The sequence below is a fragment of the Zosterops lateralis genome (genome assembly GCF_965231275.1).
Source record: "Zosterops lateralis genome assembly, chromosome: 2".
NCBI lineage: Eukaryota > Metazoa > Chordata > Aves > Passeriformes > Zosteropidae > Zosterops > Zosterops lateralis.
In genome coordinates this window covers 35,529,455-35,815,162 of record NC_139763.1, presented here as the reverse complement: position 1 = coordinate 35,815,162, position 285,708 = coordinate 35,529,455, and the positions used below count along the sequence as shown (strand labels likewise).

General features: G+C 39.9%; 2 protein-coding genes across 5 annotated transcripts; both read left to right on the top strand.

Moving 5' to 3' along the window:
• Positions 1-99,450: 99,450 nt before the first annotated feature.
• ZBED1 (zinc finger BED-type containing 1) lies at positions 99,451-112,771 on the top strand. 4 transcript variants are annotated; one of them, XM_083855068.1, is made up of 2 exons: positions 99,451-99,547; positions 106,345-112,771. In XM_083855068.1, exon 2 carries the CDS (start codon positions 106,396-106,398, stop codon positions 108,481-108,483), a length of 2,088 nt encoding a protein of 695 aa, XP_083711194.1. In that variant the 5' UTR covers positions 99,451-99,547; positions 106,345-106,395; the 3' UTR covers positions 108,484-112,771. The 4 variants fall into 4 exon arrangements, with proteins under 4 accessions (XP_083711194.1, XP_083711197.1, XP_083711195.1 ...); XM_083855071.1 differs by lacking the exon at positions 99,451-99,547 and adding an exon at positions 101,892-101,956; XM_083855069.1 differs by lacking the exon at positions 99,451-99,547 and adding an exon at positions 104,506-104,575.
• Positions 100,076-264,657, top strand: DHRSX (dehydrogenase/reductase X-linked; the record flags this gene model as incomplete). Its single annotated transcript, XM_083855228.1, has 7 exons — positions 100,076-100,211; positions 136,624-136,731; positions 148,856-148,924; positions 200,939-201,040; positions 214,292-214,499; positions 230,748-230,955; positions 260,566-264,657. Coding segments are annotated over 7 exons (1,029 nt in total), but the record flags the coding sequence as incomplete, so codon positions are not given.
• Between the last annotated feature and the right edge of the window lie 21,051 nt (positions 264,658-285,708).

Below are 285,708 nucleotides of genomic sequence, written 5' to 3'. Positions count from 1 at the left end.
AAATTACGTTGCCTTTTTTTGCTTTTACAAATCACCAGGATCTGGCAATACTCTGTAACGACTATATTTCAGGTGCAATGTTTTTGAGGCTAAGAACACACATCCAAGGAGTGTGTTTGGGTGTGTTAATGCTGTGGCTCCATCTAACAGCACGTATTAGCAGAGTATTTGCCGTAAGTTTTCTTGTGGCATAAGTCTCATGGTTTTTACTCATTCAGAAATCAAATTGAAGGGCGGGGTTTCATTTCTGGTTTCTGTCATGGCATCTACTGAAGTATGAGCTCTGATCTTTAGGTTTTTTCTCTCTGTGAGGATATAAATGTTTACATTTGTATGAACTTTTAACTTAAAGTCAAACATGTAACACCTTATTTTCTCTGAGTGTTTTTATCCTAAGCTGTGAGAAGGGGCTAGTTCCACCAGCAAAGTTTCCTGTAATATTTTATCAGCAAGTGAGGTTTTAGGGCCACAAACAATCTGATATGGTATAGTCAGTCGACACATAATGATTTTTTTTAAAGGATTAAGTAAAAAGAACTTGTTAAAAACATAGTTAAGCCCTCTTTGATATTTAGTCACAAATTATAAAAACTGTATCTGTTTTGTTTGGTTAGGTTTTGATTTTATTTATTTAGTTAGTTAGTTAGTTAGTTATTTTTAAGTGACAGTAGTGTTCCCAATTCTAATAAGCAAGAGTCCAAGGAGGCTCCACAATCTCTGCTGGCTCCCTCTTGGATGCTATTTTCTGATGCTCTCTGCCTTGCAGGACAGGAGAGACATTAAGATACTGCAGCCTAAATGTTTCTTTCCAAGGAGGCAAACTAGATTCCTCTAAAACCAGCTGCTTGACAACAAATAGTGCTTCAGAAAGGAGTTTCTGCAGGTGACTCTGAACAACTTCTGCAAATTACCTGATCTTTGCCCCTGAACTTTTCCTGCAGTAAGTGTCCTCTTTCTGCTGGTACCTCTTGCTCCCTCCAGTAGCAGCAATAATTGCAGTGTGCTTACATGACTTTCAGCACTGACGTTCATACTTTGGCACCAAGGTCTATGGCAACTGAGAGCCTATCTCCTTTAAAGCTCAGCCCATTTCTCCCACTATAAATACCAGCTAGGTATTATTTCCTTTTCAGATTCACCCCACATATTTTTGTACTTTTTTTTGTTGGTTTTTATCTTTCAGCAACTATCCAAATAGCTTTCTATGTCTGAAGTGTATTACACCTTTTTTTCATAACAGTTCTTAAAACAAAATATTATTTTTGAGATCATTTTTCTGCATACCGATCTTCATTTGAAGGGACATTAGGCAAAAATGTTGTTTATAAAGTAACTATTATTTTATGACATGGATGTATCAAAGATTAATTCCGTAAGAGAAAATGCAATTTATTGATTAATGAAATAATTTATGTCTCTTAAAATGATTTTCATAGTAATATTGTATTTTATCTGAAACAGAGAGATATTGGTTTTTTTGCACCCCTTTAAGAAAAAATCCTCTATCAACAATCCTTAATATGTTTTATCTTTAACTTCTATTTTGTTAGACTATATTATCTTCACTTCCTCTAATAATGTTTCAATATTATGGTGATTGTATGAACTTGTCTTTGTATTTAACTGCTGACATTGAGGTTTCACAGTTCACTATATATCTTCTGACACCTGTTTCTTCTATCTCTTCATTTTACCATGAAACTTTGTTTTGAGTATTTTGAGTCATTTTGATGTAATGTAAATATTTGACTTACTGAAAAGAAAATCTGGAATACCTTTCCCCTCTTTTTGGCAAAGTGACATTCTTAGTAATGCAATGTTTGCTGCTTTTGAAAAACCTCTGATGTTCAATTTTTTCTTTCTTTTTGTTTCAAGAACCAAACAATTAATTTTTAAGATGATAACTTTATTCTGATTTTGTATGTTATTTCTCCTGATACTAAATTCTGCTTGTCTCTGCTCTTCAGAGAGAAAGGAAAGAGAAATCTGGCTGAAGCAGTTCTTAAACAGGTAAGTGCCACATTCAGTTTATACTGTTTGATTGAGCTGCATCCTTCCAAGTCTAAGTGAGTGTGATTTTGGCACTCTTGACATATATTAGAGTTTTTTTTTTTTTATTCTATAAAACAGGAGCAAGTGAGTACATGTTTTAGCTGTTCAAGTACTGCTGCCATTTGCTGTATTATCTAAATATTTCCTATTTAAGGCTTTTGTTCCCATTTGCATTTTCTCCTCAAAGGAAAAATAGCTCATTGTCATAAACTGTTATATTCACAAGAAGTAAAACAGAATTGGAATGCCTTCATATTCAGTAACAGAGCAGTGTTTGTGGTATTCCCAGTACTGACATTGTCTAGACAGTAAAAAAAGGGAGAAGGTACCTTTATTCTTCAAAATCTTCCTTTCAAGCTCAAGTCTGTGTGTCCCATTGTTTCAGAATCAAGTTTCCTAAAACATCTTTCCTGTAAGAATGGAATGAAATAGTCATATATTTCACTGCCTGTTCCACTCCTGCTTGCCTGAGGGGTGCATCGCAGTGTAACCAGGGCTTGTTAGGGCTTTTTTTTGTTGCATTTTTTTTGGCCTCTGATTTGAGCAGCTGAAGCCTCCCACAGTGTGGACCACAAGGCCACCTGCACCAGGGATATGAGCTGGACCAGTAGCCTTTGAAGGGCTTTTAGTTTGATACCAACTGCATGAACTCTAAGGTGACCAGGATTTAGGAATTTCCAATGGGATAATCCCAGGTTATGTACTGTGCTGATGGCTCAGGTTAAAAAAACCCTGATTTACAACAATGAAGAAAACTAAGGTTTAATGAATGCTAATTATTCTTCTATGGTTTGTTGTCTTCTGTATCTCCACCTCTGTTATGTAGGATGAGTTATGTGACTGCTGAGTTTCATAAACACAGTGAGGGTGTAGCTGGATTCTTAAAAGAGGCCAGCAGATCTGACAAATATGGCAAGAATTTAGCATTCATTTATGAAGGCATTTTGTTCATAATGACTTTTGTATATGAACACAAGATGCATCACATCAGGGCAAAATCTTTTGAGCTCCACTGATAAAACAAAACCATCTCTGTATTCCTTGCTTAGGTCTCTTTCATTAAGATGCTGTGGCAAATGCTGTTGGCAACTCCAGCCATCTACAGCCTGACAGGAATAAACTATTTTAGTCCTGTGCTGCAGCTGCTCCAATATGTTTTGAAGTGTAGTGTTGTTGCCCTTAGCCTTAAAGGGGCTATAGGAAAGAGGGAGAGGAACTCTGTATCAAAGAATGTAGTGAGAGGACAAGGGGTAGTCTAGGGGAACCTGATCTAGCAGAAGGTGTCCCTGACCCTGGCAAGAGGTTGGAACTGGATGATCTGCAAAATTCCTTCCCATCTAAACCATTCTATGATTAAAACTTTTAAATGTATGCTTCAAGCCCTAGCACAGTTTGAAAGACAGTGGTCTTTGTCACTGCATAGCCTGGCTGCAGACTCAGTGACCAAAAGAAACTCAAGTCATGTATGTGTTGGCAAAGATGTTCCATTTGGTTCAAGAAGACAGGAAGACACTGTTAAGGAAAAGACATAGTTATAAACATGAATGAAAAACCATGGCTGTGAGAAACTTGCAGTGCTTTAAATATAGGAATACCCAGAATCTATCTGAAGTCACACACAAGAGAACTAAACATATTGCTAGTCATTCATGGTCTGAGGAACAAAAGAATCCAAATAGTCAAATGTCCTCCTGATGGGGTGAATGTTTGAAAAGATGGCTAGAAAACCATAATTCTTATTTCCATTTGAAAACTTTAAAATTCTCCTTTAAAAAATCATTTTTGGCATTGGAGTGTATGTCCTGCTTTAGGATAATTGTTGTGGTTGACCTCATCATCTGCTTAGGAGCAAATGACACTCTGTGTCTTTGTGCTCCCTGATGCCAATCAGCCAGCTCACGAGGTTCCCTCGTCAGCCCAGAGAACTTTTTTTCAGATCATGACACAGAAATACATAGCTGTTCATGTGCACCTTGTTGGTGAAAATAAGTTGGTTTCCTGGGTTTGGGTCCCAGAGGAGGGCTGCTGGTATCTTTTTCCTTGCAGTCTGTACCACAAGGGTGGAAAGAAGGATGTAATGATAGGGAAGTCTAGATATTTGTCCAGGTGGAGAAAGCAGAGAGTTGAGGAGTTGCTGATACTGATATTGTGGTACAGCTGAGAGAAAGAAAATCAAGAAATCAAAAGCAGTTAAAATTATTGCATGATTCAATTTGCAAGGAGCGATAATATATTTCACAAATTAAGCAGTTGCTTCATATTGGACTTTTTTTTTTTTACTTGTGATTTAAATTTAGTTGAAGGTCAAGAGTAAAACTGTAAGTTGGGGGTTTTCTACAGAGAGCAATAGTTTTTCCTCCAATTCTCTACAAATTATTTGCTTCCTTTTCACTTCTGCTTTTCTCCCTTCACATGCAAAATAAAAGCATATATGACAGAAAAGTGCTTAGCATGACTAAATAATTCAAGTTTTATTTTATTTTTCCTTTACAGGATATCTTATGAATAAAAATATACATATTTATATGTGGTTTTGTTGCTAATGTTGGGATCCAGGGAGGCAGATCTACACTTTAATTCTTATTAAGAACATTCACAACTGTATTTTTATAATATTTTCCTCTTATTATCTAAACAAAAAAAACAAAGTACAGCTTTCTAAAGTAAAATTATAATGTTCTTGATTGTCTAAATTTTACTGCATTGCAAAATTAAAAAAAAAAAAAAAAGATAAATACAAGGTAAAATGGTTAACTGGTATGTCTGTGAAATACAAACCACACAGCTGGAACGTCCCCTTTTCCTGCCTGTGAAATTTAAGAAAAGCTGTTAAGTCAAACAATACAGCATTTTCCATTTGAACACATAAAATTTGAGTTCATAAAACAAGCTAGCATAACCCTTCCTGCCTTGAGAACACTAGCAGTGAATAACTTCTCCACAGAACGTAAGAAACGTGGAAAGCAAGCGTCACTTGAGAAAAATAGCTCATGCATTTGTCATTCCCACATCCATTTTTGTGAGTCATTTATTTTTACGCTGCTGTTTTCCTAAGTGCCCAGAGTGCTATCAGAAAGCTTAAACAAATGACAGCAAATCCTCTTGCCTTTTTTTTCTGGGAGTGGAGTGGAGAATTGGAGGGTCGTCTTATTTGTCCTGATGGATCCAGATTTTCACTTATAGGGCTTGTTATTGCCAGGTTTAAAAATCTCAGTTATTATTTTTACTATTCTTATCACTGTTTTACCTTCTTTTCCCCAGATACTGTTCCATTTCGCTGCCTTGTCTCCTTCTTCTGCATCTGGGTAATAGGAAAAGTCAATTAGACTTGTCCTTGCTGTCAGCTGAAAGCACTAGACAGGAGCCAGCAAAGGAATTCACCACAGCTTTAATGTTAAGTACCCCCAGCTATGTCTGGTGCTATGAAGTCAGAGAGGAGAACATGTTGAGAGAGAGAGATTAACTGCAGACTCTTCCCTGCAGCCTTCTAATGTAAAATCTGAAGTTAAATGCTTGCCAAGATTTAAAAGAAGCTAAAATGGCATAGTGATATCAGATGTCGAGGAGGGATCAAAAGCACAAATGTGTATTGATGAGGTCTTGCATTGCTACTGATTATGTTGCAGCTCATTTGCTGCCAAACCCTAATAACTGGGATGGCTTGTTATGCTTCAGCCTGCACTGTGTTAATCCAGTGACAGACTTCAGTACTTCACAACCAGGTAAGATGGTGGAACACATCAGTTGATCATATCTTGTATCTCAGAAGGGCAGTAAAGTTTATAGATCTGTAAAGGGCATCTCTACCATAATTATGTATTTTATTATAGATGATCCCCTACTTTCTAGTTAGCATCTGCTAATATATGTGCCAGGGACAATCTTTTTAAAGGTACAAAATACTACAGAAGTCTATAATTAGTTTCTTCCTGCTTATTAGTAAGAACTAATTGTGTGTTCACATCTGTGTTTTATGTGCCAAATATATATTTTTACCCTTCCCTCCATATGCATCCTGTTATCATGGGTTCTTATAGGAGACTGCCATATAATGGCACACGGTGGACAGCTGTGGCCTGTGGTGTAGATGGGCATTGCAGAAAGGTAGAGGAAGGTGCCCTTAGCCTCTCTCTGGGAATATTCTGTGAGGCAACGTGATTATGTCCCCATTGTTTATGTCACATTGAACAGTGAACAGCCTTTTTATAAAGCAGCCCAGTCCTACAAACCTTTTCTATATTAGAGTACAGAATGTACAAAATTATTTTTGGTTCATATGAAGGTTTAAGGAGAACTTTCCACAATTTGGGTGAAGGCAGTGATTGTTTAGTGATGCAAATAGGGAGTTTACAAACTGAGATTTCTATTTTTCTTACTGGTTTGTGATCTTCAAACACCAGAATCTCTGCTTCTAATCTCTTTCCATGGCTCTACATATGGACTGACATGAAACTTCCAAAATTTAGCTCTGATTTTTTTTTTTAATTTTTTTTTAATTATTATTTTTATTTTTTTTTTTTTATTTTATTTTTTTAAACAAGATATAATGTGCCAGGTGCTGACCTTGGATACAGCCACTGCAGATGCACTGGATGACTTGAACAAACCACAGGTAGCATAAGCATAATTTCTGTCTTCCTGGATACAGAACCAGGAAGGATGTTTCAGCCTGCACAGCTGAAATTAGCACAGCTGAAAAACTGACCAAAGCCTTATGGCAACATCTTTGCAGATGCTGTGTGAGCAGGAGCATGCAGCACACTGAGCCTCAGCTGTGTTACATTCTGGTGCTGAGGGGCTTGGCATGGTGAAACTGATACTGCCAGAAAAAGCAGATGTTTACAATGTTTTGTTTCTCTGACATAGCAACAACAACCCATTGATTTTCAGAGGCTTCACTTTGTACAAAGGTCTCCTCCCCACCAGCCATTTTCTACAACAGCTTCCTGGCTCACTTTCTGAAGACAGCACTGCAGAAGGAGGTAGAAGAATCTCTTCTTTACTGTCTTATGCACAGCTGAATATACTTTGAACTACCTTCAATTTTCACAGCATTTTTCTCTGCTGCATTAGCTCTATTCACTGACCTTAGTCTTCACACCTTAAAACTGGCTAATGAGAAGGAAAATCAAGATCTTTTAATCTATTTGTCTTATAGTAATGAATTTTCTGCTTCATAAGTAATGCTGGGGAGGAGAGGATGCATTAAGAAGGTGACAAACCTGCATCTGACCCAACAAGTTCTGTTCTCACCCAGTGCTTTTGCAGTGAACTTTTTTAACTCAACACAATGGGATTGAAGAAAAACTCAGCTCAGCACACCAGTTTTGGCAACAGTTGAATGTCAAGTTTATGCTGTTCTTGCACAAGCCCCTTTGCCTTTACAAATAATAATTTATATAATTCTTTTTTCTACAACTGTAAGTTTCCTGTGAGTTTCCAAGTTATGCTTAAATACCAATGTAACTCACAGTATAGTATATATTGTGTTCTCCCCTCCACTCATCTTCTTCAGCGAAGCATTTGTATAATGTACAAAGGATTTTAAAGTATAAAAGATGACATTAATACACACAACTATTTGTTATATATAAAAATCTAATACTGTTTAGGTTTAACTAGATTACGTTTACATCACTTCAAGTGTTCTAGTTTATTTACTTCTAGTATGGGAAGGTAAAACCCAACACTTGATCACTAGATCAAATTCTCAGGCATCTGGCTTGCAGACCCTTCATTATTTCAACAGCATTCTTTTTTTTTTTTTTTTTTTTTTTTTTTTTGTGGAGCTATTTTAGAGCTCAGAAATATTCCTCAGTAGAGAATGGAAGAGTGGAAGAAAATAATGACCTCAGAGGTTATTACATAACTTCATAACTTCAGAAGCTTAAGTTGGATTTTTTTTTTTTTTTTTTTTTTTTTTTCACTTGGAGGAGGATGCATCTTTATGTTGCAATGAGTGCTTTACTGATTGTGGTTTTGAGCTTGTTTCCAAGAGGAAAAGATCATTCATTTATGCTGCCATCCTCAAACACTATTTGGGGAATGTCTGAGAAATATCTGCTCTTGTTGGAAAAGTCACAAGGAGTAGCCATGAACTGATACCTGATCTCCTCCAAACTGCAGGAAGGGTTGCTGTTCTTTTTTCAGAAAGGTGCTTTCTGCAAACCAAAACCCACCACAACTTATTTCCCAGCCACAATCACTCTGTTGGTGATCCAACAAAGCAACATTGATGTTACATATAGTTACTTTTTTTGCTAGATACAACTGCCTATCCCTTATGTTAAAATGCAAGCAAACGAAGGCCTGCTGAATTATTTCCATTTCTTTACAAAGAGTGGGAAAAGAGGAACTGGGTGTTCCAGCAGGCACAATGAATGAGCAATAGGAGCTATAGGAAGCACAGCACCACAGTTCACGTTAAGGGATTTCCTGCCTGAGGTTTTTCAGCTAATTTCAGCTGCAGCAGTATGTGGTAAAGGAAAATGGTCTTTTGGGTAGGGCACGCACACTCTGCCAGAGAGAACTTATACAGAAGTTGAAACTTTATACAAAGCACATTCTCCACCCTCAGATAGAGGAAACAGTCAGCAGAGTGCACAGAACAAAGATGCTTATGACTCATGAAACAGATGAATGGGGTTTTACTGGCATGCCTAGTTTGAGTTGAATATGAAGGATAAAAAATGCCTCAGACCATCCCTGGTGAATTAAGCAAATGCTGGATTCAGCTGTGATTATGCTTGCTGCTCATATTAGGAAGTTGGTTTCTGTTGGAATTTTTCATATCTGTTGTTTTTCTTCATAAAATCTTCTTTTGTGTAGCCAGCAACTGTGGATCAAAAGGAAGGCATGCACACATACAAAAGCTGTGGGTTGTATTTTAATAGGGATCCCTACTGCTTATCATTGCTGGTTTATGTAATTGTCTGGAAAAGGTCAGCATAGTTTGTGCTGAGAGCAACTGAAGCTGAAAATTTTTGTGCTGCCTTTTTTTTTTTTTCTTTTTCCTGCACTGGACTTGTAATCTTTTGACTAAATGCAGTATGAAAAAGGAACTGTAGGAAAAAAATTACTAAATTCCAGCCTCAGGCTATTGCACCTTTCTTCTTAAATTGTTGTGAATCTTACTAACAAAGCTGCTTCCAAATAACAGTTGGTCACAAAATATTTAGTGTAAAGACCGAACATTTTCAGATCTTTAGCTCGAAGGCAAGTCCCACTTTGCTTGGCTGGATTGTTTCTGTATCTCTCAGAAATTCTGTGCTAGAATATCTATAATTTTGATTTTGTTTTCTCTGGAACATAATTAAACAGTCATCTTCAGTGTGATTTTTTACGTTGATTATACTTCTCTAATTATTTTTGTAGGTCACGCATATAATTTAAAATATTTTCTTTGCTTTGAGCTGACTGGTAGCTTAAAGATGTCTCAGGTGAGGACAGGGCTGAGGGAGTGTTCCTGCTATTGGCTGAGTGAAGTTAGCCTCTCCTGTCGAGGGGAAAATCAGGAAGAAGAATTCAATGTCAGCTTTTCTTTGGATTTCAGAGCACTCTAGAAAAAGGCTCTGAGAGCTTTGGTGATGGTGCTTGGTCCTTGAGGTTGTGGGGAAGGAAGCCAGCCCTTGTGTTGTATTGAAAAGAAAAGTTGTCATGTCACCTCCAAAACCAAGGCAACCTTTTGTTCTTTAGAAATGGGGAACTGGAAGAGATCAATGGCAGTGGTGCTATGTTATGGAGCTGCAATCTGAGGAAACTTAGAGTAAAGGCAACATGATCAAACTGAAAATAGTCTAGGGAAGACACTGGCAGAGAACATTGGAGTTCTTCAGCATTTTTTTCCCTTACTATTAAATATGTAATGGATGGAGTGCAAAAGTTTTTGTTCCAGTGTTCCTGAAAATAGAAGTATTAATTTCTTCAAATTACAAGGCTATATGTTGCTATTCCTGCTGTCTGTCTTTGGGAAAGCAGGGAGATAGAGAGATATACACATCAGAAAGATTGCTGATTTATCATGAAAATATGCACTTTCTTCTCAAACAGATGAAAAAATATCAACAGTTGCACAAGCTGCATTTCTACCAGGGTAACCTGGGAGTTATTTCCACCTCTTGGCTTCAGATGTACCTCTTTGCACCATTACTGTATTGAGTAAGGTGAGGACCCAGATATACATCTCTACTGAAAACTTAAGCATGGGAGATAGTTGCAGGATTTTTCAGGAGATCCTGTACCAGGGTGACTGGGAATCATAATATGTTATGGTCCTGCTGTATAGTATGTCTTTCCTTAGAGGTAAATATAGTACAGATGCTCAGAAATTGAAGGCATGTTTATTACATAAGGAGTTCATCTACCCAAGTAAAGAGAAAATAATATTAGGAGACTTGCTTTGTAATTGCAGAAGCAGTCATAAGGAGTTCCTTTTGACACACCTGATGACACTTTCATAAAATATTTAAAGAAACATGTGAGTAGTGATCTGTACCAAAATAAATTTTGCTTCTGAAAGCAGTACTCTGAGAGTGAAGAAATCTGCCAGATTTACTCAGAGCAGCAGAAGCTGCAAGACAGCTGTCCCATCAGAATTAAACCAGAAGTGAAGTCTTTGTTTCAGTTGGGTCTATGTACTTGTTTGTCTTTTACATTCTCTTTGCAGCTTTGTTTTGCCCCAAATTGGACACAATAAAGTAGGTTAATTTTTCGTATTTGAATTTTGTTTCATAATGAGCATGGCTTCCTGGGAACAGGACACCTGTGTGTACATTAATTTCATTTAGAGAATAAATAAACCTATAAATAGGGCAAGCAATTGTACTTTTCCCTTTACCTCCCCTTTGATTTTTCCTACCAGTATCAGGCATTTGCATGTATGAGGCTACAGAGGCACGAAGGCCAGATAAAATTCTGTAACAACTCCTGCTGCACTTGTGAAGAGGAATATCCTTCAGCAGATGTTAGTCAAGACTGCTGTAGATGACAGAGCTGCAGAGATACTCATTTACTTGACGTAGGTGTTTCTTCTCCTACCAAAGCTAGAACATGCAAGAAAACACAGAAAGCTAAAATCTCAGTGTGAACAGGAGAGTGCAATCTAGAGTTTGTCCTAGCAGGACACTTTTCTTGGGAAAGGGAAAAACAAAAGAGGGCCATTGACCTAAAGTGCAGTCAAAGGAAGTAGGTTGGTTCCTACAGTGCCAGGGACAGTAATGCACCAAAATGCAAAGGAATCTTGCAGGGTGGGTAGCCAGTGCTGTTGGTCTTTCTATTGCCTCCTGAGCTTGTCTGAATCAGTTTGTGCTCCCACAGGAGAAGCCAGAAGGAAATGCAGGCATAGAATTTAATTCTCTGTGCATGAGGGAACAAGGCTGGAATCTGCATAAGGAACAGGGAGGATCTGAAATTAGCCATGACACAAAAAGGCTTTTGTGTGATATAACCAGCTCATCTGTGATTGCTTAGACAGCACTTCAGCTGTCCTAAAACTGCCTACTGGGGACCAAATGCTGACTTTTGTCAAAAGATCAAATGCTAAATAACAAAAAAATCAACATGTCAGATACATTACCATCTGGAAGTGACTGAGAATACGGCAAGACAAAATATCAGAAAAGGGCAGTCTTGTCTAAGTCAGACTGGAAGTAATGCAAGGGTGTGAGTGGCAAGTGTTAGTCATTGGTGTTTTCTGTGCTCCTGCTACACTGGCAGATCCCAGCTGCCTGCTTAGGCCAGATGCAGCTGTGCAGGGCAGTGTACAGCCCCCAGCTGCATCTGTGGAGGGGTCTGAACTTTCTGGCTGAACAAAGATTGAACTTTCTTCCCTTCCTCCAGAGAGCTCCACTCATCAATAGAGCAGATGTGGAGTATATGTTCTACTGACAGGGTGGAGGACCTGACTTCTCACGGGAGTTCTACGTGCTCTGGATTTACTTAAAATACTTCAGAGCAAAACCTTAAAATCTTAGTCAAGACTGACTGTTTGCTGAGTCCTAGCTGATACTGACCAAAAGTCTGCTGAATGGCTCCATACCAAGCACTACAGTTTATCTTATCATCCCTCAGAAGGAGATTTGCTCCATTGTGAAACTATGAGACATTAAATTCCTATCAGTTAAGTCTTTGAGAGCCTTTTAACCAGCAGAAACCTGGAGTACTACCCTGGTTGACTGGATTCTGACTTATCAACAGTGAGAAAACAATGCTAATCTTTTCATAGGTTGTGATTTATTTATTCATAGAGGCCAAAAACCAGATAACAGGAATTCATGGACCATCCATTTGAGACTGCATACTCAGCAAACTCCAAATAAATAAGCCTAGACCAGAAAGTTTGTCAAGGAGCAGTATTTATATTTTTCTTCTGCAGTATTTATGTATGACAAAACTCTAACACCTGCAGCACCTAGGGTTGGTGAGGAATCTTTACTATTTTAATGTCTAGCCTTGCTGCATTCAATAGATGGTCTCTGAAGAGAACTGAAGATCAGCATAGCTGCAGTACAGAGGCTTCCTATTTTCATTGTTCCCAGACATCATCCAGATTAAAAAAAATTAATTTATTACCACCTGATACCATAGAAAAATCATAGGTAGTTTGGCTTTGTAGTTTGTTTGGGTTATTTTCATCTTAGATATTAGTTTTAGAAGAAAATATTAAAACATCCTTGTCTAGGTTTGGACTTGCAAAGAGAAGAAGGGGATCTGTTGCCCAGTGGACTTTGTATTTGATGTTCCAGCCTGTCTTCTCTCAAGCTGGAGCTATGCTAGTTTTGTTTTTTCTGGGAGGAGCATGCAGCACATTGAGCAGAATACAAAAATACTGCTCTTAGGTAATAGGGTATTAAGTAACCGCCTAGGTTCTTGGGAGCATTTGCAAGCCAAAAACTTTGTGCTTGGGGCAGGGTTAGGCAGTAGCAATCCATTTCCACTGCAGTTGAACTGGTCAGATCCTTTCAGCTCATGCAGATTCATAACATTTAAACCTTATTCCTGGGCCTCCAGCTCTTCTATGTATGCATGGCTTTTTGGTGGGTTGATACTCTTAAGGCTAGTGAAACACAGTACTAAAAATATATTTTAAAGCTACAGAGACAGATGGGGCTTTAGCAGATTTTTAGTACTAACAGCACCGAGTCCAAGCTTTTCTAGTCTCCTTTTCAATGTAATGTTTTGTGAATGTGATTCGTAGAAATAGAGTCCTAAACATGGGCCTATTTAAATCTCTGGCTTTATCTGACCCTAGCCTCTGGAATCCTGAAATATTTGTCCATTACAGTTGTACAAATAGGGCAAATCCAAGTCAAACATCCTAACAACCTTATTTTCACCTCATGTAAATGTAATTAAGGAAAAAAATAAGAGAATAGTTACACCGAATTATAAAAAAGTTCTGCCGAGTAAGCATGCCCATATGTCTTCTGTTTGCATGCTATGACTCACAGATGGCTGGAAATCATCCCACTTCCTGCCTGCCCTGATAAAGGGGTTTTTACAATTAAAATGTAGTTACCTTCTTTTAGAGTTAGTTTTGATTCCTGTGCAAAAAATTCATTCTAGGGAAAATAAAATGGATGTAATTTGCTAACTAGTTAAGGAAGAATGCAAAGTCAAAAAGTATACTCACTTTCTTGTCTTTTCATCTTTTTCTGTATGTCACTTCTGTAATGCTTTCAAAATCCTTCTGGAGTAGTAAGACATGATATGTCTATGATATCTGCTGTTCCTCATTACCTGTGTGGTCACCACCTGGATACAGGGTACTGAGGGAGCTGCTGCAAGAGCTCACCGAGCCACTTTCTGTCATTTACCAGCAGTCTTGACACACCAGGGAGGTCCCGGTTGACTGGACCTTAGCAAGTGTGACCCCCATCTACAAGAATGATCAGAGGGAGGATTCAGGAAGCTACAGACCTGTCAGCCAGACCCTGATGCTGGGGAAGGTCATGGAGCAAATCATTTTGTGTGCCACTGTGAGCACATGCAGGACAATCAGGCATCAGGCACAGCCAGAATGAGTTTAGGAAAGGCAAATCCTGTTTGACCAATCTGATCTGCTATGACAGAGTGACTCACTTAGTGGATGCAGGAAATGTAGATGTTATCTGTCTGGAAAATTTAGTAAAAATTTTACATCATTTCCCACAGGATTCTCCTGGAGAAGCTAGCAGCCCATGGCTTGGACATGTGCACTGTTCACTTCATAAAAGCTGGCTGGGTGGCTGGGCCCGGAGGGTGGTGGTGACTGGAGTTCCATCCAGCTGCACATGGTCACCAGTGGTGTTCCCCAGGGCTCAGTGCTGGGACCAGCCCTGTTCCATATCTTCATCAGTGATCGGAATGAGGGGATCCAGTGTGCCCTCAGTCAGTTTGCAGATGACAACAAGATGGGCTGGAGTGTTGAGTGTGCAGGAGTGTATGAAGGCTCTGCAGAGGGATCTGGGTTGATGGATCAAGGCCAGTGGTGTGAGGTTCAAAAAGGCAAAGTGCTAGGTCCTTCACCTGGGTCACAACAACCCCATGCAGTGCTACAGGCTGGGGGCAGAGTGACCAGAAGGCTGCCCAGCGGCTGAGTGTGTATGCTGACTGCTGGCTGGACATGAGACAGCAGTGTGCCTAGATGGCCAAGAAGGCCAGTGACATCCTTTCTGGCTTGTATCAGCAACTAGAATGCATTCCCAAAACACAAGAGAAAGCATTTTGTAAATATTTACTACAAGTGCATTGTTAGCACTTGATTAATATTACTGAACAAGATAAAAATGTAATTGTTCCATTTAATGTTGTGGTCTTTGTTAATTTACACTATTTTTTTTTTTTTCTGAAGGTAAAAGGACACACAAAAGGAGTTTAAGTGCTTTAGAGAACAAGGTTATCCTTGCAGCTAGAATAACTGCTTTGTTTTTCAGTAAAATGATAATTCATGAACACCCTCACTAGATGAGTGGAAAGTTAGGAAGATGTCATTGTGCAAAGCTTTCCATACAGATAGATTGAATGTGTCAAGTAAAACAACCTACCATTTGATCAATGATGGTTTTCAAAGAGATCACTGCAATCACCTTCTGTTCCACATGCTACATATGCTATATGAAAGGAGCATTTCCAGCCACAGACTTGCTACTGAGGTACCAGCGAAGTCAGTTTCATATGATCTCCATGTTGAAGCTCAGCAATGCACAATCAAGGAAATGTTAGTCTTGATGTCCCGATACACATTGATTTGCAAACAGCCCATAAGCTAAGGACTGTTCTGTTTAGCTATGTGGTTTTTGTGGCCAACTTCAATAAGCATTTAAGCTAACACAGCAAGGACATAAGTAATTATTAGTGCAAGCAGCTGTGTGAAACAGCTTGGGTAACTTTTCAGATAGAGAGAGCTGCTAGTCAAAATGCTGATAGTACTGACATTTGTTCTCAGATTGTGACCTTTCCTTCTGTGGTGTTACTTAGTTGAACTTGAGAATTTGAAATAACATCCTTCATTTCGAATGAGAGAAGGGGTAAAATGCATCCATTAAAGGGGATCAGCAAGTGCAAAATAATTTTCACAGCTTCGTGACTACTGCTTCTCCCTCCCTGGAAGCCATCCATTCCTGAGGTTTGTGGTTCTGGAAGAGTGATGATTCATTAGTGTGCCCTTGACACTCAGTTTTTTTACAAATAGGACTAGTTTTGTAGTAGCCTAGGATTTCCATAAAAAGAGGCTGAAAATAACTTCAATTAATGTATTCTATTCTCTCATAATATGGGGGTAGGAACTTGGCTTTTTGTATGATACCTACGGATTCTGAACTCCAAGTTTTTGGTAATTGGATTTATTGTTCTCTCTCCTGCAGGATTTCTTTGGTGTGCAGTCAATATATTGAACATATTGTAAAAGCGTTTGTTGCTTCGCGTATCTGTCTCTCAGGTCAGCTCAGCGCCCGGCTGGACCACCCTGCTAGCTCTGATACGCCCCAACAGTACCTTTGCGTGGGTCTTTGGCTCCGCAGCCCCTTTGCCTTAGCTGTCTCGGCCGTGGTTAGAAAGAGGGGACACTCCGGAGGCTCAGGGAGAAAGGTTTTATTCGGGTAACTCAGGGGAAGCCCCTGGTTCCAGGCCTGTGCCTCTGGGGAGTGACCCCGGGCCTCGGTTACAGGGGGTTTTTGTTCCCCCAAATCTCAGGGGTGGACACCAGTTACAGAGACCAATCACACAAAACCAGGTGGGTAAGGTCAAAATGCAATACACAACATTAACAAATCAGGTGGATTTGGGATGTGGCCCTGGGAGACTCACCAATCCCTGTCAGACACCTCTCCTGAAGGTCTTGGGGCCTGGGGGATGGTGGACATGTGGGGGAGAAGTACAATGGGATGGGGGAAAACACAATAGGACGATCGAAACCCAGGGCAGAGGATTAGAGTTGTCTTGGCAACTCTTATCAACCTCTGATAAGCACATTCCAAGACAGTAGCTTTACCTGGCTAGGGTTAAAGTCCAATTTACATCAAACCTACAACTAAGAAACTTATGATACTATTCCAGCACCCCCACACCTCCCCCTTTTTCTTTTATTTGTGTCACTGGTCTGGAGTGTATATATCTGATTCACACTCGCTGCTGGAGTCAGAGTCCGGTGGGAATTCGATGGCAGGTGTCACTGAATGCACTGAGGGGGCAGTAGTGGGGAAAATTGCATTCATGATCAGGCTTTTGACCAAACCAGAAGCAATGGCTACAATTAAGATGATGAACAGAAACAACAGTCCGGTTTTGATCCACGAGCTGGCGATGTTAGAGAGTCCAACACCTTTGAAGAGGTTATCAAACCAGTCCCCTGTTTCTTGCTTGATGGACTCGACCATTCCTCGCAGCTGCTGGATTGATGTTTGATGATCTCAGCCTTAGATGATAGAACTCAGAAAACAAAGGTTTAGTTAAACAACCATCGAAAACACTCCTCTGGGGGAAACAGCTCTTCTGCTTCCCCTTCATGACAGAAAACCCAGGAGGGAAGAGTAATTGGGCTGGGAGGACTTGCCTCTGGGCCCGCATCCTCCTCCTCCTTTTTCCTCCTTCTCCAGGAGGCCACAGTGACCTGGGGTACTTTCATTTCTGAACCCTTGGGAACATAGGGTCTCACATTTCTGGAGGGGATCCACCGCAAACCGGTGGGAGTGGAGACGCAGGCGTATCCACGTCCCCAGGTTACTAAATCATGGGGACCCTGTATTTTCAACGTTTCTGGATCCTTGACAAGGACCTTTGGCCTTTCCCGGGGCTCCAACTGTGAGCTCCCACGGAAATGCCTTGTCACCGGCGGGTTCATGGTTTCAAAGGAACAGTTAAGAAAGTTCAACGTGAACAAGGCACGGGCTAATCTTACAGACGGTGGCTCAATCTTGAGAATCGGTTGCTGTTGGCTGAGGACTCTTTTGAGGTTCTGGTGAGTCCTTTCTACAATCGCCTGGCCTGTCGGAGAGTGGGGGATCCCAGTTTTGTGTTCCACTCCCCATTGTTGCAGAAAACTGCAGAATTCTTTGGACCTGTATGCTGGACCATTGTCTGTTTTCAGGGACTTTGGGATGCCCAGGACAGAGAAAGCCTGGATGAGATGCTTGATAGCATCCCCAGCCTTCTCCCCTGTGTGGGCAGAAGCAAAAACCGCTCCTGAGAATGTGTCCACAGAGACGTGCACGTATTTCTGCCTCCCAAAGGGGGCAAAGTGCGTGACGTCTGTCTGCCACACTTCACAACTGGACAAACCACGGGGATTCACGCCTGTGGGCATGGATGGGATGGCATACCTGTGACATTGCGGACAGCCAGTCACAATCGCTTTGGCCTGGTCACGGGTTAAGTTAAACTGCCTGACCAGACCTGGCGCGTTTTGATGGTGAAGCTGATGACTGATTCTGGCTTGCTCAAAACGGTTTGGCAGAGGGGCTACCTCCACAGGGGCAGCGAGAGCATCGGCTCTCCTGTTCCCCTCTGCTATGAAACCTGGGAGCTCTGTATGCGACCTGGTGTGCATCACATAAAAGGGTTGCTTTCTGTGGGAAATCAGTTTGACTAGCTTGGAAAGCAACTTAAATAGAGTGACATTGGAAACCTCCTGCAGCACAGAATGTTCTGCTCTAGAAACTATCCCTGCAACATAACTTGAATCCGTTACCAAATTGAAAGGTCCAGGGAACGTCTCAAATGCTCTAACGACTGCGGCCAGCTCGGCAACCTGAGGTGATCCTTCCACCTCAACCACCTCTGATTCCCACCTCTGGGTGAGGGGGTCCCGCCAAGTCATAACTGATTTGTGGGACTTTCCGGACGCGTCAGTGAAGACGGTTAGAGCCTTAAGAGGCTCCTTGCTTTGGACACTTTTTAATTCCAATCGAAATTGGGCATCCGAATTGAAAATTTTGTGGGCAGGCCGATGAATAGAAATTTGACCAGGGTAGTTATCTAGGGCAAACTGCAGCGCTTCGTTCTCTTGAAGCAGATGCTCTAGCATAGCTTTTGTAATTTGACCAGATTTCAATTTGATTGGCATGTGAATGCACTCGAAGTCACAACCAGCCAGTTCCCTAAGGCGCATTCTGGCTTTCCTAATCAGGTCAGCCATCAATTCTTGTGGCTTTGTCATTCTTTTGGTCCTGTGGTGGCTCAGAAAGACCCACTCTATAATAGAGAGAGGATCTTCTTTGCTTTGGACCTCCCTTGATTTTTTGAGGGTTTTGTTGTTCCACTGAAAAATCATCCCATGGAGATGTGGCAGCTTTCCTAAGATGATGAAACGAAAAGGCAGGTCAGGTTTGCATCTGTTGGCCTGTCTGGTGGACAATGCATGTTGAATGTTATCCAGTGCAATTTTTGCCTCTGGGGTGAGGGCCCTGGGTGAACTCAGTTCAGCTCCCCCTTTTAACAAATTGAAAAGGGGGGCCAGGTCTTCGGTAGAGAGACCTAGCCAAGGTCTCACCCAATTCAGAGCTCCACACAGCTGATGGACATCTGCAAGGGTCTGAATTTGGGTTTTGATTTCCAATTTTTGAGGAACAATAGTCCTCTTCCCAATTTCCAGCCCTAGGTATTTCCAGGGTGGCATCTTTTGAATTTTGGATTCCTGTAGTTCAAAACCTGCATCAACTAGTGCAGCCACGGTGAGGTCAAGGGCATGTGCCAACAGGTCATCTGTTGGTGCAGAGATCAACACGTCATCGAAGTAATGTTGGATTATCACTTGGGGCACCGCTGCACGCACAGGTGCAAGCAGGGAGGCAACATACCTTTGACAGATCACTGGCGAAACTTTTAGACCCTGCGGAAGGACTCTCCACTGATACCTCTTTCGTGGAGCTTCTCGGTTCAAGGTGGGCACTGAGAATGCAAACCTTGGGGCATCATCAGGATGGAGGGGAATGTGAAAGAAACAGTCCTTTATGTCAATTACAGTCAAACTCCAGTTTTCGGGGAGCATGCTTGGGGCAGGCATCCCTGGTTGCAGGGATCCCATGTCCTCAATTACCTCATTAATTTTGCGGAGGTCATGGAGGAGCCTCCACCTGGTCTTATCTGCTTTCTGAATGACAAACACTGGAGAGTTCCACGGTGAAGTGGTCTCTTCAATGTGGCCCTTTTTCAGCTGTTCTTCCACAAGCTCATTGAGCGCCTTTAACTTCTGTTTAGAAAGTGGCCACTGCTCTATCCAGATTGGTTCATCTGACAGCCAATTCAGTTTCTGTATAGGGCGCTCCTCAGTGACCACTGCCTGAAAAACCTTTGGAGGGTCAGGAATGTTAATCGTGACTCCCCATTGGGACATCAAATCTCTTCCCCACAGAGGTTCATCAAAATCCAAAACAAATGGGCGTAGCGTGGCTATTTGCCCGTTTGGCCCTTCAATTGTCACTGCCTTTTTTGACTGCTTGGCTAGTTGCAAGCCTCCAATACCATTTACATGTTTGGCAATGTCCTGCAGTTCCCAATGTGATGGCCACATCCTTTCTGGGACGACCGTCACATCAGCAGCTGTGTCCCAAGCTCCTTTAAGGAGTTTGGATTCCCCACTCATAGAAAGCTTACAGAAATCTTTTGGCCTGTTTGGGCCTATCTTTTTTACCACAGCGACAGTGGTGTCTTTGTCGCTTTCTCCTTTGCCACTCTCTGTGGCACTTTCCTCTGGACTAGTCTTTACTACAAGTCCTTGCACTGCAGGGATGGCCTGGGCAATAATTTGCCCTTTTGGTAGGAAGGTGGGTGGGTTTTCACTGCGGAGCCACACAACAAATCGCTCTGGGTCAGTTGTGATTGTCCCAGGGGCGATCTGTATGTCTGAGGGGGTGAACTTACAGTCCTCAATGACCACAAATTTTGTCTCCACCATGTGCCACGTGCCGGGTTCCTTTGAGACCATGGCTGTTTGCCACTGACTGTCCCGCAGGTGAAGAGGCTCAGCCAACTGGAGCCTAAATGGCCCATACCTGTCCGCTGTTGTCAAGGATCCTGATGGCTCAGGCAATACTATGTGCCTCGGTTTCCCTTGTTTTGTCAGGTCCTGTGAAGAGAGAGACAAATCTGATTTAGGTGACCTTTTTTCTTTTTGGGTTGTTTGGGCTGCCCGATTGGGATCGTCACGCTGGGCAGTTCCGCGCTCTCGAATCAGTTTTTTGACACTCTGGTGTTCTTTTTGTTCTCCCTCCCCTCATGTTCCCTTTCCTGTTTTAAGAAATTGTCAAATTGTCCCTTCAATGGACACTGATTGATCCAGTGACCGCTTTTTCCACACAGAAAACACTGGCTGTTAGCACGTGCAGGAGCGTTCTTCTTGTGTGGTTCTGGTGTTTTAGGTGTTTCCACAGCCGCAGCGGTGATTTTATGGCGCGTTTTCCCCTCTCTAAGGGCTGGTTTCCTGCAGCGTGGGACGACGGCACTGACGGCTTGTAGCATCTCTTTGAGAGGAGGTGTCGAGCCTGGTTCTCTGGGTATCAGATTTATTGCAGCAGTGCACTCCTCGTTCGCATGAGAGAAAGCCAACTGCTGAATCACTTGTTTCTGCGCCTCCTCTCCATTAAATTGCTGTTCCACAGCTGAAGCAAGTCGCTCCACAAATTTGACATAGGGTTCTTGTGGTTCCTGAAAAATGTCTAAGTAATATTGTGAGGGGCCATCGGGCCGCATTTTCAGAAAGGCTTTGCATGCTTGATTAGCTACAAACTCAAGGACATTTTGGGGAATGTTGGTAGCCTGGTCTGCGGCTGCTTTCCAATCCCCTTCCCCTAACAGGTGGTTTAGGGTAATAGGATTGCCTGCATTATCAGTTGCTGTGGTTGGGTCCTCTAGCAAACCTGGCAATGCAGCTTTCAGCAGTTTTTTCCAAGTGACCTCCCATAGCTCAAATTCCATTTTGCTTGAGAGGCACTTGAAAATCTGCTTCAAATCAAAAGGTACAACTGTGATTCCACCAAAAGAAGTAAACAACAAGCCTTCGAAATAAGGACTATGTCTGCCATACTCCTTTAATGCCTTCATGAGGTCTTTAACAAGCGTCTGTGACAACGCTTTCCAGGTGGCTACCGTGGTTCCTTGCCCCCTGCTTCTTCGGTATGTCACCGGAGTAACTGTGGGTACCCCATCTGCATTGGCATCCCCGAGCTCTTGCTTCTCTCCCTCCCGGACCCCAGCCGCTGCCTCAGGTTCCCAGTGGTAAGCTGGGGGTTGCTCCCAGCCTGCCTGTGGCACGGGTGGCTGTGGCCGTTGAAAGCTTGGAAAAGCATTCCCCAAAGGAGGTGCTGTTGGGGACACCGTGTTCCCGAATGGGGGGTAGGGCGGGGGCGGTGCCGGTGGGGCTCCCCCTGTGGGAGGTGGCTGCGGGGGGGCGGGCTGGGGCAGGGGCGGCGCCTCGCTCGCGCCGTGGGGGGGAGGGAAGGGGCTCCACGGCGCTGTGGGGTGCTGTTGCGGCGGGGGGAGAAAGGGAGGGGGGGCCACGGAGTCCGGTCTTTTCAGCCACTGTCCCGGGAACCCGGCAAAAGCGGCTGCAGCGCCGGCATTCGGTGGGGGGAGGGGAACGGGCGGCTGCGGTTCCGGGAAGGGCGCCGGCAGCCCCGACGGGGGAGGAGGGGCCGGCAGTGCCGGCGGGGGAGGGGCAGCCGACAGCCCCGGGGGCAGCGGCGAGCCCCACGCTGTTGAGGTCGCGCCATGATCCCTTCCCGGTCCCAGGGGCAGGGGTGGGGGAGGTGGGGGGTGCAGGGCTTTTTCGGGACCACAAGGCTCGGGATAAATCGGTTCCGGAAAAGCAGGCTGAGGAAAAAGGGGGTGGGGTGGATAAGGAGTCTTCCCGGAGGAAGGAACCGCCCACTCCGGGGGCGGGGCGGGCAGGGGGAAGGTTCTGGGCGGAGTTGGGGCGGTGCCCTCACAGTAGGAGTGGGGTAAACCCCACCCCTGGCTCTGAGGGGGCGTGGGAAGGGGCGGGGGAAGGGGCGTGGGGAGGGGCGGGGGAAGGGGCGGAGGCAAGCCTTGTGAGGAAAAAGGGGGCGGGTACAGGGAGGGGCCAGTAGGAGGGGGCTGAAAGGGATTCTGGGAACAAGAAGGGGGAAGGGCACCAAGAGGCTGCACCTCGTGGCTGTCGCCATTATGGAGGCCTTTTCCTTTGTTCTCTGGGGAGGGGGGGGTCTCCGGGTCTCCCTTCGGGGGTTTCTCACAGCCGTTTTCGCTGCCGGACCCACCCGGGCTAGTTGGAGACTGGCGGTTTTCCTCGGCGAATGAGAAACGGACTCTGGGTTTGTTGGCTGGGGAAATCGGGGGGGTAGTGGGGGGGGGTTGGGCGTTCTGGCCAGCCAGACTGCCCCGGGAGCCCCGAACAGCCCGGCCGTGGCTGCGGGGAGCGGGGGATCCAGGAATTCTCAAAATGCTCGGAGAGGGGGACCCCGGGGGTGCCGGAGCATTTTTTAAAATACCTGGGGGGGTTTTGGGGGTTTTAGGGGAGGCAGGGGGATGGGACCGGGGGGGTTGGGGGGACTTGGGAGAGGCAGGGGGAGTGGTATGGGGGGAAGGGACTGAGGGACGGCAGTGAGAGAATGCAACTTTGTTATCTTGCATTCCTGTGATCTCTTCTAAGGCAGCTTTTATTTGCCACGGCCAGAATGCAAATTTTGCAGCCAGGACGTCTCCTGACTTCCCTAATTTTTCCAACTTTTTAGAAGCATTTTCCCAGAACCAAATGCTGTTCACTTGGTCCGAATTAACATTCGGAAAATGCAAAAACAAATACCTAATAAACTTTTTCAGTTCCTTTTTTGAGTATTTAATTTTGGCAACAATTAAAACTCCAATTAAACTTTTAAAAACCTCTTTCTGGGTGGTGTTTAGTCCGTTTCCCATTCCGACTAGCTGTTATCCTTTTCCACCACCCCTTCCCAGCAAAACCACCCCCCAAATCCCTGTGGGCGTCCTTTCCTAGGGGTAAGGGCTTCCTTCGGGTGGACCCCCGGTCCCCCCCTGTCCCGTCCCTCCTAGGGTTCCCTGAGGCTTCCCAAGCCTCTGTGGTGGGTATCCTTCCCTCCCTTAGAGGAAATATACTCACCAAGCCCTCGGGACACTGGAGACGTTGCTGGGGCAACCACGAGCCTGAAGGGACTCCTCTGGGCAGGAGCTGTTCCCTTCTTCCACCAGGGGTGCTTTTTTAGCAACCCCAGTGGCTCCGTGAAATGCTGAAGACCTCGGGACACGACAAGGCGACGTCCTCTCAGAAGGTCTCTGGGTCACAGGGTCCGAGTCTTCCTCAGGCCTCCGTGTCAGCTCCCACGGCACAGCGGGTCAAAAGGCGTCTGCAGGCCCCACAGTTGGCGCGCCAATCTGTTGCTTCGCGTATCTGTCTCTCAGGTCAGCTCAGCGCCCGGCTGGACCACCCTGCTAGCTCTGATACGCCCCAACAGTACCTTTGCGTGGGTCTTTGGCTCCGCAGCCCCTTTGCCTTAGCTGTCTCGGCCGTGGTTAGAAAGAGGGGACACTCCGGAGGCTCAGGGAGAAAGGTTTTATTCGGGTAACTCAGGGGAAGCCCCTGGTTCCAGGCCTGTGCCTCTGGGGAGTGACCCCGGGCCTCGGTTACAGGGGGTTTTTGTTCCCCCAAATCTCAGGGGTGGACACCAGTTACAGAGACCAATCACACAAAACCAGGTGGGTAAGGTCAAAATGCAATACACAACATTAACAAATCAGGTGGATTTGGGATGTGGCCCTGGGAGACTCACCAATCCCTGTCAGACACCTCTCCTGAAGGTCTTGGGGCCTGGGGGATGGTGGACATGTGGGGGAGAAGTACAATGGGATGGGGGAAAACACAATAGGACGATCGAAACCCAGGGCAGAGGATTAGAGTTGTCTTGGCAACTCTTATCAACCTCTGATAAGCACATTCCAAGACAGTAGCTTTACCTGGCTAGGGTTAAAGTCCAATTTACATCAAACCTACAACTAAGAAACTTATGATACTATTCCAGCACCCCCACAAGCGTTAAATAAAATAAAACTTAAATAAAAATTGTCTGTGAATAAGATTCCTTTTCCACTGTCCTCCAAAAGTACATTGCAGTCTCAAGTGTGCTTCATAGAGGTATTTGTATTCAAAACAATTCTCCACGCTTTTATCTTAAAAAAAAAGATTTTGAGTCTTCCTGGTAAAATACATGAAATCTAATAAAAGGCAAGTAGACTACTCTCCTTAGTCCTGCAGTGTTCAGAGCAGAAAGTAAATGCTGGGAAGAGCTGCCCTAAAACTAGTGGTACATGCTGGACTCTTGTTTAGAGTTTCACTAGAGCTCTGAAGGTACAGGCTTCAGCAACTTAATAGACACCATGGAAGATATCTTTTGGAAAAAAAAAATGGCTAGGTGTGATTGCTACCTTAATGCAAGTAGTACTCTATGATTTATCTTTTCCATAGAAAGAAAGTGCAATTGATTCTACTGATCTTTTACTTTGTTTCAGGTTCACAATGCTCAGGCTCTGTAGGTGGTGTACTCAAGAAATGTTCACACATGGCTGCTTGGGAATGGTGCCAGTGTGTGCCAGTGTCCTAAGGGTCTTCTGAAATGCCATGACTCTCACATATCCACAGACTGGCATGATCACTGTGGGATATGAGGGGCTGCAAATGAAGGTTTATTTCTCAGATCTCCCTTCTTCCATTGTGTCAGAGGTGCATAATAAATGCTTTTGAGAGAATTATGAGATTGGCACATTCATGCTTTTCACCTTGTCCCTGACTTAAAACAATTAATGAGATATCATCTTCATATTGGCTCAAATTATTATTCAACAGATATTTCAAAGAAATTCCATTTCTACTTTTTATCATACCCAAGTCATTATTCAGACAGACTAGATAAGGGCAAGGACCATCTGGTTTTGTGTTTGTATGTGAGGGTATTGCACTCACACATTCACTACTACAGGGAAAAACATTTGGGAAATGACTGACACATAGCAACAGAAAACAACAGGTCTTTTTTACTGTTTATAAGATGAACCTTTTTTACAATCATAATGAGGAGTCTGACATTGCAAACACAGAATCACAGAATCATTGAAGTCAGAAGACATCTCTTGAAATCATCTAGTCAACACCCCATCTGAAGCAAGGTCAGCCAGAACAAGCTGCTCAGGACAAGCCTCATACTGATCATCAAATGATACTGGATTATTAAAAAACTATGGTAGTTGATTCAAATAATGTACTTTGTCTTACCAGATTCTGTACTGGTTCCTGTTTGTAACTCTGAAACCATGACAATTTCTCTGAAACCATGACAATGAAGAGTTTTAATTGAGAAAACAAAAATATCTGTTCTTAATCACCTGATTCCAAGAGGTCACATTATATGACAAAAAAATATACAGAGATTTTTGAATTATGGAAACAGCACGTCATATCTGTTCTAGACTCCACAGAAAGCCGTATAGAATCTAGAACTAACAGCCAGCCCTTGAGCAGAGCAGTGGATATGAATTAACTCCCTGTACTGTGAAAATAATGTATTTTATAATCAAGAACTTCCTCAGGCTTTGCTCATCTTAGGGATGAAAACTAACAACGGTTTTAGGAAGAAGCCAAAGCTGATCTCAGCTACCATCATGACCTTTTAATGAAACAGGCACTCCACTTGTTCTTGGGAAGGATCAATTGCTTCAAAAACAGCAGAGGAGAGGAAAATGTTGACGAATTACTTTGACATCTGCAAATAGTCAAAAGCATTCTATGCTTTCCTCTTCTGCAAGTTTCAATTTCTTTCTTATGTCATTTACATTTCTATTTCCATCACATGACTTTCCATGATTCATTTCCATCTCCTGTTTTTCATAACTCTCCTTTCACCCTCCTTGTTTACATCTACAACCCCGAGGTTCTTTGTTTGTTTTTAAAATAACATGTGTTCTTACTTGTTTAAGTACTCCATAAAATCCCGGAGACGAACTGTTGCGGTGTGCATTTTGGGTTTTCTAAAGTTCTGTATGTTTTTCTTATCTGTTTACAATGGTTTGTCCCAACACCCCCATCCCCAAACCCTCTGGTGGTCTCTCCCTCATGGTAGACTTGTCTACCTTGTAAGATCTGGAAGATTCTGGGGGAAAAGCCCTGGGATTTGGCAAGGTACTCTGGTGACACCTTTCTTCGTTGTTCTGTTGTTTCCCTGTTCTGTGTCACACTCCCCACCCCTTGGATTGGTTCTGAGCTCTTCCCTCCTTGGGGACACCCCTTGGGTACATAAGGGGAAAGCAGAGGGTCAGAGCTCACTCTTGCACGTGGACAGCTCCTGGGAGGAATAAAGCCTGGTGAAACCCATGTTAGAGTCCACTCTTTCTTCCACACTGTCGACCACACTCCAGCCTGAGGTTCAGACCCACCAAACCTTCCTTATACAGTTGTCAGAGAGCTAGCTAGCCGGTAAAGCAGCTCAGAACGCAGCTATAGGAGACTTTTTCCTACTCATGTGAGTAATGTCACAGGCATGATGTATCCAGGATTTTCAAAGCATCCTAACAGGTTTGTTTCTTAAAATTATTGAACAGGTAGAGCCAGGAGATTGGTTGGCTGGTTGAGGTTTTCTTCAAATATCTCTGATGGGCTTAGTTTGGCTGCAGGCGTCAGTAGGGGTAATTGATTTAGAGGTTTGCTCCTCTAACTTTTCTACAAGCATACTATGTCATTTCTGAGAAGGCTGACACTGTTTTGAAAATTCCCGTGGGTACTATGAATTCCTTCATCTCACATCATATTACCAACTACCAGTAGTCATCGATCAAGGGTCCAATTCAACAAGATGCTATTGACCTTGAAAATGGGTTTTTGTGCCTTATTAAAGCAAACCTGATCTGACTTGAAATGACCTAGAGGAGGTTTTTTACCAAGAATGGGTTTACTTCTGGTCGGATATTTTCTACTCCTATTATTTGCAGATACAGGCCATCTTATCTTGGGCTTTGTTTAGAGAAATCTATTTTCTAAAACTTCCTCTTTTAAAACCTCATTTCTGTGTGTTTTCTTCTGACTTCAATTTTTTTTCAAATAGAAGCCCTGCAGATTAATAGTGCTCTAATGCATAACTCCACAATACTGAAAGGAGAGAGTTACGAGAGATCTGCTAATAGTCATATCTTCTCTGTAGCTCTGGTTCAGTACCACTGCACTCCTTAGTGTTCTCTTTGCACTGGTACTGGCAGCCCTCCCACCCATAACTGCTGTAGAGCTACATAACCTCAAGAGGCTTCTAGGCTGAGCAAAAGCACGTGGGGCAGGGGTGCAGAGTCCAGATAAAAATGAGAATAATGGCCACCAAGTAGTTAATTTTACATGGTAGCCAGGATTGCTGAGATTAATTTGGATTGGTTTTGGAGTGTTTAGTTTTGTGTATTAATTTTTTTTAAATGTTTACATTCTTTGGTTTTTTTCTTGAAAATAACCGTATTAAAACCAATCGATAAAATCTGAACTTTGCAAGTAGAAGTTGATTAGTTACTAGAAAGTGGATATTGACCAAAAGACACAGCTATGTCAGAGTTGAATGAACAGGGGAAAATTAGAAATTGTAATCAATAAACATTCACTATATAAAAAAGAAATTGTCAATTTTAATAGACAAATTTTATAATGAAGTTTGTGATCTGCCAAGTGAAATTAAAAGACAACCTCACAGTGTTTCTGAAGGAATCATGATACTTCATATCACAAGAGTGGGCATCCTGGGATTGACTGTAATTTAAGTTACAGTGCTGTGTTTTGGATTTTTGTTACTCAGTAATGTTTAGTCTAAGTCAAAGACTTGTAAGGCTCCCATACTGTGTGTGTAGGTACAGAAGCAGCAAAGAGGCAAGGACAGCTGAACCAAGCTGGCTGAAGGGATATTCCATACCATAGAATATCAGTATATAAACTGGGGGACTTGGAAAAGAGGGGCTGATCACTTTGTGGGGATGGGCTGGGCCTCAGTCAGTGAGTGCACAGTTGTATTGTGCATCACTTGTCTTTTTTGGGTTTATTCCTCCCTCTCTCTCTCCCCTTTTCTCTCCATTATGAGAACTATGATTATTATTATTAATTATATTTTGTTTCAATTATTAAACTGTTCTTAATTAAACTCATGGGTTTCTTCTTTTTCTGATTCTCCTCCCCATCCCACTGAGGGTGGAGACAGAGCCAGTGGCTGTGTGGTACTTTGTTAGTGACTGTGGCTACGGAGTGACAGCATTGCAGTAGAAAACATAGGCTGGATAGATTTCCTGGCTTTGAGGAAAAAAACACACCTATGTGTTGATTGATATCTTCACTCAGATCCTTTTCCATTATTTATTGCCAGGAAGCTGGAATGTATGACCTAATTCCTGCAGTGGGTCCTTCACTTTTCCTGGGAAGAATAACTTGTCCAATAGATGTCAGTCTCGAGGAAGGTTCTTGAAGCCTCTCAGAAAGGAGAAAGAAAGCTAAGCAGAGTTTCTTTTCTTCATCTCCCTGTTCCAGTGCTGCTTCCATCAGTTTTCCTCTGGGCAGTGTTTCTGCCCTGCTTCTCTTTTTACTACCACTTAAGTCTTTCAAAGTTTCATCTTCTTTCCATCTGACATAGGAAGGAACATAATGGATGCAGAAGTCTGAGAGAAAGATTAGTGAGGCACTGGTGTCCTTTTATCTCATCAGACAACTTGCAGTTGGATATAGTTGGTGCATTGAACCCGTCTTGTTCTTTACAAACCTGAAAACTGTGGCAGGTCTTGGTTATAAACCAGAAAAATCCATGGTGCAAATTGCAGCTGTTCAGGAACTGACCCACCAGCACTTCAGATCCCTCCAGCCATGGGATGATAGTTGGCTATGGCACAACACCCTGTCCCAAGCAAAGTAACCCTCACATGAGAGCCACCTGCAGACAAACCACTCACTGATCTCCCTTTTTAATGAATACACAGCTGCTGGGCCTCAGGAGGGGAAGGAGGGGGTCTCTGGTCACTGTAGAGGCTGGCATTTGTTGAGCCGTGTGATGTATCTGATCTAGAGATGAAGATGCAAATGGTGACTTTTGACATAGTGGTGGGACATGGCAAGTCACTGACAGGAAGGGTGGCTTCAGTTTCATTTCCATTACACCTTTTCTCAGAGAGCAGGCAGTGGAGGGGCAGAGTAGCAAAGTACTTCTCACTCCTTCTCTCCCATATCTCCTCAAGGGACATCTTGAAGAGCCCCTACCTTTGTGGTCACACTATGTACTTCTGACTAATGCTGAACTCTAACTTGAAGAGATCACCACTAGCATATTTTTAATAATAGTATATTAATGTATATTAATAGATGTTAATATATATTCAGAGATGTTAATAAAAAGGTGCTGCCAAAGCAGTACAGACATGAATTTTATTATTAAGGTGTGGCTCTGTAAAATGTGCATTTGACCTGCTCAGTGACCCCAGAGCATGCTGAGGTTATCAGGAAGATACAGCTGGCAATGTTAGATCTCTAATCAGGAAACACTCTTAAGAATGTTGAAGATAACAGAGGCATTCTGTTGGGGAAAAAAAGCAACCAGCCATTGTACAGAGGTCACATAACCCAATCATTTACAGAGACATTTGTAACAACCTGAACAGGCAGAGACTGAATATTTAAGATCCTGATGAAAACCACTAGTTGTGCACACACATTTGCTTCAGCACTGGATGTGCAAAAAATATTCACTTGTTACCTTGTATTACTTATACATAAGTGTTAGAACACCATGAGGAGGAACAAATAACCCATGTTCATATGCTTCCCAAGGCTCTGTTGTACTTCAGCTACAATTGCCTGTCTTACATATAAAATTAAAAATCCTTCTATTTCCAGCCAGGTAATTTTTCCTTGAGCTAAAGAGGTAAATTGGCCTCAAAATTAGATGATGACTTATTTGTCTTTGCATTTGTCATCACTGGTGATTGTAGGGCCTACATGATAAACACTGATGGCTCACATGATAATTGAGGATGCACTGAAAAATAATCAGGATTCATTTGCTTTTCTCTTACAGAAAGATATTTCACACGATGGCCATGAGGGAAAAGTCACAGGAAGGGAACAGCTGTTAGCAAGACTTTAACAAATCACCCTTTTAGTGGTGGCCTTTTAGGTGAGACTTGAGAAGAGTGATGGAGGGGGGAAACTAGTTAGAATTTTGTACAGCAAAATCTTGTTATGGGAGAACTCCAGGACAAGATAATTTGCTCTTTATTTTATAAATACGAATATTATGACTTTACTAGCATGCATCTCAAGGTCAGTGCCTAATAAGACATGCAGTCTCATCTTAGATGAAGAGCAGAACCTGTAATAAAGGACTAGCTGCTGAGCTAGCTGGGATGTCGTGTTAACACTAATCCCCACTCCTTGGAGAACAAGTAAAGAGCAAAAGGACACATAGTAAGAGTGCTATGCAATCACTGTAATGAATGCATATTCCCAAGGAAATCATCACTGGACTTTTTTATAAGACTTTTTTTTTTTTTTTTTTACTATGCAGCTGTAGCAGAGATGTAGCAAGACTGAGCTTAACAGAGGTGAATGCCTCTGTTGGTCGGGGAAACAAAAGATCTGCTGTACTAACATTTGTTTTGGATGAGCTCAACTTACAATTGTACAAATTCTTCTGTATTCAGCCTTTGAATCTGGCATTTTCATCTAACTGGCTTTAAAAGCAAAACTTGGCTCTAGGTAGCAGTTGATATTCAACAACTTCACCGGTTTTTTTATAACTAGACTGTAAGGAAATGACACAAGCAAAAGGTGTTGCTAACAATAAGAGTGATAAAAAATATCTCTCTGGAGAAGTGAAGTTAAATAGAATAGAGCTCTAAAGAAATAAAGAATAGCAAATATCTTCTACTCATAAAGTTTCCCTTTCTCCTTTTCCCCCTCCCCCAGTTTTTCAAGCAGTAGTAGCATTAGCTTCTAGTAATCATAGTAATATAGTTGAATCTATAAGTAATATAGTAATATAGTTGAATCTTCCTCTTCATTAATTCCTGGCTCATCTTCTTTTAAATCATGCCAAAATTTAATCCAGTGTAAAATTTTATGATGAGGTTGCAAAGTAGAAACTTAGCAGGGCAAGCTGATGTCAACATCCAAAGGAATGTATACAGTCTTGTTCCTCTTTTAGGGGAGATTTTTGTGTGCTAGCTGCTCTGATCTAGCTCTATCCATTGGAGATTAAATTAAAAGCAAACAAACAAAAATCCCCAAATAAACAATCAAAAAAAATCAAAAAAACCCAAGCACCAGCTGAAATCAGCACAAAAACAACTCCCTTCATAGTTCAGCCTCTGGTTTCCAACCTATAACTGACTTCATGCCAAAGACTCATAGTTCTATCTTCCAAAATTAACTTCTCCAGTTTTATAAACCCCACCCGCTTCCAACTGGAATACTGGTGAATTTTGAAGAATTATTTTAGTTAGGGCAGAAAGAAGAAAGTATACCTAAGCTAGTACAAAAAATATAACTGATTATTCTAAGTGTTGTGTCAGCAGTGCTCTCTTTCTCCGTCATCATCTCCATGTCATTGTTAAGAATACACTATGATGCCTCTCTCCCTGGCCTTACAGTTTATATTCCATATAAATAAAACCTCCCTTTTCCTGGTTATGCCTTTGAGCTACCAATAAGTTCTGCAAACTGACAAGATTTTTTTAAATAGTGTTCTGAAATAAAATTTCCAGTAATGTAACCCTCCAGCTCCCCAAATTTCCTGTATCCTCATTCTTTTCTTCATACTTTTCAGCTAATGATATCACAAGACAGTGTTCTACATGGAGAAGCTGAGGCACGGTAAACCCGTAGGTGTTTGATGAACTCAAACACAAATCCAGGAACTGAAGTAGGAGTGCAGTTCTGGCCTTTCAGCATATGCCAGGAAAACAAAGAAAGTATGGGCCAAAAAATAGGAAAAGAAAAACATGCTTTCTACCAGAAATGGAGCATTTGTCATATGCTGAAAACCTGAAAAAAACCCAACCCACTGGCTATTTGTTCTTTCTTTAACTTTACGTATGAGGGAGTCTAAAGAAGACCAAAGGAAGCTGAACCAATATTTAAAACCTGTATTGCAAAACTCTCATCAGTATGCAGGAGGCTATCTTTTCATAGTAACACTTTCATTGCCGTCTTTCAAATTTTGGTGTGGGTTTTTATAAAATAAAATTATTAAACTTCCTTGTCTTCAGAAAAGACAGCATGCCTCCTGCAGATGCACTGTGCAGCTTTCTGCATTATTCTACCTTTGATTCTCCATTTTATCCAGTGAAATTTTAAATAAACTTTAACAAAAGAGTTTTAGAGAACCTCACAGAAGCCTATCTCACAGGCCATGAGGTACTCCGGGGATATGAGTGCTGTGAGGAGGACATTTGGACTTGAGCTCTCTCTATACAAAGTAAATTACTTGATATAGAAGACCTGAAGAAAGCGTGTCACTGTATGCTCACTTCTTTGAAAGACAACTAAAGCCTTTCTAGCTAAAGCAGAACAATATCTGCAGACTCCACACAGAGTTAGGAATTTGTCTGCATCTCCCTGTAGACAAAGCTAATTTTGTGTTTGTACTTTGAACACTGGCATCTGTGGCACCACAAGGTGCCTTATTCCCTCTGAAGATTGTTGGGACTTGTTAGGAGAGCTGCACAGGCAGCACTGAGCATTAGGCTAAGTTCTCTGTGTGAATGTTTCCCTCCCTACTGTTCAATAGAGCCATTTGTAAGAATGTCAGTGCAGGATACTCCTTTGCATGCCATTAGTCAGCAAAAGCAATAAAGAAATAGTGTGCTTCTGAGTCTCTTGTCAATGAAAACATGATGAAGGTGTTCAGAATCTCAAAAGTCACAATTAACAGCATGAAGCTGTATATAAAACATCTCTCCTGTTGCAGTGGCACCCACAGTTGAGGTTCTTTTCTTTGTGAAATGTAATTCCCATTGGTTCTCCCTACAAGACAGAAAAGGGACCCTTAGTCACTCACTCACTGTGGAAAGCATGCGATAAAGGTTGGCTATGGCTAAATAGCCAATGTGATAAAGGTATGGCTAAATAAATTTTCAATGTGTTGAAATTTTCAAATTTTTCAAAATTTTCAATCAAATTTTCCTTAGAAGTATTCCAAGTCTTCACAACCTTAAATGAATTATGATAGAGCAGCACAAGGCAGTGCTCAGCTTTTCCAGTGCAAAGCTGTAAGCATCTTTCCAACAGGAGAAAATGCACAGTTTTGGACTTGTAGGTCAAACGCAGCTGAAAAGTTCATTTTAATCAGGGTGATCTTTGTAGAAGACTCCAGTTTTTACTTTTCTGAGGTAGTGCAAACAGAGATTTTCTGTAACAATAATCAAATTATTAATGGTACTTTGGCAAGATTACAAAATTATTGTCTCAAAAATAAAGACATACTGGGGGGTGCACATTTTGCAGCTGTTAAATGCTGTCTTGTACCATTTGAGAATCTGTAGTGTGATACAACTCTTAAAAAGATTGGGGGTTTTCCTACTGGTCCTGGTATATCACTTTGTGCCATGGGGGGAATGAATAATTTCCTGAGCAGCTATTTCTTTTGTCAGCATGCTGCTCTGTGGGAAGCCTCTTGCTTTGTTCACTGGTCACTGTTTCAGTCTAGCTTGTGTGATGTATCTGTTCTCCATGACTTTTTCTGTGTTCCATGATACAAGTGCTTCAAGAAACTGAATGAATTCACCATCACATTGTTCCTGTGGGAGAGGGAGATTGTACTCTTCACGTTTAAGCAAGAAACAACTGAGATGCAGAGGAACCCAGGGAAAATCTTCCCACGGTTTTGGAAAGTCCAGCCTGGATCTTCTGCACCCTGATTTTTTGAGAACACCTTATATTAGCACTTGAGTTTAAGCTGCAGTTTGCAAGAAGCAGGGTGCTAATATTCACTTACAAATTTTGATGATAACCTAATTAGAGACATACGCAATTTCAGATTCTGTGAGAATACTTCTTAAAAAAAGCACTGTAACTGAAGTGTGCTGATACTTCAGTGACTCAGTTGGCTCCACTAGAGCATAAAACAGGTATTATATGAAGAACAAATTGCACCCTTTCTACTACATATTTATAGAAATTTGTTCTTATGCTAGCACAGATAATATGAGATTCCGAACCAGCAATCAGATTGCCATCATGAGGCTCCACGACTCGTTATGTGTCACTCTATCACTTTGATAATAGCTATTTATCTTAGATCACAGCTCTCCTAGACACAGTCTAAATTATTTGCCTCTCAAGAGACAGCAGTCAGGCTTTCTGCAAGTGATAAAAAGGAAAAATATGCTGACCAAGTGCAATGCACGAGCTGCTTTTAAACACATCACTGCACTGGTCTTTGTTTTCAGTAGCTTGATCTTGAGAGCCTGCTTACTGACTCTAACAGATGAGGGCAAACCTTTATATCTGGGAGGGATTATAGAATGACAGTATTATCCATGTTTGGTTTCATTTTTTGGTTTTTTTTTTTTTTTTTTTTTTTTTTTTTTTTTTTTTTTTTTTTTGTTTTTTTTTTTGTTTTTTTTTTTCATTTCTTTAACTTCAAGGGCCTTGTTTATGTAACTATATCTTAAACCCTACTGTCTTTTGTTGTATTCCTTCCCCATTTTTGCCAAAAGCCTTTGATGATTCCTAGTGGTTCTAAGTGTCAGGAGCTGCAAGTGGAAAAGTTTTTAAAGGATAGCAACTTATTGAGAAATTAGAAAGACTTGTTCTTTTTGTATTCAAACAACTATGAAAAAATCCATTCCAGAATAGCCCACAATAGCCAACAGTCCCCTGGAAAATGAAGAGTTCTGGTCAGAGGACCAGGAGTCAGGCACCTTGCCGTCATGAACCCAGTCTCAAATGTATGACAGCTCTCTGGACTACTAGAGATTCTGCTCAGGCCTTGAAGCAGCAGGGCTTTTTTATTTTTGGTAAAATTGTTGACAGTGACTTCAAAATTCAAACTGTCTTACACTGTTTGCTTGTTCATAATGGAATTCTCCTTCTAGCACCTTTATTTTCAAGATTATGGCTAATTATTGTTGCTGATACAAGCTCTCATTTGTACCAGGAGTGTAGCCAGCAGGACTAAGGAAGGGATCATCCCCCCGTACTCAGCATTGGTGAGGCCACACCTGGAATACTGCATTCAGTTCTGGGCCCCTCACTGTAAAAAAAGGCATTGAGGTGATTGAGCGTGTCCAGCAAAGGGCAACAAGGCATAACCAGTGGCTTGTTTTCCCAGAACATGCTAATGAAAATAAGCCTAGAAATTTCACAAGCTGTGTCTGGCTACAAACTTTTAATCATGAGCAAGCTGTATTTTATAAACTATGACAGGATTTTGCAGACTACACTTTTACAAGCAAGGGTTTTGAGGGCAGCACTTCATCCTGCAGCCCAACTGTCCCCCAATAGCCAGCATATTCAGGGTATGTACTCAGGCACCAGGGTGTACAGCCAAGTGGGCATGAGGATGCATCTGCAGTCCAACACATAAATGTGTGCTCAAAATTCAGGCTGAGCACAAAAATACACGTATCCTCTTTTAGTCCTTTAGGCTGGAAGTATGCTGCTCTGGCATGCCATTTGCAAGCTATGCATTCAGGATGGTAGAAAAAAGAAGAGGGGATTTGTAGAAATCTGGCACCTTCACCATCAATGAAAAAAATCCCTCCTGGAGCTGCTGAAGTGTCAGAAACAAGAAATAAAGCATATCTCTCTGTTAATATTATCATTTCAAACAAAAGAAGGCACACAATAGTGGTGTGAAATTTCTGTTAGTGAGTTGCATTTTTCCAGCTTGTGAGATGCAAAAAACCAGAGCCATACATGTATGGCAGTGGAAAGATACTGTATGGAAGGGAATATCTATAAATACACAAAGATAAGAAAAGAATAATGAGTGATGATGTGATTATGATCTTGGAAGCAGAACTTTCCAACCCCATTTGGTGTGCAAAGTACTGTGAATATTACTTTTTCCCCCTTGGCTTTATCTCTTATTGCTTCTGAAATGGAAATTGTCTTTTCACCCTCATTTTACAATGACTTTGGAGTAATTGGTTAGCAAAATACATAAAGCTGAGGTGGAGAAAGATTTACTGCGGCAGTTTTAGTTGTATCCATACAGAGTGCCATCTAGGGGAGCTCAGGAAAACCTCATCCAAGATTGATAACCTCATCTGTCCTTAAAAATCCAACTGGAAAATTCCTCACCTGTAGGACAATTCTGCAGAATCTTGCTACACTTACTGAGCATACTGCTTGGAGTATATAGGGTGACATTAAAATTATAGGAAAATAAATTGGGAAAAGGTTAAGACGGGATACAAATGAACTAGGTCCATAAAATCAACAATCTCTTATTCAGCTTGTGAGAAAAATTATAAGCTTTAAAATCCTAACTTGTAAATGTAGTGATTAAATCAATTAAGAAAATTATTTTTCTTTTTTCTCTGTTAGGGCAGAAAGGAAATCTTTAACTCTTACAAACATATAGGGAAATTAGCAAATTTTTTGTTTTGTTTTGTTGGCTTGGTTTGATCTCCTCTTCTAACTTTATATATTTTTAATCAATATATATTTGAAGTAATATGATCAAGTCCATAATTGCACTTCTGCTTAACATTTCCTTTACTTAGCATTACTTGAGTCAGGCTAGAGAAGTCTGTTCTTTCTCCTATCTTTCTGGAAATTGTGATAGGCAAGCATATAAATTCTGAAGGTCTTAAGGCAGCTAATTATGCAGAGCTACTTTGATGACGCTTGAATTTCTACTATTATTTAATTTCCCAAGACAAAATTGCTAAAGAAAATGTGCTTTATTTTTATTCTTTTTAGAAAGACTCCTAAAATTCTTTCAAGAAACACTCAGAATGGCCTGTGCATTTCAGACCAGCTCTTCAGGCTTGAGGCATGAAGCCACATGCAGACTAGATTCCTTTCTTCTGCAGGAAGCAGCATCTGTTCCTTACACCATCCCTATCTTCTCAGACTTGCATGTTCCTTTGTCATCTCTTTTTGGCCTAACAGTTTGGTCAAAAAACTGAATCTTACATACCAGTCTCACAAGGCATTGCTTAAAAAAGGTGTATTTGAGTCTAATATCCTTGCTGTAACTCCTCTACCATTTCCTAAATTCTTTGGGTTAGGAACAGTCTTCAAACTATTCAGCTTCTAAGTCACAGTTCAGTCTATGGCTTGGGTTGGCTCTTTAGTGCTGCTAAAGCCACATTTCTGGAAGACTTAATTCTGCTTGTCTCTGACATCATCATTGTATCATAGTATCATATTCTTTTCCTGGGAAGACCTGTGATACACTGGTCCTGTGTTAAATCAGCCAGTGATAGAAGCTGTTCTCATTTTTCCTTGAGCTGCACAGTGTTTTTTTTCTACAATACTGACTTAGCAATTTATACGTATTTGATGTTTACAAGTACCAATGGAAGTAAAGACTGACTTTGCAAACATATCAATGTCATTATGTAATTTTGTCGTCCCTCTCATGAATTCCTAGCACCCCTTTTAGCAGCAATCTCCATTCATATAACTTCAACATGAAGATAACAGTAAGTTCCTTTATTTTTTGTAAGCATGATTTACAGAAGGAGGGATGAAAATCAATTATAATTATGGCTAACACACTAAAAAAAAAAAAACCCATTTGAACTGTGATACTTGGAAGCAAATTAATTGGTAGAAATTATATAAATGGTTAATAAATATGTAGTCTGTTCCTGCTCTGTCTAACATTTTTCAAATTACTAAACTGGAAAACACAAAGAGTTAATGGTACCAGTGGGCAAAATTCCTCCCACTTTCATCCCCTTTTAAGTCAGTGACAGCATCCATTGATTTCTATAGGTCTTAGGCAGTGGGACATAATAACATGCTTCAGTTTTGTGTGTACCTAAGCACACATAATACTTAAGCAGGTATTATTTCTAAATATTTTTGAAGCCAGGAAATGGTAAAGGATCTTACTTTTATTTCACACCGAGTAACAGTAGGTGAAGTTGTGCTATGACTTATTTTTTCCTTAGTAGCCAGCCCTCTAATGCAAGCTCTCCTTCCTCCCATTTTCTGCTTTTAGGAGAGAGAGAGAAGTGCTGTTATTTAGCAAGTGGCTTTGTCTGCTCTACTTCGTGATAAAATGACAAATGTAGAAGAATAGTAAAATAGCCAAAAATTGCAATGATAACACAGCAAATTTTTTCCCTTTTTAAAGAACAAGTATGAATAAATCATCCATAATAGCATATGATTATCTTTTACAGTATCTACATTATAAGAAGCATAAAAGAACAATAAGCTTCAAAAGGTAAAAAAAGAGTTTTGCAGTGCTTTTTATTTTGTTATTCAATGTATTCTACACTATATGGAACATAATTAATGCCAAATAAATGTATAAAATAAAGAAGGGAACTTAATTCCTCATACTAGATATAACTGACTACAGTATTTAATTTTGTTGGCCAACAAGTTTTTGCTTTGTGTTTTGTTTATCTTAGAAGCATTCAAGCTTTGACATGTCTGTGTACAATTGCAGGACAATTCCCATTCACCTGGCACTAAATTGCAGTAAATCAGAGTTTTAAACTGAATAATCTGCCATGGGATAATACTGTATGTGGTTAAGCCCTTGTCTCCTTGAAATGTTCTATGTTAAAATGCCAAGGTGGGAAGTTGTTTTAGCCAAACACCTCTCTGTCTTCCAGTAGCTGCTTTGAGTGGAAATCAAGTGATGCAAAGAACCTGAACTGGGGCAAATCTCTTCCTGAGTTAGGGGCTGGTACACAGACATCCCTGTCCCTTTCTAATTAGCTCTGGTAGTCACTGTGCCCGTGATTCAATTAGCACTTTGTAATTGTAATTTCATTCTAACCCTATTTTTGATTTTATGTAATGCCTCAAGCTGACTAAAGTTCTTTTCCTTCTGTCAGAAGGGAGTTACTAGCAGGGAGCTGGAACGGCCCTGCCAGACCTCCCCTGGGCAGACGTTGTGCCTGCTATGTGAAAATGTACATTTCAGCCTTCAGCTAGATCTAATTTAGAAATCTTTGAGCTCTTAATGATTTCCTATAGTTTGGCCTAATTGAATCTAAGTGCTTTTGCATTAAAACTAGAATGCCCAGCTGGGCTGAAGCTGAAAACCTGTGACCCTGAAACACAGTCCCAGAAACACAGAAACCTTCTGTGTTGGCAGTTGCCATCCACTGCAGCAAAGCCACAGCCATCTTCCATTTAGACCCAGTGCATAGATTGCAAAAATAGTTTTGTTAAAACCAGAGTCTCGTGCAGAACTGGGTTACCACCAAAATGTACAGCAGCTGCTCTGTGCAGTGACACTGCTGCAAACAGAGGGACTCTACTGCAGGAGCTGCTCTGACCAAAGTGTCCCCCTGGGAGGAAAGGGGACTCATTTTCTGCTGGGAGATGTGCCACCCAGGTCAGCATCACACTGGGAGCTGCACTCTGGAGCTCTCCCTTCTCTGTCTGACTTGAGATGCTGTGAAAGGTCAGCCAGCACCCCAAAAGTTCTACCTCCAGCAGGTTCTGGGAGCAGGGAGAGACATGATGGGCATTTTCAGATGAAGCTTCCTGGGCTCCCCTCTGTCTTCCACCAGGGCCTGCTGTTGGCTTTTCTCCAAATCTATTAAAGGCACTAGTGAAATCTTGTTAGTTTCTCTAAGAAATTCTCTTCTTGAAGGCTTCTAGGACCATGTACCATGGAGGGTTTATCCATTATCAGTGTTTGGTTTGGGGTTTTTTTCCCCCAAATTCTGCTGCTCTCTTTAATGTTGAGGCAGGAACAACAAATATTTGCACCATTTCTAATTAGAAACCTCTTCTAAGAACACCACACCACAAATATGTGCACAGAATTTCTTATTAGTCTATTGGTCTATTAATAAACAAATAAACATAAAATTTTAACAAATAACTTTCGAGCACAAATACAGAATATGAACTCTTCATCTTAGCCTCAAGCTAAGAATGATTCAAATGATGGTATGAATATCTAGCTACTAAAATCATATCCCTACAAAACCAGACAGACTTTTTTTTTTTTTTTTTTTTTTTTAAACAACTAAGTTTAAATAAAAGCACTGCTGGTATGTCCAGGGGGTTGGAGAACTTAGCCAATTGATGTTATATATTCAAACTAAATCAGACTGTTAGGCTCCAATATTTACATTTCACAATTTCTGGCCTACTAAATTAAATTTCCAAAGTAATTATCATTGCAGTACAGCAAATTAAGTACAAAAGATGAGCTAAGGAAAACAACTGCATCATTTCTGTTTCCATTGAGGTGAAAAAACCAATCATCTTATTTAATCCTATGCTCCATTAGCAGGAAATTTTCCTTTGAATTCAGCACAGGTCTTTATTTCACAGGAAAATATTGTATTCTGTAGCAACAGCTCACCTTGCTATCAGTAAAATCAGTGGAAGATGTGCTTCTGAAGGTGATGGTACTAAAGTGAGATCTTCAGTCGTTTTTCCTAACCTGCTACACTGGCAGGAGAAGAGACACCAATTTCATAGAATCACAGAGCTTCATCTCAAAGAACAGATTTGGTTTTGGTTAAGAAATACATGGGAGTGGGTCTGAAATTTAAGAAACTTCAAAGTAACCTGCACTGCAGCATGGAAAGAATGTTAGACCTTATGAATTTTAATAATCCCCACAAGAACAAATCATCTGATGCATTCAATGACTTCTGCGCTCCAGTTAATGTCAAGATGCGTGCAATATAGCACCTTATATTGCTGATTTTGAAGTTTATTTCTGTTTTTAACAAAACCCCCTTTGTTTCCCCCAGAAAAGTCACAGAAACAAAGGAAATATTTTCTTCTAAATGAAAGATGTTTCATTTGACCGGACAAAAGTAATTTTTTTTCAGCTTTCAATTTGGCAGGAAGTAGGAGAATCCTCAGTATGTATTTATTTTTGATTTTGGTTTGTTTGCATTTTCCTGCTTTGAACTCTTTCATAGGTGACCTTATGAAACATATTATAATTCCAATTTGGCAGCTAGAGACAGCATATAGCTCCCAAATCACTTCTTCAGTCCTCGTGGGATAGTATGTAAGACTATCCTCTCCCTGTTTTCACATACAAAAGCCTTTGGACCTCTCCCTAGAGATTTTCACAGTGTGCAGTTAAAGAGAGGTAGTGCATAGATCTCACCAATTTGCCTGCATGTTTCAAACTGAACAATATTGTCTCTGGGTCTTAGCCAGGGAAATAATTTAACATCTCAGAGCAGACAATTTTTGTCTTTGGCACAGTGGTACTCCCTAAAGAAATAAAAAGATCAGCTTATGAGCTATTGACTTAGAAAAAAGAAATTATTTTAACAGAAGTATGTTGCAGTTACTTCTAATGAATTTAATTAAAAAAAAAAAAATTCCAATTCGAAGTTTGTGCAAAAAAAGCTCATCTGGGTAGATATATAATACCAAACATACTTCCATATTTATGGAATCATATTTCTGTAAATAATTGGCAGAACAATCTACCAATTGTTCATAATTTGTTGCATATATTCCCATATCTTTATAAATTTTATTACTTTAATGGATTTTTTAAGATTAAAGATTTTATAAAATTGATCACTACAAAAGAAATGTTCACAATTTGTTCTTCAGTTTGAGGTGTCACTTGTTTATAAAGTTTCATAAATTTTGAATCCATGATAACTCATGAGCTGAATACCAAGATTAATAACAATAACAGTCACTTTCAGGATTCAGCATAGCTTATACACAGTTTTATTTTCCCCATGACTACTTATTGCCAAGCACCCCTTTACCACCTGACCCTGCAGTAGAGCACTTGGGTGACAGTCACGCTAGGCTGGACATAGAGGCCATGTGTGGGCTGTTCACACTAAACACACCTTGTTGTTAAATTTTAAAAATGTTTCAGGTCATGGTTTTAGTCTGACCAGATGCCCAGAGAATTTTCAGATGTGGCTCAGGGGTCAGCATGGGCCATTGACAGGTCCAAATACACTGTGCACAAGTGACCATACTGCTGTCAGTGTCTGTGAGCTCCAAAGGTGCAGGTTCTTGGGGTCATTCTGCCAGAGAACAATCCTCTGCATATTAAACTTTCTAGCATAGCTGAAGCTTTAGAGGCAGCAGTACAGCTAAACTAATTTTCATCAACAGTGGATGAACAATTTTCACAAAGATGAAAGAATGAGCCTGATCTTTACAACTCAGTTGACTTCACACCTGTATTAATTCCCTCTTTAAGTAACAGTTGCAGCATTTACTGATTTCAGATCCTCAGTAGAATAAAAGCAGGTAAAAAGATCTGCGCATCTTATACGTATTTTTTCTTTGAGATCTATAAAAGCTGTATCTTTGCACTGCTGCTGAGTCTCATTTTTCAGATGCTGTCTCTCTATTGCAGCACAACCCCGAAAGACACAGCCACCACATAAATGATGCACAACCAGGCAGCAATACAGAACAGTAAGGAAAAGCAAACACTGATGCAAGGAGGCGCTGGGGCAGGGAAAAGGAGGGAAGCAGGAAATGCATGAAAAGCATGACATACAACATAGCAGAAATCAGCTACTTTGAAGTATTAGCTATGACAGGAATCACATGAAATGAATTCTGCATCATCTGCCAATTTTAACGTGTGTCCTGTGGGACTTCAGCTGGAGCACTGAATCAGCATCATATTGCAGTCAACCACACTCTTTCCCACAAAAACTTTTCTCCACATTCCACTTGAGGGGAAACCCCAGAGAGCTGACAGTATAAAAGCTTCATGGGATCTTGGGGAACTTGTAGGCCAGGGCAAAAGGATCAGCCTGACCATGGTGACTCATGAAGCAGCTGCTGTTGACAGTAGAAGTCATGAGGTTGAGTGGTGGAATAACCGAGAAATAAATCTCAGCAAATTTTATTCACCACCCCTTCTTTCCAAACCTCTCACTGTTTTTTTCCTGCTTTAACCCATGGTGCCTCAGTAACAGCCAGCTGAAAGTCAGGCGCCTGAAACAGTTATGCTGTTCTTCTAAATGTGTATGGCAGTCTAGTGTAGGCATCAGAAGCAAACTTCATCAGACCAAGGCTGGACATAAATATCTGAATTAGCTGTCTAGACTCCATTTATCATATAATTAAAAGGCTGTTTCTACAAAGTGACACACCTCATGCTAAAGTTGGTTTCTGAAATGAATGGTACACCAGAAAGTGCTTATTTCCCTCCATCGATAGCAAAGGGAGTTCAGATGTGCATCCGACATGGTCACAAAACTACAGACACATAAAGTTCATGAGGTGAAGCTCTGCCATTGTTGCTATATATAGGAATAAAATAATCCAGAAATCAGACTGTCACAGTCCAAGATACCTTGTAGCTGAATTAATACAGTTTCATTTAAAAAAAACCATTCCATTTCCCTCAGCATGTTTCAGTTTCTATTTAATAGAGAAAACATTGTCAAATGAAATGTCATTGTTTGTAGTATTGCTCTTGAGTGTCCACAAGTCAGGTTGTACCACAACAGAAACAGGAGATGTTACATAGACTTTAGGCACAAGACTACTTAAAATGTGTCTATCGCTAGAAGTAGGTGCCAGCTTGCTTGTTTTTAGGAATCAGCTATGCCTCCTTGCCAAGAAGAAAGCTTGTAGTACCTGTAGCCTTTTGCTTTCTCACAGCTTTTTGGGAGCAGCCTCTCCTAGCTCCAGCCTGAGGCAAGAAGCAGTCATGAGCAGCGGTATTCTGTGAGACTCACACCCTCACGTTTTTTCTTCACCACATTAAAAGTGCAAGCATGGCCATATGTGTCATTTCTGAGTTTCCCAGAGCAGAACAAATTTACAGCGACATGTAAGGAAGGCCTTCAGAGCACAGCCTCATTTCTGCACTTATCCACAGGTACAAACCACAAGATTTAACAGGGATGTAGAAATACCCACCTGGATCACTCCAGTGGTCCCTGCAACAATTATTCTCCTTTCAGCAGAGGCAGCATGATATGTTCTGTAGGGCAAGTATGCAAACATCACATAAAAGAAGGGGTTCCTTGAACCATTTATGTTTGTTCTGTCTGTGAGTGCCCCAGGAAAGCTGAGACTCTCATGCCTGCCCAGTGTGCCAGTGTCCCATTACGGGGACTCCACTGACCAGTGTGCTGTACTGGAGGGCAGTTTGTCTGACTTGCTCTGGGACATGAGCTGATAATCAGAGCTGAATACTTTAGAAAAATTTAGGAATAGTAACCCCCTCCTGGATCTACCCACTTTTATCACAGGGATTTTATTGGAGTTCTTTCCTTTCTGAATTGGAGCAGTTTACCATGGCTTATAACACAATATTTGTAACAATATCAATGCAATAATAACAGTACTGTATGAGTCCTGGCATACTGACATGGTATTTAAAGCATCACAATTATCCAGATGTATTTCCGTTTACCTGACCTTCAGCCATTCATTGCAACCTTGAATGCTAAAGTATGACCTCTAGCAGCCTTGAAGGATACACGCTAAATAGTTTATGGAATAACACACTTTATCAATAAGCAGTCTGATAATAGAAAACTGTGAAAAGCTAAGTTTAGAAGATTGCAGTTGAAAACAAAAACCAAATTTAAAGCAATATACAGAGAGGCTGTAATCACCAATGAAAGCTATTTTGAGATAATCAGTCAGCACACATGGAGTAAGTTTCTTTTTATCCAATAAGTGTTCCTGTGAGGAGAAGACAGGTTCGGCCTTGTCAGCTGATCTCAAAAGTTATGATGGAGTCTTCCACAATTTCTTTTCATTCTTAACTTTCACATTATTTCTTTAAATTTTGGGTGGACCTTAATTGACTCCAGTCATACATTTGTTACTGATTGGTGTAAAATTCTCTTACTCTTAAATATATTAAATCCCAGAATCACAGAATATTCTGAGCTGGAAGTGACCCAGACAGATCATTTAGTCCAACTCTTATACATAAGGGGCTCAAACCATGGCCCTAGTGCTATTAGCACCATGCTCTATGGTCAGGAAAACAGTCAGCACATGCCCAGTGAAGGGGTGGTCATACCTTGGAAGCAGGCACACCTAGGAGGTGTCTGTTAACATTACAGTTAGGTTATAAAGAACCAAGTTCATTCGAGGAGAGAGATTTTGCCAGTTACTGGTTCAGCAGCAATACATCTGCTCCACTCTCACTGGCTGGCAGGTGCTGTGCACTTCATTGGCTACATGATACCATCCAGTTTCCCTCCCTGCAAGGATTACAACAGAGCCTGAATGAGATGTCTTCACTACTCTCTACCCCCCATTTCATCCCTCTCAACATGTGCTTAAGGTTGCAAGCTGAATTTGTGGGGATTCACTGTGGAATAGGTTTCATGCATGCCAACCACATTCCATCCAGGAAGCAGCAATTGCATTTCACCTTATAACTTCTGTACTGTTATATCTTTCATTAGAATTTAAATACAACTTTCCAGTTTTCTCCAATTTCAGCCCAGTCATCTCCCTATGGTGAGTTTACCATTTTCCACAGTCTATTCCCTCTCATACATCCTCAGAATCAAGTAATTTCATTCATAAGTCGTAATTTGCAATAGTGTGACCTCCTTACCTTTTCTACCAAGTCACACAGGGATTTTATTGGAGTTCTTTCCTTTTTGAATTGAGGCAGTTTACCATGGCTTATATTACAATATTTGTAACAATATCAATACACTACTGTATGAGTCCTGGCATACAGTTATGTTATTTAAAGCATCACAATTATCTGGATATATTTCCCTTCACCTGAAGTTCAGCCATTCATTGCAACTTTGAATACAGAGCATCTGATTCAGCTGCTCTCTCTCCACACTAGAAACTGCCTGTCTGCTGATGGCCTTTTCTCTCTATTTCCTTAGACACCTGTCAGCACCCACAGCCCTCTTTCTAACGTAGCATCCTTTGGCTTATACTTAGAGTTTGAAGAGTAAAATGTTCTTAGCCTGACAGGTATCAGGAAGCCATATTCCTCAGCAAACAGCATCCTCATTGCATTTTCAAGGATTTGTGTTGCTTTGTTTTTGTTGCTGTCCCTGTTATCATCTTCCATTTGGTTTAACTCTCTGTGCTGAGTCAAAAAAACCCACATTATCAGTAATGGGGTTAAGGTTTTAAAAACATTACACGCAATTGTCTTGTTTTTTATAGGCTGCAGGTTTAATGATGTGCTACATCATGTTCCTCAGGTCTTGGATACTAAAGGATCTTGCTTACTGTGAGGATCTCAGCTTTCACTGCAAAAAAGGGAAATATCTACCTTTCCATATTGCAAAGAAAACCTTGAAAACATTATTGCAGCAACAATAAAAAAATTGAAAATCTGGAATCAAATAAAAGGTAGGTTCATGATTTTTATCATTATACATGATTTTGGTTAGGGCAGAGGGAAGGGACAGTCATTCTTTATTTCTGAATATTCGCAGGGGTAATACTGAAGGTGGAAATTTCATCTTTGGGAATGCTTTGCCATCAAATACTTTAGAGCAGTAACAATAGCATAGTCTCCTGAGTTTGTGTGGATATGAGTAGTCCTACGGTCTCATCTATTCTCTCTGCAGATTCGGATCTTGAAAGCTATTTATTTTGTACCCATGAAAAGTGCTGCAGTGATGTGCAGCAGTGGTATGCACAGGTAAGAAACCCTCACTGTGCAAACTGACAGATCGTGAAGCTAAGCAAACTGAGTGCAAAAAATCAGAGACATTTAGTTTATCTGTATTAAATTTGCCTTTATAGAATTTGCAGTAAGTTCAAATCCTGTGCTACTAAAAAAGCAGATTACATAGTACAAAATTCCTGTTCACTAATTGTCCTTTACTCCAAAAATCATAGGATGCACCTCCTCCCACACTCCATCCTGGCAATATGCAAACACCAGCATGAAAGTAATGAGAGGAATTTTAATGGAAAATCTAAAGGGTTGATACCTCCCTTTTGATTCCATTAGGTGGAGCTCTCAGACAAGAAGAAATGAATGAAGAAACAGCCCACCAGTGGCACACTTAGAAATTATTAGCACCGTACTATGTGGGTATTTTTCCCTGCTGAGAGCTCTCTTTTCTTGATAGAATTAATTTTTATCCAACTAGAGCTCTTATTATTATCTGCTTTTGAAACTATTATTACTCAGCAACCTGCCTCTACAACTAGGTTTTCATTAGCTTAACACATTACTGAGATCAAGCTGCAAACTTTGGAGATAGCTGAAGGTTGCATCATTGGTCTTAACATAAATAACCAGACCAACAAAGAAATAGCTATGGAACAGGGAAGAAGAGCAGATAAAGAATCTAAAAAACAATTTATGAAAATCAGAACATTCTAGTAAGTTATGGACCATTAATGACAGAAGTGCATTGACATTAATAGTGCAGGATTCAGCTGAAAACATCATGCAAATGCAAGGACATAAATCAAACAAAAATGGCAAAGTGTTTGCTGTCTGATTTTCTGCTGCTTTCCTATTCTAGTTTATGTTCTTGTTTTGATCTCATACCTAATATATACATTCTTGCAAAGTTTTGGAGAAGCTCTCCCAGTTCCTGCACAAGGGAAAGGATGAAAATAATTCTGTGTAAAGCACTGTATGAGAAACAGACAGAATGCTGGATGCATATTTTCAAGACTATTGGCTCTTATACTACTTGTTTGCTATGTGCAGTAGCTTAGAAATGTCAATACTTTTGCCAAATAATTTCCTGCTTTTGAAAAAACTGAAAAAAATTGAAAAACATAAACAATATTGTTAAGAATATTATCTGGATTAACAGAAATTAGCAGAGGTTGTCCAGAGATATACGGAAGGAAAGAGTCTGAACTGTTTCCTATTAGATTCTGCACCTTAGTTAAGAGAAATTATTAACTTAATTTAATCAATTTAACTGTAATAAAATCTTGCTAGTTTAATTTTTTATGAAGGCAAACATGACATATTTGTAACTAACAATTTCAGTAAATTTTAGCCTATCTCCTAAATTTATCCTTGGTACAAAAATATGATCGTTTAATGACTTCTGAGGTATGATGCTAGAAAGTGGTTTGTATTTTGTGTTTGAATATCATGTCTGCTTCCAGATTTTTCAACAAAATCTTCTGCAGACACTTGAACAGTCTGCAAGTCTGTTCCATTTTCAGACTTTTTAAAACCTGTACTCTGTTGTACCAAAACCACCTTTTAGCACATTGTGCTAAAATAAAAAAATATACAGTGCCCATGAGACATGAGAATCAGCAATTTCATTTCTGTGTTGAAATCAGTTGTCCTCAATATTTGGCAGGCTTTACTTTTGCACATTAGATTTGCTTCACCAATGTAAAAAGAAACCTTCTCTAAGTATTACAGATTGTTGCAATGTAGGAAGGGTGTCTTCCCCCAACACTGAAGCTTTCTCCCTCATTTCCACATTCTGCTCTGTACAATTCCTCAGAGGAATGTTTTGTGACAAGGAGTATCTTTTAAGCTTTTAATTTTTCCCACAGGCACCTGCCACGGACATTAGAAAGGGGTCACAGGTCAGATCTGACCTTTCCTTCTTGGCACAGACAACATGGAGCAGGATTGTTCTGGTCATACTGAGCAAAGAACACTGCTACTGGTGCTTTGTGGCTTCCACAACTTGTTTCAAATGCAGAAGGCACAAAAAGCCAAAACATCAGGAGCACATCTAATTTTAAACTTTCCTTTGCCTGCCTTCACGATGGCTTTAATGACTACAGCATGGGTAGGCAGTTTTCAAGCTCTTGTCTCTGAATCTGTTCCTCTTTCTCATGACAATACTTATCTGTGCTTTGATTTGCTCCATTTTTGGTCATATATGGCTACTCATAGCCCCTATATTTATCCTGAGACACTTATGGAGGGAGCTAATATTATCCCTATTTTATGTCTTCAGGCTACGTGGTTTGTTCGGCATTATCCATGGAGCCCAGGGCAGGGTAGGAAACTGGATCCAATTCTGATACATTTTAGCTCTGCCCATTGAACTACAGTTAAAGATAAGGTGATGTTACACAAACAGGTGAGTCTAAGTCTGATTTAAACTTCAAGTGTGGGAATGTGGGTTATGGCAGTTTTACCCCACTTGCCTAGATTCCAGAGAGAAGGAAGCAGGAGAAGGGCCAAGATGGTGCAAAACTGAAGTATTTTGGTGCCCCACAATGAGCCTCTGATAAAGTCCTGTAGGCAGAGAGCATAGCTGGCAATATTCATCTGGCTAGGCGTGGCAGAACCAACATACCCATTTTCCCAGTGTAAACCAAAATGCTCGTTCCAAAGCTGAATTTTTTCTACCAAGAGCTTGTTTTCAGGAGATGAATATTTTTCCTTGGAAATTTTTCCAGCAAAAAATTCTCAACAATCCACTCCCTTAATTCCCCTTCTGCTTTCCAGTGTCCATGTCCCCGAAGGGTGAGAATGTTTACTTTTCCATGATTTAGAATTTCCCTAAAATTAAAAGACAGATATGTTAAAAGTTGAAAGACAGACAGGCAAACTTAACTAACGAGATTTCTATAAAGTTCAATTAAAAGTGCAAGGTTATTATGACTAGCTTTGTCAAAATCTGGGTGATAATCTGTGCAGTAAACCATGCTCCTTTCACAAAACGCGGGTGAGGAATGGCAGGATGTTGCTTCTTAGGAGGCTGGAGGCACACAAACCTTCTGGCTCTATCTCCTCAGCTTGCATCTGATCCACGCATCCAAAGCTGAGCCGCCCCCTTGCAAAGGAGAGCCTGAGAAGACAGCCAGTACACATGCTCTGGGCTCAGAAGGGAGACAGTGTGATCTTGACAGGAAAATAGCATTTACACAGACAAAATCCTCATCTGTTACTGATCGGGCTGCACTGTTATCTTTCCCTTTTTCACCCAACAATCAGGCATGGTGCTTTGAAGAGAACATAAATCTACTTTCCTTGACTTCTTTGCCTATCTTTTTAGAAAAGTGCTCAGTTCTTGTACTGTGTATCCCAATATGGTTTTCTTTTTGAATATCTGTTTCAGGAAACACATCCCTACTGCAGCACAGTGCAGCCTATAGCAATGAAGAGGAAAAATAATAAAATCCTTAAAGACAGATCTGGCATTCTGAATGCTATACTTGGGTCAAACTTGAATCTGAAAGGCTTCTTTGGACCATCAAAAAATATTTTCTCCTAGTCTGACAATACATTATTGAAATGTTAGAAATTTCTGCTAGTAATTATGTTTGAATAAGTTGAATTAGCTGAATTCATTAAACTTCTTAAACCAAATTTTTATTTACTCCAAATAAATTCAGTCTCCTATTTAGTATCAGCATCCTCTTCCTCCTCCTAAACTTCCTTAAAGCTTCATCCTGTCAGTGGCCAGCATCCACTAGTAAAGATAGGTATTTTGAGAGGCTCCTCAGGTGCCATGATAAACAAAGCTTCCTGGGAGAGTTACGTGTTTCACTCAGGGCTGATCTGTTCAAAACCTGGTAATCCTGCACATTCGTTTAAACAAGTGGTTCTGTCATGACCAGCCCTGACCTACTTTTCCCAATGCCTTATTTGTTGCACACACGTTTTGCCTTTCCGCTGACTGTTCTCCAAACACAGGCTGCCTTTTGCTATCTCTTAGAAAAAATGCTCAAAGCAATGTGGGCCCTGATGGGGGACACCAATGCCACTCTGCTACACAGAGAAGAATAACATATCACCAGTACCCATCAAACCAGAAGTATTAAGCTGCTTCTTTAAGCAAGCTTGGGATTCATTTCTCTTAGCTGGCCAGTTTAACTTCTTATGGTGTGGAAACAGAGGAGCAAGTTGAACAGAAACTTGTGACTCCTGCAAAAAGAAAAATCTATAGAAGAAAATATAAATGACATCAAAGGATAGCAGCATTTAGCAGTGACCATGTCTAACCTCTCTTTACTACTATTGAGAGACAGATAAAAGACAAGAACAGTGCCCTCCCTGCAGAATACATTGTTCTTCATCTTTCAAACAGGCTCAGGATAGAGCCTTTTGTTAGGTATATCAATATCTTTCACATTGCACATGGGCTATCCTTTTTTTTCAGGACAGCTTTCTGCTCTTTAAATGGCAGCTTGATTGTTGGAGCCAATTTCCATCACAACAAAACTGTGTATCTGGTGGTTGGGTAAGTAGAGCTATTAGTCCTAAAGTAAAGTTATGTGGTCACTGGCTAGAGAAAATGATTTAGAGTTGAAAGGATTCTGTTTCGATGTCCAATATCCAAATCTTTAACTCCATAAGGATTCTCTAAAGGTGCATGCAAAAATGAAGGAAAGCTTCTCCACCAGCTCTTCCTCTGAACTCAATATTATATTGGGCAACTCCCAGATTTTTTCTAAATAGTTCACCTTGGGTTTGGTTTCCAGTAGAGATTTTTCATTCCAAATATATGATATAAAGGGAGAGATTTTATTTCAGTGCAAAAAAAATATCTATAACGCAAAGTATTTGTAAAATTTTTAGGTAGGAGTGTGCAGGATGAGGGGAAGGGAAGGGAAGGGAAGGGAAGGGAAGGGAAGGGAAGGGAAGGGAAGGGAAGGGAAGGGAAGGGAAGGGAAGGGAAGGGAAGGGAAGGGAAGGGAAGGGAAGGGAAGGGAAGGGAAGGGAAGGGTCTAATGAATTTGTATACTTTTCTCTCCCTGCACTTAATGAAAAAAAAGGCTAGGTTAGCATATTTAAAAAGAGTCAAACAAACCCCCCTATTTTTATAGACTTCTCCACTGTTGTACCACGTAAGAAGAAGGCATGAATATTTAATCAGATTTCTCTTTTGAAATCTGATGGAAACATAGCTGAGCCATATTAGCTACCTGTTAGGATGAACATGTGCCTAACTTAAGCTCTCTTCTGTCCTCTGATCCAAAAGACATGCATCAAAAAGTGTTCTTAGACAATTAGGTCAGAGATAACTCCTTTGAACCTCCTTTTTCTTAAGTTGCTTGCTGAGTTTATTCCAGGTTTTCAAATTCCTGTTGATAAAATTGAAGAGCAAAAGTGCAGCTGGGGTTTGTGCAAGTGGCAATTTTAGGAGTACCTTCATTCTCTAAACAGCTTGACTTTTCTTGTCAGGGAAGCGTATCTGTCAAATCACACGTTCCTCTCCTGAAGATCCAGTAACAGTGGGCTGATATCTGAAAAAGGATGATATTCAAGAACATGCAGTATTTCACAGTTACATTCACAACAATAAAGTAATGCAATCACATCCACTTTCCACTCTTCCAGGATGGAAGAATTAAGTAAATCACCCAAACCTGGGTAGCAAAGCAGTGACACGGAGGCAGGAGTATGGCTGAGCTTTCCCAAGACTCAACCCCACTGTATAACCACAGGGACATATAACTTGCTCTCGTGGTCTCTTAGAAACCCCAAGTCACTGTAGCACAAAATGACATCAAGAATAAATCCAGCTAACATCAAAGACAGCCTCAGCTAGGTACACGATGAAATTCAACTTGGGGAATACAGCGAATATGGTCCCTATGGCCAGGCCATGCTGCATCGTCACACAAACCATCTTCCCTCTTTTTCTGGGATGAGGTGTCAGGTTTGGATCATGCCCAGCACAAGGACAGGCCCAACAGTGTGTGAGGCAATAGCACAAACACTACCCCAAATGTAATTGCCTGTGCCATAAGCCAGATGCCCTGAGAAAGGCCCAGGGGGCCTCCAAGCAAACCCAAAGGCAAATAGATCTTTCCATTCTCTGCTGTTATCTTCCCTGAAAACATAGCAGGGCTTGTATCTGTAGCTTCAAGAGAATCTGGGAAAGTAGATCTACCTTATTTTCTGCCCCGGTTTGAGGCTTTGATTCAATAAAGATTCCATTCTTACAGCCTTGAGTAATTTTAGTTACTTTTTCTTGCCTTTCTTTTCACAAACACTCTAACCTGGAAAATGGAACTCTAGTACCCCAGGAGGGTATTACTGATGTGATGCAGCCTGACAATATGTAACTCCTGTCTCCATCCTGCCTTTCTACTCTCAAGTATTCTATAAAGAAATTTTTTTTTCAAAGCTGCATTGTGCCTAAGACTCAGTTAATCTGTTCTTTGCTGTGGCAAATAAGGGCTTTTTCTTCTCCCCATAAATTACCATTATTTTATATCTCTCCTGGCTGTGAATTTCTCCGAAATGTAAACTCTTACACCCCTTACATTAAACTGCATCCTCTGAATATTGCATATGGATTATGAACTCCTATGATTTTTCTCATTACTTTGGTTCATCCAAATAGTTGACCAAAGGGTGGTCCATTAATTAATGTGTCTGATAACTCAGATCTTGTTTTGTAGCTCACTCTTTTGAGAGGGAGATTTTTCCTGTTTGATTGCTCTTTATGCGGCGTGTTCATGTCTACCCAGGCTTTTATGTTGTGTCTATCATCATAAAATGTGAGATGGTTATAATTCTCTTCTAATTCACAGAATGGACACTGTCTCAGCAACAGCACATTTTGGCCTAAAAAACAGTAATTGAAGCTTGACATGTAAACTATGGATTTGTCCAATCTAATTACTGCCACTTCCATCAGTGTTTTGTATGATATAGACATACATCCACTCTGAAAAATCACCAAAGCTAGCTTTAGAGGTAGCTGCCAGACAATCATTTCATCACTTTTGGCTTGGAAATTATTTGAAAGATGCTATAGAGTCGGAAGGCTCTGATAAGAACCACCAGTCCCTTAAACAACGTATTTTCTATTGTTTCTGCTCACATTCAAGCATTATTTTAGTAGATTAGACTAAATTTTTCACTAATTTAACCGTACTTTCTTGTAATTAGGTAAAATTCTGGTTTTGTTGAAGTCAGTGAGTAATAAAACTTCTACAGCAAAAACTACTGAATATATCCATTTTTAAGGTAATAGACTGAGAATTGGGGTAAATTAACATGCATTGAGCACTATGCAGCAATCCCAGACAAACTGCTGCACTCAAGCTTGTTTGTTCACAATTGCCTCTAGTGTTTCCAACATGTGTGACCCTTTTCAATGCAGATACATTCCAGGAACAGTTGTCCATGTGCACTCACTGGGCATCTTAGACATGTTTCTGACACTCATGCTCCAAGGAATCATTCTGTAAATCTGAAAATCACTCTAATAAACCAGAAAATGTCTTCTTATATTTTTCTTGGGTTTAAAATTCCCATGAAGCCATTGGAAACCGGGCATGCAATGAGAGATTATATTTAGAAATGATCAGTCTGTGTTTGACTATCTGCACCAGAATTGCCTCCAGCTAACACCAGTGTAAATCACAAGCCTTTCATTGACACTCCTGAAATTCTATGCAAAAGTAACTGCCTTAAAACAATAAAGTTATTAGGCTGATTAGATGTTTTCATTGATAAAGAAATTAAAAAATGTGATTTATTTTAATCTCAATTTATCAGTGTTCTGCCCCTGTCCTTACTGAGAGAGGGAAACACATTGGTTTTGCATTGCTGCCAATTTTGAGGTTATGGTGAGAGAGTATTAACAGTCACAAGTTCTCCAAGCAGCAATCTCTGTCTGCACAAGCCTTATCCACCAGCACATGCCACTGATTGTTTCCTCGTCAAACACTGCAGCCAATTCCCAGGGATCCTATGGCTCTGGATCCCCTCCCAGGCTCAGGACATACCATGAGTCCTCAGGATTTGCTCCTGTTAGTAGAATCCAGAGTGACATAGACTGTCCAAGCCTGGGGATATAAAACTGACCCTGCCTTTCCAATAGATTTTAGCAGGTCTGAATAAACATCCTGGCAGGAGGACTGGAGAATCGACAGGGAGCAGGGATAACTTCATTTTGGCTGAGATTGCTGGTGAAATTAACGAGAAACAGCCCGGTCTCCTTGTGCCATTTACGTCGCACAAGCATCCCGTACATTAGCGTGGGATTTAATTTGGGCATTTAAAGCTGTCTGCATTACGTTGTGACTGTGGGTCTTTTCACCCATCTTTTCTGCATGTTCTTCCTTGCAAATGTATATTTGATGCAGCATATTTTCAAAGGGAATCAAGAAAGAGAAAACTAAAAGCTACATGTATTAGTATTCCTGTTTAATTTAATATCAGCTTACTAGGTGGAAATTAAAATGATTTTTCCATCACTGTTATCTCTCTTCGCTTGGCAAAGATTGATTTCCTTCTTCCCAGCTGCTTACTAATAAGACATCTGAAAACAAAGATGGTTTTTATGTTTACTTCTTTGTTTAAATCAGCTTTCTTATCTAAGGACAGCTTTGGCAATGCAACTGTTGTTTAACTTGTGATTTCTGTGTTGGCTCAGGCTCCACCAGTGACAGAACATCAAACTCAGAGAGACTATATATTTTTAATTACTCAGGGATGCCCTCATGCATAAGTACATGCAAATTAAACAAACAGATTTCAAAACCAGTTCAGAACAGATTGTGCATTACACAATCAATCACATTTTGGTTTCAGAAATGATGGTGCATTATTTTTCTTCTCCTGCTGACAAGTACGGAGGTTATCAGCCATCCCTTGCCACTGCTACCTCTGTGTCTGGCACTGCCAGGTTTGGTACCACTTTATTGAGAGCTGACAAGCCAAGGAAGACTGATGGCAATCCACAAACGCTTGAGCGTGAGAATCAGCTGAACGACTACTCTACATGGAATGACACTGTCCTACAAAGGAAATACCAATGTCCAGCAAACATTTGTCTCAAAGAACAAGACATGAGCACCCAGCCATCTGCCTCCAGAATCCAGAACTCCTTTGAATTGGAAATGATAAACTAATGAGCACAGTTGCTGTTTGGAGTCCAAGCTGCATTGTATGAACTTGGTACTTGCACCCCGGTGGCAAGACAGCTCTAAACAAGATGTAATCGTTTCAAAAGACACAAAAGTTTCAGTGGAAATTTTGCAGGGCAAGGTGGTCATACCAAAGGAAAAAGGTGGGGAAAACAGCCATCTGCATACTGCAGATGAGAAATGAAAGCATTAGAGACAGATGAGGCATGGTGAGTATCCCTCAAGAGCTAACCACCCCTTCTGCACAAAAAAGCTGAGCTCTTTTGAAAAGCTGTGTAATGTGTCCTGCAACACATTCTCTTGAAATATTATCTCATACCCTATAGACATTTTACTGTATTGGAGGCCTCCTTATTTAAGAGCCTAATATTTCTCTTTCTTATTTTCTTTCCACTCCATCTTAAATCCCTATGCTCAGCATTAATAACAGTTTTTCCTCTAGAGTATTTGTGCCTGGATTAGCGATATAGCAGCATCTTACCTTCTTTCTCTCAAATTTGATTGTCTTTCATTTATCTGCTTTTTATATATTGAAGTTTAAGTCTTTCTTTCTCCCTCTTGATAAAGTTGTCCTTTTTGGGGGATGATGTCTCAGTTTCTTTCAGCCCTTTCTTACATGGTTCAATGATGTTCTTCTATGTTTCTGTATTTTTGAGACAACTGCATTCAGAACTGAAATCCAGCAAGCACCCTGTGTGAAGATGCACCTGGTCTGTCCCCACTAGAGGTCAAAGGTGACAGCTCCTTGCATTGTACCAGAAGCAGCTCATGCCACATGGGCAGCCTGTGTCCCACCAAGGGTGCCCAGCTACTTGGGTGACCTGAGGGAAGGGTGCTGCACCTCTGGTTGCCTTGCAGTACAGGGCTGGTCTGGGGACACCTGGCTCGTGGCCCGGAAGCCGGTCCTGATCAGCTGTGCGGGGCAGGTGTCTGGGCACACTGCAGGTGCCGAGTGCCAGGGCTGGTGTGCACGTCATGTGCCACCTACAGGGGCACTTCTGGAGCTGCACAACTCGGGAGTGAGTTGAAAGCTAAACCAGACCTGCTGCTGGGGGTGAATATTCAAGCGATGCTCTCTCATCCAATTTCTGACTTCTTGTCCTATTTTTAGTCTATCTGTCCTGATGCACCTTTGGCGCATATACCAAAGGCCACAGAGCCACTGAGGAAATCTTGGCAGGCTGTGACCCATGCCGACCTCCCTGAATTAAAAAAAGAAAAAAAGAAAAAACCCACCAACTTTATTTTTTCGGAGGTGGGCAGGAGGGACATTTCTGCATTTCTGCTTAGAGAACGGAGACAAGGCTCAGCCGCCCTCCCGCCGTCGGCCCCCGCTCCGGGTCGGTCTGTCATGGGGAATGTGGGTGATGGAGATGCCAAGCGCAGGCGGAGGGGGCGGACAGGGAAAGGAAATCCCGTTGCCTCGCCCCCCGCTACAGTTACCGCCACAGCACAGACCGGCCGGCGGGGCTCCCCCGCTACGCGGCGGCGGCGGGAGGCGGGGGGACCGCAGGAGGCGGCGGAGGAGGAGAAGGAGGAGGAGGAGGAGGGGGCGAGCGGCCGGGAGGGGAGGGAACACCTCGGCTGGGCGGGACACGGCGGTCCCAGGCTGCTGCGGCCGGGCTGCCCGCGCTGCCCGCGGCTCCCTCTGCCCCGCACGCTCCCCCGGGGCCGGGGCCGGCGTTCCCCGCCGCGTCCCGCCCGCAACTTTCCCTCCGCCGTGGATGGCTTTCGTCGGAGACCTGCAGGGCGACCGGGCGCTCGACACCTGTCCCCCATGGGCCGCCCCCGCGCCTAAGTTTGCCGGCGCCCGGCCGCGCTCCGCCGCCGCCGCAGGGCGGGCTTGAAGCCGCGGGGGCCCGCGGAGCCCATGGCCGGGAGCCCCGGCGCGCCGAGCTGTCCGTGCGCGCCGCCCCGTCCCGCCCGCCCCGGAGCCGCCGCGCCCGCCCCGGCGCCGCAGCGGGGCCGCTGAGCCAGGCGGCCCCCGGCCCTCCGCCACCCGCTCCGCGCCAGCCGCCCCTGCCCGCCGGGTCGCCGGCGGCGGCGGCGGGGGCGGCGGCGGGGCCGCGGGATCCGTCCGCGCTCGCCGGACCCGCGCAGTTCTCGAGTCGTCTGTCCTCGGCGGCGCTCCGCGGGTGACATGCAGTCCCTCATCTCTCCGGTGACCAAGGCTATCCTGGTGGCTTTGTTCATCTTCGCCATCCTGCTGATCCTCTACGTGATTCTGTGGTACATCTGCCGCGATGTGGATTGCGACCATGGGATCTGAGCGGCGCCGCGGGGCCAGGGCTTAGGAGCCGGGATTCCCCCCGGGGCCGGGGGCGGCAGCGGGAGCCCCTCCGGCGGCGGCCGCCCTACGGCGCTCGAGCCGGGGAAGAGAAGGGGAAAGGAAAAAAAGAGGAAAAAAAAGAAAAATAATTAAAAAAGAGCGAGCGAAGGGCCGAGCCGAAAGAGCCCGGAGGACAGCTGCGACCGAGAAACCAACCTGAGCTTGACCTTCAGAGACCAGGGTGACCCGGTGAGTCTCCGCTCTCCGCGGCGCGGGGGATGCGCGGGTGCGGCGGGGCTGCCTCCCCCCGCTCCGCCCCCCTCCCCTGGCACACACACAGTCACAAACACACACACGGATGTGGCACGGGCGCCCCATGCACGCGCCGCGTACACACACACACACACACACCGGGGGATGTGCGTGCCGGAGCGCCTGCTGCACGCAGACACGCGTGTCCCTGGGGGACAAGCAGGACCCGTGCTGCCGGCCGGGATGAATTGTGCCTGCCGCCGTCCCCCTGTTCCCCCGCTTTACATTTCCCGAGGTGACGAGGCGCGGAGGGCAGAGCGGCGGGCGCGGGGCGGGTGCCGGAGAGCGGCCGCCGCGCTGCCTTTGCGGCCCCACATTGGTATGCAGGCGGTGCCTGCGCCGCCAGGCAGACCTGAAAGGTGAGCCCAGGGGATGGGGGAAAGTCAGTGCTTCATCAGTCCAGGGACAAATTGGGAAGTTACAGAAAATGCAGGGAGGATGTCAGGTATCCGGCCACTGCCAGCAAGCGGACTTCGTGGAGGGGATGTGAAACAGAATGAGTTTCTCCTTTCTAGGGCCAGGTTGATGGAGAGAAGTGGGGGAAATGACAGAAAAATGTGCATGGGAAGTTCTGGATGGTAGCACTCTGTGTCTGGTCTCACTGACACTGCATTTCCTACGTGCTACACTCTCTAAAAGGGTTAATGCTCAACCGTTTACCACATGCTCAAGCTGGGCAATTTCAGAAAATGTTGATAAAAAGTACACAGTTGATGAACATGTACATGCTGACTGTGTTGGGACACAGGAGGGAATGTATCCTGTCCAGCCGTTTTCCCACCTGAGAGAATTTGTTGTTGGCGATTTCTGCTCTTACTGTTTGGTTGTATTGGATATCCTGTGCTGAAGCAAAAAGACAGCAACACATTGTGTTTAAAGTGGAAAAGACCTGCTGAAGGAAAAATGGTCCCAGCCACTTGGGCTGTAACTGTGTCTGTCCTTGACAGGCAAGCTGTCAGGGAGAGGAGCAAGCTCCAGCTGTGTGCGTTATCCCTGGCGGGATGCACTCGATGCCGCAGGGTGCGGGTGCGTGTACACAGTGGGGAAGAGAAGAAAAATCAAATTCACGTTTCAAGTGGGGGAACAGGGATCTGGCCAACTGTGAAGTGTAATGGTGTGATTCAGGGTGATTTGACATTGAGTATTGGTGGCCGAAAGCTCGCCTTTGTAACAGAGGTCTGTACGTGCAGGAAACTGTTCGGAAGGCGATTCTCTTGCCATTTTGGTTTGTGCATTTTGAAGGGCTTTTGACCTGATTAGTTGATCAAACATGGCATTACCATTAACACACGCTACTAGTGTGATCATAACAGCAGTGACATCAATGTTTCCTTGCCCTGCAACTACAGGAGCAATGCATTTGTTTACTTCCCCCATGCATCCTCTGAAATGTCTGTTACTCAACAGCTCTGAACAGCAAGGGAAGAGGGAGGAGGAGGGGGAAACTCTTACAGACATTTAAAAATGGCTATAGCTGTGTTTCCCTTATGCATATAATGATGTGGAAATAAAACAATTTCTAAGTCCTCTTCATCTCCCCCTCCCCGTCAGGATACTTGTTTTCACCTAAGTGGCAAAAACCTCTTCACACTTTGACATGTCAGGTTGTGTCACATGTTCCCTTCCGAATTAACAGCAGCACACACCTTCTGCCCCTCTCCCAGCTGGCAGGAGCCAGCAGGTTAGACAGTTATAGAGGCTTTGCCATTTAGTGTTAATTATTTCACAGTAAACCAAACTGTTATTTATGGAACTGGATGAAATGTGACAAATTTATGTGGTTTTCAGGAAACTTTAAATATCAAGAGATATGTGTGCGGGTGATTAAATATTTGAAGTGTTGATATGACCAAACATATTTTGTACTACCTATCATAACTGACATTAATCAACTTAGTAATTGTAGAAACCATGAAACAGTCCCTTCAGTTATTGCCTGATCGTTAGTGTTTCCAGCTGGCTCATTATTATTTTAAGCATATTGTTTTTAGGAGACAAGATGTAGAATTTTTTTTTAATACCTGGTTTTATTTTAAATAAGGCAAATCTATAGGTGTTTATATATAAATATTCATATAAGATTTGTATAAAGTCAAATGGGTATTTTCCAGCCTGACAGAAGTGAAAAACAAGCAGAGCAATGATTAGCAGTATTGAATTTGATTTGTAGTTGTAATCACAGATGTGTTGGCTTTGGTTCGATACTGTGTGTTCATTATTGTGTATTAGCAGGTGTAAAAACCTAAAGATCTGAAATACACCTTTTCCTATTGCAGCGACGCCTCATAGAAGGGAATGATATCCTGGACTTGCTCAGCTCTGCGTGGAATTTTGCAGTTGGTTTTGACAGAGTCAAAAATATATTAGCAGATTAGCATGTGAATTTGTAACAGCATGATGTTACTAAAGTTGAGAGAGGTATTAAAACAGTAAAAAGGGTAGAATTAATTACCGTGGAATACCTAGAGATCTTATTTTTGTAATTATTTCATTGTTTGCTTAGAAGTTTGGTGATGATTTTATTTCTATTTGGTGTTTGTGCTCATGTCCCAGCTCAACAATTTTCACCATCTTGCTCCATCTTAATGTATGGTAGTGTTTCAAAGGTGAACTCTGAAATATCACCAGCGACTGAGATGCAGTGCAGCACATATAGATGATATAGATCAGACAGGTTGTAACATTGTGAGTAGTGCTTTTGTTTAAGGCAAAGACAACTTGTTATTATGTTTATACTTGAGCCAAGAGAAAATTTTTACCATATTGCAAAAATTAGGGATTTCATGGTCTGAAAGTATGTTCTAGTCCAAAAGCTATTTAATAGGCTGTTGAAAAATTGTGTTAAGTGATATTTCAAATCTTTGCCTTTTTTGTGTGGAAAAAGACTGTGAAGTTTACACTGCTTCATCAGCAGAAGTGTAATGAATTTTATGGATTAATTCCTACTGCAAGGTGGCATGCTATAGGAATGGTCCTAGGAGTCTTGTCACATCAGACTTAAATATGCAGTATGTTTCTGGAAAAGTCATTCTCTAGTCAATTCCTAGTCAGACATATTCCCTGCAGAATTATTAAATATTTTCTGTGAGTGGCATGTAAGAAGAGTAACTGGGCAATAAAAATCACAGATTTGCCTATTTTCTGTTTTCTTCCCTTTAAAATGGATTAATAAAAATCAGTGTCTTCATGGTATGCCCTCTGTGCATCTTACACCATTTCCCTAAAACAGGCTTAAAATGAGCATTGAAGGTGATTCCAGCATAGGAGGGTCTCCGCAGACATGGAAGGTTAGCTGGGGTCCAGGGATGGACAGTGCTGCATCCTCGAGACGTCCTTGTGTCAGATGATTGCTCAGCTGTACTTTTTCCCCTCCGGGTGAATGTAAAAGCAAAGAGCCTTCAAGCTGCTGTAAGGCAGGACTTGTAGGTCTGCCCTATGAAGCTCCAGCCCCATTTGTTGAAGGGCCCAGTCTTGGACTGATTTTCTACTGTCTGTTTTATGCAAGGTGCTGATTTTATAGTTGTTCACAGTCACAGTTTAGTCTTAAAATCTGTGAGCCTTAGATTATTGGTAATGTGACAAGCACTTGGCCCAGTTTGTGTGTTTATAAACAGTTTGGAGGTGGGATAGTTGGGATTAATTGTATAATTGATACCACCATTCTAACACTTGAAACTGGCAGGGCCCTTTAAGTGACAAATTTGGGGGCAGTTTTAGGGAATACAGTGTCACTGTTAATAAGTGTATTAAACCTGCAGCGTGAGCGGGCCATATTTTGCTTCATGCTTTGCTAGAATAACAGTCTTGCATTGGTAATGGTAATACAAACTCTGTGTGTAAGGAGTTATTGAAAAGGTGGTGTAAGGGAGTAATGGGAAACGCGTATTTGCTCTTCACCTGAAGATCCATCTCTGCTCCGGGTACCATGTGCCATTAGATGCTCACCTGGCTGCTCCCTCCCTGCACTGCATCAGGGCTGCAATTGGACATTCAAACATGCAGCAAAGTTCTGCTGCCATTTCTCAATGGATGGCTTTTCCCCCAGCTTTTCTTTGATGCATGAGTGTTTTCTCCTTTTCCTTGTAAGCATTAATCCTCTGAACTGTGACTTGGTGCGTAATGTGGTTTGTAGACAAACTGCACGGATTGATTTTCCTGAAGTGGGCTGACCCAATGATGAGTGTATTGGAAAGCAACACACGCTTGTTTGTTGTTCTACATGAAGCTAGTTTTTTAAATTAAATACCCTAATGTCTATTAAAATAGCATAAACAAAATTACAGGTTGTTTTTAATATGCATTGCTGGTATGGTTCATGTAGTTGCACAGCAGCATTTGCTCTTGTTAGTGGCATTCTGATAACTTTTAAAATTTTACCCAAGTGAGGAAATGTGAGTCTTAGCTTGGAGGGACTTGTAACACTGTCTGCTGTTGAGCATTGCATTCTTACTTTGAATATTTTGATATATTACTTTGAAATACTAAAGATATTTACTGGGGTTTTGAAAAATCATTAAATCATACTCAAAGGATACCAATAAGGTGACATTCAGAGTTTCATTGTAGAGCATAATTTGACTGTGAATTATGGTTCTGAAAAATGTGGAAAAAATTGCCTGTGACTAATGAAGAAAGACAAAGGCTTGGGAAAAGAAAGAAGTGTATTATATGAAGACAGTAGAAGAGAGACTCCAGTGTGCTCAAATTTTAAAAAGTGGAGCTAATGCAAAGTAAAATGAGAAGCTCAGAGCACAAAAATTGCCACTGTCCTTACAGAAACTGTATGTACATATAAGTATACATGCATACATATGCCTGTGCATATGTATATACATTTGTACAGTGTATGTGATCAAATTAGAAATTTGCAACTCTAGAGCAAGCTGAGAATGTTCACATGAATGATTTTTTTCCTTTTTCCTTGAAATCGACTCCAATAATCCCCAGTAAGAATTTGCTTGAAAACCAGATAGTGTTGCAGATGCTTTCTTGAGGACTCAATGATCAGACATGAGTGATGTTGAATATAGGTGTTGTAGATGCATAATTTTATAAAGGAAATGCAAATTCTCCTTTCACTTTGGAAAAAAATAATTCTGGTTATGTGGGCTGGAAGAAATACATTCATAACAAATAGATTTTTATGTCTTGTGTTTTCCATTGACCTCTAAGAGACAAAGTCGCTACTTACCAGGGAAAAATCCTATTAGGTAATTAACCTATTATGACCAAGAAATGTATGTGAGAAAAGAGCATCTCAGAGAGAAGATAGCAGAACTGTGATATTTTGCCTCAAACCAGTAATAGCCAACATCTTCTTGCAAATGTACAAATACACAACTCTTTGATGTAATATATCTTCTGTATTTGTGTTTTTAAGTGCAAAGGATGAAAGAATCGTCCTGAGGTTATGAGCCTTTAAAACTTATTCACAGTGAAACCTGCTGCAGGATTATGATGCTTTTTGGGTATTATGGTATTTTATGTAACACTTGAGTAAGAAAATGTTTTGGTTTGCATGAAATAGAGCAATGTATTACCAAGGGCTAGGGGAAAAAAAAGTATTTTTTGTATGAATAGCCTCTTCTGTATTTCTTCTGTATTTATTGCATCTTGGGGTAAAGACAAACTCATGGATAAAATTTTGTTTGCTATTCAGTATCCATTTTAGTGGTGAATTTTGGGTGCTGTGAACACTATTAAATGGATACTCAGCAAAGTAATCATGCTATCTACAGCAAAAAATTAAACAAGGTCTTCATTAAGTTGGGCTCTTCATGGACACTATATATGACATAATTAGGTAACCTTCAGTGCATCCTTCTTATATGGCTCTTATGATTAATGCACTCCTGAACATATTATCATCACCTCCCTTGTGAGGTATGTGTATATAAATGGGCTTAAAAATGAGTTTACTACCAATCTCCATTCTAATGACTTGTTTTTATTTTCTACTGCAACACTATTCTGACATGCTTTAGAGGGACGATAACTGAGTGGAAGTTTAATGAAGTCTTGGTATCAGTGAAGATAAAAGGAAGACACTGAGCACACAGAAGGCCATCAGTATATGTTTCTAGTGACTGATACAGCATAATTCAACTTGGCTGCAGTGGCCAGGAAACAGTGAAGGGTAAGATCCTCAGGTCAGTGGGGAGGGAGTTCAGCAAGCTCACTACCCTGCTTGTCAGCAGAGCTGACCTTGGCCTCCTCAGGGATCTGCTAGATAGAGTATTGTGGGATAAAGCCCTGGAGGGAAGAGGGCCCCAAGAAAACTGGTTGATACTCAAGGTTTGCCTCTTCCTAGAAGACCAAGAACAATGTATCCCAAATAAAGAGCTCAGGCAAAAATGCCAGGCGGTGTATGTGGATGAACAAGAAGCCCCTGGACAAACTCAGACACAAAAAGGAAGTCTACAGAGGATGGAAACAAGGTTAGATAGCCTGAGAGGAATACAGTGAGATTGTCCAAGCAGCTAGGGATAGGGTTAGGTAAGGTGAAACCCTGATAGAATTAAATCTGGATGGAGACATCCAGGGCAATAAAAAACCCCCTTCTATAGGTATGTGGGTTATAAAAGGAAGACTAAGGAAAATGTGGCTCTTCTCCAGAAAGTGGTTTCCCAGGACATGGAGAAATTCTGGAGGAATTCTGAAACTTTTTTGCTATGTACATGAATTGGCAATGTGCGCATGTCTTTGCTTCATCTGGGAGCTTCCTTTTTGTGCTTGAATTTGTTCAGAAGCTCCTTGCACTAGACAAGATTGCAAAGAGTCCCATCCAGCCTTGCCTTGAATATTTCAATGAATGGAGTATCCACAATTTCTCTGGACAAGCAGTTGCATCCTTTTCACCATCCTCACAGTAAAGAATTTATTCTTTTAGATTCCTAAAATCTAATTTAAACCTTTCTAAATCTAAACCTCTTTCAGTTTGAAGCCATTTCCCCTTTTCCTATCATTGCATGCCCTTGTAAAAAGTCCCTCTCTAGCTTTCTTGTAGCCCCCTTTAAGTACTGGAAAACTGCCATAAACTCACCCTGATACCTTCTCTTCTCCAGGCTGAAAAGTCTGTCTCTCAGTCTGTTATAGCAGAGGTGATATGCTCCCCGTTCCCCTGGTCATTCCTGTGTCCCTCCTCTGGACCTGCTCAAACAGGTTCATGTCTTTTCTGTAGACTAGAGCTGGAGTTGAGTAGTCTTCATCTTTGGGGGTTTTTAAGATCTCTTGAACATGTTCTGACCTCAAAGCTGGCCCTACTTTCTGGGACCTCCTGAGGTACCTTCCAACTTGAACTGCGCTAGGATGGTATGATCCTAACAAGCAAGTATTCTTGAGAGTCTTTTATGAGAATGAACACTGGCTGACTTCTTGTTATGCACTCTTTCCTTAACTCTTAATACATGCTACAGGTAAAACAAAAGGATAGATGCACAGAACTGGGACTGAGACTGAGTGGCAATCTGTTCCCAGTGGTCCTAGTCATCCTTACCTTTTACAGCTACAGTTCCTATACAATACTCCTGGATATGGTGAGGCGTGGGGCTAAAGTGGTACCTGGCAGTGCACCACTGGAGCAGAATGATCACTGTGCTCATATGTGGGGATTGAAGCCTTCACAGATCATAGTGGCCTGAAGGTTGAAGACAAAAATTGCAATATACTTATAGCCTGTTTAATTCTTACACCTCTGTGGGGACTCCAGCACATTTCTAGGTACTGGAAATTAATTCAGTTACATCGCTCTGAGTATAATATAATCATGCTGGGCATACTCTTGTGTAATTTTTTCTGTAATTTGGTCCAGTTTTTATCTTTGTGTTTGTCTTCAGCTGTTCAAATCCTGTCCCATTAACTGTCATGGCCGTACAGGTAGTTGGTATAGTAGGATTTTCAGGTACTGCCTGGCTTAAATGTGAACTGTGGCTTTGAAGAAAAAAGCAATCTCATGGGAATGGCGTGCTTCAACACCAAATCTGTCGTCTCATACCTAAGCTACTCACAGCTTTTATTAAGGTGGAAAGCAGATTACTAACTAGAGAAAAAGATACTTAGTGCAGAAGGCCATTGTACCTTTTTTTCCTAAGTAGAAAAAGCCTTTTCCTCAGGGCTCGGAGCTGTGCTGTGATAGCTGCCTGCCTGTCTGGAGGGTGGGCAGACTCAGGGTAGAGCAGGGAAGATGCACAAGGTGATAGTGGGTCCCATTTATTCTGGCATTTCATTATACACAAAAGTGTCATCCAAATTTACAGGATGGAGCTATCAAGAGTAATTATTTTCAGTCCAAATCCAAGAGCCGCAGTGAATCTGTTGTCAGAGGTTTAAACAGTGATTCTCTCATGTTAGTATACAGGCTCACTGCCACCCCCCACCTTACTAAACACATGAAAAACCACATTTCTATACCTCAGTGTTTTTTTTTTTTTTTTTTTTTTTTTTTTTGTGGTGTTTTTTTTTTTTTTTTTTTTTTTACTTGGAGATGTATCAAAAATGATGAAAACATTTTGAGCTTAGGAAAAAACCTTACATATTTGAATGCATAAACTGCTATTTTTGAGAATTCAGAAGTGACGTTAATTTTTCCTCTCATGTGGGCTTACAAGCCTGGAGAGATTTTAAATTAAAAGTGGAAGAGAAAACTTGTTTTTTTAACTTGAGTTCATGAAAGCTTTCTTAGTTCTAAAACTAAATTATGTATGAAGCAATAAGGTTCTGTATTGTCTATTAAATTCACATGACAATTCCCTTTTTAAAATTTTACACAGTATTCATGTGAATAGATAGTATATGCAATCTATTTATTTCAGACTTCTATGAACCTGCTGCTGACTTTAGGAATTAAAATTTTTTGCCTGTTTCTGTCCTAGGAACAAGACATTGACACCAAATTAATTTAGTTTAAGTCTGCATGTTGAAAGTGCTGTGAATTCTGAAGACAAACAGATGATGGTATTATAAAATAATACTATCTTTATTATCAGCCTAGGGTTGCTTCTCTTAACTTTTGGCCACACAAACAAGGTCAGCTGAAAGGAGGGTAGAGCACAACAGACGAAGGCAGGACTGGCTTGGAAGACGTTGCAGCCACTATTGTGAGTCATTCTCTTTTAATCATGAAGGCAAAATCCTATGGGCATGTGGGATGATACATAAAGGAAGGCAGAATTTTGCTTGCTGTGGAGGAGCTGTTCATTTGTTACAAACATTCAGCTGACTTCAGTGGAGTGGTGCCAATTTCTGTTAGCACAGGCGTTGGTTCTGAGGATACATATATGCGTTAATAAACAGTTGGAGTCCTTCTCCAGGCTGCAGAAAGTAGCAACTAAGTGATGCACTTAGGATGACATCCAGCCACCTTTGCCACTCTTCAGCCTGTGTAGCCTTTTTTTGAGCTGATTTGGCAATGATTGATGTAATACACAGAACTTAAAACTAGTAACATCTATTAAAGTGTAATGTGTGGTCTATACAAAGTGCTACTAAATTAAAAGGCAAACTGTTATCTCATGAAATAGAAATGTTCATGGTATATGGTTGAAAAATATAGCTATGTAATGTGTGCCTTTGGTTCAGCAGATTTCATGAAAGAAAGTGAGTCAGCACTCCTGAGAACCTTTGTGTGAACCAAAATTATTCTTGGATAAGCTTGTGGATATTCTGCTACTATTTTGTGAATGTCAGCTAGGCAAACTAGACTTCCTATACACACTGTGGTCCTCTGGATGACTAGAGAAATCAAATGGCTCTTGTGATAACTGTAAAAAAAACCCTCTTGAAATTCAGCAAGGAGAGGGTTCACCAAAAGGCAGCATCCTGGATGGAAGGTACCAGTGGTAACTGCTTTGTGGGATGGGAAAAGTTTAGCAGGATATCTTGCTAGTAGCTGGAAGAAAAGATCAATATACAGTATAGGATGGATGGATGGATGGATGGATGGATGGATGGATGGATGGATGAGCATGTCAGGCAAATCCCCTGGGAAGTGGTGAACCCCAGGTGCATTTCTTATGTGGAGAGGCACTTTGAAGACAGAAGAGTCTACCCTGACAGAGGCTCTCCTGTCTCTAGCGAGGAGGGGAACTGCAGAGCTGTGACATCAGGATGTGCTGTATTGTGGCAATCACTCTTTGATGCAGTCTTGAAAACAAGCTCAAATGCACAATACAATGTTTAGAGTGATGTGCCTTATCAAACAAGATGATGTTGTGACCCAGCATGGGCATGTAGCAATCTGTTTATTAGATATTTGATCAAATAACATTTTGGTCTGCGTATAAAACACATTTCTTAATTTGCCATTTTTAAGATACAATGTTTTTTGAATTTAGCTTGTGCATAACCTTTCTTTTACAGTCCTGTGATTCTAGAACTGGAACTGGAACTGGAACTTAATTTCTTTTTGACCTACATTTGTATGAGTAGAGCAGTTGCTTAAACTGTGAAATCCATTTATTTTTCTCTTACCATTTCAGTTAGCGGGTAGTTTCAGAGCTCTTATGTTGTAAGAGTGTAATGTTGCTTTCGTAATTGGCTGGATGGTGTCTACTGCTTGATTTCAGTTCCAACACAACCTCTTCATGCTTTCTTATCCTAACATGCAGCCCTAAAGCCACCTATCAGCCTCATTCTTCTCCCACCAGAGCTGTTCTGCTAGAAACCTGTGCTGGATTTCCTTTCTCATGTGTAGGCAGCAGGTTTTGTGCCCTGATAGGGGACAGACTGAAAAATGCAAAATTATCATCACCTCTGAGCATCACAGGAGAGGAAAATAAGCATTTTCAAAGCAGAAAGTGACTACATTTTTCTTTTGCTCACTGTAATAGTAGCAGATGGCACTTGTGGACCAGAATAATTTGTCCTTTGAATAATGGTCCTTGGTAAGGAAAGCTTAATTTTGTTTTTTCCCATGTGTAAAAAGTTAATTTTTTAAAAATTTAAACCCACATGTAAATCCCTCTACTTACCTGCATTTTGATGGTTTCTTTTTCACCAATTTTAATGGTTCTGTTTTTCAAAACATTTTGTGTAATATCTGTTACATTAAGGTTTGCAACAAGAGGGTTTGTTATCAGGAATTTAAAGAGATGTTATAAAAACACACATATGTGCACAAATTTATTACCAGTGATGCTTGAATTGAAAGTGGTCACTTCATTTGCCTATTACCACCAAACCCATCTTGATTTCCTTGTTTTGCTTAACTTCAGGTCACAGTTTTTTATAGTTTGTTAAACAGTTTATAAGCTGGGTCAGTGCCCCAGAAATGAAGGGTTGAAACCACTTGGTTTGCAAAAGCATCTCCTGGATCTCCTGACGGTGTGAAGTTGCTATGGCTTTTCATTACACTTACGCCAACAGGAGTGAGAATGGAAATGAACTCCTTTGCAAATTAAAGGCACTTATGAATTAACGTTCTGGGTGGGCTTTATCTCTAGTCGAGATGGTGGTCCACCCATGCCTGTCTCCTTTTCTTCTCGGCTCCTTGGGTAAAGGATTCTCTCTTTCAAGACAATCCTCAGCTTTGATATGTGGAATGCCCTTATTTTGAGATTATTTTTATTTTTAGATTTTAAAATATTTTTAGAAACTTTGTGGTATTATAACCAACACTGAGATTTGGAAAATCAGAAAATCACTTGATTTTCACTTGACCTGGACTTGCTCAGCTCTTAGTTTTTTGAATTTCTGTCTGTCTATCTATCTATCAATCTATCTATCTTTATGTAAATTTTATAATTTGATATAAAATGCAAATGATAAAATCATAATGTATAGTTGTGTATTAAAAAGCAGTCTAAAGACATGTGTACAAAAACCTATGCCAGGAAATCAGGAATAATTGAGGAGATAAGAAAGGAAGGGTTAGTTTTAGTTTGCTTATTAGGGTACACCTCTGAAATACAATATTGCTTTATTACTTGGTTAAGAACAAAATGAGTTAATAAAAGCAAAGAATGAACAGTATTTCTTCCATTAAGAAAGGCTTTCTGTCTCAGAGAGTTAACCAAATCATAAAAGTATTTCTCTAAACATCTCACAGTAAGAAATTGCACCTTTGCACAGCAGTATTGCAAGTTTTTTCTGTTTATATTTGAGGGTGGTTTGTGCCTTTTCAACTGTGCAAGGCCTACTGGAAAAAGCCTAGTCAATCGTAGCGAAAATTATTGATTTTCCTGTAAGTTTAAGTGCACTGGTGTGGAAAGGATGGTCTTACACTTCTAAAATATTTTTCGAATGTAAACAGCAGTCAACTTTGACCATCCTGCATTTGTGTTTGCTCAAGACCCAGCACCCTGGAGGCAGAAAACTGTAGCAGTAGGAATAATACAATATCCCTGTAAAAATAGAACAAAAACTATAATAACAGAAATAATATCTAGCCTCTATACTGTAAATATGAAAACTATGTACACCATGATGTCCAAACACTTTACAGAAAAGATGAGCATTAGTCTCCCTGCTTTAAAAGAGAGGAAACTGAGGCTGAGGAGGCTGGGGGCACTTCCTTGATTTTGTTATTTGGAAAAACTAGGCTTATAAACTGACTCTCTGTAGTCCCAGTCCAGTGAGCTGCCCTTGAAACTGCTCTGAAATAAGATAATGATGTTGGTGATTACTGTGTTTTGATCTGAGAATGTAGTGGTAATGGATTGCATATCGTACACTATCATTTTATGTAATTTTCCAAACATTTATAAATAATTCAAACTTTAGGTTGAATGTGGCACATCAAAGTTTATCTTGTCACATCCCCTTGTCTTTTTGCATCAAAGGAACATTGGAGACACGTTATAGCCATTAAATAAACGTGAGATTTTGAAATGGATGACATTTGAGTACCAGAGTTTGGCTTATAATATTAAAGTAAGAGCTTTGCTAATAAATCTGGTTAGAGCACTCCCATCCCAAGGAGTATATTGACACTGTAAACCTTTGTCATTTTAAAGAAAGACTAAAGGCTGTTTTTCACAAGCTGAAAGGGAGTTGTTTGGTAGAGAGGGCAGGATTCTTTACTGTGACCATTCCTCTTAAATAATATGTCATTATTTTTAACAACATATTATATATGTCAGCTTACACTGAAATGGGAACCGCTGCTTCAGCAAAAGGAATCGTCATCCTAGACTCCAACTGAAAAACCAAAGCAACCCTGAACTTCAGATTTTATTATTTTGCAGTGTAAAACTAGAAATGTTTGAAGATACCTTTGACCTTCAAGCTCTTTTGTTAAATGTGGGAAAAACAAATGATGTTGCTGAATGTTTAAAGTTACATGAATGAACACGTTTTGAAATGGATGTGATACAAAGTCTAGAAACACTTAGGAAGGGTTCAGAAGGTAGAACTGCCTAATAAGTTAGGAAAGAACTCAACATAAGCAGTGACTGACCATGGTACATTGGCTAAAACCAACATGGTTTCTTGTTTGTGACATAGAAATGGAAACAAAACCCATTCCATGTGATGACACCTAAACTACTGTTGGCTGTTCTAAACTTTGAGAGATGTGTTACAGGCAGGAATGCAAACTTCCCTGGAGAGCATGTGAAGGAGGTATTTCAGAAGAAACCAACATGGAGAATCCTATTAGTGGGTGAAAATGCAATACCTCCTGAGACTGGAGATTTGGAAGTAATGACGTTTCAATCGATTGATTATAAGGCTCTCTAGGAGAGAAATGCCATTTTCAGTGGAAACAAAAGAGATGTTCTGTTTAAACTGTCTGGATGTTATTAATACCACATGATTGCTTTTTTAGGTATTGTAATAGTTTTTACAGCAAAGAAATGTTGAGAAAACATCTGCAGGTATCATTAGTTTAATCTGTTGAAATGTACAGTGCTCCACTGCCCTCTTTTGCCATGTACCTGGAAGAGCAGCAGCTACAGTAACAGGTGCCCCCACAGCAATGGGAACCTTTTTCTTCCAGGGCACGTGCCTTTTAGAGGGGCTCACAGACCAGTGACAGCACTGGAGTAATCCTTTGAGAGTCTTCTCTTTCATGTTACAAAAGGAAAAATACTTTGGATATGACCTCTTAATTTACAGCCCCAAAGACCAAATATTCATTCTTCAGTCCTGTAGATTTTCTAGTGAAGTCTTAATTGATACTTAGAGTTTGATCCCAAGCAAATTTGTTCAGAAGGTACTGCTATGCAGAACATTTTACAGGGATGCTGAAGAAATGAAGTTAAAAACTGCATCAAGTGCATTCCCTCTGTGTGCATTCTGCTGGGAACCAAATCAATCTGCTTAATATCTCTTTTGTAAAGTACTTTGCAAAGGAGGAAACCACCATAATTGTTTACTATCTATCTGTCTTGCTTAGCACATTTAAAAGTTCTGTGCTAGCCCTTCAAAATCTTCCTGTTAGTTAAGAGGGTGCACTTGAATAATTATGTTTATAGTTGTCTGTCTATTTTTCACAGTTGACAGTACCCTCTAGCAGCTTGAAAATTATTTTGGTTTTCCTACCATTTTCACTCTGAAATCTGTGTAGAAATGGAATAGCCTTGTGCTTATGTTGGTGCCTTTGCTGTCGTGCCAAGACTCTTTTTTGCTTTTGCACAAGCATCACTGACAGTGAAAACACAGATCTTGGACCAATTTTTATCTGCCAGGTTTCCTGCAAAGTTTTTAAAGAAAAATAATGAACAAATTAATCCATCCTAAACTCGAGTTATCTCCTGGCTAAACTCGTCCATCTGCATTTTTCCAGCAAGTACTTTCATTTTTGTGTTCTCTGGGGAAATGAGCCTCTTATGCATTCATTATTTGTACAAAAATATAGGTGGAAACATACAGAAGCACATGACAGAAAATCTTTATGTTTTTACATTGCATGTATTCTCTTACACCAGTTTTTTGGAAATGATTAGACTCTCAATTGCAAAATCTAGGTCTGTAGCATCTGACTAAGGAAGTGGTAATAAATATTCTGAGCATTTTTCACTTTTATTTCTGTACTTGTCTATGACAACTCATTTGTTGCTTTTGAAAATAACCACTCAAATATCTTCAATTCATATTTCCACCAGTGAAAAAGTGATACAGTACTCACTGTTGTGTTAAAATCTGGGAGCAGGGGAGTTGCATGGAAGAAATAGAAAAGACTGTTAGGGAGGCAAAAGAACATTGCACAGAGGGAGCTGTTTGAAGAAGGCAGCAAATCTAGAGAGATTCAGAGTGCACCTTAAGAGCATGCAGGATTCTTAGGATGTAAGGAAATGGATATACTGAGCCCCTTTCTCTCCCTGATCAGATCTACGTTTGGCCCCAGTGAATTTTGAGATTCTATGGCCTTATCAACATACCTCCCTTCCTCCCACAGTCTCTAAGGAGACTGAAGAAGGAGCTCAGGCTGCATTCCAGCTGCACTGGACATGGTCAGGCAGGGCTTGTAACACAGCAGCCTGACAGATCTGTGAAAGTTATCTTGCACTTGGCAGCTTTATGATACCAAATGTGTTGAGATAACAAGCATCAGAGAATTCATGACACTCTATGATATCCTTTCCCTGGCCTTGCTTTGCCTTCCATTTTCTTAGCTTGGCTTGTCTGAGTTTGGCTTCCTTTCTCTTGCCTTCCCCATCTCTGTTTATCTATAGGTGGCAATTCCTTACTGATACAGTCTTTCTCAAGGTCTGTGAGATGCTTGAGTTCAGTTGCAAAGGTTCTACTTTGCTTATTTTAGGAAAAAACCTTCTTTCAAGTGAAAAGCCCAGAAGGCTAAATTGCACTTTCAGAGTACTCATCCGGCCCACTGTCGAGCAATGTTTTTTCTAAGTCTTAATTTTATTTTATTTACTGAAGATAAAATGTGTCAAGAACAAGCACCATGACACAGCAACAGCATTGCAAACCTGTATTAGAAGAACTTAACTACCAACCCATGGCATTAATGGAAAGCATCTACATTAGTGTTTTGATTTGGATCAAAAACACGTATTTAAAATAAGACTGCTTGTTATTGCCATTTTGCTGACCTTGGATTACATCACACACAAATCTCCCAGAGAGTGTGAGAGGCCTTCTCTTTGAGCAGTGCAGTGCAGTCTAGAAGCTCTCCTGATGTGCTTCAGCTGTCATTTACTAGTGATACTGGTCACACACAGCTGCCAGAAAAATATGGATGTCTTTTGGAAGCTACAGAACTTTCCAGAACCTCCAACTTTAAATGCTTCAGTGTCTATCTACCTCTAAGCTTACTCCACAATGTTGGTTAGGATTGAATCCACAAAAGTGATTTTTCCCATGTTTTGTAGGACTTTCAGCGGTATGAAGCAATCATTGGTGAAGTCCAAAAACTGCATCTGTAAACTCTGTCTCGTGACATTTGGGCAGCTTGTGTACCAGCAACTGAAGCTCTCCATCGTGGGTATTTCATATTTGATGACTCCTCTTTATCTAGCAACATCCTGTTCTTGATAATATATTTTAGTTCTAAAACTGTATAGCAATAGCTGTAAAATCTGATTTAATTATTGCTAGTATCAGGAAAATACTAAACTGTTCAGATTTTGTGGTTTTATAATTTGAGAATTATTTTCATTTTAGATATAGATAATTCTAGAGTTCTGTTCTTTATGAGCCCATAGCTCTGATCTATTAGGCAGTTATATACTTGGCCCTCTAGGTTGCTGTTATTCTGCCAAGAGATTATTTTTATATTTTAAATGCACAATATTTTGTGGGTGCAGCTGTGAAGATGGAAAGGACAGTAGGTGTTTATATCTTGTTGAACTTCAAAGGAAGTGAATGCTAAAAAATGTCAGGATTTTATAGGCATTCCAATATATTGGACGTAAAAGGATAGCAATAAACACCAAGTTATTGAGAATTCAGAGTCTATCAAAAAGAAGTGGGATAATTGTGTACCAACTGAACTCCATACAAATTCTTTCAATTATTAAAAAAAAAAAAAAAAATTAAAAAAAGACCTGCACATGATTCTTACATCAGAATAATGGCCTCATCCCCTATAAAGAATTTTGGAAATTTGTAACCAGTAGAGAAACAGCTGAAGAAAAACACCTGTGTAGCTAGCTAAAGAGACAATACATCTGTAAATAGACAATAAATGTGTAGGGGAGAAAGGATGCAATTCTTTACTATATTTAAGCAAAGAATCCCACCTTTGCCATTCAGTAAGTTGCCTGTTTAGCTAGGTAATTACTGGTTACAGTTATTAATGGTTAATTACTGATACAAATGCTAGAAAAGGATGTCTTTGAATATCTGAAGTACGAGTGAATGAGGAGCAGCCCACATGAATTTACAAAGATAAAATCATATTGGATAATGCCACATCTTTCTGCAGGGAAAAATAAAATTACTAGACATTGTAAAATGTCTAGAGGGCAATAAAACACTCTACATTGTGTCTCTCAAAGAACACAATGTGTTGAAAAAGAGAAGACTGATTTTGGTACAGTAAACACTTGTACTAACATTGACAAGCAGCTTACTGGAAGACTGTGTTAAAGGTGCCAGGTGTTAGGAGCTAGACAGGAACATTTGCAGTGAGATAGATGGGAAAAAAAATTGCAATCCATAGTTTATTTCACATCTCATGAGTGGTCTGCTTTGACTGGAAGCATCCTTGATCTTGTGTTTCCCTGATAGTAGACTTCTCTTTGGTTACAGGGTAGTAATAATAATTGATTAAGAAATCAAGGATGTGTTTTGCAAATTTCACTTTCCCCATCTACAAGACAAATTTTGCTGTGCAGGATTTAGATCTGGTTCATTTCCTATAATGTTCAGGGGTCTATTCCACTGGATCTATTTTGTGGGATTCATAAATAATTATTTTTAGGATTGCACTCCTTGGATCTTCTGTTTCGAGTGGCAGCAGGAGAGGTCTCCATCATCTAATTTACTTATCTTGGATCACCATCTCTAGAAAGGTCTGCCATTCTCCATCAGCTGAACACCATTAATTTTTTTTTTTTTTTACTCTCCCTTCTCCCTAGAGGAACACCAATGAAAGCCAACTTTTCTTCTTAGATCCATAAAGATCCATTGCCTCTAGTGAGGTCTTAATATTAACCTTTTGATGAGAGAATTTGATCCTAAGATGTGTCCAATTACAGAAGTATTCAAAGACAGATTCACTTCATAAAGGAGCTTTTCTGGGAGTTACTGGTGAACTGCTGTGACTTTTTTCATCCTGTCATTACTTCATTATTTCTGAGGCCTGGTGGTTTTGCTGAATGTGTGACATTCATTAGAAAGCAACGTGCCGATCAGAGTACTCCTGCTTTATGTTAGATTTTCCTATTTTATTACAGTGCTACCTGACATTTTGTTTGACATTTTAGAAGCTGGATAGAAATTTTTCACTTTCAGTCTTTATCATGCTGAATGCATGTGAGTTCTCTGTGGTTTTCATAAAAAAAAAAAAAGTCAGGGAGCATATTGCTGTCCCTGTGATGAGGGAGGTCCTGGGGCTCTGTAGAGGTTTACTGGAGTCACTGGATCTCTGTGACAACTCTGGTTCCATCTTTTAAATTTTCTTAGGATCACCTTCAAGTTTTTGAAGGTTGTGATAATCCAAATGTAGCTTCAGAGCACTATGAGAAACTTCAGTTTGTATGGATCCCATCAAAGATCCAGTAAACAAGAAATGCAAATAGAAATGAGACATCAATATAAAAATATAATTGAAATGGCTTGAATTATTAACCTCTGTGTTGGTGAAAATACATGAATAATTTAACAGAAAAATTGCTGTAAATACTGTGATGGAGATGACAACTGTCATGTTTGTGTTTTAGTAGATTCTGTTCTTAGAATTCACAACTTTAACTTTCTAATTTCTTCTGGTTCCATTAGCCTCCCCATGCTTTTAGGAAAAGTGTGTGTCTAATGATCGGGATTGGAGAAAAAGGTAGGATTTTACCATCCTGAAAGGTTTGCAGACTCAGTAACAGATTAGAAAAACAATTCCTAAAATACTAATTTTGCAGAATGCTCTTTTTGTCTGAAGATGCTATTTGGACCCGGACACCTGTTAAAATGCATTGGGAGAAGCCAGGTTCACCCAAGCCTCACATTCTGATGGTGGTTTGGGGTGGACTCTCCTGCCCAGCTGGGGCTGGTGACGGGAAGCAGGATCTGGGGAGAGCCTCCAGAGGGAGTTGCTGCCCAGAGAACTTGCCACCAGGGCGGGGAGAGGCGCCTGCTCCATGGCCTGCCTTTGCTTCCCCGGGCTCCTGGGGCTTGGGTGCAAGCCAAGCACTGCTTGAACTCACGACCCTGAGCGCTTGGCTCTGGAAGTCCTGGTTTAGCAGCATAGGTCGCTGGAGAATTTTATCTCCCATGTTTGTTCTTGCTACTCCAAGTGCTGCTTGCAAGGAACAATTGCTTGACAATTTAATGAGATACTTGGCATTAAAAAGGTCTCTGTGCTGTATCCGAGTGCTTACTTTTATGAAAACTCATATTTAGTTGGCACTTTGAAGTCTGTGAGTGTCTGGATCAAACTGTAAGGGTAATGCTAGGGCTTCCCACAGGAAGGGCACCTCTGCAGCAAAGCAAGAGCAGAAGATGCCCCAGCACCAGCAGTGGCCCACTGAGGAGCACCTTACACTTTGGGGGGGTTGCATGGTTTGGAACTTTTGCAATATGTCCTATACCTGTTACTTCTCAGTGCCTGCTAAGGCACAGGCTGTGTGCTGAACTTTGTCTGGAAATCAGCAATATCACTGTACTACTCAGCAGTTTGGCAACACACTGAAAATCCCACCATTAGCTTTTGAGTGTGAGCATGTCCCTGCTTACTACATGGGCTTAGATAAGCTTGTTAAGTGATGGAGACTGACATTTGCTCCTGGAGAGAGAGGCCTTTATTTGGAAAAGTTATCAGATATTAGAATGATTCATCTGCTGCTTGAGGCTAACTGTTTAGCTTTCCTTCAAGTCAAATTAAACAGTTGCTGTTGGCATGAAAATCAGGGAAGGCAGGCAGAATAAGAGAAAGGGCAACTTATAATTAAAATCAGGCTTCATCTTATACCATATTTCATTATACCGCTGAAGAAAATGGCTGGTTTTACTTCCAAATATTTAGACACTCCAAGCAATATTCATCCATAGCAACACAGCTTTAGACTAAGCAGGAGCTAGTATTACAGTAGGAAGATTAGCTAAGTAGTTTTAAATGCTCTTAAATGGCAACATAATCTTTGAAAAAAATATAGTGTGGGCCTTAAAAAAAATTTGACATTGGTATAGACATGAAGTGGCAACTGACCTGCAAGAGTGGTGTTGCTTAGCAATACTTCACCATCAGGAAAATTGGGAAAGTGGGCTAGAATCATTTACACCAGGGAAGAGATAAATGCTAATTTTCTCTAAAAGATTCAGGTTACTGTGGTTATTAAGAAGCTTATTAGATCATAAATACCTCTCCACCTCTTCTTCCTTTTTTTTTTTTTTTTTTAAGGTGTTGAAAAGTACTTCTCCTATGAAGATAGGATGAGAATGTTGGAGAGGAAGGTGTTTCTGGCCATGGCAGGAGGGTTGGAACTAGATGATCCTTAGGGTCCTTCCAACTCAAACCATTCTAAGATTCTGGTTTCTATGATTTTGAGAAAGATCATCAGTTCAAAAGATCAGTCTGTGAGAATGCAAGTGCATTTGCTTCTAGAACAGTAATTTCAGAAATGGTTGATACAAACAATACAGTTGGAGAGAAAGAATAATTAATAGCACAAAAGGAATTTTATTTTAATGCTTCTGTAAACATTTTCATAGCCAGTTGGATTTCTGGATCAGTTGACAGAGTCCTGACCCTGCCAGAATCCCTCCAAGTGGGATACTGAACCCACATGGAGTTCAGCTGCTGCCAGAGGCTGTGCCAGCCCAGCTGAGCTCACCATGGGACCCAGATATGAATTAGCTGGTGGTCTGGGTTGAGACAGATGAGGTAGAAAAATAAAGTATTTTGAATTTGGAAACTTGGTGGCAAAGTTTGAGAGTTTAATAAAAACAAGAAGCTTCTTTCTCCTTCCTTATGTTTTTATGTGCAATTCACTTTTTATGCATCCATAGCAGTAGGTAAGGAAAGGGGAAGAAGCATTTTGCTTCAGCTTGGTTGCCTGTTCCAGCCAGATCTCTTACCTTGTGTGAGAGTAAAGTGAAAGCTTTGTCTGTCAGACTTTCTTGTTATACTGTAGAAGATGTAGGATGCAGTGATGCCTTCTAGTGTACTGCGTGGCTGACAGGACAGCTTTGCACAGCATGTGACAGAGGTGCTGTGCTCTCTCTTGTCTTTCCTATAAATTTTTCCTGAGTCTTAAAAATCACAAGAAAGCTGAGGTTACATCTACCCCTATCTCCACCCCCTTAAAACTCTTGGTTTTACTGCTGGTGGTAGACAGCCAGTTTAATTGCATTTCCAGAGCATAGGAGCTATAGGTGTGCCAAATCTGTTTGTGTAAAGGACATAGATTCTCTTTATACCTTCCCACTATGACCTGAACAAAGCCTAAACCCAGACTGATCTCTCACTTCCAAAGGCTTCTGTATGAAATTAATGTTGCACTCCAATTGAGCTTGTAGCACCCCAGAAATACATCCACCCAACTGCAAGGAGAAGCATGTTTGTAACGTGTAACATGTGAGCTGCTCAGCGCAATGATCCTGAGAACTGAAGCGTAGTATACATTAGAGTATAGGGTAGAATATAGGTTAGAGTATATTCTGAACTGTAATATGTATATTGTGTGATGGATTTCCATGAAAAGTATTACCACGTTATTATGTGGTAGCTGCCCATAGAAAATAAACACAATAGCTTTTCATTTGCCGGCTCTTTTTGTACATGGTCAAAGAGAGAAAAGGATTCCATACTGTTATTGCTTAAGCTGGAAGTCTGACTTTTCTATAGCAGATGACAAATGATTTTCTAGGCACATTTTTGAGTTCATCTAAACCAAGAGGTAGTTGTTATCTTTCTGTAATATCAGAATGTTTGTTTGAGAAATAGTTATTCCTCTCCTTAAAGTGACATAAAGTATGTGAGAGCAGGATGCAGAGGGTCAAATACAGACACTTTTGTGCAGTAAATAACTCCATGTCATAACTCATCTCTTTATATAAGTATCCAGAAAGTTTTCAGCACATTTTTGTCTTGACCTTTTAGCACAAACAATAGTACTTCTGCTTGCTAGGCAACTGATTTTTTGGCCATCACTTGAGAGGTTGGAATGAAATAGCAGTGATTTTTTACCAATGTTTGAGAGGACTGCAGGAAGAAAAGGTATTTAATCGAATGCATAGCTTCAGGGAATTATTAACTGCTACTACAAAAATAACAGAAATTTCAGAATGCCCAACCATTACAATTTTTTTTTTTTTTTTTTTTTTTTTTTTTTTTTTTTTTTGCCAATGTACCATTTTAATGATAATTTCAAGAGGAAATAAAGCCTGACAACATGTATCATGACAGAGAAATCAGAGCTGCAATCCAGAGAGCACTTTCAGGCAAGAAGCAGTGGAAGAGTTTCACAGTTCCTTTCAGATAAGAAATGTAAGCAACATACAAATGTGGAAAATAAATTAAAGTGCACCATTAGAACTTCTATCCTAAGTAAGGTAGTGAACAAAATCGTCCCCAAAATGTATCCAAAACTTGCTGTGGATGTATGTTTTCCTACTGTTATCACTGCAGTGACTATGACAATACAAACCAGAATCACACACTATTAATGGTTTAGTAACACTGAGTGATGTGACTGTGCATGTTTTATAAACATTTACATTTTGTCTTTATTAATACAGACTTTGCTAAGCTGACAAATTATTGATTTCAGTAAGGAACGCAGGCTCCTGTTTGACCCCCAAATAATAGAAAATTAACCTTCTTACACATAAGTAATAATAAAACACTTTAATCCAAAGTTAATACAAACTCTAGTCATATTCCCATCTTCATACAGACTTTGCTTTTGCAGGGGACTGTGCAACTTCACTTTCTTGGATGAACCCTGCAAAACTGCATCAGTGTATCTGCCTAACAAATGCTCCCTGAAGAACTGTGAAGATCCTGAATGTGTTTGCAAGGGCACCCTGTTAGCTTGCACACATCATCCATGTCCTCAGTGTCCAGTTCATGGCCATCACCTCCTGCTGCCTCCTGCTCTCAGTCGAGCACTGGACAGGCTGGGTGAGGCTGCAGAAGTCTGGCTCTGGGAGTCTGAGCAACAGTGTCCCTTCGTCAAGACATCAGCCATCACACACAAGCGTGAACTACTTGCCCTTCTCCAGCCTGAAAGAGGCACCTATGGAGCAAGACGTACCCTTGGACTGAAGTGAGAAGATGGACAACGATGTGCAATGTTCCTGAGTTTGCCAAAAATATTTTATTTACCAAATGACACAGCTTTCGTGGGCTGAGAGACCTTTAGCAGAGAGGAACTATGGAGCAAGAAATCTGGGCTCATTTTGCTGTGCATATCAGGCTGTGGCCAAAACTAAAGTAGCTGTGCTAACATGTGAAAAGTTGTCAGATGAAAGGCTGCTGGCAAACAGGCCAAACTCAGAGGAGGAATAGCCTTAACACATTATTTTTCTTGGTCTTGGTTCCAGAATATGTCTGTGTCTCATGACTGTAATAATACTCAATCATCATGCTATAATGAAGGGCTTTTCATGTAATCATCTGTAGAACTGATTACTTTGGTCTATACCCTTATCATGCTGAGCTTCCTGGCAAAATTCCCACTGGCATCAGTAAGAGAAGGATTGGACCTTTCCTCAGCAGTTTACCACTTTTGTTTGACAATACCACGCTTTTCAGACACTTCACAGTGGAGATTAAACATTTAGACTCTTAATTCCTGGAATATTAAAAAGGCTCTATAGAGATAACACACTCATTCTCAGAAGTCTAAGTTTGTTCTGGTCATTATTGCTTCTAAAGAGTACAGCACCAAAGCAAGGCATGAACAGGTATGGAAAAGATTTTATCCAAGATGGATGAAAAAATGGTAGACTCTCAAGGTGTCAAAAATAGGAGGGAAGATAGGAGATTTTATATTTTGGATGATATAGAAACATTAGCCATCTTTTTCTTAACATAAAAAAATAACCGATTAAGCAATCCAAACCACTATAACTTCAAATTATAATACACCCACCGATTTATTCATTATTTTAAAAAAATGTACTTCATCCTTTTCAGCCAAGTTTTGCCATTAACTCTGAAGGGACTAGGATGCTCAGGAGATTACTAGGATCTGAAAAAGGATTGGACATTTATAGAGTTAGCGAGAACACACATGATATGCACTCTATAAGCTCGTTTGTAGAGGTTAAGAGCTTGTTTTTCAAAATATTGAATGTATGTAATTCATTTTGACTTGAGTGGGAGTTCAGGGCACACAGCAGTGCCAGAGAGGAGACCTTAATTTCCTGTCACAAGGGCCAAGTGTCTCTATATTTGGATATTCTTGCTTTTCATAATTTGCACCGCAGTAGCAATTAAGGGATAACATTACAGGCAACGATCCCATTGTACTAGAAATAACAGTTGTTCATTACTCCAGAGGCCTTCAGCTCTAAAGCCAAGGCAATTATCGGAGACAGTTTATTGAAAAGAAAAGTGAAGAGCAAATCCCTGCAGTGCCCATCTTTAGGCACCATGTGCAGGTGCCTGGATATGGAGGATGCTCTGTGAAAATCCTTTACTTGTCCAACACACAGGCAGGCCACTTGAAGCAGAGGCAGAGGTGCCCAAGAGTTTCACAAGGAGACACTGCAGCATTCCCCATGGGGACCCTGTAGTCAGGGCTGGGGAGCACAGCCTGCACAGGGCAGGGACAGGATGAACTGGGCTGTGGAACTGCAGCTCTTGCTGTGGGGTGAGAGACACGTCATCGATTTTCCCATACTTCAAGCAAAGCTTTTGATGCAGTTGTCTGTCAGAAGGAGAACAGCAGGTTATTGTGTGTTGCAGCTTGGGTTTTCAATGAACTTTGTGAGTCATTTGTGAGTGTGTCACAGAAGACATCCTGCCTGAGTACCGAGTTTCCAGACATGGAAAAGCAGACTAAAGGGCTACAGAGACAGGTCAGAGAGTGCAGGAGAACTTCTCTACCTTCCAGTGTAAGCACCACCTTCATTGGTAGGTAACACACCTGTGGTGTGGCTTGCCATAAAACTTGTATGCTTCCCTAGCATCTTCACCATGTTCCTAAGGATCATGCTTCACAAATACTTTAAAAAGGTCCAATCTCAGCTTCAGAGTTGCAGGAATATGGCTATGTCTGCACTAGCTCAGCAGAAGCAGACTGGAGGAAAAGGGATCTGGTGCTCCAGCAGTTTTCACTTTGGAGCAAGTCCATGGCATGGCCTGAACACCTGCACACCCAGGAGTGCCTTGTGAAGGGCCTCTTCTTTGGTAGCCCAGATGCCTCTGGGGTGCAAACCAGGCAGGCTGCTGGGAGAGGCAGGAGCTCTGCCTCAAGAAGAGTATGCCTTGATTTGAACTAACAGACTCCTGCAAGGGCACCACCCACTACCTGCACTCCCATTGGCATCAATTTCGTGGTCAGAAATAGACATAACATTTGAGGTTATGCACAACACTTTAGCTGGGCAATCTTTTCTGTGAACTGATGGACTGAGCTGTTTTTCCAGAAGCATGACATTCTGAAGCCCAGTCTGAAACCCAGGGCTACGCTGCTTCTAATCCTAGCTCTCCCCTGAAATGCACACCTCTCTTTGTCCATCATTTTATCTGCTTACTTGCCTTTCTTGGGTTTTATGAGGATTCAGTTTTGCACATTAGTCCTAAGATGTGAAGGCTTCCCTATAGGCATTGAAATAAAAAAAAAAAATTGAAAAAAAAAGAAATTTACATACACTAGTGAATTGCTTTCTCATTATACTAATATAAATGAAAAGAAGGAAGGAAAGAAAAAAGAACAAAAGACAGACTTCATGATGAGGATATTGTCAAAAAGAAGTGGTGCTGGAAGGTGTCAAAACTTAGCTAGTATGAAGACATTTCCACAGTGTTTAGAATCTCTTCCACAACATTCTTGTTCAACATCAAAATATTCTGGTTTGTAAGTTGAAAGAGTAAACTTTCCTATTTCTTTCATGTTGACTTTGTAATCATATTGGAACAATGAATTAAATGATATGTTTCTACTAAATGCTGCAGCTATTGATATATGTAGGGCAGTGTTTTGACAGCATCTATATAGAATACCTAAAAATCAGAATTTTTAAGAATTTTTCTCTGAGAAGAATTTGATTTTTTTTTTTTAATTTTGAATCAGCATGAAAACAAATGTTGAACTATTAATGTTTTCCCAAGCATGGAAATTCTTACTGGTTGTAATGATAATTATCCTAAATACTTTTGTTTCTGAAGCCAAATAGAATAGCAGCTAGAATATGCTAGCCTACATGTTGTAATCTATTGAAATTCACGTCTTATGCTTTTTTATTTGAGCAATTTTCCTTAATTTTTATTTTTGTACTGTGTATGCAACTTATGCAAGACACATTTATTCTAAAATAGCTTTTAGTAATTTAAATCTTTTGCTCTGTTGTTTCTAACATCAGCAATGGGATCTTACCAAAGCATAAAATGTCTCTGACTTCTTATGACACCATTTGTTTGATATGTTTCCTTCTTGGTTAGGTTACGAGATTAGAGAAGAAAAGGCTACTGATAACCAAAGAAAAATATGTATGGAAAGTTTAAGATTTTTCCAGTAAACCACTCAAGCAGAAGCTAAAATACATTTTTGTATACTTGACTTCTTTTCTAAGGTATTGCCTCTTTTTTTATGACTATGTCTAGAGATATTCATATCCCCAGGTGAGACCTGAGAGGATTTAAGGGGAAGAACATACCATCTGGAACATTTTTTCAGTTTAAACATTTACAACATTATTTAGCTGTCCCCATCAGCCCTGCAGCTTGGCTTGGGCAGCACAAGTTGACTGGTGTTTTTCTAGCTGCTGTCCTAAAGGTTTTATGGTTCTGCAGTCCAAATCCACCTTCCAGTTACCTGCAACCCCACTGAAAATTCATGACATTGTATGAGGTTAGTTGAGGATATAATTTGCAGTTATGTGGAATCATGCAATGCCTTTATTTCCTTTTTTTTTTTTTTTTTTTTTTTTTTTTTTTTTTTAACCTAGGGTCACTTTCTGGAACAAAATAATGGCTTAATTACAGGGGTCTTGTGGTCAGTAAATAAATTTGAGACTCAAAGGTAGTGTTGCAGTGACTAGTGATAAAGCAGAGGAGTCGTGGTTTGGATAATAGATTTTCTACAGCATTTACATTTCAGCTATCACTGGTTTTTTTCCACTCTTGGGAAACCTGCCCCAAAAGCAGACAGGCCACTCTTAGGGCTGAAAAAGCCCTCAAGGATTTAGAAGATGAAGGATTGGCTCCTTTGGCTCCTGACTTGTTTAAAGGGACTACTGGAGAGAAACAAGGCCTTTTTGTTAGGACTGATGGAGAGAAATATTTTGTGTTGGGAGGTCATTCTGGCTGCTGTTTTATTTTCTGTTTGTCATCTGTTTTTACAGACCTGAAAAAGTGCTGGGTATTTCCAGGCAGCCCTCCCTCCTCATCCTCCTTTCTACAGTATTCTTGAATATTCTGTGCAGCTCTGCCCTTTCATTTTGCAGGTGGATGTCACGTCCAAGGCAATTGAAACCTACTGAGATGCAATCCATGAACTTGCTGGGCTTTGATTCTTGCTCTTCATGCATTATCAGAAAAAATTCTCAGCCTAAGAAATTTATATAACCGTTGAAAAGATACTAACAGGTGCAAATTGGCTTTTCTTGACCATAGACACAGTGAATTACATTGAACATTTCCAAGGATCATAACTAGTACTAGGCCTGGAGATAGTTGGCAGTATGGGCCATAAGACCATGCAGCCTCTCTCTCCTTCCTTGAACTGGATTGTATCCACTGGGGTTTTGTCATTCTGTGGCAGAGAAAGTGACAGGTGAAGTTGAAACTTCATTTTAAACCTTTAACTTCTCATGTCACTTGACTATACCCTTGAAGGAAAGTGATTTATGATTCTGGCTTTGCCTTCTTTGCTCTACTAGGAGATGAAGTGATGCCTGACAGGGATATCCATCTTCATTGCTGATATTTTGATTGGAATTGGTGGGTGCTAAAGATGCAGGAGACATTGACCGTGCCTTTGAAAATATTAGGAGGTGAAGAAATATGCTTGAGGAGTTGGCAGATTATCAGAGGGGAAAAAAAAATCAAAAAAAAAAAATCTCTATTAGGAAACCAGTGTTTGTTTGCTGACTTTACTAATTAGTCTATAGGGGTTTTGTCATGTAACTGTCACTGATCTTAACAGATATATTTCTTTCTAGGCACACAGTACGTCTTATTTCTTAGTTTGAATAATTTCAATTGTTTTATTCCATAGGCAACTAAAAAAACAACACTGAAAAATAGGCAAAGCCTAAGATTTTGCAAATCTGCTATCACAAAATACAGAAGGATTTCTTTTGCTTCCAAGGCTGCTGGAAGTGGGTGGCAATTGGGAGTGTTTGGTATTCTGGAAGTGACCCTCTTCCCTTCACAGCCAGCCCCTCAGAAGAATCACAACAGTGAGACATGAGAGCGTGGGTTTGGGGTTTCTCTGTGGAGAGGTCAGAAGCAGCAGCCTCAAGCTTCGAGTGCAGGTACAAGGCAAAAAAGAAAAATAAAAAGAATCTTTGTAGAGAATGGACTGAAGCAAGAAAACAATATAATAAATAAATGTAACACACTTTTTTCTCATTTCCAAACTCTGCCTGGGAGGACTGGTAAATAAAACCAGTCAATCTGTGGGGTGATTCCTAGACAAGAAAATGAGTTAATGTGTGGCAGAGCATAGAGCTGATGTGCACCATCTCTGCCTGCTTGTTTGTTTTCCCCTGACACAAATATTTCCTATCATCACCAATGATAATTTCTGGAGACACTGGACAGAGGTGATAAAATCCCTCCTCACTTCAAATGCGTATGGTTTTTAGTCACTAATAATTTATGTTCATTTTTTACTGGTGGCTACAAGTTATCAAAAAATGTATCTTCTGGGTAGTAAAACCGATTCTGCTCTTGTAAATTCAGAATAAACCTGAAGTGAGTAGTGTGGCACTGATGCATAGTTAAACGTAATTGAAGGTAATATGATTTCTATTTGCAGGCACGATGCTAATACTGAAAGAACAGCAAAGTTCCCCTTTGTGCAGGAGGTCTGAATACACCAAAAATCACTTCCTGAGCACTCAAAATTATGTACTTCTTGTCTCTCTCTAAAAGTGTGAATGAATTTCATTCAAAGGACACAAACCAATACATAAAACCATATCCTGTTTTTTTTGCCTTTCTACTGGAATCATTGTAGTTTGTATAAACATAATCTGGCTGGTCTGGGAACTAAGGAAAAAACAACCAACAAGCAAGCTTAAGTATGTGTACTAAGTAGGCCCATCATCCAGTGCAATGATCAGAAATATGGCTTGAAGTTATTTAGCGAAAACCATTGAAACTATCAGTCTAGTGCATAGTAAAACGCCCAAAGATTGCAGTAGATTGGTCTGTGTAGGCAAGAAAATATCAGGAAACACATATGATTCTTGTTATATGGAAAATCACTTTTTTTTTTCTGGGAAAAAACCTGAAGCATCTATACATACACTCAACAGGTGTGTTTATTTTCACCTATGATACAGTTAGCAGCTTGTATATCAATGTGTACATCAAGTGTTTGCTTGTAGAAAATTATACTGATTGGGTTTTTTTGTCTTTTTAGAAAACCCATTGCAATACACACTGTGAGCATAGGGAATGACACAGCAAAAACAAGGGAGAAGTAATCAGCATGGTTTCCCCCCCTAGCAGGAATAAATCATTATAACTATAAATCACACAAGTTATTACAGGGATCAAACAGCCCTGAAAATTCCAAGTAGCAAAAGCAGATAATTAAAGAGGAAAAGTTGAGACCAAGCCTTCTATTTAAACTGTTTAAAGAACTCATTGCAAATACCTTTCTTTTCTTTCTTTTCCCACTCTCTCTTTTTCTTTTAAGTGGCAAACAAATGTAATTGGGAAAAGAAAGTGCACCAGAAATATTACTTACAAATTGTCCTTAGCAGCATAATGGCCTAATTGATGAAGGGGTGATGCAGTCCTGGAGTATGGAGAATGGCACAGATGGAGAGCAGTTGTGTGTGCTGATGAGAGGGCAGATGCTCTCAGAGGCATTTTGCAGCATTAGATATCCTGGCTCGTCTCCATCGGCGGTACCGATCTCATCACTCCCAGCACATGAAGGGATTTCACCCTCTAATGCCAGGGCTGCATGGCTGTAATGAGGTGCGCTATTGCTGGAGACGGCCAAGAGAGCCCAGGAGCAGAATTTTAGGAAAACATCTAGAGCTGTTGTCATCTGTATTTTCATATGACCTTGCAGTCCAAAATAGGGTAAGCAGCAGCCTGGCATGACTAGCTGATCCTGTGCAGGCCTTAACAAGAACATCCCTTGTTGGTGGTTCACTTATTACTCATCCTTTAGTCTCTGCCTAGCTTACACTTGCAGTTTTGCTCTATAAATATATGAAATACTCTTTATATTAACATTTCTTATCTTTCCCTGAACTACAGATCCTGCATTCTTCCATATGCATTTCTGAAGCTGAGTAAATTCTTTTCATAACATCATGATTTAAACTAACTTTTTAATTAGCAGCAGGAACAGTTCATAATTAAATAGAGAAAAAAATTAAACCTGCAGGTAAAAAAAGGGGGCCTTTCTTTGGGTCTGATTACAGGAAAATTTGTGCACTTTTCTGTAAATGAACTGTATTTTGATGAAGCAGTAAAGTTCTTTTTCACTTCATACTCTCCCTATTAATTCAACAGCAGCAAGAAAGACAGAATCAGATCCTTGATTGCTATTAATGACATACTGTAAAGAGCTGGTTGCAAGATAATGCAAAACAAGGGTGTAATTGATATTGTGACAAATGAAAACCAAGGGAAGCTTTGGTTCAAAATGTAGTTTTTATCTTGGCCTCTCATTGAGAAGAAAAAAAAACCAAACCAAAACAAAACAAACAAACAAACAAACAAACAAAAACCCAACAAAACAACCTAATCACAGTGAATTGGCTGTTAATAGTCTCATAATTAAAAGGAAAACCCCAATAAAAGGTAGTCTGGCCAGAAGTTAAATGGCTGCAAGACGCAACATGCAAGTTGCAGGAAACCCCCTTGTTTTGCAATTAGAAACTCAGCTAGTGAAACTGTAACCATAAAGCCACTCGTCTTGTACATAATATATGGTTTTGGTTGCTTATTCTTTAATCTGAAACAGTAGTAAAGCTTCTGGATTTATACTTTTGATGGATAAAAACTTGTTTGCTAGGGCTTGAACTTGACTATGTGGTTACCAGGAAAATTTGGACTCCATTGCTAGTTTTGTGTAGCTAGTGAGTGTTATAACCAATATAACTCCTTTGTTCAAAGTAGTAACAATGCTGTAATGTGATTTGTATACAAAAATCCCTACTCTTTTGAGGAAAGAAATAACAGCATAAATCAATACATTTAAACACTTCTCCATTCACTCCTAGGTGCAGGAAATGCCATTCCCATTCCATAGGCTTAATACAATTTGAAAATGTTATTCTACTTTCTGTACACATAAATGTGCATATACATTTACAATGTATATGTATATACTTTCTTTTTTTATTATTATTGAAGTAGTCTAAACTCACTTTAGTAATCTAGAATTTAGATAAATCCGCTTTGAAGTGAAGTCAGGGGGTAGGAAAACATCTTCTAGCTGGGATTATGGAATAAAATGTTCTGTATTGCTAAAGCAGCTTATCCTATACTTATCAATTAACAGTTAGAGTGACAGTTCTGACAGGGTGATGGTATTTTTGCAAGTTTCTAGAAAACAAATAGCCTAGCTTTAAGAAGTAGGTTTAAAGATTGCAAGTCATCTCTTTAGTTGTTGGCTGGTTTGGATTAAGGCCTTTTACTTGATGAAAAATACTTGTTATAAAACTGTTTTAAAAGCTTCTTATGCATGTAAAATACCTATGTCATTTTATAATACAATGCTGGCACTTAAACACATTCTCTTAGACATACAAAAACACACAAAAAACCCCAAACTCAGACACTAAGAATTTAACATATATACAAGCAGCAATGTCTGAGTCCTTTAGGTTAGGCTTACTGTCATTAAATATTGGATGTAAATGGCTGATATTACTGAAACAGCAGCAGCAGATTAGAAAGTAATACGAAGCCAAGACTAATCCAGAATCTGAAATGCATCATTTCTAACCACTGCACCTCGTGGGATTCTGAATTTCATCTATCAGGCTCAAGCAATTTCAGCTCTCAGGGAAGCCAGAGGACTGAGAATTACCCACTTGGTTACATATTTGAAAATATCTAGTGAGAGATTTTTAAAAAATGGCTGATGTTTCATTCTGTACTGTCTCAGCAGACTGGGATGTGATGATGATGTTAAATTAAACTGCCATCTTAATAGATTTTAAAATTAATTTATCATAAGTAATGGATTACATATAATTGAAATAGTTTATGACCTCTAAAAAATACGAAGACTAGTATCATATGTAAAATTGGAATCAGACATAGAATCATAGAATATTTCAAGTTGGAAGGGCGTGAAAAGATTATTGATTTCACCTCCCTGCTCCTCGCAGGTCTGCCGAAAAAAACCCCATGTGACTAAGCGTTGTCCAGATGCTCCCTGAACTCTGGCAGGCTTGGTGCCATGACTGCTTCTCTGGGGAGTGTGTTCCAGTGATCAATCAAAACTGAAAGTGTGTTCTTAACAGCTGTCAGGACGAATCCTTGCCATTTTCCATCCTTTACATTATTTTTATAAGCAGAATTAATTTTCTTTGATAACTTCTAGGGAATACATTCTAGGGGTCAAACTACAATTCTGAAACATTTTGCACTTCTTCACAGACAAATATTAGAGAAAGTGTAAAGTGTGAACCATGCTGAATCTTTTCTGCAGTTGTTCTTAAGGCAATTTGGCATTGATCACATTATGAGTTGCTTTTACACTGACAAAAATGAGATGAAGAATGAAAAATAAAGCTCAGTGTTTACTTGGTTCATCCCAAGGACAAGGAATGACAATGTCTCCTCAGCCGTCAGATGTCTCCTCTTACTTTGTCTATGCCATATGTGAATTTGTCCTCAAGAATAGCAGGACTTACTTATTCTTTTGCTTAACTTTTCCATTTAAATTTATAATGTTGGGTCTGTTAATTTCTTGGCCATGTGAGCTTTTTACACAGTTCCTTTGTGCTTGGTGAATTAATGTAAAGCTTTAGAATAGCTGAAGTCCAAACCAGTAGTGCACAAGCCAAACATAAACAAGTTATATAACACTGCAATCATTCATTTATTAAAGTAAGTGGAAAATTCAAGGTATACGTAATCTTTTTGGACAACTGACAGGCAGGTGTGATCAAGAGAACAGAGAATACAGTGATTGTAGGCAGATAGAGAGACAGGTTTGTCTGGGTGTTTAGAAAGTAAAGAGAGATGGAATTGGGAAAAATGGGAGAGAGCACTGGCTGTCCCAGGACAAGGAGAAGAGAGGAACAAGTTGCAGCAGTAATAAGTGTCTAGGGAGATTAAGGAGACAGGACCCATTGACAAAGAGTACTGCCAAGCATCTGTGCCAGAGGGAATAGATAAAAGGAGGGGTAAAGTGGGCTTAAACAACTGCCAGACCATTTCCTACTCTCAAAATCCTCCAGTATATTTGATATAGAAGGGAGAAAGTTAACATCGGGCCCTGCACACGTCCCAGCTCAGGTCACTGTTGCATCCCTCCTGTTTGTGGTCCAACTCTCAGCACGCCTCTGCCTGGGGTCAGCAAGGGGCAGCTGGCCCCTGCCCCAACCCTGCCACAAGATAGATGATTTTACTGCACCAGGCTTTTCAGCTCCACTTGCTTTCAAACATCCTCACCACACAGACCAGAAGGTTGCCCATCTTCATCCTTCCCACTGCATGACATGATCTAGGTTAGCAGTGAGCTGGACCATTTTTTAGCAAAGTCAAACCAAGTTGAATCAACCTCTAGGCTTTCTCACAGTTCCTATCTTCTGTCACCTGCATGGCTTGCTTTGCATCATGTTTTGCCCTGATCTTCCCTCCAGCTTGTTCTACACATCATGGCCTTTGCTCTCTCTTATGCCACAGAGACAGGCAGCTGGAAACACTCCAGTCAGTCTTTAGAAACACCAACAAAAATAAGAGATGCTCTTCCCACACTTGGGGGAGCACTGAGGTCAGAACCTGCTCCCAAGGAGCCAATGCTTTTGCATTGTGGGTTCTAAATACAACATGTAAGAATACAGTCTAAGTCAATTGTTGAAATAGGAATACATGTGGAAAAGTATCTTCATAATGATGTGCGGCACACACAGACTGGGGAACAAAGCCAGATCACTTCAAGCTGTATGAAAAGCTCACAACAGGTAAGAATTACCTTCTGGCAGCAGCAGGTGCCTCCAGTCACTGTCTAAAACATCAGTCACAGCCCTAATGGGGCACAATCCTTGCTACTTTGGCCAGTTCTGTCCAACTCGGAAGATCTTGACAATCAAACTCCATCTCTCAGCTTGACCTCATCATCCATCTATCATCAGTGTGAGAACATCCTGCTTGTGGCATGGAGTCACCTACTAATCTATAGCTGATGTGCCCAAAACCAAGACTCTCAAATCCTCAAAGGATTTAATCCCACCACTTCCTGAAGCTGACTGGCCAGCTGCAACAGCAGTGAGTGCAGTCTTCAGGGAAGTGCCCACAAACAGCACAGATGTGAGACCAGTGCACTCTGCTCCCAAATCTTCAATACCAACAGTAGTGGTGTTGTCATAATCCCGTTTGGATAAGGGGATGGGCAGGATTACATGTACCTGAAAGCTGGTCTACTACATTCTCCCCACAAACCTTTACTTATGCAATATTATTTTATGTGGCACTCAAGTATTCTTGCAAGCAGATGCAACAAAAATACAGGTGCAGGTCAACTCACGATGCCCAGTTTTTGAGGGGTGATTCTGCTTTATAATTTCCTTCATATTAGAATGGTGCTAACCACACTTCTGATTAAAGATGTGTTTATCTTACAGTATTGCTAAGGAAGAGATCAAAGACATGTGGAGGACCTGGGTGTCATGGAAAACTCTTGCTCTGGACCATAATAATCTTCCTGTTCCATTTGCTGAACCCTAACAAAATACTCTTATCTGTGGGTTGGGCAGTGTTGCATAGGGAATGCCACAGGTGCTTGCAGACATCCCTATACAAACACTGAAATAATCACATGGCAGTTATTGACACTAGATATTTTTTAACACAAATTAATTGTCAACAAAGCCATTTCTATAGTGGGCATAATTTCTGATGAAAATAAATCCCTTTGTTTCACTCTCTGTGGGGTTTTGTTTCTATTCTTCTGTTTCACAAATACACTGGTTCTTATTCCATGAGTGCTTATCATCCCTTGTGCGCAGGATTTTGTCAAAGGACTTTTGAAACTTCATGTATGTTAATCAATCAGTTAATCTACTTACAGATATTTTCCAATAAATCCAGGAATTACATAAGAACTGATTTCGACTGCTGAAATAATGCTGGTTGCATCTAGAATTTCCATATGACTTGTTCTTCTTTCAGCCAAGTCAAGTTGCTGTGTACAGTTTGAAGCCTGTTAACACCCCTGCTCAGTTCTAAATATATGTAGTATTTTTAAGTGTTTTATGATAGAAGTTTTTAACAAAAGCTTGTGTATTTTTGTTAGCAGCTCACCTGCTTTATATTTGTGTCTCCATGCAAGTTTTGTGAGATTGGAGATGCATGTTTGGAGATTTTTTTAAAAATTATTTTTTATTTTGTAATTGCTTCTTTTCTGCATACCTTCTTATGACTCTTTGGCCTCTGAGTCTTGACTCAGCTGTAGGGAGGATGCTCAGAATTTATCTGATATGGAGAAGGCATATGAAGGAAGAGGAATGCAAACTCAGACCAAACTACTCCTGCTCCAGGTTTTGCACACCAGATAGATCTTGAACATGTGACATGCACTGAATACTTAGAGGCATAAATACAACAGTTGCTGCAGATATGGCTGATTTAAAAAAAAAAAAAAAAAAAAAAAAAAAACCAACCAAAACAAAACAAAACAAAAAAAAACCCACCAAAAAAACAACTCAGCAGGAACAATAAGCACACTATGCTTCTTGCATAACAGCTGAGTGGTTTGAGCATTTTGTGGAAGAGGGGAAGTTCTCCCTATTCCAAGACTTCACTGCATTTTTTAATCCATATTTCATCTGTTCTTCTCTAGTCTAAAAAGTGTAGATTCTTCAGGGAATATGGATTTGAACACTGTTGCCTCATTCCCATGAACTGAAATGCTAGGCTAAAAAGCCCTCAGATTTTTCTTTACTGTGTTCCTAGGTGTCACCTCCTTATAGCTACACTGGCAAAGGTAATTTTTTTTTTCCAGTGAGACCATTTTGTCTCACTGGGTAAAAAAAGTGAATTATCTGAAAAAGGCTGAGAGGGACCAAAAGCCATCCCCATTCACAGGAAAATGCTGTAGCACAGTTCTTTTACACAAAAAGTTTGTCTTAGAACAATCCACTGTCTATCTCCCCAGTGAAGAACAGTATTTCCCATCAGATGATTGCCCACAGCAGAGGAGCCTGCACTCAGTCCCTCGGATTTTCTACCATGTAGCTTGCAGACACCTCTCCCTTTGGCAAAGTTTCTTTCCCCTTCTAAGTAACTGACCCTCCCCAAGCTACTACAAAGGCTGTCTAAGAGCTTACTGCTCCATATAGTCCTGTTATGCTCAAGTGCCCAATATTAGGCAAGATGATGTCTAGTTTCAGGGTACCTAAAATTACTCTTCTTGCATAGAGGAAGAAATAAGGAAAAAAAAAAAAAAAAACAACAAAAAAAACCAAAAAATGCACTGCACCTTGCCAAAATTGTCTGCAGGTGCAAAAACCCCTACCATGAATTCCAGATGCAATCCCAACTGACTGTTTCCCAGCACTGCCTATTACTGTGAGCAACTCCCCACTGAACCTGAAAGCTCCTCAGGCATTTAACTATATTCACCCACACATGTTAAGGAGATCCTGTTCTGAGAAGATAGGCACTTATCTCTTGCCTCAAGTCCCAATACAATCCAGCTTAGGAAGACAGGCATTTAAATCCGTTTTAGAAGTGTGAAAAATTAGCAGAATTATGTCTGGCTTTTTCTGACATGGGCCATCAGTTTCCACATAGGTGCATAAGGCTGAGAGCACGACTTGAGCTAAGCACAGGATTGCAAGTGTACATTTTACCATTAGAGAGGGACTGCTGTGTCACTGACATCTTACAAGACTACCCCAACTATTACGCCATGCTTGGGCAGAAGGCATCAACCTCTTCTACTGTGTCTGGATATGAGGAGTTGTTAGCTTCAGTTCTCATCTCAAGAGAGAGAAAAGAAAAAAAAAAAAAAAAAAAAAAAAGAACAAAATCACATATGGAAAAGATGTGCCATACAGGAGACAGGAAAAACAAAGCATAACCTTGTAACTCTCTACCCTGCGCCAGAGAGCATCTGGACTGCTAAGTCAGCCTTGGGTTTGCCTTTGTTTCCTGTGATGTGGCCGTGTGCCTCATGTTCCAGGCTGCACAGGCACTCAGCTGCAACACCTACCATCCACACTACCCCAATGGTTGCTGATTAAGCCACTCTGCTGAGAAGTGGAGCTCAAGGCTTAATTAGAGTCTAAAAACATCACCCACTTCCTTTCTTACTAGTTTTTGCATCTTTATGCAAAATGTGGGTGGAAGCACTGTGATCTCATTACCGTCAGTCCTGCAGTAGGGATAGAGAGGCTGGATCCTGTGTTGATGGAGTGTTAGGAGTGTTTCAGATGAGTTTCCAAGAGGGAATCAGTGCTCCAGCTGCAGGCTGGCTTTGCCCACTGGCACTGTGAGTTCACTTGCAGTCAGTGGAAAGAAGGAGGCACTCTAAGTGCCTCAAAGAAAGCTGTCATTTTCTGCAGGTCTTCAGAAGTGCCTTTCTCTGTGTCCTCTGCCCATACAGCAAAGCTGAAGAATTAAGATTAGTCCCTTTGTCCCTTCCAGGGCTGACACCTAAAATTTCATTGAGGTAATAATGTCTCAGTGAGATATCTAAAGTAGATGGATGAGATTCCAGCCTAAATACTTGAGGCTTTGCAGTAAATGATTGCAAGAAAAAAACAACAAGGTGTCAATAAGAAGATGCAAGCTGTTGAAAACCAAAGAAAAGAAAGTATTGATTAAAATGAGTATGTATTAGAACACTATTTGAAAAGAATCAAAGACTACAGCTTTTTGTAATTACTTTCATTCCTCCTCCATGCCCTTTAGAAAAAAAATTAATACATTGTTGGAAAAAAATTTCCTTATCTTTTCTATGATGCTGTACTCATGAACCATAGAGGGCTGAAAATCATTGTAATATGCTGAGAAAAAGTAGTGGGTCCAATAAGACTGTAATGCTAACTCATCAGTTTTCCCTCAGTCTAATTCCTTGGACAGCATTGTCTGAAAAAAGAGGAGTATTTATTGCAGTAGCTTGAATATGCATCAATTGATTTTATTATAGTAGAAAACCTGAGAAAGTATGGTTTATTTATATACAGATTGTGTAAATACACTGTAGGCAAGTTTCACAGTTTAATGTTGAAAGGGCTTTCATTAATGGTGTAGTTCTGAGAAAAGGATGTAAAGCAACATAAAAGAGTCGAGATTTGATTTTTACTGAGATAAGTTGAAAGAATAATTCACCTTTAGTCAACGTGTTTCTTCTTTCATGTTGTTTTATGTGTTGCTCTTTCTACTTAACTCCATGCATGGTTGCAAAAAATATACATTAAGAATGAATCCCTCATTGATGTGACATAATGATGTCTATTATTTATGTTTGCCTAATTCTATGTGTTAATAATAATAATAAAAAAATCACCAGAGATCCATAAAATTAAATGGTTGGTTTTGTCCTGGAGCAACTACACACTATGCTTCTACATTATGTGTATTTCTGACAGAAGACATGAAGTCAATTCTGCTGAGCAATGTAATCTGACACTGAAAAGAATGTTAATTGTATTGTTTTTTAGAAAGTATGGAGTGGGGTTTTTTTTTAAAGACTAGGAGATTACATTTCAAATACACTTCCAAAACTTTGTATAGCTTCCCATCTTTCTCAGAGACAAAATGTTACCTAAAGATTTGAAACTGAATACATGGGCCAACGTCTCCTATTGTGCAATGACGGAGTTTTGGTTTGTATCGATACTGAGGCTCATCTGCATTTTTGAAAACCCAGCGGTTCTGTGAATGAAAACCACGGCACCGGGGCTAGGCTCTATTTCCTGTAGCCGAAACCAGCCGCCTACCAAAGAACGGGTACACAGGACCCGCTTTTCTGTCCCGAGCACTCAGACTAAGCACTCAAACTAAGGCTGAGGACTGAAAACTGACAACATGAAACTTTGGAGATACAGCATGCAATGTACTGGTTATCATTGTAAAAGGTACTCGTCAGACAGGTGTAAAATGCCGGCTCCAGAGGTAGGAAGGCTCCGTACACTGAGCTACATTTGGAGAAATCGGTACCTGCAGCCGAGAGCTCGAGAGGAGCGAGCCTGAGGGATGCCCGAAGTGAGAGGGGCCGTGGCCAGGCCCAGCGACGCCGTGGGAGTCCGCAGCAGCCCCTGGTTTGTGCCAGAGTGAAGGGAAATGGTGAGACAACCCGGTGAGCGCTTTCAGCCACGGGATCCTGAAGCAACGCCGTGTGCCCCACTCGGCCCAGGCGGTGACGGCTTGTGGCTGTCCCAGACTGTGCGCCCCGGTCCCGGCGGCCTCCCGGGCGGGCTGTCACACCGCCCCCACCCCAGCCCCGCGCTGCTGCCGCCCGCCGCCCCTCTCTCTCTCTCCGTCTGTCTCCCCCTGTCCCTCTCTCTCTCTCAGTCTGTCTCCCCCTGTCCAGCTGCTGGGGAGTCCCGGCGGGGCCGCGCCGTCGCCGCCGAGGCCGGTCCGCCCGCCGCCGCCCCTTCCCGTCCCTTCCCCCGCCACCGCACATGCCCAGAAGGGCGGGAGCCGCGGCGAGCCCGGGCGCTGCTGTGACAGCGGCGGCGCTTTCCCTTCCGTGGGTGGGTGGGGGCCGCGCCCCCCCGGCCCGGCCCGGCCCGGCCCGGCCCGGCGGAAACAGCGCGCCGGCCGCCTGCTCGCCCGGTGCCTTCCCTGCCGCGCCCCGAGCCCGCTGCCGCCGCGGGGCGGGAGGCGGCCATGTCGCTATTGTCTGCGCTGGTGCCCTTGCTCCGGGTGTACTGCATCGGCCTCCGCGTCATCCTGCACCAGCTGCGCCGCCGCTTCCAGCCGCGCTGCGCCCCGGCCTCAGGTGAGCGCGGCAGCCGGCGCCGCGGGGCGGGGCGGCTCCGGGCCGGGGGGCGGCGGCCCCCGCCGCGGGAAGGGGAAAGTTTGCCGCGCCTCCCCTCACCCACCCCGGGCCGGCGGCAGTTCCGGGGCCCTGGGGCCGAGACCGCGCGGCCCAGCCGGGAGCGGCCGGACAGTGAAGGGAAGGGAAGGGGAGAACAGGGCAGGGCAGCCGCGACCTTGGCTGTAGCGCAGGGCGCCCGGGCCGTGCCGCATCCCCCGCAGCGGGGCAGGGGCTGAGGCGCCGCCGCCGGACTCCTCCCCTGCTCCCCTTCGCCGGCCGAGCAGGACCCGCCGCGGCGCCCGAGGGCAGCGGCCCGGGGGGGCCGCGACTGGCTGGGCGCCCTCCCCGCCCCCGCCGCACCCCACCCTCGCTCCGGGCGCCGGGCCCCGGCCCCACCGCCCCGTCCGGCCCCTGGGCCGCGGCCGCCCCAGAGGCGGGGCGGGGCGGGGGCCGGGCCCGGGACGGGCGCCGGGCTGCACGCCGGCCTGACTTGTGGCCTCGGGAGGCGGCGAGGGGGCTCCGTGGGCCAGGGGTCCCCGCTTCTCCTCTCCTCTCTTTGGCTCTCTGACAGTGTCTCCCGAGACCTCGGCTCAGAGCCGCGCGGGCGCTCCCTCCCTTAGCCCAGGTAGGTGCTCGGAAGGCGGTAGCGGCGGGCAGCCTCCCCCGGCCCGGGGGCTCCTGTCGCCGCCGCCCGCTCTGCCCCCACCGCACCGGGGCGGCCGGCTGTGCCCTGCCCCTGCTGCTCCAGGAGAGGAATGTACCTGCGCTCCACAAGCTCAGTATTTGATACCGGCTGACACTCGCTGATAGCCTTTAAGCTGACAAGTGGGTGGCACTTGTAGTTTTTTCCTAAGGGACTTCAGGTTAGTCGTTGGTTTGAGAAGTTAGGCTTTTGCACTCTTCTGATTTGGATCAGCAACGTGTTAAATGCTGACTTAGGGGAAACTTCGAGTTTGTCAGAAAAACAACGATCTGCTCACATTGCTCTTGAAGACTAACATGTTCCTGAGTTTATAAACTTAAAGCAAACTGAGTTCGGGCAGATGGGTAGGTTATCATCAGAGCTGATCATACAGCTGCATTGAAGTCCATGCCTTAACTTTCTCTTCTTATCAGCAAGTGAGCCTTTGTGGCCCTGTCGATAGTTTAAACCAGAGGAACAGTAAAAAAAGTAATGTTGAGAGGGTCTAGCATTTCAGTAAGGAATTCAGATACATGAGGGTATTGGTATAGTGTTGTGGTGTGCTCGGAAGGACCATAGTATAGAGAATATCTGAAGTACTGGGAAGAAGATGGAACAGGTACACTACACAATAGGAGCTTATTTGTTCATCTTATCACATGTCGCATCCTTGGGTAGTGTTTTGTGTACTTTTTATTCATTCCTGATTCTTCTGCTGAGATTCCCTTTCTCATTCTCTAAAGGCAGCCATGAAACCCTCAAAGAAATGAGAGGACCCTGGTGACAAAAAGGACAGATGTGCATATGGTTTGAAGTCATCTGAGCATTTTTCTAGCATTAGCGTTTCTTGGCAGAGGAAATTTGGGTATTTTACCTAGGGTGTGTAACACTTTCCGAATCTTTTTTGGAACCACAGAGAAGCAGCATGATGAAAATGTGACCCAGTGTTTTGTTGCACTGTGCTCTTTGCTGCTATTGAAAAAAAAAAAAAAAAAAAGCGTTGAATTTGGAAATGCCAGAGGAAAGCAATGAAGATTCAACGCAGGAAATGTCACTTGCCTAAGTAAGACCGAGGCAGATTTGACAGATGTGAAAAATTTTCTTTGAGCTCTACTTTGGGATGTTTTTTTCCAAGGACAAATGGTTTCCTCCTCAGCTAGTTGTTTGCATGCAGTTCTCTCTTGGCAGTTACCTGCTGCCTTGCTTTCACTCTCTGTGTCCAGCCGTTGCTTAAAGAAATGATTCACCTTAACAACTGGAACCTTTTTACCCAGATGAACCTTGTTTCCATAATAACTTCAAAATAGTGACATCAGTGCAACAAAAAGCAAAAGTGTTTTTAGAACAAGCTTGGATCAGTAAACTACAGTTCCTGTAAGAAAACCCTGACTGCCTTTTTCAGAGGGTAATCTAGAAAAGTATGTGTGTTTAAATTTTTCTGTATCTTCTTGAGGGGGTGTCCGTAACTCTCACAAGTACAAGTGCTTTATAGTCAGGGTGCCTTCCTGGGAAGAGCTTGGAATTGTAAAGGGGGGCTGGGAAGGACAGGACAGGGAGGCAGAGATAGCTCTTCTTCTGATCCTGGCTTCCTTGGTCCCAGTTTCCATGAGTTCCCACTCTCTGTGCAGATCTTGTTTCGAAGATTTGAAAGAGAGAGATGTCTGCTGGCTCATCCTTTAGCTCTGTAGGTGAGTGAAAGGTTCTGGTCTCAGTGCAGCCCTTCTGCCTCTGAATATTCCAAGAAAAGCTTGCTTTCTTATCCTTGATATGAAGAAGTGCTCAGGATTTTAATCCAAGTAAACGAAACTAGTTTCACTTTTATTTTTCCTTACCTTAAGAGTTGCATGCTCTTGGTACACGTGCTTTGAAAAGTGAGCCATGTGTTGTTTCACATCCTACTGGAGTTCATCTGATTTTTAGAGATGGAATTCAAGACTTTTTTTTGGGGAAAGAGCTTGAGCTCTGAAATTTAGGTTCAGTGCAAAAATTTGGTAATTGTTTTGAGTTGCAAACTGAAACAGTAGTAACATTCTCCATTCAAGTAAATGTCCCCCACCTCAACACAGCATAGGGAAGTTGACCTGAAATTTTGATCTTGAAGCTCAGAGAAGGAAAATATAGAGCTGAGATTACAAACAGGGTATGCAGTCAGTGACTGTTTCGCTAACTAAAATCAACATAGAAAAAAGTGCAGAAATAAAGGGAAACTTAAGTTAAACTTGAAAATATTTCTGCAAGTACTAATTGCATAAACAATATAACTGCTAATAATGTAGTTTTAGTGTTCAATGGTTTAAATTATTAATACTTTTCTTAGAAATTACTGCTTGGACTTCTTTACAGTGCTTAATCTTAATTAATTGGAGGGAGGAAAAAAGCCCTGCATGACTCAAGTTCTTTATTAAAACTGCGTTTTAAAAAAACAGATCTAATCAGTGGATTGATAAAAAATAAACTAATATAAATTGTGACACCAGGATATTACCAGTGGAAATGTGATCACCAGAAGTCATCCTACTGAAAAGAAAAATGGTTCATATAATTAAAAGCTTCTTCAAGAATTTATTTAGTATCTTCCTCCTGCATTTTTTCTTCTACTCAAGATGTTCCATTGAAATTTGGTAGAGGAAACGTAAATCCTGAGTGTTATGTAGTACTTTTGAAGTCTTTATAGTTAAATTTGGAACCTGTAATGTGTACAAAACTGTATCTGAAGAAGGTTGATATGTGGATTAAGTTAAGAAGACCTTAAAGGTCACTCCTGTTCTTCTTAAAAGTGATTGAAATTTCACACATTTTTTTTATTTCCTCAATTTTTAGTCACTCAGTATCCTTATTTGTACCAAGTTTCTTTACAGTTAATTGTGAAATATTGATTTAGGATAATCTCTTAATTTTGGTTCATATTTTGAGGGCTCTTACTTTATATGAGTAAAGCGTAATTAGAGCTTCCTGCTCTAAGCTGTGTGAGGTCCAGGTTATAAATCATCCAGAGGTGGGTAGAGAAGTGACCAGGTAGGAAGGATTGATGGCAGGCAAAAATGCAGTTACATCGAGCAGTTAAACCCTCTCCCCACGCATGCCCCTAAAATAGTTATTAAGTTAGTTTCAGAATGAGGAATCACTTGCTTTATGGTTGCCCCTTTGCTGACTGAGGCAAAGGTTGTGGGACAAGGGTACCCACAGGGTGCCATTGCTGTGCATGCTCACACAGGGAGGCAGAGCTAAGGCTCTAAGGTGTCTGCACCCCCCACGTTTCCTCACATCCCCGTGATCAGTTTCACAATCCAAGTGACTGTTTGTGTGGGTTTTTAACCAATTTTCTTCACCAATGGGGAAACTGAGCTCTGCCTGCAAGGGTAGTGTGGCTGCCCTCCATGACACAAGTCATCACTAGCATTAATATTTTGCCCCAAAACCTGCCCTGGAGAGGGAAGTCATGGGTTTGTGTTAGGAGAATGAGACATGGGTCTGAGAGGTGTGAGGCGACAGCACAGCCTGCCCCAAGAACAGCAGGGATGAGGTTCTAGTGCCAGAAAGTCTGGACTTCTCCTCCTGTGGCAGCAGAGTTCACTGCAAAGGCAGCAGAGGATCCTCTCTATAGGCTCTCAGAAGCCTCAGTCTCAGTACTGGCTGATGGTGTTGGCCAGCTGCATGGAGGAGGCAAGGGAAAGAAACAGCAGCTTCTCCCAAGGTGCTCTCCTGTGGGTGGGAATTCAGGGTGGCTGTTGATTTTGCCAGGACTAAGCTATGAACACGGTTTCACTGAAAATGGAAAAGTGTACCTCTTCTGGGAGTAAAATGAGAGGTGTGGGGTTTTTGGTTTGTGTTTGTAATGCCAGTTATGCTGTATAACACTCGAAGAGAGGCAGGGATGATGAACAGTTGAATACAGCCTTTGAGCTAAAGGCTGTATTATACTGGCATATTCTTAGCTGTGGCAATGCTACTCTGGGCCACTATTGCCAAGTGCCTGATACATCACAAAATGAAGGCAAAGCTGTGACATACATAAGAATGAAGAGTGGGGTGAGTCTGTAACACTCCCATACTCTGAAATAACTTCTACTTTGTCAGTTGATGATGAACTTTTTTATGATCCAAGGTGTGTCATGCTAATTTTAAATATTAAAGATGCATCAACTCTTTTATTACAGTGCCTTCCTCCTTACTTTCAGGAATTGTCAGGTAACTGCAGAGGAAACTAAGATTTAATGAAATGCCATGGGCCTCTGTGCGTCCTCCAGACACCATGTTGTGGATTGAAAGGGAGGAATCTAAAAGCTATGATAATATGTATCGATATGGTATGTCAGTGCTCTATCTGATGGCATGGCAGGGTTACCTCATTATGCATTACACCACTTGGTCTTTCAAAATCATCAGTTTTTGTGGGATTGCATACCTTGGTGCTGTTGATATGCACATGTTTGGAATTAGGCAGCATTACCATGTTGAATCAATAGTTTATCCTGGCAACTTAAGGGAATGAATGAATCACAGTAGAAGGCATGCTAGTAGGGCAGAACATTGCCCCTCCCTCAGGAAAAAATGCAAAGTGTCTACACCCAGAAGTAAATCTTCAGAACAAATCCAGTAAAATGCTTGCCCTGCATCTCTCATTCTGCTTCTAAAACATCAGCTGTGTTTAGATAAGTATGTTTAGTATTGGCTAACCTGTCTTGGGTTTTCCATTCAAGACATTCAGAAAATGTTGCTAAATACCAGCTGTAGTTCAGAGAGAAAACTCTCTTTTCTTGCAAATGTTCACCAACAGCAGAAAGCACTCCAGAGAAGCTTGTACACATACTTTATTTTATTTTTTTTTAAGTATTCCCTTGCAGCAATGTGAAAAAGTCAGATTGTCTCTTCCTGCCCTAACCAGCCAGTCTTACCACCTTAGGATTTCTAGGCTTGGACACAGGTGCGGCTCCTGAGGAGCAGAGAAGTAGTAATGCCATTGTTTTCAGTCTGATGCTCCTCACATTTTTCTCCTGTTCTCTTTCTCTGGATTTTTCTAAGTGTCAGGGTGCAATTGTGCTGTGCTGCAACTTGGCTTTTTTGATGTAGTGAGATCAGCTCTGCTGGGTGCCAGCTGCCAGCACTACTGCAGAGGCACTGTAGGCCTCAAGTAGCACTTGCGTGTGACGGCACAGTAAGTGTTTTCCTGTGCAGATATCAAGGTACAGATTGCCAAGTCTTGCTTTATCTCCACACTCATCTCTAGTGTCATCCCATTCCAACTTCTGTAGCCTTTTGAAGAAAATGCAGCAAAATTATTTTCCAGATGATGTAGATAATAACATTTATTAATGCTTACCTCTCTGCTTTTCCTGTAATTATAATCCACTGTGATTCCAGGAACCATGACTGTGAGCTAGTACTTCAGGAGATGGCTTTGATTTCAGAAAGAGAAGGACAGGATAGGTGTCAGACATGTATTGCTGATCTGCATGTAGGTTCAAGTTCCTTTTTGTGTTATTTCAGTTAGAAAATATCTTTACATTTCAGAGGAGCAGATTATTGCCATAATTTGCATCCCCCCCTTTTTTTTTTTTTTTTAAGCAAAAGCTGTAACAGTGAGATCAAGCTAACAAAACTTCTTTCAAAGTAAACAAACAAGAAAACCTTTGCTCCTTCAGTATCAGGTTTCAATTGAAATAAATGTTAACAGCAAAGTTTGGTAATTCTTAGGCAAGAGGATGTTGGTCTCATTCTAATTTAAGAGCAGGAAAATGGTATAGCAGATGACTAATTTTTGTGACAGTAGTTTATCAGGTCTGTGGTAGTGGTTACAGTTTCTCTATCCAGAATTAGGAAATTCCAGAAAAAAAGATTTACTCAGGTCTTCTAGCTCAGTTTCACAGAGAATGGGCTATATTAAAACCCCTTTCGATTTTTGACAATTCAGTGGGCTTCTTGTAGGTCACACTTCCTGCAAATTTCATCTTTAAATTTGCGTATATAATTAGTAAGTAGGTTTCTTGATACATTCACAGAAACGCTGATTTCACATAGTTGAGTGTGGTCAAACTTGTGCTTTCTCATTGTATCTTTATCTTACTGCCTTTATCAGGTACTCATTAATGAGTGAAGGATCAAAAGGTGGGACGGTGGCCAAGAAGCAATGGAGAATAAAAGTTTAGAAGGTTCCCCATCAGACCTAAAGTTAGTGGCTCACCCGAGAGCAAAGAGTAAAGTGTGGAAGTACTTTGGGTTTGATACCAATGCGGAAGGATGCATATTACAGTGGAAGAAGATCTACTGCCGTATTTGCATGGCCCAGATTGCCTATTCAGGAAACACGTCCAACCTTTCCTACCACCTTGAGAAAAATCACCCTGATGAATTCTGTGAGTTTGTGAAAAGTAACACCGAGCAAATGAGAGAAGCCTTTGCCACAGCATTTTCAAAAATCAAGCCAGAGTCATCACAGCAGGTTGTTCAAGATAGCCTCATCATGAAGACCTACCAGAACTATGAAAACAAAAAACATCAGGAACTGACATCTGCAGTCATCAGCTTAATTTGTGAGGGCATGTATCCAGCCTCCATTGTTGATGAACCCACCTTCAAGGCCCTCTTGAGAACAGCAGACCCCAGGTATGAACTTCCGAGCCGGAAATACTTCTGTACAAAAGCAATTCCTGAAAAGTACAGTGCTATTAGAGAAATTGTGCTGAAAGAGCTGACTGAGGTTCTGTGGTGTGGCATATCCACAGACATGTGGAGGAGCGAGAACCAGAACAGGTCATATGTAACTGTGGCAGTTCACTTTCTCAGCAACAGTCCTGCCAACTGCCTGGCTGTGAACTCGCGGTGTTTGAAAACGTTCGAAGTACCAGAGGATAACACTGCAGAGACCATTACACGAGTCCTTTATGAAACATTCATTGAGTGGGGGATCAATACAAAAGTCTTTGGTGCTACAACAGATTACAGTAAAGACATTGTTAAAGCTTGCTCTCTCCTAGATATTCCCGTACAGATGCCTTGTTTGGGCCACACTTTTAACGCAGGAATACAACAAGCTTTTCAGCTCCCCAAACTCTGCAACCTCCTTGCCAGGTGCCGAAAACTGGTGGAGTATTTTCAGCAGTCTACGGTCGCAATGTACATGCTGAGTGAAAAGCAGAAGCAGCAGAATATCCTCCACTGCATGCTGGTAAGCGACCGTGTTTCCTGGTGGGGAAGCACGCTCGCTATGCTGCAGCGCCTCAAGGAGCAGCAGTTTGTCATTGCGGCTGTTCTCGTAGAGGACAGCAACAACCACCACCTCATGCTGGAATCCAGTGAGTGGAATACAATCGAAGGGCTGGTGGAGCTGCTCCAGCCTTTCAAGCAGGTTGCAGAGATGATGTCTGCTTCAAAGTACCCGACGATAAGTATGGTGAAGCCACTTCTCCACATGCTTCTGAATACTACTCTGAACATCAAAGAGAACGATTTGAAAGAAATCAGCATGGCAAAGGAGGTGATTGCTAAAGAGTTGTCAACCACCTACCAGCACACACCTGAGATAGACATGTTTCTCAATGTTGCAACTTTCTTGGATCCCCGCTACAAGAAATTGCCTTTTCTTTCAGCCTTTGAGAGGCAGCAGGTGGAAAACAGAGTGGTGGAAGAGGCAAAAAGCCTACTGGAGAAAGTAAAAGAGAATAGCTTTAGAACTGAGGAGAAATTCTTCACTGTTTCAGAAGAGCCCCCTATGAAAAAAATCATCATCTCCTCTACTCCTCCTCCTACCAGTGTCATCAACAACATGCTTGCAGAGATCTTTTGCCAGACAGGAGGCGTGGAAGACCAGGAGGAGTGGCATGCTCAAATTGTCGAGGAGTTGAGCAACTTCAAGTCACAAAAGGTCCTCGGTTTGAATGAGGACCCGTTGAAGTGGTGGTCTGACAGACTAGCACTGTTCCCAGTTTTACCAAAGGTTCTTCAAAAATACTGGTGCATTCTGGCCACAAGGGTCTTCCCTGAACGCCTTTTTGGTTCTTCTGCTAATGTTGTGAGTGCAAAGAGAAACCGGTTAGCCCCAGCTCACGTGGATGAGCAGATCTTTTTGTATGAAAACAGTCGCAATGGGTCTGAGGCAGAACCGGAGGACGAAGATGAAGGAGAGTGGGGCTTGGAACAGGAACAGATTTTTAATTTAAATGACTCAGTAAACATAAACAACAATTTCTTTAATATTCGAGACAGTGGGTTTGTTTAATAGGACTGCTGCGGTACATTTAATGACAAAGAAAAGAGGTATTTGTCTTAAGTTACCAAAAATTCTTCTGTTTTATGCTATGAATGCTGTAAATATTGAACAGTTGTAACAAACTTGATTTAGCTTCCATTGTCTGTGTTTTTCCCACTGTCTTAAAACATGAATGACTTGTGATCAAACAGCACTGAAATGAATGAGGAAATAAATTCTACAAAGACCGTGATTTCTGACTGTGGCCCAGATTTCAGAAAGCACTTATCCATGTGCTTCCTTTCCACTTGTTTCAGTGGGAGACAAACACATGCTTATGTGCTTTCTATCATAAAATTATTTTCCTGAGTTAGGACCTTGAAGAAGTTTTTAAAATTTATGCCTCCATTTGTAAATCCTGTGTGACTCAGGATGCTAGCTTTAAATTTTGGATTTTAAAATGTTTTAAAATCCATAGATCTGAGCAGTGAATATTTTTAGAATATATTATGTCTATGGAATGAAAAAAGATCTTGAGCCTGATTTTCACTACCTCATGTCTTAGGTCTAGTCTATGCTAGAAAAGTTCACCTGGTGTAATTCTGTTGATTAGGGGACTGATGTGTTATTTTAACTGATACTGTGCTGGCATAGGCTGTAATGTGGATGCATTTATACCAGGATAATTTATTTTTCTTTCCAGTGCAGCGTACGTGACATTAACACTTAAACTGGTATCACTGTGTCCACATTAGTGCAGTTCTGCCATTTGACTGCAGCTAAATGGCAAAATTGGTTTTTTTTTTGTTTTGCTTTGTGTCTAAGCAAGCCCTGATTGTAGTCTCTTGTGCTTTTGCAAAGTGGGAACCAAGTGTGGGGTCAAGGCAGTGTTGTGCGATCTTCACCTTGTGCCGATGCCGTGGCTGATGCCACATTGTCTGTAGCAGGCAAGGCATCAGCCCTTTGGTAAGGGAGAGAGGGAAGGAGAAGGCAGGGAGACGTCTGCAGGCCACAGGTCTGATGGTTTATCTGTGTTATAAAATCCTTAACCTCTTCATTTAATGGGGACTTCACCCAGGGTAGCTAGAAAATTTTGTTGGCAAGAAAAGCAAAATTAAAAGCTTTAATATTATGTAAATATATTTAAAAGAAGGGGACCCCTCCATTTCCTCATATGTATTTAGTGAATCTTTAAAATTGTTTTTTGTTATGTTAGCACTTAAAAACTTTTTTCACCTGTCTCTTTTTGATTCAGTTTGTAGAGTGGACTTTAGTCCTGTCCAGTCTAATGTTTGAGTACTGTTTTGGATTAGTTGTGTATTGTAACTACTCCCTTTGTGTCTCCAAATGTAAGTGTTTCAAGCCCTTTTGAGAACTTGGCAAACAAGAAAAAAGAAAGGAAACCAACCTGAGACCCCTTCCCTGCCCCCATCTCTTATGAAATACTGCAGTTATAAACATGATTAGAGTTCATGCTAGACACAAAGTTGGATGCACCACCTTTTTTTACTGAGATGCAGTGGAGGACTCTTGGCATTTTTCAGTTACAATCAAGGTTTGCTTGGGGTTTTTTTTCTGTTACTGGGGTCTCACTCCCCCACGTCGGTGTTAAGTCTACAACTATGTTAAGCAATATCTGTCTGTTACTCTTCTGGTGGAAGAAGTTGGGTTTTTTTCATCCTGATGGCACCCGTGGACGTTGGGTTGTAAAAGGGGCACAGACAGCAGGAACATACAGAAATGAGAATGGCAATGGAATTGAATCTATTGCCAAACTGTTTGTTTATGGTTCAGTTTAATAGTTTTTGAAAGTTTGAGGCCTCTGTTCTTTGTAGGTGGTGGGAAGGGATGGGTGAGTGAGGAGGAAGGACAGAGGTTAGGCTGAAGGAACAGTGAAGTAAGTAATTGCAACTACATTAACAAAAATGTTTAAGCCTGGGAAAAATGCAGTTAGCAGGTGGTGTAGCCTGGCTGTTGGTAAGCCTGGGGTTTTGCTTTCCAGCCCCCTGAAGACTGATTTGCACTTGTACAAAGTACACTCACTGTGCATCCTGTTGAATGTAGCTACTCTCCATGTCCACTGAAGAGGTGTATATGTTTGCCCAAGGTGCAAAACACAGGCTTGGCCTAAAATTCCACAAGTATATAGGGTATCTGTGAGGGCAACAAAATCAAATTATGGAAGGGAGCGAGATACATGAGCTCCTGTGACAGCCCAGAGTCTGCCAGGAAGAGCTCTTGTTTTTTATGGTCATCACTTGCAGCAGCTGCTATCACCACTGCAAGCCCTCCCTCCAGGACCTGCACAACTGCTGGTGTGAAGTGTGTGGATCTTGTCTTACATGAGCATAATTTAAAGCTGTGCCCTCACAATCAAGGCAAAGCCCAGAGCACCCTTGGTCCACAGTTGGCCTTCCCCTGCTGGCAGCATTGTATCCATCTTCATCCTCCTAGGGCTGAACTTAAACAGTGATGCTTACAAGCAGTTTTACTGAGATTAGTGCAATGCACTACTCTCTTCCTTCCAGCTTCTTTTATTTTTTGGTATCCAAAATAAAATTGTAGTCGGTTCAATTGATGTGTCTCAGCATTCTTTTAAAAAAAGGAGAAGAAAAAGAAAAAAAAAAGAGCAAAACCATTGTTAGTCTTACCTATTGTCTGTGAGATTTTTTTATTTAATGTTCTAAGCCTGGAATATTGTTAAATAAACCAGAAAAATAAGTTAGTTACTAGATTATTTGTCTGATGTGTGGTCATATCTGCAGCACTTTATGACTTTGAACTCTTCCGCAACAGGGGGAGGTTGTATTCTAAGGATTTAAAGCTATGCATTTATTTTTCTTTTGATCCTGTAAGTTATTTTTTAAAAATGCTGTACAAATCTTTTGGATTAAAAAAATGAGGATGAAAAATGTTGGAAGTTTAGATGGTTTCTCTTGCTTAAATACGTGTGGTGTTTTTCATTTATGGACAAGATTTTCTGTTGTTTAGTTTGGTGGAGGAGAATTGCAGAGCTCTTTTAAATATTGCAACAACTTGAGTTAACCCTGGTGTTTCTGCCAAGTGGTGGCCCAGAACACATATCCTAGCAATGCTATTAAATCAGCTTTATGTTTCTGTTTCTTGACAGCTACTTTGAATCCACAACCTAACATTTCCTTTTCTCTTCCGTGCAGCTGAGACATCTTTTTGGAGGGGCAATAGAGGAACGAACTTCAGCTTTTGAATACTTTCATGCTAAAAAAGTGAATTTCAAACAGGCTCTCAAAGTGTGTACTCTGTTTCAAAAGAAGAATTGCCCTTGTCACCAACTAGGTGTGCAAATTCAGGATTAAAACTCAGTGGGTAGGTGAGGTTTCTTGGGGTAACAATATAACTAAAGGCAGTTTTGTGTTGCTGACCAACCCTTGCACAAATTTCACCTCCCTCTGCCATCAGGGATTATGCGAAGACAAAGAGAAAAGCCTGAACCATACTGAAGTTGAAAAGGTGATTTTTCCAGCAAACAATGTCTGAAGTGCTTTGGTTTAAAGGAGGGCAATAAAGTTCTGTATTATTAATGGAAAGGATGTATTGTTTTAAGTTTCTATTGCAGCAGTCTATTTGATTAATTTCAAGCATTTTCTTTAACCAATGTCATGATGTCCAATTAGCTTTAAAGGAGCATTTGTAAGCAGGCAGATGTATTAAAAGCAAAAGAAACACAAATTGGTTATTTGTAATATTTTGTAGGACTTCTGAAAACTTAAAAGTGACGTGTAGTTCTTGATTTTTGTCCTTTTCATGTGACAGCTTAAAAAGAAGGGGCTGCCTGAGGACATCATTTCTGAAGGAGGGGAAGTGCATGGATATGAACACAGAAGTAGTGTATTTTACATATTCCATGACAACTGGGGAAAGGAAACTTTATGCTAGAAAAATCACATTTTAGTCTTTGTACACCATCCTCTTTTTGGAAGTCCCTATTTCTGAGTATCCTTCTGAAGATCTGGTGATCCTGGTTTGCATGGTGTTATCTAGTCTAGACTGTCTTTTTAGCTCTGCTGGAAGGACTCTCATGGTCTTTTGAGTTTTGTGGCTTTTTTTTTTTTTTCTTGGACCAGACTATATGGTCTGTCTTTCCTTATCTCCTCCAAATTCATGTTCTGCTAAATTCAAAACATTTTTAAAGAACACAGGGAAATTATGGAAATTGGTTTGGCTTTTTTAGTAACATTTGGTGCTGTAGAGAGAATTTAAAGATACAGCTTCATTTTATGTCTGCCTTAAGAACATATCAGTAAAGCATGTCTTAATACTATTTAAATTGTAATTTCAAAACATCTCTGCAGTTGCAGTTTATAATGCTGTTTTTTTAAGTACAAAATAATTTCCTTTAGATTGAACAATAAAAATAAATTAAATATATTTTTACTGTTGTTGCAGTTCCTTTCAGTGCCCCTACAGTTGGGTTAAAATGCCACAAGGGAATTGAGTTTAACATTAAGAAAATGGAAAAAAATTAAAAACCAACCACTGTCTTTGAGCTTACTTGTGTTTTTAAAATACAATTGGACTTTTATGTTTTTTAAAATTCAAAGGCCATTGCAGCAACTATTTTCAAATCAGAGTGCTGCAGAAATTTGAATTATTAAAATATTAAGATTTTTGAACGTTTCTGCTGATGTTTCCACAGTGAGTGGTATTTATTTTTCTTGCTGCCAAAAGATCACAAAAACGATGCTTGCCATCTGCAGTGCTTTGACATGATGATCAGATATAACTTTTTTTCAGAGGTTTTGAAAGACTACTACGTGCTGCACATGTGTGCTGGTTTCCTTGCATCACAGATACTTATTTCCAGTGATCTGAGTTTGCCAAATCTTCTGTCCTGTCTTCTCTCCCTGGCCCTGGCTTGGCAGAATGCTGGGTACAAGCAGTAGGAGAACTCCAGCTTCTCTCTTCTCTTAGAGACTTCTAATAAAATTCAGTTCAGAAAGAGTTTAAACCAGGTTCTTATTCCAGTCCTTGGGGACTACTGCAGTTGTGCCGTGGTGTGAAAAGGCAGAGCCAGTGATTCCTCTCCCCAGTGATGTACACTGGGATACATGGCTCACTTGGACCAAAAGTGCCTGTGTAGGGAATATGCGGGGGAATTGAGCTCGGCACAGCTAGGAAGCTACACTCAAAGTCAAAGGCATAATAGGCCTGTCAGGGAAGAAACAGTATCTGTGCTGCTCTCCTTAGATAGGGGTTTAAGGTAAAAACTGTAACAAGATACTGGTTTGTGCTCTAGGCTGAAGCTGTGCCTGGGAAATTTTGTGATTATTCAAATAGTTGCGTTTTTAGTACTGACGTAGAAAAGAGCATTCTGTGACATCGAAATAAATATTTATATAGACAGTAAAGCTTCAGTTCCTTTTTTTTTGATAGATATTTTGGGGGTAACATTTACAGTGGTTTTCCTGGAATAAATGCCATGGCTAGAGGTACACCAAGATTCAGCTATCAGAAGCATAGGACAGTGCTCTTTGTAAGTATAAGAGTCAGGAGGGGATACTTTAATTTGTAGTAAGTGAGAAATGTTGTCTTTATTTTAACACTCTTAGGTCAAAGACAATTAAAATGCATCTGTAAATGTTTGTGATAATAATTTAGATATCTGTAGAGATTTAATCTGTTTGTTTTGCTTAGTTCACTGAAAATATGACTATATTTGTCACTAGTTGCATGTGAATGTCATATTCCACAGTGCTTCCCCAAACAATGCAGAATAGGGTTATTTTTAATAAGGCAGTTTCTTTGATCACATACAATATTCTATCTGTTCATTGTCCCCACATACTTGCAGTTGGGAATGAAAAAAATTCTTTTTTATTCCTCCAGTAGATGCTGCTTTGCTTTTAAATTTAAGATATTTTGTGTATCACTGTGTCTTTACAGACACTGCACTTGAAAGGGTTTCGTTCTCCCTTTTTGCTTTTTTTGTTTAGTTTTTTTTTTTCTCATGAGTCATCAGTGAGGTTTACAGTGGTAGGAATTTGCAGTCATAACAAGGAAGATGTCAACTCAGCATCAGGAAAGCTCATGCCAGAAATGTTCTGTCCCATGTTGCAAATGCAGTCCTCCAAGGGAAACTTTCATCTTCTCAAGCACGACCTTGTGATATGTGTGTGAGAGAAAAATTAAGTGCTTTTGCAAGCAATGCACAGTTTTGTGTTATGGGTGATAGTGCAATTTGGTGCGAGGTTGTGCATCTGGGATGCACTCAGTGGTTTGGCACCAAATAAAAGTTTCTTGAGCACACAGCAGAATTTTCATAAACAGAAGGAATTTAATAACAAATGTGGAAAATGGAATTGCTTTACTTATGGGAACAGATAGGAAATGAGTCCATCTAGGGAAAATACAGAAGTTTTATCAGGAGTCTCCAATTCCTGTCCAAAATCCTGATAGCATTTAAAAATGCTAAATGACTAACCTTCCTGTAGTCTGACATTTTAGAACTCTGTGAAACAATTGTTTTACACATGTTTTGGTGTTCACATGCTGCTGGCAATGAGCTCTGTTAACTTCAAAGAACTCCTGCACTCCCAAATGGCCAGGGAGGAGTTCTCATTAATGAGATATTGGACAAGATGGGAGATTCAAGCTCTTAATGTGAGCTGGCCTCCAGCCTGTGGGAGTGTGGACTGAAGGGACTGTTTCTGGATGGTATTTTGACACATTGATCTACATAGATAAACATTCACATGCAATCCAAGAACTTGCCACTGATCATAAATCTGGCTGGTCCCAAGGGAGTGAGTGCTGTGGTGAGAGAGCCAGTCTTGTGGATGAGTGGAGCATGTATCCCTTCTAGTCCCTCACTCTTAGCCCCACTTTATTTCCTGTGTAGGCAGCAAGTATGTTGGTGCTGCTCTTTGCTGTATTATTTGTTGTGTACTTCTTGTATTCCAAATGTAAGAATAGGAGAATGTGACCTGCATGTTTTCAAGCACTGGTGAATGCAGGCATAAGTTTACCTGCACTGTTCATGATTTGCTGCCTGGTTTGCACGAGCAGTGGGTTGAGGATAACATGGTGTTTACCCTGTGGTGTTAGGAATGCAAGACTGGCATTGCTGCTCAGAGATTCCTGTGTACCTGCTCAGAGAAATGAAGGGAGAAAAGCACAATGTTACGGGTGTTGTGTCTGAAGGTATGACTCAGTGCCCAAGTGGGCTTAAGGTGCTCACATGGACCAGTTCTGCCGTAGTCTTGCAGACAAATCACCGTACGCATGCTCTGCCCACACCACCCCACCTCCTCTTCATCAATGTTCACAAAGATTTCACAGTTCTTTTTGGAGAGATAAATTCAGAAATAATACATGAAACTGTTTGTCAGTTGTTAAGACCATTGCAATATGCTTTTTGTGCCTTTTTTGGCAATGTATGCTAGAGCTGATGGAAGATAACATTCTTTTTTTATCCCAAAGACAGCTCTTCCCTGCAGTGAGGGGATCAGCTCAGTCCGCAAAGTTGATCTGTTGGCTGCACTTCTGCCTTTTCTCTAGGCTGTTTAGGAAAATTGCTGTGCTCCGCAGAGGGAAAAACAGATTCCTCCAGAGTGTTTTCCCTGTGTTTTTGTGTTGCTGGGGTTGCTTTCTGGTCTGCACATGCCTGAAAGAAGGAGATGGGCCAGGGCTTTTGCCATGATTCTGCTTCTTCCTTGGGCTCATAGGTGGCTATAGGCCACCCCTAGAAGAAGATTGTGCAGAAGGTGACACTGCCAGGTGATAAGTTTGCAAACACCAGGACTACAAAATCATTTATTCATTTTATATTTATATTTAGGCTAAGATTAAAGTGGTACAAAATGTGACCTAAAAGGAGTCTGCAAAGTCTACCCACTAACTCCTTGATTTAGGTGTTTAAATACAGATTTAGGGACCTTATCTCCAAAAGCAATCCATAGTGCATGTTCTGCCTTCAGACCCTCTAAAAATGCCAACATCACAAGTGCATCTCTTTTAATATCTTTTAAATAATGGTAGTTTGGGGTGGACTGTATGAAATTGCAAACCACAACTTTTAATTTTGCATGTGTCCGTTTTGTCTTCTATTGTGCTTCAAAGGTTAGTACTCATAGAATTATTATGTCAAAAAAAGCCATCAGAACACTTCAGGTCTCAGATGTAGGTGAGCTTCAAAAGTAAGAGAAATAATCTGCCCAACAATTCATAAGCTGGAAGGCTTAATTATTCTGTTATTGAAAGAGGCAATTATAATTGCGTTTTGCCCAAACATGGGAGAACATGAAGTGCAAATATTTACATTTTTAAATGTAAAAGCCTCTGAGTAAAAGGCTTAAATGTAAGCACCTCATTTTGTGCCCTTACCTGCAGCATAGCAATATGGAACCAGACCCATGGTGTTTCAGTGAGGGTACAAGTGAAAGAGCAAGCCTCTTTTACTTAGTCATCATTCTGCTTGTGAGGTGTTTCGGTTTCAATGATTTAGTTGTAACAAGCATAAAAACAATTTCAGCAGATGTGAATAACCATTTCTATTGCGTGGATCTTTCTTCCTCAGTAAACAGGAACTTATGCTCCTTTGTTAATGTAGAACAAAGGAAAGGAGGTAATTGGGGGTACACTATTATAGGTGGGAGGTTGGCTGTTTCCTTTTTGCTCATGCAGCTGGAGCAGTGATAGATTTCAGAGCCAAGTGATGGATTCCATCTGTGCATTTGAGCCTAATGATGGGCAGATGGTATCTTTGCAAAGGATATATGGTCTTTATCTTCAAGTCAGCACTCTGCCAAGCAATGGCTGGTTGTGCAAATTCAAACTTCTGTAGTCTCCTAATCTCTGTAGTTTCGGGGCTATTTGGCCTAAGATCTTCTTGTTTAGATGATAGAGCAAGCTCTGTTAGCTTTAGCATCTCTGATGCTAATGATGAGATGCTGCAACTCAAGAAAATGAGCTAGAAAATGCAATTATTCCTTTACATCATAGAGGGAGTTGCTTAACAAATTCTATTTAGCCACACTTCAGCTGAAGGCACTGGAGATTGTAGAAACTCAGCTGAGGAATATAAGAGCTTTACCAACAGTGTAGTTGGGTGGATTAAGGTCTTGAGTCACGCAGGACTTTGTGTGGACTCCATCACGAGACTGCCTGTGTAGGACAAATTGCACAACCAGAAGTCTTGTTTGGTTTAGATGTGAGTGCTGAAGCAGCCTCCTAACATTTTGTGGGGCCAGAAGGCAGGTGGAAGTAGTCATGGACCCCATGATGTTATTTTTAGAGATATTTTTGTAGTAGCTAAGTAATAAGGTAGTTTTCTTAGACCATGTAGGTATTGTCCACCACAAATGCTTTACTTGGAGCTCCCTTGCACAGTGCTGGGGTAGTGTTGAAATTCCATGGGCAATGATGTGTGATTCTTGATTCAACTCAGTTGTGGTAAAACCTTTAATGCATTGAACAAATGCATTCTTAGGAAATGCTTCAATATCCGTGTCTCTAAGATTAAGCACCTTGCCTTGCAGACAGGGCAGGATTCATGCAGTTAAGAGTAAAAATGTTACATATACACACACACAAACACACACACACAGTCCTCCCTTGGTGTTTGCAGAAACTGTCACCTGTCAGTTTCAAGCATTCCATCCTCAAAGTTTCTAAATTACAGATGTCATTAGAGATAGTGATTTTTTACTTTATCATATTGTATGAATTACTGCATTAAAGCTGCAGATGTGGTGGAGTATAGCAAGACTCAAATGGGCACATTGCTAGCAAAGAAAGAAAATATTTGCCAGCTGCGGTTCCCAAAGCAGATAGCCAAAAAAGCAGGGAAGTTTAGCTTCACATCAGGATTGCTTTTAAGAAAAAGAAGTGAAATAGTTTTGTAATAAAATAATGACATTTGTTTTCATTTCATTGTATTTGTGCTCTGCTAGGAGAGCTTTGATACTTCACAGAACATTCATTGAGCAAGAAAATGTCCCCATCCTACCTACATCCTCTGAGTTATATAAAGCTGTGTTAGAGTGCTTGGCTCTGATACACTTCTGCTTTTTGTTGTGTGCCTGTTTTTTGCCAGAGTATGCTTTCTGGAAAATGGACCTTTTGCTGTCTGATAGAATGCCTAGCCATGATTGCTAACATTGCTCAATATTTTAAGTTATACTGGAGAGGTAAAGAAAAAAAGAAAAATTGGACCAAAATAATGCACTGAACTTGTTTCTGAAGGAGAAGTTTGAGGGAACAGTTGAAACGTTTCTTTTTTTTTCTTGTTGACACATTGGTAACACTGGTAACATGGTTGATAGAAGTATTTTTTTTCTTGTTGACACATTGGTAACATTGGTAACATGGTTGATATAAGTAAGCACCTGGTAAGCTCTGCACTGAGTGCAGATGTGAACTGATGTGAACTTCGCTGGCGTGAGGAAAGGATGTCACTCCAAATCAAAGCAAAGCTCTGCTACCTCCTGACCTTGCATCTTATGTTGATGTTTCTCTTGTGTACAAACCAGGGACTGAAGTTAATGAACCTTATGAGTGTTCAATGAATTTGGGATTAAGCTTTTAATCTACTATGCTGTGTGCAAGGGTTTGATTGCCAGCTCTGGCTGCCCAGGTGTGGTGTGCTGCAGCAGGAGGCAGGTGATGCTCCGTGTTAGCCATTTGTACTGAAACTGCTGATGAGGACCCCAAAGCTGTGTTCTCTACAAAGCCAACCCACAAGGTGTACTCTGTTCTAGGAAGGTTATTTTTAAAACAGAAACAGATAGTTCTGTATAACAGTATTTTTTAACAAGCATGTCAGCCAGTCCTGACTAAGGAAATTACAGAGGAGCTGGAGTCAGACCTTGTTCTTAAAAAAAAAATTCAGTGCAATAAAAAAAAAAATAAAATTAAAAAAAAAAAATTCACTGCAAATGGCTTATAAAGTCTGCAACAGTCTAAGAATTACACAGAATGAAAGGACTTTAAACAAATGTTACAGGCACTATACTTTCTGCAGACCAGACTGACACAGTGATGACCTTGCAATTTTTTTTACTGAACGTATCCCAGTGAGCAGAGTGTCTGCAGAACAGTAACTGTTGTCTTTCTGGCAATTGGATATTAGCTCGGTAACTGGAAGTGGGACATTTGTGCTATGAAACGCTTCTTATAGCTGAGGTACAAGGACTTCTTGGACATATTTTTCAAAAATAAAAGCTCGTTAATGAATAAAGCCATCCAGGTGAATGCAGATATCACCTAGTCTGCTGGCTGGAGTGTTTTCATGCTAATTAATACCACTACCTATATATATGAGTCTTACTTGTGCATTCCTGACTGGAATCGCCGCATTGCACGGTGTATAATTTTAACATTAAATAGTCTGCTGAAAATTAGTAGGAAAAAGGTCAAGAAATGCAAAATCCATGTTCTCTCAATGATGCTGTACTTCCTAATTATATGATACAGATATTTGAAGAGCAACTAATTTGAATCAGAAGCAAGTGTGAAGAATGCAAATGCTGCCATTAGTAGTGCCTAGTAGGTGCTAGCAGAGTTCTTTGCACTTGGTTGTAGGCAAGTATTCTTCCTGTGGTCATCATGGATTCCTTTTTGGAGTCAATCTATTAAAGACATTATGTGTAGTCATCCAGCACTCCAAGGAGGAAAGGGATATTTGAAGATACAAGAAAGAGGATGTAAAACAACAAAATAGGTGGGCAATGTTGAGGCCTGGATTTCAGCTTGAGCATGGCCCTGGTAGGGTTGTACTACAGTGGTGTATGGACTGATTAGTTTATGCTCTAATATAATGACCGTCATTGGGATTTTTGCTATTAACTCTATCTTCTATCCATATCTTCCATATCAATTTTCAGGGTGATTTTTTTTTTCTCAATATTTACTCATTAATACTAGTCATAAAGTATTCTAGTGAGGCACAAGTGAAAAGTATAATTTTTTTCCCAGTCTTCTAATTCAGTTATCAAAGTATTTGTTTTCTTCCCTAAAGAAGAAAAACCATATCCATACGCATATATGTATACAGAAAATGATTGCAATTTAGCAATGTGGTCCAATTTTTTCAGTCCAGATTCTTCCAAGCTGCTACTCTTTGGTGTAAAGAACAAAGTCATCTTTGCAAGTTTGATCTGGCTGTGGTTTTGCTGAGGGCTGTGGGGACTGGGACTGAGGCTGGGAGGCTCAGTGGGCAGCATGTGTCTGGCTGTTCTGCCAGCAGCCTCTCTGCAGGCAGAGATCTGTTCCTTGCAAAGGCATCAGGGTCTGTGTCAAAATGGCTTTGCAGTGTGCTTCTCTGGCTTGGCACATGGTGGCTTGGAAGGGGAGATGCTGAGACCTCTTCTTCCTGCCCAGTCTCTGACACTTGCAATTACAAAAGGGACTGAGTAAATACAGGGCTGGCAAACTGCTTGTGCTCCCAAGAGAAATGTCACTGCTGTTGAAGGAGTGTAGGTGATGTCATCCTGGTGAGTTGTTCTGGATGTCCCTTTGTTCTTGAAGTGCTCCTATGTGCCTCAAGTTTGACTGCAACTCCCAGTTTTTAACCTGAATGCATCTCTCCTCTGGGATAAACCTGCATGGGGCTGGCTGTGCTGGTGTACTCCATGCTGGGCAAAGCACTCCCCTGTAAAGTTACCACAAAGATTAGCAGGGCAGCACTTGCAGAACAGCTTATTCAGTAAGATAATATTTTCTGTTTCCTCAAACAAAACAGAGAATGCCAGTAACTGCCTGAAACAGAGTTTGGGCTTTTACTGGGACAGCAGCACTGGTCACAGACTGCATGAGGACATGTTGGCCAGATGTCTTAGAATGCCTTGGGAGGGCGGTAGTACTGTGGCCGAAATGAAGGACCCTCAGCACTGCTGGACTTTCTGTATGGATAGTTGTAAAGCTTCAAGTACAATAACAAAAGAAATGCTGATGCAAGCACTGCAGTAGCTGATGGTGCAGCTTGCAGAGTTGGCAGGGGCTCACTTTTCTCTTCTTGCAAGGAGCTGTTCACCTTTCACCTTCTGCATCACCAGCATTTTTTCCTGGGAGAGGTTCTAACTGTTGGCAAAGCCCACCAGAGAACTGAGTATGAGTGGGCTGGCTGTTTACACCATGTATTACAGGGATGGAGGTATAAGGAGTGTGGAATAGAAATTGCATTTTAGGGTCATATCCTTCAAATCACCTAGAAGTCAGTGCACAGTGTAACACATGCATTTCAAAGGCCTTGTATATTTATGGAAAAAGGCCTAGAGAGAAAAGTATTGGAAACAGCAGAGAGCTGCCAAACAAGCCAGTGCAAGCTCTTGGGCTTTTATTCCTCAAGCTCTTTTTTTCCCTCCCCTTGATATGTTTAAATTGCCAATTTTCTTTATGCTTCTTAAAAAGAAAGATTAATTCAAATTATTTTAATTATTTAACACCCAACAGAAATTAAACACAGCTATAACTTTTTGCTGTTTAGTGTGAGGTGGAACAAAAGTGCTGTCTATTGGCTTAGAATCATAGGATCATTTAGGTTGGAAGAGATCTACAAGATCATCAAGTCCAAACATAAACCCAGCACCACCATGTTCACCAGTGTGGACTTGATATTTTCTGAGCCTCAGAATTGCTGAGCTCTTCCCAAGGGAAACTTTTCAACAGTTTTCTTTTCCCCAAAACAACCTCGTGTAAACAGTATTCCTTTCCCATAACAACAGGTGTTGTTTGCTGTTTCTGTTACTTAGCCATTGAGAAAGGTGTCAGTCCTATGGACCAATAATGTGCCTTTTCAGCACAGCATGTTATAAAAGGGCTGAATGAATTGTAAATAAAAGTCTTCTGATTTCTACTGCCTTCTGACTGGAGTCAAGCATCTTTATTTTGTGTCCTATTGCAACACACCAGCAAACCATGTCTCTAAGAGCCACATCCCCACGTATTTTGAACACTTCTCTGGTCATCCTGTTCCAATGCCTTCACCATTTCAGTGAAGAAACTGAGATGTAATATGTATTCCTACATGTACAATACAATATTCCTACTATGTAATTTAAACTTACCCTGGCAAAATGTCAGGCCATTTTTTCTGGTCTTGTCACTATTACCTGGCTAGACAAGGTCTATCCTTTGAGAGGTAGCTCCAGGTATCAGCATTACTGGAAATTGATTATCAGCTTGGCATGATGAAAATAGGACTGTAAGATCTCTTATAGTAAATAAAGTGTTTTGGGTTTTTTTAATTCTCAGAAAAGAGAAAGGGGTTATACCTTGAAAAATATTTTGCACTGAATTGTCTGTTGCAGAGCCATAACATTTGAGCTAAATCCTCTGGTTAGGTGGGAAAAAAAACAGGCATGAAGCCTGTTTATGCTACCAGTTCTGGCTGGTGTCCTGAGAAGGACTGACAGGATGCACTATGAAATATCAGCCTGTTTGAGCACCTGTTTGAAGAGTGAGGTAGTAAAGTGGCTCTGCAGAACTGCCAGTATAATTCCTGTAGCTGTCACCTCCCTTCTTAGAAGCAGAATGGCTGGAAGGTGTTTGTCAACACAATTGCATATTTCTATATGAAAGGAGCTAATCCCTTAAAATTTTGGGAAGATATTTATAAAAAGCAATTAAATGTAGGAACAAAAATAGGATGTTTGTGTCATACTCCTGGAGCTTTATAAATAATGGGACTTGTTTTGTGAGTAGTTGCGCATTTCTTCAGAGGAGCATGTGATGCTCTCTAATTGAAATATTAATAGCAGGTAATGACACTGTGGAATGATGGCTTCTTAAATGGAGATATACTTTAACAGCTTTTAATCTGTGTAGTAACTGCATATTAAAAATCTTTGACAATTTCGATGAAGAGCAATTAGAGAGCATGCACAGTAGCTGTTCTTCTAAGTTAACTAATTCCCTAAGTCTCATGAATCTACACTAGATTGATGGGCTATAAAAATTCATTCAAAATTAAGTTTTTCATAGAAGAATAAAAACATCTAATAAAAAAAAAAAATCTTGCAAAACAATTAGCTAGCTTTATTGCAAAGTAGTTGTTTTCCTGTGAAAACTTCAGTGCATATTTTATGAGGAACAGGAAAGATAAAAATTGAAAGAAAGTCCACGAGTTTGACATCATTTCAGCATGCATTGAGAAAGAGGATTTTGAAACTAAATCAGTTTATTCCTAGTAAAGGACTCTTATGAGAGAATTAGGAAATTATATATATTGTATAGTCTAGACTTTTCTGTACTTGCACATTCCTACTCCATGTGAAACCCCTGACCTGCTTGTGTTATCAAAGAAGAGAAAAAATGAATAAAATTCCATATTTGGAACAAAAATGTTGCAGCTGTCTTGAAGACAAAATATGTACATGTCTTTGTGCTTTCTCATTCCAAGTTAGAACTGATTTTTAAGTAGTTTTGACTACAAAATTGAGCTCTATCCAGAGGCTTAGGGGGCTTCAGTGAACTGTCTTTAAAAAAATAAAAACTAAAACCCCCCGAGGTTCTGTTCCATCATGGATTTTTGCTGCTGGAGGTTGGGTGGTGGCCCTGGGCAGGTGCCATGTGGCAGCAGAGGTTGGGCAGCCTGGTGCAGCTGGGACATCAAGCTGGGGCACTGCTCTGCCCGGGCAGCACCTCTGGGGCTGTGCAGCTGTTGAGTGTCCACCTCACGTGGCTTCCACACAGGCCACGTGAGCCTCCCTTTCCCTGTGGCCACTGCTTTGGGTCATACACCGAGAGGTGGACAGGCTGCTCTAGGAGTGACAATCCACAGACAGCTTCTGGCACTGCCCTGACTCCTCACCAGGTGCTGGCCAGATGAAGAAGTAAATGTGTTGGCCAGGAGTGGGTTTGGAGGATGTGGATGCAAGGCAGAGAGGGAGAGGAAGGGATGTTGAGACTATTTGCCATGTTTTTATTAAGTCAGTAGCATCTGAGGTTAATCTCACATTAATGTCAATGCTGTAATGGCTTCTGATCATTAGTAACTTGAAAAATTTTTAATAATATGGAAATGTGCTTTTAACATTTTGTGTTTTAATAAATTGCAGGTATCTCAGGGAAATTTTTAGTACTGATTGGTTTATGTGCTATGTTTCCTGTCAACTAGATTTTTCCCAATATTCTCTAATCACCTTGTACCTCTCTTCCTGATTCTAATTACTAGAGCTTTGTATATGATAACAGGCACTTCAGTTCACAAGTGATTGCAGTGTTTTGAAGTGAACTACTCCAGAAACTTTCAATTACCTTTTAAATTCTGTATACAACTCGTGACTTCTGCTTATTTATTTGATGGAAATACTGTCACCCTGAAGCCATGGGAAACAGAGGGGACTGTTTGAGTGGCAGCAAAGTATTTTTGTTGGCTGGAAGAGGCAGATCTGAATGTGACCTTCAGCTGGATGCTCTTAAGCTTGATTGGGATATGGAAATTACATTCTCTGTCTCTGGAAAGAGAGGAGATGCAGTTTAAACTACTCAATCATCTTTCCAAATTTTTTTTTTCTTCACACACACACCCCTCACGTTCCCAGAACATAATATAATATAGTAAGGGAATATTTAAAGAATCGACTTTCCCAATGTATTGGTTGCCTGACGGTATCTCTCCATCTGTGTTGTAAGATGGAATGATTAATTCAGTCTTTTAATAGCATGTGGTCAGAATAAGAGATGTTGGAATTCACAAGCAGTAAAAGTAGAAGCTGTAAAGACGATGTTGGGGATTGTGATACAATATATCCGGTACTATCTAGGAATATGATGATACTGTCAATACTGTCATGAAAATAAAACTCAAAATATTTTGTCTTTTGAAAGATATAGATCATAGTGCAATTCATAAATTGTTTTCTGTTGTCTTTTTAATACCCCTGGTGAGATGCTAAAATGCAGGTACTAATATTTTGCTTTTGATTTGGATTTCCAGTTTGACCGTAAGTAGATCAGTCTTTCCAGTTTGACCATAAGTAATGAGATCACTCTTTGCTTCACTTTCTGCATATGAAAGTGCTGATGAATCATGGAATCATGGAATCATTTAGGTTGGAAAATTCCAACAGTTAACCCACACTGCCAAGTCTATGATCAAACCATGTCCATAAGTGCCACATCTACATGTCATTTAAAAACCTCCAGGGGTGGTGACTCAACCACTTCCCTGGACAGCCTGTTCCAGTGTTTTATAATAACCCTTTCAGGGAAGAAATTTTTTCTCAATATCCAATCTAAACCTCCTCTGGCACAGCTTGAGGCCATTTCCTCTTGTCCTGTCACTTATTATATGGGAGAAAAGATCTACCCTCTACTTGCTAAAATGCTTTCAGGTAGTTATAGAAAGCAATAAGGTCACCCCTGAATCTCCTTTTTCTCCAGGCTAAGCACCCTCAGCTCTCTCAGCTGCTCCTCATCTGATCTGTGCTCCAGACTCTTCAGCTCCATTGCCCTTTTCTGGACTTACCCCAGCCCCTCAGGGTCTTGTCATGAGGAGCTCAGAACCAAGCACAGGATTCGAAGTGTGTCCTCACCAGTGCTGAGCACAAGGGCACAATCACTCCCTGGTCCTCCTGGCCACGCTACTGCTGATACAGGCCAAGGTGCCATTTGCCTTCTTGGCCACCTGGGCACACAATGGCTCATGCTCAGCCGCTGTCAACCAGGACCCCCAGCTCTTTTCTGCTGGGCAGCTTTCCAGCCACTCTGCCCCCAGCCTGTAGCACTGCATGGCGTTGTTGTGAGCCAAACTCGAGACCTAGCAGCTGTCCTTATTGAATCTCATACCCTTTGCCTTGGTCCATCAATCCAGCTGGTCAAGCTCTCCCTATGTAGAACCTTTCTGCCCTCCATCAGTTCGACACTCCCACCCAACTTGGTGTCATCTGAAAACTGGGTGAAAGTGCACTCAATCACTTCATCCAGACCATTGATAAAGATGTTAAACAGGACTGATGCCAATACTGAGCCCAAGGGAACCTCACTTGTTACCAGCTACCAGCTGGATGTAGTTCCATTCACCACCACATTCTGGCCACAGCCATCCAGCCAGGATGTTACACAGCAAGCAGTATGCCTGTCCAAGCCATGAACAGCCAGTTTCTCCAGGAGAATGCTGACTTGCAGCATTATGAGTTTCAGCATATGCTGAATATCTGACTTTCCACATTTTCTGAGCTTTGGGCACTTCAAATATTCTCCAGACTTGAAGGTTTATGATGGAACCTTTCTTCCATGCAGGGTGTGGACACTTCCCTGCTTAGGTTTATTTTTACAGTATTTGGGATTAAGTCAGGGATAGCAGTTGGTCTTTTCTTCTTCTTCTTCTTGTTCTTCTTTTCCTTCTTCTTTCTTCTCTTCTGTCTCCTTCCCCTTTTTCTTCTCCTCCTCCTTTTTTCTTTTTTCTTTTTTCTTTTTTCTTTTTTCTTTTTTATTTTTTCTCTTTCTTTTTTCTTTTTTTTTTCTTTTTCCTTTTAACACCCTTTGTTGTGAAGTAACCATCACTTACAGTTTTCTGAAATGAGGTTTCTGCTCTGCAGTCAGTTATGACATTTACTCAGTCTGTAATGGGATGCCAGTAGTGTCATGCTTTGCTGATTCATATTTTCTTCAGCATTTCAAACTCACTGCCATTGCCCTGTTTTTTGGTCAAAACTATAACCCAAATGCTAATTTTTCACAGATATGAAATTTTAAAATCTTAGGAATTCTGTGCCACATTTCATGCAGATAACTGTCAAGTTTTTTGAGATATATGGGATGTGGTCTTTCCAAGGGAAGGCCTTTTCTGAGCTTACTCACATTTCATTTTGTTTGTTATTTATGGCTTATTACTGGATTTCTGAACGTGATTTGGAAAAATAGTACATTGATTTGGGGCTTTTAGTGAGCAGAAAAAGTGTCTTTAGATTTCAAATGTTTGTTTAAAATGAAACTTTCTCTATAGGGAAATAGCACTTGGAAACAGGGGATTGCACTTGAGAAGGCCTTTGTATGCTCAGAGTATGTCTGAGAGCAAGGACTTGAAATGGTTTTTTACATCCTGAGGGATGTAAAGCATTGTCAGATGCAGCTGCATCTACTTGTTAGCTGTTTGAGAAATCTTGGAGCCTAGACAATCTTTGGTCCTGGTAGAGAATGAAAAAATAATTCTAATGTCTCAAACTTTTGCAGGATGGGAAAATGCATTCTGCAGCTACTAGACTATGCAGAGTTATTTCTATTACCCCTATTTAAATCTCTTGGGATAAGCTCCTCTTTTTCATCTCTCATTTCACAACAGGAAAAAAATATAATTACATGATGACATGACTTGAAGAGCATTGAGAAGTTTTACATAAAATGACATTGCCCAAGGTATTGCAGAATTACATTTGCCCAGAGGGAGGGAGTATGGGAGTAAGCATCAGTAAATCTGTTCAAAATATAATCAGCTGCTTTTTCTTGATTTAAAGATACACCTGTATACAACTTCCCTGTCTTTAGTGTGACTGGAGTGAAAGAGAAGAAAGTCAAAGAGTAAGACTTAATAGGTAAATATATAAAAGGAATGAAAGATAAGCAGAGCAGAGAATACAAATGGAAAAATCTCCTTCTCTACTCTTGTGATAGTATTTTCCCATATTAAAAATGATATGGGTAAATGGAGCCTTTAAATATATGCATATGTAGGGAAGATTAGTTTCTTCTTGGAGCTAGCATTGTGTTTCTACTCCTGATATTTTTAACAAATCCAGTAATCTTTCATATGCAGGCTGTGCCTGTTCAGTATAGTGTAAGGAATTAGTGGGATTTCTTCATATTATTGCAACAACCATTCTGCCCTTATTTCACAAAACCCAACGTTATATTTTTTGAAGTGCCTTTTATGACTGAGGCTGGGACTGCTCACTGGGAGCTGAGCTAGTGCTGTGCCTTGTCAGTGACAGTGCTGTCCCCTATGCCTCTCCTGTCCAGACATGGCAGCAGAACCCTCCCTTCCAAGAGAAGGTGATGTTTCATGGCCTCATCCGAGTCCTCTGTTGGCATCTGTCCTGACACAAAATGATTGCACGGTGGAGCAAAACATGCTGTGTGGGGTAACGTCAGTGGGTACTCAGGTGCAAGAGTGTGAAAACTTGTGCACAAGTTTGTCAAATGTACTATCAGCCTTTTTCTGAAATAATCTTTAAGACTAGTGTTTCCCCAGAAAAACAAACAAACAAACAAACAAACAAATGGGCTTAAGCCAGGAATAGGAAGACTATATGAGACAAGGACTAGTGTGTGATGGCAGAAGTTGCTTGATGTCTATTGGGAACTTGCAGAACCATAATTTCACTAATATAATTTGTACTTGTAGATGTAAGGCAACTTTTCCATCTCTTGATCCCTTCTCTATTACCCCATGCCCCTCCCAGGGATCAAGTGCTCTCCTTTTCCTACACTTTTGGTTGGGAACTTTATTCTCAAGAGCAGATTGTGGACAAACTTGGATTCCTGATGAATTTTTAGCAGATTTTAATGCTGCACTGTGGTATTTTCCATCTGACTGATTTGTATAATGGTGTGTTCAATCTATTTGGCACTCATTAAAAAAAAAAAATAAATTCAAATATCTTATCTTCAGATGAATTTTGGCAAAAGGAACAAAGTACTCAGGAATAGCAAACGTGGCCAGAAGTAAGATTCATGACTCGGGAACTGCACCCTCTCATCTACTTTTGCTTTCTTTTACCTTAGGGCAGCTCTGTATTTGTTAGGATCAAATCTCCTGATATCTCTGTCAAAATCAGCCTGAACTTGTATTGTAAAAATCTCAGATATATGCTTCATCAAACCGTTTTTCAATGCAGCCTTATTTCCCATTGTCTGAGAGAAAGGCAATTCAGAAATGTCAAAAATTTCCAAATTAACAGTCCTATTAAGTTTTCTCCATTCTCATCCTCTTCTTTCTCGGGGAGAGGTGGCAACATCCAGCTTTTTGTCTGTGTATGATCAATGATCCTGATGCAGAAGGTCTGCATGGGGATTACTGGAGGAAGAGGTTCTTCACAGACAGACTGAGGACAGCCGAAATCAATTTGGAAAATTACCATTATATAATTTCTGAAAACTCCAACTATCTTTTTCTCCATGCAGCCCTTCTGCCAAGTTCAGCAGCATCACAGAGTCTAAGACTAACATTACTGAGCATCCTATCTGACAAATAATACAAAAGCACTCAGGGTCCAGTAAAAAGATGTATGAAAATGCATCTTCCTTTGGCTCTTGTAACCAGCCAAAACTTCTTCACTTGCAAACACACCAGTCGTATGCTTTGAAAAACAGAGCACTGAAAATACACGTGTAAGTGGAAAGGAAATATATTTTTTTACTACTTTGGCAATAGATGTAGCTTACTTTTCTAGCAGTCTGTGGATCAGTGCCTTGACTTACCCCACCAAACCATGGTTGATTTGCATCTGTAAGTAGCAGTGCCAGTGTCCTCACTGGGGTCCTTTTTTGGCCTTGAGGACAATATCATTATGCAGAGATTTATGATTCAGGTGTATTAAATTGCTTAGAGCTGTATCTCTTTCACCTAAATACCTGGAGGTGGGGGGAAGGTGAAGAGAGGGGAAAGGAGAATGAAGCACTTGAAAATTACCTCATCTTGACCGAAAAAACTTTTTCCTGTGTCTTATTTAAAAGTCTAACACTTCCTTCTGCTTCCCCTTCCACACCCTGCTTTCCACACGCACTTCTCCCTTTATCTGCATTTATGTTGTCTTTCCAAGAATCGCTAGAAGAAATGCAGATAGGTGTGTCATGCAAATGAAATTTTAGTGTAGCTTTCCACTCTCCTTCCCACTGTTGCTAGAGAGATCTCTTTCTACTAGGTTTTATATTTGGGTGCCAAAAGCTTTTGCTTTGAACAGCTGCCTTATTTAGGGTATTGTTATTTTTCTTTAGTAAAAAATATTTATTTCATGACTGTAATGCTAGCATCATAACTTTCATCTTACTACTGCACCAGTTTCTCTTACATATTTTCTAATATGTAGGGGCTTTTTAACTATAGTTAGGTCTTGTTGTAGATGCTCATGCTCCAAACTTGTGATATTGGACTCTAATAATACCTGTTGCTCTCTAATACCCCCAAAGGTTCCACAGTGTGTTCATGAGTTGAAAAAACAAGAGGACAACGAGCCATTCTGCTCATTTGTAGAATGAGTTTCACATGTGTTGAGATATCTAGGAACAAGTCCTGTAATGGATTTTGGGAGCTTGTATCTCAGCCTTCTGTGAAGGGCTTGTAATCTTGCCTGCAAATGTTATCACTTCATCCCTATAAGCAAGTTGGCATGCTTATCAAAAAGCTAAACAAATGTTATAAATTTAGAGCAGCCTTAAGTTCAATTGCTGGGGTTTTTTTTAAGTTGTTTTCAGTGGCAATTAAAAAATCATTAGTCTGGCTCAGCAGATGTTTGCTGCTAACTCTGAAGAAATGTCACTTGTTCCTGTGTTGACAATGTCAGGAAGGGATGAGTGTACACATTATCTCCTCCGTTGACTGAGCACTCGGCTTCTCTAGTTGGTGTCTAGCAGCTTCTCTGCTTTTGTCTCATTTGCTGCCTTACTGCACTTTGGCCATTTGTCCAGGATTTCTGGATATGTGGTGCCTTGGCTGGAGTTACAGCAGTGGTTGCTTCTCAGGTGTTCAGGCAGCCCAGACAAATTTCTGCTGCTGCGTGGGAGTTCTGCTGTGTTGTGGAAATGTCCACTTCATGGGGCACAGGCTGTGCATGCATTCCCCTGAAATACAGGGGTGGAACTTCTGTGAGTTTCCAGAATTGGTAATTGTGAGTTGTTGTTTGTTGTTTCACTGGCATGCAGCATTTCAGGCTCTGTGTGTGTCTAAGTTAAACAAGAAGCTTAGTCTTATGTGTGCCAGGGGTTTTGCTGTGGTTTTGTGCAGCTGTTACTGGTTGTATTCCCTGTCAGTGGCTGCACTGGAGTCTTATTAAATTAGGTCTTCCCCTGGCTGCTGAAATTCTTCCAGCCATCTGAGTGCTGCTCTTCTATTAATAGCACTTTGAGATACCTATGGGTTTGTAGGGCAAGGGACACATTTCCATGGTTTGGTTTCTCCTGCTGTTCTGGTTCTTCAACACCTTTCTCTTCCCATGAGTAGCTCCAGAGCCAGCCTCTCTCTGATTCCTACATTTCCTCATGATTCTAACAAAAGCTGGGAGGTTTTTTGCCTTTCTGATGCAAAACTCTGATTGCGTTTGGAAACAGGTGCTGTCCCTGGACAGATTAGTCTCCCTCACACCATGCTCCCAGCCATTGGAGGCACACTGGACCTGCTGGCTGTGTGCCTGTGGATCTGCATGTGTGCATGGCAGTTGTTCATCAGCAGAAGGCCTGATGGCCTCAACTGCTGAAACCAGCAGGATGCCTTTTCACAGAAGGACTAGTCAGGCTGGTTGCCACCTACCTGGTTTCCAGCCTTAAAGGCCTTCAATCTTGATTGCATATTGATGTTCATTAGGGAAGTGATTGGAAGCAGCAACGGCAGAAAAGATTTTGGTGTGCAAATTTGGGAAGATAATTTGCATTTGAAAAATTATCTGCAGAGGCTAAGGACAGGCTCGAGGCACACACAGTTTGTCTGGCTTATCTATCAGGATTTGAGTACCTAAATTGTCTTCTGTTTGGGTAGTCCTGGAATGACATTTGAATCCAGACCCTGTTTGCCTGGTTTCCGCCAAACTAGAATTTTATGGAGATGTTTCTTTAAGGCACACAAAAAAGGCAGTTGCTAAAAGCTGCATGGGTTCCCCAGCAGTTTACTGATTGCCTCTCGGAGTGGAAAATGAATTATTTTTCTCCATCTGCTTAATGGCTATAATCTCAACATCAGCTATAAATCAGGAAAAAAGAATCGAAATATTTTGCAATAGGAAAAACTACTCAATAATTCTGTGGTTCACTGAGCTATATGATTTCTTTAATCCATCTAGAAGAACTTGATTGTGCCTTGTCCTGTGGTGTTAGACAAGGACTGGAAATTACAGTTTGCCCTCTTTTTCTCACTCAGTGTTGCTATACAGGAATGGCTCCAAATTTGGATCTTGTTATTCAGTCACGAAACTAAATATTCATTGTTGGTTGTTTTCTTTTTATTTTTTTTCCATCTGCACTTCTGCCAGTTACCTTCAGGCCTAATTTTTGCATGTAAATTATTCAGTTATAGGAGGAATAAAAAAACCCCAAAAAACTGTTGAGATTTGTCTGTAGGTATCTCTCCAGCACAAATACCACCTGCACTGCGTGGCCAGTTCAGGAGGTGCAGGCAGGTCCCAGCATGGCACCTCACAGGTGGACATTGACCAACTTCTTGGATGTCTTCTGCTGTGCTCAAGTCTTCACTGATAAGTACTGGTGACTGATTCAGACAATCTAAATTCTACCCTTTGCCTTCAGTGGCTTAAAAATAAGGTTAATGATGAAATTATTATAAAGATATTCTATTTTATTGTCCACATGACCCATAATGAGCCACAATGTAGATGCTGGATTAGTAAGGTAGGAGATGGAACTTTGTAAAAATTTGATTCAATTGCTTTAAATAAACTTCTAATACTTTTTTTTTTTTTTTTTTTTTTTTTTTTTTTTTTTTTTTTTTTTTTTTCTGTTGAGCCTCAAGCACAAGGTGCTGTAAAGGTTTTAGAATACCAAAGTAAGCTACTCTCAAGGGAAGCACTTCTTCTGAGGTTTGCATTATCTGTGTTCATGTGGTGTATTTCTGCACAAAAAGAGAAAGTTTAATGCTTTTATTTTGATTTGGCTTCTTTAATAACCCTCATTCTTGCCCCAGAGATGAGCTTTTGCTGGCAGGAACAGGTCATTGATATGGAATTGGTCACTGATATGGGTCTGCAGACTGTCTAATTTTTCTGTGGTCTTGGCAGGAGAATCCTGGCAGCCCTGTTTTAGAGTCCCTTGAAAATTAGTATTTTTTAAAATTACAGAATAGCCTTACATTCTTTGTAGTATTGAGTTTGTGCAAAGATGTCTCTGTATATGGAATTTATTTCTGATTAAGAAGTATATTTAAAAGGGAAAGAATTATTATGTCCCTATATCAGGACATAATAAATCTGCCTTATTTTTCTGCTTTAGGGTAATCCACTTGCAAAGTAAACAGGTTTATGTCATCCAAATACTTTGGAATGCAGGCAGAACCTGCAGCTTGAGAGAAGCTTCTCTCAGACACTGGTGTGATGAAGGAGCACCTAAGGACTGCAGGCTGGTTTCTCTGGACACAAAGGGAAATTAACAGCTGCTGCTTGGTCAGGGGATTTCATTAGCACAGGGTTGTTCGTTTCTCATGTCCCAGGGAGATATCACTGGCATTATGCCTCTGAACTTGAGATCAGTATCTACATCCTTACCAGGAGCAGAGGGAGAGAGAGAACTGGGGTGGTTTAAATGAGATGCAAGAAATGCCAGAGGGAACCCCTCTGGGCATTGAAAAGCTGGAGGGTGTCTGCCTCCTGCCTGGGGGGTAGTGAGGCTCCAGCTGCACTCAGCCCAACTTCTCACATAAAATAAACCAGTATCTGCTGAAAACCAGGCTGAGCCCAGGTCTGCTTTGAAAATTTCGTGTTGGGCATCATCATGATGGTGTTTTAACACTGTAAGTTGGGTGTACTGCAAACTCCACATGAACCGGAGTTCTAGAGAGGACAGGACACTAATAAACTGCCTTTCACTGGAGTTACCCCTGGCTCACACACAGAGCCTGTATTTGATTTTGACCACTTTTGTTTATATAAATACTAGCCATGTCTCATTTAAATGGAGATTCATTTTAGATTAAGATATCTGACTTGATGGAAACTGTACATAATTTTAAAATTAGCAACAATTAAGTATTAATTGAGGAGTTTGATTTCTTCCTGTCTCCCTCTCCTCCCTGTTGTATTTCAGTTTTTCTCTTTGCATTTCCCATTTTGATTGAAGTGAGTGGATAGACTGCGTTGTGCCAGGCAGTGTTGTGTTTTTTCAATAATATAGGATTACACAGAGAAATGAGAGTTGCAGTGGGCTGTGTGATACGCAGAGGAGCAGTATGCATTTTTACAGTGGAGTCTTTAAGTGGCCATTAAAACCAAAAAATTGTCCTTTTCTTTGCTGTCACCATGGACAGGATAGGACTGGACATCTTTCATCTGCTAAATCATGTCCTCTGCTAAGAACCATTTCATCACCTGTTATCACTTTGCTCTTCTAACTTTCCATTTTCACTTCATGGCATTGCCCCTTCCCCAGTCCTGACTTCTTTTTTCCCCTTTTCTTTCATTAATTTTCTTCTAAGTGAATTTTGCATTAAAATGTTACTTCTTATTCAATAGGTAGGTATAGTGGTGCAGTAATGGGAATGAGTGACAACACCTGTATGCAAAGTGAAATCCAAATGTCAGATCAGCAATGTGGTGAGAGGCCAGGAAGCAAGGGAGGCATGGGGAGGCAGAGGAGTAAGAGAAGGTACTCAGGCTCAAAAGAATGCATTTTTTCTTGACGAGATTTGGACATGTGGGCATTTTGTTTAGAGTTTGTGATTAGAAGTATTTTTGGTGGAAATTGCAGGGCTGCTTATAACTAAATTGAAGTCTCTTAAGAAAACTCCTGGGGAAGTTTTAGTTAGCTTGAATTATATATGTCAGGACACCTATGTGCATGCATATCACTGTAATTAGAGTTAACCTTCAAAGAACTGCAAACAATTCTAGCTGTCCTTCAGGGATGGGAAGAACCAAGTTGTTACCTGAAGAGAAAAGAAATTCATGTTGAATCATGATGGAAAGAATTGTGTTTCAGAAAAGGTGAAATGTGGATCCTTTTTGAAGTTGCTGTGAAGAAAGAAGCTTGTATCAGTGCTAGTCCTGTGTTTCATAACTATGTAAAATATGAGTTGGTGTTGTACAACAAAGCAATCCCCTAAAAACCTAGAAATCAAAATAGAAAGTCCTTTGATAAATGAAAGTCGGCATATTTTTAACATTTGTTATCTATAGTGTTGCCTACGGACACTGCACCTCAGCAAAACAGAGTATTCAGTACCATTTTTCCTGTGCAAATACCTCATGGCTTCTACTCCAAAGCAAATTAGAAATTCACCTTGATCACCTAAGGACCACATGCTGCTTCACATGAAGCATTCTCCACCCAAAACAATTGTAGTTGATATTAATTCACGCCTTTCCCAAGCAGTTCAATGGTAATGCCTTTGCTCTGCTTTGGCTGCAGGACCCCCTCCATGGTCCAACCTGCAGCCTGTGCTGTGCAACCTGCACCCCGTGTGAGGCCTTGTAGCAGGAATAGCAGCTGCTCTGCAAGGGCCATCCCAGGTGCTCCTTGGCTCACTTGGCAGGCTAAGGGCTGCCTGGGGATGCAGGAGACATAGGCTGTGTCTAAGCCACCCCTCTAGCAGAGGGAGTTTGAGAGCATTCCCTGCCTGCCAGGCTGTGTGTGGGTCAAGGAGCACAGCGGGTATCAGGGATGCTGGCTTCTGTGGGAGAGGGCTGGTGTAGGTGGGGAAAGCAGATGGGGGCTTTTATGCAAGAAGATTGCTTCCTGCTTCCTTTGGGGCTCAGGGCCTTCTGATTTTCAGAAGGGAGAGTGCTCAGTTATGCAGGGAAATATGCAGGTCAGCTGGTGTACTTTTGATGGCTCACCTTTGAGATCTTTCCTCCATGTTACTGACAGAGGCAGGTCTTTTGTCATTCAAGAAATTTTCAGGGTATCATGCTGCCAATTGACTTTTTTTCCCTGTACACGCTGAGTAAGCCATCCCTGAGCTGACGTAACTGCTTCCACCTTGTTTGGTAACAAAGTTATGGTGGAAATTTTAAAGGTCAGATGACTGCAGGATGATGAAATGCATGCAAATAGAAATGAGAAAATTTCTGAAGTGGATGTTTGCCTTTCATGTTGTCAATCTCAGTCTTCCATGAACTGTTAAAACTGGAAAATTATGGTGCAGTAAATAAGGGTGGATATTCCATAGTTTTTATTTCCATACAGAGTTTGCTCATGAGATTGTTAACTGGCCTGGTTTGAGTGGTCTGTTAAGTGTACACTCTTTAAAATGCATCTTAGCTTCTTAATTGTGTTACTATTGTGAACTAACCTTGTGTTGTTTCTTTTTTTCTCATATAGTTTTCCCTACACAAAATGGAAAGGTTGCTATAGTGACTGGAGGCGCTAAAGGAATTGGTTACCAAACTGTGAAGCATTTGGCAAGACTTGGCATGCATGTGATAATAGGTAAAGTCATTATTTTCTTAATGTACTTTTTGCTTAATAAAGTAATTTTTTTTTCTTTTAAGGTGTATTTTCTTTCCAGCATAAGTGAGGATATGTCAAGGGAATGAAGAAGAATATTTTGTTAGCATTTAGTACAAATAAAGATTAATTTATGTTTTGCTTTCCAAGATCTAAAAATTATAGTGGATGAGATTTTTTCTGTAGGACTTGGAAGAATTTTACTACCTTAGATAAGAAGTAAACAATAAAAAAACTTAAAAATATGAGTATTACAAAAATATTTTAGTTCCTTGTTACTGGGAATTATGAATCAGCATTAGTGTGTAAATGTTCATTAAAGGAAAAAAAAATAAAGACTTGAAGGAATATTACAGTGTTTAGTGGGGGATGATCTGTGTTACAAGGACAGAGGAAGCCTTTATAACTTCATCCACGTAAAAATTACACATTTAATTCTCAGTTTGTCACTGTAAGAAGCCTCTGTAGGCAAGACAAGGAAATAAATACCTAGAGATTCAGTTGTGTCCATCTTAGATGGATTGGGCAATTCACCTTCTGTAGGTGCTTGTTTCTCTCCATTGATAATAAAGAATTGATAAGGTGACTGTGTCAGAGTGAGACATTTGAAGTTCAGTGAATTTCTCTACGAACTCAAAAGCTGTCCTGTATGCACCATTTTTTCTTTCCACCACAGACAACATTTAGGAGACTTCCTATTTTTTTAAGCTTTCTCTAGTACACATATATATATTTATGCACTAAATGTCTGCTAAATCAGAATGTAGCATAATGAATACTTATATGTTTAAAATGCTACATTTTCTCACTTCATCTTTCCTTAACTAGATTTTTACCTAAACCACTGTGACTTCTATTCTGTAGAGTCACTGAAGATTTCTGCTTCATTGTACGCTATCAAGCTGGTGATGCCATTTGGTTCAACCTTTATACGGAATTTGCTCTCTCTAATGTTTTGTACACATACCAAACCCACTCCAAACAATGGATGAGAGCATAGTAGCCATGGACTTTTAATGTAGTGCAGTCAGTAACATTAATGGACTTGTCCTGGAATCATACAGGTGGAAGGTGGAACACCACTTACTCATACATATTTTAATAGATGTGTCAAACCTAAGCGTCTGCAAAATGCAAGTAGATGCTGCTTTATGTAGCTAAATGCTAGATGTTGCTAATGTAGCTAGATGTAGCTAATGATGACAGCATTAATATTTCACTAAAATTGCTTTTCATCTTTAAGGTGGACTGCAAAAATGTACTCTGTGGGAAAACAAAAAGGATAATTTTCTTCTCTTTTCCCAGGGTCATGGAAGCATAGAACGTTCTTTTTTTTCTTTAAGATTTATTTTGTATCACTTAAAGTTTAGGGTCTTCTGTGTAACAAAAGTCAATGTGAGAGTTTTGGGAACGGGAAGATGAGGTTTAGGTGCAGAGTCTCTAAATAAGCTGAATTTTTTCAGCTCACAACCACTCCCTCATAATCTCATTCACTCACACTCACACTTGTACTCACATAAGCACCAAGATGTGTGAGCTCAATATGATCTTGTGAGAATCACCTGAGTACGGAAAAAGGTCAAGCCAGCTACCGAGTCCTTATCCTGTCTCTGTGGTCTTTCTTGATCAGAAATGGCAGACTAGTTTATGGTCAGATCTGCCGCAGAGGTTGTGCAGTCTCCTTTTCTGGACATATCAACAATTTGTCTGAATGTGACCTGTGTTACTTTTTCCAGGTGGAACTGTGTTAGCAAGGGGATTGGACAGAGCTCCATTCCAACCACCACCATTCTGTGATCTTTTATATTGCTCAGCAGCTCTCAGTACATTTTTCCTTGTCTGCAGTTTATAGGCTCTGCCTATAGCCTATTTTTAGGCTGGGCTAACAGGAAAAAGAATGGTATAAGTATTATGCTGTAGGCTGGAGTTGTTATCCTCCTGATGGCAGAGTGCGTGGTCATCTGCTGGTGGTCTTCAGTGCTGGGGCTTTGACACACATAGCACAGGAGCAGTTTCCTCTAAACATGTCTTTTGTTTGTCAATAAGGGGCATTCTTTTAACATTTTGCTCTTTATTTTGATGCTTACAAACACACACACTTGCATTCACTCTGCAATTCTATCAATCTTACTATTTGCATTATGAATCCCTACAAATATAAATTAATGAAATTAATTATAGGAAGCATTTGATGAGTAAGTCTTCCATGTGATTCATTTCTTCCGAGCAAACTCTGACCTAAACACTGAGCCCTGTGAGTCACAACTCTCTTCTTTGCCTGTGAAATTCTTCAGAACAAAGCAGCCCTGTCAGTAGAATGGATAGTCCCAGGCGATTTTCCAGCTGCAAGATCATAACAGTCTCAAAAGCACATTAAATGCAATGACCTTCCATCCTTGCTCATAACTGTTGGGCCCAAGTGTCCAGAGTATGTTTGAAATATCTGTTGGCACATTGGCATGCATTAGCACATTCTGCTTCAGGCCACACAAGGCTCAAATAAGGCAGCAAGTGTGCTCAAGCGTTCTCCTCTAGAAATGTTTTCATCCTATGTTTGTATATAGACATGAACTTCTGTGACAAAGGTGTGGATGTTAAATGAATTTGGGCTTGCAAGAGAGACTCACATGTAGCTTACAGTCAATCATGCTCAATCACTGAATGCTTGTTTCCCATTATAGGAACTGTAGCAATAAAGGATGATATCCCTGCAGCAGGCAAATGAGTCAAGCCTGAATGTCTGATGTGAAAAATGATTCACCATTTGTGATGGATATGATTTTGATTCAGTTTGACATTTTAGAGGAGTAAATATTTGAAGCAACCTACTTTTAAATCCAACCCACCAATGGAATGAGGAAAGCAAATAAGTAGAAAGCATATTACCTTGTGGAACGTGAGTAGGCACTGTATGAAAAGGCAGTGTATTCACTCAGAGCCTTTACAGCAAGTGATTTCATAGTTTTTTTAAACCTTCTCCCTTTCCAGCACTGGTGCACAGGATTCCATTCCCCCACTGATGGTTTCCCTCTGCAGGTGCTGCTCACCCTGCCCTCATCTTCTCCCTGGGAAAGAGGTTTTGACAAATGCTGAAATGATGAAAGTAATTTTCTGTGTGTTTGTTTGATAGATTTCATTGAGGGTTTCTGCCAGGCTGCTTTTCCCAGTAGCTTTACTCACAGTCAGCAAGGCTTTTACTTTGGGAAAATCTCATGGCAGACAGCAAACCCCAGTAGGGAAAACTGAGGGCTGTGACGAATCTTCAGAATCAAGCCACACAGGGAGCTCCTGCTCCCTCCTATGTGATTTACTAGTTGATAAATAAACTTGCAGTTTCATTTTCAGAGAGAGAAGGCAAATGACACACTGTATTCAGCAGTGACTGATATTGAAGGTAGCGTTTTGTGTGCACTTACAAATAAATATGCTCTTCACAATAAAGACGTTGGAAATCAGGATATCCTGGACATTTCTATGACCTCCCGCAGTCCAGGGCATAAAACCCAGTTTACCTCTGGTTCAAGGTGTTTGCCACAGTTTTATGAGTCTCAGTTTAGACTGATGAAAAAGCATAAACTATTCATATTCCTTCCATCCTTGTTCACAGTTGTTTAATTTTATGAGGATTCTGTATGTGCATGTTAAAATGGTTGACTCAAAAAAGGAGAGCCTCAATTTGATTTTTTCTTTTTTTTTTTCCCCTAAGAAACATATCAGAACATTAATAAAAGAAAGCTGAGTTAATGTGTGATAATATCTAATATAGAAGTTTTGATCATTCTATCTGAAAATAGTGAATGAAAATCAAAAGATTTGCACCTTGACAATGTTATATATATGCTGCTTGGTACAAAACACCAGGTCCAGGACAGTGTAATCAATCTTTAGTGTCTGAGTGTATCAATGTCATAGGTTTCTAATACAGGCTCACACTTTGAAGAAAACAATCTCATTATATTTATATATATGTATATGTATTCAGATTACTTGTTTGAGCTCTGCAATTTTGGCTTGAGCCCTGCAATTTTGACATAAATAAATGTACTTCCATCACCAGATTCAGCACTTCTGTGTGACCTCGGTCAGCCCTGCAGGAGACCAAGCAAGAGATATTTCTGTCACCTCTTTCACTCCCATTAGTTTCCAATTTTCAAGCTGGATTCGAACCAGACAATTCTTATATTATATAATACTACAAATTGGCTTTAGATGATAGTTAAATCCTATCAAGATGGTGCAATTGTTAGTTTTCAAAGACAATTTGATTTAATTTCAATTACTGAAAATTTCTATGGGTTATTTTGTCTTTTTTTTTAATATACATAGATCTATGAGATGCTTGGGTCATTTTTTTTTTTTTCTTGAATGGTATTTATCTTCCTAATTTCAGCCAAGTTATTTTTAGGCCTGAATGAGTTCCAGAGTTACCCAGGAAGTGTCAAAATTTTACCAACCTATAAAAAGTGGGTGATGATTTCTTTTTTCTGTATGAGCATAAAGAAAATACAAGCAGATTGCTTTATAATTGTGATTCAGTTCAGGTTCTATCATATCAGTGCACTGTAATCAGGGCTATGAAAAACTCTGTTTACAGTACTGTTACTTATGCACCATACATGTGCACGCAGCCACACACAGTCTTCCAAACACATACAAATTTTGTCAAACACTTCAGTCCCTAATTTCTGTTGGAAGACTGTCATGTTTGTGCCTCTTTTAACATATGATACTTTCAACAAATAATTTTATAGGAGGAGCACATAATGAAGTGACAAGTCCTTCGAATTGTATCAAGCTGTTCAGTTTGGTGATAAAGACCAGGGATTTGTGAATAATTGCAGGAAGACCATAAGAAGCTGAGTGCTAAAAGGCACGTGCAGTTCAATGTATATAAATATGGAGAGATAGATGTGAAGAAAATTCTTAATACCCGAAAAAGACTATGGATTTCGTGTTGACCATCATCACTTAGGACATAGATCTCAGGGTCAAAATAGGTCATTCTATGAAACTCAGTGGTTCTCAATAAGGTGCAAAATTAAAATAAGGTGCAAATATTAGAAATTGTTAGAAAATGAACAAACTAAATAGGCAATATGAGCTGATTCAACTGTATGAATCGCTTGTGGGCCAGAACCTTAAATACTTTGTTTTGCTCTGGTCTGCCTATTTCAAAATGGTTTTAAAGGGTTTAGAGGAAAACAAGTTTTATCAGGGAGATGGAAAGGCATCCTTAGGAGGAGCAACCAAATAGGCTTGTAGTCTTCAATCTGTTCACTGTTTCTGAATCATACAAAATGAGCAGCTAAAAAGATACAGAGCTTAAAATAGTGTGAAGATTGTTACAAACTTGGTATAAATACAGTACTATACATCAAAAAGAAATTAAACCAGTCTAAAACAGGCCATTGTGATTAAAACCAAAATCCATCAGATGTGTAAAAGTATTTCTGGACTAGTATCTGCTGCATAGAACCTTAAATCATCTTTGGTAAGGGAGAAGTGTAAGATGCTAGGCAGTTTTGGGAAGAACATTGTGCATAGCCTAATATATGTGGTTTTTATATTAAAAAATAAGCCAGGCATTTAAAAAATGTAGAGTTAAATATGCATTAATGAATTTTGGAAGAGTTAGTGCATTTTTTCTAGGCATTTGTTTGATTTATTCATTAAGAATTTATGCTTAATGTTTTGAAATATTCAACAACTGTGTGAATTAATTTAATCCTGGTTTTCAAAATCTTTTGTTAAGATTCATGCCAAAAGATTTAAAGTGGCTGGCTTGTCTTGAGATGAGAGAAAGATCTCCTGTAGTTTAGCAATAGTTAGAGGCAGAAAACAATATTGAGAAATAATTTATCAGCTTTGAGCTGGAGCAAACATACTCGTGGTCCCATAGATGTTCAGTACATTTATAAAAGACAGATACAGAATACAGGGTGTATTGACTATTGATAATTAGAGGATTTGAATTTCTGATATGTAAGGGGAGGCTGAGAGTGCTGTGTTCAGCCTGAAGAGGAAAGAAGGGTTAGGGGGATCTTTTGTACTTAATGGGGGAAAAAAAAACTTTTTTTTTTTTACATTGTGGGTGGTCAAACACTGGCACAGGCTGCTGAGAGAGGTTGAAGAGGTTGAGGAGTCTCCATCCCTGGAAATACCTGAGATCTGACTGGACATGGTCCTGGGCCACCAATTGTGGCATAAGTTGGGACTAGGTGGTGTCCAGAGATGCCTTGTGAAACTTTAACTACTATGAAAAATAGGAAATAATCTCCCAATAGTGAATGACTATGTTATGAAGGGATGGATAAATACAGAGTATTAGTAAATGCAAATACAAAAAAGAGAAAAAACAGCCACACCTATGCATTTACAAGAATAGGGTCTAAATTAACTGTTACTCAATGAGTTAAATAAATATTGTGATTTATTGTTGAAAGCTCTGTGTACAACGTCATCGATATTTCATGCCAGTCATAAAGGCAAATAAAATTATATTACTTAGCAAGAAAGAAGATGAAAACAGGACAGAAAGCGTCCCTCTTCCTTTATAGAAACCATTGGTTCATCCTGTTGTGCATACACAAAAGGAGTCTGGTTGAACTGGAAAAAACTAGAGAGTGATGGTTAGAAGTACAGGATGGCTTTGTACAAGGTGGGGCACAGAACAAAGTCCTTCTGCTTCCAAACAGATGACTGAGGTGTGGTATCACATAGTTATGAATGGTGTAGAAAGTGAACGAGAAGTGGTCATTCCCTGTCTTACTGTACACAAAGTAGAGAACATCCAACAAAATAAATAATACAACAAACAAACTACTGAAGTACAACCTTTTGAGTGTAATTAGGTGTGTCATTAAATCACAGAGCCTGCTGTCCCAGAACTCTTTGGCAGACAAGCACTTGAAGGAACTGAAAGTGCAGTTAGATGAAATAATGCAGGCCACGTTCATTGGGAGGCCATGTGTGACCTTTGATTCAGGAAATCTCTGAAACTTCTTGCTTCTGGGAGGGTGTATTGGAAAAAATCAGTCCTAGACTTATTGCTGTAATTTCTTTTCCTTAAGCATCTGCTATTGTTGGAAAGAGGGCACTTGTCTAGATGTATCTTAGGTTTGATAACCAGGGTTGTTCTTAACCTCTTGTTGGAACAGATGGGTAGCTGAAATCTAAGGCAATTACGGTGACATTTTCTCTTTGCAAATCAACATTGTCTCCCTTGCTCATTTTTTTCTTCTTTTCTCAAAGGAACACCTACAACAATGTTTTCACCTTTCATGTAAAAAAGGCATATATTTAATAGTGGCTGCTGTGTGATGAACTTGGTGACAAAAGACATGTGGTATCTCTAGACACAAGGAAGTTTGTATCACATTCAGAATTTATTTTTTATAGCTGGTCACATCCTTATACCTAACTTTATTGAAATCCATGCCTTAAATGCTATGTGGATGAGATCCAAGATCTGTATTCCTTTTATTGAAGATTTTATAAATTACAAATTTTAATAAATCTGTATTCCTTTTATTGAAGACTTTAAAAACCTGCTCGTACTGTATTGAGTTCAAATTTCTCATCCTTGGAGATTTTGGAGGCAGTTATTCCTCTTTTTTAGGCATATTCTATTTGTTGTGCACATTCATAAAATTATAATCTTCCTAACACCAGCTGATAGGACTTTGTTTTTCTCTTGAGGGATTTGGTGCCCTCACAAGCCCTGTCTTCAGGCTGGTGCTTCAAAGAAATCAGTTCCCCTTCAATCATAATGAGGATTATGCTACTCTGAGGAGGCATCTTGATTCAAGTTTCCATTTGGAAACTTTTATATTTTTTTGCACAAAGACATCTAACCATTATACTTTGCAATTCCTTAATCAGATGGTATGCTTTTATACAGAATTGATAACCACCAAGCTTTTCCTGGTAATGCACATATGTGTAGGAGTTTATGGACACCACTTCTGAGCTTGGGCTGCTTGAAGTCAGCAGTGGGGAGAGGGAGGAGCTATGCACACCTTGGAAGTTTATCCCTTGTTTTAGGGATTAACTGATACATAATTATGTATCAGTTAATAATTATCATAAGTCAAGGGATGAGCATTTATCTCAGGTTCCTCAGGCACTGGTGGATGACGGGGTCACACTTGCCAGTGTCTGGGGTGTGTGGGGGAGCTGGGAGGTGATGTGCCAGCACAGCTCCCCTGGCCCTGGGCAGCTCTCCCTCCTGCCGGCTCTCCTGGGCTTCCCTGCACTGGTTTATTGCAGGCTGAGGGGTGCCTTGTGCACAAGGGGGGAGGGGTCAGGTCTTTCCCTGGGCATCACATGCTGGTTGCCTTGAATCTTCTTGGTGTTCATCTCCAAAAGGTTTTATTTGCCTTCATTTTGTGCTAATTTACTGAAAGTCAGGAAATATTTCCCTTGACAAATTTAGGTAAGCGAGGGCTTTTTGGATTTGTGAGTTTATTGTCTCCAGGCAACTTTAAGCTTTACAGGCTCTATTGTTGATCGCAGACTATTTTAAATTTCCTTATAATGCCCTGAAGTGCAATTCCTTGAAACATCAAGTTTTCAAATTCTTTGTTTTGCAAAACATCATTTGGAAAAGTTGCTCTTGCTTTCTCTTTCAGGATCAGTCTTGTACATAAATTCAGTGTGGGAGTGGCAAATACTCTTTTGAAGAGATATTCACATTCAAAGAAATTAAAAATATTGTATAAAAAATACACATAGATGTATCAGAACCCGTTAAATAGCGAAAATGTGGTTTTAGCCCATGCTGGGTTTCTACAGGCCATGCTTTTTCCAGCCTTGTTCAGACTGAGCAATCTCTGTGATAATTCTATTGAAATCCCTGAAATAACTTTCAAAGTTAGGATCTGCTTAAGTGACTAAGATGACAGAGCCTGACATTTAGGATAAGATCCAAAGCCTATTGGTGTTGATAAGAATTTTAATATGTACTTCTCTGGTGGCTTTATATAAACTTGCTTTGACTTGTGATGTTTGTGTAAGTGAATGTGGAGGAGATGAGTAAAAGTGTTGTATTTAAATATGTTTTCCTTTTTTTCCATCTTTTATTAAAAATTATATTTTTATGCCATTGAAATGATATCTGCTTTTCTATGGGTACATCTGTTTAGAATTATTTTCTTATTATATTATATGGGGTTTTTTTGCAGAATTGATTTTAGTCAGTGTTGTTATTGAATAATTTTCACTCAAATTTTTCACTATTCTGTGTGGACTAAATGGAAAAAACCCTTCAGGTAGGACACTGAACAGCTTACATAAACAGTTCTTGAGACAACTATAACTGTTTTGAGTTCCCAGTAGACACTTTAAATTAGCATGAAAAGCAAGATTATTATGGTTTTGGGTACTTTGATGATCTAAGCTCCCAAGACAATGAATCCCTCTTTCTCAAAGCTTTTTTTAAGATTCCCTCACTGCATAAAATAGATGATCTCTCTTCCCTTTCTTACCCTTCCCTTCAAACTACTTGAATTCAGAGTAGGCAGATCTTATGCTACAGATGCTGTAACACTTTAAATGGATAAATTCTGGTATGTGGAACATATGGAAATTATGGTGAATCATTGAAAAAGTGTCCAGCCAGAGGATTATTTTGTGTAAAATTTTTTTCTTAAAAAAAAATAAAATTAAAGAATCATGACAAATATGACTGCAGATTTAAACCAGATGACAGCAGTAAGAAATTTGCCCTCATCTAGTAAACCATCCTCCTCCTGAGTTTAAGGTGCTGTACACCTCTTCAGTGCTCTTGAAGGTTGTACCCTTTAGTGACCCAACTTCTCATCAAGAAGATGTAGATTAGTTTTGATTTTTCCCAACCCAAAGCTGACTGTGTTAGCTTGGTGACTTAAAAAGCTTAAAAAAAAAAAAATCGAATAATTAATATAGCACTTAAAAGGAAGTGAATCTTTTTGATGCCTACCACTCACTTTGCTTAGAAGATCCCGGAAGGATGTACTAGAAGGGGAGCAGTGCAAAAGTGCAATGTCCCTTTCCTCTCCCATCCGCCCTTGGCAAGGGGGTGCTGATCTCCTTAACCTAACCCAGCAGCCAAGATTAGCCTTCCAGTTTCATGGTATCCTTCTGATCTCAGTGTCTTTGAACTTTTTGTAAGGACTTTGGTCATTTGTTTAGTGTCTTTATTCTTTCTTACAGGATTTTCTTTGAAAGGAGAATTTCAAAAACCTCTATTACTGTGGCAGTTTTCACCAAGGCTGTTTCAATTTTGGAATACCCCAGCGTTCAGCATCTGGTTTTCAAACTCTGTTGAATCAGGCTGGAAACAGACATCTGAAGTGACTGTTTAGCAAAATATTTTTTCCCCAGTGGTCTAGAGTGAAAAATATGCAAATATGAATAAAATGAGCTCATTTGGAAGGCACCAAGCTTTAATGAATAACCATTTATATAACAGCAAAATAAAACAAATTAAAATTTGTTGTGAACACAAGCTCTTTTAAAAGAACAAATTAAATGAACACACTGAGAGTTAAATCAAGACACTGGAGGCTTTAGAAAGCCTGTTCTCTGCATGAGAGGTGCTGAATAAAAGAGGAATCAAATAAGATTTTCACAGAATTGGCACAAAAGTATTTTTATTTCTAACATAACACTATCCAGCCTAATAACAACACACCGAGTTGAAATCCTACTCTAGTACATTACTTGAGGTGAAACAGTGAGGAAAATGTATCTGTTGCCCATAAACCCTGTGCAATTTCCCTAGAAATGGCAGTCTCACTGGAGGGTTTGTTTGTTGATGTTACATCTATATCTGGAAATTATCATCAAACTGAATGTTTTTCTTCTCTACGAGGCTGGATGGTTTTAAAGGGGGAAAACCAGCAAGAAGAAAATACTGCAAATATCTGCTTTGCTGTTTTGGGTTTTCCTTCCTTCCTTCCTTCCTTCCTTCCTTCCTTCCTTCCTTCCTTCCTTCCTTCCTTCCGTCAGAGCAATATAATTCCATAGTTAATGGAATTTATAGACAACAGTTGTACGCCTGTATGACTCAAGATTTTATGTGAGAATTATTTTCTCTCTGGTATCTGGAATGCTAAATGTATTAATTTTGGCTAAATTCATGTAAATGCTGAGTTTTCTTGCATATCATGAAAACAAAAAAGATGTGTTTCAAATCCTTTTTAACTGCAGAAGCACAGCTAAAACTCCATTCTTAAAATAATGCATCTTAGAGTAAATACAAACGTGCCAGCTAATGTGAACAGGGGACTGAAACAAATACCTCCTGAGGTCACTTCCAACTTCCTCTTATTCTCTGGTGCTATGAAGGATACTTGTAGGCTGGCACAAGAAAAAAATCTATATAGAAACTTCAGCAGAATTTTATATAATGGGGAAAAGAAGAAGGCAACTTCATGAAGTTCATGAGATATCAGTATTTTTATCCAATTTAGATAATAAGCAATAATTATTTTGATTTTTCATGCTATGGAAAATATTTGTGGATGGATAAATTGAATGTTAATTTTAAAAATTTATCTTGTATTAACAATTCCCATATCTCTTGTGCTTTATGTTTTTTTCCTTTAATATGTTATAAATAAATTGCCAAACAAATGTCAGACAATTAGCAACCACCCACCTAAGCTGAATGGCACAAAAGACATTTATGTGATGCTTAGTCACATTTTTTGCTAACACTAATAAATCCTCTCATGATTATTTGAGACAGGCTAGTCAGGACTTTCCTCCAACTGTGGAAGTCTTCATTTTGGAAAAAGAGCAAGGGGAAGTCTACTCGAACCTATAGTGAAGTTTTTGCAGAATCTGGATCTGATGCAATTCACTTGTCTCACAAACTCAAATCTCAAGTCTGCTGGTCCAGTAGATAGTCCTATTTCATATGAATAAATGAGATAATCTGGCAGAACTTGTGTGAATTGCAGTGCATTTGTGCAGCACTCTGAAGGCCTCTGCTGCCTGAAAGTCAGGAAGCACACCTTTCCACTGAAAACTTCATACTGGTTTTACGCTGTGGTTGGCACTTCATAGTGGCACTCCTTAAATTGATTGTATTGATAATTTTTCATTTTCTGTCCTTTAACAGCTGGAAACAGTGAAAGCGATGGCCAAGAAGCGGTGAGGAAAATAAAAGAAGAAACTTTGACTGGAAAAGGTACAATATTATAGCCTTTCCTTTAAGGAACTATTTTTCCTCTCTTTTTGCTTCCATCTCCCTTGATATGATGTCCCCATGTCCCCTTGTGTATTGCTAAGGTGTTTTTTGTTTTTTGTTTTTTTTTTTTTTAAATTTGAGGCACTGGATTAGGTTGCCCAGAGCAGCTGTAGATGCCTCTTCCCTGGAAGTGTTCAAAGTCAGATTGGATGGGGCTCTGAGCAAACTGCTCTGGTAGAAGATCTCCCTGCCCATGGCCGGAGGTTTGGAGCTAGATGGTCTTTAATATCCCTTTAAACCAAAGGATTCTGTGATTCTATGAACCAAATTCCTGAAATAAATCTGACTCAGGGGTAAAATGCATAGGATATTTTTTAAAAAATGTTTTCAGCCTTGTTTGACTTTACTGTTTGTCATTGCAAAAGGACTACCTGCAAGTTACAGTCTGCCTGCATATGCATATGTGTATGATTTAATAAATAGGAAAAAATTCAGAATGCCAGTAATTTTTGCTGAGAGGAGGATGACAGCAGATAAGAGGGTGTGCTCAATTTCTTTGCTTGTTTTAAGAGCTAATAGGTTTTTGAAAGATCAAGGCTGCTTTATTGGGTTATTGGACATATTAATAGGTTATAGTACTTTGCAAAGTAAAACCATTTTTTTAAGTATAAATGAAAATATCATATCATAAATAAAAATGAAAGCCTAAATTCCTACTTTTTTGTGGTTCTTCTCTTATTTTCTTTATCTGATGATCTATCATGTTTGCAGAGGATTAGGGACAGCATAGCTTGATAACTAAGAGGAAAGGCATGTTCCACACTTCTTGCTCTGTGACTGTAATCTACAGTTTAGGGTGGAGGTTGGTGCAGCTCATATTTTTGTCCCTGGGTATCACTGGGTGTAGTTCCTAGTAGTGCATGGTGTTTCATTCCTGACGCTTTGATGTGTCATTTCTTGGCAAAATAATAGGGCAGTGTTCCTAGTCCAACCTATTTAGGATCTTCATGTCTTCTTCTGAGATCTGATTCTGGTTTTGTGCCTCTAATAATTACTGTTATGATGATCAAAATACATGTTAATTATTGTGTTAAAAAACCCTTTCATTAAGATTTATCTTTTGACTTAAATAAATGTGCATCCATTATAGCCTCAGGATACATGTATGCTAGTTAAAAGGTTCATAAATTAAGGCATAGTTAGAAGCATCATGAAAGGAAAAAGGTAATTATTACATCATTAAAATCTTTTGCTGGAAGTTTCTGTACAGAGACCAAAACCAGTTGGAAGTAATTAAGTCACATGACTTGCATGAAGCTGAATTAACCAAGGTCCGTCTTATTTTCTTCGTTCTGTGTGATCACAGGCTTTTCTAGCACTCCAGTCTTGATTTTTCTAAGTAAAGTCAGTTATAGCCCTCAGTTATAAACTGTTAAGATATAGATGTCAGTTTGAGGAAGCTGAAAGTGTGTTTAAAGTTGACTGAAGTTGTTTCTCATTGTAATTATTTTGACTGAGGCTTAAGTAATCTCAGGCTCCGACAGGTTTGCCTAAAAATAAATTGGAAGAGAATTGTCCTTTCAGAATTTCTCACTGATTGAGGGAAATTTGTGTTTACAAGTCCAATGTCCTGTACAAAAGACTTGTGCAGAACTGAGTTCCACTCCTGTATTACTTTTATATCAATGAATTTGCCCTTTGCTTTTAATAGGATGTTTGTGTGGATACTGTGATCAAGGCAGGGCTGTGCAAGAGTATCACTTTTTCAAAAGCTACAATTCAAGATCTGCATAAGTCACTGCATAAAAACATTATTGGTTGTCTTGACCCTTTTCCCCTGCTTTTTCTTGGAACATTTTTCATGGCCCATATGAAAACATTACTTTGCAGAAACTGGTCCCATCAGGAACATCAGACTCTTGAAGGAGAACTACTCAAAATTGAATTGTTGGGCAGCCAGTATAGTCAAGGATTGGGACAATATAGCTAGTATGGACAAACAACATGACTGGATGCCATCAGTTTGTTATCCAGATCTGAGATCTCTTAGAACAAAGAAAATGTCCTTGTTTTTTATCAGGTTAGACAGCAGAAGGGAGCAAAAGACCTTGTCCTCTCCTTGTTGCCTGGCTGAGCCATACATAGCACAAACATCCCCAGAGACAGCTCTGGGAAAATGCCAGGCTTATTGAATGCAAGTAATTACAATGTTTTTAAGGCACTGTCATCCTTCTCTGTCTCGGCCCACTGTCTGTCTGGAGCTCTGTCTGATATCTAAGGGTAAGTAGTTTTACTTGACATAATCTGTACTTACTTCTGGGACAAGTGAGATTCAAAGCATGTACATAAGTAATTCCTATGAAGCAGCTGATGTGCTAACAGTTGCAGAGGAGGATAAAGGATAGTAATAAAAAGGCTATGCATGTTGGTGATGGGAATTTTTTTGTAAAAGCATGGCAAGACAAGAAAAAAGATGGACAAAACTTCTGAATATAGGGAGGCAGGAAGCCTGGTTTCCCATGCTGGAGACATGGAAAGCAGAGCCAAAGGCGAGAGAGAGTAGAGTACTGGAAAGGAAAGCAGTTGCAGCCATTTACCTACAAAGCAGTGATGCTAAAGGACTCAGAAAATCTAAGCAATGTATCACATCTTCCATTCTCCCATCCTCTTCCCTGGTGCTGCATCAGAAACCTTCTCGGTTCCTCTCCCTGCTGATTCCAGACTGTTTAAATTTTGGGTCTCTATTCTGGGCAACCTATTGCAAAGTGTAAGGAGGGAGGACATAAATGGGCAAATGTGTAGAAGTAAATAAGCTACAGCTCCTTGGGGCATGAGAGACCCAATTAGCTTAACCATCAGAACCTCTTCCATGATAAAGAGATCACAGCCCTCAGATATCCAGAATAGGCCAGAAGTAGCGCTGCATTGTCATTAAAATTCTCACATGGACACTATTTCCAAAAGACCAAGAGCAACACATTGCTACACCCTGAATCATAAAGCTGGGAGAAGCCAGGATGATGTGGACATTCATCTTCCTTCCATTTGTTTAATTGGGAACTTGTGTTTTTAATAGTGTCAATTATATGGCTGGGAAAATCGTTGATGGCTCAGGATTGCCACAGAGATATTCTAATTGGATAAGTCTCTGATTTGCACATAGGGTGTGTCTGTGTAGTGTGTTCCTTAGTTAGATCAGTTGGGTGCTTTTCAGGCAGCCCTCAGCTCTTGGCTGCTTGCTGAGCACAGGTTCCTGTCAGGAATGGCACTGCAGATCCTGGCCTGGATTCCCTTTGGGCAGGACTGGCCTGAGAGGTGAGTTGCAGCAGTAAGAGAGCCTTACAGCATGAGAACAAACTTAAGAGTTTATCTGAACTAAGCCTTCCACAGATCTGCAGCAAGTGCCTGTGGCAGGTGCCCAGCACAAAATGAGCTCCAGAAATGGACTTCTGTTGATCCAAACTGCTTGTTAATGGAGCCATAACCATAGTTACCAGTCATGGACAAACTTCATTGAGGTGCAGAAATGGGAGGTTTCTGGGGTAAACTCAGCTCTCAATGATACTGGAGAAGAATCTCTCCATTTATATAACAGAATTCGATCTCCTAACTCAATTACCCTCAGCTTATGTCTCTGCAAATGAAAGCTGGTTTTAGCCTGATGATTACAAACATACAAATGTTGGAAATTCATATATAAACATGAATGAAAGCTTCATTCATTCCAGCAAAGGTTCATGAATGCCAATGGAATCAGCAATTAGCAAAACTTTCTGCATAAATATCACATAGCACAGTACCAAGGGAAGGCTCTCACAACCCGAATGTAGGAGCTGGAGTTGCAACTAGAGTCAAAGGAGAAAAAAATTAACATTTAGTGAGAAAAGAGGGTGTAAAAGTCATATTAACTGTAGACCTCTTCAAAAGGAGAAGCCTGCGTTTAATCTCACCCAACATTTTTGCGGCAATTCAAATAAAACCACAATTACAAAACTTCGAGCTAAATTCACAGCATTCATGATACTTCCATTTGAAGTCAGGTGAGAAAGGAAGAAGAGACTTTCTCCCTCAGAGTCAGAGGAATGCAGTGGCAACCAAATTGTGTCATTTACAGTCTGACCCACATCAAGACAGCGTGGGCCAAATAGTAGGATGAATTGTCTTAAAAACAATTCGCATGCATTTGACAAGCCTGGCTATTTCCCAGAGCATTCTCTGGAGATATTTATGCTACATGTGGCTCACCCAGGGAATAAGGAGATGACAAGGTCTCTTGCTCCCTTTTGTAGTATAACTTGCCAATAAATAAGGAATTTTTCCTTTTCATTAGAGATTTGAAATTGAGGAACTGATGTGAAAGAAGAAGGGCTAATATAGCTGCTGTGTACCATGTGTAATTACAGAATAACTCATGGGTGGTTTCTCCACCAACATTTGCTCCATATCAGGCACCATTTTTAACAGAGCAGTCAAGCTTTTTATGCTCTACACCAGACAGTTTGTTGTTGCCTTTCCCTGCAGGCTAGAGGAAGTCATCTGCTGAGTTCCCAAATACACAAACTTTTAAACTTAGTGGTGGAATATGCAGCGTGTCAGCTGGAGTTGTCTTCAGCAAGGAGTTCAGTTCAGCAAGGACTGATGCCTTGATAATATGTGTAAAAATGTCTGCCAGGACTTTTTCTTTTGCGTGGCATATCAAAGATATCATTATGGAAGTGGTCATCCAACCAGTCAAAAATAGTGGAAAATATTTGTTTTTGAGACATATCTTCTACAAGTGTGCATACGCAAGATTTTTTTTTGTGGGATAGTTTTGAGTTGTAAAAGCATAACATCCTGGGCTTGTGGCTAGACCTAATGTGGCTACTTTGTCTCTTCTACCACATCCTGCTATTGGAATATCCTTTCTATACCACTGCTGATGCTGAAAGACCTGCAGGATTGGTTTAAAGAGCTTCCGGACAATAACAGTGCAGTTTCCATCTACATGGTTTCTTTTCTCATGGTGATGCATTAACCCTAGATCTTGGCTTTAGCAGGTCAGTGACTGCCCTCAGTTAGAGTTGTGCAGCTGAACACAAGGCTTATGAAGACATCTTGAAAGCCGAGATGGTGATATGAATGGGAGTAGAGAAGTCTCAGTCTGACAGTATGCCACTTTGCAAGACTCTGTGGGGAAATGCAGTTTTTCTGCTTTGTCCCTTGATGACAGGTATAAGAACCTTGCCTAAACATTAAGATTTCTTTTCCTTCCATAGTCTCATCTGAGGTTATCTCAGGTATATTAAAGCCATATGAAAATATTTGAATATTGAAAAATATTGGATGTGTTAAACTTGATCTAAGTTTGTGACTGGATCCTCCCCATGCACAAGAGATGGAAGACTCCTTTCTGGAGACCAAGAAAGTAATGCATGGGCTAATACTTCTTCTCTGTGCTCATAGCACTTATGTCCCTTATCCAGTAAAGCTGGTGACTTTTTGCTTCACATTAAGCAGGGAAAATTTTAATCCACAGAAAGGTGTCTCCAGAGCCCTCTGAAAAAATTACTTAAGTGAAAAGTTTTCAAATCAATTGTTCTGCTTTTCTGTTTGTTTTGCATAATTCTTTGATGTAAAACCATGAGTAAATTTAGTAAGTCTTTTTGCTTATGTCTTTTCTTGTTCTCCTTTTGACTTCCAGTGTAACATGATACAAGATTTCCCTTCTCAGTTCTTACAGATACTTAAACTAATAGAGAACTCCCTATTTTTTGGAGTTTTTAAAAGACTTTGGAAGTTGAATAGTCATGTTAACGGTGTGACAAATCAGAAATTCAGAGCAATGTGAATATGGTTCACATAGCTGAGGATGAGTTGCATATCTGGATACTGAGATGGAGATAAAGCCTTTCAAATGTGAAATGTATTCATAATGCAGGCACAAGCTCTGCCTGTTGGTTTCCTGAATCCCTATTTCCATTGGAAATGTAAAACACATTTCATTAACAGGCTCTGCCACTAAGAAACATGATTTTCTCTTATTTAAATTATCTCTAATTGAAACTTAGAGACAAAGAAGTGCACAGGTGTAGCTGTAGGCAGAATAACAAAGTCCCGTCAGATGACTTGAAATGATTTTCTGACTGTAAATCACCAAAGCTTTGTGTGACTAATGGCACCAAAGCTCTGAGGTTAGAATTTTGCTGATTGTGCTGCCCTACTGAAGGCAATCTGGAGAAAGGGAGTTTCAAATTAAAATTGCCTCTTCAAGGCTGGAAAAAGCTCCAATTTCAGACTTTCACAGGATTTTGATCCTCTTGTAGGTACTTGTAGAGTCATGATGTTGTGCAGTGACTGAATAAAGGTGCTCCTGGGTTTGTCACCTCCTTTAATATGCCATTATTTTTTCCATCTTGAGCCAGTAGTTGCAAGCAGGTTGTGTGAGCTATTTCCAGACCTTGTCTGTTTTCAAGAAAATTGCCAGCATATACTGAAAGACAAAGCCAAGAAAAAAGCAATTTGTTTTCTCTCTGGAATGCTTTCATATTTCTCTTCCAAGAACTACATTATAGAGACCTGTCTTCTGTGGGTTACATGTAGAGCTTTAGAAGCTAATTTGCTTATAACAAGTAGAATATTTTCTGTGGAAATGCCATTGGCTTCTGTACTGGGGATCTGGTTGCCAAGAGCATGGACAACTCGTGGGCTGAAGTAAATGTGAAATAAGCAGAGCCTGTATGCTGTGTGAGCAACCTCCCAGGTGTGAGCTGCACATCAAACAACAGATGCTGGTCAGCCTGAGTGTGCAGGCAGTGCTGGTATTTCCTTGTCAGCTCCATCCTTGCAGCATTATGGGAAAGCTCCAGAGGAATCATAGCTAGAGAGGAGCGTCCTCACTTCTGAAGGACCAATGCCAGTGTGCCCATGCTTAATTTGTGTTTCAAGGACTATTTTTCAATGGCAAAGGATTGAAGCTCTGAATAGATGTCCCAGTTCTTAAATGGGTTATGAGCTAGGCTGTCCTCAGCAGTGCCCAGTGACAGGACCAGAGGCAATGAGAATGACCTAAAATGCAAGAAATTTCATTTCAAAATAGAAAACCATTTTGGTTTGGTTTGGTTTGGTTTGGTTTTGGTTTTGGTTTTGGTTTTGTTTTAGCATAAGAGCTTTTGGGTATCAGCAGAGGTTGCCAGAGAGTTTGTACATTCTCCATCTTGACAGATACTCAAAAGCCATCTGAACACAGTCTTGGGCAACCACCTCCAGGTGGCCCAGTATGAGAAGGGACAATCTCCTTCCAGCCTCAGCCACCCTGGAACTCTGTAAGTTTAGTAAATTTTAGCTGCCAAACCCACATGAAACCCTGTCTGCTTTGAGTGTCCAGACCTGAGTACAGGTACTGTAACATACACAGGTTCGAGGACTTCAGGGCCTCCCAGAAACTGTATCAGTGTTCATCCAATGCCAATATTAAGACTCTTAGGTGCATATAGTGGTAAGAATAGCAAGAATTTGACTATAATATAGTCTAGAGAAGTAGGTATTTGAAAAGAACTTCATAGCAGTGTAAAAAATCACATCTGCAAGTAAGAAAACATTCTGTAAAACAAAGGGAAGACATGTAGGAATGCTGATGTTTGGAGAAAGAATGAAGCAGCTTCCATTCTTGTTTCTTTTGGTGTTTTGGATTATTTTTTTTAATTGTTGTTGCCATTGTTGATTTTGTTGCTGTTGTTTGGGTGGTTTTTGTTCGTTTGGATGTTTTTTGTGTGTTTTGTTTGGTTGGTTTTTGGTTTGTTCTTGGTTTTTGTTTGTTGGTTTTTGTTTTTTCATTTAACATGCAGGGCATAGACTTTTTTTTAAGACTGAAGTTTTAAAATATAGGTTTCAAATTTAATGTGTTCAAGATTACATGACGCATGTCATCTCTGACACATTTTCATCATCTGACTGTAAATTATCATGCTCATGTACACTTTAAAACCCTTTTTAGCCTAAAGTCTTGCAGGAAGTGTGTAATGCCAGCATTTTTTAATGGTCTTTTCTGATACCTGGTGCTAGAAAATCTTGCTTGTAAGAAGAAAAAGAAATATTCCTGAAGATACTTATAGACTCTTTAATTAAGCCAAACATTTAACATGAGAATCATTACATGCCTAATAATCATGTCTCAGTTTGGATTTCTTTTCATATTTTGAGGCACTGTTTCTAGACAAGGTGATGTGAACTGTTACCGCCACCTGATTAATTTCCCCAAGATAGTGCTCAGCTGTATTTCATTCCTTATTTAATTTTAACATTATGTCTGCCACTGACTTCTCTTACGAAGATTATTGTTGACTTCAGGCTGCTTGGCAAGAGTAGCTCTTCACAACTGATGTGACTTGAGGAGACTAAATAAATCAAATCATCTTTCCAATATTTATTTTGACCTAGTTGAAAAATAATCCTTGCCAATGTTTTAGCTTCCAAGCATGAAAAATGTGAGCCTGTGGTTGGAGTGAGATCTCCATGGCTCTGAGCAAGATTTGCTGTTGTTCTCTCTTTCCTTTCATTTTACTCCAATCTCACTTATGCTCACTTTCAGTTTTTTAAAAAGTAATTTACAACAACTAAGCTTCCTGGAACATGGATCTCATTTAAATAGTACAGTGCATGTACTTCTGTCTCTTTAATAATTTGATGGCATATGAGAGGGAAAATAAAAGGAAGGAAAAATAATATAAGGAAAAAAACAATTTCTCCTTTTCAAAACTTTGTCATGGCAGCTGGGGGCTTCTGAATTGGAAGTCTGTAAAAAGTTAATTTTCCAACCTAAAATATTGCAGGCTTTCTCCTAGCTTACATTCAGCTCTTGAAAGTCAGTCCATGCAAAAATCCCATGGGCCTAATTGGAACAATTTTTTGTGAAGACAGAGTTTTTCCAAGAGATATGTCTGTTTGAATGAGAGTATTTATTGCCGAAAGAGAGACAGAAACACTTTTACCCTCATATCTACAAAATTACACAGAGAAAGTGCAGAATCTCTGTCGAAGGGATTAACTTGAAAAGTGGCAGTTCGTGTTCAGCCCGATCCAGATCAAAGGCTTTTCATCCCAAATGTGTTTATGTCCCAGACTGCTGTACTATAAAAGACAATCTTTGCTTTAGAATCTAGACCTTAAAATCTTCTTGAATTAATAAACTTCTGTTATCAATGCTTTGTGTTGACTTGCAAATGCATACCATAAATTATTCAGGGTTTTTTAACAAGAAAATTTTGCAAAAGTTTGTTTTAAAAAAGATTTTGTTTAAAAATTGCCACAATATGGAAGTATTCTATGGAAAACTTCTTTTTTGTGAGTCTGAACCCTCTTTCCGTCAGTCTGTTTGGTTTGTTTTTTGTTTTTTTCCTTTGAGCTAATGCAAAAATTAATTGTTCTGTCCCTGGGTAAGTGAAGTCTTCAAATGTGATTTCCTTCAAGACTTTTTTTCTGAAAGTAGAAGACAAAGCACATCTCCAGTGCCATGAAGGCCCATACTTTGAAATATTAGCTATAGATAATAGAGGGAGATATCAAAAAATGTGGTCATTTGGGATAGAGCAAGGCTGATATACTGAGCAGTTCTCCTGAGAGTCTTAGAGTCTTCCTCCAGTTAAGATGATCTCAAGTGGCTGGGAGAAAACTGTTATATTAGAACATATATGAAACAACTTTTTAGTCTGGAATCATAATCCTGTAGTTACCTTGACAATTACCAATGATACATAACTATATTTTGATTGCGTCTCTAGATGCCCTTTCAATCAGTCCTAGAGACAGAAGAGACAGAATATTGTTTGTTTGTTTGTTTGTTTGCTTGTTTTTAATTTATTGAACCTCTAGAAACATGCTAGTCAGAAAGCACTACCCATTTCTATGTTTCTACCCAGCAGGATAAAATAGCATGTTTGCCATTGCTTGCGAAAGATAACAATTTGTTGCAGTATTCCCATACCCAATTAACTTTTTCTTCATCTCAGTGCAATCAAAAGTAGAGCATTTGGGGCAATGTTGGCATTTATTGGTGAGCGTTGGGCCCCAGGGTGTCTGGCAGTGTGTCTGTGGGGATGGGCAGAAAGCACCATGGCTGCAGCAGCTTTGGGGAGGTGACAAGCTGAGCTGAGAGCTCCTTCACCCCCTCTGAGCTCCGAGCTCTGCTGCTGTCTCCTTGTGAGCAGGATGTCCAGGCAGAGGTCTGGGGCAGAGCCCAGTGTCTCAGCCTCATGCACTGGGTGCACAGTCTTTAGGGGAGTCTGAAATAGAGATCTTAGTAAGATTTTGGTGCTTTTTTGTGGGTTTTGTTTTGGTTTTGGGTTTTTTTGTTGTTTTTTGGTTTGGTTTGGTTTGGTTTGGTTTGGTTTTGGTTGTGTTTAAATGACAAAGAACTTGTCAGGTAATGTAAATTATAGTCCGGAAATACCATTCTTAGGCTGTGTGAAAATATAGCACCTATATTCTTAGTATCTTAAATGTAATTTTACCTTATTTTCTGAAGATAATGTTTTGAAAGAAAGTCATTCTTTTGTGGTTCCAAAGTGTTTCCATGGGGGTTATTTTTCAGAAGCTAGGTGCAAAATGGCTAATCCTTCATTTCAGCTGGAAAAGTGCTACCTGCCAGCCCCAGTTTTAGAGATTTGTAAGGCAGCAAAATGAGGACAGAACAGGGGATTTAATTAATTTCTTTCAGCCTACAGTAAGAATCACATGCTCTGGGAGTCTGGGACAGTGGTGTAAGGAGTGGATGAGGGCTGAAAGGAAACAGTGGCTGTGGGCCCCTGCCTCAGTCTGTTCTCTGCAGCTTGAGGACGAACAGACCTGGGTGGTGCTTTCCCTGCCTTCATGGACCCTTTCCACAAGCTGCCATTGCAGCAACCTTTTAAAACACACCATCTTCTTGTGCTAAAAATTAGTGATGTTTTTCCTTCAGTTTCTTTTTAGCACCAGGTGTGATTATATGTCACTGATGATATAAGGAGTATTCAGTCTCAGAGGGATGGTATAAATATAGATTTTTTTTACTGACGCTTTTTAGTTTTAAAACATTTTTAAATAATTTCTCTTTTTTGAGGGTTAATTTCAGATTTTGAAGATTTATTTCAGATAATATTTTTTAAAATATAGTTTAGCCTTTGAGTTAAATAAAAATCAGCCTTCTACTGCAATGGACGCTATAAAAAGGAATATGTACCAGTGTGTTCAAAGAGCAACTGAATCAGACATATAAAATGAGAGAAAAAGGATGAAAAAAGGAAAACAGATAACAGAATGATAGGAGAGAAAAAAACTGCAACATGAATTTCACATTTCATGTTCAATTTTCTTTTCAAATGGTCATATTTTTTTAATTTAGTTTTAAATGTAATCCAAATTAGACAGTTAAGACACTAACATGCATGTTAATAAGCCTAAAAAATGGAAAGATACCAAAGGCTGGGAGAAAAGTGAGACTAAGGAGAAAATCAACAACTTGTCTAAGGAGTAGACAAGGATGAAGAAGCATATGAAGACAGAGAGAAAGAAAAACCTGGAAAGAAGTTACTGCCACATAAACTTGAAGGAGCATAAGATCATATCTAGAAAATATTACGTGCAGGGGCTGACTGTTTATTTAGTGTTTATGCTAAGCAGACTTTTGAGTAGATGTTCCCTGAATAAAGAATGGGAGTCACTCCATAGTTCAGGATTTCATTGTTGGAAGTTGCATTTATTACACCAAGATGTTACAGAAACTCTCAGAGTTTCTCTGTCAAAAGTGACACAGCTTTCACAGCTGTACCTGCCTACAAGGATGATCTGGGCTAGCACAGTGCACTCAAGACTTGTTTAACCTCCAGGTAGGATGTGTGAGGGTACAGGCTTTGTTTTAGCCCTCAGCTTGCATATTTCACACTAATGTTCCATCAAGGAAAACTGTATGTTTTCCTTTCCATTCTGCATACTTAACTTTCCTTGTCTTCTCTGAAGATCTTCCAAAGTGTTCAGCATTCCTGGCACGTTTGTATTTCCATCTCTGTCTCTGTCTCTTTTCCCTTTCTTTCTTCCTCACTCTTTCTCTCCTTTCCTTACTTTATCTCTCTTTTTCCATCTTTCTTTAAAAAAAAATACAGACAGAAAATAAAGCTGTGTAACACATATCTGGCTGTTTCATATTATATTTAAGATGGTACTCATGTACTCATAGGAGTTGCTTTGCATTCTGTGGTTTAATGCAAGCCAGCATTAAATATCAATGGCAACAACCTGTAGCTTTATTGTGCTTTTTCGTTTTCAGTTTTAAAAATAATCCCAGATTAATGGTGCTTGTACAGTCAGAAAAGTTGCACATTTATAAATAGAACAATGTGATTTGCTATTCTCCATACTTCATCCACTATGTTAACTTTTTTTAGTTTCTCTTTAGCTGGCTACTGAGATGGAGACATAAACCTACTGCCCAACCAGGAAAAACAAGGTTCTTCATTGATTTTATATAGGATTGGAAGAGTACACATGAATGATATGGATTGCATGATATCCTTTCTCTGGTAACTATTATGTTAAATTAGTTTCAAAGCTGTCAAATTAAAAAACACAAAGTAAGAGTGACATGCTATGTCTAGTGGGTGTTTTTGTCCTAGGAAGAGGTATCATGCTAGCCTTGGGAAAAGCCTGAAAGATAACTTCCATTATTATTCAACTGAAAAGCAGAAAAGAGTTACTGAATCATTAAGCTAATTTTGTCTAAAAGGGATGAAATAGCTACTGATGGGTTTTCTTCTCTTCTTGTGTTCCTGCCCTCTACATTTCAATGTCTTCCTGGCATCTCCATTCCCACTAAACCATCTCTCTGTCCTTTTCCCAAACCTTCCTTCTCAAGTCCTGTATGTGTTTCTAAATATTTCTGCCTTCCTTTTTTTTATGTCTCAGAACTACAAATTCTGAGTTTGGCTGCCAAAGGCAAGGCAGAAATAGGTATCAGTGGGCAGACACAGAAATTTAAAGGCAGGAACTTAACCTCTATTTATCCATCTATGTATTTTCATCACTGCCCCCATCCAATTCCTGGTCAGTGTGGCTCTCTTTTACCCTTGACATGAGAGCTTTTTGGTCATCCCTTGCACAGATAAACATTTTCTCCTTCTCTAGGTTAGCAAGCAAAGCCCCTGAGTTATGCTATGAGGAAGGACATCCAAAGCCTCTATCCATGGCATGCATGCACAGAGCTTCCTCCTGCTGTCTAGGGACTGAAGACTCACACTGCTCTATTTGTTTTGTACTATAGAGGCTGAAAGGGCATTACAGATCACCACTAATCAGGTTAAAAACCCTGTTCATTCTTCCCCTTCTCTTTTGTGGCAGGTGCATTTGAAGTGCTTCTATTGGCATATATTGACCCAATTCTCAAACATTATTAAAATCTGGGAAGCTGTTTTAGTGGTTTTATGTTCATTCTGGACATGAACAGCAAGCAGGTAGAAACCTGTAAAACCACGCTGGAGCTTTAAGAAGAGAGAGTGAGAAAAAAACCCATTAATGTTACTTTTCCTTTCTTGCCTTTTTTTTTTTCTTTTCCCTTTTAAGTTGACTCATATCCTTCCCTGCAAAGGCCCAAGTAACTCCTTAAAGAGTGAACATTAAAGGAAAACAGATATAATATTATGGTCAAAAAAGAACTTGTCTTTTATGCAGAACTAAGAACTGTCAAGCATTCTGTACCTAACAGTTTGTATGATTACATTCAATAAACATGACTCACAAAGCTACTTGATTGTTGCATCCACATATTTCTAACCCTTGTGTGGGGAGTATTATAGCCTTCTAAATAATGGGGTTTAGGGCTGCAATTCCATGTCTTCAAAATAATGGAAAACTTACAATAGACTTTCACCTAATCAGGGATTCTACCTCACCATTTCAAACGTACTGCCTTAATTAGAAGCCTGCCTCAGATTTATCAGAAAGTGAAGTGACAATTCCGGCGATTAATCTAGACAGTTACTCAGAGGTACTCCAGGAAGGCCAGAATTTTGATCCTAGCTGGCCATTAATTTGTTCTGGGAGGCAAGTCTCATGGCTCTTCAAATATGAATCATAATAAGTGTGCAGGCAGCTGCTATTCCTACCCATGTACACATTGCTACTAAAAGACCCGCAAAGTAAATTTCTCTATTTCTTCAGTCAGTAAGAACTGTAATTCAACTACATATTTCAAAATGCGTGCCTTGTAGTATTTTTGTTTCCAATGAATTTACGGTAAATTGCAAGGATTGCTTTGAAGGCTTCTAAACCCTTATTTAGCCTGTACAGTGCTGAATAGTGGTGTGATTTCTGTATATGCCAGAGTTCATATATGCTAATGAGTCTGACTGCTTAGAAAACACCACAGAGCACCGGACTAATTTGCAGGGAGAGTAGCCTGTAAAGACTGGCTATTAGCTGGTTTCAGTCACCTTTCATCTGCACATTGCCTGACAAGCAGCTGGATTCTTCTGTGTTCCCAACAGCTTGCAATTCCAGTGCAATGAGGCTGAACCAGGCTTTTCTTTATTAAGGGTGAAATCAAGCCAAAAATAGTCTCTGTAACTGCTGTTTTCTTTTATTCATGCTAGTTACAGGCAACAAATCAAAGATCTTAGTTGCCCTGTATTATACACCCCTGCCCACAGTATGCACAGAGTTGCAGGCATTTTGCAGTCCTTCCTTTAATGAGCTTCTTATTTTGAAGAGGTCACACTCTTCCAGAACACTGTTTATTTTTCTCTGCTCAGGAGCAACACCTTTCATGTATCTGCAATCATTCCCCTGTTAAATGTTGTCTAATTGTGCACTTTTGCTCCATTTTTCAGGAAGTTCCTGATGATCCTCCCAAGCCTCTGTTAAACTATATATTTCTGTGTTGTCAGCAACTTTCACCACCTGTCTATTCAGCCTGCTTTACAGAACATACCTAACACCTGGCACCTAGCACTTTTTCGGGTATGAAGCAAAGGAACCACTATGTTTCTCTGGAGAGTGCTCAAAACTGGCAGTATGTAGAGGCAATGACTGCTCCTGGTGAACCATCAGGACCATCAGTCAGAGTGAGGTGCACAGGGAAAGGCTCTGCTTGGGGTCCAAACAAGCCTGACACTGAAAACTTGGGCTGGGTTTTTGGTTGGTTGGTTGGTTGGTTGTTTTTCCAGTGATGTGTGTACAGAACAGCAAATGTTCAAGTAAAACAAAGATGATTTGGAAATAGCCAGTGCCTTTGCTACAAATCAACTCCATCTTATAACACAGTTGTACTAAGCTCTGTGGAACTGAAGAATGAAGCTTGCAGGTTGCAAAAGCAAGGAGCTGAAGGCACCAAGAAGGTAGCATGCTAGGATGCAAGCTGCTGCTGTGTAGCTTCTTTGGAAAGAAGGTATTTTATTCAGGAGTTCTCCTGTATATTACCTACCGCAGTGTGTGGGTATCAAGTCTGCTGAGAAGATGGAAGAGCAAGCAGTTAGACACAGAGCAATGGGAGTGCTGTGTCGACTGATCGGAAACCTTGTCTGGAAAGTGAAGCTGATTTTAAGTGAATGCAGCAAGGAAATATATAGAGAAAAGTTGGATAAATCTGGAGGCTTTTTTTTCGTTTTTGTTGGAGTAAGAGAAGGAGTCAGGAAAATATGAGCTGCCAGCAAGAACATTAGAAGGCTCTATAGAGGTTTTTGTGAATACTGTGACAAGTGCCTTTAACATAGATATATTGAACTGAAAGGGTTGCAGGTACTAGCATGAAGACAGACAAGTAGATAAATGTAAGATTTTTCGAGTTGCTCTTTTATAGCATAGAGGATTTTTATCTCACAAGGATTTTTATCTCTTCAAGAAACAGGTCCAAGCCTAGGGATGCAATAATAATGGTGGAAGAGTTAGCAATAGCTGAGGGAAGACTGTGAAGTCAACTGCAACTGGAGAGCTGCTGGCTATATTGGACACATGAACTGGATACACACAGATCCTTCATGTTTTTTAACACAATAAATAAACAGCAGTTGGTATTGAATCTTCATATACACTTTCAAGAGTGATATAAATTGCTGACTAAATGGTCATTTCAGTATCCTAGCTCATTTTGTGAAAGTCTCAGAAAGCAGAACAATGTGGATGAGATACAGGAATGGTTCTTAAAGATGAGCAAATGTTGGACTTTTTAATTATAGTCATCTCAGCCTCTGAATTCATGATTATGCTTTGTTCTTTGGACTTTTTTTTTAATGTCCTATTTATCATTACAGTGAAGATCTAAAAGCTTAATTTCACTATGTGATTATAGGGAGAGTTATAAATTGAGACACATTTTGGCTAGATATTAATCTTTTCTTATGTAAGCCAAAAGTGAAAACTCATAAAGGAAGTAATATTTTGTTTCTTCTCTAACATGTCAATAACAGCTTGTCTTTGGGGATTTCATCCTTTCCAAATTCAATTTTAGCACTTATGTGTTTACTTTACCTGTTTTAATTAAGAATTGGCAGGCATAAAAGAAAAAAAAATCTATCTTATGAGCTGATATGATCTTAGTTGAGAATGCCTGGCTCTCACATTGTCATTGATCACTTATTTTTGTGAGTTATATCAAGGCATACATGAGGAATATGTAATACTCCCCCATGGCAATATCTAGCAGAGAGAGCTGAGAGAGCCCAGGTGTTTTAACAAGGTGGTTTGAAAAGGCTCCAGAAGCAGTATGTGATTTTGGAATCCTTGGAAGAGACAAGGGACAACTTTCCAAACACCTGGACTCCTTGATCCATCTGTAGGATAAGCTTTCCTGCCTAAGATGTTGCAGCGTATTAATCATCTTTGCCATGTTTGACGAATTCTTTGTGGTGGAGCTCCAGAAAAAAGGTGCAATGTTTTTATGCAGATCTAATAGAAACATTGCCCCATAAAATGTATTCTTCCCTTCCTTGTTTCCTTGCAGGAAGACTGACGGGCAGGGGTCTGGAGGAAATGGGAAACAAGATGCCTTAGAATGCTTTAGAACTTCCATGTCCATATTTATTCTCACTCTAGTAACAGAGGGAAAAGTACAGATGCTTACCTAAATAATGGTTTCCTTTTTAACTCAAATGCAGTTTCTGAGTAGAGCCTTTCAAAGTGTGCAGTTGTGATAGATCAGACAGAAGCTGGGAAATGTTAAAATAGACAGAAATAGGGGTTTAGTTGGTTTTGCTGTGCAGGAGGGAAAACATGGGCGCCAGCAAAGCATAGGAAAAAAGGTAGTTGTGTTAGTGAAATAATTTCCTAATAAATGAATGCTATAAGCAAACTCATAAATCTCAAGGTTATTTAAGAAAAACAAATCATGTAATATACTGAAAAAGTTGAATCCAGTAGGATGTAAGATAAGATGATCAGCAGACCTTTTCTTAGATCTTTATGGAAAGAGAAAGAGGCCCCAAGACTGCATCTGATGCAACTTAGGAAGAATATATCACATGCAGTATGAAGTGATTATTAGTTACACTATTAAAAAAAATTTTGCCTGCTGTTGCCAGGCCTAACTTTAGCTTTTTGAAGTGCCTAACTTGTATTTTTGAATCATGTTGTTCTTTCATCTCCAAGATCAAAGAGCCTTGGACCTATTTAGGAATGTTTAGACTGTAATAGGCTCAGTATAACAGTGCCTGTTATATAGTACCTTCCCATGTCATGATTTTGGGTGATATAGGCACATAGCTTTCTGAGGCTGAGAAATATAATCTGGTCCCAATTGTTCCTCAAGAGCTATGTGTAAACTTAATGACCAAGAAAGTGCTTCTGACTGGTAGCATATGCATCCCATATCAGGGTAAGACAGCAGTACATATAGTGCTGACTTTGTTTTTCCAGAGAGAAAAAACCTTTGTTTTTCCAGAGAGAAAATCTGGAAACCCCAGAAAGCTACTCAGTTCTGGATAACTAGGGTACAGTATAACATGCTCCCACCAAATTGCTTGAATTGGAAATGGTCATCAAGTCAAAACCATTAGGGACATGGGTGTTTTTTTAAACATTCCACAGGGGGTGGGATAGAATGTGGTGAATGTATGAAATATTGAGATTCTTGAATTTCTGATCGAGGTGATCAAGTGATAAAATCATATTTCACCATTATGCAAGTTGGAGATTTCAAGAGCTAGCAACATGGGTTTAGAGGGAGATATATATCCTAGAGGTTTGTATGAAGCATCTTATCCACCCTGCTGAATCAATACCTCAGTTTCATCTCATGTAAGGACCTCATCTGGTACAAACAAGTTCTTTCAGATATGGGTGTTGTTTTTTTTTTTTTTTTTTTTTTTTTTTTTTTTTTTTTTTTTTTTTTTTTTTTTTTTTTTTTTCCTGAAGATGTCAGGAGACAGTGAGCATGGATCTCTTTCCTCATTCATGTAGCAACAGATGCCTTTGTGAGGAAGGAACTCAGGCATACTTCATGCATTTTTTTATTCCATGAAAGAAGGAAGGCCTTTCATTACTCAGCATGATATCCCCTTTAGAAACAGTCCTTTGGCATAGCTAATGTTGGGCATCCTATGGTCAGTCTGTCTAACCTCATCTATGCTATTGCTTAAACTCAGTGACTGAGAAAGCCTTTGTGGACTGTGTTGAGTAACTTGTGGTCTTCTCACTTGCTGAAGTTCCTCCGAGGGATAGCTTGGGCACTAAGCATGTCTAAGCCACCAGTGCCTGGGAGCTGATGGGAAGTGCTGTGGGAAGGAGCAGTAACTGATGGGCTGGACAAGCCCTCCTCCTGCTCAGTTTCAGCAAAAGCCACTGTGTAAAAAGCAGCTCTGCTGTGTTGCTATGGCTTGCATGTTTGCTCCAGTTGATTGTAGGACAATATTCACCTGAACTGGTCCTGAGGAACTGGAGTGCCCTTTGGCAGGCCATGAAGAAATAAAGAAACCAACACTTGGTGCTGCTGGTGAGGATGATTTTGGGATCTTGAACTCCGTCGCTTGTGGTACTGGGCTGAGCTCAGAACTCCCTACTAGCCTCAGCCATTTGAGAACTGACTGAGTCCTTCAAGCTCTTTACCCAAACACTTTCACTACTAACAGGAGAGAGAGTGGCATATCTGAAAGGTGATTTTCTGCACCTTAGAGAGCTCTATTAAGGACAACAGCCTAAGTGGCTAGATGGAGCTAGACAGCTGACATCTAGGCAACTCTAGCTAACTGATCACCTCCTTTCTTTCTGAATTTTTGCTGCCATGAAATAATTCAGTCCTTTACAGGGAGGACAAGTGTTGGAATTAGTGAAAGAACAGATTAAAGGCTCCCAGGAATATATATATATATAAATATTTCAATATGCTACAAAACAATTGGTGTCTCTTTGTAGGAAAATTTATATATATATATATATATACACATATTTCTTATATGAGATAAGGAAGAATAATTTAACAAATAATACACCTACCACTTCCAGACAAACTCAAAAGAGATGGGTGCTAGGATAGCTGGCCTCAGTCCAGTAAAGCCATTTGGCATGGGTAACCCTTAACAAAAAGAAATCTGCTTAGCTCCCCCTCTTTTTGCTTTTTAAAGCATTGATCTTGTGTCTTGATCCATTTAGCCTATTGGGCTGGAGTGTTTGAGGACCCACAAGGGAAAGGCCACAACCTGGTCCAAGGTTATGTTTATCAGCCACCCCCGCCATCACCCAAAACCAACCTGGTGGATTTTTTTACACCCCTGAACCCAAAGAGTTTTCCTTTTCTGCAGTTTCTGTGTGTTGCATTCCAGCCCTCACCCAGTCCCTTATCTTTAAACCTGGGTGAAATTTGTATGACTCAAGATATGTCAACCAGGATTTGAGCCCCATGTTAACAGAGCCAGAGCACGACCATTATTGATCACAAGCACAGAAGGGAAGATTTAACCTTTGCAACACTAACGGTTTGTTCTTTCTCTAGTTTTGATTTTACTTTGGGGGCCAGGGAGAACTTGGATCACTGAATGAAACAGTAAAGGGCATGAAATAATTTGTGCCATTTATGGAATAAATAGTTTAGATTAGGACCCATCAGAATTTTTCAATAACGTAGCCAGTTATAAATTTTTGTAACAAGAATACATCACTGAGATCAGAGATTTTGTTCCTGAATATTCTGAAATTACACAGTGTATTTATATTTCTCTGTGTTTCTGGTGAACAGTTCTAGCTCCCCATGGGTCTTCTGAATTGAGCCAGTGGTGAAACTTTTCTTTTCTGTATGATGTTGATTGGTGTAAATGTGCCAGGGTACATGATCTGTGAGTTAAAATCTGCATTGAGACTCCAAAATTTTATTTGATGGTTCTGCCTTAAGGCCAAGCATGAACAACTGATATTTTTCCCTATTTCAGTTCCTCTGCCTGTGTCTTCTTGTTGAAGCAAGAGACACAGTAAAATCTCTGGGCATCCAAACTGCCTTCTGATTGTGCCAAATAGTGGCTATTCATCAATGAGATACTTTGCTATGTAAGATTTCAGAGAAATGTAGATATGCTAAAAGGAAAATACAAAAATATTAGGAGTTACTTTTCTTGTTAATCTATTAATCTAACTGTTATCTATGAATATCCCTAGACATACCTTATGTATGTTTGCATTTGCTTCGTGCAGTGGAATTTTCCTTACTGCCTCAGAAAGAAGCTCTGACCTCTGTGAAAGACTGTGGGTGTGATGGCCACAGCTCCAGCATCCAACCCTCATACAGAAGCACACTTCTAGTGCATGTACTCAGTATCAACATCTAGACATGTTAGCTACAGCTCTCAGTTCTGTAGCTTCCAAAAATGTAATTTCCAGGCTAGCACAATGCTGCAAATTGTCTGATGCCAAGAGCAAAGGCCAAGTCTTCTTTGTCTGGAATGTTTTGTCTATTCTGCAGAGATCTGCACAGTACTGTGTCTGTACTTGCTGGTGAGGTGCCTGTGCATAGCATCAGTGTAATGCAGATACACCTTACCTTTCTCATTCCGTATTTCAGGCAGATGCTCCAAGTTCAAAGCAGTGTCATCTGCCCCTTCCATGAGCAGAGAACCCTTGGCAGATATGTTCCTTCCTACGTAAAGGTTGCAGGCTGCCACCACCATGAATGCTACAAATAGTTCAACTGAAGCCATCTTTGAGCCAGACAGAAAAATAAACCTTTCACAGTGGAAAGAGCTCTTCAGCACGATCCAGATTGCCTCAGTATAGTCCCTCGGGACTATTTGTGCAGTGAGATACTCTTCACTGTGAACAACAATGACAAAATCTGGCCCAGAGTTAGTTCCCCAAAGATGTAAATATAGAAACTGCCACAGAAACACGTGCAGGGGCACAGAAGTCTTTTTTTCCACCCATGATCTTTGCCAGAGAGGTTTCTCTCTCAGAGACTCACTGCAGCAGTTCAAAGCTTCACTGGCATTGTGGGTTGACAGGGGGAAACATTGCTGATCCAGCTCAGAGAAGCAGGCAGTTTGCTTCTATAAAATTACACTTAGTAAAGCTCTTGGGATTTCATGTAGGCATATCTGAATCATGTGTATATCAAGTGCTCTCAGTCATGGGAGGAAGAGGGGGTCATATGAGGATGAGAAGCTCTTCAGATAGAGAGAGTAACCTTTGATGGAGTACTCAGGCCACAGACAAGGAGGCTGTCTGCAGCTTATGCAGTAATTTGGAAATACTGATTGACAGTTTTGTTGTCTTTCATAGAGATTTGCAAAATGCTGAAACCTGGAACACACACATCTGCATTATCACATCGATGCTGTGTACCTGGTCCCTGGTGTGGATCCAGGCTTTTGTGCAAGGGGCATTTCTTTGGCAGGATGGCTTCTTCTTCCCCAGCTGTGCTGATTCTCAGGGAAGTCACTTCACTGATTGAAACATCTCTCTATGCCCAGTAAGCACTGTTAAGCAGGCAGGGGAAATCAGGCTGTTTCCTCTGTGTGGAGAATTGGATACCCTTGGCATAATGCTTGAGACCACTGAGTCAGCCTTAACATGGAGTTCTCATCCCCACGGCGTGAATTTGTGAATTAGCCGTGGTAATCTTTGAAGCAGAGCTGTAAGTAACAAAACTGCTGGTCAGATATGGGTATAGGGTGCTGCTTTTAGCAATATGAGTGTGTTTCTCTGAGAGTTTCATTGTGTTACACTCATTTCACTCATTTGCCAGGAGTTGTTTGACTTTTCATTTGTCTGCTGTATGCATGCACTGCAAGTAGGCTCCATCCTCGGCAACAAAATTTACTTCTTTCTTTAGAAATACCTTTAGTGTTGGGAGAGATACGGAATTTTGTTGTTGTTAACCTCACATAACTCTTCAGTTCTTTTCCCCTTTTTTTTTTTTTTTTTTTTTTTTTTTTTTTTTTTTTTTTTCAATGCCAGTTACAGATCCCAGATGTCAAATAGCAGCAGCAGCTGGCTGCATGACAGATCCCTTAGGCTGCAGCTGGGTGAACACTCCTGGACTTATTCTAGCTGTGTCATATAGATGGTATGCAGATGATTTCTCTGAGCTGTCATGCTTTTCAAATGCCTCTAGCTTCTATTTTTCCTTCTTTTATTCTGGTAATACACAGAGCCTGGAAATTCAGCATTGCAGAAACCTTGCATGTATTGTGTACAAGGTCTGTGGATCCAAAGGATGGCCTATCTGTGCATTATTCCTTTTACATAACTAAATTATTCTATTAAGAAATACCTAATATTCCTAATACTCTATTAGATTAGGGTTGACTATATCCTTCAATACTCTGTATTTGTGACAATAGCACTCTTGTATGAAGATGAAAGGAGAAACATGAATTCAGGAAGTCTGATTGCTCTTGAAAATTATGTACCCAATGTCCAGATTGGTTGAATAATACTTTTGGTACTTCTCTCTTCATTAAGTCAATATGAGTAGATTGATTCAATGTGAATGACAGAACAGAGCTTCAGATTTCAACAGATGAGACAAGCAGAAATAAGAGTAAATGTTCAGTAGAAGTATAAATACACAATATGCTGTTATATCTACAAAGAAGAGTTACCTCATTATGTATTTTTAAGATCATCTGTGCTGGTGAATTTTCTTTAGTGGTTTTCCTGTACATTACTTTTAACTAAATCCTTTTTGTAATGTGTTGTAATCTGCCTAACATTAATGTAATCATAACAAATGTATGGTTTTCCTTTAAACTACACTGTATGTTTTGTAAAAGCAGTATAGTTTGAAAGAGAAGTATAATTCTGATTAAAATTTAGTATCCTTACTCTGGATCAATAATACTTAGAGAACTGAATTATTTCATCTCAGATTATTGAAATGTATGCTTAAAACTTCAAGGTAATATTTAAAATACAATTTTCTAATAATTTCCATCTCCACTACTGTCAAATATATTAATCAACTCAAAACAGTTTGCACTAGAAACAGAAATGCTCATTGACTAAGACACCATTTTTTCCCTTTTGGGCAAAATCCAGAAAATAGATTTCACCAAGTGAGGCAAATACACCTTTTCTAAATAATCTAATCACTTCTGTGCTCTAATTTATCTCACATTTGTTTTCACTAAACATTATCTGCAGCTAAAATGAAGGTGGTTTTAGAAACATGAGAACCCTTCCCATTGCACCTTTCAGAAATCATTGATTTTGGTTGCAGACACAATGCAGAACCCACCTCAGATCTGGGAAGATGCAGAAGTGCCATGCAAAAGTAGCTATAAGCCAACAGAATTTGCAGTACCAATGAAGGCAATTCCAATGTCATTTATTTTAAATCTAAAGATAGTGTATATGTTTCTTCTTTATAGTCACTGATTTATGTCTCATGCATTACTTTTGAGTGGGGTATCATACAGCCTACACCTATGTTGCTTCCCATAGCTACTTCTGCATAACTCTAGTTCATCTTGCTGCTTCCTAGTCACAACTTTCATCTTCCTAGAGACCTTTTATATTTACAGCTCTCCAAAGGACATTGTCAGCTCGGTGTCAATATATGTCATTCTCACTGAAATTATTAATGCTTTTCCCCCTAGCTCAAAGATATTTTATATCTTATTCCTCTCTAAAGGAAATGTTATGTATTGATCAGTGTTGAAGCTTCCTTTTGGTGAAACTATGCACTGTAGACCTGTCCTGGGACACCCTAGTAGGAGATTAGTCTGAGTGCATTCTCGATTTCTGTCCTTGCTAGTCCAGAATAGAATCCTTCTGTTTTTCTCTGGTCTCTTTTTCCCCAGCAGTATTCCTTCTCCAGTTGCAATTCTGAAGCAGACACTCAATGCATTTGTTCATTCTCTTTAATCTTCTGTTGTTGTCAGTAGAGTTCCTGCTGGTCCTTTGTTGTGCTTCCAGTTGGTCAGATGGCTCATTCTCAGTCTCACAGACTGACTGACATGATAGAGTGGGAAAGTATCCTCACTGCTCTAAAACAGGTTATTGTAAACCTGTAGAAATATTATCTGCTAAATGTTTTTCTATGTTCTGTTTCATGTCTTTCAGCAGGAGTTTTTATTGCAGAAGCTCTTTCAAATTATCTCTATTATTATTACTATTATTTATTTGTTAAAAATTTTAATTTTTTTTATATCAGTTTGTTTCTGATTTGTCTACATTCAGTTATATTTAAAAAATTTACAAGTGTTCTAGAAGCTTCATGCAACACCTAAGGGAGTAAGAAGTATTCTGCTTAGAAATAGGGTAATATGGAAACTTCTCTTGGTGGTTATTTCCCCCTTTCTTTTTTCCCCTGCTTAAGGTGTCAATCATTTCATCTCCAAATCTTATACTTTGTCTTGCTTTAAGCTCATCTAAATTACTGACCATCACCATCAAGTTTTTTCCCAAGTTACTGGTCATATTTGCCTCTATTTTCAGCTTTTGCGATGTAAATTCTTCTGATGATTCCCTTTAGTTATCTGTTTTTTCCATCTGCCTGCTTGATCTCCTCCTCCTTTAAGCCAAGTCTCTTACGTCATGCTATGTTACCTAGCCTTAGTCTGGGTCAACATGCACAGCTTCCCCTGAGACTTCAACGGTCTTGATCATTATCCTTCCTTTTTTCATTTTGTTTCTCTAAAGCCTCCCACTGATGTGAATGTATCTTTGACTCCAGCACAAAGAATATCAAGCTCCACATGCATCACTGCAGGACTGCTGAAATAGTTTGAGATTTGCTTTGTAAATACTTCTGATCCAGCAGGCTACTTGTCTCCTCAGCTTATTCATGGATACTCAGTACAAAGAGGGTAGATCACCTGATGTCAGTGAAAATTTATAAAAGAATGAAAATTTATAATGCAGAGCTTTTCAGTTAGGGCTTTTGTTAGGTTTGTTTGGTTTTTTTTTTTTTTCCCCACCATAAAGTATCATTGTAACACCATAAATTTGAAGTGAGAGCTTGAATTTTGTGTCATACAAGAAATTTCAGTACACCAGCTATGCAGGATTTGCATTCAGATATCATACATTAACTGTAGTATATTGAAATAATTCTTCTGAAAGAGCCCACTACAGATAGAATTGTAGAGGAGATCCCACCCTGGAAACACCTAAGACAGACTGTGATATTTCAGCTTTCATGTTTTCACAGGAGGGAAGATGAAGTTTTGCATGAAATATCTAGAAACAGATGAATTCCTCTGGCCTGTGAACCTGTATTTCTTTAATGGTCCCACTATTTCACAGAATCATAAAGACAATTACATATCATTACATAGAATTCCCTGTCTGAAAAAGAAGTGTAAGTCAAGATAGGAGAAAAATCCAGCCAAGAGAAACACGTCAAGACGGCATTGAGCTTATCCATGTACGCTTCTCTCTGCAGCTTGTTGCAGAATTCATATCCCTGTGTATGAAAAGCTCTCTTTTCAGGCCCTATGCATGTATTAAATGTAGTAGATAATGAGGAAATACTGCTCTAACTACAAAACTACAAGTATCTACAGCTCATGAGAGTATCTCCTGACTGATGAGGGAGAAGAAAACAAAAGAAAATATTAAGATATTTCTGTTCATGACAGAAGCAAACATTCATGTGGCATATACCACATTATTTATTCAAGGTATATTTTGGCTGCCTGGTGAGGTTTGGGACTCCTGTGAGTAATAGTACTGGGCAGCAACTGAGTGCTCCATCATAATTCTCCATTAGTATAGAGCCACAAACAAGGAAAAGCCAGGCATTAATTTGAACAAAAGATAGAGAAAGGCATGTACTCTGAGCTGCATTCTGTGATGGAGTCTTAATGTTGTAGAAGAATGCTAATTTAATCTGTTCAGTAGTGTTAGTGAGCTTTCTAATGCCATTCAATACCACTTATATTAGCATTTTATCCATGTGAATACTCTTTATAAATAACCATGTATTTTCAAGTTGTTTGGTCAAAGAGTTGATGCAACCAGAGAGATAACAGGAATGACTGCAAGATGTACTGTGCACAGTAAATTATGATGTCAGATAGACAGTTTTAAAAATATGATAAACAGGAAAACCTCCAAGCAAACCGGATTTTCTATTTGAAATTCTGACTTAATTCTGCATGAAGTCACAGTGTTGTAATTTTTTTCATTTTCCTATATTTTCCTTTTAAATTTTTAATTAAATGATTAATCTAGTTACCAATTCTGTATTTAATCATTTTCATAGAGATCAAAATCCCTTGGAATATGAAGCACTCCTTAGCATGTATTTTGTAATTGGCTGTAAAAATTTACATGATGAACTAAGCAGGTAATTTCTGAATGTGATGTGTTTCTGTGTATATGAACCATGGACCTATGCCCAGTGCCTCTGATGAGAGATTCTCAGCTAATCAATTCCTGTTCTGGAGCTTTTGAGCCTTTCAATTCATTCTAGTCATTCATCTGGACAAATTCACCATGGTTAAGGAGTTGCTAAGTGCTGCAAATTAAAATAATACATTTTTTTCACACTTCTTTTGCCTATGTTGTCCATACTTACAAGTACTGGGGCAAAATACAAAGATCAGACCAACTGTGTCTTCTCAAAGATGTTATTTGTAATACTCTGACTACCTTCCTACCCAAGTATGGTATAATCTAAAGAGAGTAGAGTTTCTTGGTTTGGAACTGTTACCTCCAAATCTGTGTGTGTGTGTACCTTTTAAAAATAATGTTTGTAGTGTGGCATTCATCACTTACAGGCTCTAGCATGGCAGTGGTTGCCTCACAGACAAATGAAGAATCATTACAGTTGTTTCCCATAATGGACAAGTCAGTGCAAAAAGCTTTTAGCATCTGAGGTGTCACAGTCCAAGGATGATACAATTGTTGACCAACTTAATTTGACTTTTTTTTGAGTTTTACTAGGGTTGAAATAAAATATGTGAAAGGAAGAGTTTTGATTATAGGAAATGATGGTGGTAGTTTCCACTGACTAAGAATATTACTCTAAATATTTATTTAGAGACAGTATTTGTTTACACCTTACAAGTTTCTAAAGTGCTTGGGAATTTTGTAGAAGAGGAAGAGGAAGAAGCTGTCCTGTCATTTGGAAAGCTCATCTGAATAAGAAGTCACTTTAGCCATGAGTCCTGCTATCCTGCAAAGGGTGGTGAACCCAGTGAGGAGTCATCAGCTAATCAAGACAGCTCTGCTAGGTATCAAGTAGGAAAAGTAATGGGCAGAGGCGTGAAAAGTTCATGGTAAACTCATTTCATATTGGATTTGCTTCTCTGAGCACTGAGACATCCTGAAACTGGGGCTATGCCCTGCCCTGCCTGGATAGCACAACCAAGGCCTTATTTCTCTCATTTAGAAGATGGGTGTTCTTCATTAAAGTATGTTTGCCCTTCTTAATAAGCTGTGTGAATCTATTAAGTAGGGAGGCTTGACTTGAATTGATTTGCTTTGTTTAAACATGCTCTAGCTTTTGCTCATGTATATAGCTCATAAAAAGAAACCTGTTTGAGTTTAGCCTAGTATTCCATGGTGATTACTTAGAAGTGCTGTCATAGCCAAGAGCTTAGAGTCTAGGATTTCGCTGGCAACAGTGCAGCTGCAGTAATTACAATGATATGGAAAACTGAACCACAATTTAAAAACCAAAAGGACTATTGCAACTCTTAAAGTTCAGAAATTGCTGAGTAATGTCCATTCAATACATGTAGGTAAAACTCATGATGCTTGATTATTTTTAGTAATTTATGTGGATCAAATTTGTTTCAGAAGCTCTAGTTTAAGCATGCAGATAGGTTTGTTTAGCTGTTCTGTTTAACCAACCACTTAAGAGTCAAGTAGAAGTTTTAGTGAAATTAATTTTTGTTAGTTAATACTTACAAAAGTCTTTGAAGATATTTATTGCCATATTTTTGCTAGATTTTTGTCTCATAAGCAACTTCTCCCATGAAAAGTATTTCAACAAGTTTTTGGACTTGTCAGCAGTATTTTTTTTTCTTGATCGGAGCCTGAAAAGGCTTGGATTTTCAATAGCTTCTGCCAGGGCAAGACACTGAATCCTTCTAAATCCTCTGTGCCATGAATTCTGATCCTTCATATTGACTAAAGCTGTCACACATAATAACAAAAACCAATGTAAACTTTGAATGTAAAACTGTGGCCTTGGTTCAGTCAGTGAGGATCAGAAACAGTTTTTGAGATGACTTTGACTAGAGCACAGAGAGTTGTATTCAGCACCTTCTCCAAAGCTGAATTCAGATTTCTTATTGAGATTTCCTTCAATAAAATGGCGGATAATTTGCTTAATTAAAATACTTTTAGTTTTGCCCAGTTTTGAATTGTTTTTCTTATTCTTCTGATGACAACTAGAGATTGTGTACACCAGCCTTTCACTGAAAAATCTGCTTGTGAATGTAAAAAACTTGCTTCCATTTCTGCAATTTAGATTGCATTTGTACTTAAATGCTTGTTTAATCCTTGGTTTGGACAGTGATGACTTTGAGTGAATGATGTGGCAGTCCAGGAGAAATAGGTTTAATTTGAAATCTGGATCCTTTGGTTGTAAGGATTGATCCACTTCGATTGTAATGTATTAATGAAAGAAAACTGATGTGCTGTGGGAGAGGGTCTGTGGCCTTATGAAAGAAGCAGTTGAAAAGTAAAATGAATGCATCTTTTCAGAAAAAAAAAATAGGTGATTTGACTGATGCGTTTTCCCTCAACAAACAACTGTATGTCTGATGTAATTGAAGAATAAAGAAAAATGACATTTCTGAATAATTTCTGGTAATTAGCTTAAACAGAGACATATTTATGGAGGTGCACACTATTTTGAGCAACCAGTAACTGTGTAACCTACACTGCACAGACAAACTTTGTCTTTGTATAACAGCAGGTTTGCCATCCTGTCTCAGCAGGTTGTTTGGTAATGTTGAGGAGCTGATTTTCTGCTTTTGAGAGAATGTTTGAAAGCCGTGGATATGATTTTTATGTGTTTGGGCAATCGATCAATTTTATTGCTTGGCTGCTTTCCCAGCTCCTGGTTGCTTCTACCACCTAATTTTGTGATGAACAAGCAAATAAATGTTCTAATTGTATATAAAGAGAACTGTTCTGATTGTCATGTTTTGAATTCTTAACAACAGCTTAAAGTATTACAGCTGTATCCTGTTAGCATATCATGGCAAGTCTTGCGAATTAATTTCAGTAATGAGTATGAGGCAAATGATACTGAAACCCTGCAGTACAGGTCTGACATATTCTTTGTCGCTGTTTCCATGTATTTTTCATCTAAAGAGAATTTGATTTCCTAGAAGATGAGTTTCTTGCACTGTTCTATCACAGCACCATGTTTCCAAAACATGTTGGGTTTGAATTGGACTACAGCCTCCATCAGTCTTCCACGGTTTGTGTGACTTAAGAGTGAAGGAGACTGTCAGCAGGTTTGGTAGGTGCTGACACGAGGAGCCAAGGGTTCTTTGCAGCAGAAGGAGGGTGCTTGCCCCACAGGCACCACAGGGTACAGCCCAGTGGCAGCACAGTGATGCTCGAGCCCCAGCGTGCAGCCGGCATCCTTGGTACAGGTGTGGGAACCACCACAGGGAGAAAACATTCCAGAAGGATTGTTTGTAACCTCAGGAGGCCAGGTGTGAAAGAGGCATCATCCAGGCATTCCAGACTGAAATTTGCTGCATATCTCTGGGACACCTGCCCACAGCAGCTACTGCTGCTTCATTTACCATTTGAATGTCTGTCACATCTTCTCCTTTTCAGCTACTTCGTATCTTCTTTGTGCTTGATCCCATGCTGAGGTCCATTACTTGGAAAACCTCAATTAAAATCTGGCCAGCTGCTTCTCAGCTGCATGAACAGTGTGGATGCAAAGTTCTGGCTAGAAAACATACTCTTGCTGATGTTTCATTGGAAGTGGTTGGTTTCTGGGGGCAAGGAGAGGTGGCCCAAATTGGCAGAATTACAGTTTGGCCTGGAAATGAAAGAATGAAATCCCACCCCTCAAATTACATACCTGTTAAATTACTTGCTTTGCATTAGAGTAATTTCACTGTTAATAAATTGGGATAACCCATAGGCCACACAAAAGTAGGCAAATCAAGAATTCGCCTTAACTGATTTTCTGTGTGCTCCTGATAATTGCATGCATCATTCTCTTTTATTCTAGGAATAAATAAATAAATAAATAAATAAATAAATAAATAAAATAAAATAAAAGGAAAACAACCCTAAACCAACAGTGGATCCACAAAATAAGATCCTAAGATTAAGGAAGTCAAGAATGCTTAGTCTGTTAGTCTGTGAAGTACTGTGCAAAATCAAAGGAAGGACAATGACTTTAAGTACCTGAAATGATATTCCAAAAATTAGACTTGCTGCAACAAAATATTTATGTGTGTACATATATACATGTATGCATACACACACATAAGGTATTGGAAAAACTAGGGAAAGTATAAGGGTGGATCAAGGAAATGACTGAAGAACTGGAGAAAACGCCTTAAAGGGAAAATTAGGTGTTTTCCAAGTATTGGCCAAGTGTATTTGCTTATGCACAACTCTACATCGAATTCCAGACCAGAGCCAGCTTGCATCCTGCCAGTTTACACCCCAGGCAAAAAATCTGTGTTGAGTTTCTGCCTGACCGTGTAGATTTTCCCTGGAATAGCACAGTCCGTTGTCATAAATTTTAAGAGAAAAAATGCAAAAAGTACTAAAACTAAAGGGCTGTTAGCAGCAGTGGGAAAAATAAAAGGCACAACAAAAGCAACAAGGAACATGTTAGGGAGAGCTGAAAACCAGCTAGTTGTAATACAATATTTGGGATGGTTATAGCAGTGATTGTATAATATGTGGTCTCTTGTGAAGACTAGAATTAGACTGAAAATTTGAATGGGGGGTGTGGGTATCATTGAATGTATGTCCCTCAGTTAAAGGCAGAGAAGGTCAAAACAGAAATCAGGTTTAATAATATGGCTGATAAAACAAAATAAATTGAAAAAAAATTCAAGAAGAGATTAATTTTTCATCTTGTCTAGTCTTAGATCAAAATGGTTTTCCTTTCTGAGAGAAGTGTTTCTAGTTCTGAAATATAAGTTAATGTTCTCACCAACTCTCTGAGAAAACTGTTATGAGGTGAATAAGAAAATAGTTACATGGGTCAATGGATTCTTAACAAAAGAACAAAAGCTGGAATAGATAAGCAAGTAAATCAGTTTCATTTTTTAGCATCATGGTAGAAGTAGAATGCACAAAGAATGCAGTCTCTCATGGGTGATTATTATCCTGTCTGGACACAGACTTGCAGCAAACAGGAACATCACAAAACATCTCCAGCTACCCCTCTTCAAGATACTTCTGACAAATGTAACACTGGGGAAGTCATTTACTATCTCAGTACTCATGTTCTATATAACTGCTAACAATTATCATCTGAGAAAGTGAAAGCATAAACATTCCTGTTTTCTCATCATACTTGTTTATTCTAATCCTCTGGGCAGATAGTCACATTCCTGTGTCCTTCTGACTTTCTACCCATTAATAAGCCAATTAAATTATGCTTTTATCCAACTGTTAGAGGGACAAAAAGCATTTTTTGGTTGTTCTTATCATTAAATTTCTAATAATAAACATGTTAAGTACTGTATCAGGTCATTGCATACAAGACTCACAGTTAATGTATAATTAAATCTAACTTGAAAACAATTTCTGTTTGTTTCCTGCATGCATTTCATTAAAATTCTTTCCAACATAATGGAATTTCATTAAGGGAAAAATAGAAAACAAAGATCCCGCACAACCTACTTGCTGTTCATGTGCTTAAACATGCCACCCATTTTCTAATCCATAAGCATTGGGCCAGAGTAAGAATATGTTCACTAGTGACAGCTCTGATGTGTAGTGAATCCTGTGAGATGTCGGGGTTGGATTCACAAGCTTTGAGGGGATAGGGTTAGAGGAAGCTTGTCTGTCCTGACCCCAGCCACAGCTCTGATGGAATGGAGATGACCACCTCAGTGTTCCACTGGTTGCTCTGGGATCCCCCAGGTCTGGCCTGTGCTGGAGAAGGAGTGCACAGCAAGGTGTATGTTTAAATAACAGGACAGAGACTTGGGCCAAAAGTGGGACATCTGACCCCACAGGTGGCTGCAGGAAGCAGGAGACAAGATAGCAAGTCCTTGGTTTGGATGTAGCAATCACTCATGAGCAGATGGATTTCAATTCTCCACCACAGCTTAGACAGAGCACAAGTGCAAGAGCTATCTGTACAGTGGGAAAAAACCAATTCCCTCTGTGGCAGGTGCAAAGTATGAAGAAATAATGAAAAAAAGCTTTGACTCATCGATTCCCTCTCCCTTTATAACTAATAACATGGTGAGGAGGGATATGACTAGGAAAAAAAGTCATAAAAGAGACATGATGTATTAATGGAAATTGTGATAGGACATACATGATGGTAGGACAATGTACAATAATGATAAAGGCAGTACAAAAATATGTAAAAAATCAATACAGTCTGTGTTAATAAAGCTTATCAAACAGGAGTGAGAGAACAATCAAAAGTATGAAAGAAGTTTGCAGTCAGGAAAGTAAAGTTTATCCTTATGGCTATGTAGATCCAGAACCAGAGTTTGCTTGCCAGGAACTCAGCCAAGCCAAAGTAGCTGCAGATCTGCTGGCTGTGGCTGGGACAGTGTGTCTGGAGCACTTTGATTCCTCTGATTAGAATGTAAGTCAAAAATAGAGATGCAGGCCTCCAAGAGCTAAGTACTATTGATGAAACTGGAAACAAGTTTTAAAATAAATTATTACCATTAAAAAAAAATAGAAAAACCCACAAACAAACATCTACCTCCCCAAAACACCCAACCAAAACCCGAAACAACAATAACAAAACCAAAAACATCACCAAGAAAAAAACCTCTTTTGCCACAAGTCTAGTAAAAAAAAACCAAAACAAAATCCAACTGTCTTCATGCTTATCTTTCCTAACAGTTTCTCATGCAGACATGTTTGAGAAAAAAAGCTGTTCAAAACTATGCTGTTTAATTTATCTCCTTCCAACAAAAATTCAAGCCAAAGTAACTGTTGTTTTTTTTTTTTATTATTCACATTACTATAGCTTATTATACATTGTGGAAAGTGTCTTCATTTTCGTTTGCATTCGTGACATGCTTTATCTGCTATTTTTCCATTCAATGAGATCAGAAACCTTTACCTTGAAGCACTGTCCTTTCTTCTGCTCTCCCATTTTGCTTCCCCTACACCCCCAATGTGTGAGCAAAGAAGAGGTAGTATGTTAAAAAGTTGCTGTGACTATGTTGCTATGACTTTTTCTATCTGCTCTGTATGGGGGTATAAAGAGCATTATTTAAATGTGAACTTTCCTGAGCCTGTCATACTTGATTTTTCCATGGATTGGTAGGATGAAACTTAAATGAATTTTAATGGCAGATTTTCCAGCATTGCTTAGTTGAACATCTTGATATTAAATTTTAATAATCTCAAATGAAGCTCTGTGTGGTGCAATGAAATTCAGCAGAAGTATGCTGTGCTAATAAGCTGCAAAATATTAATACTGAGATGATTTTTTGTCTGTATGGTATCAAAAGTCTTCCCTGAGCTGTAACATAAAATAAGATTTTAGCTGTAAACTCAAAGCTCATCTGTTAAAAATAGCTGAGGAAGAGGGGGATGCCTGTGTGTTCAGTGTTACTAGGATGACTAAAGGCGACAAAGAGAAGCCACATCTGTAGTGGTTTAGGCTTTCATATACCTGTGGAAAAGACAAATGATCCTAAGATGTATTTGGTGGTGTATACCCAAAGGAAATTAGGAAATATTCAACTTACATTGCATTTCATCTAAAATACAAAGTACTATCCTGCTCTTCAAGTTCAGTAAAATGAACTCAAACTGAAATGGAGGAGACTTTCTGAGGTAAACAGTCTCTTTCAACAAAAAAGGACTAAGTGAACTTGGCTAGTTTTGTCCAAACATAATTAAATGTGAGAGAAGATGCTCTTGCTGCTCATGGATATGTCACTAGGACAAATAATGAAACCAGTAGAAACACATTCAAAGTAAAAGGCAATTTATAAAATCATTGAGGTGTAAACTAGCCATGAAGGTCAGAAGGTTAAGAAGTTATTTTCCCATCAGCTGGATAAGTGAAATTATGCCTTACACTTCTCACAATGCTTCAAGAAAAAATGTATTTCAAGTATAAGTTGATGTGTTTTTCATGGGATATGACATAGGACATGTATATATGGCCATGATTTGAAAAGGTCTGCTCCCTCCATGCTCCCTAACTTTAAATTCAAATAGGTTGTTTGCACATAACTTAGTAAAATAAAATTAAAAAAAGCCTTTCAATCCTTTTGCCGTCTCTTCCACAAACAAACACAAATCCATAAGGATTAGATAGTATCTTGCATTGTTTATTATTACAGTGATTTCTATAACGCGACCAAGATTGGGGCTCCCATGTGTAAATAGAAGGTGATTAAAGAAAGTTGCAATAAACAATTTATCATTAATTAAAGTAAATCAACTGTTAAATTAATTTAGAAAATTGACATTGTATTTTCACTCTTAAGAGCCCTTACTAATTATTTTTCATAGATCAATTTTTGCATTTCAATAGTGAAATAATTAACTACAAGTGTATATGATTATTTTCCTGTATTTTACCCTTCCCAATAAACACTGTCACTTTTCCTTACAAAGCTGTTTGAAATCTTGGATTCAAGGAGCTCTCAAACATTCAGCTAGCACTGAATACCTTCCCCAGCTAATGCTACATTTTAACGGATCGAGAACACAGACTGCTGGAATAAATGTGGTAAGTGGCCAAGAAACGGCTCATAGGTTAGGGAGATGTCTTTTGCATGGTCTGATGATTTTTTTAACACTTTTTCAAAATTCATAACAGTTTTTGCCACTACATTCTTTTCAGGTGGGTTAGGTAATGTGATATGAAGGCTGAATTAGTAATTTTTCAGTTCCATGCTTTTGTTGTGAATCTGATAATTGTAGCATTTGTTATTATCACAGACAAGCATCCATATCTGCCGGGCCATCCCTGTGCACATTGGTATGCTCTCCTCATTGCCCTGCAGAAAGGCAGAGCTGTGAACAGATAAGGGAAAGCCATAGCATTTGCCACACCAGTGTGTCATTATTTGACTACTTTGATGTTCTCGCACAGGACGGCTCATCCTTCAGCTTCAAAGGGATCCCACTAAACTGCAACTGCAGCAAGGGCCTGCAGGATTCTCGCTGTTTGGAGAAAACAATCTCACCTTTTTCTGTGGTTTTTCTAATCTTGTGGTGTTTCAAGTATATAAACCATATTGCACATTAATCTTTGCTGGCCCACCTGAATACTTAGGTTTTTCATGACTAGTGGCTTTTCTAGAGCCATGTCTTTTAAAGCTCTGCAGTCTGTGCCTCACTTTCTTAGTGTTTGAAAGTCTTCTTAAAATACGAAAGTGATAAGTTTGGACAATATTGGTGCTTTTCCTGCAGCTTCTGTAAGTAAAATGATATTGAGTAAAGTACCTTTTTAAAACCTTTTTCTTCTTGATTTCCTCATGTTTTGAAAATCTTGGCTGTGGTACAAATTCCTTTCACAGGTTTTTTTGCTACATATTTGAAAGCAGTCCTACATTTAAGTAGTATAAAATCATTGTTTTGAGTCCCATCTTATGCAGACAGAATACAACTTCTGCTTATGTTAATAAAACAGATATTAAAATATCAAAACCATCTTTACTAGAGCTAAAGAATGTAATAATTTGGAACAATGCAAGTCAAGCATCTTAAAGGGTTTGTTTTCTGTTAGAAATTTAGATCTCCTTAAAAGCATTGCCAAGCTGTAACAAGTTTTTTATTCCACAAAAACAAAATTATGTGGAAAGTGAATATTGCCCTCCAGCAGAATTTAATTCCATGTTCCTCAAGTGTCTTTAAATTGTTCTCTGTTCTCTCTGGCTTGGGCTTCCCTTTCTTTTTCATTAACTTTGCTAAACCAACAGCAAAGATGTCTTTAGAGAACAAGAATGAAGGTGTTTTTTTTTAATAGGAAATACTCAGGATCGGTTTACCTTTTTTGTCATGACTTTCAGAACAGTTTATCAGAGGGTGGGTGTTAGAGAGCCTGATGTCTTTCCATTTCACCTATTCTCTTTGGGAAGGTAGCCCTAAAACAGAAATGAAGGCTGGGTATGGTGGGCTGTCCCCACACAAGCTGTTTGCATGTGTATTATAGATAGCTGTGCCTATCAACAAGGAGCAAATGAAATGTTCTCATTCTCACTGTGAAGTCCAGAAAGCTTAAAGATACATTATCAGAAAGCCTTTGGGTAGAGACAGCTGAAACACTGCCTGGGTAATATCAGATGGATCTCTGCTTAGGAGATGCCAATAAACCTGCAGTTTGTACATTTAAATATTTATTCAAGGAGACATAAAAACAAAGGAATTCTCCAGTGGTGTCATGAGCAACTCTCCATCCCTTCAGTTATCATGCAGGATAACCACTGTATTACCCTTTTCTCATCAGAGGACAGGAAGATGTAACCATGGTCACATAGGCTTACTATATCTCAGGATAACCAGCTCATGGAGAAGTAGCAGCATGCTTGTTTCTTGCTAGTAGCTCATCAGGTTGTGCCACAGCTCATTGAGAAATTGTAAGTTTGACTCAGGACTGAATGAGTGTGGGCTCAGGCCCTGTGTCACGCAGGAGGTCAGAAAGATGGGCTATATGGCTGCTGACCTGGGCATTCCTGAATTGTCCTCCCACCTCACAGTAGGTGATGTATTTTTGAGCTTTTTAGAAAGATTTTGAGGTAATTTATGCCTATAATATAATCATGCCACTTTAATTCAGGCCAAGACTAGTATCATTTTCAGGCTTGCTGGACAGGGGATGATGTCTACCTGCTTAGGTACAGCAGCACTTTGTGGCACTACTCCATGCCTGTCACCTGTGGAGAGCTGCTGCCAGTAGCTGGGAACAAGACATATTTCTCAAGAAAGCAGCGGCTGATGATTCGCTGTAAGCCAAAATCTCCCAAAAGAAGATTTTTTTCTGGAGAGCATGGAGACTGGGAGGAGAGGATCAGGAAAGATGTGGGAAGTGAAGTGAGTGTGTATGAAGGATGATTGGATGGGGATTAGTTCCTCCTTTGATGATTTTGGAGGCCGAGCAAAGGAAAATACTTAGTTTTCCTCATCCACGAAAGCTGTCAGGACAAGCAAAATGCAGAAGTGGATTACAGAGTGGAGTGATCCCTTGGGAGAGTACCCTAATGTTTTTGAGGGGCTCATATTTGGACTTAGATAATATTTCTAATCCAAACAGTCCTTTGTATATTAAAGCTGTTTCAGAGCCCAAGTGGCATCTGGACACTTCCTTCTGCATCCACTAGCTACCACCACCATTGCAGTGCAGATGGCAGTATGTCTGCCTTGGGGTGTAACTTGTAATAGGGAGTGAAGGTCTACAGTTGCCAGAAATTGAATTACCAACAGCCAAAGGTCTGAAAAAGTGGAAAAATTAAATAGAGATAAATCACAGAGAGCTGATGGCTGCCATCCAAGTTGTCTGAAAGAACCAAACAACAAAGCAGCCAAGCTGCTAACCCAAATATATAATTTACCATTAAATTAGCACTCTACCTACCTATTAGAAATGTGCTGTTCTAGAGCTTTATACCAAATTTACTAATCCAGAGCTAACCAAATTTACTTTAGTCCCCCAAAATAACAGCTGTGTCACTCGTATGAAGTAAGAGGGGGAAGCACAAGTGACACCAGGGCTGGGTGGTTGCTCCAAGTCTCACAGCAGCCCCACTCCATATTTTTTCCCAGGCAGAGCTGACATGTTTTCCCAGGTGGGCATCAGCTCATCTGTGCTGCCCTTTCCTGATAGGAGAGGGAGGGCAGGAAGGAGACCCACCACCTGTCCTGGCACTAGGGTGGGTTGTACAATGCCTCCTGTGGCATTGGAAGCCAAATTCAGCCTTTTACAGATGTGGAGCTGAGCCATAAACACGGGCATATGGAGGAACTTTGGTGGGTGAGAATCTGCTAAAAGCAGGCAGTGTGGGTTTTATATGTTATGACTTGCAACACTAAAATTTTGCATCACAGACTTTTGATCTTGCAGCACTATTAATTGGGAGCTCTGCAGCAATTCCAAATGTATTCAAACAGTACCATTCAGATCCAGACCTGCTATTAAAGGTTGCCGGCTAGAATCTCATGCTCAAATTAATAAAAGTTATTATCTGATTTTTTTTCCCAATATGTGTGTGTGGGATTATCTTTCCCAAAAATGCTAGTTTATCAATATGCAGAAATATAAACCTTTTATGTTCTCAGATCCAGTATCCTGCCAGGTGCAGATGTCTAATTCCCTTCTTCATAGTGTCAGGATCACAGTTTTCACTGAATTAGAAATAGCAGTCTATGGTGAGGAGAATTTCTAGCTTTTTCATTAAGTATATGCCAATAATATATCAGAAAGTGTAGGAAGAATAATTTCATACATTGTTAATTCCCTGCAAAGGATGCAAAATTTAAAAGAAGTTTGTTTTTCTCTGTTTATTTTTCTTAGGTTAAAGAATAGGGAAAAATCCATTTTAACTGTATTGAGTTATACTTGGGAATAAGCAAACTGATGAGAATCCATTTTCTCCCTCTCCTCTCTAAAGGGCTTTTCCCTGAAGGGTGTGCACCAAAGAAGAAAACAGTGCTGTGACTTTTGCCTTTTAAAAGACAGATGATTCCACTGAAGGTCTCCTCCCTGCTAAAGAGAGAGAAAATGTGCATAGAAATAGATTCATGCTCTTCTTATGTGTTTAACTGTGCTATACATCTCTCTTCACCAATTCAGCAGGCTTGGCTGCCTTCACTGTAGTAAGACTGACACATTGATCCATGCCTTGTGTCCCTTCTGAAGGTGAGAAATTCAGATTTGGAGAACTATCTCACCAAGATCTTTTAAAAATTAATTTAGCTAATCTCCATAATGTCCGGAGACTGAAAGTCCAGAAGTATCTCCATAAAGACCAAAGACTGAAAAGGAACACAAAGACTTACCTGTACAGGTAGTTCTTTCCCTAAAGCTGGTGTAAAGGGCAGTGGAAAAAGACTAGTCATGCACAAGTTGGATTTTTGAGTAGAAGAAAGCCTTAAATATCCTCTTTTTGTTCATCTGGTACCCGCCCTAAGATGTACTTTCAGAAAAGATAGTTTGCTTTGTTTTTCTTGCAAAAAGGGGGTTATGGACGGTTAAAAGTATCTCTTTCTTTACTAAATAGTTCCTGAATGAGTATAGTTTTTCCAGCTGTACATAGCCTTCTCAGGATTATTTTTTTCAAAGAAAAGGAAGAATTTTCACAAAATGTCTAATGAAAATACTCATCAGCATGAGCCAATACTGAATACACAGGATGCATATGCCTAAAGGCAAGAATTATACAGATGTCCAAAAGTCAGTTTGCCTTCAAGAAGAATGAAAATATCAGAAGCACTGAATATTGAGATGGAGGAGAAGAACCCTGTGGCTCCTTGCTCAGCGGCTCTGGCTGACATTGCCTGAAATTCCAGGTCAGCATTAGTAGTGAAGTACTATAAAAGATAATTGCTTTAAAGCCCCATCACTGGCTGGGAACACCACATTAGAGTGTTCATGTTAAAAGTTCTGGAGGACCAGCAAGGGAGGTGAGATGAAAAGAACAACAAAGCAACAAAACAGGATGGGGTGAGGGGAGAGATCTAAAGTTTCCTAAAGATGAATCCTTCTCAAAGAAAAAAAAAAAAAAAAAGCCTTTTTTATATCCTAAAAATAATAAGAAATACCTCTTTGTATAGAGGTGAAAAGAGAAAGAAGGTGGGATCCAGTGTATAGGGCAGCCTGTGAAGCAGCAATCAAGAGACTGGTTCTATTCTTAGCATTTTATTCTTCTGCACTTCTTTTTCCTGTCACTTTGCTAGCCTGAAAGATCTCTGCAGCAGATTAGTAGCTGTGAGAGGTGTGTGATTTATAGAGTAGCAGCAAAGCTGCCAGTTCTCACCTGGGATGCATAGCTAGAGTGTCATTACTGTAAAAATTATGATGTCTTGCAGTTTGCTTAAGCTCAGTCTCAGTTGCATGCATGTACATACACAATTTCACCAAAACCAGCCACTACAATTATCTTTACCATCTTTGACTCTCAGGATGTGTTTGTCAATTAGAGTGTGCAACAGTATCTCAAATTTTCTGTTGAGGAGCCACAGTTATTTCAGAGGCATTCACAATAAGGGAAGAATTTAAACAGTCCCTGAAAGGCTTCTTGTCTTTTTCCAACATGAATTTTCTTTTTTACAAGTATCTATGAGCCTTTGGCAAGATTCTTCTGGAAGTTCTCACTCTCTATTTTTTTTTTCCAAATCTTGAGTATGGTGAATAACACTGAGTCATCCACACACATTCCCAGTTCTCTGATATTTTCACATCTTTTCTGTTTGTTCATTAGTAGTTGAAGCTGAACACTAGGATTCAAGTCACCTAAGTTTTGAGGTTCATAATGCAGAGATTTTAATCTGAGTCAGTGTCCCCAAGCTCCTTTTGCAGTCTGTAGAGAGGAATAAATAGTTGTAAGACATGATTCATCACATCTTAAACTAGATTTGTGAAACAGGTCAGATGAATCATATCTTAGAAGCCCTCTACAGACCTAAGCTTGCTTAAGCATGAAAGAGAAACGGTCTTGTGCCAGATCTGAAGAAAAAGAAAAATTAGGCCCATGTATCTTGATTCTTGGAGGAGTGGGAAAGGACAACAGCATTGCTATGCAAAGTCATTGTTATGTCCTTACCATAACCCAGGTAACATCCCAGGTGTAGGTTGGCACGCACCGGGAGAAGCAGTTGCACCAGCAGACCTGTGTGGGTGGAATGAAGTGGGGCAAGGATGTGAGGGGAGAGCAGCCACACCACTGGGTGAAACCAGGTGAGCTGTGATCATTCTGGCCCTAAATCTGAAGGGGTGGCCCTGGCCTTTTGCCACCCCTGCTACCCGATCATCCTGTTGCCTCCTCTATGCCACATTTGCTACCTCTGCTGCCACAGGTGAGCTGTGACTTGATTATCCATGCAAAGAGTGTCTCCAAATAAAGAGAAAAAAAAAGAAAAAAAAAGTAGATTGAAGCTGGCTCTGAGAGCCCCTCAAGCTTGCCTCATGAGCACTAGGACTGACATGAGAGGGAAAAGCAGAAAACCTCTGGGGAAAAGGAAGTAGTCTTTTTCAAAGTATGTTTTATGGATAATTCTCATGTCTAGATGTATTTTGGACAACTCAAAGTTGTTCTTGCCTGAAGCTTGAAAATATTATTCCCTTCTTTTTTATTTTCGTTGAATCTGCAAGGTTTCTATCCTTGAAGTACAACAAAGCAGAGACATTATCAGCCTCTCTGTGTTACCTCACAGAAGCAGAATATTTGCTGAAGTTTTTTGTGGTAATACCAAAGCTTATTACAAACATGCTTCTTCACACCAGAGGTTTTTATTTTTGTGCCTTTGAAAATGTAAGCAAATATTCTTAGAAAATGTATGTTCTTTTCAGGAAATGTAGCCAATAGGAGATCTGTTTTACCATCACCTAATGGTTCTCCATTATTAAAGTCTGGCCAGGAATCCAAGTTTTATATTATCTATGAAATATCTAGACAGAATAACAAACACCCTACTAGAAGTGATTTATTTCACATCTCCAAGTACATACTTCATACTGGCTTATGGAAAGAAGTTCCTGCATGACAGAGTAGGACATGCTGGTTGCATTCTGAATTTCGACTGAAACATTTGATACTTAAATCTAGAATGGCAGGTAAAATTTATAAGACTGAAGATTACAAGTCAGTTCACATCTCTTGACAATTACATCCATGACAGAAGCCAGATCTACCCCAACAATGACCAAGTGGCCCAGCTCAGTCTTGGGCTACTGTGGGAACTGGGCTATCATCAGCACTAAGCCATTTCAGTCCAAAAGCAGAATTACTGGATTTGGAAGTTTGTTATTGTAGCAACTAAAACAAAAAGTCAGTTCTATAAACATTATGGCTCTATGGGAGTCTGTAATTAAGGCCCTGTTTTAGCAAACCCCTCACTTTCTGAACAGCCTGTTTTTCATTGAAGCTCATGTTGATTCTTCCTCCAAAATGTATGCAGTGGGAGTGTGAGGGCTTCTTTCACACTAAAAGTGAAATAAATTAGGGAGGCTGAGGGAAGCAAGATTTGGGGGGTGTACAGATAAAAGCAAGGTATCTAATTTGAAGCTGCATTGAATTTGGTAGGGTTTGGCTAGCTTGGAGAAAACATTTTGAATAAATAAATAAATAAATAAATAAATTTACATTTCTTGGGAAAAGTAAGCTGTTCATATAGAAAAAAAATTCTGCAAGTTGAGACAGAAACAGCTCAAGATGAGTGCTGGTGTTTGTTTTAGTTGGAATACTCATCTAATAAAATATTCTGAAGGAGAAGACTACCAGCAAAAGGTCTCTGGCCCTTTTTTTTTGCCATCTCTCTTTCACATGCTTGTATGTGTCCTCGATCATCAAATCATATGAGTGATTTGATATTTTAACTTTGAAGTTATACAACCCAAGATGCAGTGGGAATGTGCAAATCCAGAGCTGAGACACTGGAAACAGAGCTTGTTCTGAAGTACATTCTTCTTTTGTCAACTTGTATAAGACTTGCTGACTTTTATCTTCATTAACAGCTTGACTCTGTATTACACCCAAAAAGCTCTTCACTTGAGTTTCAGTCCCGACAGAGAGTGTCAGTAGAGGACACGTGTTGTGTGTATTGCATATATTTCATATATTTTTAGGTTTTAAATGAGATATAAGTCACAGTATAGAGTTAAGCCATTCCAAGGAGTAAATGTCACCTGAGAGGAAAAAAACCCACAACATATCTACAATTCACAAAATACAGCAATGAAATTTAATATAAAAATCTGTTCACCAGGGAGCAAGAGAAAAAGATGCCTAAAAGTATACAGAATCATAGAATAGTTTGGGTTGAAAGGGGGTCTTAAAGGTCATCCAGTCCAACCCCCCTGAAATTAGGGTAATAATAGTAAAGAAGGTTTTCTAAACTATCTTCTGTCCATAAATCATGAATCTTCAGAAGCTCATTGTGAACTCTTCTGTCCCCATGAATCAGAGGGATTTTACCTGGCCATGTCTTTTTGGTTTTGATCATTCTGGAGGGAAGAAAGCATTTTTAGCTGTTAATAGGAGGAAGGCTGCCTTCCTCAATCCTCAGAAACAGATATGTGAAGCATTTTCACTGTGAGACTTTTTTTTCTTCTGAATATCAAGCTCAGACTGAAATTAATGTGGCCATGGCATTTTGCCACCATTTCTTCACAGGGCTCTAAATGGTCCTATGAGGAGACAAAGTCGTATTTCCTTTCTTATGTGAAGGCACACCCATAGGTACTCAAAATGGTGACAGAAGGAGTCCCCAAAACAGTTCTTCAGAGAGGTGAAAACAAAGTCTTCCCATAGCAACAGGGGAGGACATCATTCGTCTCTCTACAGTCAGAAACGTGGGTGATGAGCACCTGAACCCATGAGGAGGAAGCACAGGAGGAAATTTTATATGTTTCTATTATTGTATATGTGCTATTCTAAAAAAGCTAAGCCTCCCCAATGAATAATCTGGAGGAAATTTTACCCATGGGAAGCTGAAATAACCTTTCTCAGCCTGAGAGCTGGTTGTAGATCCCACTGCTGCCATCACCTCCCAAGGTTACTTTTCTGACAAGCTGATGGCAGCTTATTTCTTTTCAAGCTCTGGCCCCACTGAACAGAAAATGTCAGATGACACAAAAAGTGCTGTTTGCATATTTGGAAAACCCAGAGCATGCCATTCCTGTATGAACTGTGCTAAAATGTTAGCACATCTGAATTACATCCCACCTGGTGTTGCAACCAGCAGAGTCACACTTGGGCATTTGTGTTGCTTTAGATGATCTTCCCTCCCTTTTGAACTGCTGTTAGGTCCCAGTGCTCTGGCAATGTGTTTTGTGAAGCTGTTCAGGGGTCTCTCCTGTGATGAGCTGACATTTTAGCAGTAATGGGAGTTGCTGGTAGTGATGGAACTGGAACATTATTATTTTCCTTAATTTTTTTCCATTTTGATTAAGCAGTACACAAGAGCTACTGGGGTGCTTCTTGAATGTAACAAGTAAAAGATGTAAAGGATCACTTTACTAGGCCACACACTTTTCTTGTTGGAGCTGGAAGTAGCTAAGAGAGACTGTTTGGTTCCTGAAAGCTAGTTCCTTTTTTTATTTTACTCTTCCATCTCTGAGAAAGGAAACAGCTCCCAGCTGAAGATGTTTTCCCCCAATTCTCTTAGTAAACTCTATGGTTAAAAAAATGGCACCACAAAGTGCCTTTATTTTATAGTAGCTCTTTGGGCAGAAAAAGTTCAAACTTTCATGAAAAAACAAACAAACAAAAAAGCATGAATTCCTAATATTTGTCTAATGTGATTTCCCTTTATGTTGTAACAGTGATACAGACCTTTTGTTTTCCTGAACTGGCCAGAGGATGACACACGGAGGCTGTTTACAAAGGCTGACATTAGGCACAGGAAGTTCATCTCTTTATACTGCCTTTAAAGTTAGAGGTGCTAGAATGGATGACTCAAAGAAGAAGCAGCTGAATTTAAGTGCTCTTGCTTGCCTGCTGAAAGACTGTAGACATACTAGGCTGCCTTAAATTGAGAGTGTATCTTTTAATATAAAAAATACTCAAATGGTACATCTTTAAATATGCTCACTATTTTGATCTGTGCCACTACACTCACAGACTTGGCCACATGGATGTCTTCCATTTGTCTTCTTCTTCAGTGGTAGCTCACAAACATCAGCTTGAACAGTAAATCTGCTCCAGAGTTACCCATGCTTTATTATTTCTGTTAATAGTCTGTGCAAGGTCAGTGGTCTGATAAAGAGCCACAAAATTATTCAGGCTAATAAAAGATAGAGAATAATACTGGGGAGAACTTATAAAATGCCTAGTAAGCATTGGTCCAAGGTCACATGTGTATATTAATTGAAAGGAGTAGGAGCCAAAATTCTGCAAATTGTCACCATAACCACAGCTGGAATTAAGTGTTGACCAGTGTCATGGGTAGGATTGCACATACTAGGATTTTCTGTGTTAATCAATTTAATGTTTTCCCCTGTGAATCTTGCCTGCTAATGCAGAATGGAGGAGATTATATAGGGTTTGTGGTGTAGAGGCCAGAGAGGTGCATGAAGACATCTACTGCGTGAAGGCAGGAGCATGGCATAATCAGGAGACACTGTGCTTGCTGCATTTATGTTGGCTGCCTCTCCTTGTGCTCAGCAGGCAGTTGGTTGGTACATGTCTTATTTACCTGAAAGGTTTTGTTTGGTTTTGTTTACTGAGAGGTCCTTTTAAAGTAAGCATTTTATGGTCCTGAATAGCATGCAGTGTTCTGTCACCATGCATGTCTGAGCAGAACTTGCATCACGGCCCTTGTGTGAGCCCCAGACAATGTAGGAAAATTCTATTAACAGGAGGTATGTTTTGTAGATGGGGACTTTGTGTGCTGCTGCACATACCCAGAATGATAAACCACAAGTTTGTGTTAGCAGTGTAGGACTGCTTTTGCATTTTCCACTCACAGCAAGGACAGCATGATGAAAAAAGGCAAGTAGACTCCAGTCAGTACTGCTTTATGTCTTCTTCTTCTCATAGCTCATGCTCTTTCTTTCCTGAGGTTTGCTCCACTTCATTTTCACCTGCCACCTTGCTGACAGAGCTTCCCTAGCTCTGTAGTGCAGCATCTAGCAGATGGTAGGTTTTTGACTTATCCAGGGTCCTTTCTGAGAAACATCTCCATGGCACTGTCCAGATTCTCAGAATCATGCTCAGCTGTTTATGAGCAGGACAGCATTTCTTCTTGCTGCTGTGCAGATGCCAAAGTATAGCCCCACTGTGGAGATACGGAAACCAGAATGCAATATACCTGTGAGATGCCTTTTTGAACATGAATACCTGACTACTGAACACCATTTTTTATTATCTTGTCTAGGAAGCATTCCTTGTTCCTTGCTGAAGAAATAACTCTTCCTTCTGCTATCTTCAGACACTGGATAGAAGGGTGGCAAGTAGGATCTGGCAAAGCAATCCTTTCTGTAGCCCTCAGCTCCCTGCAGTTCTGGGCAGACTTGCAGCTTTCCTTAGAATGTATCCCCTGCTTGTGTTTTTCAATGCCTCTGCAACACAAGGGCATTGAAAACATAATAGAAAACTGCTATGGCATAAGTACTAAAAGCGAGTGGACTTTGACTTATGATTTCTGCTGAAGCAGAGCTATAGCTGTCCATAAAAATTTCAACATGGTGAGTTAGAGCTGAATGCATAAAAGTGGTAGTTGGTAAGTGGCCTTATCTCATTTTAACTGGATCTAAACCAAGCCTAAGTGGTGTATTCTTTGAGGAAATCAAAACATTGCATTTTCCTATGTTCAAATGATCAGTAGATATCTTAGAAGTTACAGTCCCTTATCATTCACTGAAATATCTGTCCATTCTTTTCTGCTTCTGAATTTTCCTTCCATACCAGACAGAATTTCCCATTTCATGCTTTTTATGCCCTGTGATACAGACACAAAGAAAATGTGCAGTCACAGTCAACTGTACTGGTGTGGAAAGCAGAGGAGGGGAGCTCTGGATGTGAAGAAAGGTGTGGTAATGGTGCGAAGAAGCAAACAGACAGAAATGGGGAAGCTAACCCTGAAGGGGAAGCTCATGGGAGTGTGAACACTCAGGGGTTGTGTCAGGCTCTCCTAACGCTGGGCCTCCTCCTGGATTTTGTGGGGCTCAGGGTGTCAAAAAGCTCTCCAGGAGCTACCAGATGCCAGTCATTCAGGCTCTCTCATTTTAGTTACCATGACCAAGCAAGTGGAGGGTGTAAAATGCAGGAGCAGGCACTGCACATGTGCTCAGCAGTGTCACATGTGGCATCCAGCATGGCTTTGTGGGGTCTGTATGGGGCCTCATGAGCTGCAGCCAGAAAACACGGTGCTGACTTCGCTGTGGCTGGAAAGTTGCTGCACCAGGCAGATACATGTTTGAAAGAAAGCAATTAGGGAAAGGAGCAATTGTAGCACCTTCATATACATATCTATTCATATGTGGTTAATAGCATAAGTAACTCTGGCTGTCTCTTGGGAGATTTTGCTCCTTCTGTATTTCATAAGCTAATAACTCCCTGACAACTGAGCCATCAAATTACAATAAAAGAGTAGAAAAATATTTTTAAGAGGGAAAATTTTAGCCAGTGTCTGACAATTATGGATGTACTTGCTTTCACTGGAAAAAATATTTAGATAAGAACATGGGACACATCCAGTAGAAGAAAGAAATATGGGCATGTCTGTCACTACAGAAGTATCTGAAAGCAAGTAGTACAAGAAAAGGAGAGATAAAATGGGGTAGAGTTGGAAATTTGAATATTTCAGAGGCATTAGCTGCAGATATTCTGTATGTAGCTTATTCTGTATGTAGCTTCTACTCTCCATTCTTGTACCTAATAGCATACAGAAAATGAAAATGACTAGGTAGTTTTGAAAACTTATTAGATTATTAAACTCTAAAGCAGAAAGGCCACTATTGTGGTAAAAGACAAGAATTCTGGCATGTTTCAGTTTTCTTGCTGTTAATGCACACCTTCTTTTTGCTCATACCTATCCTATATGAAAAAACATTGACATTCTTGTTTCCACGAAGTAATTCAAGTTACATTCCTAGTTCACAATCCAGTTTGATCATTTGCTCTGATTATCAAACACTGTTCTTTATTAACTAGGGCATCTAAAAAACTGTTGTGTTTGGTATATTTGTGCATGCTTCAAAACATTCTTAAAAACTTACCATTGTTCTTAGCTTCTAAATTTGTAATTCTTCAGTACACTGATAAAAAAAAATCACAGTGGGATGAAGAAGAAACTCAGTTTCTGCCCAAAGCCCTGTCTCTGAGCCAGCACACGACTTGGAGGCACACGTTGGCAGTCTCTGGAGGGGAGCGGTGCCTGGGCCGGTGCGGTGCTGTGCCAGCGGATCCGCCTCCCTGGCAAAGAGCCGCCACGCACGGATAACCACCAACAGGGACTCTGGCCATTAGTGTTCCTGCCCTGTGAGCAGAAAGAAAGGTTTTGGGGTTGATTTGTCTGTTTGTTTTCCTTTCCGAAGTACGTTCTGGTCTTTTGATGGCAAAGTACTTTACAAATACTGAATATGAGGACATGCTTCCCGAGTAAGCAAGTAAATAAGTTTAGTAATGACAGCCCTGGCCTAGTGTGCCATTAGTCTGGGCACTGTACAGTCATTATGAAGGACAGCATTTGTTGTGCAGAACTGAAAAATTAAGGGAGGAGACATCAGACAGCTGCAGCAAAAAGTTAATTATCAGGAAGGATGAGACTGTGTTGGTCAGGCTAAAAAGCATTTTGTTGGCACACATTATCTAACCACTATTCTTGTTGGCAATGCAAGGTCAGATAAGGGAAGAGATTAAGAGTTAGCTTAGTGGATGTCCTCAGAGGTCTGCTTCTCTTGCATATGTAGTGGCAATAGAGTCAATAATGTTGTCAGAGTTCATACTGATGATGAAGAGATGGTTGGAGCCTGCACTGTGCCACAAAATACCACAGCTAATGAAGGCCTAATGCCTCCTGTACCAAGATAAATATTTCTGTATTGAAAGTGACTCCTTCATTGGCAGTGTTACTGCCTCCTAAGAAGTAGATCATGCTTTCTCTAATCTCTCTCCTTGATGAGCTGCCTAATGAAGCAGAACAACAGCAGAGTCAGCATAAAGCTTCGTCTAGGTCTTCACTCATTGTTGCACTAATTATTAATAATTTATTATGACCAGGTTTTAGATATCTGAGCAACTACAGTGCCATTCTTGTGGTTTTATACAGCAGCTAGGCCACAGGAGGAATGGCCTGAGCAACTCTCATCATTGATAGAGGTTAATAACTTCTACATTTCCTTGCCATCTTCAGGTGCAGGGCTTCAGTGAAATTAAAGAAAATTGCTGAGCACCTAAAGGTCTGCAGAGAGATCCAGAAATTGTCCTCTTTGATTCATGGGACAGTGTTATGGAAATGGTATTACTTTAGAGCTACTTTGAAAAAATGTATTTACACTGTCTTATAACTGGAATATAAGCATTCTTTGTTTGATTGTTTGTTTGTTTTTAATGGAAAAGGCCACTGAATCATTTGTATACATTCACTAAGACAATTTCAGAGGACTAATACTGTCTAGGTTTCAAATATATAAGGATTATTAAAGCCTTATACTAAGGGAACCAAAGAAACTGTTCTCCTGGAAAGGAATTAAATAACAGTTGTGAATATCTTTTTTTATTTATCTTGTTGTTGTGCCTGCAGGCCTTCCTAATCTCTTACTGTATTGACATGCTATAAAGAGGCATTATAGCTCAGAGCCTTGGTAAGGACAGGATGAACATCCCTGATGGCCCAGGGAAGAGAGTAAGAGGAAAGGTCTTATTACAGCCTGTACTGGAGCCTATTTATCCAATAGTTTAATCCTCCTATCAGAAAGGCATTTTTGAAGAACTGTATCTCTTTAATTTCCCCTTCTTTCAAAGGCTGATTCTTTCATAAGAAGAGATGGGGGAACCCATGTGCAAGGAAGGGGGTGGCTGTTCCTTCCTTTGGAGCACAGGGCAGCAGCCCTGGGGCCAGGAGGAGAGAGGGCAGCAGGGAAGGGGGAAAACACAGTGAGCTTCTGAAACCCCAGTCCTTTGATGAGGTGGCCAAAATCATCCTGGAGACTGAGCATCTGTGCAGAAGTTGCCACAGGCTGGGAAATCTGGGAGCTCATTGAAACAAAACAGGACAGTAAGGGCTCACACAGTGAACAAGGGGAGATGCTTTTTTCAGCCTTTGCCTTTCTCTCTGATGGACCTAGTCACGAAGTCAGTATTGTTTGACTTTCTCAATTTGAAACACCTTTAACACTTTCTTGGAAAATTCACTTTATGGAGGAGGTTCAAGCAAATCCACCTCAGAGCCCTAGTGTCTTAGCAGGGTGGAGTTGACAACAGTTGGCTGACTTGGATTCCCACAGTGACAAGTAGGAAACCAGAAGAGAGACTAATATCTGTGGTAGAGCATCATATTTTCTTCCTTAAAACATACCTAATGCTGAAACAAACCAAAAGCCTGGCATGCAATGTATACTTTTTTAAAGGCTAAAACAGTTGGACAAGGTCATAATTTTCTTTCTTTTTCCCTTTTGCAGAGGTTGTAAAGAATTTGGATTGTTTGTTGTGTGGGGACAGCTGCTGCTGTTGGTAGGGTGCACTGCTTCTTTTCACTTCATAACTCTGGTCATAGCTTCATGCAAGGCAAGGCGATCAATGAGGCAGTGCTGTGAGAGCCTGGGGTTGAAAGATGAACAACTGCAGCAGGAGAATTTTAAGACCTGATGGGTTTAAAGCTTCTGGGGCATTTAAATAATATTTTTTATTTTGACTAATTAATTTTGCAGCATCCTAATACAGGTCAGTGGCTGAGTAGTGCTTCAGACAAAAAGGACGCTTGTTGTGTGTTTTCTTGGAAATGAAGACATACTGATATCAAATATATTTTGACACACTGACACCCTTGCTCTTGAGCAACCTTGTTGGTGCAGTTGCCAGCCCCCCGTCCCTGCCACCTTTGCCCTTTGACTGACATTAGCAGTGTAGGCAGGATGCCACCCACAATATTCATGTGAGGTATGCTCCTCTCAATTCACGCTGCCATTGCCAAAGCCAAGGGTCAGCAGGACTCTTACCCACATTTAAATGGCATTTTCATGGCTGGTTGTTGTTCCCAGGTGACCTGGACACCAAATGTCCCTGGATGCCCACAGGAGCCACAGCATTACTTATGATGCTCTCTTTGCTTTTAGTGATCAGTGGAGTTGCTGTGTTCAGGGTGTGCTGCTGCTCATCTCTTACTGGTAGTAAAACTGTGTTTTACAAACTGTTCCAACCACAGGTACTGAGCAGATAATCTGGGAAAAAACAAAGGGCAGTGTATTTGGATCAGAAACACAGGGAAACCTTGAAGTGTCTGATGTGCCTTCTCCTCTCCCCATTTGATTTCCAGCTGCCATGTCCTGATCAGCTCAGTGCTGCAGCACTGTAGCTCCTCTTCCTAAATGGTAGCAGTAGTAAGAACAATAGGGCTGATGCATATTTGCTTCATCTGATGCCTTCCTTCACTCCTGACAGCCACTTGCCTTGTATTCATTCTGTGAAGAAGCAACAGTTTGAAAATAGAAATGAAAGGAGGAAGGAGAAAGAAAGAACCTGAGACCAGCTTCATGCATGATTTTGAAAAGTCCGTTTTCTTTTTAAAACTTTTATTTTACTCCTGACGTTATGACAGGTGTACTTGTTGATGTCTATGTCATTGTAACTGACTTAACTCTCTTCCTTTTTATCTCCTCTTGTCTCCCAGTGGAGTTTTTATACTGTGATTTGGCTTCCATGAAGTCTATACGGCAATTTGTGCGGCAGTTTAAAGCAAAGAATTATCCACTCCATGTTCTGGTGAATAATGGTGAGTTCTTTTTTTTTCTTCTCATATCTGCAGGGGAAGAAGTGACAAATGGAGGTCTCATCTATCACTTCACATTTCAAATAGATTATCTGAACCATACAGCAGGTTACCATAAGGCTGCATTAACTGGTGTGTCTTTCTAGAATTAAATTGCATTTTTTTGAGGGATCATCAGGTGAGAAGTCTGAACACTTCAATGCCACACTTGCTCATGTTGTTATTACAAGTCTGCTTCCTTTCCTGTGCTTTTTTAGCTCTCCAGCACAAAAAAAAAAAAAAAAAAAAAAAAAAAAAAAAAAAAAAAAAAAAAAAGGCAATTATACAAGAATCTGAGCATCTCTAAGAAAAATAAGAAAAGAAAGAGAAGCTGTACTTTATGCCAGTAGAAAATCTCTCTTTTCACTTTTATTTGCTTTCTCTCCCCTTATGTTTTTCCCTGTATAAACACTTGTTTACTGTGGGTGGCTGCTGAGCTGGGCTGTGGGCTTAATCCACCTGAAATATAATCTGGCAAATTATCCAGAAACCTCAGAGAAGTCACAGCATAGATCCAGGTGCTACTGGAAAGCTGTTCATAAAACTGCATCCTCAGTGGTCAGAGCACAAATTAAAAGGACAATATTTATCTTGCATTCATACAATTGAATGAATCCCATTATTCTTAGGGATTTTAGCTTTTGTTATTTACATACTTGCTATCTAATTTTTTATTATAGCCACAGTATTTTTGGAAGCCAGCCTGTATGATAATTTTCTTCCAGAAACCATGCATGCTCTGCATGCACTGTCATAAAGGGGAATTTTCACTTGTCTATTTAACTAGGGGAAAAACCCACGAGCAACAATTTAGGCTTCTTTTAGAAGTTTTCTGCTGTTACATGCTGCTGCTCTTGTTTTCCCAACTATTTACATATGTTTTTATTAAGACATCCCAGAGAACATTTTCTGTTTTCCTGTGCACACTTCAATCCTAGTGAGAGCAAACATGCTGCAAATAAATGTTTGTTATATTCATTGATGCCTTAAAGAGCTCTCAGTAACACAAGTAAATACTGTAATAAAAATTCAAGTGTTTTTTATTTGCTGATTGATATAAAACATTTGTGGAATGTTAAGTGTTTATTTTTCTTTGATTAGTCAAAAAAGCCTACCATTCTTATTTTAATCATGCAATAATTAGAGGTGGATATTTAAGCCTAGTTATAGTTATACTTAATTTGTGGATATTTAAGCCTAGTTACAAAGTATTTCCAGATTTACTTTTAAACATGCAGAGTAGAAACTGTTACATAGATGGGAACAACACTATTTGAAAAAACAGCATTTTGTGGGAAAAGGAGTTTTTAATTCTATGCACCCATGAGACATCCCCTACCCTGCACTAGTTTTGACCATGAGCAAAGGCACCATTGTCAGCAAGGGTTTAGAGGGCAGTTGGGGGAAAAATGATGAGGCTGAAGCAACTGGGAAGCCCTCTGGAATACAGGATTTTTTTCTCCCCTAGCTGCTGCTGAATTGGGTTGGATGAAAATTAAATGTGTCTTCCTATCCAAGAAACAAAGCTGTATGAAAATGGTTCTCCTAATGTTCCTAATATGTGGATTTTTGTGTTGGCTCTGTTGGTTTTAAGAGAGCAAGCTAGTACTTACTGTCATCAAGCTAGTAATTTTTTTTTATTTCTGTCTTCATAGGACCAAGCATTTTATTCTCAGGGCTGTACTTCTGTTACTTTAGTGTCAAAATGCAAGCACCGTTACACTGAAATTTTTGCACTACATACTAGTATTATTTAATTGCTTAAATCTAAATATTTTAAATTGATTTATATAATTGTGTGAATATGTTAGCAAACTTTCCACATATTTTCTCCATGGATATGTATCCTGTATGTATCTGAAGGTAATATTCATTGAGGACTTGTGAGAATCTGTCAAAAAGTTGAACATTTGAAGATTATTTGAAAAAAGTGCCAGCATTTTACAAGGATGCCAGCTATGAAATTAACATTGAAATATTATTAAAGACAAGGGATTTCATATCAATTACTGCACCAAATAAATAATCAATACTACATGTCTGACCTAAGATTGTTATGAAATTCAGCAGTTTTTAAGGTCACTGGTGATTTTTTTTTAAAAATGCCTCTTCATCACTTCCTCTCTATCCCTTACCTAACTCAAGGATTTAGTTGGAAGTTAAATTAATACTAAAAGCTTAAGTTTCAAAGTATTCTCCTAGAGCTAAACATCCAGGTCCCACAATAATCATGTGAAGGTTTAGGTATTCAACTAAATGAAGATTAGTGCATTAGTCACCTCTTCTTTTTGTTATAGCTTATTTTAGCATGTACATTTAACTTTCTAATTTAAAAGGAAAAATTTGGTTGAATGCACGCATTATTTCAGCTGACAAATAAGGGCCTGTTTTTCCATTACTATGCTTTCTGCATCAGTAATGTGCATGCTCAGCTCTTGGTTTTTAAAATAAACAAAACATATTAAAAATGCAAATAGAGTATTATATAAACTTTTTTTTTAATGTAATGTGCTAGTGCTAAAAAGGGAAAAATGCTATGACATAGAAAACAAATTCATTTTCTGTACAAAACAAGAAGTAAGCTAAATGGTTGAACTGTGAACCACAGAAAGAGGGATGCCGCACAAGCAGTGCAAAAAGCCTAATCTGACAGAAGGTCAGAAGAATGTGTCTTCTAGTCTGCTAATTAGCAATTGGGTGCTAATTTTTAGTTTCGTTTTAGAAAGAACTGTCTTTGTACAGCTGAAAAGCATTTAGCAAATTACAGCATGTACACTAGTGTTAATTATTTAATACATTCCTAAAAGCAGCATTGCTGTTAAAATGCATTAGAAAGTCTGCTGTCTTCTTGTGGTTGAAAAAGGGACAGATACTAAAACACTTTGTAAAATTCCATGACCAGTAGTCATGGCTTCATGCCAGTGATATATTTTTCTAACCTTGAAGGCAGTTGTTTTCTCTGCGTGCTAGAACAGTTTCTCAGCACATTGTAGTTAATGTTTTTGCTTGTATGTTGTTTACAGTACTTAATGATCTTAAAACCAACAGAGCCAACACAAAAATCACAAATATTGAGTGACACCAAGAAACCTCTGGATGCCAAACATGCACTGTTTAACTCATTAACGATGAAATGGCAGCTTAGAGATGTCAGGCTATTATTAACCTATTGCAGACAGATTACCATTAAGATATTTCAGATCGAAGCCTATTTAAGCCAATTTAAAATCAATATTCCTGAACTTCTAACTAATTCAGATAGTCATATTTGGTACTTTGTGGATCATCTGAGAAATTATCTGTCTATCTTGGTAGAATGAGTAAGTCTCTATAAGCTTACCTTTTCAGTTCCTAGAGCACATTAAAAGCTGTATTGGTAGCTGAGTATGTGAAATATATATATTTCCTTGTGTTACCTACACACAATCCAGCCACATGCAGGTCAGCCATAATCCTTTGCCAGGAGTCCTTTGAGTAGTCCAATGGATGCTGTTGGTTGATCATATATTAAATTATTCTTGCTTTTGAGTATTTTCAGGATCAGATTTTCAGAAGAGTGAAATTTGAGGGCTAGGAATAAGGGTGTGTATCAAATGCAAACAATTCTATACATACTTACCTACTCACAGGTTGCATTTATAAGTTGAATTTACTAATAGTTAAATTGTTTGGAATTATCACAGTGGGATCTATGAAAAGATCCTGTCCCACTCGATTAGGTAAGAGCCAGCTCCCTTGCCTGTAGCATCCGCAGGCTATGCTGACTGTTCTGATGAAAAGGAAAGAAACCTCAGAGATGTGGAAATTCACTGCAGAAGGCCTTGAGGGAAAGTTAGTGAGGATTGCTGTTACTCCAGTGAAACTTGGATTTCTTTGAAATTAATGCTTCTCCTCCAGCCACACAGGAAAGCTGTGGTGAACTCAGGATATGACATCTCATTAAAGTTCTTCCAGTGTCTTGCTTACAACATCACGTTTCATCTTTATCCTTCCTCTAAGACAAATTAGAGCAATACCCAAGCAAAGATGTGATGGAAAAAGTGTAGAGGGATAGGGACAAAGAGAGAAGGGGATAAACAGAAGAGCAAATAGCCTTTTACCTGTATGTAATGGATGATAAGTACTTGATATCATGGAAGAGCTGAGCCTTTGGAAGATTGTTTAACCTGGAAAAGTTAATTTGAGGTGGGGGAGAGATTGGCTTACAATGGATCTTCCATATATGGTGAGAAAACCTGGAAATTCATAAGGACCTTAACATGCAGTATTAACATGTTCTAAAATTAGAGGAAACTCTCAGAGCCATATTTTTTAAATGAACTTCAGTACATGACAGGTACCATCTCAGATTTTTCGGAAGGGATCATCTTTTGAGAGAGCTGACTGTGGGGAGGCTGGCTGCTCGCACACTCCTCTTCACAGGTACTAGGTGCCTTGGGTATTGTGAGTAACTTGTCTGGGCACATGTGTCAGAGCACCATGACACTGCTGACAGTATCCAGCCTGGCTCTTTCAAAGCAAATGAGGGTTGTGCAATGCCCACATTTATCTGGCGTATGGACTTTTAGCAGCAGTCATCAGCTAGAGATTTTATTATACTTGAATTGCACTTTTGTCTGCCAGAATTACATGTATCTAATAAGAAGATGTGAGATTTTTCCTATAAAAGGTTTATTTTTTTATTGGAAGAACTATTAAGTTAGAGGGGCAACCTTAGACTCTTCTGGCTTTCAAAGAGTAAGGATTTCATTCATGAAAATCCTGACTTTTGTTTGATATTATCTTTGTCTTCTGATTATTTCCAAAGCTTTTTTTCTCTGTCTGTGATATCAAACACTTTGTGAAAGGGGAAATATCTCAGGCTCCACATGCTGCAGGTTTTCAACCCATTTGCTTTTATGTCATGGATGTGAACATTTTATCAGTGGAAGACAGATACAAAATTCAGCTATTGATGGATTAGGAAACCAAACCAGTTCTACTTAAGTGTGTCGAACATTTGCCATTGGCTTTTCTGAAAGGCAGGAGTGACCATGGGGGTTTTTTACTTAATCTTTTCATAGTTTTTAGGTTAAAATATTTTATATACAAATTGCAAACTTAAATATTTTACTTTTGAGAGGATATCCTATTGAATTAGAAAGCTGTGACTGACTCTCCTATTTTCTGATTGTGAGTGGGCTAATTTACCATTGTGCCAACTCAAATAACCAAACAGTCATTGAGAATATTTTTTTAGAAAACAGAGTTTTTTTGAACCAGATATAATTAGAAATGCTCTGGTTTCTTTTAGTATAAAATCAGATTCTTGGTTATGGAACACTTTTTTTAACTGGCACATTTTCCAATGAACCAGCTTGTGCTGTGTTCACATGTACCGGTGTGACATTGATTCAGAATGTGAATCTGTTTTTAGGGAGGTACTACAGCTGGTTCGGGTATGTTCTGAGCCTACCAAGATTTGGTTGTCCTTCTCACAGTCCTTGAATATGGATTGTCTGCATTTTTTCCTTTCCTTTTCTTTAACCTACTGAGAAACTAAGAAAGACACATTGCTTTATCTTCTTTGGCACAGCTGATATAGTGCACTTCTCCCTTGTGAATATTATAGGTGGGTCTGAGAGCACCAGCAGTAAGACATTACTCAATTTTCAGTTCCTTTACTACTTAGCCAAACTTTTAGTATTTGGGCTAAGAGTTTCCATGACAAGTATTTGTCTTAGGCTGACATTTTATTTTCCTTTATTTTATTTTGTAATGCTAGATAAAACAGTTTATCTGTTTCCAGCAATGATAAGACAAATATCTTAGGAGGTACTTTTTAATGTCAAAAATGATGGCAAGGTTTTTCACAAAGGCTGTGCTCTTATCACACAGTGTGGAATTGAATGCAGACAAGATCTTGCCTTTGTGTCAGTGGCTGCATTTTTTGCCACATAAGGAATATCCCCCTGATGGGTCAAGTCAGAAGCCTGCTAAGCACTGCCCTTTGTAAGCTAGCTTTTTTGTGTTCCTCACAGAATATTTTGCCTGTACCAAGCATGTCCCAAGTCAAGCCTGAGCAGGTCTTTCTGCCCAAATCACAGCCTTGAGCTGTGGTGGGAGGTGCTGTGTGCAGGCAAAGGCACCAGCACTGAGACTGGGCACCAGCATCCCATCTCCTCTCCCTGGCTGCCTCTGAGCCTGGTGGAGATGGGCACTGGGTCTCACTTCAGCCTCCTCCAGTCTCTCCAGTGTCCAGGCTGGTGGCCTCAGTCCTTGATCATGAGTCCATAATCTCTGTGAGAAGCTTCTGTCTCATGAAAATAGACTGTGAAGAGTTGATGGGTGGGAGTGAGGCATAGATTTAGAAGAATTAAAGACTGTAGTCAAAATAGATAGTGCTGAGATAATGTAGCTAGGACTTCCCTTTTGCTAACAGAAGCCAGACTGAAAGAACTGATAATCCTTGGAAGGAACCGATCAATCAGAGGAGCTGTCAAACTAGGGCTTCTGCATCCTGAATAATCAATAGACCCCATGAATACAATACAATCATAAATCAAACAGTCCTGGGAAAAACAGGATTTAGCTGTCACAAACACTAAAGGTTAAAAAGTCAGAGCTGAGGAAGACAATCTTACTTCATCATTTTGGGACCCCATCCCATTAAAAAGACCACCGACCCATTTCAAAGAACAAACTACGCATGCTTGGTGGCTTTTTGGGCTAATTACCATACGAAGCGGGGAATGGGAGGTATCAGAGCTATGAATATGCATTTGTAGTTTGTGTATTCAATACTTCTGTAGATAAAAGGCCCTGTGATGATCTGTAAATTGCGCGTGTGTTTCTGGGAGCTATCCCGCACGCTGCCCGGCGTCGTAATAAACATACACTTTCTAACTTTAAACTGTTAGAGAGTCTTTGTCCGTCATAGTTGGATATTGGTATTAGATCAATGTCCATAGTTTTTTAATAAATCAGGAGGAACAGGACAGTTAGTTGGGAACTATCAGGATGACAGAAACCTTGGTTGCAAAACATTTGAATTTTCTGATTAAAAGACTTTTCTAGAGAATTAAACTATGAACATAACATATATTCTTGTTAAATATCAGAAAAGTAACAAGAGGGCAAGTACTGAGGTAGAGCTGGGGTGGGTAGTGAGGATGAAGAGAGACATTAGGTATATCTGAACTGTAGATGTCTCAGTCAGAGGTTGGAAATGCTTAGACACCATATAATTCACAAGGATCAAATCCTTAACCTTGAGGACTGGAGTCTCTGTTGGGTACTATGTGATTAAATCTTTTCTCCATGAGGGCATTCTGACTGATCTCTGACTTGCAAAGATATTTAACAGAGATGAGAATTATTGCTTCTGGTGGAGAAGGGATTGGAATGTCTCTTGTGCTTGATCACCCACTTCGATGTAACTTGTACAAAGAAACTTGTAACTTAGTCACAGCTGGTTGAAGCTGAAGCCGGGATGGAGAAGCTGGGAGGAGCTTCAGAGCCATGGATCATGGCTCCAGCGGGAAACAAGCCTCAGCAGAGAGGGGAGGGTGAGCCAGGTGTGTGACAGGCAGCTGCCTGCAGGGTGCAGAGTGATGTGGGATTGAGACACAAAAAAGCTACAGTGGCTGGGTAAGAGAATTAGGGAGGAGGAATTTAGCGTTTGCAGGGAAGCAGAGAGGTAGATGGAGCTGATATGCATGTCTGGGGCTGAACCTCTCCCCTCCTTCCTGAACACATGCTGTTCCTTGATAAGATCAGCATGGGATCACTGAATTATGGGGTAAGGGAGGAGGGGAGGCTGGGAAGCAGAACACTGTCATTGGTGCATCATGGCCATGCATTTTGCCTGGCACAGGGAGTTGGGGAAGCTTAAGGAAAGGTGATCAGAAAAGGCAATGGGAAGAAGAGACCAGGAGATGAGAGCTTAGGGGAACTTGTTCAGTACTGGAGCAGAGGCTCAGGCAGACTCCTATGGAGAAGAAGTCTTGGGATGACGTAGGAGAGACCTAATCCTCTGGAGATGGCTCTTCTTCACAACCCCAGGCTCTGTTCCCTGTCCTTTATCAAACCTAATTTCACAGTGGCCAGTACCTTCCAGGAAAGGTCCATGAACAGGACATTGTTCCAGCACTGATGCCAGACAGACTAACAGATGGCTTTGCATCTCCCCAAGGGTCAAATGCATTGGTGTGGTATCTATGTGTCATCCAGGTGCCATTGTTATGCTATGGGGTAAAAGTTCTTGCTTTGCTTCATTTTCCTCCCATTTTGCTTTAGAAACGTGTGTACACACACATATAAAAAGCTCCAAAAGACATTAGGAAATACAAGAGTCTAAGCTCCCTCTGGGGAGACAGGGAATAAGACAATATCATTGGAAAGCTACACCAAGTTTCATCTGTGTTTTTCTTCTAAACTGTTAGGATTTTTTACCTTTTCAGTTCTCATGCGCTGTTAATCTGGCTTTTGTGTGTGGTCCTGTTGAGACTCAGAACACCTTCCTGGGATACCAATAGGCATGTGGCATACCTGTAGCACTGGACTCTGGGTTGGGGTTGTGGGTTAATAAGCACCTACATCACAGCTTTTACAGCAGTGCTGCAAATTCACTGCTCTTCAGCCCACACGAGGCAGGAAGAAGCAGTACCTGTAAGAAGCAGCCATGTGGGCACAGTTATTGCCTCCAGTAAGCACTTCTGGGGGCAATTCTTACAATAAGGCATTGCATGTTCTCATTGCTCACTAGCCAGGAGAGATCTACAGGGCAGGCATACTCTGGGGTTGCATAGCCAACTGAACAAGGTGGAACAAGCAATCTAGCCAGGGCATGCTGCTGTATGGTTCTTCTGCTCAGGTGAGAAGTGGGCTGTGCTATTTTACACATAGATACACTCAGAGGTGTTTTGTTGCATTGGGTGTGCAGGACAGAGCAATTTTGACATTCTGTGAAGTGGGGTGGGCTGCCCCATGTGGCTGCACTCTTGGGGTTGGAAATGCTGCTAAAGGCATCAGCTAAGACAGTGCAAAGCCTATAGGGAGGAAGGGCTTTGTGCTTCACTGGAAATAACTGTCTTCTAATTTTTCCCCTTGGGAACATTTTTGGTACAGTATGTATCTCTTCCTTGTAAATAACAAGAATTGGGTGAATGTGATTATAAAGGTTCACCTCCTGCTGTGAAGGTGTTATGTGTAAGTGTTTGTGGCTCACCTATTGATTTATCTGCCCAGTCTTTGGCTGTTTGGAGATAAAAGAACTCGTGTGAGGGGAATCTGCCTCCAAACTCTCTTCTGTGAGCCTGGCTGGGAATGCTGACATTCTGTTCTGTACGTGACAAAGAAATTTTTAAGTTTTATTTTGTAGTGAGTTTGAGAAAACTGACTTTAAAAACCTCAAGGTAGCTCACTGTAAATAAATCTAGATGAGTGAAATATTTGTATTTTTACAGCTCTTAAAGCACATTTTATAAAGGAGATGAAGGATATCTTTGCAGTGGGAGGTATGGGAGATAGAGCAATATTTGTCATCATCTGCAGTACGAGCAGGCATAGTGCAAATTCTCCTGTATAATTCAATAAAATGGGGTATGCCTGGCCTATAATATTTACAACTATCATAAAATTTTTTGTTATACTGCATGCAGTGTCAGATCCATTTTGTTCTTTAAATTACATAAGATGGATAAGAAACCAAGAGTTTCATTACAAACTTTTATAGAAAATCATTATAAAATCCTGCTTGCAAAGACAGCTCTCTTGAAGTATATTAATTCTTTGAGTGAGAAATATGATTATTGCCTAGTCATAGAATTAAAAAAAGATATAATTTTTGTTATTCATTAAAGCTAATTAAAAATGTGTATAATTTGAACATATTACAATAAATGCAGAGCTGCAGCACACTGGAATGTATTACTATACCCATAAGAACAGTTGTTCACCATAGTTTTGCAGAAAAATGTTTTCCTTATTCTATTTTACTTCTACCTTTGCAAAATGACATATCCGTGTTTTGTTTAGTCAGTTTTTTGTTCCCATACTCTCAGTCTTTTGCCAGAATATTTCAGAAACAGCTAATCAATTACAAAGTAGAAGCTCATGTTCTGTTTACTTATTAATTCATTTTCTTATGCCTTGATGTCATCAATGATATTTTAAAATTAATCTTCTGGAGACAATCCAGCTAAATCACAGGGTAAAACATATAAGAAGGTTGTATCAGAACTGAGCTGTTTGGCATTAATGGTTTGTGTGCTGCCACTTCAAATTTCACATACACTCTGAAAAAATTGTAAGGGTGACTACTGATAATTAAAATCAGAAAGCTACTGAGTTGCTTGGATTCCATACCAGAAGAATAAACACCATCAGTCTTAGTTTACAATGAAAAGATAAGGCATTTGTTAGTGTTTCAAGCAGTATTGGATTAATTCAAAGAATTAAATATAGAACCAGCTTTCATTTTTGACTTAACTTTTGAGACCCTTAAGTAAAGTTGATGATGTTTCTGGACAAAAGAAAATCAATAGCATGCCACTTTTAGTATCTACTAAATGTTAAGTAGTTAATAATTTAAAAAAGAGAGCTTGCTGCTACACTTACAAGGTTTTCCCTTTTGTGAAAGGAGACAGGTTCAGGTTGCCTGTTGGGTATCTCTCTGTATGCTCAGTTTTAGTGAATTAAAAATGGCTTTTCCTCCAATAAGAGAAACTGCCCTCAGACTACTGGGCAAGATTTTTTTGACGACCTTGATATGAACTACCTGAAAGATGAGGCCCTTTAAAAAAACAAACAAAAGTCTTTCAAAGGTGTTTTGGCTTAACATTATTTGAGCAGCTCTTGAAGACAAAAGGGGAATTGTAATAGCATCAGATGCAGGCAGAGGTGATTGTGCCTGCTCAAGGACTTGACCAGATTTTCTACTCAGGGGATGCTTTTGAAGAATGAGCAAAAGAATATATGGGAGTGTGTATCTTTACAGTTGTGCATTGCATAAATGAAAATATTTTGTCTCCCGATGTGAGCTCAGATCTGTTTCTTTGCTTCCAGGATGTACAGCACAGATGGTGGAGACTAATTGGGGTTGAGGGCAAAGCCTCTATGTGTTCTGGAAATCCTGTGCCTCTCTGGAGGTTGAGGGTGAAGCTGCTGTGGCAGAGGCATCCTCGGGGCTAATGTGAGCAATGGCAGCCTCCTTGTGTCTGCCTGCTGGTCATGATGCAAAGCTGAACGGCTGTAGCAGCTGTCTAATACACTTCTCTCAGGACAAATTTCTCCATCCTCCCATCTGACTTAACCAACAGAAATGTGTCTGTGCATGGAGGGGTCCTATATTGAGCCCTGCAGCAATCCCAGCAGATGCAGAAGCAAGATTTGGCATGCAGATCAGCCTTGCTGTGCCAGGGCTCTTTTATATCGGCTGCCTTTCTTGGGCTTGTATTTTACCAGTATTGTTGCAAACAGAACTCTGGCAAACTGCTTCCTTTCACCTTTTCCAAGTGCCAGAGCTTTGGAGGGCAGGATGGCCTCAGAGATATGCAAATTAATTCCTTGTACTAGCTCTGGTGCTCAGAGATGCAGCAATGTTTCCATCTGCCTTCCAACAGCTCATGCTGAGTTTTGTCTGTGCTAAAACTTGCACTGTAGCAGGCTAAGACTTTGTCTGGGAGCTTGGGGTTTGTTCCATCTCCAAGCCATTCCCATCTTTTCTTTCTTCCCAGAAAATAAGAAGGAGTCACAGCTGGGCTTGTCTCGCATTAACATCTCTCCATAACCTTCATGCCAGTTCTCAGTCCCAGCCACTGTTACAGATGTGACTATACACAGTTTACAGCAGTCAATGACATAGGGAGATGCTAATCAGCTTTTGTGGAGCCTCATCATGTAATTTGTATTGTATTTCTTTCACTGTACCACCAGTCAACATCTCTCATGTTCAGTCTTAAGTTCTCCATTTGCAGGTACACTGTGTTCCATCCAACCCTTTTGTTTTCTCTGTGGTCTTCCTGAGTTTCTTCCCCTCCCATTGCTTTTCCAGTTGCTCCATTAAGCAGTAGGAAGCCACAGGTGAATCCCTATGAGTGTTTGCCATACTAAAAAAGATCCCTAGAGGATCTTCAGCCCAAGAGGCAGCAATAAAGCAGGACTGTCAGGTGTCAGGAACCCCAAAAACAGCGATGTAGATGCACAGCATGTGCAATTTAAAATGGTCATTTAATGTGCAATCATCAGGTCAGGCTGACATCAGGAAATGCGATGTTAAAGGCTTTTAAGTGAGCACATGAAGTGGCATGAGGATTAAGCTAACACTCTCTCATGTCTTGTGTGTAGAGGTGGCCTTTCTGCTGTATCATATGTATGGGTGTTAGAGAGAAGCATCCTGTAACAGGATTCTCCATGAGTTATGTCCATCTGCATTTAAATGACAAAGGTCATGTCTACTTGTACAGTAATTAAATTTTAATAAAATAAGAATAATTTATAGCATTCAAGTCTCTGCTATAATTGAGCAGGGTAACTGTCCCTCACACAGCTTCAATATGTGATATAATTTATGCATGAGCTCAGAATTCTCTGCAAGATGCTGAAATCAACATTGCATGTTGGGGATGTGGATACTTATTTTAGACACTGAGTTTGAAAATTGTGGTTTGTGGAAATTTATGCAAAAATATTGCCAAAATAAGCATTGAAGACCTAATTTCAATATGCAGCTGCTTGTAACATGGTAATTAAGATATATTGGGTAAATTTACTACATCTGTTCTCACCCACACCAGTGAGACAGAAGTTGCAGATTTCAGATGTAGACTCACCAGAGCTTTAAACTCCAGCCAGGACCCAGGAGAAGGCTGTCTGGGAGAGCAGGTCTGCTGCTTAGCCTGGTCTTGTCTCCATTGCTCAGAGCTTTGATGGAGGGAATGTTGTTGGGATTGCCCAGCTCCCACCTCTTGAAAACACTTTTCCCAAATGAACTCACAGTCCTGCAAAGAGAGAGAGAGAGAGTCAGTCAGCACATTATCTGGGTAAAGAAACCAAAGTGGGGGTTTAAACGTTTTTCTTGTCAGAAATCAATCATTTTCTACTTTGCATCCCATCACCAGTCACTCACTGCTCTAAATGATATGTTTACTGTCTGCAGCAGGAGATTCATACTCCTTCTAGCTTGCTGCTCCTCTGAAATAAATCAACGGGTTTTACCTCTACTTTTCCCTCCAGCTGGGGTGATGCTGGTCCCTGAACGGAAGACAGAGGATGGCTTTGAGGAGCACTTCGGCTTGAACTACTTGGGACACTTCCTGTTGACTAACCTCCTCCTGGATACGCTGAAGCAATCAGGAACGCACAGTCACAATGCTAGGATCATCACTGTCTCATCAGCCACCCATTATGTAGGCAAATTGCACCTAAACGACTTACAAAGCAGGTACCGATCCCTTTTTGGTATTCACTGATCTGTCGTGCGCAGATTAAACTGCAAGAGAATTGTTACTGACTACTGCATGAGGTCGGGTGCTGTTGCCTTTTTTTTTTTTTTTTTAATACAATTTATGGTGCTTTTCGAGCACTTGCTTAATACATTTAATATTTGATAAAAGCTTGCAGCCTCGAGCCAAAGGTACAAATAACTTGTAAATTTTGAACGGCGTCTTTTATTCTGGACTTTGTAAACCTCACTTTGCTTCCTGATCCTTACAGTGCAGTGACGCTTGTGGCGCCTGCAGCGCCTGGACTCACCTCTGCCTAGTTAGGGACTGCTCCATGAGCGGGATGTTTGGAGACGGCTTGGGTGGGTGCTAGCAGGCCTGGTCCCCGAGAGGATGCCTGCACAGAGCCTGTGGCTGCTCGCTGCCTGTCCCCCGAGCAGGGATGCTGGCCGGGCTCTGGGGGGGCTCGCCCTTCCTGCCCGGCTGCTGTGCCGGCCCCTTGCAGCTGCCGCTCCCTCAGAGCTGCCCGCCAGAGCTGCCCGCAGCCCCCTCCGCCTTGTCCTGCCCTGCACCTGACATCCCCTGTGGCTTCCCGCACAGCCCCGCTCCAGCTCCCACAGCCACCCCCGCCCCTGCCTGTCCCTGTGCCACCCCCCCGGCCCGTGCCCTCTGACACAGCCCTGGCCATTCACTGCTCCTGTCTGTGTCACCCCCTGTGCTCCCCCGAGCGCTTCCTGAGATCCGGATCGTGCCCACCCGGGGGTTTTAATCCAGTAAGATGGGTTTAAGTGCATCATGGGTGACTTCCGACCTCCTGCTTTCATTTAGGAAAACTGTGGATGAATGTCTGTGGGATATTTCTAGCATTAGGAACATTAAATGATGCGGTAAATGTCTCTGGTATCATATGGAAACAACGTGGAGTGGTTTAGTTAGCAGAGGAATGGGCAGGATAACTGAGATAAATATCAAAATTTCCCCATGCAGTCAGTCATCCGTGGCAATTACGTGTTCACTAACAGGCTCGAGCAGAGCCTGCCTTCTCCAGAGAGCTTCTGCCTGCCCGCCTGCATGGAGCTGGTCTGACTCCTGGGTCATTGCCATGAAAATCTGTCTCCATCCTTTGATAGGGACTTCAGCAGGTGATCAGAGGGACCTGGCCTAAGGTTTCATTTCAGAACAAAGACTAAAATTAGAGGGCTGGGCTGTTTCCACTGCAGACATTTTACATATGAATGCTGCATTAGGCATGTCAAACTTCTGATTACATATTATGGCATCAGTTTTATTACAAGCCATTGTTTAAACCTCTGCAGGATAGTCACAGTTTAATCTCTTGCTTGTAAAACAACCACAGGAAATTACCCTTACTCTTCACTTGATGTATGTGTTCATTGTTTCTGATGGGCATGTGCTGGATGGCACCGTGCAAGGGGTCGGAGGGGATTAGTATTTCTTTGGGCTAAAGTGTGGAATGCAGAATTAAATGTGACTCTTCTGTGTCTCCAGACAACAGTAGTTTCCTTGATTATAGCAAGGCCTTGTACCGTGCCTCTTTAATTTAGGATCATCCCTATCTTTGATTTATCATTATTAACTCACGTTTTAAAGGAACCAGAAACGTTTTAGTTTGGAAAGTTATGGCTGAGCAAGAACATGTCTAGTCAGACGTAAATAATAATAATATACCAGTGAGATTTACCTGCAGCTTTTGTGTCCTTTACATTTCAACATTATTGATGTAGGAAGAGCCATAAAGGATGACAGACTCTGACTGATTTTTTCTGCTCATTCCCACACAGATGCTCTGAATCACTCAGGGGCAGCAGTGGTGCCTGCACATATGCACACTGGTAAAACCCAGAATGGACTGTAAATTCAGGTCCAAACTTTTCCTTGGTTGGGTTGTAAAAAGATGCTCCTGGGTATTTTTTTTTTTAGCCTAACTGCCAAAAAGCCCCCACTCAGGTGAATAGTTTGACATCACCATAAATAGTGCTGCAAAAACCAGTGAGTTCACTTGTATGTTTGAGTGTGTCCCTACAGCATGAGCAGGGGGTTTAGCAGGAGGACTGCTGGGAGTATCATACCCAGGCAGTTCCTACTCCACAGGGCCCTGGAGATGCCTTGTGATTCACAGCAACATTCATGAGCTTTAATGGATGTGGTAAAGACACCCATGGTAAGCAGTTTCCTGGTGATGCCATGTCTCGTTTTTGCTTGTGTGAATGTGAAATCATTCTAAAATTTTTCTACTTTTTTTTTTTTTTTTTTTTTCTTTATTTTGCAGCAGTTGCTCATAATTCATTTTACGAGTTGGATGTATATTCCCACTTTGGCTGGTAGTCTTAACCTAGCAGGAAAGCAGCAAAACCATCTGGAGTCATTATTGGAGAAAGGGGGGCTATACTCTGTGCTGGGAAAATTACTGCTTGCAGCAGGCTGAATTGTTTTCCATACTCTTGTCCCATTATTCCTAGATGCTAGTTGGGATAGTGTCCTGACTAGAGGTGAGTGACATTACTGGAGCAGGAATTCATCCATCAAGCACGGCAGAGAAGGAAAGGCAAAAGACTTGTCTTGACTTAAAGAAGACAATAAACTGAGGTTCAGTTCTCTGTTTTACCACTGACTTTCTGTGGAATCCTTCTCCCATCCAGGAGACTCTGGGTTGGCAGTCACATTGTGCTGTTTCTCCTCATTGCTTGTATTTGCTGCAGAGAGATCTGATCTGAAACCAGACATCATCCATATCAGTGATCACAGGACAACTGCATAACAAATAATTGTTGGAAGGCCTGTCCCCTGAACAGTGTTAAATGAAGCTTGTGTTACTATCCTCCATGTTTCCTCTTTGTTTTGTTTCCTGCCATCTTACCAATCTGATTTATCCCATGTTGCTCTGGTTAGCTCTTTTCAGTGGGATGGTTAATTTAATTTTGTCTTTTTGCAGTTTGCATTATTTTCCTTCCTTAGTTGTCTCTTTCTTCATGCTTGCCTGCTTCTTCATCTGTGTCTTTTGAGCTTTTTTGTTTGAATTACCTTTTCCCTCCCTTTCTCATTTTTTTTCTTTTTTTTTTCTTATTTGAGGCTGTCTTATTTCTACCCACCCATATCCTCCTCTCCATTTATCTTCCTATCTTTTCTCCCTAGCCCCTCTCTCATCTCTTCCATGCGAATGCCATTTCTCCCCCTTCGTAGCCCTCCTCTTCACACACACACCAGTGTAAGAGACATGGTATGGGTACATCAAGGCAGGATAGAGCTTGTTCCAAGCAGGCAGGGCACAGCTTGTTTCATGTGTGTTATTGAAAATGCAAACGCGCACACACTAGAGCACTGACTGTTCTCCCAGCTCTTTTGCTGAAGGATATATATGAAGAACATCAAACGCCTTTGTGGTCTTTTAGATCCAGACCATTTTCAACAGCAATCACATGAGTCGACAAGAAGATCCCTAAGGCAAATCATTCTCCTTCATCCCTGCTTTGAACACGATGGTTTTCAGGAGGTGAAAGTTTAAGAGAAACACAGGCAATCTGCAAGCATTTCCACAGTGGTGATTTCAGCAATTGCATGCAGAGGGTAGCACACTGTGTGCTCCAGCAGCACAGCTAGCATGGCCTTCTTTCCTCTTTTGCCTGCCTCAAGTAATACTTCCTAAATTGAGAGGAGAAAAAAAGTATGGTCATGAGAGAATATGGCTGTCTGGTTTTAGCAAAAACTTGAAGAAATATGTACCATCCACTTGGGTTGAGGTAGGCTTGAGCAATGCACTGGAGTTTATGGTGCTCTTTCAAGGCTGAGGTGTAGGGCATTCCTTTGAGTGCTCTGCCTACTGAAGTAAGAAGGTATTTTAAGGAAAATAAAGAAAAAAAGACCGTATTCTCTTTCCCAGGCTGTGGATAACACTTGAATATGCTCCTTTCCCAGGGGTTAGCATCTTTGTGTGTTCTGTCTAGCTTTTTCTCCATGACTAACTATTCCTTTCATCATGCTCTCTTTTTGCATACCAAATGGGCCCTGTAATGCTGTGAATCACAGATCTATGAACTCCCCAGCCACAGTAACACAGCTCCTATTCTGGTTCACATCTCTTGTATATTCAAGAACAGTTAGTCACACTTTTCTGCTCCCTTTCGTCTGCTCTCCAACTGCAGAAGGAGCTGATTTTCTTTTTTAAACTCTCCAAGATGAATATGATATATTAGATATAATTTCTGTATTTTTCCCTGTAGCTCTAGTGCATGAATCATGTCAGAGACAATAGAAGTTAAATAAAAAGAATTGCAAAATTCCCAGCTGCCACATGTGTGTCCTAGCTGGTGTAAAATAGGATAAACAACTCTGCCCTATATCTGGGAAGATTCTGGGGAGATCAGGCAGCTCCAGTTTATCTCCTCTTTTAGGCAGTTCATAAGGAGCTGTAACAGGAAGTGTTAGGTACTGATGAGAAAATCTGTCAAACAAAGTGTCTGTAGACCTCCTGTTCTCGGATGAGGAGTTTCATTCATCTTTTCTTCTGTTTATGTGATGTTTGTTGGTTAAAAAAAGTTGTATTAAGTTTGGGCAGAAAGTTGAGGATTTTTTTCCAACATTACTGAAGTTTTGGAAAATATTTTCTATGAGCAGCAACTAAAAGCTAAGATGCTGAATCACATTTGGAAAATATTTATCCATTTTTGGAACCAAAACATTTGATTTCACTGTTCTAAAAATCTTTTTTGAATTTATTTGTAATTATCCCTATGAGTACACTGGTATTCTGATTTTGAAGTATGACAATAAAACTGAAACTCACAACCTTTAATTTCTAAACCATCCTTTTCAAGTATCTCCATCAGTTTCAAATAACTTTTTTTTTTAAGCTGGACATTTGTGTAAAATAGATTTTTTTTTTTTTTTACTAAGAATGGTTTGATGAGTCAACATCTTTTTTTTTTTTTAAAGGCTTCTTTTTTAAAAATATCCATTTAGTTTCTTCAGTGCCTTTTCATGATTGATATGTTTCTTAAAGATTCTTAATTCTCTCTATCTGGAAGACCTAGAAGTATAACATCTTAAATTCAAGCAAAAACAAACATGAAGCTGGTGTAGCATAGTAGTAGCATAGTGCTATTGGGTATTTTTCTATTTTTTTTATATAATAAAGGAAAATTTGTAAAAAAAGTAGGAGAGATTTTCATTATTACCCCTTTTGTGTAAATCAAATTTAGTCACCACAGAAGTCTTTCATAATAACATATAAAGAGCTATTTCACTGGACTGTTTTTCAATAAAATGCTGTGAAAAATACAGAAATTGTAATCATAAAAGTTTGTTCTAGATAATTAGATAGATACATATCATCATAGGTTTTATTTAACTCATGGAATTCATGGTTTTGTATGAGTCCTGCTGTTTAAGCAGCTCCTCCACGTTGTCTTCTATTTCATATTCTGGTTCTATTTGCAAGATAAATCATGTTGTCTTGACAGGACCAAATGCCAACTGCAGTACAGTGCTGTATTCATTTAGATGTGTCCTTCCTGCAGCAGGTTATCAAGTTTTCCTGCACAGAGTTAGATGATAAGTATTTAAATGCTTACTGCATGCACATAAGTCCTTCTTTGCCAAATACTTTCTGTATAAATGCAAAAGCATTTGCTGCTTTGCAAAATGATCCCTTGTGTTTGCAGCAATTAGCATTAATTGCAAAAATTGTCTGGCCTGGAAAATGAGATTACTAGGGAAGCACAGATCTCAAATTCTATAAGTTAATTTAAAAAAAAAATAAAATTAGGCTACTGTATCAGCAGACCAATTCATCAATTCAAAAGACAGAGTTCTGTCTCAAATGCATCAAGTGTTTTGTACATACCTGTCTGTTCCTGCAACCAATAACAAAGAAATGAATAATTTAAGTTAGGATGTCAACTTCGGAAAGCTTTCATTTTACATTTATTGATGTATTTTTGTTCTGTCTAATCAAAATGCTTTTAGGGTTGATTGACTTCTGCAGAACAATAACAGAGTGTAACACTGATACCGCAAAGATAACGTCAGGCTAACATGTATTTGGGGATATTAAGTGTAGCTACTTTGTTGTTACAATGTTAAATTCCTTTTTGTCTAAAGGAATTAATGTTCTTAACAAAGGATTGTTAATAATGGTAATTGGTTTGATGTGACATGTTGTTTCTGAACTAGTTCAAAATTGCAGCATGCTGGGAAGTGTCTGAGATATGGGTGCTCCTGCTGCCCAGCCTCTCCCTGCACCATGGGGTGGGTGGGACAAACCAGCTCTGCCTGGCGTTCAGGACAGTAGTTCTCACAGATGTGCTGTTTTCCAGAGAGGCAAGATGGTTCTATGATCATTTGAAAGTTAATGTATTGCATTCATATGACAGAGAGAGCAAAAGGGACCTGGAGAACTGGGAGCAGAGAGAGAGCTTGTTGCTCTTGAGAGGGGAAGGTTAGTTTAACAACTTTCTGTTAGCAAAAAGATTCATTAAGGCTGAATTAACCTTAAAAGCTTTGGAGTTCAGGTCCTGGGTGATTATTCAAGTGTTTTAAGCATTTCTCTCAATTGCCTTAACTACCACCGTCCTCCCAGTATCTTGTTAGTGGAGTTGTCCTTTGGGCTGCCTGGCATAGCTGGAGAAGGCTGGTGCACATGCCTCTAAATCCCTGGAATAATGTGTTTAGAGAAATGGACAAAATTTTCAGCTCACCTCCCAGAAACCCCCTCCAAGTTCAGCCCTGCTGGTGTTCCTGTTTCTTCATAGCCATACATTCCATGTCTTGCCACATGCATTAAGGATTATGAGGTACTGTGCAGGGAACTGAAGGCAGATTTCTGCCTCTGTGATTTGTTAACTCTTAACCTTTTCTCTATTCCTCGTCCTAAACCTCTTTGTTCAGAGAAGAACTTAATCTGTTCAAAAGAAGACCAAGCAGTTGAAACTTAAACCTGTGAAGAAAAATTGGTATTTTAATTAAATCAAGTTCTTGATAAAAAAAATGTTGTGAAAACTATGTTTTCTAAGTAAAATGAATCTCTGTAAACATAAAATATTTTAGCCCCCAGGAGTTTTGATACTGCCAGAATGTCTGATAGCATTGTAGCTTTGTTGCTCCATTTCTTGTTCTCATTATGTGTTGGATGCTGTGGTAGCCCAGCCTTTCTTGCCATGGGGAGTGGAGAGGGGCTGAACACAGCAAAATCTCAGCTCCCCAAGAGGGACAGAGACTGAGGAGCACTGTGGCTTGCAGTAGCTTTAGGGGAAGCTCAAGAACTTTTAACAGTGATGTTAAAGGAGTGGTGGGCATGATCAGTACCTGAATTGCCACAAAAAAATCAATCAATCAATCAATCAATCAATCTGTCAAAGCAGCAGTTTCTTTACATTCTTTTTTCAGTGAGGGCTGGGGCAGGACAGCTCTGTGACATTGTTGGTTTTTCAGGACATGAAACTTCTTGTCATTTCCTGGAAAGCTAAACCTGCCAGATTTGACTAGGTTCTGGCATGTCTGCAAGTGTAAGAGGTCTTAAAGCATTCTGGTCCCAGGCCATGCCATGCCCCTTCTTATGAAATGCTTGGTTTTCCATTACAGATCCCTGTTTACAATATTCCAGGGTGACACAGTGTTGGGAAATTTATAAAGTGAACCCCAAAACTCAACTCTAAGGCCAAATGGTACAGAAAATGTTTGCTGACACTGTCCTTGTCAGTACTTAGAAATAACCATTTTGCAATGCTGGCTGTGGACTGCTTTGTATCTTACACTTTTCATGTAGGTTTTTTGCGTTTTGCTGAAGTTGGAATTTTTATGTTCCTTAGGTAAGACCCTTCCTCTTCACAGGCCCTTTTCATATTCAAATCTTATTTAAATCCCACCTGATTTCTGACAGTGGATGAGTGATGCTCTTGATGTACAGTCTCACAAGAACAAAAGCTTTTCATGCTGTGTCTGGACTGTGAGCCACTTCACGGATGCAGAAAACTTGCACATTTTAATACCTCTGCTACCTGTTGGCATTCAGCTGTATTTCTTCTTTAGCCTAGGAGGATCTTCCAAATGAGGAGAAGGCTTCTTGTGATTGCTTTTAACAAATAGCTGTCTTTTTAATAATTTTTTCCTTGTCTTAACTAATATATTGGATTTAGTCACTTTTATCACTCAGATTGAAGCTGTGATGTTCGCATTCTCACTACATAAGAAAACTTCTAAAAAGCAGAAGTTGCTAAATTGTTTCAATGAGCAGAAACTGATTTTCAAAAGTATGTTGTGCCAGACTTGCTAATCTTTTGTTATTTATGTAAACAAAGATTGATGGCATAGCATTTTCTGCACAATAATTATAGATATCTCAAAGGAAAAAGGATTTTGCAGGCACATTTCCTCCAGTAAGACAGACCAGTCCTTCAGTGTAATGAATAACTGCTCTTGCAGAACACATTCAGCCTCTCCTTAAATCCAAGGCTGTGCAGTGGGTTGAGCCCACCACAATTAAGCCTTAAATTATCTTTGCATATACACCAACATAGTCTACTGTAAATCTGCCAACCACAGTTAGTGCACTGTGCTGGATTTGAAATGGCAGCACCTTGTTATACTTATTCAGACCCTACAGTTCCTTTTGAGTCCCAGAATGAAAAGCTCAGAAGTTGCAGCTAATCTGCAAAAGTCGACACCACTTTCGAAATGTTTTTTTCAGAATATTTTGGATTATTCAAGTTATTGCTGGGAGTTTTGTGGTCCTAGGTGCATTCTGGTGAAAGGAAAGAAACCATAAAACCTCCCATTGCTTCCTTTAACTTAAAAGCTCTGTTGCAGAAGTGCGAAGCTTTCCACAAGTGAGTGGAGAGTACCTCCCCCTATTTATAATCCTATAGATGTTCTTATAAAATGTGTGACAATCTTCAGTAACCTGAGATCCAGATTATCCAAGAGATAATATGAGAAGATATGTGTCCATGTTACTTCCCCATCCCTCAAAAGGGTCATGAAGACACAGAATGTAGATCTTGAAGCTGTGATCTTTTTCTTGGGCAAAGCAATGCAAACCCTTGCTTCCTTTTATATATTTACTCATTCATTTGTTTAATGGAGATTTTTATTTGAATGAAGAGATACTATTATGCTCAGTACCACTTCAACTGTTAGCATGTACTTAACACTACATCAGTTGCTGTGACTGTAGAAAAGTGGCAATTTATATCATTCTAAATAAAGACATATATTTCCTGGAAGAATGGAATTACAGTAATTATAATTTGAATTTAACATTGATATTTAAAATAATCCGAAACATTTGAAATTAATACCATCTGCACAGAAAGAAAAAAATTACGTATTTAAAGGTACTGGTTCTGGTGAGACTTTGGGAGGACCAGCCTTTGAGTCCATGCATTTGAGAGCTATGCTGAGCACACAGCAACTGAGATGTACACAACAACTCTCAGTAGAGCAGAATAGCTCTTGGCATCTCACCTCCTGCCATTAGGAGTAGGGATCAGCCAAATGAAAAATGATGCTGATTCCATCTGGATGACAGTAACGCCCAGATGACAAGCCCTGGCTTATTTTGTCTTTCATAAATGATTTTAAAATAAAGACATTGTGTTTCTTTATTAAATGTAGTCCTCAAGAGACAGTAAGTTAATTTTTGTTCCCTCTGCATTTCCTAAAGGCTGTTAGAAAGGGCTAGTCACTGAATGTTATGTATTTATACAGTGAAGTGCTGGAAGCTGGGAAACATGGCTTTAAAAAAGAAACAAAAACCAAACACCGCCCAGGTTCCAGTTTGTGGCTCCTCCTGCATTGTGGGTTAAGCACAAGACAGGAGTCACTGATCTGCTGAGATACCAGCTACTGAGACCATTACCAACACATTACCTGTTGAAGAGAGAGCATTTCTCAGCTCTGGGCTTTTACCCTTATGCTCTAATTTTAGGAAGAAAAATATTATTTTACTACAGACAAAGCCTGGATTTGTCCAGAGCTGTGTGTGAGCGACATGTGGAGCCGAAGAGCTTGCTGCAGGAAGAGTAATGAAAGGCAAGATGGTTTGCTCTGCCACTGGCTTATGACTGCTTAAGTGACCCCCATGACACAAATTAGGACATGAAGGATATGCTTTTGACCTCGTGTAGAACCACTAATTTCATGTATTGGTCTGGTAGCCTTCCAGATCAAATTCATCACAGGGTCATGAGGGCTCCTCAGGAGTCCCTAATGCTTGCGTTCCTTATCCACTCAACATTTATACTTCAGCCACCTTAGCTGTTGTATGTATACTGTCACTATTTATTTTTTAAGGTTGCACATCACATATGTGAAAGAAATGTACATGAAGAAGTACATGAGAAGTTGCTCAGGAACACAAAATGCCCCTCATGTACATGAGATGAGTGACTGTGTAATAGCCTATAGCAGTTGGTAACAGGACAGCTGCTGTACAAAACATAACTGCAACAACATCTCAAAAGCAGAGAAGTTAATACCTTAGATTTGAGCTTTGTTTTACTAATGTATATGCTTCTTTCAAGTGGTAAAATACTGGTTGGTAGTTGTAATATATTTATTTTCATTTCTCCAGCTTGGTGTTTTCTCCTTTTCTATATTTCTTTTTTGTTTGGTTGGTTGCTTGGTTGGTTGGTTGGGTTTTATTGAGAGAAAATCACAATTAATGAGACTCAGAAGATGTGTTCACAGGAAAAATATATCTAGTACTGCCAGGAAGCCTGTTTTAATCTAATAAACAATATTTAGGACTCAAGCGTTATCATAAGAGAAGACAAAGAAACTGCTTGTGATAAACAGTAAAGACATGCTTATTTTCCAATATATTTCTCTAGCTGCTTCAAAATAAGCTGCAAAATTTATCAAAACTTTAAAAATGTTGTGCTGCATTCCCTGAAGAAAGAAAATTTAAGACTCTGAAAGCTTCATGAGTGTTTAATAATAGACTTTTATAGTCTTGACTAAGCAATGGTGATGATGTATTGCAAGATTAATACATAAATCATTAGGAAGCTTTAGTCATTTTAATACAGCAAGCCTATGTTTTGCTTAATTCCCTGATTCATCCTAAGGCATATATTGAAATTTTGTGTGGCCTTTCATTAAAAAGCCCAGCATGTCAGCCACGTTTTGCATCACTTGTCTTTTAATGGAGCACAGAGCAGCTGGGTTTTTTGCAGTTTGATCTTGGTGCACTCTGCCCTCCAGGCAAATGAACACACTGGAAATTGGGGAGCAGGGTGACAGGTGAAAGGAGGATGGCATGCAAGACAGTTGTGAAAGGTTCAGATCAGGAAAGCTTCAGTGCCAGCACTGGTTGGGTTAAACTAATCTGTGTGCCAGTCAGGATGGCCATAGGTCCTCTGAGCCTTTTGCTGAAGCAAGATGTGGTGGGGTACAGGGTGCTGTCAGTGAGTCCATAATGTATGTTATGTGTGCCCAGTGCCAAAGGAGCCCTCAATGAGAGTGAAAAATCCGAAAGCAGAAAGAGAGCCCCACACACAGGAGGGTGAAGGAAGTGATCTGTGCTGAGCAGCACAGTTTCCCCTGTTACTCAGTGGGTAATCTGTCCTCACTTAGCTCTTTACTAAATATGGGATCATTGGACATAAATGGGAGACCGCTGTAGAAATCAGAGCAACTAAAGCCAACCTGAGCAGAAACAAGTTGACAAGAGATGTGCTAAACATGAATCCAGTTTTCAAACTGGGATAGCAGCTGAGTCCATATTTAAATACCTAATTAGCCACTGCAGGCTTCAGTTTGAAATTTGGCTTCTCATTACTTTTTGAAAATACATTCCATAGGGAGATTGCTGCTGGAGACAGCACCATGGAGATAAGTGGCAAAAATCAGCTAATCAGCTTCTGGGGGAAAAGAAGGGAAAAAAAAAAAAAAAAAAATCAGCAAACCTCAAGGCACTCATTCCATAATGGAATACCTACTTATTTTGTTCTCACAAAATTTCAAATCTCCTTCTTTTCTCTCCCCTAATTTTTGTAATAGTAAGTCAAAGTTTATATTGCAAAAAATCTTAAGCCAGAAGTAAGAACTTCTGCTAAAAATTATTTGGACACAAAATGCAGGATCTGCTTCATCCTGATCCTTTATTTATCAGTATAGAATCCATAAACCATTATTTTCAAAGAAAGGAGAAGGTCTTGTGTATTGGTGCTCTCTTGGACAGATTTCAAAGCAGCAAATTAAATCCTGCTTGCCTTTACTCCTCCTGTACTTTTCATTTAGTGAGTTGTGTGTTTCCCTGTTTCATCAGCAAAATGCTATGGAGGGGCATCCCTTGGGGGATGCCACTGTTTTCTGTGGTAGGAAGAGTGGTCCACAGCCAGCCCCACTCAAACAAGGGAGTGAGCGTGAAGTTCTCCAAGCTACTGATGCCAGGCATGCTGTGCTTTCCCACTGAACTTCTCACCAAATCCTTACTCTATTTTTCCTACTGACTGTGTACATGCTTGCCATATCACAGCACAAACTGCCTGGCATCGCCCAAGCTGGGTGGGCAGTATTTATTAGGATGTATCCCTGGGCATTGAACATCAGTACCTCCTTAGCTCTCTAGCTGACTGACCGGCACCACTGGGAGCTTTCAGTCCTTTGCCTGGCTGGTTGCCTAGTTAGGAGGTAGAGTTTCTCTGCTTAAGAATCTCCCTGCCTGCCTGTGAAGCATCGATACCCTGTGTCCTCACAGCAGCAAAGGTCCAAGTGTCAGAGGCGCCTCGTGTGCACTCCTCTGCTAGCACAGTTTGGTGGTAAGCTGTGTTCTGCTTGGATGGTTTGCCTCTTGTATGCACTTTGATTTCAGAAAGATTTTAGAACCTTCAGAAAATGTGGAAAGGCATAATGTCAAAATTATTTTATTTAGTATGCAATTATACTTTTATTCATTGTAAAAGATGTGCATATGAGCATAAAGTGTCAAGAGAGGCTAGATTTAGATTTAGATGCATAGGCTTTAAAGCCAGATAACTCCATGTGTAAGAATGTGTAACCATACATTTTTTGGTTTTAAACTAAAAGAGGGTAGACCTTTATTGGACAAAGGAAAGACATTTTTATGATGAGGATGGTAAGGCACAGGAATGAGTTGTCCAGAGACAGTGTGAATACCTCATCCATTCAAAGCCAAGCTGGATGGTACTTTGAGCAATCTTGTCAAGTGGAAAGATGTCTCTTCTTATGGTAGGGCTGTAGGACTAGGTGATCTTAAACTTCTAACCGAAACCCTTCTGTGATTCTACATGTGTATGCATAGAAGACAGAATCATGGTGTAAGTACATGTGCCTATGTGGTTCTATTTTTCTGATACATAAACTTAATACTGGATGTAAGGAAGTCAAATAACCTGTGCTGATTTATTTTTTCAATGTGGCATTTAAACAACATGATTCTAATAAAATGGGGTCTGACAAACAAAACAGTTGTTCAACAGAAATCCTCATTGGTTCTGTGTCATGTTATTCCTCTGTCTTATGTAGTCCATTGATGTCAGATTCCTGGAAAGCAAAAAACAAACACACAGAAATTGGGTTCAGAGAAGGTAATCATTGCAGTGGCTCTGCCTAAAGTTTTTGCTGTGTGTATCCAATTTTATATTCTTCATATCTATATTATGTTATTGAAGTCTGATTCCTGGCTGCCTTGCAGATCATTTGCATCTCTGCACTATGATATAAAAGGCTTCCTCATTGATTGGGTAGCTTTTATATCTTCTCAGCACTCATGTTTCTCTGACATACATATCTATGCAAAATACAAGGCTTTGGAGGATCTGGCCCTTGTAGTTCATGCTTCGTTGCCACAAAGTAAGTCAAAACAGTACCCATACAAAATGTGGGAATGGGGAGTCATGGGGAGCATTCAGTATCCTCTTGCCTGGCATCTGAAATTACTGAAGGCCAGACTATACCCAGGCAGAACAAGTCAGAATAGTCTCCAGCTCTGCTTCCCTGTGAGCCACTTACCAGACAAGATCACTCTAGTTCAGCTGGGGAGGCTTGTCCCGTGCCCCAGCTTGCGTTCCGTGGGGGAATGGTGGTGCTGATGGAGGAGTGCCAGGGTTAGCTGCCAGCTGGCTGCCGGAGGCGGCTTGGGATGAATGCTGCTTCCCATGGGTGGTGTGAGCTCTGCCCCACACGCCTGTGCACAGGAGAAGCTGGTAGCAGCTGAGGATCTGGTCCTTCAAGTTAAAGGGATTGGAATATGCATGAAGCATAAGGTGACATTTTGAGTGTCTCAGATCAGAGCATGGACGTTACTGAATTTAAAATGTAACTGCAATTTCCTGACTAATGCCAAGTGACTTTTATATTCATGCAGTGATTGTTCTTTACTCTTTAAATAGACCATTTTGCCCAAAGGTGCAGGTGATCTCTTCATGATAATGAAGGTATGTTATCCAGCACAGTGCAGCTGAGGCCGTTGGTTGGTGCAAGGGCCACCTGTGATCAGCTGTCTTTTTTTGGTTCTCAAGCTGTATCATGCTTTTGTAGACTGCTTGTGATTTGCTTGTACAAGAAAAAAGACAGGAAAATAAAAAGAAAAGAGATGCAGTGTTGTTGTCTTTTACTTCCTGTGGCTAAGCTGTATTATTTTCTGTGGTACCTCCAAGTTTTTGAGTCCTTTCAGATAACATGGACAGTTAAATTGCTTCAGTAGCCTTATACCTCTGTAGAGAGTCCACCTGATTCTTAACATCCAGGGTTTTCTGTGGTGAAGTGCACAGGATATTGTAAATAAGATATTCAACAAGAATGAGATAACAAAATGAACTGACATGTTTATTACTACTGATTCAAAATAAAAACCTTGCATGTAGTAACAGCCACAGAAATCACAGGCAGGCTTTCCAGCAGAATAAGAGCATCCCTAGTCTGGGCATTTCTTCTTTCACTTAGGGTGAAGGTGTAGAGGATGGAGCTGCAGCTGCAGCCACAACAGAGACAGGACAGCTTCTAGGGGAAGGGAAGGAAATAGGAAAGAGAGTTCTGTTCCTGGGTGGGTGCCCCTCTGTCACCTTTCACCAACAGGTTAAGGTTCTGCTGCTGCATGGACCCTAACCCCTGAGCCCACATGGGCAGCAGCTACAGCATGCAGCATGAGTCCTCCAGGCTTTAACAGAGGCAAAATGGGTGGAGACTGAAGCAATTTCTCTGTTCCCAGGAGCTTGTTGCTTTAGGCTCCTTCCTGCTTTGCCTATGAGCTGTCTGTAATGCCACCATTTACCTTTGGTTCTGCTAAGCACAAAAAAGGTTAGATGAGTAATTACAGGAGTGAATTGTTATGGCACAGGAATTTGTGGAAGTGATGCTGAGGCCTTAGTCAGGAAGAACATTTTAAGTGACATACCTGCTAATTTGCCTGAAACTAGCTTGCTTATTAAAAAAAAAATAAAAAATAAAAGAAGAAAAAAACCCACAAAGTACCGCTGCCTGCATGCAATGAAACCCAACTCAGCAGTTCCTAGAAAGCTTGGTTTGAAAGAAAGGCATATTTGACATCCACATGAGAGAGGTGCACAGGAGTCTCAACTGGGAATGTTTTGCTGTAACTCCTGGAATTTGTGTGTCTTTGTCATACCTCTTTGGCATAGACCCTGCCAGCCATCTGTGATTTAAAGGCTGTATAGGGCCTGTAGACTGTGTAAACTGTGGTTACAGTTGCAGCTGCTCTCCTTGCCCCATATTTTTATCAATCTCTTAGCTGTGCACAATCGGGTGTGTGACCAGGGCAGCTGCAATGAATACCTTACCCATCCCAGCACAGGAACCTTCAACTAGTAGGTACTGACTCAGTAACAATAATAATAGCAATGAGAAGTAGTATGGTCAGTCATGGGTTTAATAGGTAGGAATAGGGTGTATATGTTTAGAGAGAGCAGAGCAAAAGAGGGGAAAGAAGTTTGAGGGCCTCTAGGTGATGATAGCCCAGAGATTGATGCCTCAACATTTCTAGTTTAAAGAGTTCGACAGAGAGATTCTGGCAGGTATTGTGTAATTTTATTTTAATATTTTTCCCTGCTATAAATAAGACTTGGTGTCTAATGGAATAATCACCAGAACTTGAGTAAACAACACACCTGCCAGTGATAAGCTGATTCTTCTGACAACTCAGTGTAGATCTGGATATTGCATAATGTGGTACATTTGATGTTTGTGCAATTCTGTTCTCCTTCTGGTTATTTTTACATGAATCTCCCTCTCTTTTTCTCTCCTGTGTACAGATGTTCGTATTCACCCCATGGAGCCTATGCCCAAAGCAAACTTGCCCTTGTGTTGTTTACCTATCGACTACAGCATCTTCTGACTGCAAATGGAAGCCATGTGACTGCTAATGTAGTAGACCCTGGAGTAGTGGATACTGAGCTCTACAAGCATGTCTTTTGGGTTGTGAAAGTGGTCAAATGGATGACAGCCTGGCTATTTTTCAAGGTATTCTGTTTTTAAAATAATTTTGTTGCTGTGCCCTTTTATTATGAAAGCTGCAGTCGGCCTGGAGCTGAAGGTGTTTCAGAGTTTATAATAGTGTATGGTATTTATTGCATTTCTCTGTGCTGATGAGATGTACAAAATCAATAAAGACAGGCTTTCCAGCAAACAAACATTTATTTTAAATGGAGGGAGCAAGCTGTCACAGTAGGGAAAGGGAATGCCTTTCACAGTCTGTGCCTGTGCACTGGTTATCTCTGCCCTGATCTATCCACGTGCTTCTGTGCGTGCGTGGGGGCAGGACATCATCCTAACATGGAGCCAGAATATGCAAAGTGTTCCTCAGAAATGACTTGTACGTTCTCTTAAAGAGCAGCAGACATGATCTGGCATAGTCTACATGTACACAACATGTTACAGAGAGGAGGGCAAATGGAAGAAGAAAACACTGTACAAAAGTGGCAGTGGGAGATGGCTGTGCTCCAGGATGTGGGGTCCAGTCACATGTGCTTAGAGAGATGGGACGGTTTTTAATTAGCTTTTCCATTCTAACACATACTTGTAATGGTATTTGTTTTTTTATTATCCCATCCTGGTCTGCACTAGGAAACAAGAAGTTGTTTAATAAAACTCATCCAGAAATGGGGCAGATTCAGTTATGGGTAATGTTTTGTAGGGGTGTAAAATAGATTAAGCCTGAAATCAGTTTAGCTGTGTAGGTGCAATCTCCTCATGCACACAGGCCTTTGAAGGGCTTGTGCTGAGAAAGTGTACTGCTTATATCTTTTTCAGAATGTAGTTTTGGATTAAGTAAATGGAACCTGATTCCATTAGAGAAAATGAAATGTCCTAATTAAAATGAAGTATTTTACATCAAGGAGCATGTTCCACAAAGCAAATTAATTTTAAACTTTGATATGGAAATATCAGTTGCTTTCATTTTAGAAATGAACTGGAGGCTGGAAGAATGACTGTAAAATAAGATGCAAACAAATAAACCCATATTTAAAAAAATAGTATCTTCTGAGTGCACCTTGAATATTGCAATAAAATTGTAATAAGAATGCTCATAATCAGTAATACATTCTTAAAGAAGCAGACTGCAGCTTTGCCAAACCATGTACATTAAACTTGTTTTGCCTCTTGTGATTGCCATTTTAAATACCAGTCTTGCATGGCGGTGTTTTTTCATTGGACTTACTTCACCTTGCTACTATAAAAATTTCGTGTAGATTTTTAGGTTGTGCTTAGAATTTCGTCTGAAGAGACTAAATTCTGACCAAATTCTTGCATCAGAGAGTGAGTTTCAAGTCTCTTGTTGTTTACAGCAGTCAATCCCACCCAGTTTTATTGATGTGCCCAGGAGACATTTTTGTATTACACTAGTGATGTTTAGAGACTGAATTGGATTACATTGAGCATTGAAAATGATTTATCACAAGGGGGATTCCTATTCTTACAACCCTAACAGTCTTGCCATTGATAGTTCCTGATCACTTCCTTCTCCTTTAGATGAGATACTGCTCAAAAAATTCTGCCTTGAAATAGGTGACAGACAGACATACTGACCTGTATGGAAAAGTGATGCCTGTACTGCTTGAAAAGCAAATGTATCAATTGCTTTCTGAGTCAGAATAACCTCAGGTTTGGATATCTGAATGCTTCAGTTATCGAGGTTGAGATTTTCACATTTTTGTCTAACACTCAATGTGTTTTTCCCAAAAGCCAGAGGAGAGGAAAATTCTTACTGTCTCTCTTCCCATCCTCCCTTAGACCTCTGAGCTACAGCTCCAACTTTTACTCTGCTTATTGCTTAGGATAGATCTATGTGTTCAGGAGCATTTTGTCCCAGAGGTGCATCCTGTTTGGCATCACGAGGAGATGTTTAGCTCCACAGCAAGCTCATATTGAAAGCCTGTCTGGTAATTTTAATAGTGCTCTACTGAGGGCTGCAGTGTTCAGCATTCAAGACTTTGTGAGTCTTTTGTTGGTCTCATGCATTAAGGTAAATTTCCCCCAAGAAAAGTAAGAAAGCAAATACAAGAAAATTCAGTTGTCTGGTAATATTAGCTGATAGTTGCTAGTATGGATTTTTTTCTCCCCTGGAATTTTGTTCCTGAGCACTTATATGAATCTTCCTTCTAGGATTATGGCAGTAATGCAGCGGAAATGAGGTGATAGCTCTCTAATCATACTGGCTTAACTAACTGTTGTTACCCTGAGGTATTCCAAAGTGGGTTCTGGAAACGTGTGCTGGAAATTGTTTCACTCACTGCAACATGGGACTCTTGAGAGCCAGCACAGCCCAGGGAGCTTCAGTGAGGAAATGCATCACATCACATTCCCTCAGGAGAGAAGTCAACATCTTGTTTGACTTAATTCCAAAATAAAAAGGGCAGAGCCCCCACTACTTTTCAATGCATTTCTGCCAGCACTGGTTCAAGTTATGTTCAAATCAAATACCTCTTTGGGATTGCAGCCTGGCCCCCACCTTTGCTGGGCTGCTCGTGTTTGAGGCAGCTCAGTGTGGCAGACAAGGGTGTCTGCCTTGGAGCTGCCTCAAGATATTTAGGTACTTAAACAAATAGACCTAGGCTTGTAAATAGGCCATGATACATATGCATAATTTACTCAAAGTATTAACAGCTTTATTTTCTTAAGACTGCAAAACATCATCTTCTAGACTTTATACATGGCTCAGAAAAGTCTTGGCTAAATCAGTTTGGTGTTTTTTTCCCCCTCGAGTTGCAGTGAGAGACATTGCTGTAGAAATAAGATAGGCCAAACTAAAGCTTCTGGTGACAGCCATAACATTTCTGAAATTGATGCCTGCCCTTTAGAAGTGATGGTTTCATTCTTTCTCAGCTGAATTCTTTCTCAGAAAAGTTATTGTCTGCTGTGGTACTCTAAATTTTCACATTGCAAATGTTTTCTCTGTATTTTTTATAAACATGAACTGCACCTGTCACAAAAGAGAGAAATTATGTTTATTCCTTAAAAAAGAAAAAATATTTTTATCCCTAGGACTTCTCAGTAAATAAAGCCTGATGAGCTGACACACTCCTCTGCAGAATGCAGTGAAGTATGTTAGTCCTTAGTAATTTTTAACATAAATTCATCTTCTTTTTGAAGAGATAAAGTGCAAACTAATAAACACTAACTAATTAATAAGATAATAATAACCTAAAAAATCAAGTCATTAATTGAGCATCAAATTGCAATTTAGCTATGTGTTCAACATACAAGCTTTAGTGTTGGGTACCATGTGAGCTGGAAACCAGGAAGTACCATTTCCCTCCCAAATTTTTCTGCATCTGCAGCAGATACTGAATATTCATTCTTAAGCCAGATGGTCTCTGCTCGTGATACAATTAAAATGCCTTAGAGCAAAACAAAAAAGTTGACTCTCATTAATGTCTGATAACAGGGACTTCCTGTCATTAATGTCCAATAACTGTTCTGCTTTGTATGACTTCATTATGGCATCAAAGTAGAGACATCTGACAGATAGCAGAGCTGTAAAGTTCCCCAAAACCTTGTTTATGACAAGCTTGGTGAACATGTCATTACCAGACATAGAGTGTTTGGTCCTTTCAGCCGGCTCAGATTGGTATTTAGGAAGGCATTGTGGAAGCAAGGCTTTGCATCAGATCCTGTCTCAGCTGTCATTTCCAAAGACATAGTGCCATGTAAGTGATTATTGACTGACAAACTGAAAACGAGTAGGATTAGTGACCCTGGCAGCATGTAAAAATGAAGGGAAAGGCTTCAGGAGCACAGGCTAGATAGACATCAATATAAACCAATTCATTTCCTTGGACTTGTCAAAATAGGCTTAACATTAATGTAATTTTCTGATAACATTTTTAAAAAATTCTTCCAGTCTGTAAGCATGTCTAGAAAACAAGATCTAAAGGACCTGGATTCATCATTCATGCCAGAGGACATAGTCATGCAGGTCTTATTGCAGCATTTCTTATTCAAACTGTCCCTTTGGCATGGTGAATATAGTAAATTTATTTCATCCTACCCCCCAGGTGTCAGAAGACAAACACATCACCACATAATAACACCAGCTGTAGAGAATGAGAGTAATTAAATCCCACAGCTGAAAGCAGCAATTCATCAGCACCAACATCTTCTGTGCATGAGAGTGTGTGGTCCTCACATAAAGCTAATCTGGGTTTTTCTCACAAAATGAAAACTTGCAGAAACGTGTAATTTGCGGTTAATTTTTACAAAAGGTTTTTCTGGTCAAAAACACAGAGAAGAAAACCATCTACTTGAATCCAGGAACGCTGGTCTTTCAGCAGATACCATTTTTATACACATTGGTACTGGGATTTAAGCTTTCAGAGCCATAGGTGTCTTTTTTCCATCTATTAAGTATTTTATTATTTGTACAGCCACAGAATGATTCCAGGGGGAAAGATGGAGGGACTGGCCTGAGAAGGCAAGTGAGTAATCTACTATTAAGCTACCAAATCCTGGTGATCTGGGGTTTTCTCTTGCATGTGAACCTCTGAACTTGGTTAAGTATCCAGGACCTGCATATTATGGGTTATGTGGATGGAGCTTGGCTGCTTTATTTACTGTAACTACTGAGCACAGAGCCTTCTGAACACAGATCCCTCCCTGTGTGTCTGTCTGTTCAAAGTCAGACCCATCCAAGGTAGGCTGTCTCTCAGTGCACACATAAATAGCATTGGACCCTGGTCTCCACTGAACCTGTGACTCTCCTGCATCCCAAGATATCACCATTTTTCTGCATGTTTTCTAATGTCTAAATGGCTAAAATATTTATTTGAAGAGACATGTTGAGAATTGTGTCAGGGTGTTTTGATGGCAGGAAAATGAAGGATTTGTGTTGCTTGCCTCAGCAAATGGCATGCAAAGGAGTGTATGGCTTCTGTACAGGACAGCACAAAATGGGTGGGATTATGTTGCAGTGCATCACAGGGAGTCAGGGATGTTGAAGTTCTTGTTTATAACTTATTTGGAGCAGCTGCTGGTGTGATTTATCCCCAAACCACGCCCAAGCTTCCTCTTGAAGGGTGCCAGTTGGAACAGGCTGAAACACAGCCATGGAGCAAGCAGAAAATGATGTAGTGTGCACAGAGATACATCTCACGTCCTGTCCTGCAGTTTTAGTTGCTTAATTAAAGGAAAAGAAGCATCCCTTTGTTTTTGGGGGAGTTTTTCCTTCTGACAGTGTGAAATGGGAAGATTTTCTTCCATCTTTCAAAACTGTTTACAGGACAGGAAAAGTGTCTCTATGTCTAATATTACCTGCAAGATTCACTCTTTTTACCCCAGGAAATGCTCTAAAGAAAAGCAGGTTAAAGCTACACTGTACACTATGTGAAAACCCATGCTTGCCCTGTGTGAAATTGTTTTGGACTGGTAAGCAACTGAAATGTCAGAAGCTGTGTGTCTTACTGTGTAAGAAAGGGTTTATCCTTAACTCTGGTGTGGTGGAGGATTTCTGATTTAACCTGACACATAAAATGAAGATTATTTCATTTTATGTGAAAGCATTCAAATTTGTATCAAAAAGAGTGAGAAAAATAGTCCTTCCATTGCTGTACTAGGGTGAGAGTAAGTAAACAGTTAAGAAATTATGAAAATATATGAGCCTAACCAGGGTTAGCACATCAGCACCTGTCATCCTGTAATCTATAACTGGTTTCATATTCAGAAACCACAGAGTTAGTTAGGAAAGATATTTTCCATCAATCAATCTATTCCTTGTAGTACTTTCCTAAGTATTTGATTAATACCTTTGTGTGGTAATCTATTCCCAGTCAGACTTGTTGAAAATGGAGAAAACACAAAAAAGAAGGATAATTTTGCTGTGGATCAAACAGACATCAGGGACTCTGGATTGATTCAGTTAAAAAGAAGATCTCCTCAATGCCTCTAATGTAAAGAAGGCTGAAAGACTGGGGAATTAGACAATCTTGATATTTCCACTAGACCTTAGCACAATCTTTTAAATTACAAGTCATAGCATCACACTACTGTAATTCTTCCTTGTGCATCAGAGAAGTACTAAGTCAATCACCATGTGATTAAAATTCTGTTTTCTTCTGGTCAAGTAGTATAACACTACTTGGAAACTTGAATCCACTGGCAGCAGGATACAGAGTAGACATGAATCTTTCTCATTGGTTTATCTCTCAGAGAAAGAACAAAAGAGAGAGGAGACAACCCCAATGAAATTACCTATTCTGCAAGGGTAGGAACAGGAGTTGCAGGCAGTTTCTGTCTTTCATGTGAATGAGTTGTAGAACAGAGTTAAGAAGAAAGACCACTGGTTTCCCCTGGAAAATCCTCCAAATGAGCTTATGGGTAAGCAGCAGTTTAGAATTAAAATCAAAAGATTCAGAGGAGTGGTGATGGGTGAATGCATATTCAGGTGTATTTTATATATATATTCATATATTTGCATAATCATATATATATGTGGTCTATTTTGATTCCTCATTGCTTTGCTGTTTGTGAGTTATGTGTCCCTAAGAGAAAAATGCTGATAAAATTTGTAGAGCCCCATCACCTAAAGACCCTACTCACTACAGAGAAAAATATTTTTAGGAGATTTTGGAGATGTACAGGCCCTCCTTTCCCCTTTATGAATGTGACAGTCTGTATATTACCAGTAATTGAAGGAGACTGAAGACCTTTCAGTGTGAAGTTAGGAAATTCTTCCTTGAACAACAGAGACACAATTTTTGGTGATTTTCTTGAGTTTTCAGAGGTTGACTTGAAATGTCAGGTTCTACCAAGAAGCTGAAAACATCCCCTTTTCTAGAGGTCTCAGGTATCTATGCCTGAAAGTCACCTCTGACAGGTGTTCTGGTTCATAATGTCTACAATATGAATGCCAGCATCAGAGATGTGATTTCCTCATAGTCACTGCTACTATAGGACCTGTCTTATCCTAAGATAAATATCTAGAGTTAGACAGCTGAATTAAGTCCTTCAAGTGCCAGTTTATCTTTATCCCTGTGAATGCCAAAGGGGTCCTCTGGTGACTAGCTCAGCTGTAGATGTCTGTGCTGTATAAAGGTATAAAGCTGGTTAAGATGAATCCTTTTCAAAGGTACACAATGTTTATTTTCTAGGGTTTTTTTAAAAAACGAACTGAAGATGGTAGGATTTTGGATGTTCACAGGAGAGAATAGGAACTGTAAAGGTTTGTTCTTAGATCTGGGACACAAGTAATCTGCTCTGAAGCTGGTTTTGCAAATGGCAGCTCCCAGGTGTTAGACCATTTCCCATATAAGTGGGAAATGTGCTCGTGGGCAGCTACAGATTAGGAAATCCCAGTTACTTATGAAATGTTTTTCTCATATATGTTTGTAATCTATTGTGTGCCTTCACTGCATCAGCCCTGGGTGAGGAAATCCCAGTCACTTATGAAATGTATTTCTCATAAGTGTTTATCAGGTAGATATCGCCATGCATTTACATGGGTAGTTATGTGTACTCCCTGTGTGTATTTATAATAACCTAATGTTTGTAGCAAGAGAGAACCATGGGAAGGAAGCACCGTCTACTATTTGAGGACAAAGTGGAAACAGGAAACATATTTTTTTAATATAACAGTGTCAGCCACCACCCGATTTGTGAGTTATGAAAACTTTAAATTCAGAAGTCATGAGTACCTCTGACTTTAGTAATGACAGTAATGATTATGATTGCAAACCCTAAACTTCTGTGTTGCATTTTAGAAAGTATACTGATATACTATGAGATGCAGTTAACTTGGTTCTTTTTCTTCTCATTGTGTTCTGAGCTAAATACTTGGGATTTGGTGGATTTTAATAGGTAAACACAAGAAGGGACTTTGGTTTAGTGCCTCTAGTCCCCATTTTTTCTACACACCCTAGATGTGGCACAAACATATAATTAATACAATCTCTGAAGACCTAGTGGTTTGTGTACATTATTACATATTTAAACATTCTGTTTAAATTTTGTCTATGAGTCTCTTCAAGGGAAATGACTACATCTGTGTTGTGCCATCTCAGTACTGGGGAAAGGGGAAGTAACCACAGGGGTTGCGTTGCCACAGACCAGGCACTCTGCAGAAAATACAGAACATATGCAGAAGAGCATTTGGATGAAACCAGACCAATGTGCAATAAAACAAGAATGAACTTGGAGAGCTTATCAGAGATGGGATTTATAGTGGTATTTATTTGGCCCCATTATCTTGACCTACTCTTCTGTCAGTGGAATAGGAAGGAGGTGCTGCTGCTGGTCTTAGGCTCAGGCACGGTCTGAAAAACTGAATTGCTCCCCATCTCTCTTAATTGCTCATCAAGTCTTGGAGCTAGCCACCACCAACTTACAAACTTAACTCACTGTCTTATCAATATTTTACCCAATTAAGTGTATCTGTGCCTGGCAGGTCTGTTTTCCCAGGGTTTTGCTGTGAGAGGCACTGTGAGCCCCAGCCTTGTCACATCCCTGCAGCCAGCAGTAGTAATGCTGAGGCTGGCTGTGTCTCTTATTCCGTATTGTTGCCTGCCAAGCTTAAGATGCAAAATTCAGTCTTCCACAGTCTGTCACTTGTCATCTACTATCCTAAGATGATTAAAAATGTAGAAAGAGAAAAGCTGTCTTGTTGTTTTTGGAGCTCAGAATGTTGAAAATAAACTTGTACCGACTGAAAGTATATTTGGGTGCCTCCCACCTGAAGTGCTGCATCCAGCTCTGGGCTCCCCAGCACAGGAAGTGCATTGAGCTGTTGGAGTGAGTTCAGAGGAGGGACACCAAGAAGATTAGGTGGATGGAGCATATCTCCTACAAGGAAAGGTGAAGAGAATTAGGATATTTCAGCCTGGAAAAGAGAAAACTTTGTGGTGACCTAACTGTGGCCTTCCAGTATCTGAAGTGAGCTTACAAGAAAGAGAGTTTTTTTACAAGGACCTGTAGTGACAGGAAAAGGAGAAATGGCCTCAAACTCAAATGAAAGAGGGCATTAAGATTAGATATTTGGAAAAAAAAGAATCTTTACTCTGAGGGTGGTGATGTGCTGGAACAGGTTGCCCAGGGAAGTTGTGGATGCCTCATCCCTGGAAGTGTTCAAGGCTGAGCTGAATGGCACTCTGAGCAGCCTGAGATACTGGAAGATATCCCAGCCCCTGGAAGTTGTGTTGGAACTAAGCGATCTTTAAGATCCCTTCCAACCCAAACTGTTTTTTGATTCCAAACATTATGTAGGACAGACACTATGGGGCAGTATTCTTGTTTTTTCTGTCAGGGCTGTACATTGTCCAGTTACAAAGGCTATTTTTATGACTGCCTTAGCTGTGAATGTAGCCTAGTAATTTTTCAGGGAGGAGTTTAGTTATCACAACTCTCATGCATCACAATCAGTAACAAGAACTTCGGTCCCCATTTTCCTCTGAACACGAAATGATGACTTCCATCATTATGAAGTTTGTGGTACTTCATCAGTGGCTTTATACAAGTGTAGCTGAACCTGCTAAAGAAGTAAATAAGATCTGAACATAAAAGGTTCAAATCCTACTTATTCTTCTACCAAGGATTATCTGATTTGATTTCATATCCTCTGCATGGAGTACTGTTGTTTTGTAAAGCATGTAAGACATGTCTGATCCTGCTCCTTAGAGGTTCTCCTTGATCCGGGGCTGGCCTTTTATTTTTCTTGCCTGGTTTAGGTTTGTGGCACATGTGTCCTATTTTATATGCCTGTTATCTCGGGAAGTGGATTAAGGCTGGCACAGATACACTGAACCCTAATCGCTTTAGAGGGCCTGCAAATCTCCAGAGGTAGTAAGTACTTCAAATGTTTATATTACTACATTCAGCTGATGTTGCTTGAAATCCATTCCAGAAGACCTGGAAGACAGGAAGCAGGGCATTTTGCATAGTTGTTTTTTAGGATTTTTTTAAATTACCCTGTTAATATTATTTTGTATACATTTAATGCTCAGTTTTCACTTTTGTAGGTTTTTTCTCCTTATTGTAAGGCAAGCCTCAAGCACCATTTTCACTGCAAAATATATTCATAACCCAACATCTTGGCTCCACGACTTCTCTCATGAAAGTTTTGACCCATTTGTTATAGTTCTAGGTTAAAGGCAGGCGTCATTGCTGGTGTCATTATTTTCAGCTTTTTGAAAAAGTGGTAAAATATGAAATGTGCTTGTGCTCAGGTACCTGGATTTGTCATCTCCAGGTCACTACACAGTAGTTTACTCAGAGGAGCCAAGGGAATTATAAAGTACCTCCAGTGCTTGGAAGCAGCTCTTGTACATTTGATGTACAATCTGTGACACGCTTTCCTGGCTGGAAAGAAAGAATTTGCAGTATTAGAGTCATTAGGCTTTGTAGATGTGAGCAGGTACCATCCTGCTCAAGGTTGGAACCAGTGCTGTCACTCTTGCCATAAAGACAGCACACCTTTTGTGAGCTGGTTTCATATTCACTCTGTAAAAGCTCTGAGCAATTGTTTTTCCTTATTTTTATTGTCAATTTATATCATGATATCTAGCAATAGTCTTTGATCAAATAGGAGTAAGAATGCTTTTAGGGAAACAGTTTACTCAAGACAAGAATGAATTAAAGTGAAGTGACTGTGTTTACTTTGAGAAGCTGAGAAAGAAATAAGAAAAAAAGAAGAAACTTATTTCTAATCTTTGGAGTCATACTCTGCGAATGGCTTCCACAATGTGGCAGTATAAAAACAGTGTTGTTTCAATGATGAAGTTTAAATAGGTTTTGGAAAAGGTCAGCTGATAGGTTATCTGCAAAATTAGATTAGAGATGTCCCAAGACGGATTGTTGCTTCTGAATTCTTTTTGTATTTAGAATCCTCTTTTTTTTTGCCCCAGGTTTATTTGGGTTGTTCCCATCCTGAAAAGAAAAAGGAATCCAGTATAAGAGTACAAAAGTGAAGATTTTCCAAGGAACGTACATTTTGATTTTGAACTGGTTGAGTACCTAGCAAATTCTTCTTTAGGAAAACATTTGGTGAAGATGTGCAGTTTCTTGCACTCATCTCCATCCTTGCCTTTCTTGACAGTAGTTTTTCCAGTTTGCTGATGAGCTGTGTTGAACTGTCCAACAGGCTAGTCCTTGCTTTTGGTTACAGGAGAAAAAGGGAAAATGACAGCTATGGATCAGCCTGAAGAGCAGTCAATGAAAATGAGACCTTTAATGTCCTGGTCAAAATATCTGTACATGCTCTTAGAAAAATAAAGTATCCAATATAAATTGCAAATGGAGCTGTAGAGATAACTGACAGACCCATGCAATTGGTCTCTAACCTGTGTTAAACAGGGCTTTTCATGATTTGGTCAATGCTTAAGGGACCTCTCAGCAGAGAGGCTGGGCAAGCATGGGCCACAGTGTGACTCTTAAATGAGTGAACACAGCTTCCCCTGTTTCCACAGAGAGAGAAATCAAGGCCATTGTCTGAGACCTTCCCAAGTAGGCCTGGTTTGCATCTAAAATACCTTCAAGATGACTAATATTGGGCAGCCTTGCAGTCCTGCTGGAAGTCAGCTGAGGAGTTGAATCCAAATGAGTGTCCAGAGCAGACTCATGGGAGGTAGAAAGGCAAAGATTTCCGTTTCTAAAATGTCCAGAACAGAGTTTGTTCAGGATTTTTTCTATGGGAAGGAAAGTTATTACTTTCCTCTTTTGTGATGTCAGCTCTCCTTGACCTGAATTGGTGTTTTCACTTTTACCTGCTGTATTTTTCTTATGGAGAAATTATACTACATGCTTCAAAATAATAATAATTTTTTTAATTTTTTTTTTGGTTGGTTGGTTTTCTGATTTTGTGGCCTTTTTAATTTAAACCATGATGTGATATTATAGGGAGGTCAAAACTGGGTGCTTGATCTTTCTTGGGTGGGTCTTTCAAATCAGAGCAATAGGCTTGCTGCAGACTACTGGCCATGGATCTGTTATGAGAGCTAAAATGTGTCAGTGCTCCAAAAGACTGAGTAAAAGTTTGCCCCCTGATATGAATGACTGTCTAGATTTCAAAATAAATCCTTTGGATTATACAGAAAATTTGAACTGTCAAAAACTAAATGGTGTGGTGAACTGAAACATAGGTCTCAAGACACCCACAATTTAGCTGTATTTCAGTAATCTCTCATTCACCTTTCATTGCTGTCAGCAGCCTGTAGCATTTCTGTTATATTTATGGTGGAAATCTCTGTCAATGAATCATGTCACTGAGATGCATGTGTCTTTTCCACTTCAAGAAATTATTAAACACTCCATAGTTTCTGTTGTAAATAGAACATTGCTAGGTCATTTGTATTACCAGGTATTTCTTCATGTAAGCATCATTCTTGCATAAAAAATCCTTTATTTTTATATGGGGTAGGTTGAAGGTATTTTTGTTAAGCAAGTGCAAATAATTTTATTTCATGTTTTTATATGTTTTCACTATCAACTTGTATTTCTGTAAAAATTTGGATGACAGTAGGTATTTATTAATAGAATTTTGCAAGTATTAATATGGTTACTTAGTGCCTTTGACACAGAAAAAGGGAATTTCCAAAATTTCCTAAAATTCAGGAGACTGGAGTACCTCTCATGTTTTGGAGTCTCTTTGTTTAAATTTGTGGAGATTAGATAATTTTCATATTAAAATATTACTTACTTCGACATATAGATGTTTTTAATATACAAAATTATATTAATAAAATGTAATTTCCTTTTTAATCATATACTAACCAAAAATGTTACCTACTGTAGGTTTACAAGTTAAAGAGATATTACTAAGTAGTTTTCAATAATATTCTTCCACTCTTAACCTTACTCATCTCAGTACACCTAAGAATTTTTAGGAAGGATAGATAAATAACCCTAACGAAATGCAAAGCACTGAATATTTTGGGAGACTGCAGGATCCTTTTAATTTTATCTGCTGTTTTTTATTGCCACTGTAGATTATGTATGAGAACATCTGCAATTGTCCTCCAGTTAATATACTTTTGAATTAGAAAAAAGGGCAGAGCTACAGAGCCGCTGGCAAGTGGTCAGTTAACCTCCATTGCAAATGCTTAAAACACCTCTTCATTGGGGCTTCTTAATGATGAAATGTGTAGGGCTGGCTTTTCTGACAACTCATGGAATGAGATCGATGATTGTAACCTTTTCTCTAAATTAAACTGGAAAACCAGGAGCCAGCAGGGCTGTATGCGCAGAGCTTTGGAAGAGCAGCTCCTTTCCTGCTCATCACCCCATAAATACATTTTTTAATGTTTATTTTTAAATTATGTGAATATATTCTGGGCTATGCTTTTATCTCCATTTCACTGAGCCTACTTCATCGTTTATAGTTTTGAAATAGTTATATTCGTACTTACCTAATGTAGCAGCAGTTAGCTCCAGCCAGAGTAGTGTCTAGATTTTATTTCCTTTTCAACACAAAAGTAAGATTTACAAGATTGAGCAGCTCTCCACTACTTCCAAATGAGGTGTATGCTGAGATAATTTTCAATCTTATTTTATGATTCCTCCTACTTCCTTAAATAAAAGGAAAAAAATTACCCTGAGTGAGCTCTTTGGAAACGAGCTTATATTTTCAGAGAAGGAGTTAAAGAGCATACTTGGCTCAGGTATCTATTTCCCATTAGAGAAACATGTTGTATAAAGATGTGTAGCTTAGTGCTATTTTCTCTTTGAATTTCTTTTTGTGGTTATGTTTGTAGTTTGGTGTGCTTTTGTTCTGCTCTGGTCATCTGAAAGTATTTGTAAATTCTTCATAATAATAATTTAGACTAGGAGAGGAATCTTCCTGATTTTTCAAGAGCAATACTGCTTTTCCTCATTTTATTACGTTAGTAATTAAAAATGATTGCTGTTTTCTTATGCAGAACTGTAGCAAGTCACCCAAATATGTTTCTAGTCACAGCTGGGCAATTTATTCTTTTGAAAATCTGTCTCTCCTATCAGATGCTGCTGGTAACTGTTGTCAGATGTTTGAGTAGCTGTGCTGTGATGGTAGGCATGATGTTGTTTCAATTCATTTTCTAAGGAAGGACCAGATGTTTGTTCTGAGCTAAGCAGAATTGATTTGCAGTTAAAAATCTCAAGGAGTATCACGTCAGGTTGTAAAACAGCCATGTCTCAAGCCACATGTGAATCAAAAAGAATAATGTGAGAACCAGTGGTAATCATCTTCTTCACTGCCCTGTACATCTCAGATATTTGTTTATGCAAATGAAGAACAGATGTGTTGTTCACTCCCCTGTGTTAACAAATGAGAATTCAGATTTGTATCTTGGACTGTTTTTCTCAGCCTTTCATGATTTTCCCATGCTCTACACAGAGATAACAATAAAACAAGGCAAATGGCTATATTTAGAGAATTAGGCCAATAGGAATTCATTGGTTCCCTGTAGGAGCCAGTGATAAATCTGTCTCCTTGGTACACCTCAGTAAGCCCTGAGGCACACCACCTCCAGCTCCAGCCACCTCACGCCCTCCCACTTGCTCTCAGCAGCAAACCATTGCAGGCAGAAAAAGCAATAGGAAATTCTTTTAAAAAAATGAATTCCAGCAGAGTTATACTGGACGTTTAAGAGGTGAAGTCTTGATTATTCTGTGACAAAAATATCTTATGCAAGAAGGAGCTTTCCATGGAATCCCATGGCTACAGTGCTCTGGCAGTAGTCATGCCACTGCTAGTAGTTGGACTTATCCATCAGAAGTCTAGCTTTTACATTTTATTCTAGTTGTCATCAATATCTTCACACTAACCTTTAATATATTCACAGTATAACAGACAGGAAAAATTACACTGGGACTAAGGAACAAAGACAAATATTGCTGAAGAAATTTTAAATAACGTGTAGATCTCCAGTGGGCATTGATTCATGTGCTTCATGATGTCAATAATTGTTTGTGAATTGCAGTCATTTTTTTTCCTCTGAATAGAGCATTACTCCTGAAATATAGTCATTACCTATTGATTAGCTCTGTAGTTATTTTCATGCATCAGCAGTGCCAGTAAAAAATGAGTAGCACTTATTTTACACCAATGTGTAAAATCTGTACATTGTTCATCAACAAGTGAAAGGAGTCTTTTTTATTATTATTGCAGAGGCCACATCAACATTTTCAGTAATCATAAATGGGAAAAGTCTAAAGAGGTCATTTGAGGTTTTAAGTGTTCTTTTAATCAGGGCATTGTAAATGTTCTGCTGTATCAGGACAAGAGTGCAAGAAGAAGGACGGACATATTTGTCACTGTTTAGTGCTAATGTAATTTCCTATTTTCCCTACTGTATGTCTCTCCATTTAATCTCAATTGTTGGTAATGTGCTACTTTTTGATTAAATGATGAGAGCTGAAATTCACCAAGGACAAAATAATTAAAACTATTTGTTTCGCAGACTATCAGCAGCTATTAGAGAAATTAAATGTATTTTTCCTTGAACCATGTTACAGACTTTGCAAAGTTCACTATCAGTTGGAGTCATCTTTTATTGAACACAGATTTAAAAGCAAAAGTCAGTTATGTTTTGGACACTAAGGAGTTTATGCAATTGATAAAACCCAACCATTTAGATTATTTTTATATAAAAATTGCGCTGCTTGGAAACCCTTGCTTTTTGACTGTGGCACCCTTATAGCCACATCAGCTCAGGAGATTTGCAGAGTAAAGGGGGCTTTGCAGCTTGTCTCCCCAGCTGCAGGAGTGTCCTATGCCCTGGCAAGGGCCAAGCAGCAGTAGGGATTGTGGCAGCCTCACTCGCAATCCTTTACTGCAGCCCCACATGTCCAGCAATGTGACATTCTGACAATAGTCACATCACTATTTTGCTTCAAAGAGGAGCTTTGTTTTCCGACCTGCTCTAGGGGTTTGGCACTTCTTATGGACTTTATTGTCAGATTTGGCTGGGTCAATGTATTGATAAGGTTTCACCTAGTATTTTCCTCTCCTTTTTCTACTACGATAAGGCTTGTACTCGCTCCTTTGTTTGCACCACAGATTGTAAATACCATCTACTCCAAGAGCTCATGCTTTGAAGTCTGCTTTTTACCCCTTTTTAGTTTCTGAAGGGGCTCAGTGACGTGGATGGATGATCCAAGGAATGTTGGTGCTGCACTGGGAAGCCCTCCTACCCTGAGCCCCTTCCTCCTCCACATGGCTTATGGTCTGCAGGAAGGGGTCTGAGCCAGTGGGGCAAGTGGCACACTGATGCAGCAGCCACTTTCAGTGAGCTTGAAGTGAGAGCCTGGTGTTCATTAAGAATTCATGAAGAAGAGGGAATGAAAAAGCACTGGGACTATCAGTGAGGTTGTTGTAGGGCACAATGAAAAGGCAGGTAGAGAAATGGATGAAAGTTTTGTCTGCAGACATGCCTTGCATACTACATAGAGAAACAGAACCTAATCTTGATTGGAACAATTCAATTCCACAGTGAAGTACATGTTAAATAACAATAGGTGGGTGCAGAGCTCTGCAGACTTGCAGGTGAAGAGCAGAATTTTAAGCAAGCGGCTGTGCAGGCAGGAGAGTCAGAGGGGAGGGCCAGGATAGCGGCCAGCACTGGTGTTCCAGCTCTGTCTGAAACACAGACCTCAGCCCGTGTTTTTATGAGTTAAAAGTAGTTGCTTAAACCTCAGCACAATTCTGCATTAATTCATCTGGAATTTTTCCTGGGAAGCAGAAGTTTCATCATCTGGAGTTTTGCTGCTTGCCATGTATCACCTCAAGTGAGGGAGTGAGGGGGGCTAAGGGGGGTTCGTTGATTGAACTATCAGGGCCAAAGAATGTGTATAGCAAAATGACACTACCAAAGAGCATTGTTCAATATTGAGCTTCCTAAATAAAGTGAATTATTTCAGCACCAGATGAATCAGTAAAATGTATTCATCAAACCACAAAACCTCACGGTATTTATTTCTCATTCTAAACAACTGCTCTAACCTTTATGTCAAAAAGCCCTGTGAATTCTAGTGCAGCAGGAACTCTCCTGGAGAGCTTAATGAAAAGAAAAGGGTAATTTTTTGCTGTTTTATCTTGTCTATCAATAGTTCTGCAAGAACAAGCCTCTGGGCCATGGCTACCTAAGCCCTGAATCAGTCCAGTATCAAAACCCCAGACAGAAACTCTGCAGAGACGGGAGCTACCTGAAGATGAAATAAAAGGAATAAGAAAACTTTCAGGAAGATTGTTGAGATTTTTAACATTCATGCCTCACAACTCTTTTTTTTTTTTTTTTTTTTTTTTTTTTTTTTTTTTTTTTTTTTTTTTTTTTTAATAGCTTACTGTGGAAAGATGTTTGGTGTGAAAGGGATTAAATGGTTTTCTCATTTCCAGTTTTTCATTGTCCTGTTTCAGTTAATGAGATTTGATCATACATTATTGATCTTATTTTTGGAATTTGAACCAATTCCTCCTCCAACAAAAGCCAGGTCAGTGTAGTCATTCATACAGGAATGGTGTACACCATGTCACCTGTATAACAATGTGACACCTCTGCTGTGACTTCTGTCACCCAGAAAAGTAAACAAGAACATGTCAAGGACTACATCTGTCACCAATCCTGGCTTTTGCAATGGATACACAAGTTTTTTTCCTCCATCTGCTACCTTAATGAAGGTTTACAAAAACCTCTTAGAAATAAGTCTAGGTATTAAATTTGACAACTTCAGTGGATAGCAGATCTGGGTCTTTTTACTTACCAGTAATTACCAATTTTATGTACATGCCATTTCATGCTTTCCTTTATCTGTTTCACTTGCAAGACCTGACACTTGTTTTTCCTTTAGAACCCCTGCAAATCTGTATCACCTCTCCATAGGCTTATACCTCCCTCTGCATTATGAGTACCAGCCTGCCCTCCTTTCAGATCATTTAGCTGATTAAATGCGATGACCTGAAACTCTTGAGTAATTGTTTTGAAGATAAAAGTTTTTTGCTTCCATTTCAAACCTTGGGAATAGTGTGTGATTGAGAGTCAGTGTTTTCTCTCTGTCTAGTGAGTTCTGCAGTTAAAGATATGGTGCCTCAAATCTTTTCTGCCATAGTTTTAGAGACTAATCTCATTGAAATCAATGGCACTCTTTGCCTGTCTAAGTTGTACATGTTCTTTGGGTTTCTTCTGAATTTAAGCCATCAATAGTTTCCTTTGCAGATAGTGAAGAGCTCTGAGGTTGATTGATTTAAACAAAAAGATTTAAGTTACAGAGCTTAAATTCACTTTCAGTCTACACAACAAAATACTTGATTTGAATAATCATATTCAGCCATCCTTTACATTTGCATTTTTAGTTCTTTTGTTAAAAACAAGTTGATTCTGATGGGTTAATAAGCATTCAGATATGTCAATTTGCAACTGACTGTAGCTTTTGCCTTTAAACTTAGAAATTCTCTTGGGTAACAAAGGATAAACTATATAGACAGCTCCATAATAATATGGTTTCAGAATCTATCTGTTATTTCATGACTTTAGCAATCTGATAGTATTGTGATAGAAAATGGGAAATGGTAGTTCTGTTTAAAAGATTACTTTTTATTTATTTATTTATTTTTACAAGCTGCTTCCTGATAAAATAGAGTTTAATTAAAATGAAGATAACTGTAATTTTTCAAGGGCTTTATTACTTAAACAGAAAAGCCCTGAATTTATTGGGCAAAATCAAGGATCTAAAATCTGTAATTAGTTATTTGAACTATCTGTTAAAAAGATATGATTAGAAAATCTGAGTCACTCTCGCCTAAGTCTAGTCTTCCACCAAAATAACTACAGAAAATAAGTCTGGTCTTCTTGTTTTCCATCTTTATGCTATGTTACTAGGGACAGATGTAATTTAACCCTCTCATTTATATATTTTTGGTTTATTGTTCAAGATTAAATTATGAAATTGACAGCAACTGGAATTACGTGAAACAAATTTCCAGAATAAGATTCCTTCCCTCCCCACCACCTTTATCTGTCTTCCAGTTTGGACTTTCTCCTCTCAGTCTGGGGAATTTTGTGAAATTATAATTTAAGCACAATAATTCTATAAAAAACAGAAACTCAGAGCAGCTGGGGCATGTTCAGTGCTAAATGGTTGTTCTGGGCTGAGATAGAATTAATTTTCTTCTTAGCAGCTGGTACAGTTTTGGATTCAGTATGAGAATAATGCTGATAACACAGTGATGTTGTAGCTGTCACGAAGTGGTCCTTACACTAAGCCAAGGACTTCTCAGTTTGCTCTGCTCTGCTTCTTCAGTGAGAAGATGCACAAGAAGCTATGAGGTAGCATGGCCAGGACAGCTGACCCCAAGTGGCCAAAGAGATATTCCATATCATAGAACATCATGCCCAGTGTATAAACTGGGGAGAGTTGGCCAGGAGCCATTGATTGCTGCTCAGGGGGCCTCAGTCCGTAGGTAGTGAGCAATTGTGGATTTTATAATTTTCTGACTCTCTTCCCCATCCCACTGGGGGATGGGAGGGGAGTAAGTGGCTTTATTGCCAGCTGGGATTGAACTGCAACAATGGTATTTGGTGACCTGCTTTAAACTCCTACTTTAAACTTTCTTCCTGGCAGCTCAGGGATAAGGAGACAAAAGCTGAGACCCAGGATGAGGATAAGCACTGCAAGGTGAAGGTCTTTTTCCATGCAGGAGCTTTGTGTGGAGCAGAACCATCAGCAGGACATGTTACAGCCCGGCTAGCATGCCACTGCAATGTAGAGCTAAGAAATTTGGAGGAAAGTGTACTTTTGCTTTCATCTCTCCCATCTTCCCAGACAGATTTTCATCTTTCATGCTATTAATGTATAGATGTAGCACCCTGTAGTCATTTTGAGTTAGTTTGTACATCTTACAAGTTCTGGTCTTCATCTTTGGCAGTGTAGGCATATGGCCTGCCTGAGTCCCAGAGGAGTGTTCTCTGCTGACCTTACCTAGTGCTCCAGGGAAAGATTTACACTTTCACACCTTCACTGTCTGTTTCCAAGAGGTGCTTCTAGCAGGATAGGAATCCAAGGCTGGCAGCCACCTTCTCCCAGCCCTTCTCCATCTGGCTGAGCCCACAGCTGGAAATAGTCTTGCTGCTGTTTGAGGTGCAAAATGGGGGTTGTAGCAATTTAAAACAGAAGAGACTGTGAAATAGCTGCTGGCTTATGTAATTTTGGTTTATTTCATTTTGTCTGTGTTCTGTATAGTCTTTTTGCTTTTTGATCTCATCATAGTTCATAAAGGCTTTCTATATTGTGGTTTTCTTTTAAATATTTAGGAGTTCCATGCCCATCCTGAGTTCTTGCAATAATTAAAAAAATAATAGCAGTCATTATAAGAAAGTTGTGAAGTGGGATGTGTCAGTTTCTATTTTCTAACAAGGGAAAACACGCTACATGACTTGTCAAATATTAAACAGTAAGTAAATAGTAGAGATGATGGTAGGGGGCTACAAATCAGAAGTTGCCATGTATATTATTCCTGAAGTCTTATGTTTCTACAAAAGCCAGCAAAGATATCTTAGTTTGCATGGGCAGGCAGGTAGTAAATTGTTCAGAGGTATGTGCACTCAGGAGCATCGTCTTCAGCGCCTTGAGCCTTGCTGTGCCTCTTATTCTCTGGGGCTGCTAAAAATGCAGCTACCACTTCAAACACAAATACTCCTGTGTGCTTTGCTGTGTTGTTTTGACTGCCAAAATCTATTGTCTTTTAAAGAATTCAAGAAACTAAGGCTGACCTATGTACTCATGTAAGATAATGCAGTGAAAATTAAAGCTGGAAGTAAACAAATAAATGGTGTGTTTTCCTTTACAAACACAGCAGTTACAGCTAGTGCACAAGGCATCGGGATTAGGATTTTGGACACTCATTCTTTCCTCATCTCTTCTAACCTGCACATTTGCTTCAATAAATCTCTTGTGGGTCTCTAAACAGAAGTGTTGCAGAAAATTCCAGATTATGTGAGGATATCCAGTGATTTAACTCAGGCATCCTCAGCAATATGTTGCTGCAGAAAATCACCTGGTTTCCAGAGAACTCATTAACCAGACAGAGTGTTATGCTCCCAGAAGAGGCTTCAGTATTTTGTGAAGTACATGTACTTTCTCAGCTCTCTCTGCCTATCATTGCCTGTCTTATTTCCTAGAGACTGGATGTTCCAGCAAATGAATGTCTCTGGTTGGATGTTTATGCAATGTCTGGGGCAGCAGGCTCCTATCTGTCAAATTTTGCATACTGTTACTGAGCTGAGTGAGGTAACAAGTGTAATGTGATTCCAGTGGCTGCAGCGATATCTCAGTTCTGACTTTGAAGACATCCCTGTCTGCTGCAGAGCAAGCTTAGGGATCAGCCTCCAGGCAAAGTAATATTCCTCAATGCACCTGACAAAATGAGTAAAGGACTCAGTCATGATTAATGACTTTGACCCGAAGTTTCAAGTCCCTGCTCAAATTCAGTCATGTAAAGTTGGGTTCTTTTTTTTATTTCAAAATTGCTTAAAAGTGAACATTGTTCTTTTATTGCTCTATTTAATATCTTAGAAAATGCAAAGTATGGATCACAAACAGTCCTGCTCACATCACCAACATTATATTGCAATTCTAACCTGAGAGACATTCAGTTTGAAATTAAGACACAGATATAATTTTATTATTTTTATATATATCATTATTTACAATATATATATACTATTATTTATAATACCTTAAAGTGAGTTCAGTGTTGGAGCTGCTCCTTGAAATCAATGGAGTTTTCTTCAGTGCAGCCCAGAAAACTGGCCAGCCAGGAGGAGCTTCATTCAGCTGCCTGAGAATCCAAGTTATTTCATGTTATTTGACATGACCCATGATGTCCTGTTGTTGTGGTTTAACACCAGCCAGCAACCAAGCCCCATGCAGCAGCTCACTCACTCTAACCAGTGGGATTGCAGAGAGAATAGAAAGGCTAAGAGGTATAAAACTCGTGGGTTGACATAAAGATAACAATAGAGAAAGCAAAAACTGTTCACACAGGCAAAGGAAAACAAGGAATTGATTCTCTGTTTCCTGTGGGCAGACAGCCATCTCCAGGAGAGCAGGGCCCCTTCACACATGGTGGTGACTAGGGAAGACAAATGCTATCACTCCAAATATCCCCCCATTTTTTTCTCCATACCTTATCTATCCTGAACATGATGTCATATTGTTTGGAATACCTCTTTGATCACTTGGGATCACCTGTCCCACCTGTGACTCCTCCCAACGTTCCTTGCCAGCATGGCAGTAAAAAGCAGAAAAGGCCTAGGCTCTGTGTAAGCCCTGCTCAGCAATAACAGATATATCTCGTTATTACCAACTCTGTGTTCAGCACAAATCTGAAACACAGTCCTATAACAGCCACTGTGAAGAAAATTGACTCTACCCTAGCCGGAAGCAGCACACCTGCTTAGCATGAAGTAGCTGCTTTAGAAGAAGACGGTTCAAAGCCTTCCTCAGTAAAACTTTGCTCTAGTTTTGAATCTGCAACAAGACTAACCCCATGGCTTCAGAGCAGAGCTACTTGGCCATTTTTCAGCAAAACAGATTTCTCAGAAGGCATATCTCTGCAACAAACCCAATTAAAGCCTCCTACTGCCAGCTGCATCAAAGAATTCATGGGAAATGAGGCATTTGGACCTGGGCATGTGCCTCCTTCTTGGGTCCCCTGAGCAACAGGCTGACCCTGACAGTCCTTTGAGGACAGTTTCTTTCTTTCATAGTCTGCCTTATCTACAGGCATTCCAGCCACCTATGCAGGGGCTGATGTGAAGATAAGGTGGGACTTCCCAGTCTCTTTATGTACCTGAATTTTTATTAAGGTCTTTCTAAAAAATATGCTTTCAAAAGAAAAGGAGATTCGGGATTTGATACTCTCTGTGTCTGTTTGCCACCTGTCTCTGCTTCTGTTCTTTCAGTATCTTGTGCTCAGGGAAAATTTCTATTTTTCCCCTAATGGTCATGAATTATTCAGATTATAAAGCTCCCTTCCCTCCAAATTTTGATGCATTTTCATTGTGAAAATTTGTGTTTCTAATTCATCAAAGTTTCATCTTTTATTATATATTTATATCTTTGATTAAGAAATTGTCTCTGCATCCACAACATTGCCAGGAGAAAGGCTTCACACTTTAACTGAGCCATTTCTGCTATTTCTTTCAAAGACAAAATCTGAAGAATTTTATTATGGAGTGAATTTATTAAAGAATTCTCATCGCCACAAGTTGGGGATTGAAGAGAAATTAATTTGGTGGTGCTGACTGAGTACCTAGGGAGAACTATATTCAATAAAATATCTCTTTCTAGTGTATTATTAAGGCAGAAATTGGATAGAAATAGCATAATAGCAGGCTACATATGAAAGAATAGAAGGAAAGAGATGAAACACAGATGGAAACCAGGGCTTTTGAGTGAAGGCAGAGATTGCAGAAAAGCTGTGCTGTCACACTTCTCTGGCAGGTTTGGCTTCCTAGGGACCTGACAGTTGGTCCTGGCCACTGGTCTCACCAGGACATACAGTCAGCTGCTGCAGCCTCATTGATCAGAGGTGGCTGAACACGTCCATACACCTGCGTCATAGTTTCCTTTCTAGCCTTTGTTTTCATACTCAGTATTTCAATGGATTGCTTTTTGTCTGAAATTTTCAAAGCAACAATCACGTTAGGAGGTCTAGACAGTGCAAGTTACACAATGCACACTGAACACACAGAGCCCCTTGTCCTCACCTGGAGGCTGTGGCTCTACGGCAGCTGTTGTTATTTCACCTTGGACTCTTGCACCAGAAAGTAACCTGGTGTCTTCCCAAGACCTCTGGCTTTGAAATTATTCAGTGGCTCATGGGGCATAGTAATCAGTGCACCCTAAAACACAGGTAACTTGCTTCTCACAAGCTTGTTTGCTTTAATATTCATGGGAACACAATCCCAGCTATTCTGTTTCTGAAATTTTTTCAAACTATTCCATGTTCTGTGTTTGCCTTTGTTCTTGAGAGTCAAACAGTGCATTGAGGGTGATTGGGTGTCACCCCTTCACCAGCTGCCACCAAGCAGATGAAAGACTTTGCTGTACCAAGTAACAGTAATTTCATGTTCTCTTTGTTATTGCTAATCCCTATATAATCCCTATAGTGTATATGCATAGTACTGCTCAGGTATCACAGATGATCATTGTCTTTCCTGAAGGAAGAGAGAAAAAGAAAAAAACTCTGCATATACAGAGTTTTTCAGTACAGAAGTAAGTCAGTAGTATACCAGCATTTAAAAAATATTACCAGAATAATTATAATTAATAAAGGTGAAGGAACATAGGCAAAAATGCCTATGAAGAGTACTGATACCCAGAAGATTGCCTGTTCAGTGCATTCTGTAGCTGGAACCAGGGAATTTGTTTCCCACTCCAGGAACACCCTGATAGAACTCACTCATTTAAAAAAGCAAAGCCACAGAGCAAACACCATGAACACCTGTGGCAAAAAGAAAACCAAACCAAGAAACATCTGCAAGCTTGTTTAACTTGTCAGCTCACGAGTAGATTTCCCACATGAACTGAAAAGTGCATGATTAAATGAATGGCACGTGAGCTAGGACCATGGTTCTAAGCCGACTTTTGATGAGACTAGCTAATGTTGCTGATGAGGGTTATTCCATCAATACTTGATGTATTTTGCAGCACAAATTATAGGGATAAAGGTGTTTTAACATGTGTTTTTTTTTTTTTTCTTTTTTTTTCCCCTCAACATTAAGTGATCTTACAGCTTACCAGGCAGTCTGATGTGCACATCTCTCTGTTTGACCCCTTGCTCATGTCTCTCAAAACTCAACTGTGATGTCAGTGAGTGATTCTGCCAGCTGCTCTCTGTCCTCTATGCCCAACTTTCTCTCCTATAATGTCTGAAGATGGCAGAGTTCTGAATTCATGAAATATAAATCAAGTAAAATTTTCTGATTGAGTAGGATGAGGGGAAGCTATTCCAAAGTCATAAGTCCCCTGATACCATGGCTTGTATCACTGCTGCTCTTTCAATCATATGGCAAACTTTTTTAGCCAGTACAAATAGAAGTACATGCATGCTTCCATTCAAACTATTTGTCACAGTGCTTATGACACATAAAACAGTTGACACTCTTTGCTGGTAGTTGCTGCAAGTGGTACTGAGAAAATGAAGGGATTACAGAGAAGGAGCTTATTTAATTTTTTCCTGTCCAGTTTTCTCTGGTTTCTGATGGACATAACACACTGTCTGCCCAGGACTTGAGGTATAAATTCAGGGGAAGGTGTAAATGAATGAGTACATGGATTACCATGGAAAGCACCATGAAGCTATCATGTATAACTGATGCAGACATGATTTCTAGAGTTAAGATATTTCACCTGTTTTAGACAAATGAAAAAGACGTAACTTTTCATGGCAACATGGCTGTAGGAACTGACTGTTGTCAGCTAACACATTTTGCAAGAATTAGCACCTAGTATGGACAAAAATTATATGTCCCTTAAAATTGCATTAATCAAAATGCATGAACTAGCAAGTCCTAAAAAAGCATACTAAAATACAAACCCTCTTAGCACTTGTCCCAGTTTTCCTAGAACAGAATATTGCATTTCATATTGAGGGAAAACTATTATTTGTTGATGAGTTATAATTGATGAATATTTAAGGAAAAAAAGAGAAATATCAGAGCTTCTGTAAAAAGAAAAAGGCTTTTTCTTTGGGAATGGGTAGTGCCAAAATAATGTCATTTTATGTATGTTTGCTTACATAAACTGGTCACTTGCTATCTTTTCTCTCTTTCCACAACTTATACATCTAATGAGGAAAGATAAGTACTTTCAATATAATTTTATTAAATTAAATTGATTTTTATTTACTGTTGAAGACAAACATATAGTTCATTGAAAAAGAAAGTAAAAGTTGTGATCAAAACTATAAGAAGTGAAGGGAAATACGGGTTCAGAATCTCATTAGGAAGAAGTTAAGCAGAAATCAGTTTTACTTGTATATTACAAAGGCATTAATTATAGTTCCTTGGATACTAATAATACAACAGTTTGTAAACAAAAATCCGATTTAAAAATAAAATTCAGCGCCAATACGTTAGGAACTGAAGAGTGAAGAATCATTGTGGAATTTATAGGCATCCCCTTTTTCTTAGGACAAATTCAGTCAATTAATGAACAAGATGTTACTGATTCTGTATATATGAATATTATTGTTTTACTGTTTATTAATGTGTAAAGAATCCTCTCCTGTGATTTGAATTATAGTTGTTATTACTTCCTGTCTACCTGGAACCCTTGGTATAATACTCCATGGAAGAGACTTTAAAATCCATTTGGTTCCAACCCTCCTGCCATGGAAAGAGACATCTTCCACTAGACCAGGTTGCTCAGGGCTTTATCCAACCTGGCCTTGAACACTTCAAGTGATGGCTAATTCCTTGATGTAGTGTAGTTGATTTTTTTTTTTTCATTGTATGTTTGTATAGAGCATCATGACAAACATCCTGGGATTTTATAAGTCAAGATATTTGTCTACTGGCTGGTGATTTCTCTGGTCCTTTATCAGGTGGTCTCCTTCCTAGAAAGCCACTGGCATCAAAGGGTGGGTCAGATGTGTTGCTTTCCCTCTTTGTGGCTGTTTTACAAGGGCTTTGTGGTTCCTCCTCATCTTTTGATAGCCTATCATGTTGTAAAAGAAAAGCTATGGATAAGCTCTTCAAAGGAAAGTTGGCAACGAGTAGTGAGTCTGCCACTGCTGGAACAATTCATCCTGCTCCTTGTCCAGATGCACATTAATTGCTCCAGTGGATGCAGCCTGTTTCCAGTTTCATCCTTCCCAAGAGATCTTCAGGCACTGGTGCACAGACAAGATGTCTGCATGTGTCCGTGTGTCCTTGTTTGTTGCAGTTGATTTTGGGGTGTGTAGTAGACCCAACACTTTCCCAGAGTCTTGACTCTGTGTGTGGATGTGCAGTTGCTGCCATAGTAGGCATGGACAAGATCCAGAGAAGGAATCACAATATGTGTTTTACTTCCAGCCTCTCAAAACAAATAGGTCAACTGCCCAGCAGGAAGGGCAGGGCACTCCTGGTGCAGGGTTTCATTTTTTCTTTCGTTAAAACAGAAAATATGCCAAAACAATGAAGAGATAAGGAAAGGAGAAATTAAAACTTTTATCATTAATTAAGCACTCAGAAGATGGAATAAGACAATTCATTAGTCATATGCAAGCAACTCACTCTCTGTTGCACTGAAAAAATTGTTTTCCTTATCACATTTCCATAATACCTAGAATCTTAGAATCATAGAATGGCTTGGGTTGGAAGACACTTTAAAGACTATCTAGATCCAACTCCCCTGCCTTGGGAAGAGACATCTTCCACTAGACCAGGCTGTTCAGGGCTTCGTCCAACCTGGCCTTGCACACTTCATGTGGTGGCTAATTCTTTAACATAGTGTAGTTGGGTTTTTTCCTTGTATGTTTATATAATTGCTTCTTGCACCAGGTGGTAGAAGCTAAATAGGAATTTTGTACCGAACTTTCAACTCAGCATATTACAGATGGTGGATGGGAGGAGCAAAGTAAATAGTATGAAAAGTTACACAAGCTGACTTTAATGGATGCTCAGTGTTACTGTGCTTATAAGCGACAGTGTGGGCATGTAAGCACTTTCAACTAATGCACAACCTTTATTTAAAATATTTGATATTATTTTGAATAGAATAGAATAGACTATTTCAGTTGAAAGGGATCTATGACAGCAGTGACCAATTCATGACTGACCACATGATAAAGCGTGTCTTTAAAGGTGTTGTTTAAATGCCACTGACAGGCATGGGACACCAACCACCTCTCTAGGAAACCAGCTCCTGTGTTTGACCACTCTCTTGGTATAGATCTCCTCTGGTAGGGAACTTAATTGGCATATCATTAAAAGTAAAAGTCTTGAAAAATTCTGCATATCCCAGGAGAACCTTACCACTGAATCAGCAGAGGCAGTGTGGTATTTCTGATGCTATTACAATATCCATACCAACCAGTCTCTGAGGCTGTAGAGACCCTTGCTCATAAGAACATAATCACACAAATTCCACCCACAGACAATTTTTCTAAAGTATTTTAGTGTTGAGCTGTTGTCATTAAGATTTGGGAGTCATGATATTGACATTTATGCTTGTTTTTGCTGGAGAGCTGTTAAACTCAGGAACATAAAGTCCAGTGAACCATCACTTGAAGTAATGGTTTATCTGTGTCACTGCTTTTTTGAAGTAGAGCACAAGAGTATATTAAAAAAACTTTTTTTTTTTTTTTTTTTCTGTCATCTAGAATAAGTTGTATAAAATATGAATGCTTATATTCATCATTGTTCTATTTTACAATATCAAGATATTTTATACCGCTGCTCAGTATATAACCACTCTGTGAGCAAAGAATTTTGCAGGCCCTTTATGCTATTTACATAATGTACTGGATATGAATAGCACTATTTTCCTCAAGGATAAAGAAGGGTAAGTAGTAGTAGAGTACTGAACCAAGGTAAATGAACATTTTTAAGTGATTTTAGACAGAATATCATATTACAATCATTTTCTAAAAAAACGAAATGTAACAAAAAGCTTCCAATTACTTAGATTTATTAGGTTTTTTAAGGCACTGAGTAACCTATTCACTACTGTCTCATTCATCAAGTGAGTTCTTCAGGAAAAGGCATCCTGTCAGGTGCTGCAGACAAAGCTCTGAGCCGCATCAGTACAGTTAATGCCTTAGATAATGACTGTAAGGATTGCAAAATGATACATTATTATCAAGCAGGCATTGATCATAATTATATCACTGATAAAGGAAAAGCATATCAAATATTGTGTTTTAAATGTGTCCTTTAATTAAAATAAAAATGCCATGGAAATAATTTCAGTGGTAGCTGTGTGATCCTTCTGAATGCAGAGTGTAAAATTTTTGCATATACTCAGGATGAAAGGAGTTATCACTCTAAGCTATTCACTTATTAATTTTCATTTAATACTCATGGTGTATCAGGCATTGTAGATCATTCAGCATTTTGCTTTATGACAGAGCAGTACCCTGATAACTATGCTGTGTCTAAAATGTAGTTCCCTCATTTACCTGCCAGCTTGGACAGAACTGCAAAATCTTGATTTGCTGTCATGGTTTCCATGATCTTTTGCTCATGTCACATTGTTGTTACAATGAACCCATTGCATGTACAACATAGCCTTCATCTTCTTAAGGCAGAGCACAGACCCTTTCATCCTTGCAAAATGAATAATTAAATCAGGATTTTAATATTTGTGCTTGCTTTTGGGTTTATTAGCTCTAACTGTGAATGCTAAATCAATTATATTGTATGCTCCATCTGACTAACTCTTGAAAAAATAGACTGGAGTTTTCCAAATATCTGTTCTGGCTTTAAGCTATCTTATAGCACTGTTAAAGAAATGGACTCTGCCAATTGAATAAGTGGTTTTCTTATTATTACAAGCTTCAGGTTTGCATAAGGACCAGAAGAGTAAAGCAAAATTGGGGAAAATGTTCTCCACTGATAAGGTCCTATGGTGGTGATATGATTCTTCTGCTGTACCTGCCTCACTTGAATTTGGATTTTTTTGTTTCTGCAGACCCCAGAGGAAGGAGCCTCTACAACCATCTATGCAGCAGTTTCGCCCAAGGTGGAAGGAGCCGGTGGCTGCTACCTTTACAATGAGGAAAGGACAAAGTCGGCTGACCTAGCATATGATGAGGAACTGCAGAGAAGGCTCTGGACAGAAAGCTGCAAGATGGTTGGGATTTCTGATGAAGCCAGCAGGCTTCCCTAGAAGAAGCCACTATCAGCTGGGTAAATGAAATGCATTGAAAAGCATCTTAGGTGAATTCTTGCAGCATGAGTCATCATCCTGGAAATCACTGTTCAGTTCCAAAGGCAAACGTGAACAGCTCTGTTCTTCACTTGAATCCCTAATCTGATAGGGTGTGGGGGAAATATTCCAACAGAAAGGTGTAGTGGTTGGTTTTAAATCTAACCATCAGTTTTGTAAATCATTCTGTTTCAGTCTGTGATTAAAATACAATCTTTAAACATGTGCAGAGATGAGTTTTCACTGTTTTGTTCAACAAAAATAATGCTTGAGTATGTTGTGCTGGGAGGTTTTGAACTTAAACCACCTTTGTACATATAAGTTACTCTTTTAAATCAGTTTTAAAATTTGCAGCTTTATTTCCTTAAGCTTCATTAATCTTTAAGGCACTTTCATCAGCTGTTCTAATGCAGAAATTTGGCATTCATGATCGTGACGTTGTTTCTGTCTTAAGATTAGTTTTATATGTCAGCTTTTATCCAGAGGTATTAACTTAAGGTCAGAACAACAAGAAAAAGTAAATAAATAAGCTCTTCTTCAAACAGGATATTGAATTCACTTGTTTCCAATTCAATTCTATCTCTCCTATAAAGGTGAGGAAAGGATCAAACATCATAATGGCAACACTGGCTTTAGCAGAGGATGCAACTGGCCTTGTTAGTGGCCAAGTGACAAAGTTATTGTCTTGTCAGTGGGCTAAGATTACTTCTCCCCTTTTCTCCTGAACCCCTGTAATGTTGCATCTGCAGTTTCATTCATTTTCTTTGAAAAGGAGAATGACTCATATACTGTTGCATGAAGAATAACCTCCTTTTGTTGGTTTTGATCCTAGTTCATATTAGTTTCAGAACTCGAGTTCATGGTTTGGAAGAGACAGCAATTAATGCCAGCCACTTTTCCCTTTCTCTGGAGTTGTACAATGCATCCTCCCTAAACTGTGTCTTTGCCATTTTTAAGAGTAGCCCCTGCCTATTCATTCGACTTACATAGAGGGTATTTTCTGTTTAGTTGTGTATGTCTTTCCTAAAATTCCCTGGCAGCCATTTTATTTTTAATTTTATTTGACTGTCTCTGAGTGTAGAACTGATATATTTTATGAAGCTTATTTTCAGAAAACACTAGGGTTTCCCCCCTCAGTGGGATAGTAGTCAGTTCAGATGCTATCATTTTTCAACACACTTCAGTTGTGTACATTTCAGGGAACTCTACCTATGTCTACCAAAGAATCTTTAAAAATGATGTTCACATTCATGGAGTGAAAAATAAAACAGACATTGGGCAGTACAAAGATAGCTTGAATCTATCCAAGCTCAAATAACTAGAAGAAAAAAACTGTATTGAAGATAGAAGTATTTTGATGGAAATGGTGGTAAACTATGAGAATAATTTGCAGAGAAACTTCCCTGGACAGTTTCAGTCAAGATCGTAAGTACCACTAAAACATCTGGAAATGTCTGGGGAGACCTTACAACAACCTTAGGGCACTTATAGGGGCATACAGGAGAGATGAGGAGAGGCTTGGGCAGTGTAGTGATAGAATGAGGGGAAACAGTTCCAAACTGAAAGAAAGAAGATTTAGGTTAGACATTAGGAAGAAATACTTCCCTGTCAGGGTGCTGAAGCACTGGAACATGTCGCCCACACTAACTGTGGATGTCCCATCCCTGGAAGTGTTCAAGATCAGGTTGGATGGGGCTTTGTCTAGTGGAAGATGTCCCTGCTAATGGCAGGGGAGTTGGAAACAGATGGTCTTTAAGATTCATTCTGGTCCAAACCATTCTGTGATTCTTTGGTCTCTTCTCAGTGAGTCTTTCCAGGCATGGGATCAGTGTCTAGGGAACTTTAAATGGAGTAAGGTCTACCCTACTCCCGTCTTGTTGATTTTAGGTGCCATCTAAAAAAGCCACATAATCCTATAAAAGTCCTTGCATTTTCTTTTTTCAAGATACACAGGGAAAGGGGGGCATAAAGATTGTATTCATTTTGAGGAGCTGGAAATCTCTGCATGACAGAACCAAGTGCAAACACAGTGTTGTGTTCACATTTGCAGTAGACTAGAAACAATAGGAACATGTTCCTATGCACTGAACCCTGGACTAATATCCCTTTTGGGCTTTTTAGCTCAAACTTGGTACTTCACTTCAAGTGACCTTATCTCCAGCCTTTGATTCAGAGGAAGATCACATCTAAGTAAGCATGCTCATGTGTCCAGAGTCTAAGAAGAAAATGCACTGAAAAAAAAAAAAAAAAAAAAAAAAAAAAAAAAAAAAAAAAAAGAAGTATGAACAGAGAAAAGCATCTGGGAAAAAAATAATAAACAAATTGAGGGAGAGCATATTTCCTGTCTGAATTAAGCCATGTATGATCTATTTTTAGCTTCTTAGAGTTAGTATCTACAGGGGTACACAGCAGGAGATTTATCACTCAGTCACTATAGCACATTCTCTGTACAACTGGCTGACTTTTTTTTGGTAAGTGAATGTAGTGCTTGTGAAATGTGCCAGACTGACACTCCGGGAACTAAATTCCTCTGTTTATTCACGGATCATGCACAGGATGCAGTAAGCCTGCTAGACAGCCAACATTTTGATGTTGCCATAGCGTTCCCATGGAACATCCTTGCTGCTAGAAGTGTATCCAGGATTACTCAGACTAGATGGGATGAGATTACCATCAGTTTTAACTCTCTCAAAGCTCCACAATATTTGCACAACCAGTTTCAAGTGGAGTAGGGATTAGTGAATTAGCAAACAGTATAGAGAGTACACTTTCAGTGTAATCTGAACCAATTTATTAACTGTCTCAGTCCAGTGAAATCTGTTTTAAACACTGAAAGCATGGTTTGTGAGAACTGAGAACACAGATGTGGCTGAATGAGGGGGGAAAAAAGTGTCCTAAAGTCAGGGATTTCTAGAGCATTGCAGTTCATGAAAATACGGTTGAGCTAGTTGTAAAACTGTTATCTCAGGAAGTAAAAGCAGAAAACTGTGTCAGCTTTGCAATGTCACATAAGCATGTGAGCTTATCTGGAGCAAAAACCTAGTATTGTTGTAAAGTACTCCCAGTGTGAATGGGAATAATCACTTGTGATACTGCTGCAAAAGTCCAAAATAATTCTTAACATCTAGGGAAAAATATATATGAAACATGTAAAAAGATGACGATGATTTTACTTCTGCACAGATAAATTATTAGAGCTGATTTAATTTCACATTTTAAGGTCATGGGATTTCCAGAGATCTGAGCAAGGCTGTATTTCACTTCACTGAATTCATGGCTGAGAGGTGGCTTTGTAGTAGGTACAAAGGTATAGAAAAAAAATACCTGAGAGCTCTTTAACCTTGCAAAGAAAGGCTAAACAAGACCCAGTAATGGTAAATTGAAAGTAAACAAATTAACCTTCCAACATGAAAGCAGGTCCTCCCTGAGAGTGATTTCATATCAGAACATGTAGATCTGATATCTGAAGATAATTACAAGATACCTCTGAAATGACACCAGGCAAATAGGCCAGGTAAGCTCTAAGAAAAGTAGGTCAGTGGCAGTGAAGTCCTACTCAGATTCTCCCTCACGTCCACAATGACTGCACTTATTTTGATTAGCATGAGAGTGACCCATTGCTCACAACTTCTAAAATGGATATTTCCCTGCCAATACTCCTCCCAGGCTAATATTTAGTTCAGAAATTGAAGTCACTCCACCTTGGCACAAAAAGGCACACAAAAATCTGTTGTCCTGTTCAAGCCCGAGATAAACAGAAGCATCCACTAAGTACCAAGGTGATCTTAGCCTACTGCTTTTGGTAGTAGAGTGAAACCATGTCAGATTTTTTTTTTTTTTTTTTTTTTTTTTTTTCCCTCTTCAAATAAGAATACAAATTCAAAACTTAAAAAAAATAAAATCTCTAAAAAGGGACCTGTTATGAAGGATAGTTCAAATAAATATAGATTCTTACAGGAATAGTTCTTACAGGAACAAATGGATCTTATGGGAATGAATGTAGTTGTCTGGGAATTTGATAAGGTAATGTTATTTAAACAATGAATGTTCACAGGAAATAAATAACTTTCTGACAAGAGAGCTGTATGGTTCTTAGAAAAAAATATAATTTCCTCAATAATTAACTACTTTATTTGTCAATTGTTACCTTACAAACTGAAAAGGCAAGTCCTATAATTTGTGTGAATACACTGTTATTTGCACATAATGAAGTAGAACATTCTTGCTTCCAATTCAAACCTGACCTTAAGAGCTAGATGGAGCCACCATCTAGCTACACTTCCAAAATTATATTTTATAAATATTTAGACTTCATAGTTGACTCTACATAACTATCAATTACTTTAATACACAGTGAGAATTGATATTGTAGAAACAAATGACTTTGTTATTTAGCATCAGGTTTGTGTCCACCTCTTCCAAATGCACAGTAGTGTTAACTCTAACATGTTAACAACATGTGGCAGATATTAAAATGCTGATCCTAAATAAATTTCCTACATACTTGTTCACTTCTGGTGTCAGGCTGCCCTGGCTCATTCTATGACATGGTTTCTGCTTCAGCTGCCACCATGGAAAGTAAAAATCAGATTATAGTGAAGTTAACATGAAATCTGTCACAGATAAGATAGAACTCCCATGATTTTAAGATGGTGAAGGCTGAGTGTACTGACCCATCTTGCAATAACTGAGGAAGTCAGTGCAAAACATATATTGTACATCAGGCCAGGCAGAATGGGTAAGCCACAAACAATTCTTTAAAGGTAATTTTATTCCTTTTTAAAACAAATGTACTGTGCTTTGGCAGTCTACTGTGGCAACACTGAAGGAAGGTAATAGGAAGAAAACAGACCAGTGGCCAAGAGTGCTGTTTCCAAATACATATAGTTACTGGCTTCCACACTCTACCCATCAACAATTGTTGGCTCCTCTCCCTTTGGAAATGGACCTGAGCCAAGCATTCCTTTCACACTGGCAATCAAGAAGAGTCAAAATACAGCACTGACTCATTTATTTAGACAAAGTGCCTAGATTGAAACCAATCACTTTAAAGTACAAGATTTCCTAATCTCAGAAAAGAAAAAGTAAAAAAAGAGCCAAAACCAGGCTATGGCACTTTTTGAGTGATATTATCACCTCTTCATAGTCAGAATGCATGACACATTAAGATAGTAAGCAGCCTTATGTCCTTTCCAAAGAATACAGATCAACAAACATTTCCTTCCCCTCTATCTTGGCATTGCCTGAACTCTCAAAATTAGCTCAAGCAACAACACTGTTTGCAAACAAGCAGATCAATTTAATCTATCACTTATCTTCCCTGTTTTGAAAGTAGAAACAAAATTTATTTCAGCTTGCCCACATTTATGGAACTGATTATTTAGTGCACATTTGCATATATTGAAGATGTGTGCTGTATCTCAGGCTTTTCTAAAAATACTGAAAGAAAGGAATAAATACTTTTAAGATGCTAAGGGACAAATCCTCCTTTTTTTTTTTCCTCAGGGAAGATGATGTCAGTCCTTTACAAGTAAGACTATGCTCAAGAAAGTTAATGTAAAACATTTGCAGAGAACTTTTCTCTTTACATTGCACAGCTCTGCTGAAGTTAATGAGACATCCCAGAATCACTGTACAAAGACATGCAACTTAATAGCAGAAGTAGCTATAAACACCTTTTAAATTTAAATTGGGTAATGCCTCAGAACATTATCTCTGGAGTGAAAACTACTTCATGCTTCTACTATATTATTTTAATATATTAAAACCTTTTCTATGTCTCAGAAAAATTAGTCTAAAAAATGTGCAATCTAAAAATTCCACTGATATGGTGTATTGAGAAGAGAGAGTAGCATTTATCTCACTTAAAATCATCTAAAAGTGGGATAGATGGCCTAAGCCCATGAGTTAGGCTCCATCTGTGGTGAGTGAGTATAATACTCCTATGGGACAATTCCTAGAATGCTGTTTGAGTAGCAAATGAGTCATGATGCCATCTCTCTGGCTATCCAGAGACAGAAGAGACTGGTAGCCTAAGGTAAATGTCCACTACCTGTACATTGTAGAATCACAGAATTACAGGATCAATTAGGTTGAAAAAGACCTTTAAGATCATCAAATCCAATCTATAACCCAACATCACCCTATCAACTAGACCATGGCACTGGGTGCCACATCCAGTCTTTTCTTAAACACCTCCAGGGACAGTGACTTCACCACCACCCTGGGTAGCCAATTCCAATGTCTAATTGCCCTTTCTGTGAAGAACTTGTTCCCAATGTTCAGCCTAACCTTCCCCTGGCACAGCTTAGAACTGTGTCCTCTTGTCCTGTCACTGGTTGCCTGGGAGAAGAGACTGACCCCCACCTGGCTACAGCCTCCTTTCAGGTGGTTCTAGAGAGTGACAAGGTCACCCCTGAACCTCTTCTCCAGGCTAAACTACCCCAAGTCCCTCAGCCACTCCTCATAGGACTTGTATGAGCTCTTGTTAACTCAGCCAGCTATCCATGCACTTAAACTGCCTGAGAAAAAAATTTTTTTTCTTTTCTGATCTCTCTTCTTTTTTTTCTCTCTCTCTTTTTTTCCTTTTTCTTCTTTTTCTCTTTTTAATTTTTTTCTTTTTTCTCTTTCTTCTCTTTTTTGTCTTGCCCTAACTCCCCCCCCCTCCAGTTTCTTATCTCAAAAGGCAACATAGCTAATCTACAGCAAATTTGATCTTCAGCACAGCAATGATCATCTAATCCTGATTTGAACTGGCTGGATTGTCTCCTCTAGATAGTTTGCCAGCCCAAGTTTAAAATTTTCCAGTGAAACAGAGCACCTTAGATATGTTTTTTCCAGCCACAAAATATTTTCAGCTTAAAAAAAATGAGCTTCATTTCACTTTTGAATCAGGGAATCAGGGTAGCTTTTCAGCTCCCAGCTATTTGATGTAGTTACACTTTTATCTGCTGGCCTGGAGAACCCAAGTTCTGATCCTGGTGGGGATGGACAGGCAGTGAAGGCATCTCTTGGCATATTTTTCATAAGCTAGCTTGATTGACATCTTTGAATCTTTCATTGGAAGTAATGTTTTGCATCTTGCAACCATCTTATCTCTTTATGAATCTTATCTGATTTTTCAAGTTTCCTCCTGCTTTTGAGATTTTAGCACCTCATTTTGATATACACTGATAATATAACCTACTCGTCAGCTTATTTTTTTCTGTTCCTATGCCCCAAGACCATATGGACCCCTTCCCTGAAGCATCACACAGGAATTCACATTTGGAGATTCTAAAAGCATTTTTTCAGACACATAAAGCCTTATCCTTTAAATACAGCCCACTTGACTTGTTTCAAGATACATGATCTAATAGAACTCTAAATGCTTCTTACATTGTGATTTATTTCCACTATTAAAGCCCTAAATCTGCACTAAAGAGTGCTTGAGAAAATTCTGGAGCTGTTGAGTCAGGAGATGCAACAGGGACTGAGAGTCAGAGCACTGACATCATGAAAACATGTCCTAGTTCAGCAGCTGAAGCCACAGATAAAATAGTGTGCAGTGACTTGCTTTATCTGGAACAAAACAAATTTCACCAAATCAGTAATTTCCTTTGTTTTAGAAATTATTTCTGTTATTTATCACTCTGACAGAATCTCCCAGAAGATGTCTCTCTCTCATCCCAGACAGAACCAGCAGGATAAATGCATATTGCTCTGCACCTCTGAAGCGAAGAGATCCCCCAGCAATTACACAGTACTTCAGCACAGAGCTGGAGCTTCGGCAACTTGGCTACAAATATTGGCTCTAACAGTGATTTAGAAAAGGAGATTAGGCTCTCAGAGACTTTTCTTTTTTATAATTTAGCATTAATCTTTTTTTTTTTTTCTAACCTCTGTTTTCCTCTCATATGTGACTTCTCTTTATGGTTCTCTGTAAAGGTGGGAGGCTTCTCCCAGAGTTGATGGAAACAAGTTTTGTTCTATGCAGCCACTTGGCAGAGCAGTTGTGATTGCAGTATTGTAACTCCCTCTTGCCCTGCTGGGTCTGGACACTGAATTCAAGCTGCAATTTCACAGCTTCTCTGCTTATTATGAGGAGAAGCATTGCCATCTGTTTTATGGAACTCTAAACCACATTTCATACCACGTTTACTTGATACACAATTGCTGCTGCAGTCATCACCCATGCTCTGGTAGAGCAGAAACCATTTTACCACCAGCTCATTGTTTGGAATACTGAAAAGTACAATTCTCATCCTGTGCCTGAATAAAAACCCAAGATGCAGGTATTTCCTGCATAACACAGGTTCTGAATGATTTCTTTTGGCAAAGTGAAGCTGTCTAATCCAAAGGTTTAACTTAGGTAATATTGAAAAGGCAATGATAATATTAAAATCTTAAAATACTCAATATTCCAAATTTCCTCAAGTTTGAAGTGATCTGGATATATATGAACGTTTCTCATATTTTATTTAGATGGTGCAACATTTTGCAATTAAGTTGTTTCTTAAACAAGCTCAGGGAAAAGGCCTTTAGTGAACGGCATGTCTTTCATTCTACTCTGAAAATTAAATTCTGTATCTTTCACAATTGTACTTAGAAGAGATTTTCCTTTTGACAATGATGAATTGAACTATAGGAGAGGATTCATTGCATAGAATTTTTTTTTTTCCACATCACACTACTGTTGTTCATGAGGACCCAGGAAGGACTATACAATATGTATGCTTGATTTTTCATCTCCTCTCCCTCCCCTTGTTTCATGTCTGATGGCTGCATGAAAACTGGAGAAGGAAATTAGCAGCAATTTGCTTTTGTTGGAAAAGAGGAAAAATAAAAAAGCAGTTATCCAAATCTTAATCAGACTAAGTACTTCACAGACCTGAAGTGTTCACTGGGAGTTTTCTAGGCTGGATATCAGAAAAAATTTTCTTAATGGAAAGAATTGTCAAACCTTGGAACAGGATCTCCAGGCTATGTCATCATTCCTGGAGATATTTAAAAGGCTTGTAGATGTGGCACACAGAAACATGGTTTAGTGATGGACTTGGCAGTGTTAGGTTTGTGGTAGGATAAACTTGGAGGTCTTATCCAACCTAAGTGATTCTATATCTTGACTTTGATTATGCTCTTGAAGAATAGCTCTCAGGTTAAGAGCAATTGGGAAATTCGGTCCCATATGCTAAGGGTATGACTTACCTTCTCTTAAAATGAGTCTTAGCTTCTGTGCTTCTTTACCTTTGTTTCACCATAGCTGGTAATATGACGTGGCTGTTGTTTTCAGTACAGCTGAAAAGGTCAAATGCTGGGTGTTGCTTTTTTTGAAACATTAGCCTCTTAATTCAGTGACAAAGTCATGCAGAATCATTCAATTCTTTTTTCAAAGGCTTTGAGGTCTGGAGACAGCACCACAGTAATCTAAACAATAGCTTTTGAACTTGAATATCTGCAAAGTAGTTTTATTAATGTTTTGATCCTACAAATACCTTTCTATCCTGCATTCTTGTAAAGCCAATGAAAAGATCTGGAGAATAGGTTAGACTGAATTTGTAATTTTTTCCTTTCCGTGAAGTTTCATAAACCTGCATGGCCTAATTGGCCTGAGAGTAGATGTTTTGGGACATTGCACTTACAAAGCACATTAGTATAAAAACATGTGCTTGAGCATACTCTAATAAGTAAATTCCTTTTAAGCATATGCTCAGATTTCTGCATGTGCTTTACAACTTAGTGCTACAGTGTTGTTGAGCTACAAATATGGTACAGGTGATGAAAAGGGTTTGAAATCACACCTCAGTAGGCATAATACACAGTAGGAGTTAGAGGGCTAATTTTTCTCTGAAATAATGACCAAGATAAATAATTTCCAGATTTGAAAGTTTTTTTCATAAACTCCAGTGCTAAGCAAAAGATAAGTTTAATCTTTAGGCCTTTCAGTTCAATCCATTTCAATCAGAAAATCATTGTCTGCATAATCTCCAGAGAAAAATAATACAGACATAAAAATATATTTTAAAAATAGAAAACTAAAACTAGTGCTCTATTGCTGAACAAATAGTCATATACCATAAGTTCAAACCATACATCAAAGCTTGCTAAAGAGACAAGGCACAGAGTTTTTATGCAGAGTACTACAGAACAACTCAAACCTCTGCACTTCTTTAAAGGGACTTAAACTGGAGTGGTAACTTTACATCAGCATGAAATGGTTTATTTCATGAATGGAAAATAAATTCAGAACCACTTGGGTTTCATATATTCAAAGCAGTTGATTTACTGAATACAGATGAACACTTGTACTTCTTCCTATTTTTCTTGTGTCCTCTTTCATTTTTAATAAATCTTTTGTTAGTTAGATGCAGTAAAAAGCTTTAGATCAAATCTCATGAGGTCAAATCCAAAACTCTGGGGGAAACTAAGAAAGATTGATTTGTTTGGTTTCTAAAAGCATAACCACATTGCCAAAAGCCTCCAGCTGGCAGAAGAGAAAAAATGTCTCTCCCGATTGCAAATTGCCAGTTCTAAAATGGCACAGCAGCAGCTTTCCACCCTGACTACCTGCAGCTGGCTTGCTTTCCACCTCCCCTCTGCCAGGCAAAATAATAGCTGCCTCTTGCCATCTCTCCCATCCACCTCCCCAAAAATGCACATCAAGTTATGAAGCACAGTTAAAAATTGTGTATTTGAGATGAGCCTCTATTATAGCTGTCAGGATCACAAATGGGAGTGAGATGAAGTACACATTTTTCTCCAGAGCAGCTGGTATGGCTGTGGGGAGAAACAGTCAGGCTTGCAGCTCATAAAGCCTTCTGTGGGTCTAGAAAAATACAGTTCTTGATCTCAAGACTAATTCTTCTCAGTTTAACTTCATTATGCTAATCAACGAAAAAGCTTTACTGACAGCTATGGGCCTGAAGAAATCTTCTGGCAAAAGGAAACAAGAGCTTTCAATCTCAGGGAATAGAGATAGTTGTGCAGAGGAAACCAAGGAGAAGGACAAGTTTTCATGGGATTTGAGTGGTCTGAATGTTGCTGGAGATGAAACAAAAACTAAGAAAACTGCTCTGCAGGTGTTAGAAAAAATTGGTGAGTCTGGTAGGGTGAGATGTGGGTAAGGTAGTGTGGGAATCCTCTTAGTAAAAATGAAAGTAAATGGACGCTTAAAAGAAATGTGGGCTGAGATGATGCTCCAGACAACAGGAAACAGCAGAGCTGGTACTTCCCTGCTGCAGGTGAGTGTGTGTTCAGGAGGCTGCAGAGCTTCAGACTGACTGCTTTGCTTTTCTCCTGTATTTGAAGCCTGGCAGAACTTCAGCACTGACTGTGAAAGAGGAGCCCACCTGCCCAGAGCAGCTAATCCTTTGCTGTTTGTACTGTGCTCCTGGAAAGAGGGAGATTAATTGGAAGAGTGAGGAAAGAGGGGGAACTCGCTGCCCTAGCACTGAAGAGGTGGTAAGCTGGGTAATTGATGAACAAAGCAGTCCCAGTGCCTATTGTGGGGATGCAAACCTTACGAGAGAAACTTAGGAGAGCTCAGAATATAGTTCAGACTGTAGAAGATTTAAGCATGGATGTGCCTTATTCCTGGGTAAAAGAGTTTATATAGGAGCATCCACTGTCAAGACAGAGGACGTCCTTGTCATGCACATTAGCAGGTTTCTGGGTGCCTGAGGGAATCCCAGGTGAAGGTTCTAATGAGTTAGTCTGCTCCTAAATTAGGCAAGTCCTGAGCATAAATATTTTTGGTGGGATATTTTGATAATATGATGTTCATCCCTGTCTTATTTAAGATGTTTTGGTTGGTTGGTTTATTTCACTGGAGCATAGTGCTAGAGCAGCCAGATCTGAGACATTTTGCTCACCAGCAGGAAAGTGGTGGCTGGTAGAGGGCTGAAGTGTATCTGCCTGCCCACGGCACCAAAATCCTCCCTCCTCAGAACATGAAAAGGAACTGCAAGAGACACAAGGAGCAATCAAACCCAAAAAGAAAAAACATCCCTGGGAAAAAAAAAAAAAAAAAAAAAAAAAAAAAAAAAAAAAAAAAAAAAAAAAAAAAAAAAAAAAAAGCCAAACTGTTGCAAGGGATGGTCATTACACTCTCTCTGTGTGTTCTCTTTCCCTCTTTCCTCCAAAAGAATAGGGGTAATTACAAACAGCATCTGTGTCAGGTGAGACCCAGATGGTTGGTGTCTAAACACATCCCAGCTGCACTGGGCACAGGAGTGCCTCTTTGAAACAGCCCAGCACCTGTTTCTATGTAGAGGAACTCTAGCTCTCATCTAAAAACGACATGGAGAAAGAAATATTTAAACTAAAAGACAGGGATGGTGACACAAAGACCAATAATTCAGTGATGGATTAATAAGGCCGAACAGCAGTAGAAATTTTCTTGTGGTCCAGAGTTTTGTCCCAGGAATAGTTTTAACAGAATTAGGGGAATTAAAGAAATTTAAATATTTTTCAATGAGTTCCATTAGAGCAGAGATGGCTAAATACACTGCAGTGGACCTGAGCTTGATGACATGAATGGCTTCTTGCAGATCTCAATTCTTTGACATACGTAACATCACACTTTCTGGAGTGCAGTTTGCATTCTGGTGAATGCCAGTTACTCATGAAGGATTTTGGAATGGCAGCCCTGGGCAAGCCTTTCACTAACAAAGACTTCTTGCACTGTCTAGAATTGCAACAGAAAGGAGAAATTAACAAGGCTCCTTTGGAAATGTGATTCAGAAAGCAATGAAGACTCTGGCTTTAAGCTACATAAGAGACTTGTGCTGTAGCTCAGCATCCAAGAGAGGGAACAGAGGAATCCCCTACTTTTACTTTGGAGAATCCTCTTTCCAAGGGAACTTGGTCTCTAACACGTTACAACGGTGCTTTTGACCAGAGTGTCTAGTCTTTCTCTGCGGTGATTTTTCAGTCCTGATTCCTGTAAACAACCCATAAAGAGTTAAGTTGTGCCTGAATTAGCCTTCTCAGGGCAGGAGGAGAGGGAGGGAATGGGGGTGGGGAGTAGGGTATGGTTAAAATTTGGGTTTAGCAGCTCTTGAATTCATGTCCTGGTTTTGAGTGCTTTAAATCCATGTCTACATAATACAGGTTTTGACATATCCTGACCACATCATAGGTGATTCTTTTGGGACTAGAAGGTCCTGAGAAGCCCTATAAGATGTTGTGAAAGCCTAGTGCTCTCTACTCCAAAAAGCCAGGAATCATCTTGTGGTCAAACTCCTTCAGCTTTCCTACTGACTTAAGTCATACAGTTCTGAGAAGTTTCGTTGGCTAATTTTATATAAAAATGCCTCTTCCCCCTCCCCATACTTCCTAAGTAGATTATTTTCTTGGTATTACATTCTCAGATATGATTGATGAGATGCAGATAGCACTGAGCACACTGTGCTGCCAGCAGGGACCCTGGAAAGCTGGGGCTGCCAGGGCACTCCTGGCATCCCTGCTTATCTTCTGCAGGTGTGCAAGGATGAGGGTAGTGAGTGATGGTTGTTTGTCAGCATAGATCATATGAGTTCAGATGAGATTATAATTTTTTGGTACAGTCTTGGACTTTTAAACTTTTGCTATGGGTGGAAGTGGGAAAAAAAGCCCATGTCTGTGGGCATAAAGGGTAAAGATTAGCAGCTCAAAAACGGACTAATACATGGGAATTTGAGTCATTCCTAACAGGAGGCAAAAAAGATGGCATTTGAGAGAAGGAAAAATAGAACAACATTTTTACTTAAAGGCTTCACTTATGTATCTGTACGTGAATGCAGAAAGACCAGGAGATGCTCTGACTGCATCCAAGTTACTTTTCCAGTGTGGGAACTGTAGCAGAGTTCAGAGACTTTGCTCTCCTGTGGTGTCCCAGTACTGCTGCAGAGCTAGAGATAGAGCTCTGAAACATAAATGCTTCAAAAAAAGAAGGTATTATGTTCAGATGTGAGGTGTTCAAACCAATCCAAGTTTTGAGAGGGGCTTTGCTGTTTTAAAAGGAAAGTAGGAACTGTTGGAGGAAAAAATCTGGAGAAAGCCAGAGGATACAAGTGAAAAATAGTAGAATGAAGGGATTAAACTTCAAAAAGTCTGTATGACAAGAAATATTAGTTCCTCTTACCCAGCTTGCTTCTAAATACCAGAGTCTTAGTGAAACTAGTCTCTGAACTCCAGTAACTCCATTGCTCACCACAGAGTGAGTGGAGACTGAGAGGAGTCTTTGCAGAAAGTCTTCCCCAGAGGGAGATCTTGTCTGGCTGTGTTAGGTAACTGGAACCCATCAAGGGTAAATTGGAATAGGAAAGTGGGAAAAGACAGAGCAGAAAACAAAAAAATTAGTGCACTGGATAAGTAACAAAACAAGAGGTTGGACAGCAATTTCTAAGAAAGGGTGAGATAAAGAAATATGAATGATGTAACCTATACAGGAAGAAGTGAATTGCCAGGGGTAAAACAGACTGTGGAGAAGCCAGCTGATGAAAAGATAATATAATCCCAATAAAGCAATTTGAAAAAAATAGAGTAAACAAATAGCAACCCTCTGTTTGTCTTGAAAGGCTGCTTCAGACATTGCTGCCTGGAGAGCAACACCTTTTGCTTATCACTATTTTATTGCAAAGAGTGAGAAGCTCTAATTATTCCTGATGTCCTGTTTGTTTTGGAAGTAAATCTTCCCATGTTCTGTTTGCTTGATGCACATTTAAATTACTGCCCTGACCTCAGCATAAAACCTGAAACAGGAAATAGAAGCAAACGTTCTCTCAATCTGTGCTTCTGAAACTGAAACAAGAAGTGAAGCTTCAGTTATTAACAGATATTTAACTAAAAATGGTGAAACAAACTACAGCTCAGTGCTGGGTTAGTTGGGTCTTTTTCTCAAATTTAAATTCTAGTTGGAAATGGTAATCCTGAGATAATTTCCTCCAATTTTCTACCACATTGGTCACCAAAATATCTTAAAAAGCAGCCAGCTTTAATTATGTCTCTCCCCATGTTCTGCTCTTAAGCAAGCTTGGTGTTTTCTTCTTGCTTGGCTTAGGGTTGCAACCCCTGAACCTGGGAAAGGAGCTTTTCTCTGAGGAGTTAAATAGGCTGCAAGCTCTATAATAAGAGGAGAAAAGTGGCACACAACTCACTTTTAAAAGCACCTATTTCTTTGTGGCAGACTGAAGCCTTCTGAGGTCCAGGTCAGACATCAAGCTTTTAGGCTGGATGAATCTCCCTCTGGATGTTCCTGGCAAGGAGGCAGGCAGAGGGCAGAACAGGAGGAGAGGGGTTCTGTGGATCAGGATAAACATTGGAGTCCAGTCATCTTCAATTGGCCATTAAGTCTGGAGCAAGGAGGGGAAAGGTATGCTAAACCCACTCAAAATATAATCCATGGCTCTTAAACTTTGTGTTAGTCATACGACAGGAGATCTATCCTGCCTAACCTTTAGTCTAAGTGAGATGTTAGCATTCAGGATTTTAAATAAAGATTAGCCTTGCACTTCAACCACCACAAATCTAGCAGTGTGCCTTTTTCATCCTTTTTACATGAAGGGTAACAGCATTTAACATTTATGACAGTCTTCTGGGCTTCATGTCCATAATAGAGACATCTCAATGTAGAGCTGAATAAGGTACCTGGAAAATGAGGCTCAAAGTGTGATTAATGCAAACTATTCAACAGCTCCTGATTCAAAAAATCCCCCCCTTTTAGTTCCCCTTGTAAGGGACCAAATTTTGACCATAGCAGAGACTTATTCAGAGGCCTGGCCTCAGCTTTGGAGGACCAAGAGCCTCAAAATTGACCACGAGGCACCAGGGTCTTTGATCAGATGGGGGCCTGGGAGTCTGACTTCCATGTTTTCTAAGTAAAACTAGAGCTCCACCTAAGAGATTTCCATTATTTTTTTTCCTCATAGAAGGTGCTTCAGCACCACTTGATCCCACCCTGCTCCTTTCTTCAACATGTGACCTTTCCATTCTATTGCAATGCAATCCACAGGATGTGTGTGTCTGACCATAAGCAAGCTTGCATTTGAATCTTGTGCTGGAGAATGGAAAAAAATTGTAAGAAAAAGGAAAATAACTTAATGACATTGAGTCTTATAAATTTTATGAGCAAAATCAGACCCTTCATCTTCTGCAACAAGGGCAAAAACCAATTTCTTCAGAAAGGATCTCTGATGATTAAAAGGTTGTTGGCAATAGAGCTACAGAGGCTAATTATGAATTCTCTCTTGCAGTTTTCACTGCTGTCTCAGATAGTTGGCTGGCATCACAGAAAAACTGTTTCATTCTAGATGAGGGAGTGGGAAAAAAAGGTTTAATGCTAGAGTCAGACCTGTCTTATCAATTTATAACAGTAAATCCTATAATGGAAGTAGATAGAAGTGGATGAAGCTATACCAATCCATAATCTGTTACTGTGATATTATTTTATGTTTTTATGGCATGTAAAAGATGGGGAAGATACATACAAAATAACACAGAACACATATGGCTCTTTAATAGTAAATACCTGTGACTTCCCACAGTGGGTTCTAGATATCTGCACATTTATCCTTTTTTTTTTTCCTTCTCAAAGCCATTAAAAGTGTTAGCATATGTAAATGATATAAAAATATGCAGTTATCATCCCTATAGACATACTGATTTTGGAGGAAGATAACTATGGCGTGTTCCAGGCTACGTGTTAACTATTCTTTGCATAAAAGACAATGGTTCCTTCTTTCCCCACAGAAAGATCAATGCTCAAAAAAGCTTTTTGTTCTCTTACAGCCATGTGTGGCAGTAATGCATTCTATTCTGAAGCTCTTAAAAAAGGTGTATGGCTATATTGCCTCTCAATTATGAACTGATAGCACAGACGTAAGGGATGAGGAGACTGGATAAAATATGTGTCCACAATGAGAGCATCCTGGTGGAGCAACAATAGGTTTGTGAAAGAGCTGAGCTGCCTTAAAGGTCTGAGATCATGAGAACAGCAGCCTTCAGCCTTTGAGAAACAGTGTTCAAGGTTTCTTTTCTAAACTTTTTTCCCTCTTTATACATGTTCCCAAACGCATTGATTTTGCCTCCAAAATAAAATGCATGGAGGGCACAGGGGTTCTTCCATTGTTGAAAAAAAAAAAAAAAAAAAAAAAAAAAAAAAAAAAAAAAAGCTGAACACCTATCTCTGTGTGGATGCCAAACAAGGACAGCCATGTCTGTATTCCAGTCATGTTTCCTTATTGTTTGTACTGTCCTGCCCATTACCAGAGAACAGGAAACTGCTTAGGGGAATGTAATTCTGTTTAAAAGTCTGTCACTATGAATTACCAAGGGGAAAAGGCAAATCACAGGGTAGCACAGCAGTACTTTGGTGCCAAAAAAATTCTAAACCTTTGCAGTGTCAGGAAATAATTTGCAGTGAATACCCAAGTTCCTCTTTACAATTTTCTTGAGGCTAGAAACATGCTAATATCTTCTATTTAGAGAATACTGCATATTAAAGGCAGATTTGGAAAGAAAAGACAGCACTTACAATTTCTACCACTGCCAAATTTTAGTCCTTATAACGTGCATGTAAATAAGTGCCTTGCATTAGGCATGATCAGGTCTACCTGTGCTGGGTAAAGGTTTCTTCCAGTGACACAAGAACTATTTGTTTGCCTCAACCTTGTCTTTCATCCTTGTTCAAAAGTTGTATAACTATGTTGTCTTCAAGAAACAGGATGTTTATAATATAAAAGCAGATGAGCCTGAGGTGCTTTGGGATACTGTAGGTCACATTTAAAATAACTTTCACATAAAATTATTCAGCAGAAAATGGTAGCATGGAGTGAGTCAATGATTCAGATACGCTCTAGTGCGGTTAAGCAACCTAGAAGAATTTATTATTGGTCTTTTTAGAGTTGTCATTAATCCCTGAAATGAAACCAATTCTGCTGGTATTTTCAGAAATTTTATTCAGGAGGGTTGTCCCTATGGAAAAGATTAGCAGAAAGCCAATGCATCAATGAAAATTATGCTAATCCTCAGAAGAGGGTAAGAGAGGGGTAAAGGTCAAGAATTCAAAGTAAGGAATATACCTTATGATGACCTATGTACAACAGCAGATTTCATTCCTACAGATTCATTTCTACAGAGACCTTAGAAGGGGAAGAAGACCCAAACAACCTCCCTCTTTCATTAACTGAATAATGATTAGAACCAAAATTCAATTCAATTCCAGCCAGTGGACAGAATGTCCAGAAAATGCCAGCGCCAACAGTCTATTCAGACAGACAGACTTGGCTAAGAGCTACACATTCTTCATGGTCATTAGATTCCCTAAACTTTTGTAAAAAAAGATGCAAACTCATTACAGAGAAGTTTGAGGTTTTTTAGGGGTTTTTTTTAGACAACATCAGTAATGGTGACAGAGCCACCACCCATTTGCAAGTGTCACAATGTCACTTAAAACCAATTCTCCCATTAAAACCAGAATCTTGCATTTCAAACAAACTGATGCAACATCATGTGAATTAATTTTTAGAGACAAATGGGATGGACAATAATTTCCTTCTTGTTTTTTAAATGTAAATGTTTAATATGAAGGAATTTCTTTGCCTCCAAGTGACTGGTTGCTCTTAATATTCAACAGAATCTAGATTGGATTGATGTTAAATGATTAGATTTGCCAGTGAAAGGATTTCCCTTGAACTGCTTACGAGGAGTCTGTCAAAAGACTCTTGTTTTGTCCTTCTTATGCCCTTTCTGTCCAATCTGAAAAATCCCAATTTATTTTACCATCAGATTTACAAATTAAGCAACTGTGTCCCAATGAATGCAGCACCTGACTGAATAGAGCTCTGATTAGCTGGCTGTGCCAGGGCTTACCATTACAGCACAAAGTAATGAAACCAGTTAAAAAAAAATTTTTGCTCCTTACATTATTTGAACAGGAAAAAAAAATAAAATTAAACCCCTGAAATAAACATTTTTAACTCTCTTAATTATTTTTAAACCATTTCATTTTTTCCCATCCAAAAAGTGATTTTTTTTTTCTCCATGCTTAGTTCAGTGGAGAAGATGGGGATTTTGTGTGTGCCTTTTTTAAAATAGTTTTTTCAAGTTATCCTTCCTGTGATTCTTCCTGCTTTTATATGTTTCAGACTTTGAGTTTTGCATTCCTGAAGAATCATAGCATATCCTGAGCTGGAAGGATCCACAAGCATAACCGAAGTTCAAATCCTATTCTCTTCAAGGAGAGTAAAGAAGGAATAAGGAAAAAAGGAAAAGATTTAAAGACAAATATGTTTTGAAATCTGAGTTTTAAGAAACAAAAAGAAATTACATATTATTAAAATAAAAGGATCTTTTAAAATAACCTGTGTTTCAAATATACTTATAGGAGTAAAATATCTATTGGCAATCCCTCTGAATTAACATTTGCTGCACCACACATGATCTGGGATTGTTCTTTCCCTCTTTGAATGTTTACAACAATCACTTGATTCCCTAACTGTGCATTTTCTACATAAATTCAGTTTTCCATTTTAGTTGCTCTACTAATTTTATATAAGTCAGCAGCTTCACAGTTTTCAGCGAAATCAATACTATGCACAACAGCTAAACATCTCTATCTACTCTTCGATGGGCACTTCTAATAGTGTTTTATGATTTAATATGCTTTAATAGATCCAATATCCAAAATGCTTTTGCAGAGCTGGTTCAAACTAAGAAGCATTATAAATTACTTTATAAGAACCTTGCATAAAATTGAAAAACATTAGCCAGAAGAAAGGCTGAAAGAGAAAACTATTTTTATTTGTGTCATGAAAAATAATTCCAGGCCTCTGAAAGCAGAAATTATTCAGCATCTCAGAAACAGGCTGTAGCACTTAGAGAAAAACACAAGATTGCAGTCTAGCTATAAAGTACCCTTGTACTGTTTTCTGTATTTTTTGCCATCAAAATCAGTAAAATAAATTAATTTAGCATTAATCAAGAGAATAAGCTGGCTAATGAAGTAAATTGCTCCCATATCTCATAGAAACGTTGCTATGGTATTTGAGGTGATGCAGAAGTCTCTGGCTGACCAGTGAGAGATTGCAGTTTTCTGTGTGGTTGCAAACTGCAGAGAGCCTTTTGCCTTCTAGGGTCTGTTCTATGGGGCAAGGATGTGTCATAGTCAAGACAGCCACTGCACTCAGAGTGCTTTATTAAAAACTTCAGAGGGCTTCAAGTATCAGCACCATGTTTTCTAGGAGTCTTTCATACCTTTTTTTCTATAGAGCAATTCTACAGGCAGCTCCTCACAGCTCTGGCTCCTTTTCCTTCTTCTCTCTTCCTTCTGCAGTCCCAGCTCCCTGTCCCTGGCACAGCCACCTAACCCTGTCTGCCCCTTATACAATGGCTCACCTTATCTGTCCCTCACATAACCTCCTGTCCTTCCTCCTCACAGCACAGCCACCAGACTCCAGCTAACTTTCTACCAACTAATTCACTCTTTTATCACACCCAGCTGTGAGGGCAAGGCTGTTCCCACTCTTTGGTAATTAACACAGCTGCAATATATCGAAAGCAGGATTGCCTTTAGCACTCTCTCTATCTGTTTTCCCACAAAGGGGGGGTTTCTGCTCTATGTTTCTGCTCTATACTGCATCATACAGTCAAGAAAGGAAGGTGCCTCTTCCACGTGGAAGGAAGGTCATTCCTGGTGGATCTGCTGCTGGACATCCCTTTGGGGACTGGTTTGGTGCTCTCAGCAAAGCAGGGAGGGCACAGCACAGCAGCTGCATTCCCATGGGGAAGATGTTGCTGTGCACTCCCTGTAAACCACGAAAGTAAGCTGAAATGCCTAACAGGAACATAGGAGGGAAAACATGTAACACGGGTTGATGGAAACTTTTGCACCTTTCTCCCATCTCTTTTGTACAATCCTATGGATGCAAAAAAGAATATAGAAAAGAAGCTGCCTTGGGCCTCTGGGATAGCTTCTACTTTGGGGATGTGGGAAGCTGGAGAACAGTGTGTCCTGGTCAGATGCTGTCATTGCTAGATCCCTGAGTGAGAGGCAACCATTGTCATTGTCCTTATCCAGCCTTTCACAGAGTCAGCTAGATATCAACCAGTGCTCTTCTTCTCTCAAGACCCTTCTTCCAAACCCCCAGTATTCAAAGAGACTGATGAGCAGTAAAGGTCATAAACACATAGTTTTTCAAAGATGCCCACCTCAGCATGGCAGGAAAGCACCAATGTCCAGGAGAGAAGCCTGTCCCTTCCCTCTGCTCCTGGTGAGCAATTACAAATCTGCTTCTTCAGACCCTGTTGGAAGCTATGATATTATCATAGGCAGGCAAGAGTTTCTAGGCCTCCTTCCTGGCCCAGCAGAAGAGGCATTTATTTCTGTGCCCCTGCTGGGCACAGGAAGGCTAAATCACTTTTTTATTTATGCTATTCTCTTGGTCTGATGCTCAGTTGTGAACAATCCTGGGTTGCCTGTGCAATCCCATGTTGCCTGTTCAAACTTCCTCCAGTTGTCTGCACAACCAGCTACAACTACAGTTAAGGAAGTGGTCTGGTTGCTCTGGAATTTTTACAAGACTAAATATGTCCACTGAGACAGGCTCTTAAACTACAGTCATTTTATATTTAATCATCATGTTTAACTATCTTTAAGCTACTCATGTGCACAGATTTTTCATTACATTTTCAATGGGCTAATAACCACTCTGAGCCTGTGCCCTACTTGTGCACATTTTGCCAACCTAAAATGCCAACTGGCACTACTTGGTCATTTTCAAATGCAAAGGCAGATGTCTGCTCTTGTAGGCAACATGGCCAGGAAGGATTTTTTTTGTTGTTCTTGTCTTTTTTCTTTCTTTTCTTTTTTTTTCCTCAGGGTTTGTGTACATACTCATCCTTTCCACTGATACGGGAGTATTTTTCTGAAATGAAGTTTGGCTTCCTGGCTCTCATGAGCTCTCTTTCATAAGAGAGCAAAGGGGGATTCCTCATTAAAGAAATAAGCCTGTGCAGCTATAGAAGAAAGATGCTGGTATTTAATTTTCACTTTTTCATTTGGTTTGCCAGAAGGAATATTTTTTGTTCATTCTTCGGTCATCAAGGATTGTACTGAGTGCTCTGTGTGTGACTTGACCATTATTATATTATTTAATTGGCATTTTATTGATAGATATAGAACATATTTATTCTTTCTGTCTGAAAGAACCTTTAACAATTGCTCCCAGAGATCCTTTTCTGTAAAGCAGCTTGGCACATCTGAGCTCAGCATCACCAGTTTGCTGCACTGTCAACATTAGACAGCTCTGGGCTCTTGGGAAGCCTGAAGAATGTGAGACCATTCCCCATAACAGCAGGAAGGGGACCATCATTGGGGAATTCCCATCTGCTGGTGCAGCCCGCAGATCTTCCTCCAGCTAAACTGCATGGCAAGAATGAGGCTTCCCTGCCTTGTGATATCAGCTGCTGGGGTGCATTCCTGTTCCTACCTACTTCCCTTCCTCCTCCCCATCAACTTTGTGCTTTTATTCCACTGGCTTTTTATTGCCGCTTTTCATGGCTTCTCCCCTCTGACTGAGTACTTTGCCCACAAACACAGGGTGCTTCTTCTCACAGCTTTAGTCAGACCATAACTAGGATTCCATGCTATGTATGCTTCATACAACATTCAAACACAGATGTATGTTTATTTGTCACTTTACTTTGACATATGCAGAATAAACCAAAGGGCCTTTAGGGACCTTTTTTTCTGTAGCCATTATTCTTCCATTTTACTTATCCCTCTCCCATCCATTATATGCAAACATGAATTATAAACTCTTTGGGACAGACTACTTCATTTTATTTGCCTATTGGCAACAACAATCATTTGCATGAGGAATGAATAAATAATAATTACATTTTTTATTATAAGAGTGAGCAATGGAGGGGTTTTATTTTTTTATTTTTATTTAGAATACAAATAATCAGGTTAAAAAAAATATTCTTTGCTTTCTGTAATGGCTCTGGAGAACTCCTTCAGGGTTAATTTCAAATTGTGGGAATCTCTATTAGAGGGTGTTTTCTTTACCACTTCAAGGTAAAAGATTGCTGTCATAAAAGGATCACTCCTTTGCAATTAGAAAAACATGTTTTAAAGAATAAACATCTATTTTAAAAAAACGTGTTGTTAGTGAAATTGAAGATAAGTTAATCTTCTTGTCTTTTCTGTCTTTCCTGCCCTGTTCTAAGAACTTCATCTCCCTCTAGATTACAAACAAGACAAGAGTTAGACATGAGATAATTTACCACATCATTTATTTACATATTTTAATGAAGGAAAGATCACAGAAGCATAACAGGGCTGAAGTTATTGTCAGTTGGGTTGAGAAATGTATATAAATTCCTGGAACAACTTAGTCAGTACTGACACTATTTTAATTTTAAATGGAAATTATGCATCTAACAAGTCATATCCTTTGTTCTCACTGCTGTTGCTCTGCAAAACAAGAATCCTAGAGGGCATAATGGAGATCTCACAAAAAGTTCTTCTCAGACCTCAAATCTGATGAAATCTGATATGTTATTCTCCTTTAGTTTTAACTGCACAGCTACACTTGTGAAAAAAAATTAAAACTAGGTATTTTAACATGCCTTTGATATTTAATTTTCTTATTTTGCAATCGAATAGCATGGAATATTACCTTGATTCATATCAAATCGTTGGAAGTGTCATTGATGGGATTATTTAAGCCTGGTGGCAACTAAACAATATGCAGTTCCTCTCTCACGCACACATTCTGCCATGTTCCCATGGTGGGAAGGAAAGAAGAACTGGAGAAAAAGATAAACCCATGGGTAGAGATAAGAACAGTTTCATCATTGAGAAAAAATGAAAATGTTATTTCTTCTAACTTCTACTAGTAGAAATATAATCATAACAAAATAGGCAACAAAAAGAGAAAGGAATGAAACCTGAGAAAAACAAGGGCTGGCTACCTGCTGACCAATGCCCAGCCTGTCCTTGAGCAGTGATTGGCAGCTCTCAACCAACTCCCCCCAGTTTATATTCTGAGCATGAGATTCTATGGTGGGGAATATCCCTTTGACTAGTTTGGGTCAGCAGACAAGCCCTTGTACACCTGGGCAATGAAAAACCTACAGAGAGGAGCAGGTGAGAAAGCTTTAGAGAATTTATTGCTAGTTGGTTTGGTGCTTCTGCTCTCCAGTGCATAATGCTAAAAAAAAGTGTGTTTAATGAGGGCAGTATTTAAGTCCCTGGTGCCAAGTAGCTCCCTTTCAGATTTCGTCCCATTCTTTTGATTCTCCCACAGACCTTCTTCCATGACAAGTTTCTGTTCATGGTGAGATAAAACATAAATGAAACCTTAGTATTATTTCATACTTACAAATCAGATGACAGGTAATTCTATGTATTCTGTTTTCCCTGTAAGGGGACAAAGATTAATTAATTAATCTTCTTTTCCATTTTCTCAGTTAGAATTTCTATTCTCTTATTAGTGGCCAAATAAAAATTTCAGCATTTTATAGTTATTCACTTGGGAAAGGGAGCTATGAAGATAAGGAAAACACGTGTTATAGTTATTTAAGTTAAATTGTATGAAATCAGCAGAAATACTGAGGTTTGTGCTTTCATTTCTGCAATGGCAAAGTTCAAGTTTAAAAAGAAAAAGTGTAGGTCTTCCGTGATACTTGTGATTTATCATTTCATATATGCCCTGAAGTTATCTGTCTGAATCTTCACAGCCTTGCCAATAAATCCTTTCCAGGACCTGCATTTACTTTCCCATATTCATCATATTCATTTTATGAAATTATTTCTTTGTTACACCTCCTGAAAATTCTCATCCCTCCCTTGCCTCATTTATCACAGCAACATTTGGGGCCCAGATCATGGTGGGTCTGAAATCTTCATTATCTATAGTATCAAATATTTTTCCAAAACTGAGG

Bases quoted from the DNA above. Each gene is read 5' to 3' on its own strand.
- ZBED1 (XM_083855068.1), top strand. From the start codon at position 106,396: ATGGAGAATAAAAGTTTAGAAGGTTCCCCATCAGACCTAAAGTTAGTG.